This window comes from Corapipo altera, unplaced genomic scaffold (assembly GCF_003945725.1).
Source record: "Corapipo altera isolate COAL_440 unplaced genomic scaffold, ASM394572v1 24b, whole genome shotgun sequence".
Lineage (NCBI taxonomy): Eukaryota > Metazoa > Chordata > Aves > Passeriformes > Pipridae > Corapipo > Corapipo altera.
In genome coordinates, this window is record NW_020884888.1 from 1,227,159 (window position 1) to 1,515,516 (window position 288,358).

A 288,358-nucleotide genomic window follows, 5' to 3' on the forward strand; every position below is an offset into this window, starting at 1 on the left:
ATTTGTATGCATTTGTTTGTTTCAAAATTTACCAACTCATTCCCTGCAATCTCAGCTCTAATTTATATATGTATTTAAAATCTCTTACCCTTGTGACTTTAACACAAATTTTGAAAATTATTCAGAATGTAACCAAGCAACATCTGCCCAAGCTAAGAGCTGCTTGAGGAAGTTCCCAGTCCTCTCTCCCCTACCCCATAGAAATCCATAGAGAAGACAGAGAGAATATCACCCCCTATATACCTAAAAACATTTCCAAGCAAATGACCAGAGCAGATAACATTTCAGTTTGGAGTGAGGAGTGGCACCTCCTAGTAAAGTCCATCCTTCCCTTCCATGGAGGGAATGACAGCATGGCAGGCTCACATAGGATCGCTTTGGACTGTGAACCAAGCACCTCCTGTGGAAACTTCTCCCTGCATATCTGCTGCCTTTCCCTGTGGCTGTTGGTCACTGTGAGGGGAGGGGGTCCATGTAGCTGGCAAAACGTCATGATGCTTTTCTCCTTATCCTCCTTTACAGCTTACACTTTTTCAGCTGTGTGTCAAAAGAAGCTCAGGCTGGCTGGGCTGGACGGATTAGTTCTGCATTCCACCTACATATTGCACAGAAATGCCATTTTTCTGCAATCCTCCTCTAGGTCCCTTCTGCTAGGGCCATGGCAGCACACCTCTCAGTATTAAGCAGCTCTGTCTTCTTGAGGCTGCAATGATTTAATTTTTTTCCTAGTACAGTGCATAAGGAAGCACCATGAAAGTACACAACCGAGTCAAGCTCCCAAGTTAGTCCCTGTTAGCAGTCAGACCAGTTCATGAGTTGTATAAAGGGCAAACGGAAATGGCTTAATGAAGCTTACTACCACAGGAACAGTGTTAATGAGCAATAAATAGTTCACTCAGGAACTCATGTATGTAAAAAGGACTAATACACTGCCAATTTTCATTACAGAGATATCACCAGCTGGCACTCATCTCAGCATCAAGAAGATGTCAGGGGGGTTGTAACTAGGTCCCTTCCAACGCAAACCATTCAATGATTGAACCAGAGGGTGGCTGGGCACTGGAACAGGCTCTTCAGGGAAGTGGTTGCAGCACCAAGCCTGACAGAGTTCAAGAAGTGTTTGGACAACACTCTCAGGCACATGATGTCATTCTTGGGGCTGTTCTGTCAGGACCAGGAGTTGGACTTGGTGATCCTTGTGGTTCCCTTCCAACTCAGAATATTGTAAGACTGTCCCTTGTCTATGACAAGATTTGGCAGTTTCTCAATTCCTGCTGAAAAACTTGGTGCAATGCTTCAGTGTTTCTAAAGAGCATGAATATATTAGAAAGCCCCCACATGCATCTGCAGGTAAAATATTAATTAGTTCTGTTTTAAATTATACTGGATTTATCCAGCAGTCTTGCACTAGAAAAGCAAAGGAAATACAAGCAATTACAGGCAAACTGAATTGCTCTGTCTACCTTCTTCTTAGAAGTTTATTTTTTCTGCTTCAAGGTGATTTGACATTTTTGGGTTAGATTTTAGGAACCCAGTGCAGGAGCCTGGCTTTGTACTGCCGCTCCAAACTAGAAATAATTTAATTATGCATCAGCCCATCCCTTCCCCAAAACTAAACCCTCTCAGATACTGAACTCCCTTCAGTACAGGTTTTAAATAGAAAGGGTAAGTAGGGTAAAGCTGGTTGTGGGAGTTAGTTTATCTTCCATATTTTCCATAAGATGAATGCTCTGACCTGGCCAGACTCTCAGGTCCCTGTCTATGTTTTCTCCTGCTGGGAAATGCCAACCTTCTTGTGCTCTGTGGATGATCAGGAGTGGTAAATGGAGACACTTCTGCACTGCAGAGCTCTCCTCCATAACTGTGGGTCTATCTGCTGTTCTGTTGAGATTTGGTGAATGCAACAGATGTTGGTTTAATATAACGGTTCAAGATTTATCTCAGATTTTATATTAAATTAAAAGGCCTAGCTTCACTGAAGCATGGTTGCATGAAAACATTACAAGACTGTTCATCTTATGCAAAAGCATATAACGGATATTTCTACTACGTGTTTTTACAAACTTAGTGACAAGATTATTGCTATTATTTTACTGCAGACTGGTTCCTTGATACTTGGAATATGTTAATCTTTTTTCAGTTTTGTCTTGGTGTTCTAAAATCTGTATGTTGAAAGCAAAACTGGAAATTTGAGTTTCATTTCTGTGTTGTTGTCAAACAGTTTGCATCCAGAGAATTTACCCCAGCAATTTGACTTTTGCATCAGAGCAAGCAGTGTAACATTTTTGAAAGTGGAGAGCTTTACTTATCACAAACATGAGAGCACCTTTTGGTTGAGTATATTGAAGAACAACTGATATGAAAACTAGAAGTGAAGAGTTCATTTAAAAAAATTTGGCAATTCTAAGTAAAATGAAAAGTATTTTTCAATTTTAATAGTGTGATGGTAATATTCCACAGGAGGCCTGTATTCCTCCCAGAATTTGTGTGACATATACTGATATTCCGTAAAGCTGTCCATCACTTAGAAAGTAGCTGCTTTCCATTAATACACGTTTTACAAATACTTCTGTACTTTGCATTCTCCTCAAGAGAAACACCCAGTTCTTGCAGAGGGCACTAGAACTCAGCTGTGGGCAACTACAGCCCATGCTGGCTTTTGAGGCTGACTGGCAAAGAGGACTTCAGGATCCAGTGGCTTTCTTGGAAAACTGCCACCAGCACTCAGAGGCTTTGAAAAATGCAACTGCTGCCTATGGCACAGGATCATAACCTGCAAGGTATTAAAAACCATTTCATCATAAACACCATGCCACGGTATCTAACCCAATGGTTAATTTATGCTGCTTGGGTTTAAGTCTTCATGTGACAAGCACTAAGTTTACTTATTTCTTATATTTTAAAATATAAACGACATGTTTTTATCTGGACTTCTCAAACTAGATGCTCAGTATAGTGACCACTCCATACCTGGTGATGCTACTAATGCTTTTAAAGGCTTTTAGGTGTCTTTTGCATTTCTTTTGCCCTGATGTCCTCCACTCTGTGCAGGCATAATCTGTTGTTCCTTTTCATCATTTCTGTTTGCTTTCCAGCTTAGTTTTCCAATATGCCACTCCTTACTCAGATGGAAAGGATTAACAGAGCTAAAAGGCTTAACTAAAGTAGTCATTATATTTGGCACAGGGTTGCAAGTGCCTATGCAGTGGACACTGTAATCACTCTGTTAAAATGACCAGCTTTGGAAAAGCTCAGTATTATTTTCAGGTGACTATTAAACCCTTACCTATTTTGTAAAAAAGTTAGGGTTGAAACCCTCTTTAGAAGATCATTGCAAGAGGGATATATCTTGACTAAAAAATTTTAGTCATCTGAAAGTTTTGGGACTAGATTAAGCCAATACAGTTCTCAGGAAGGAGAGGGGAGGAAATAGGGCTTGTCAGTGGGGTAATTCAGCAGCAGGCAGTACAAAATGTCCAGATTGCTGCATTCCCTTTGTCTTCAGAGCAGAAGTTAAGAGTCATGCTCAGACCTGGAGGTCATGCTGTGCCCTCTGCTTGGGAGAAGATGCTGTGGGGCAGTTCCTATCTCCCCCGTGTAGCACAAGGCTCACACACCACCTCTGAGTACAGTCTAAGTGGGATTTAAGTGACATTGGCCCTAGGCCCACTGAGGGATTTAATTCCTTTGGATTTATGTATGGATTTTATTTTACAAAAGCTATTTGGCACAAAGCGTCAGGCAATGCAGCCTGCTCTGCAAATGTAGGGCTTGCGGGTTTTACAAACGTTCAGCAGAACAGTGAAGTTCTCACTTTATGAATATAACAGTCTTAATGCAAAGAAAAAGGGAAATATTTGGTTGTTGGGCAGTTACTTCCTTGCACTGCCCCTAGTGTTTGGCAAGTGTGGTTTCATGCCCAGATGAAACTCATCCTAAGTCCCATGAATGCTGGGAGTTTAGTGACTGAACACCTTCCTTTCATTCAGCAGTTGTCTCCTAAGGTCAAGGCGTCCCTGACAAGGCCTCACAGGACATCTGTAAGCTCATATTGTATGAGAGTGAGGAACAGTAGTGTTGTCCCAATAAGAGCTATTGCATCAGCACAATACTTCTTAACTGATGCTGAGCATGAGACCTCTATTACTCTGCATGAGGGTTACCAGATTTGCTGATAATTCAGCCGAGAAGCACTAAAGTTTTGTTGTATCCAGAAGGATGAAATGGAGGATGGTTTATATAATAAGCATCTAATAATAAGACAGAGTATAGCCCTTCAAAGAAAGGGGTAAGACATGACAAACAAAATAACTATTGCTACTGGTTTAAGTTACAAAAGTTTCCGTCTGTCTTCCTCAGGCAACTGCAATTATCACCCTTTTCCTTGGATATTCTTAATATTGGTACCTGTGAATTACTGTACGTTATACAAACTTATCTACTACATTTTCATCACCAACTGCCCTCACCATTAAGCTGTCAGGTTCCCTGCTTGTAATGAATAATGACAAAGCAGTTCCAGCTTTTCTGAAATACATCAAAAAATGAATGGTTGAGGGGTGATATTAAGAAAAACAAACCAAACCACGCAAATGTTCTTGAGGTTGTTTTGAAAGACTTATTGATGTGAAATTCTCAGTACTTTAATTATTATTCAAAGTGTACCTAGAAACCCATTAAGATTTTCCACTCACTGAAGGATTGAGTCTAAGCATCGCATGGGTACAGAGCTAACAAAAGCTCTGTGGGAAGAGTTTTTGCACAGCAATGGGTGAATATTAGTCATACTTGCATATTCTTCTTTCCACACGTCAAAGGTCTGAGAAGACAAAGAGCTGTGCCTTGGATGGTTTTGAAATCCATCAGTCTCCACTAGTCCTGAATGGATCCCTGTGAGTGGGAAGGCTTTTTGCCCACACAAGTATCACAGCACTCCACGGGGCACATGCCTTCAGGTACGTTAGCATATGTTTTCCAAAGCATATTTCCCTGAGGTAAGAAGAAAAGTATAGATCTTGTATCCAGTATTACATAAAGTCTACTTATCTGCAGGAAAACAATTCTCCTCCTCTCTTTCCAAAACAAAAACATAATTTAAAACTACATTATTTCCAAGAATGAGTAGGACAAACAGCACACACTTTTTTTATTGCCACTTAAGTATAATCTAAATCCAGACTCACCTACTAGCTTATAGATTATTTCCATTTATGAATATCAACAATATTTCTGGACTGCTTTCCCTAACCCCAGTGACTTGTACAAGGGTTTTTTCCTATGAACCAATTGCACGTACCACAAAATAAAGTAGACTTTCATATTGTGAGGCTAGGAAGTTCATGTACAAGTTATGCTTTTGCCATTTTTTTTTCCCAGATGATATTTTTTCTCCTGGTTTCTTGCTTTTCTCTGATTTTTTGTGGCATTTTTTTTTTTTTTTTCACTTGGAAACAAATTGAAGTACACAGCAGACCTTTTCCTGTCTAAATTGCACAGCCAGTTTGGATCAGAAATAATAAGGGGCTGTTCACGACATTACTCCAGTAGGTCTTTCTGGTGAGGAGAAAATGTGCCTAACGATGAATACTTAATGAGATTTGATTGAAGCTTGCCATCGATTCCCTGCCCTAAATGTTGCAGGTTGTGAAAGCTACATTAGCACCAGGGGATACAGCTTTTTAGGCCCACCCTTGCAGGGTAGATGCTCTGGCTGGATCCCCGATACCTGGCAGTGCTTCAGGATGAGTTTGTGGGGCTGACAGTCAGTGCTGGCAAGGGCTAGACCCAGACATAGACTTGGACCTGGACTGGACCCAGACTCAGACCCAGCACAGTGCCGTGGGTGGCCAGTGCTCATGGGATGAGCATATGGATAGACACCCTGTGTCCTGCCCCCCCAGCCCCAGTTGAGATTATGGTTCTAAACAAGTCACTAAATATTTCTGCTGCAGCTTCCTCAGCTCTTTCCTTTTACCAAATGCTTTCAGGGGTATTTGAAATGGTATGGATGGGTCCAACCCAGCAGAGTTGCAGAGACCACTCAAGACCAGGGACCTTGCAAACTCTGAGCATTGGGCTGGCACAGCCAGCCAGCAAAAGCCATCCAAAACACCGCTTAGCACACAGACAGCTGAATTTCCCTATTTGCTGTCCTGCATTAGGAACATACAATCCTTTTTCTCTGTGTGAAGTCTTAGAGTTTTCTGTGCAAACCCCATCTGTTAGGTTTCAGGAAAACCCAGAGAAACATCCTCCCCACAGATCCCCAGGGTTTTAACATGCATTGGTGGCCAGAAGCCAAGTACATTTTGGGGAGTAGCAGCAAACAGCTGCTTTTCAGTCTCTTCCCATTACAGTTTTAAGACTTGCTCCATGCAGTTATTACTAGCATGATCCAAATTCAGCTTCCAACCTTGGCGTGAGCAGACCCTTTCAGCCTGTTTTCCTAAAGAAACATTGTACATGTGATGACACTGTGATCATTAACATTTTTTAACCCACTGGCCAGCTTCAATCAAACCTAGCAGCCAGGCAGCAGTCTTGGAGACCCCAAGTTCATGAACCATATGTGCAGCTGGGCCAAGGGAAATAAAAGTAAAAGCAGGTCACCCTGAGAGGGCCCAGGGGGACTAGATGCCCTGCTCCAGGAAAGCTTTACAACATTTTCCATCTGCATGGACACAGGAGTGTCCAGCAGTAAAGCAGATTTCGGTAGATCTAGAATCGGTTTTTTTACGGCATTATCATGAACTTACAATCTCTGTCCAATGTCTCACACAGTATTGGAACCAGTCCTTGCAGAGAGGTGAAAACAGAGAATCAATTTTGTGAATGTCAGAAGCCCCTCAGAGGACTTCTCTGGCACCAGCTGCAGTTGCTTCCCCTTGGTTGGAGGGACAGCCACATTCAGCCAGGCAGTGAGGAAAATAAGGAAAGTATTGCTCCCCATTTGAAAATGTGCCTTTGTTCAAAGCAGTGTTTTTGCCATGAGCACACGTGCCTGCAGGGAGCTTTCTTCAGGGACTCGGCTGTAAATGAGGCCACAAGGGCAGGCATGGAAGGACTGCAAAGTCCACCGGCTGTTTCTTTGAATGACTGCCTTAACAAGAAGGTACAGTGACAGCCTGTGCTCATAGGGACTTTGGAAACCAACCAGCAGTAGTTTCCTTACTAGAATTCTTTTTTAAAATTTTAAACTGCACATTTTAAAACAGAAGAGCAGCATGTCTCCTGTAATAGCAGCAGTTTTGCTTTCAGTCCCTCAGCAGAAGGCAGCTAAGAAGGGCAAGCTGAGACCAGACATAAGGAACTTGCAAGGAGCAGGCCATTGCAACTGGCCTCAGCACAGACCACAGAAAGCTGTGCTTCTTCACTGAGGTAGGCTAAAGCAATCTAATTAAAGATGACAGAAGTTATTTCTAGTTGCAAAGCCAACAAACACTCTTCTGAGTGATTAGCATTTTTCAGACTCATTAAGAAATAAAAATAAAAAATTTTTATCCCTCTCTTTTTCAGTGCTGCAATGTTTCCCTAAGGCAGAGAACAGCTAAAAAGAGGGGCTTTGAGAGATGTGCAAAGATAGCACCATTGTCAACTAAAGAAACCTCCTTCAATTATTCAGAGCATCTGCCTTTCTCAAATTTCCCATTCTTAGAGCTCCAGCTAAGTGGTGCCGCATACATTTGGCAGTAGTTCTTACTAACTCAGAGAAGTAAGCAGGAGTAAGGAACATATGTACTCACAAGATAATTAATTATCTATCCACTTTATTTAAAGTGGATGTTGTGGTAAGAAGTTTCCATATATACGCACAAACTATCTGCCAAATACATATTTTTGAAGAGTAGGGTACTTCATATGGAAAAGGTGAACATAATTCTAAGTAGACAAGAAACAAAACTGCTTCTATATTTCTACTTCATCAGCAACCAGAAAATTGACCATAAACCTGTGGCACACCAAAATATTAACAAAGATAAAAGCATTTAAAATCAGTGACTCTGAGTACAGTCAACCGACAACCAGGAAAATCAGTAATATTTTGCATCTGAAAGGCAAACTGGAGTTGAACTCATGACAAAACAATATTTAAGAAGGTAGCTGTGAGAGTTGCATGTCTATGCTGCAATGCTATGAGTTAGAAAAATTCAAGCAGACCTTGTTATCTCCATAGCTGAACTAGGATAGTGAAATGACATGAATTCAAGGCAGAGATGTTGACAGACAGTATGCTCTTTCTATCACATTCATCCTCTTGCGTTGTGTTCTGAACGGCATTCTCATTCCAAGATCCCTTTTACAATATGTCACGTTCTTGATGGGAGAGAGGATGCTTCATTTGGCCAGCTAACCCAGCCTATCTTTCCAAGCCATTGCATTGCATCTTCTCAGGGGTGATTAGACATTGCAGTTGACCAAACCAAAGAAATCCCCTCTGTTTCCTCAGTTCATCACAGATGCATTACCCTTCCAGAGTCTCTGCAGAACCACTGGCACCATTTCTCTCCAAGGCGCCAGCTGAAAGGGATCCTGAATAAATGAGCCAGAAGTGTCTGGATCTCTGTATACGTGGTCTGTCAAGGAAGTCAAGCAAACTACCTCCAGTAAAACCATGGTGGAATGGTGGACAATGTACCCCAGCAACTTGCAGTAAGGTTATCTATATATCTATATCTATATCTAGATACGTATGTGTGTGCCTACATTTTTATCAGTGATATGCATGGCTTCTACCAGCCAAAGAAGTGGGAAGGTTCAGGACATCTTCTCCATTGTGGTATTTCACAAGTCACTGATCCACTTTTGTTCCTTTCAATCACACCTTTTTGATTCCTGCAGCTGGTCAAAAAAAGAGGGGTGGATATTATTCTGCATTTTTCCACATTCCCCTTCCAACGCACAAACCATCCCTTCTTAAAACTCTCTTACAAATGTGAAAAAGTTCTTAGCCGTGTTAGGAAGGGACCCTTTCAAACCAAGTCCCCCAGCCGTAGGGTTTTGCTAAGCAGGGGCTCCTCCGACTCAGGGCTGATGGGGACAGATGGCTGCTCCCCCACCTTCTCGTCGTGCCAAGCCCAGGGCCGTGGACCTGGGGAGGGGAAGGTGGGCTCGGCCTAGCCGCAGGGTCTCCCTCCATGCTGGTCCATCTGCGTGGTGGGATGGGTGCAAGGCAGTGAGGGAAAGAGCGCGGGGGTGGAAAAGGAAGAAGGTGCGCGGGGCGATGAGACGCGACACTTACTGCATAATCGCCGCCGCCTGACCCTGCATCGCCAGAGCCCTTTCCGCATCCAGTGCAGGCACCGGGACAGGTCCATGGCTGGAGGGGCCGCCCGTCCCCGGGGCCACCTGGCACGGCCCGCTCCCCTCTGGGCAAGCCTGCGGCAGCCCCGAGCCAAGCCCCGGGCCGCCGGGAGGATGCGGCGGGCCGCCACCGAGGCCCTGCCGTCCCTCTGTCGCCATGCCATGTTTTATGCATGAAGGTGATGGCACGTAATTTCATCCTGATTCTCCGCGCCTGGTGTGTACGTGAGCACCTGCGACGTGGAGGAGCCACGGCATCAGTCCCTGGGGAGAGCGAGCTCAAGGGGTAGGCAAGGAGCGTGCAGCCCTCCTGGGATGAGAGAAGGTGCCCGTCGGAAGAACGGGGCCTTTTCCAGCCTCTGTAGAATGGGCTGAAGTTCACCCGTCTGTAAGTCGGTGTTGCGCTGTGTGGATCCCGGAACGAGGAGGGATCTAAGGGTGTTAGAAAGCCCTGCATAAACCCATGTGCACTCTGGCCTGCGTTTGAAACTTCAACCTCGCTGCTGCCTTCTGAGGAAACAGTGGAGCCAAGAGTGTTTGAGGGCAATACAGCTTTAGTACGTCCATGTCAGTGCTGCACTGGTAGGGGTGGTCAGCATTTCTCAATTACATTCTAATTTCAGTTTTGCTTTTACAGTAATCCCTGGAGTGCCATTTGGAACCCTGTCACTGGCCTCTTCTCCAATGAGTTGACAATTTGGACCCCTGCTTTCACACCTATAAGCTTTGCCTCAGCAAACACATTTGTAGGTTTTACCTCAAATGTTTCCTATATCACAAGAAAGAGGTCACAACACACACACCCTGCACACCCTTTACCAGTGAAGAGCAAAGCTAAGAGATCTGGAGCATGTGATCTGTGTTGCAAATCCATGAGCCATGTTGCAAATACATAAGCTGTATCTTCCCCAGCAGGACTCCTGAAGCTTTTCCTACAGCAGGTCTTGCCACATGCAGCTGAGACCACTGAAGGCTAGACTCAGGACAGCAAGCCCTGCCACATGTGCCAATGTAACTGGAGAACAGTGGATGGCTGGGTTTCAGGTTTCCTTGCCATTTGAATCTCACAGTAGGGTCATCCAAAGGACCATCGTTGATTTTCTGCTTCTGATGTAGGCAGGTAAATCTTGTGCTGTCATTGTAATGATAGATAAAACCCAGCAGATGTATTTGAGCTTCATTTTAAAGCTCTTTGATTCATCCTGATCTGGACTAAAAGTAGTATTTTGATTCCCTGCAGGGAATATGAAAAACTCACTGTTTTTTGCACCCTACGGTTGTGTTAATGCCCATGCATAGCTCATCCACACTGGGAATTCACACTAGATTCTGTATGACAACCCCAAACAGCCTAGAGATTTAAAACCAAAACCACAAATCACTGTCAAGTCAAGATAAGAAATTCCACAGACATCCATTACATTTTGCCAGGCAACAGTCAGGTCAGATTATTTGTTTGGAGCTCATCAGAAATGAAAGTAAAGGGTGGTGCGGAAATACTTTGAAAAATATGAAGAATTCGCTTTGAGTCTTGTATTGCTGGATGCTTGGAGAGTGGTCAGAGTGAATTGACCGTATACTGTGGTGGACAACACTGCTGGTGTAACATGGAGCAGCTGACCCAGGTTATTTTCTCCACCAACATGCTTCCAGTATTTCAATGGGCACCATCACCTATTTCTGTTCCTGTCAAGAAGGACTCATATGATGCTTCAGGTCTGCTGAAATCATTGCTGTACCAGGCTGAAAGGGATTCCTGGGTCACCGTGTCCAGTCTCACCTGCTTTGGCAATCCCAGTATATTTCCAGTCTTTAATAAATTATATCTCAGAATTAGGCTTCCTGTCCTCTTTTACTTGAGGAAGAAGCAAATAGGAGTTAAGAGAGTTTTAACTGGTGAAAAATCACTTTTTGATTAGAATTCAGTACGGTTCTCAGTACTGTTCGCAGTGTCATCAGTTACTTACACTGATGCTGATGCCCATAATTTACAGCAATAAATGAGATATAACAGCAGGTATGTGTGGGCTGGAAAGAGAAATTAGATTTGAAGTGAGAAAGGTATGATGGGTTTGGTGTATTTTATGCTTAAATAGTGCTTATAATTGTCTTTTTAGAATTGTACAGACAAATAGAGTAATACAAGAGATGGGCTATGTAGCATTCAATTTTGCTTGTTTAAGGAAAATACATTACAATGACAAGTATATATGTAAGGAAAATACATTACAATGACAAGTGCTGATGATAGCTTATTTTCTTCAGTATTTGATGTTTGCCTTCCTCCTTTTTTTTTCTTTTTTAAACACAAACACACCTAAGATGAGAATAAGCTGTTTGTGGATGTATTTTTACCTTAGTAAAAGAGTAGGCAGAAGTCATAATTTTTACACTTGATTGGTTCCAATTAAATATTATTTTCTTCATAAAATTCTGGGTGATTTGTGTGCAGTCCTTTGGCACCAAAGTGCAAAGGAGACATTCAGAAAAGCTTAATTATACACACCATTTTCAACACCACTACCCATTCAATTTTCGTCCAACTCATTTTCTGTAAATGAATGATGATATGTCAGAGTGACAAGGCAGGACACCAAGTACATGTGTCTTTCTGCATTTTACTTTAAAGTCTTGGTGGAGAGGAAGACACATGCAGTTGCACAGAAGAAAGAGGAAGTGCTGAGCCAGTTCACACCCAGTCATGCTGCTCCCGTAACTCCAAGCAGCAAGAAAAACCTTGGCAACAGTCAATGAAGGCAGCAGCCGACTAAAGCATCCTTCAGTCATCACAGCATTACTAAGGTTAAATATAATTGCTCAATCCAATGCTCACCATTGACCTCCCAGTGCAATGTGGTTTTCTAGCGGCTGCTGCTATTTCTCTGGCAAGACAGAGACCTCCTGCAGATCATGATGGTCTCGAATTGGTGCTTCAAGCCCTGACTTGTGAGTCTACTAATTGCTTCCTTAACATGCTGCTGATAAACAAACCAGTTAATGAACCTTCTTCTTCAGCAGAAGGGATCTGTTGTGGGGCTGTGTTCCCCCATCACTCTAAAAGACTATAAGACGCTTTGATTGCGATATAAGCAAAAATTTTTCAAGCTAGCAAACCCCAAACTTGCTAAATGTCAGAGCACTGTACTTTGGCTTGTCAGGTGTCTATTTTCAATCTTAGTTAATGCTTGAAAGCAGTCCATGTAGTGGTGGTAGTGGATGTCAAAAGCACACAGTGTGCTCAGGGATGGGCTAAGTAGCATTTCAGGGATAGCTTCCACTTAAGCCCTTCGCTCAGTGTACTTCGGGGGGGGGGGGGGGGGGGGGGGGGGGCGGGGGGGGGGGGGGGGGGGAAAGGCCGCATTGCTGGCTCAGGATGCAACCCCGGCTGTTCAGCTCTCATACTGCAGTGCAGTCCTGTGCTCTTCTTGTGCCACCTACTGACCAGTTCCCTCTGGTTTTCAATTCAGAAAAGGAATTTTTTTTCCAGTTTATTTTTAAATGCAACTCTTTGATGTTGAATTTTGCCCAAGAAATTATTAGCTAATGAATGCAATCAGTTTTCAGGCTTTGATAACAAGCTCTAATTTAGAGCTGAACCAACCTATTCTGCACTAGTTGGCTTGGTACAAGGAGAAGGGATTGGACGGGACGAGACGGGATGGGATGGGATGTGTTATCCAACATGTCAAGTCCAACAATGCTTTCTCTCCCTAAATACTTAGTTCCTTGCTGAAATCACTGAGATTGCACAGATGTTCAAAACCAGAATTTACCTGGAGAGTTTGCTCTCTGTACAGAGGTGCTTTCTATGACATGGCTGAGCTATGACAAGGAATGACTTCTTATTCCAACATCAGGGAGAAGTATTGAAGTGCAGGCTTCAGGTCCTTACCTACCGTGTGTGTTAATAGAGAAGTGCTTTTCTTTTGGCTTTCCATCTCTCTGAAATTAGGAATTATTCTGCAAAATTAAGAAAATACTTTCAACTTTTTTATCAAAAGTCAAGGCAATGGCTAAATGGATGTGTGTACCCCACCTGGGACATTTCTGGAGTGCTTTAAAGTGGAAAACACATACCCTGTGTATGTTTAGCCTAAAGCTACCTGTTTGCATCTAGCTTGGGTAGATAAACCCCATATTGACGTAACACTGTGAGATGCTCTGCCAGTGGTGCAACAGTGGCTTCAACAATTGTAGTAGGCTCAATATTAGTATCGCTCTGCAAATGTTTGTGATAGTCATTGTTTTCCTCACTCTGTGGCAGTTAAGCCTCTGATGGGTTCAGGGTAGAAGGAGTTACTCCATTCCTCATGAAGAACTGACTGAAACCTGTGAAGAGTAACACATTGATAGGACAAGGCTGGGAATCTTATATGACTGTGGCATCAATAAATAATTCCTCCATAATAATATCATCAGTGGACTGTGCAGGCTGTAGTAGGTTGTGGGTGGTTCTAATTCTAGAGCTTCTCACGAGGAAAGGGGTAGTCAAAGCGGCACCCTTTTCTACCTATGATTTTCAATAAGTATTTTTCTTCAGGGCCAAAGCAGCCTTGGCCAGGCCAGGGTGTGACACTGGAGAAATTGCTTCCAGCTGCAGTTTCAACCTCCCACTTGTGCTCTCCTCCAGCTGCGCATTTCAGTGGGGCCATGACCTCAATGTGTATTTTTAAAAATATGTGGAAAATAAGCTTTCCATTTTCATCATTGCTAAATGGACTGCCTCTTGCAACTCTTTATTCAGTGGAAAGGTAAAAATGGGAAGATGAGATGGCAGGCTTATTCACACTAACTTAAAGCATAATAGAAATTTCATATACTCTTTAAAAACGGATGACAAAGAGACCATGGATAAATTTTGTATTTGGGGACACAACATTTTCTTTTTAATTATTTAAAGTTCACTATGTGATCTTAATTAATATTTTTTCCTTGCATTTTACTTGTGGGCCTGTGGGCAATTTCTTCTAAAATTAATTAGATTAATCATTCCAGAAATCTCAACTGAATGATTACGTATATAAAAATATTTTTAGAAACGATGTCAGAGATTGGCAAGCATTTCGATTTTGCTGCCAATAAACTTGGCACACCATTGTACAGAAAGAAGGTTTTTTAGGTAGCTGTGAGAGATTTCTTGTTCTGTACTTGGCTGTCCTACAAGACACAAAGCATCAAGCATTTAGGATTTAGAAATAACCTGATGCTTCCCACTTGCGTACAAAGATTTGAGTCAGAAACACTGTAGGAAGCTCACCTCTGACAAAAAAAAAAGCTTTCAAAATAGGTTGCTGGCCCAGAATAACAGCAGGAGACAGTCATAACTCTTGAAATATTTATCTTAGCATTTTCTCATCAATCATTGAAAATACAGCTGCACCACTTATGGGTCAATAAATAAATATTCTACTCAAGGCAAAAATCTGTTGTTTTCTTAATCTTTTCCTTAACTTCCCTTTTTTCCACTTGTAGAAGCTACCCAGTGCAGTGAAGCCAGTTCATTAAGCCAGGCTTTCAGGCTATCCAGACTTTCACAGGTGTGGGAACTAAACCAGCTGCTAAACCCTTTCAGATGGATAAACTCAGGGTGGATAGAATTGCGTTTCTGCGAAAGAGGATGCCTAAAAATAAAAGTGGAGCTCATACGGAAGCTCCCAATATGTACTGTAGTCTTCCTCCTTGAAAAGATGCACTTAAGCAGAACACCAAAAAGTATACAGCAAATTTGTGCCTGTTAAGAACCTTTAGAACACTTTACTACAATGATATCATAGCTATGCTTTTATTAGATAAGTAGGTTTCACTCTAAAAGCCTCTTAATCAAGAATAAGTATGCTTTTTAAGTGATATCCATTCCCAAATTTACGGAGCTACTTTCTGTCTTTTCCTTTGAAGCCTGCTCCTTTACTTACTTTTTAAAGTATCATTTCTGATAGTTTTCTTAATTTTCTCTTCTATTAATTTCATCTCAAATTTCCTGGTTGTAGCTGTACCCTGTATTCTCCTATTTTTTTATCTTCTTATTCTTTTAAAATATGTGCTGATTGTTAACACATCACTGCTTTCTCCAGCCCTGACTATATTTTTATTATTCTGTATTTTTCTCTTTAAAGTTACGTTTTGGCATTTGTGACTCTAATACCAAACACAGCACTCCAGAAACTTCTCAGGCCAGAAATTTATGCCTTTCTATTGTACAATTATGCTTTTTAAGCACACTGGTATATATATAATCCCATATCGCAAAGAAAGCTCACACTATTCCTATGCTTTAAGAATTTTTAATAATATCCCATAGAATAAGGAATGGTTAATTATCTCCTGTAAGCATAACATATCTGGTTACCTTAAACCAGAGAAAGAGGGAGCACACAGACAAATAATAGGATTTTTAAAGATGAGTTGTTATTTACCTTCCACTACCTCTTAAGATAAATTATCTGTATTAATAATCTGTCAGAAGGTGCAGCTCACCTCTTGGAATGGACATAAACAAAGGGTCCACACTTTTTATCAGCTAATATCATATGGAGCCTTAGTGCAGTCATTTGCCTTCATGATTTCTGACTTTATACATCTAATGGAGATTCTAATGTCATGACTCAAAACCAAAGAACTCCAAACCTGTATTCTAACCTGTCGTGTTCCCAAACTGAGGTTGCACAAGAGACCTGGCAGGAGACAAATGGATTCAAACTACTCTACAGTTTGACAGAAAATTTTCCATACGCTGTCTCATGACTCAAATGCTTTTGCTCACTGACTGCCTTAGAAAACTATGTCTGATGAAGAATTTCTGGGCATTGTTTCTCCCCCACCTTTGCCCCCCTGAGAACAAGTGACTGTATAAAAATAACCTTTTAGGCTTATTGCAGGGAATCAAAGACTTCAACTCAGCACACTGCTGTGAAGGCACATCAGTGGTCATCCAGAAAATACAAACAAATCATTAAGTCTGCAAAGTCAAGTTTCAAAAATAGTTTGCCTCAACCCCATAGGCACATTCATTTCCTCCTGAAATTCTGACATTTACAGGCTTCAAAAGGTGAAACTTGAAAATTACATTTCAAATATTTGTAATAAAACTGCCAGAAGAGGCATCCCATGTCTCCAGCAGAGCGATAGCATTTACAATATGATGTAAATAAACTGTGAGTCAGGCCTGAGCTTCTTCTCCAAGTGAAGACCCTGATCACAGCTTTATTGAAAGCTTTCTGTTCTGAGGCTTGTTTTGACATGTCACACAGCTTGCTCAGAGAATGATAGAAAAATCAAGGTTGGAAGGGTCTTCTGCAAGTCACCTGCTCTAACTCCATGTTCAAATCAGGGTCAAATGATGTTCCTCAGGGCCCTCTTCAGCTGTGCTTTCAAAGGTTTCCAAGGATTAAGCTAAGAAAGCAGTGCCATGTACCTAAGGCCCTTTCAGTCCTGAAAATTAACAACTCCTGGTTCTTGTCCTAGACCCATTTTCTGAAATGCTAAGGCTCCTCTCCCTTCGGGTTTGGCCGTAACCAAAATTGTACACAAACCCCACATCAGTACATTTTCCCTGGGCTAGTCATGAAGAGGTGTTTCATCTTTTGTCCTCCTTTAGGAGCATTACCATATGTGTGCAGTGGAATAGCCTCGAGTGCCACCTGCTGCTGCCAGCTAGTTTGGCAGAGAATCAATCCATCTGACACCCTTTGGACAGACTGACAGACATACAGCTGTGCATGCAAGCCCCACAGCTTTACGCTGACATGGGATTCAGCGTATGTGAAAGCATACGCACAGTGTTGGAAATATCCAGTTCATTGCAGTTGAATAGACTAGTGCTGGGATCAGCCTTTTTCAGGGGCTCCAAAATGTTCAATGGATCCTGAGCACAGCTGGCTCCAGTCAGGAGAATTGACTTGGTTGATCTAATATGTGAGTGGAGAAGGATCTGTCATCACCTAACAGAGAGAAAATAAAGAGAGTAACATACTAGGTAATGCACATAAGACCTACAAACAGAGATATTACTGCTACTGACCTGAAATGTGGTTGGTGTATCTTGGGACAACGTGTGATGTCCAGAAGGGCTCCTGCACAAGCTAAATGTTCATGCAAAGCAAATACTTCCAAAGTGGGAAGTTGAGTACATGCATTGCTCTTCTCTTAGGGAGGAGGTTTGGATGAGTCTTTCAGCTCTTAAGTTCATAAAGGTTCACTCAAAAGTGATCTTAAAGCCCAAAAAGCAACACAGCTGAGAAATCTGTGTCACTCTGACATGTACTGCACGGGTTAAAGTGGCTGACGTTTCTGTGGTCAAATGGTCATTTGCATCATTATAAGGTCACCTGTGAAAAAGTCAGTTATTTTTTTCTTGGGTATCTTCAAGAGATGGCAGTTGTACTTTGGGAGAAGTTGTGCACTCTGAACAGGCAAAACACACTGACCTTTAGTCAGGTAACACTTTCATTGCCAGCCTGTGGACTAGCCCACTGAACCTCTCAAGATCGTGAAGATGCTTTTTGTATTGTCTTCTTCACTATCCTTTTTTCCTGGGAAGAGCTTTCAGCCAATATCTGAAGAAGTTAGACATACCCTTTCTAGCATCTCTGCTCAAAAATCACCTTTCCCATGCTGATGTATAAATCATTCTCATCTGACATCACCTAAACACAGTGAATGAGCAGGAATGTCTGGTTTTTCCCCTTTCCAGTCTTACTGTCTTGTCTTCCCAGCTCACATCGCCGGCTTTAACCTGCTTTGCCTAGCTGACTCTTCTTGTCCACCACGTAGACACAGAGGACATGAGGTGATGTCTAATTACCTTTGAATACTTTGTTAGTACAAAGACGAGAACACTGAGTTCCTGGGAGTTACAGCAATTTAAACCACAACAATAAATCACCACATAGGAGGAAATGCTGGGTCGGAGCAAGGAGTGTTTCAAGCTCATTAGACTTCCACTTTGTTGAGCTAAAAAGACTTTGACTCCTGTTTTTTGCTAACACAACAACTAAGAAACCAGAGACTTAAAGAGAATCTCAACGTTTATAGGTAACTTTTATGGCAGAAGTGAAAACAACAACCTGAAGAAGCCAGAACTCATCCTGTTCCCAGATAATGATGGCTCTCTCACACATTTCTTCTGCTCCTTTGATCGAGGTCTGTCCTGGAAGAGTCTGACGAGGGACTGGGGACCCAGGGCTAATAGTCTCAGCAAAGTCCACTGTGAGATCATACTACTACTACTCACCCAGCTCTTGCAAATGCTTTCATGGGGAAAACATCTTCCTCAAACTCTGGTAAAAGACTGGGAGTGAAGTCTCCCAGTGAGCTGATCCTTGAGCTATCTTCTCCCTAAAGGATAGTCTGGCTGGAGTAGAAAATCCCTATCTGGCCTATCTGGCCTATCTGGCCTAGACTCGTAGAGGAGTAAAGCCTCCAAAGGTATTTTCTCTCCCTTGGAGACCAGAAGTTTAATCATTCTTAACCATATAAAAACATAAACAAAAGAGCACAAGCCCATATTGATACTGATATTTCTTAGGCTCCTTAAAGAGCTAAATAAATGATGTTTAAAGAAAACTTTGCCCAACAGGGAACAGCTAGATGATTCAAAATGTAACAGGATTATTTTTTCTTTAGCTCTTTCTGGCCACAAGGTGTCAATACTTACATATGAGAAGAACTAGTGGCTGGTATATTGTTCTCAGGCAGAGCTGAAGCAAAGTTTACAGCTCCTCCAGGGGCAATCGTAGTTAAAAAAAAAGAGAATGAAAAGACAGTAATGCAAAGGACAACCATAAAGCTCAACTGCAAAGTCTTCTCCTTTCATCTTGTAAGGAGATCACGTACATTCTTTGCAGTATTAGATACACAGCTCTAGCTTTGCATAGCTAATGGATTAAATCAAAACTCAATTCCATTATTGTTTTTCTGCAATATTTCAGTTTTAATATGTTAAAAAGTGGCACTCTCCTCAACCTGTGTCTATTTCATGAAGATGTGAAAAAGACAGCAAAAAACAAGAAAGCTCTAGAGACACATCCAGAAACACTTAACACTTTGGAATAACAAGTGACAGAAGGAAAAAAAAAAGTGACAAAAGAGAAAAGGAAAAGCCAGGCTTTAAAAAAACTCGACACCATTTACACATCTGATAAATAGCCAGATTTTTCAACAGGGCTTTAGTAATGAAGCACCTTCTTGCCAACTGATGCTGTATAAACAGCATTTTTGTTCTCAGAAATCCTAACAGGGCACTAATAGTCCAGCTGAAATATGATAAAAACATTTTTCCCTTTTACCATAGCTACTGGACGTTGAATTCCTGCTGGGTTTCCTTGGTAAACTTTATTTGCTCCAAGTGGCAGTTCTGCATTCAAGTACTGACACTGAGTGCTAGCAGGAGAGAATAGTGCTGATTTGCTGAAGAGGAAAAATATGAATTACATGGCACATGTAATTTAGTGGTATTCTGAACTGTCTCTTTCAGTGCTGCTGGTTTTTTCCCCTGAGTAAAATCCTGTGTGAATATGTATGAATTTATGCTCCATGGTGTCAGATTAGAAGAGAGGGAGGCATTTTGGTCTTTCTTTAGGGATTTCTTCCACATTTGGAAAAAGCTGTAACGGGGAAAAAACTTCTTTCTGTCCAATCCACAGCAAAATAGTTTCTTAGTGCATCCACACTCTGAATATTGACTAAAGATGCTCTATTTCTACCTGGGTAGGTATCTCCTGATCTGTTAGTCCTTAGTGATTTTTATGCCTTTTAGCACCATTCTGAACACACACAATCCCCAGCTCTTCTGCCTTCATTGCAGTAGGTTCCCCCATGTGACTGTAGCAGAGCCACCAGATCCAGCAAGTTGTCACTGATAGCATCAGCTGATGGCCACATGGTCACAGAGGCACAGCTAGAGTCTGGAGCTTGTCAGCACGACCCTCGATTAGTAGCAATGATGCTTAAGATGGAAGAAAGCCAGCTCAGCTGCTGGAGACTTGACTGAGTTGGCAGCTCAAGGAAACACTTTCCCTTTCAAATCAAGCCTGTTTCATGGGGAAATCATTGTTGGACAGAAAACATTGCAAGCTCTGTGAAGGGTCTCTAGGGAGAAGCTGCGCTTCACAAAGGAATTGCAAAAACTACGTGTATCTTCCAAGGGAATGAGAAGCAAATGATAATTTAATGCCCTTGGAAAAAAAGAAAGGAGGATCCTAAGTTGGATGAAGCAGGGGGTTGCTTCAGGAGATATTACTTTGTGTAAATGCTATAGGGAACTGAAAAGACTTCACTGAGCAGCTTCCGTCCCCTGCCATATCCTTCTACCCCTATCTAGCCAGAGCATCCATGCTTGGAGGGGTGTCCATCTCCTGCTCCCTCACAGCTCAGCAGCTTTGGCACATACTGCACTCTGTGTGCAGGCATGTGTTGCATTAAGTACATTTGCAGGTATTGCACCTCCCCATACTAACTGCTGTTCATTGTGTGCTAGTGTCCAGGCTAGTCCCTCTCTCAATGCAGCAAGGACTTCTGGCATATTTTCCTTGACACAGAGGCAAGAGTTTTATGGCTGAACATCCTTGTTTTGGAAATACAGCATCACAGGGGCCTAATTCCTTTGCTGAGAAAGGAAATGAGTCGATCGGGTGTGGGCAGCTGGGAAGAGTGAGGAGGAGTGAAATCTTTGTGTTTGTGGCAGTTTTTTCTCTCTTTTTGTTGAATCACGGCTAAAACAATAAATCAAACAATACAGGACAGCCATGGGACAAAATCTGAAGATCACTTTTAGGTACAAAATGTAAATAAGGTCTGCCAAAGGTCTAATTGTATGTATGTTCACCCTGAGATACTGACAACACACATTTTACTGTTTATTAAAGAACATTAATTTTGGATGCTGTCTGATGTAAAACTGGAAATAGACACAGCTATTCCCAGGGTAGCAGCAATAAAATAAAGGAGCTCCTAGTTTCCTGGGAAATGTGCCTACAACACTACCCTTGGAAAGGAGCAGTTAGCCTGGTTTGTGTCAGACTGTTCCTGCTCAGCAGGGGGAAGAAGTGCCCATACCCCTCCCCAGGAACCCCCCAACACTCCCTGAAGAGGCATGAAGCGACAAGAGGCATGATGACAATGGTGGCTGTTCTCTTTATAGCTGGAGTAGAAGAAAGCTGAATCTCCTCAACATTTTCAAGATATTGGTGGGGTTTTTTAGTGTCATTCACCTCTCCCCCAAAAGTATGGGCTTCTCTTTTCCAAACCCTGTCCTTCAGGAGCTATCACTGCTGCAGACTTCAAGGAGTCCTGCTGGTTTCTCTGTCAGGGCTCTGACAGTGCTAAGGTAAATGCTGAATTAGTTCTTCATCTTTTCACCCAAAACCACAGTTTTTCACCTCTGCTTCCTCCCAGCCCTATCTGCAAATATTGTAGTATGCCTGTTGTACTGCACTTTGTACTCACACTTCGGGAAATTTTTAACCATGTTGCTTCTCTCTCTCATTCTCCTTATTTTGGTTTTGAGTTATTCCAAGTTTTACCCTTCATATTTAAATGTGCTTCAATTAAAAGAGAGGTAAGAAAACCCAGGACCATATGTCTGCTTGCAGCATGAGGAATGGCACTGGCAGCTTCATGTGTCCTTGAACTAAACTGGTCAGCTGGGCTCGCTCCAGTGCCTGGGGACCTTGGCAGGGTCCCCTGCACAGCCTCTCACTCTCTACCGACTCTTCTATCTGCTGCCAGGCTTACTTAAGGTCCTATTTGTAATCTGCCTGTACACCCATCAGAAACACAACTGTGTTCACTGAACAATTTAATGCCAGTTGTCTGACATAGATTTTCAGCTTCTCTTACACTGAATGTAAATGAGCGTGTGTAACACTGACCGAGGTTTCCTATTACAAAGCTACCTGGGGATAAGGGAACTCACTTGTCTACCCAGATAAGTTCATCTGTACAGAAAACTGAATAAAGTCATGCCATGTATACAGAAATAGTGCAGGTACACACCTTTTCCTATTGAGGCACACAATTATGTTACAAGCTTTTGCTGGTCACATGATGCTATATCAAGTCAGTGTGAACACCTTGTGGAAGATAGAGAGGTGACCTTCAATATTTGCATAAAGTTAGCTAGGTCTTGTCTCTGATAGGATTTTGTGTAGATTTGGTAATGTATAAAACCAGATCCTTTTTTCTTTCAAAAAGCCTACAGCAGTATTTAGCTAAAGAACTATTTTAAAGCTAGTAAAACAATGCCATGAGCCTCTGTGTGCGTACTGAAACAAAGAGACTTTCTTAAGAGTATGTAAAAAAAAAAAAAAGAAAGAAAGTAATCAACCAAGCAAGGCTGGTGGTAGATCACGATCCTCTCTAGGCTGCCTGTGTCATTTCATATCTCACAGGAAACCCCCTCTTCCCGTTCTGCCATCTGAGACGCGGCCTAAGTATTTGACATCAGAGAGCAATGGAATTTTCCAAAGCACAAAATTTAATGGGTTGTTACAAAACAAAAATCGTTTTTGACCTCTTGCTGAAGAATGGGGAGCTGATGCTTTCTATCAGCAGAGAGCTGTTAATGTGTTGAAAAGATGACGCTGATTCCTTGATGGCAGCGCAAATGAATTAGAATGAGGGAAGGAAAATTGTCATCTTGTACTGAGCACCTCATAATTTTGCTGTCAGTTGAAGAGCTAAGATTACTGCCAGCAGCAGATAATACACAGTGAAAGGAACCAAAAGCATCAAGTTGCAGGGAAAATAAAAGATGAGCATGTGTGTAGTGAGGTAGTGAAGGAAGAAAGGGTAATAAAAACCTGTTCTGAACACTAAATTAACCACTTAGGTGCAGACTGAAGACTGCTAAATGGATCCTTTCTGTTGAAATGAAGATTCAAAAAATTAAAGATTAACTCATCCTTGGCACTGTTTTGTTTTACTGCACATAATCATAACAATATGATATATTTGTGCTTTGAGAAAGGTGTTACAGAAAATGATAGTGAAGGTTGGTTGACTGGGGAAAATGCTTCCAAAAATCTGTAATGAAATGCATGAGTAGATTTTGATTCCACTGGGGAAGTAACCATTTCATAATTGTTTTCAGAGATCATTTGAGCACTTGAACTTGATGAGAACTGTGTGCTCCTATGCTAAAAGCAAACTTCAGCCTGATTGTGAAATAAACTGTTCTTGTGCTAGTTGTTATGTAAATTATCCAGAGGAGCAACAAAAATAATACCATTTGACCCATATCACTGACTGAATAGCGCAGTTTGCAAATCATGAATGTTACAGCCAGCCATACAGTTCCCAATTTGCAATCTTTATGTCCTGTCTTAAATAATGCAGTCTTGTTTCTGCTCCCCTAGCTGGGAGACATCTGTAATTGAGATCAAAATACTATCTGGAGATTAGAAACTGCTAGTAGTTATTCATAAACTTGTGCTTTGCAGATTGCTGATTATGTTCTGAAGAAGTATGTGGGCAGTTCTTTCCTAATAATAGATACATTCAGTTAGTGTATGGTCTTTCCAATGGTGATTTGAAATTAGAGAAATGACAGAGTGGTCTAAAGCATTCACAGCAAGTTAAAAGATCAGCTGTGATTTTTCTGGAGCAGCTGCTTTTTAAGAGTGTGATCTCAATATCATGATATACTGACTTGTTTTTTATGTAGACCTTGTCCCTGGATTACAGAACAGGCCTGCAAAGAGCTGGAGCAACCTGGTGTTGTGGCTTAACCCTGGTGGTCAGCTCAGCCCCACACAGCTGCTTATTCCCTCTCCCAGTGGGATGGGGGAGAGAATAGGAGGGGCAAAATGAGAAAACATCAGGGTTGAGATAAACACAGTTTAATAAGTAAAAAAAAGGAAACAAACAAACGAACTCCACCAAAAAAAAATGCCCTGAAAAAACACCCAAGAAAAACAACCAATGCAGAAAACAGCAATTGCTCTCCATGAGCCAACTAATGCCTGGCCAGTCCTCAAGCAATAGCAGCCCTAGCAAACTCCTACCCAGCTTTTATTGCTGATCATGACATTGTACGGTATAGGATGTCCCTTTCTTCACAGGGTTCAGATCTACCCCATCTCTGTCCCCTCCAAACCTTCTGCGCAACCCCAGCCCACTTGCTGGTGTGTCAATGTGAGAAATGAAAGCAGCTGTGACGCTATGTAAGCACTGCTCAGCAACAGTTAACACATATCCATGTTATTATCAACACAATTTTCTTCAAAACCCCAAAACAAAGCACTGTAGGGGCTGCTACAAAGAAAGTTAATTCTGTCTCAGCCAAAACCAGTACACTCAGAAAAGTTACTATGAAAAGTGGTAATAGGGTTAGCAGAAATGTCTTAGGTTGTTTTTGCTGATGGCATGCCGTAGAACTTCAAGGCAGGCTTTCCTTCTGCAACCTCCTCATATTTGTGGCTTATCTCAGGAATTTTACAAGTGTTTTTCCTTCTACTGTTCTCAAAGTGTTCCTTTGGTGCTGCTGTCTTGAGGTCATTGCCTCTGCAGCAAATTGTCCACTGATTTCATTGCATTAGAGAAGTTCTCTGAGCCCCCTTCACCATGTAGGGGGAGAGAGACAGAGCATGCTCAGGCTTAGTGTACACTCCAGAAATAAACTGTGCCAGGAACACTATTCAGCCCCTGGAAAACAAGCACTGCATTAAAAAGCTGCTCCTGGGTTTGAGCTTTCCAAATGCCGGCTAGCAACTTCCCATTACTGCATAGTGACTAAGATGATCCACGTACCCTTTTGAAGGCTAAGGGAGCTCATTAGCACAGATACAACATGCTTATCATTCTTATCATCCAGCAACACAGAATCAGAACGGTTTGGGTTGGCAGGCACCCTGAAGATCATTTAGTTCAACCCCTCTGCAATGTACAGGGATGCCAACCAGTAGACCAGGTTGCTCAAAGCCCCATCCACCTAGCCTTGAACAATTCCAGGGATGAGGAATCCATAACTTCTTTGGCCAACCTGTTCCAGTGCCTCACTACCTCATCATGAAGAATTTCTTCCAAATATCTAATCTAAACCTACCCTCTGTCAGTTTAAAGCCACCCCTCTTGTCCTACTACATGCCACTACATGCCCTTATAAAAGGTCCCTTTCTGACCTTCCTGCAAGCCCCCTTTAGGTACTGGCATGCTGCTATAAGGTCTCCCTGGAGCCTTCTCCAGGCTGAACAACCCCAAATTTCTCAGCCTGTCTTCATAGGAGAGGTGCTCCAGCCCTCTGATCATCTTCATGGTCCTCCTCTGGACCATGTGGACTCCAGCAGGTCCCCATGCTTTCTATGTTGGGGAACACAGAGCTGGTCTCAGTACTCATCACTGGGCCATTCAATTTACTAATAGAAATACAGCCTTTCTCTTCTCGTATGTGGTGTAGCCGCATTCCTCCTGCTTTTTTAAAGCTACTGATGTGAAATTTACCTCTTTTTTGCTCATGAGCAGAACACCTAACTGGGATGTGAAATGAGGCCCCTCAGTTGATGCTGGGCTTCCCTATGGTACCCTGAGGGCCACAGTGAATGGCAAGAACTGTTGCTTGCCCCTTTAGCAAACCAAAACCTCTCACCACATTTGGTTCAGTGGTGGCATTTGTCCCCAGATAAAGCCCTTTTAAGAATAAGAAACAGGGCTTGGAATTAATAAAGACACTATTTTTCAGTAAGACTGAAATGGCTGTATGTGGAAGCAAAACTACTCAGAGGAACATATGCACGTACACATGCATGTACACTGATGAAAGAAGGTTGCATGTGTTGGTAATAATCCTATTGCACAGGATTTTCTTTCTGATCTGAAGAGTGATGATTTGAACATGAAAAGTAGCACTTTTTAGATAATTTACTCCAAATAATTGGTGACATATATCCATCCAGAAAACCTGATGTGACCCCAGCTTTACCGTGTTAGTCAACCCTTATATTAATATCCTGTTATGGCGAAACCCGGAAATAGCAATCTCATTTTGCCAGTAAATTCCTATTACATTGTAATACCACATCTGATGCTGTTTTATATTATGAACATGCAGCTAGGACATTCATGCTGTTTGCTCACAGTGCATCCCCTGCTTACAAAATCTTCTATATTTTATTTGTAAAACTTTCATATGTTATCCAGGGATGACAGATGTTCCTTACTTTATTTTACAAGACATCTAGGACAATTCTGTACACTATGGAAATGGCAAGGAGATCCTATAGAAAGACCCCATCCTCACATGGAGTTCTCCTGAAGCTAGAGATAACTGTGGATTTTGCAAGGTGAGTGCAAGCCTGAGTGCAAAAAAAAGTTAGCCTCCCAGAAGAGCGCTATACCAAGCCTAGCAATACTCCTGTCTGTGAAAAAGACCAGTACATTTTTAGTTTTGAACACCATCCTTCTAGAGTTCTGTAAATGGTTTACCAACAGAAGTGTGCAAGCTCCTCCATGGGAAAACTCTTATGCAGAGGGAGTAGAAGTATCACACAAAATATTCCTGCCACAGCCCACATCAGAGTTCAGGTCTTGTCTGTGAAAGAGGAGAGTCTTGAATGTTCTAGCCATATCCCAGACTTTTCCTAAAGGTGGCTGACATTCAAAAGGTTCATAGCTCAATGTAGCTAGAAAGCTTTTTTTGCATTTAAAATGCACAGGTATTTGCTGCCATTCTTCTCTTTAGTCACTATATCTTCAACTTTGTCTGGTCCCAAAGTAGTATAGCCCAAGAAGACCTGTCCAAGAAGTCTTGTCCTCCACACTTCTCATCCTCTATTCCCTTTCTCTCTGGCTATCACAGTGTGAGCTGAAGAGTTATGTGTCTCACCATTTAGGCTTAGCATGCTCTCTTAAAGGTTCTTGTTGACTTACCATAGGGTCAATGACCTCTCCAGAATGTTCTGATTCCGAGAAAGCTTTTTGAGATTTAAAGAACATATTTTTTGCAGCAGAGGTTGCTAGGTTGAATGAAAGGTATTGTTATTGATGGAAAGGCTGTTAGGAGTTTTTGCGGGGGAAGAAGTAAGAATAATTAGAAGAGTAAAGGTTGAGAGAGAAGCTCAAACTTCTAAAAAGGAGAGAAAATCATGCTCAGTTTGAAATTTAGGTCAGAACTACTTCAGATTTATTTTTATACAGGTTCATTTCATCTGCCTCACTGGTAAAAAGATTTGTGTTCTCCTTCAGTTATCTCAGCCAGTACAAATAGTGTCTGTGGAGCATGTTTCACCACCTCGATTATGGAGACTATTTAATCTCAGGAGGCTGATGGAAAACCAATTAAAGAATGTTGATAGGTTAAATTGGAGTCAATGGCAAGAAAAAGAGGCTTGCTGAGGCACCTGACACGATGAAAGTCTCCAGTAAAGGAGAGATGAGATTTCACTTACCCTGAAAATGGTGTAGTTTGACTTATGACAGGTGTTCCGAGGAGCTGCAACACTCACATACCTATTTTAAATGTTTTACAATGTTACATTTCCATTAAGTATGTTGGTAAGTGGCTTCCATGTTTTGCTATTTGCTTGTAACAGAGAAAAAAAGGACGCTAGTACAGATTGTATATTTAGGAATCATCTGCTTTTGCCCCTAGTTCAACATCTGAAGTTATAAAAATTATGTCTAACTGTGTTGGGATATGCAGAGGATTATGCTTTCATGTGAGAACTAAGTAGCAGAAGCAGATGAGCTTTTAAGCAACAATGACCCTGGTTTTATACAAACATGCCTGCTAAAAATGAATGAGGGAAGAGAAATAAGGAAATAGATGATAAAACAATCAGAGAATCTGAGATTCATTTAGGTTGAAAAAGACCTCCAAGATCATCAAGGGCAACTGTTAACCCCGCATTGCCAAGTCCACCAGTAAATCAATCCCCTAAGTGCCATAATAACATATCTTTTAAATAACTCCAGGTATGGTGACTCCACCACTTCTCTGGGCAGTCTGTTTCAATGCTTGACAACCCTTATTTCCTAATATTCAGTCTAAACTTCACCTGGCACAACTTGAGGCTATTTCCTTTCATCCTTTTGCTTGCTACCTGGGAGAAGAGACTCACCCCTACTTTACCACAGCTTCCTTTCACGTAGTTCTAGAGAGCAATAACATTCCCCCTGAACCTGCATTTCTCTGGCCTAAACAACCCCAGCTCCCTCAGCCACTCCTCATCCTATTTTTCTTCCAACCCTTTCCCCAGCTTTGTTGCTCTTCTGAGTACCTCAGTGCCTTTCTTGTCATGAGTGGCCCAAAACTGAACCCAAGATTTGAGGTGTGACCTCACCAGTCCTGCTGGCCACACCATTTCTGTTCCCTTCACCACAACTCTTCTGGCCATACAGTTTTTTGCCCAGGAAACAGTGCCCATCCCATGAGCAGCCAGTTTCCCCGACGTTTTGGGAAATGGTGTCAGAGGCTTTACTAAAGTTCAGGTAGATAACATCCACAGCCTTTCCCTCATCCACTGAGTTGGTCACTTTGTCATAGATGGAGATCAGTTGGATGAAGCAGGACCTGCCTTTCATAAACCCATGATGGCTGCACCTCATCCCCTGGTTGTCCCGCATGTGCCACGTGATGGTACTCAGGATGATCTGCTCCATGACCTTCTCTGCTATCAAGGTCAGGCTGACTGACCTGTAGTTCCCCCGATCCTCCTTCTGGCCTATCTTGTCAATGGGCACCACATTTGCTAACCTCCAGTCAACTGGTACCTCTCTGTTTAGCCAGGAGTACTTGCAAATGTTTGAAAGTGGCTTGAGCACTTCTGACAGCTCCTTCAGTATCCTTAGGCGGATTCCATCTGGCCCATAGACCTGAGTGTGTCTCAGTGATGTAGCAGGTTGCTAACTATTTCTCCTTGGATTTTGGGGGCTTCATTCTGCTCCCTGTCTCTGTTTTTCAGCTCAGGGGGCTAACACTCCCTAACATACAGGGCTACCCTATGCCTCTCCTTCCTTGCCTATCCCTTCTGAAGAGTTTGTAGCCATCCACTGCAGCACTCTAGTTGCACAAGTCATCCCACCATGTTTCTGAGATGAAAATTTGTCATAGTTTTCCTGCTGTACTGTGTACTAGTTCCTCTAGTCTATTGCCTGTGCTGCAGGCATTAATGTCTTGCTACCCTTTTTGGAGGGAGAAGCCCTAATTCCTACCTGACCATTCTCAGCCACTTCCACGGTTTATAACAGATCAATGACCCTTGCAGGGATCTCCATCCTCTACCTCCACTGAGACAGCAGATAAGGACCTCGCTACTGCACTGTCCCTCCAACACTGGTGTGCTGCCCCCAGGCTTATCTCCAGTGAGCCTGGTTTTATCCCTTTCCCCCTTCAAATAAAGCAGAGTAACCAGAATTATTCTGAATAGATTTTTTCTTATTAAGATTTTCATGAGGCATCAACTGCTTTTTGTAAGTCTCTTAACACTACCATCAAAGTACGCCTTATCAAAACATGTATCTTTGCTGTTGTATTTATATTCACCCTATTTAAAATGAAGACAAAATAAATTTTTGAGTGCAGGGTACTGAAATAACTATAAGAGCATACAGAGTAAAGGGTTTGAAAATACTCAGTCACAGATAACAACAGGAGACTACTTAAAAGTGAGTCATTTCCTTTGCCAAAATAGCAACTGATTTAGGACACACATTTCTCCCTATCAATTTTGTCTCAACTGGTGAAATCCAAAGAAGGCATCCAATCATTCAGCAATATAAGACATATTTATCACCATGCAATTAGCTAGCTGCTTGTTTTCTGCTCTTTTCCTAGCTAGTGTTTTGCGTCAAAATATCTCTAAATCCTGGAACACCTACGGGTTTCCGAACATATGTGATCAATGTGAAGGGCCTGAATAATATTTAATTTTATCACCACACATAGACAATGAACATAAAGATATGTATTGGGTAAAAATTGTAACAAACAAACAAAAACTGGAGAGAGTCCAAAGTTGGAAGTGCTATAAATTATTTTTAGGCTAAGCGGAAATAAACCTGGCATGGATGGGTAGACTTCATGAACTTCTAAGTTCAGACATAACTGGAAGTAAGTGTCTTAATTGTGCTTCATATACTTCCATAGAGTGGCAGATTAGCTCTTGGCCTTTCGAATGCCCATAATAATTGCAGTGATTGAAAAGAAACATTTCCTTAAATGACAGTGCTCTTGGAAACACCTGACTGGCTCATACTGTGATACATGAGAAAGTGTGGCCCTGCTCTGTCTGTCTTCAACCAGCGCAGAAAACAGTATCTATGAGGTTGCACAGGCAGAGCTGGAAAAGAGTTCACTCTGTTGAATTTGTTCTTAGAAATGCAGCTGGCAAGGCTGTGTCATTTACAACTAGAGCTGTCTTTTATGAGGCGTTCTGTCTATTATGAGTTGTCCCAAGCTTTTGCTCCAGGCTTCAAGGCATCTTTGCAAATCAGATTGGATCACCTGGTTCCTCCTACCACGATGCTGCTCTGCTGCTCTGCAGCAGGACAACTCCAAAGTGTGACTTGAATGTTAGTCTGACACCTGCTGTTGGCACCTGAAATCTTTCCACTGGCTTCTGCAGGATCATGCAACTGATCATATCATAATGTTAATGACATCATACTGCTGCTTCTTAGGAAAAAAAGACTGAGGTTCTTCAATGCTAAAGCCATAATCCAAGGTCCAGAGAAATTGGCAGGGAGGACAGGCAGCAGCTGAGACTATAAATACCCTACTTTATGATAGTGTCTGTGGCTTGGCAATGACTCATATTGACACTTGTCTTATCTGCAGGAGAAGATGGGATTTAGGCTGAGAAGAAGGACAAGGGCAGCAGACAGGCTAGGTAATAGGAATACGTTTGGGTATGACTGTATGTCAATACAGGGTGTGAGGTGCCATGATAATATGGACCTGCAAGAGGTGGAGTCAGAAAACACTTAAAAGTTTTTTCATGCAATTAATGGCTAATCTGATGTGTAAAGACTGCAGTTTTGAAGACATTTTCCCTCCACATCCCTTTCTGTGTCAAATGTCTTGCCGATCAATGTCTTCTGAAGCTCCTAGTTCCTCCCTGCTCTGTTACTGTAGGTTAAATATAAGCTGTGGGTGTTGCAACATTCCCTGCAGCCATCTAACTCATACATGATCCAGCCCACTACTCTCATCACCATTTCTATCATGCCAGAAACTACAACAACTTGAGCAGCCTTTAGAGAAAAAGTATCTCCAATAAAACCACACAGATCCTATTCCTTTGGCAGGGAAATCAGTTACCCTTTCAATACTTTCAAATGACTTCATAGATTTCTGCTCTGTCAGAAGACAATGTAGCCTCTTTCCATTCTCCATGTGCCTGATGCATGTGTGATACACGATTTTGAACTGCTACTGTACTTCTACAACTCCTAAAAGGAGATTGTAGTGAGGTGAGAGCTGGTCTCTTCTGCCATGCCTACAGTGAGAGGACTAGGGGAAATGGTCTTAAGCTTAGACAGGGGAGATTCAGATTAGATATTAAAAAAAATTTCACTGTTAGGGTGGTTAGGCACTGAAATAGGTTGCCCAGGGATGTGGTAGAGTCACCATTCCTGAAGGTGTTTAAGTGGCATCTAGATCTGGCACTGAGCGATATGGTTTAGTAGTTCAGGGGTTTCAGTGGTAGCGCTGGGTTGACAGTTGGACTTGGTGATCTTAAAGGTCTCTTCCAAGCTTGATGATTCTATGATCCTACTGGAGCCCAATCCTAGCTAAGGCACCTAAGTTGTGATCGCACCAGTGCCAGTAATGGGAGTTTAGGAGGCCCTGCAAACATAGCCAGGACTGCTTAGGAGCAGCTCAGGGTATGAACTGCACCTGAGCGTTAGGGGAATGCCACTGAGATCAGGTAGGAAACCAAGCTGCATCTGCTCCTGTTGTCATAGCTCAAATTGGGCACCCCTGTTCTCCTCAGCTGTGCCAATGTGCCTCTTGGTGGCAGAGGGTGAGGAGGGATAAGAGACAATTAAAATTCAGTTACTGAAATTACAAAAATTCCCTTTCTGCCCCCCTTCACTCATTTAGGTTACAAGACAGTAAAACCATTTCTCAAACTGGTGCAACATGGAAAGTGGTAAACAGCTGCAAGCAGGTATAGATTACTTGCAGTAGGGGACTGAACTTCTTCAAGCATCCTTGCCACTGGGGAAGATGTCTCTGACAACTGCATTTCTGCTGAACTAACTAGTGGAGAGTAAGGGTCAACAGGAAAGGATGAAAATTATACCTCCTTACAAAGCCAGCAAACTGTCCAGGGTGTGGCTTTGCCTGTAAATTGCAGAGAAGAGTCTCTCCTTGGAGGCTCCAGGAATTGACTGTCTGGGATCTCTGGGATGGCGGTCCAGTTCTCTATGTGCTGGGAGGTGGACCCTTGGGATTGGAAACATCCTTCTTTTCACAGACCAGACTGATATTGTGATAGTGTCACAATATCAGATAGATAGATACCTAGCTGTTACTGTAGCTGGAGGAGCAGGAAGCAGCAGCCTGCCTGGGCAATTGTGTTCTACCTTCTGTCTACGGAACAAGGAATGCAAAACAATGTGTTTTTCTGATTGAACCTGGCCTTGGGAGCACTAATCCACCTGAGTTTAGTTTGCACCTCCCCTTATCTTGAACCCTGTCCAGTCTCCTAAGTGCCAAAGCAGGAATTATACAGTAGCCTTGGCAGTCCTACTTCATTAGCCTGTAGTGCTGGTAATTAAAAAACACAAACAAAACCAAAAAGGCCCTGCCTGTTGCTATCATTCACTCTTTTTTTTTTTTTTTTTTAACACAACCTGGGCTTACCATGCTGGTCAGCTCATGGTAGGAAGCTGGGATGGAGGAAGTGCTAGCAATATTCCAGCAGATTGCTACAGGCAGGAAGGAGCTCATCATTTTTGCAGCTCATGCATGCTGAAAGGCCTGCACTTGTCTGGCAGCAGCCAAGGATGCAAGGTCCATGCTTCAAATATTGTGTCAGACAGAAACAAGGCAGTGGTGTAGTGCAGCACCACTGTCATGCTTCATGTATAAGAGGTCATAGAACCAAAAATATACATTTTTTCCAGAGCAGGTAAATAGTGATGTAAGAGAAGTTATCTTTCTGGAAGTTTTAACTGAAGACAGGGCATTAGACTCAGTATGGAAGTAACTACAAGAAATTACATGGCCTTTCTCACACAGACTTTGTGATCTGACTTTTCTCTCCTGGGTATGAGAAAAGATGTGAATTCTCAACTGTGTTATCAACTTTTTTTTCCCTTACAAAAGATGCGCATGTTCCTTACTTATGGCGTAAGTAAGCTTGTGTGTATCCAGTGAGGAAGAAACACAGTTTTCTGCTGAGGTGAGAGGAAAGGTTGACAGAAAGGAAAGGAAGAGGTCAGCAGCTATTCCATGTCCATCAAAAAAGGGTGCAGATATAGTAAGGAAAAAGAGCAGTGGACCATCAATGGAAAAGGAATACAGTGCCTTCCATTTATATATATATGCATTCATATCCAGGTAAGTTTTGATTGACATCGCTATATATTAAAAGTGCATAGCTTACTAGATTGTTTTGCTAATATATTCACTCTTTGTTTACTTTCTTTAAAGGATGTCCTTATTTGCTACATGTAAACAGTAAACTTACAGAAAGGAAATTGTAGCCATCTCATTAGTAATTGTATCTGTGTTGGTAAAATCATCTCTGATATTATTTAGGGATCTGGTTGGTGACATGAGGAAACATAATACGTTTATTTGACATGTGACACCAATTTCAAAGTAGTCATGTTTCTTCTGAAGACCATAATGTGTCCATGAGACACAGAGTGCAGCAGTATGGTACTGTACCAGCAAAATAACTCTTATTGGATTCACATTGTTGCTCTCACTGAATGCATTTCAGAGTTCTTAATTAGACGTAAATGACTTTAATCTGCCAGATCCGTCACTCACTTGTAGAATGCTTGAAATACGAGGTTTATGCAGTAATCCACCCCTTTAGGGTGGAGGGCGACCAATCACAGTCCTGCTGCAGTGAAAATGATCCTTTCACTGAAACCAGGCATCGCTACCAGAAGCAAGCCGAAGGATTTCCAGGGCTGCGGAGCCTCCTCCTTCGCTCTCATCCAATAAGCATCTTTCTGTGCTGATATTTATGGGCGCAATTAGGCAGCTCGCGTGCTGTGTTTCTGTAATGTGGCTGTTAATGCGTGACAAAAATTCTCAATGGCAAAGTGCAACAAGCAAAATGCTGCAATTCGTGGATTTTAATTTGGTCCTGAGAAAGGAGGCATGTTCGGTTCCGCTTCACACCTTAGCACAGGCTCAGCGACGCTGAGGCTCCCTGCACAAGGAGTTTGCTAAGCTGTATCTAGCCATGGCGTTATCTCACAACAGGTGCCGAGGCAGCCGCCGTCCCTATGGAGATAAGGTGGGGGAGCCAGGGAGAGACAGACGAGTTCTGGACCAAAGGTTACCCTCTTCCAGGGCTCGAACTGATCCAACCTTTCCGGAAAGAAATTGGGCAACCTCTTTCCCAGGCGGCGAGGACTGACCTTGCGACGACAACCATCCCCTTGACACCATACACGTGTTTTAATGAACCCAGAGGAGAATTCCCGCGGGGTAAAGCCTGAAAGTGCAGCTGCGGGAGGCAGACAGAGTCTGTTTGGGGAGGGCCGGTGGAGCTGCTGCCTCAGGTGGTACCTTGGTGGCGGCAGCGGGGGGCCGGGTCGGTGTACCGGCGGCGCCCACGGTCGCCGGCAGATGGCCCCCGCCGCAGCGCCGAGTGGGGGGATCGGGCGAAGGAGGGGCTGGCGTCGCCGCGCTGAATCTCCCAGCCCGCTGCCCTCCTCCTCCTCCACCTCCTCCTCCTCCCTCGCCGCGATGGCTTCCTAAGGGCGATGCTCCGGGCCGCCGCCGCCACCACCGCCTCCCGCTCTGTCGCCGGGTGCTCGGTGGGCGCGGGCGGCTCCCGGCGGCTCCCGCGCGGTTCGGGGGCCGGGCCGGGGCGAGGGCGCCAGCCCTCCCGGGGCGGGGGCAGCCGCCACCGCCTCCCGCCGGTGCCGGGCGGGGGGAGCCGGGTGGCGCGCAGGAGAGAAGGAGGGAGCTGGCGCGGGGGCCGCCGTGAGCTTGGAGCGCCGCGCTTGACCGGCCGCCTGTGGGCGATCCATCCCTCCCTGGGAATGTCCCTCCTGGCCGCGCCGGCAGCCAGGGGCGGCATGTAGCGCGGGGGGAACGGGCTCCGCGGGGGGCGGGAGAAGCCCCTTCCCTCCGCCCGCGCTCGCACGCCGCACACACACACACACTCACACACACCGCAGCGGGGCGCACGGCCGGCCCTCCCTCCTCCCCCGCCCGCTGAGTGCATGCCCGCCGCGCCCGGCGCAGGGACGGCGCGCCGCTGAAGCAGCCCCGCCACCGGGCACCCCCGGGCAGCGCCGCCGCCATGGCCGAGGAGAGCTCCGACGTCCCCAAAGAGTTGATCGGTAAGGGACAGGGCATGGCGGCGGGAATGGGGGCTGGGGGGTCCCGGGGGAAGGTGCTGCGGGGGCAAGTTTGGAGGCCGCCGTGCGCGCCCGCGGGATGCAGCGCTGCCGGAGAGGGGTCGGGGGAATCCGGGGGTGGGTCTATGGAGCCGCGGGGAGCGCCGCGGGTGCTGGCCGGGGTAGCCGAGGGAGGGCTGGAGGGACTCCGAGGAGCCGGGGGGGGGGGCAGCGAGGCCGAGCTGTTGCGTGCGGGGAATGGACGGGCGGGGGCTACGGGGCTGCAGCGGGAAGCGAGGAGGCGGCCGCGGGCAGGGGCTGCGCCCGCCGAACCGCGTCCGGACACAGCGCGTACCCCCACTCCGGAGGGGTCTGTCGCGGCGGTGCCGGCAGGATGCGGGTGAAGCTGCCCCGTCCCCCCGTGCTTTCTGCACCGCCGCCCGGCCGGGGCACGTCCTCGGAGCGCCTCAGCCTGGCGGCACGGGCTGCGGCTCCGCTCATTATTTTTTATTTATCCCCCGGCATTTGGCGTAGTTTAAGACTCGTTTTCCTGTGTACGTACGAGGGAACGAGGGTATTTGTAATTAAAGTTTTATGGCCACATGCACACGAGCCCCCCGTGTGCTGCATGGTACACGCTTAGGAAATCACAGGTAATGCCGAGGACCCTGAAAATGCAGTCATCGCTTTCGGGGAGCTTCTGATAAACGGGGTTAATTGATCGTTAGCGCAGTACGCGTATAACCAGTGTCATTTGGGGGTAACAGGTCTGATGCTCCGAGTCCTCAGCCACCTCGCTTGGGCCAAACTTCCTCTGGTTGTTGTTGCGGCTTTGCCTGTTGAAGAGCTATCTAAGGATCTTGCCAACAGTAGAATAATTTAAACTGTTGCCTTAATGATAGATGGAAACAGAAATTTGTCAGGCAACAAGGTGCATATTGAGTTGAATACAGTCCTTCAGACCTTACCTAGTTAATTTATAGTGTTGCATTTCCTTCACTTTTATCAGTCAGCAGCTGGTTTTAGCATTTATAAAATATTGGTGGAAATCTGGATGGACAGTTGCAGCTGCTACAGATTTTTTTTTTCTGTAGCATCAAAATAGCTCTATTTTGCTGTCCTTTTAGTCTGCAAACCTTGTGGTTTACTTCAGTCTGTAGCTTCTGACTAAGAAGTAATGAGCTGGGAAGTGTTCTAGGAATAGCTATGGTCAAAAACATGGACTTACTGTATTTACAATGGGCAGTCAAGTTTGAGGTGCTAATTTCTTACTGTGGGTCTGCACTGTAGTGCTGTGCGTGAGATGTGGTGCATACTACAGGGAAGAGTAAAGTGGGCATCTTCACACATCCCCTCCTGGTGGCTTTGGACAATATTAAGAATTACCCCCAAGCCCCGATACCCTGCACCTATCCAGCCTTCTTTGTCAAGGGCTCTTCTGGGGTGTGTGGATCTGCTTATGTAGATTGGTTTAATTTCTAGCAGTATTTTGGTGTCTGCATGTTAAAATTTAACCTTTAAACAGACTTCTTTGTAGTAACCATATTTTAAGAACAGGGATGAAAGGATGTGCTTTAATGCTAAGTCATTGGAGTGTGGAGATTAAACTGGGGGTAAGTGTGTTTGAGCTGCAGTTTTTGTTTTGTTACTTCCCATCTGACCTTTGTCAGGTCTCATAGGTCACAGTCTTAAAAAAAACCCTCTCTTATTGTTGCTCACCTGGATCTGCTCCTTCGAGGTGTGGTTGTCTGAAGTCTCCAGCATTAGAAATGGATGAACACTTTAAAATATGAACCTTAGTGTTATGTTTCCATCTCTGAGTCCGAAAATGTACTTTGTGAGTCTACTTGCCACCCAGTGTGGAGGGAAGTGTCCTCAGTCACATGGAGGATATCTTAACTCTTTGAAGAAGCGTTTCCAGCCCTTTCGGGCAGATAGAGCCTTGGAAGGAGCTGACATCTTGATTCTTTGTGGAGTCTGGTGTCCCAGGCCCTTTCTCTTCCCATGGTTTATTGGAGTAAGAACACAAGCTGAGGTCTGGCCGTCCCTCCCACTTCTTCTGTGTGAGACAGCAAAGGGAAGCAAGTGGGTCTCTCCACACTGGTGCCTCAGGAGGAAGTCCCTTGCTAGATGCAGGCACTTGGAGCTGTTTATGGGAGAGGAGAAACTGAAAGGCAGAGGCTGCAGGTTGAGACAAAGTAGCAGAGACAGCAGCAATACCTTTCCTTCTGGAAGGAGATAATATTTTATGAAAAAGACTGTGGACAGCTTGCTTCTGGGTTCCCAAGCAGGGACAGAGAGACTAGAATTATGCATTACCCATGGGAGAGGAAGCCTTGGGAGAACAGTTCGCATTGGGCTGGACTTTTCCCCCAGGCTTCTCTTACCTGGCTGCTCCGGGAGCATGCAGCCTGGCTCCTGACCAAGCGGTTGCTCGGGGAGCCGGCCGCGCTGGCTGCCTGCCATGGGGCTGCCGCGGCTTGGGACAGGCTTCTCACTGGGCAAGCCGCTGCTACCGAGGAGCTTTTGTTTCCTGATAGGAAAATTAAAATTCCTGGGGAAAAACATGCCGATTCTGCAGAAAGAGCTCTTTCTGGTGAAGAGTCTCTCCAACCAGCCACGTTTCTGACTTGCACACCCTTCTGCCCTGCAGGCAGAATGCTGTGGCCTGGGCTAAACATCCAGGCTTAATAAATGGTGTGTTGTTTGCACTAATGTCTTCTGACTACCGGATGAAAATTGTGCAGAAAAGCCCTATACAGAGCAGTATAATTAAAAGCCTTAGAAGTAGCCCATTATCTTCAATTTTAGCCTTTACACTTAAGCATGCATGAGGGCAAAGTGTATATGTCTGGAGAAGGTGGAGACTTGCTTTTTACAGATGCCAATTGTAGGGCTGGAAATAGGTTAATGTGTTTAAAAGATTTCTTTCTCATTCCGTTTCAGTGGGGGCTGGGGAGTGAAACTTACTGAAGATGCCAAATTGGCTCTTCTAGATGAACTCCTCTGTTTATCTCTCAATTACATCAGTGTCAGTAGTTGTATATTCCCTTCTGGCCAGGGTGAAATTGTTCAAGGGAAAAGCTGGTTTGTTTCATACTTGGCAGAGACTGTATACATGTGTATGCATGTACCTACTAAAACATTAGGGCAACTCATGGAACTTTGGTGTTGGCACCATGAAGTGACTACATTGTCACTGGGACTTGGACCGAGACCAATGTTGCCTTCCATAGCATCCGCTGCAGAGCTGTCAGGTGTTACTATCTGGAAGTCTGCTTGGCTTGCTTTGCAGCTTAAATGCGCAGAGTGCAGAATGTGCGAACACTTTCCTCTTCCGTTACCTGACCCATTTAGCCTCCCTGACATTAACAACAGGCCAAAATTTGTGCAATGCAAGGAGCCAATTTGCTTTAGCAAGCTTTTCAGGTACAAATAATAGCAAGTGAGGAATCTGTTGTATTTCCCCAGAGTAGAGCTAAGCAGTGCTGGGGCTTGTCTCTGGAATGCCTTTTATATGTAAGTAGTCCTGGAAAGAAATATCAAATTTTGTTTAGAATCCTGGTATGTAGAATCGATAATTCTATCACAGTAGACATAAATTATTGTGTGGATGGCACACTTAGAAAAGTTGTACGTGTGTTAGGTTGTGTTTAGTACTGGTGCGTGTGCGTGAAACTTCTGTGAGTGCAAGCAGTTGAACAACACAGCTCTGAGTCCTTCTGAAAATGCAGTAGTGGAATCTGTTTCCTTCTTGTGTTGACACCGAAAGTACTTAATTAAAGTGTTTTGTTTTGTTTCAGAAAGTGTCAGGGATGTTATTGGGAGGAAAATCAAAATTTCTGTCAAGAAGAAAGTAAAACTGGAAACCAAGGGAGATAAAGTGGATAACAAAATATTGGTAAGTACAGTAGAATGACTGATTATATGTGTGAAGGAAAAGTCACTACCTTTTCAGCAGGCATGAATTCTTCTCTGGAAGGATTCTTTGAAGTTTGTGTGTGCCATAAGATACCCATATAAATTTATTTTCTTATTTGCTTGATAGCCTGCATAGCAAGTTGATGTGCAGTTGTGCATGTGTACACACACATTTATCATCGAGTTGTTTTTCAGAGTTTAGGGTATTGTGTTGTGGACTGATGATCAAGCAAGCTATTATCAGAACGTGTTCTAAAATAATTTGCTGCCTTTGCTGGTTAGGTTTCCTGTTTATATCCATAAGAGTTTTAAGTGGACAAGAAATGCAAAATTGTCTTTTGAGAATCTTCTGAAACTGTTATGCAGTGAAGAATAACAGTATAACTGTTGGGCTTTTTGAACTCAAATGACTGTTCGTACTTTTTAATATTCTCTGTTAAGAATCTGCATTTTAAAAGAAATGCATAATGTGTAGGATTCTAAATACTCTTTCTTAAAACTGTAGTGGAGGAAAGTGTCAAATTAATCTCACTTAAGTATGCTTTCCTGTTTTCTCATGAATAGTTTTGCTGGCCTCTCTTGATAGGAAAAAAACTGTGGTAATAAGCCACTGCGTTGGCATACTATCTTGAATATGCAAAAAGACATGGAACTGTATTTCTTCAGTCTTTTGATACCTCTCTATTAGGAAAACTCTTAGAGTAACAAACACAAATAAGTACAGTGCTGCTCTAATATTTCGCAAGGAATTTGAGACTTGGTGCCTTGTGTCGGTGCTGTTGCGTATTTGAAAGCTTCATTGCCAGAGCTCTTGTTACAGGTACATTCCCCATGCAGATATTCTATTTTGTCTTTCAAAACCGCATCTTCTTAATCACTCCTGAATTATCTTCTTAAAGTACATGTTGCTTATCCCTGGGCAGTAACACTGTAGATAACGGCTCACTTTTCAACGAGAGCTGCTACTTAAGGAATTTGAAATATTTTCTGCATAATATCTACGCATGTTATATGTAGCTCCTAGGTTTACAGTTTCTGTACTGGAAATAAATTGAATATGTGAATGTTGATTGATTGTCTCTATTTATTTGAAAGCCATGTTTATAGAGAAGGCTGAGAGATTTCACTGAAGTGGTTACACTTGATTGACTTTTTGACTTACAAAGAATCATTACTATTATCAATAGTGAAATATATTGTGGAAATACTGAAATACTGTTCTGAACCATCAAGCTTTGAATTATCAGTGAAGCTTCTGAAGGATGTACTACTCAGTGTGAAATGCCTAAATGCAGTGACTCAGGAGTTTTGTCTGTCTTTAATCTCCTAAGATCTCTGGTGGGGGACTTTTACCTTTTATGACTGAAGAGGTGCTGAAAGGGAGCGAACCTGTTTAAGGAGTTCATGAGTTAGTGAGCACTCCTTGTGTGTGTGCACCTTGTCTTCACTGTATGGGATAAGTCTTTCAAGGGGATGAATTGCTGGGTGTTATCTGGTAGAACCATTTGTTCCTCAATGCAGAAATGCAGGGGATTTTTACTGGTGAAAAAAAGAAAAAAGGATTCTTTTTATTGTTTGAGAAATTGATTATTGACTGCTGGGATTGGATTTTGTTTTCTTTTACCATAGAAGAAAACTACCCTGTGTAAAGTGGTGCAAATCACTAATGGCACTTTTTTTTTTTTAACAGTGTTTCTCTGATTGCATGTCTATCTTTATATGGGATTGTTTTTGTTTTTTCCTCAAAAGTGCTGAATGTTATCTGCTGTGGCAGAGGCCAGTAGAGATTTTGGTTCACTTTGAGGATGCAAAGTTCTCTGAAATGCAGAATGCTCTGAAAAAAATGACACCAGTGACACCTTAAGTTTGGTACCTCAAATTAGTGGAGACTTTTTGGCTTTCATGTGTCTACACAGTCTCACTTCTTACTCTGAAGTAGAGGACACACACCCTCCTCTCCTCACAAGAGTTATGGTGAAGATAAATAACCCTGCTTCAGAAGTATGTGAATGTTTAATGCTAAATGCCACAGGAAATCTGCCAACAAAATTAGGAATTTTTGTACTTCAAGCTGGGACTTAACAGTATTCAGTAAATAATGCATATGGCCATGTTATGACCAGAGTGGGTAAAACTGAATATTGAATTGTTGTGCCTTGGGTGAGCCTGTCAAATGGAATGCTGAATGAAGTGTTGGCAGCAAAAGCAATTCAGTAATTAAAGACTATATCCTTAAGTGAAAGCACCAGAGGGCTCATGTGATTGCATGGGCAGCCTTCATGCCAGAGCAACTCGACTCCAGAGAGCTTAGTTTTGAAACGTTAATCTTCTGAGCACTGTCTCTTGAGTGCACATGTGGCAATGAATTGTTTTGAGATTTTTGGGTTGAATTTTATTAGTAGTTGGGTGTTTACAAGCAAATTAGGTGGCATGCCTTGGGTCCATCGCTTAATAAGGAGGAAATACCAGTTGCTCTCATCTAGCTAACCCCAGAGCCGTTGTGAAACGTGCTCATGGTTTTAGAGGAGGTTGATCACAGAGGTTGGCATTGAGCCCTGACACCTAAATCTGTGCCTTAATTAAATGATCTCTCCTCCTTCCTTCCTAGGGAAATCCAGCAAAATCAGTACCACTTTGAGAAAGGGAGATTATTTAAAATTGACTGCACTTGGCAGGTAACTATAAAAACACTTGATCTCTGGCCCTGTTGTTCACAGTGTATGCAAGATACAGATTACTAGAATATGAACATAACCCTCTCCTATTTAAATCATTCTGCTGTAGGAAATTCCTCTGATAATTAAGATGGAAATTAGAATCTGAGACTAAAGAAAAACAGTGCAAAACCCCTGGTGTTGCTTGGAATAGGGTCCTAATGTTAAACTGGTAAAGTTGGTGGATAAAATCTGTGCTTGCCTTAAGATGCTCTGGAATCTCAGCTTTGGGTGCCAGAGTTTGGAACTTATGTCTAGGAATTTTATTCTAAAACAGATTTTTTCGGTCTGCACAATGAGTTTGCTGCCTCAGTATTCTCAATCTGCAGTTATTTAGTTTTTCAATTAGTCATAATGATGGAAACCAGTAAACATCATGAGCTGCTCAACTGCCTCTGGTCTGCTGGCACCAAATCTCAGGTGTTCAGGCAGCAAAGTGGTATCCAACCCTGAAAAGGCAATAACCAGCTTGAATGGGCAGAAAATCAGTCCTCAAGTGATTAGGACCAAACCCTAGTCCCATTCAGGTCAACTGCGTACTCTGGCAGAGCAAAGCTGCCATTAGGGAGGGCGAGGAAACACCCAGGCATAGAGGAGACCTTCAAAGGTGACGAGCTACCCCACAGGGTGAGAGAAGCAGACACCGTGGGGCTCCCCAGTAGGTTGCAGTACTGCTGTGGGTGAGGGAGACACACAGCAGGACTAGGGATGGTAACTGGAGCAGCTGAGCTCCAATGGTCAGCAGCAGCACTGCAGTGCCAAGGCAGACCTGAGGTCAAGCCAGGCAGTTGGGTTGGTGGGGCAGGCTCAACTGGGAGACTGACCGAGTGCAGGTGTAGCTATAGCTGAGTAGCTGTAGTTGCTCAGGCTGGAGTTGAGTGCCAGATTTCCAAAGCAGTGTGGGGAGTCCTGGTCAAGACTTCTTCCTACTTTTGTGGTCACATGCATGCACCGTGTTCTGGCAGAGCTCATGTTCTGGCAGAGCTGTTGAGCTGACTGCCGTAGCTGGCTCCATGTGGCCTTGAGCCGGAGGCAGAGTACTGCCACAGGAGAGGACCCAACTGTGTTTGACTCCAATCATCCTTGGCTTCAATGATTCTTGCAACAGTAGTCTTATTCGGTTAAAATAGATAAAGACATCACTGTTTTCTAATCAGTGGAGGATTGCTTTGGTTTTGTGTGATTGTTTTGTTTAAACCTGGTTTCTTACGAGGACAAGGTTAAGGTATCATGCTGAGTGCCTGCGGTGTTCCTCCTCACACTGACCAAGTCTGACCTTCTCTCCAGTTTCAGCTTAAGCTGATGGGTATATAGAGGTCTCAGTGGTGATGCTAATAGTCGGTTGGGGTGTGGAGGGAGGCAATCAGGAAAAGAATTTGATAACCTTTACACACCTTCTCTCTCCTCTGAGGCCTCCACTTTTTACCACCCTAAGGGATCAGGCAGAATGCCCTGTGTGTGTCTGTGAGATATTTCAGTGGTCGGTTTTTTGTTTGGTTGGTTTTTTATTTTTTTATTTTTTTTTTAAATCCAGAGGCCTCAGTGATTATCAGAAGATTATCACCTACAGATAAACGCTGAGAGGGAACTGGGCTTATTAGTTTTATGTTTGTGGCTCTGCTTTTCTCTCCTCAAAATAGCCAAGATATATAATTTGCTGATTATTTCCCATTGCCATTTCTTTCTCTCAGATTTGTTGTAATTAATAGGAACTATTGAGAAGTTGAAATGTGAGATATAGGCAGTATGTTAAATAAATCTGACTAACTCCTTATGAAATACTGGTGTTTTCAGGAGTAGTTCATGACAGGCCAGAATTCAGGATGCATCTTACTTTTAGTTTTTTTACTATTAAGAAAAGAGAAAGCTCCTTGTCTAGTTGCCTTTTAGATTAGTTTTCCTTTCCAAAATAATGTTAATTTAGACATAAAAGATAAGGAAATATTGCTCTCTCTATGTCTGCTCTGGGTTTTTTGCTTTGTTGTTTAGTTTATTTTGGTGGTTGGTGTTGTGGTTTTTGTTTTGTTTTTTTTTTCCCAGCCTAAGGCTATAGAATAGTGTGATGTGATGCAGTGACCAAAAGCACTTTATTAGGAAGTCCCATTGAGTAGTCTCTGTTACGCTTCTGCCCCCAGTCCTTTACATTCTCTTTGTTAAAATATCACAGTGCTACTGCTGAAATCAGAACAGTTGCTTTGGCAGGTGGTTCTCCTTAAAATGTACTGTATGCCCAACATAAATTCACTGGGAGCAATTCATATGTCCTTGTCACTTTCTCTGGGACATATGCTTTCATTGGCTTTTAAAACAAAAAAATTGAATTGACTCCTGTCAAATAAGTTTATATTTGTTCTGTGCACATGATCTGAGACTTCATGTTCTGCTTTTAAAGACCCCTTAAAAAGACTGAAATTTTATTTTAAAAAATCTGTGTTTACTTTTTAAAGGAGCAAATATGGCCATTTTGTGTGCTGTCCATGTGTCTTCTGAATATTGCTCAAACAACCTGGTTAGAGTCAACCTGTTTGACTGTACTGAAGCAACTGAGAAAAGCTTTTATGAGCTCCTGTGCCTCTTCAGCTGTAAAGGTGGCAGTCTCCAGGTGGAGGCAGTAATATTTTGCACTGCCATAACTATTTTGGGATTAAAAGCTTTGGTGCTTGTTTTTCATTGCTCATCTTTTGTCTTTATCGGTCTACAATATTCTGTTCAAATAGAGATGAATTTCACATCCTGCCTTAAAAAATGTGCACTTCTATTAAACAGCTAAGAGCATGAAGCTCCCAGGGTTGTCCAAGGTTAGTTTTACGTAAATATGTGCAATCTCACACATTATATCATGACAGCTGGTGTGTGATAATGATGTTAAATATGGACATTCTTTTAAAATAATGGTGTTTCCTCTTCCCTACCCAGAACATCAACTGTTATGACATATATCTTAAGTGTGTCTTTATGAAGATGAAAGGAGGTAGGTGTTGGTACATCCCTCATATCAGGAAATATAAATGAGGTGAGGTAGAGTAATCAAAAAATACTTACATGTGAAAACGTATTTTAATACATTTATGAGGTGTCTCTTAGAAAACAATTGAACTCTGGCCAATAAGATTGCTATAGAGAACTGGGAAAAAAAGAGTACTGCTGGAAATAGAATTTATTAGTTCAGTCATGCAGTTGTATATATTTCCAAAACAGGAAGTGTTTAAAAAAATACTTATGTGCAAGTTTCACTGATATTTACATTTCTGTTATACATTGATCCATTAGGTTACTTTTAAATGGTGGGAAGACTTACAAACCTAGCATTATGGAGTACTGTGTCTGCCTCTGGGGCCCCCAATATAAGATGGACATGGACTTGTTGGATTGAGTCCAGAGGAGGGTCACGAAGATGATCAGAGGGCTGGAGCACCTCTCCTGTGAAGATGGGCTGAGAGGGTTGGGGTTATTCAGCCTGGAGAAGGGAAGGCTCGAGGGAGACCTCATTGCAAACTTCCAGTACTTCAAGAGTATAAGAAAAAATGGGGTCAAATTTTTTATTAGGTCCTATTGTGGTAGGACAAGGGAGAATTGTTTTAAACTAAAAGAGAGTTGATTTAGGCTAGATGCAAGGAAGACATTTTTTACGATGAGGGTGGTGAGACACTGGAACAAGTTGCCCAGGGAGGTTGTGAAATGCCCCATCCCTGGAAGTGTTCAAGGGGAGGTTGGATGGGGCTTTGAGCAACCTCATCTGGTAGAAGGTGTCTCTGCCCATGGCAGGGTGTTGGAACTTGATGGTCTTTAAAGTCCCCTCCAACCCAAACCATTCTATGGTTTGATGATTTTGGTACTGTGATAGTGCATGCATGTGTTGAAATCCAAGATGATTTCTTGCACACTGAGAGCATAGTGTATTTTTTGCGTGCTTGATTGCTTTCCCTTTCTTTAGTTTTGGGCAACTGTACAGGCAGGGAAAGGTAAGAAAAGGGAACTCCTCTTCTAGTGCCCTGAAAGTAGCTGCTGTTCTCCTGGCTCATGTACTTTCCATTTGCACACCCACCTGCAAGCGTGTATATTCTTATCTGTGTTCTGGAAGGAGAAAATGTAAACACTATCTCCCTCTTAGCAGGTTCTGGTTTTCTGTTCACAGTTAGCAGGGTAAAAAAAAGTGGTGGGAGGTAGGAATCCACTGTGGCTCTGAATTGATCATGTAATCTTTCCTTCTGTCAGTTTTTCATAACCTAATTAAAAAACATTTCCTTTTTAAACTGCCTCACTCTTTCCACTTCTTTTGCTGAATATATAATATATCAAAGGGATTCGCTAATATACTTTTGCTTTGAGAAGGCCTGACTCCCCACCACCATTATTTGTGAAATGGAGCCTTCCTAAGCAAGGATTTGCATTGAAGTCTGTGCATAAAAGAGGCAGAAGACTTATTATTACATGTGATTTCCCTAAAGCTGGAAATAAAAAATAGAAAATGAGCATTAGGGTCAACTTCTTGTCTCAGTCACTTTTCGCAGCTGATGGCTTTTTCCCCTCAACAATAAGAAGACATGGAAGGGAACAGAACATGTGTCATTTGGTAGACCAATATAAATGCAAAAACCTGGGCCATATTTGTGTGGGGTTTCTTTTCTTTTTTCTTTTTCTTTTTTTTTTTTTTTTTTTTCTTAGAGATTGTTTTATCTGCCTGACTCTAGGAAAAGAATTCTCATGCAGGGAATGTACTTTACTTCAGTATAAGTAGTGTGGAGGAGGACACAGTAAGCTTGAAAAAGGCTGCAAGGGCTGCTAATTGAAAAGTTAGTGCAGTGTACTGTGAAAAATGCGTCTTGTTGCTTGGAGCCCCTCTCTTCAACCACTGTTGTAGTGGAAAATTGGTGAATGTCACTGACTTGTCTGATTATTAAAATATTTACTTTAGCTCACCTATAACTCTGCTTCATTTTTTTTCTCATGATGGTGGTAATTTAATTCTGTGTAAAGTAATTACAGGCCCAGGATGTAAAATTATTCTTTAAATACAGCTGCTGCTAACTCTGATCTGTACTGCTACCTGAGTCCCCAGCCTGATTTCTGCCCTCGTTCGCGTCTCATCTCTCCCTGTTTCTGAAAACACCCACTCCATGTCAACTCATGAATGATATATTTTTCTTAGTGATAGCTTCTCTAATTGGATTATTTAAGATGACAAACTGTTAGGATGCAAAATGTAATTATAAGACCCAGAGTCTGATAACCCAAAACTCCTGAAACAAACCTAACCAAATTAATTGGCCTGCTGGGTGAGGAAGAGATACTCTACTCTTATTCAACTCCCTGAGCTGGGGTAAGATGCAAATAGCTGTGGGATGGGATTTTTAATGTTAGCAAAACAAAATAAGTTTCAGCTCGTTACTACAAAGTTTAGAGAAGGAGTCACATTGCTGGTGTTGAGAGTGGGAGAGATGGTTTCCTGCCCCATGGGGACCAGGGCAGTGGCTTCAAGGAGGGAGAGGTGGATAGCTGGGGTTTTAGCAAAGGGGAAGGCTTTCTCCCTCAACCAAACAGTATTTGCTGATTGCTGTATTATTGTCACTCTTTGGGAGCTTTTCAAATGAATCCTGACAGCACTCACCCCTCTGAGCAGATAAAAGTTAAAAGGGTTTGTGTGTCCTGTGAGGCTATTGCAAAGGTGCTCACAGGATAGAAACTGTGAGTGAGGAGCAGCTCTTTTTTTTGGACAGGTTATCTTTCTGGATCTTCTTTGCAAAGTGACCTTTATAAATAAAAATACAAGAATTGTGGTCTGGGCTCATGGGTGCAGATGTTGTGCAGCTTATTCTCCTGGCTGACAAGCAGCGTTTGTATCCCTGCATACAGTAGAAGGCCTGCATGACAGCAGGGTGGGCTCAGAAAGTGTGTATGTGGAGTTGGAAAACAGAAGAGGAGATGCTGAGTCTGTTTTCCTCTTAGGATTTTTGTCCCGCATTGCGTTTTCAAGTGGTGCTTGTTTCTGTGCTTTTCAGATCGTTGATAAAACTAGATTTTAATTTTTTCCCCTTTCCACGGTTGAAGCAGCAGTTAGCAGCTTACTGCCTGTGAAGTGGACGGTGGTGTGTTTGGGATGTCTGGAAGCACTCTTAATAGCCAGGGCTTAGGAGGCTGAGGCCATTTGGAGCAAGCCAGTTCCATTTTGTGCTTCAAAGAAGTAGGCACTTCTGTTTATCTGAACATGTCCTCAGTTCTCTGATTGAACAACAGTTCTCCCCTTGTATCTCAGACTTTGTCAAACCACTGCTTTTGTTAAGCTCCATGAACTTTTGAGGATCTGAGCCAGGCTATAGACACCTACTTATTCTTAGAGCTCGGGAGCAAAACAAGAGGATGAGATAGCTGCTGCAGAGCAGTTTCTACTCAGATTTGATTAGAGGAAGTGAATGGCCTGATCTGAATTTGGAGAAGGGCCACTGCTGTGTTTGTTCAGGGTCAACCTTTGAATGAAAAGGCTTCTCCCTCTCTGCCTTCAAGGCCCTTAGCAAGACCGAAACTATTCACACAGAACTATTGATAAAGGGAAGTCGTTTCAGAGGCACATCTCTTAATAAACACTCGAGCCTCATGCTTAAAAATGATCCCTTTTATAGCCATGCACTTGAGCTTCTGCTCCAATGTGGAGCTCAAGGAGCCTTAGGTGGGGAGCAGAGAAGGTAGGTATTTTGATTTTTAGTGGGTCTGTCTTTCACTGTCAGTCTTTTTTTTGGTTTCTACAATGTTACTAGTAAATATTTGAAGATATATTAGCTTTGTTAGGTACTGATGCTTTGGTGAGTAGTTATTTCTACCATCTTGGTAAGTTTACTCATATCCCACATCTAAAATATGCATTTTTTATTATTATTATTTTTAAGAGTGTAACATGAAAAATTAGTTTTAAATACAAGTGATTTTCTTGACTGTGTCACTCCTCACATCTGCACTTTGCAAGTGTCAGAAAAGCACAGGCTTTCGCTTTTCTGTTCTCTCATGTCAAGAAGGTGCTGAAATCCCTGCATATTTTGTGAAGCATATTGGTGTCTTCTGTGTACAACTGTTGCTAGCACTGTGGGTATCTTTGTGTTCCCTTTCTTAACTTTGCTATTTTCCTTTTTACTGCCCTCCCATATTCTCTGCCTCAGAAAGTGCCTGGAATCTTTCCTGTGTGGAGATTGCTGTCAGGACTGGGGTTTGCTTTTTAGTCTATCTCGCTTTACACTAGTGTCCTCATTTTTCCAAAAGCATATTCCTCCACTTTTGTTTCCTTTCCTTACAGAGGTAATACGAATATCCCAAAATTTCTCAGTATCCCAGCAAATATGGGGATGATGGACAGAACATAATGCTGCTATGCTGAAAAACATTGAATGCTGCCGTAGACTTATTCTGTATACAGTTTTATCTGATCCTGCTAGCCAAGTTCTTTGCTTCCTTGCTCTCTAATTTTATCAAAATCTATGCTAGATTGTGTTATTTGTGTCATGGAGGCAGTTTGGTTTGTGCTGGATATTATTGTGCTGTTACTGTAATCTGGCTTAAAGTTCTTTCCACCTTTCCCAAAGCAGCTTTCTTTGGTTAAAAAACAACAAAACCAACAAAACCAAAAAAAACCCAAAACACCCAAAACCACTAACAAAACCCAAACCAACAGTTAGCACCTCAACAAAGTACTGTGCAAATTATGCTTGTCCTGAGGGGAAACAAGACAGTATGGTGGACACAACTGACTTGCATTGCTCTCTCCTACTCTGTAAGAACATGAGCAGCTGGGCTGAGAAAAGGGAGGAGGTGAAAAGAAAACAAGTAAACAACTATAGTTTAACATGGCAATTTAAATGAAGTTAGCTGATGTGGATAGTGACAGAGCAGTCTAAAAGATTGTAAAATAGCTTTCAAAGGGTTTCATCTGTGAATACAATGCTGTGTTACCTAAGTTTTGTAGTCTTATCTTTGCTTTGGGAAGACATCTTCTATGAGATTTGACTCTGCTGATGGAATTTAACTGTATTTTATGTAATTGGTACTGTTTCCTTCACACATGATTTCAAAGCCATTTTTTTACCATGTACTTGCTTAGCTACACCATATAGGCAAACTGCAGGATAAGCTGAAAACTGACTCTCTTGGGATTCTATGTAGGCATGTCAACTAAAGTTTGGAAAAGCTGCTTATCTGGAGAAGAGTGTGTGTTCAGCCTTAGCCAAATGCCAAGAAAAGCCTTCAGGAGTGACCTCATACAGAAGGGGTGTATGCTTTTTTTCAGTTTTAAACTGTTGCTTGTTTTTTTGCCTACACTAAATACTACTAAAAATGGTAATATGTGCAGGTCCCGACTCTAACAAGTGGCATATTCAAATTAAAAAAATTTTAAGTGGTTGCAGGTTTAATGGTGACACTGAAAACACATTTCCTTTCTGCCCTCACGTTGTTAAACTATGACCCTTCTCAGCTGACAAGGATTTATGAAACTGAGTAAATGGTTATTGTAAGCTCTAGAAATACATTTCTCTGTGCTAAATATTTTGAAAACATTTAGCAAAAAATGCAAAACCTAAAAATGTTATTTTGATGTGATATTTCCACTGTAATTCTATCCTTTAAAAGTATTTCTTATAACACTATTAGATGGATCTGCTATTGTTTGTATGTGCATGAAATTGTGTGAAATTAAATTTTGCAGGTTTTTATATAGTATTAATTTATCTCAATGTAGCCTTGATGCAGTTTTAGTAGGTCTTTGTTCAACCTGAGTGGTTAAGTCCGCCCCAAATACATTATTCTTCTATATTTTCCATCTTTTTCTGGTTTATGTCTCTATTTTTATCTTCCATTGTTTATTTTAGAATATTTCTTATGTTGTTTTTCTTTTTGGAGTGTCTGTTTACTGTCACTATAAAGAAAATATTGCAGACAATTGTTTGATATCAAGACTGCCCTTAAGGACTTATGCATAATTGAAGGAAACATTGGCAAGTCAGCTTCTTTGCCTCCCCTTTCACCTCTTAAACTGCTCCTGTCTCCCACTGCTCTCTGGGTTGTGATTCGTATGATGATGATGGTGCCTCTCTCTTCAGCATGGAGCAGCATTAACTTTGTGTGGAAGGGGTCAGTGAATTGTACTTGACACAGAGTGCTAGGAACCTCCTTTCCTCTGCCTTCCCAGGTGCTGCTTGCTCAGGAGCCACGTGTGCCTGGTGCTTGTGCTCTCTGCTTCAGGGTAAAGGCAGTGTAGTTCCTGGGAGGAGGAACGCTGTCATGCTTGTACTTTGAGATGTGCTGCAAAGAAAGCTTTTCTGTGAAGTAGCCTGTGTGTTGCAGGTCCCCAACGTGACCATTCCTTGTTTAACTGCGTTCATGCAGGGAAGCTGGAAGAGGCTGAAAGGGAACAGGAAGAGGCTGGACTGCACTGCAGGAGGAGGTGTCTCTACTTGCACAATTCCTTCTGTAATGCTGGACCTCTCTCTTCCCAAATGCAGGAATCTGCATGGCACTGCTCGGCTTCAGAACATGGTGGGAGGAAGGGATTCACTAGTTGTACTGCTTTCGGAGCACTGAAGAATGAGAATAAGGGAGTCGAATTGCGAGACTGCTTGCTCTCACCAACCCTTTCACCATACGTGTTCTGTGAGGGGCCATCCTCAGAAATGTCTTCCCAAGTCATCTTCAGCTGTTAATTTTTTAGCTGTATTGATAGTACTTCTGACAAACCTCAGCTTGTGTAAAAGGAGTTATATAGTGTGACAGAGCTGGCAAAAAGAAGAGGAATAACTTCCTCCACCTCTGTGTCACTGTTTTTGAAGCGGTAATAGCAGCTTTTTCATGAAACATAAAGAGGAAGTGGTGGCAGAGACATGAGATTCTCAGTCAGAAGCCTGGCAGGAATTAAGCAAGCTGCCTTAGTTGTTCTTGTATTTTTGTGTTGTCTTCAAGCGTATTTTCCACGGACCACACAAAGGAACAGATTATAAATACTACACCAATCTCACTGGGCATTAGTTGTTGGTAAAGGAGTTTGAGAACCTTTGGTAAAAGGTGTTATTTTAATATATTTATTATGCTATTGTAGTTGCCTTTGAAAGAAAAGTTGCTGTGGTATCACATTGCATAGGTTTTATTTCTATAGGAATAACCTTGTGGTAAAGGTAGCAAATGGACAGTGGATTGCAGAAGTGTTTTAAAATACATGGGAGACTTGCTACAGTTCATGGACATTGCTCCCCTCTCCTCCAAAGCTGTTTCAAGCTGTATATTATCCTTGAGGTTCAGTTTTGAATTAATATTTGATATAATAAAGTATAATAAATATAAGCACGTTGGATCCAAATGCATGTTTGTGAAGCTGAGTTGTCTGTTACATAGTGGTTTTTGCAACTTAGTATCTTGAAGGACACTGAGTAAGTCCTGTAATTGACTTTACATTCATGGATATCGCATGACCCTCCCTTGGGGAGCAGAGAAGTTTTTATAATTGACCTTTGTATGATCTGATGGCCTTGTCTAAGAGAACAAACAAAAATACATGATCAAGTGGAATTTGTCTTGCCACATCATTTAAACTTTGGTAGTGAAAATCCATTAGACACCAATCTGTTACATTTTTAGGCCTTCTGAATAACCCATCTGTTCAGTTACGTTAAACTATATCTACTTAAGATGTGACCAAAACATGATTTTGTTTTGTTTTTGCTGTAATCTCTTGTGGTGTAAGTATAGAGCACTTCCAGGTGACTTTTGGACCCCACACTTGCAGGGTAAAGAGTTTGGATTGGATTGCCCTGTTCAGCATTTCTTGCACAACCTGAGGATTAGTGGATTTGTTGGTGCGTGATGGAGCCAGGCCAGTTGGACTAGGCATTAGGTTAATGCTTAGGGCGTTGTGAATGCATTGACATGAGGAAATTTAGTAACTGGGTTACAGTAGCCTCTGGCAGTAATGTTTAGCTGCTACTGTAAGAAAAATACTCCTTTTCTAATTTTGTTTTAATTCCCCTGTAATGGAAAATCTCTCCTGAGCTGATTTTTAGCATTAAATGGAGGTAAAAATTCATAGTGGTTTGCAGTTATCACTATACCACTGAGTGGTATGGTTGCTTTCAAGCATCTGTAATGGAGTTATTGATGTTTTTCCATTCCTGTAGGTAGAGTTCATGCGTAAAATGAATGTTGAGCTTTTATGTGTATTTAATAATCACCCCTCCCAGGAATGTATACCAATGCATATACTGTTGCACAAACGGACGCTTTAGATAGGCCTGTGACTTAAAGAGCGACTTTGTTATATATTGCCTAATATATTACACACAGATTCTATAAATTTCAAAGATTGTTATGTTATGCTCTTATTTTACGGTTAGTAGAGTAACTGAAACAAGAGGCAATAAAATCAAATCTTTTGAGCCCAGCATGCTGCCTCTTGCAGCAAGATGGTGTTTGGTTGCTAAATGTGTTTCTCCCCAGACAGTGAGTGCATCTGCAGATTCTGCAATGCCCATTTGTTTCAGCCTGAGATAGTCCTCTGTTGACACTTGCTGTGAAATACCATAGCCTGGTTCACCTTCTGTGCTGCTGAGTTCCTGTAGCTTTATCTGCTTCATTTATTCATTATTAAATGCATGCTTTCTGCTTGACAAGTGCTATAAAATCCGTTTCACTGTGGCTGAACCCAAGAACCTCCAGTGAGAGTCTAGAAGTTTGGGGGTTTTTTGATGTAAATATGATGCATTTTTACTTTCTGCTGAAGTGCTTTTCAGACCAGACTGCTTAACAGGTTAGTAGATATTCCCCATCCTGTTCTTAAAGCCATGTAGTCAGGTAAAAATAAATGCTAGATTTTTCCAGATTCCTACTGAAAACAGAAACAAAGGATCTCATGTATTTGAAAATGTTTCTAGAGATCTACTAGCATATTATATCTACATTAAAATCAAAGTTCATACTATCTAGTTTGTGTGTTATTATATGTATTTCTGTATTAATGTAGCAGGTATGCAGTCCCCATTAAGAACCCACACAGAGCATAAAACTGAAAGGTATGCGTTTCTAATGTGAGCCACAGGAGTTCTAGGTTTCTGAAGTTTTATTTTTAAATTAACTCAATGTAGACATGCAGTGTCAAAAACTTTTGGTTTATTTTATGATTCTTTGAGAACAAAAATCAAATTAGAGCTTTGGGTTTCATTCCTAAGATCTACCTTGTGTAACCACTGGCTTGTCTTTCAATTCTTATTAAGCATGTTCTAACCAGTTTTTATTACATTATATTTTATTTTTCCTTTCTTAGATGAGCATTCCGGTATTTGGGAGCTGTAAACATACTAATCCAGGATACCAAGTTTTCTTCCAAAGGAAGAACAATGGAGTTAACCACTAGATCCTAGTTTGTTAAAAAGGTATCTTTCCAAATACAGGCCTTTTGCTTCTAATTCTTCTTAGAAAATATAGCTGTGGTAGATTTTTAGCTCAGTCATCACCTGTGTTTATTTTTTTATTTGCTTTGACAATAACCAATTTGGGACTGTAAGATTCTTTTTCTGTATGATTCATCTCTTAGGTCAAGAGAGGTAGCCTCAGGATTTCTCATGCAGTTGGGTGTAACACCAGCAGTGACATGGGACAGCAGTTTTGCTGTCCAAGATAGCTAGCAGTGGAAGAGCTGACTCTTCCCCTAGAAAAGAATAAAGAAGCAAATGAGGGACTATCTGAAGAATATTTCAAAGAAAGGCCAGGGAGAGTGAGATCAAGGCCAGAGGAATTACTCAGACTGTTGAGTGAGCCTTTCTGTACTTGACAGTCTGCAGCTGTGAACCTTGTCCTCCTCCGCACAGCAGAAGGCCTGTAAGGAAAGGCATAATTTTTTTTCTCAGAGTACAGGTCAACTACTGTTTCTCTAGTTGGGTGAACAGAAGCTGAGAAGAAAGTGATGGAGCTCAAGTGGCTTTGGAGAACTCAATCAATCTACATGCAAAATGCTTTTTATGGCCATTATTAGTAAAGATGTCCAAGGAATTGAGCCTTCCCATGTCTCAGACTCAAGGGTTTTGTCTGGTCTCAGCTGCTGTCATCTTAGCTGTTCCGTAGCTTCACTCTTACCTGGCCAAGGGGCAGTTGTACATCTGTCCCAAACCCTGCAGCTGGTGAAATAGCTGTTGGGTAGGCTGTGAACACAACAAGTGGTGTGGAAGCCTCCTCAAAGTGCTGTACACCAAGCTGGACATCAGAAACCAGTTTCTCCTGACTGGTAGGCTCTTGGTCCTCCATTCAGTGATGAAATGGCAGGACAATTCCTTCTGGGTCGTAGCATCGCCTCAGAGGTGAGATACTGGACTCCAGGATAAGTATGCCACTGATGACCTTGACCTGTAGTCAGTACTGCTTTGGTTTAGCACCAGGTGTATCACTATCTCTTTCTACTAAGGTGTACTGCTTAGTGCAGTAGATGTGATTATCAGGGGAAAGCTTTTCTTTTCAGTAACACTGGATCTGCTGAAATGCTTAGTTTCCAAGGCACAGGATCAAACTTTCCTTTTTGTTTTAGAGCCACAAAATGCATGGAAGTTATGCACTAATTAAAACCAAGTGTGTCATCTGTAATGAATAAATAATTGGATAAATTTCTATCCTTACCTCCTCCATCTGGTCGCATGTTTACAAAAATGCCATGGTGTTTCTAGGTGGATTTAACAGCATTCCTTGGAAATCTCAGACAGAACTCATTCAGAGGCTTGAGTCTGGCTTATTTGGTATTTGTTTGAATGTTTTTTTTTCTACACCCAAACTTGCAGATGCTGGAAACATTTCTAGTGTGAATATTATGTTTGTCTCCTTTGGAGGCTTATAGGGGCAAAGCCGCACTCATTTCATGAGTGGTTTTTCAGTAAACTTTGTTTCTCAAACATTTGTGGAAGGAGCAAGTGCTTGTGTGAGAACACTAGCCTACAGCTGTTGGTGCTTGCTGAGAACAGTGTGTAGTTGCTGGCTTAGCCTTGCTCTCTAAAACCAGTGTTTTACTGAGGTTTCCACTGCTTTTCTTCATTCTACCTTTTGTCATTTTTTTAGAATAATTGTGAAAAAATCTAAACTTGAAAATAAAAACTTTATTTTGCCCTGCTTTTGATATCTGCAAGATAACATGGTATCAGCATACACAAGGATGGCATTAACTCTGAAAGGCACTACATTTTAGCTGCTGTGTTTGTTGGTGGAGAGTTAGAAAGTTGGGACCCGGCAGCTTTTAATGGCAGAAAGCCAGAAAGAAAATCTTTTGCCTCAGGTCATATTGACAGCCATGTCTGCTCTCACGCTCATTTCTTTAGATTTACTGGTAATAAAAATCTGAGCATAAGTTTGAAGCAGTATATTGATAACTGAGTGAATGTTAAGTATGATTATTTAATAGCATTAAATACTGAGGTGCAGATGTATAAAAACCTCTAGGCAGCAGCATCCAGTAATCAAGTGGGGCTGTCAACTTATTGTAACCATCACATTAATCATCTTCCACCCAGTCATGCTGAATGTGTAGTGTAGGTCTTCCCCCACATCCTCAGACCAAGACAAATCAAATCAATGTTGTTTATTTTTCCCCACCAGATTCAAAAGGTGATTATTTGCATGGAGTGAGGAGGATGATTTAATGACAGGAGGATAAGATCTTGAATCCTGGAGTCATAAATGATATTGGCAGCTTTTAGCAGCTGTCTGTTTTCATAAAAAGGCAGACCCTTTTGGAAAGGCTCCACTTCGCAGCTGGGAAAACAGGTATCATGCAAAAATGCAATTTGAGTTAGGCTTGATAACCAAGGCCTTTTTAAAAATAGTAGTTCTCTTCCAGTACCTTCTCTGTCCTCTGATTGTCTAGATGATTGTGGTGTAGTTTTGGTGCTTTCCAGTTTGCGCTTTCACGGTGAATTCCATGTGATAAGCTCTCCTGGACAAGTGTTTTCTTTGCAGAGCAACTTAGTGTCCTTGAACTGCATCATAGGCTGTGATATCTTGGGAACTTTGGGGTGTGCATAGCCACTGACTTGGACAAGTAAAAATCTACAGCTAAAAATTTCTCTCTTAGACTAATGTAGGCTATTCTTCTGTTTTCAAAATGCTGATATTTTTAAGACATATGTATAATTTTCTTGAACATTATAGCAAACTAAGTATATTCCAATGTATTATCAAAGGGAAAACAAACTAGAAGGTAATTATCTCATAGTCTATGACTCTAGAAAATATCACCTGTAACTGAGATGTAAAGCTCTTCTCTGAAGTGAAACTCCATGCAGGCAGACTTATTGTAAGTAGGGAAAAAAACGTATTGTAAAGCAAAACAAGTATTTTAACAGATTGTAATAAATACATGAGAAAATATTTACAGTATTGCAGGTCTGCTAATTTTTCAAATGACCTTGAAAATATGCAAGTGCAGCTGTTCTTGTTAATGTGAAAAGATGCTGCTTAGGAAAAATGTGAGTTTGGTGGTGGCTGGGTCAGATCCTTACTACTAAAAATCTTGAAGATATTGACTCGTGACACTAGCATCTAGTTTGACAGAGTTGTGTATAGATTTGAACATATTAGGAAGATGTATTAGGATTTGTGAACCATCCCCAAGATATTTATCTAGTTTTGACTGATCAGACTAGAAAAGGGATATCTTTGCTAAGAAACTAGCTTGAAAACAGTGCTGCAGCTTTTAAATATGAGCTATTGCTCTTTGATAATTAAATAGTGGATATGAGCTACTTAAATTGCTGGAGAAACTGTAGGTTTTCAAAATTTTAGGCCCAGTTGGATTTTGAGACTGATTCCTGGAACACAAGAGGTCTAGGATAGAGTCTACCAACTTTGTGTTTCAGCAGAAAGAAAAGACGATATTTACATGGCCAGGATGGCCTTTGCTGTGGGGTGAGAATGTTGAATGACCATGTGGAATGACAACCATGAAAGACCATGTTGAATGGTCTTCAGATGTTTAATTTCTTTGTACTTCTCAATTGTCTGTATGTGTAATGAATAAACTGACTGACCTTGATTTTTCATGACCTTGTAAGAAAAGACTGTCTAGTTAGGACTTGTCAAATGCAAGACAGGATTAAATTCTGACTCAGTCTGGAAACTCTTCCCTTATACAGAGAGGTATGTAGTATAATCTTTTCTCTAGAAGGTAACTAGTTTCCATTTAGAAAGTCATTTGTGTCTTAAATATATTTGGAAAGTTGTTTGCTACTAACTTTGAGAAGTCATATACTGTCAGAGTTTCTTTGCTAAGCTATGTGAGTGATTAAACTAAATTCCCTGGGCTCTGTGTCAGTTTTATCTTTTCAGTGAAGGAGACGTTTCACTTGATTTGTCTTCCTCTGTAGAGAAGTCCACTGATCCCTTGAAAACTTGATAAAACGGTTGTTATGTTTCTTTCTATTCCCTTTCTGCTTTTAATTTTCTGAGTGCTCTGTTGCTTCAAGCAAGGTATTGCACTCAGGTTTATCTTTCCTTTGATAAAGCATTCTGTGGAAATGTGGATGGTTGTACGATTGAAAAGGAGCGACTTAACGTCTTTGACAAGCTTGGCTTTTGCGGCTTTTTTCTTACCTGTATTTAAAAAAATCTCCACCGTGGTTATTTCTTTGTGATGTCCCTGCCCTTAACAGAGAAAGCAGCAACAACCTATGGATGTTTTGAGCGAATAAACCCATAGCAATAACTTTGAACCCACTCTCTACCCTGGAATTTCCTTTCTTATTTATTATGCTAGCCATAGGTGAGACACCAAGCTTTTTGTGGTCGGTTTTCATGTTTCACTGGAGAAGAGGAGGAGAAGAGGCTTTCCAGCTAGAGAGCAACTGCCCGGTCTGTGGTCTGCTATGTTTTCCTGAGTGAGCTGCTGTGATGAGCAGAGTGACAGCCAGTGAGTAAGCTGAGCAGACTCGGGCTGCTGCAGGGCAGTTATACCTGTTAGTGTAAACAGAAGCCAGGTATCAAATCAAAGCGTGGTGGAATAGCTTGTGAGCTGTAGCTAGCGGGCTTCACGGTGCCGAGAAGGAAAAAGCAGATGGAAACGCTCAAATGCATTTCCTTCCTCCCCTTCCCTGTCTCTTGGATCTTTTATTTCAGTCAGTAATGGAAATCTGTGCTCTGAGTTTTGAATGAATGGCTTACACTGCGCTAGTGTTAAGTACTTAATGAGCCTCATTTCTCAAGGATCTTGCAGTCTGCCTCAGTTAACCCAGCTGCTTTTTTTAGGAGTACTTGTTTTGGCAGAGGCTTTTCTACGTATGTGAAGAATGCACAAATAAACCGTTGTGCAATTTGCAATTAAAAATGAGGTTGTAGGGAATGGAAGGATTTTAAAGTAGGAGATCAGAGGGTTCAGAGCCAAGGAAAACAATTGCTCAGCATCACTTCGTAACCCTCTGTCTCAACAAGATCTGTTTGTCTGCCTTGCCTGCTGAAGAGAATGGAAATGCAAGCCTATGCTGGGGGAGTCCTGCGGTGCTTGTGAGGGTTAGGCTCGGCAAAGGGATGTGGAAGTAATCTGAAAGGGCCAGGAACTGATTTGGGGTTGTTGGTTTTTTTTTTTCTTTTTTCTTTTACCTCCTCAAGGAAAAATTGCAGCGTGGCAAAATTCTGCAGAACGTGTGCAGTGATAGTGGTTAGGATTACTGTGGTTAAAATGAGTGACACTAACAACTCTAGAAGTGTGTACTTTCAAGCAGCGTTTGAAAGGATGCAAATACATAAATCTAGAGCTCATCCACAGCTGTGGAGTTGTTTCAATTCATAGACATGAGTGGTTAGCCATAAGAGTAGCTGTGCTGAGGTTTATCTTTATGCTAAACTCAGATTTCTGCATTGATTAGGTTAGATTTAAGCAGGAGTAGTTTGGTCTGATGTAAATTTTATTTGGGATGGAAAGGAATGAGGGATGTTGCCTGGGTAATTGCATCACATCAGCAGTTTCAGTGACAGCTTGATATTGGCTAAAATTCCAATTAAAAATGTTGTTTTAAAGATGGACCTGTGTTTTTCTTCTTCCTTCTGCATAAGGGCCTTGAACAGCTGTCTCCTGGGTGTGATGCTTTAAAAAAATTTTTTACCTTCTAGAAGCATCTGGTATATTGAAGGAGGCATAGCTACGCATTGTTAACCCTTCTTAACAATGTCAACTGAGGGTTACACAAACAATTGTCTGAATTGCTGGAGTTCAGATATCTGAAATATTTGTTACAGGTGGTGTTTGCATGCCTGTTCTCACTTTGTGACAAGTCCTGGGTAACCTGCCTGCTCTTGTATGCCGGTCAGTTTTGCCACATGTGCTGTCATGCTGCTGAGATGCGGTGCTGAAAAAGGAGCAAGCTCTATATTCCGGTTCTTGTGACAGTGTTTTAAACTTACATCTCTGTCTTAATTAAGAGACCACTGCTCAGTTCTTTGCTAGTCATCTGGGCAAGACAGAACCTGCTGCACATTAAGCTGGCTAAAAGCAGAGGGTTTGTTATTTAAGCTAGTTAAGTCATTAGAGAACAACTCTGGAACAGGTGGGGTGAATCCCCCTCTGTGGCTAGAGAGGGACCAAAGGGGGCACCTAAACTTCAGCTTAGGCGAAATGCCTGTCTTTTAGATGGCTCACATTAAACAAAGTGATTTTTCACCTTGCTTCTTTGCGCTTTGCTTTCATGTTTGTGAAATGGGAGAGTGGCCTGGTGCTGCCTCGCATAATAACCATCCTTTTGCCTGCAACTGTGTATCCCACTGGCATGTTCTTACTGTGATGGTTTTCCACAAGTGTGTGGTACTTGCTCATGTTGTTGATCTTTCCATCTGTCCTGCTGTGGCATGCTGTAATTGTGGCTTCTGGTCATTTTCTGAAACCTATAATAGTTTATGGGGGTGACTGCTGTGGGCTGTGGCAATGCATTTAGCAGATGTTTTGTGGCATCTACTAGACACCTTTTCTACCTGCTTGTGATCTTTGAAGTGTCCAGTGCTGCTTTTCCACTCTCAGGAAAAGAACCTGTTGGGAACTATGTTCAGAGATGTTGTAGAGCAACGCTGAACAACCGTGGATTTGATCAACAGCAGTTTACTTGAGTTGCAGATCTCGAGTTGCAAGGCTCTCCTTGACTGTCTTGATAGAGACCTTGGATATCCTGCCCCAGTATATATGGGAAATGGAATGAGTGCTTTGGCAGTCCCCTTCCTGTGGCCAGGCTGGGTGCCTCTTCTGTGGTCCAGGCATGGCTAAAGTCCCATCATGTGCTCGAGAAGTGAGATGTACCTTTCTGTTTGAGACAAATGCCTCCCATCAGGTGTCTTCGAATGCCTTTGCTCTAATAATGATATCAGAAGTTTTCCCTATGTTTCTGAGAACAATTCTTCCAAAGAGCCACTGATCAGAATTACTTTAAATTAAAGCAAATCATTTAGAAGAGCTGAGGCAAATGTTCTTAAATCAAAGATGAACAGAATAAAGTGTTGTCTAATCCATCACCAAAGTCCAACTGAACTAGATAGTAACAGTCTTCAAGGGAAGGTCTCATAGGAGCCATGAATTCAGCTCAGGGAATAAAATAAGCTTGTCTTCCTCTCCTCATGCAGGAATTTCTTGTTACAGTGCTGGTAACAGGCCTCTCAAAATGCAGCCTCTGAACTGGTGGCTTGCACTGCTCTGATTTAATATTATCTTGGCAGTTTTTGATAGTCCAGCTGTGAGTCTACTTTATTATATTAGCCATGGGATCCTATTTCATATTCACAGAATGTTTGCTTAAACACAATATCCTGGGAAGGGTAATAATCCATGGTAAATGTATGATATAGCCACTGAGTGCCTTATTGCACAGAGCTCCTAGCCTGTGTCCCTTCCCCCAAGAACTGTTAATTATTTTTCTAGTCTCTTCATGTGATTACTCTCTGTAAACATGTGGATTTATTTCTATCTTCCCTCTCTCCTTTCCTGCTGTTGTTTGTTGCACTGTGATATATGGTCTTAAATGTTGAAAGCCTTTTTTGGGGGAGGGGGCAATGTCTGTATTCAGATAGGACAGTGGACTCTTACTTCTAAAAGGGTTTGCAGGTGCTCCTTGAGTGGAGGTAACAACAAAATGTGAACTGTTTGTAGTGATGTATTTAGCTTGGGATATAAAAAAGGGAGACAAATTTAATGGCTAGCTATTAAAAAAGCCAAACCTACTCATGAAAAAACTCAAAATGTCTGGAATCCAGAGCATTTTTTCTTATATGAACATTTCTGGCTTATGTTTCATCAACACCAAAAAATGGGCCTTGAGCTTTGCTGTTGTCCAAGGTGGTCGGTCCATGTGGCTGTAACAACCACAGTGTCAGAGTCTTTGAGTGGACAGGGCAACTGTGGTTGTTTGTCAGATGATCGGTGTATCCGGATGACTTGGGTGACTGGTTGCCTCTGCTAAGCCAAGGGAGCCAGGCTGTTATGAATGCGGATATTGCCAGGATGTTTAGGGTGATCATCAGAGTGATGGGGAAGAAGTGGAGAGAATGTGTTGTCTGGGATTCTGCATACAGGGTGTGAGAGGCACCTGAACAAAGACACTTCTTTCTGTGGTTGAACATGATGTGCAAGGATGCCACATACTTGGGCCATTTATGTAGCTATTCATTGTCTCGAGTGCTTCAAATAGGTGTCTGTTCCTGTAGAAGAACTAATAAGCAGCTTTGCAAAAGATTTCTTGTATGTATGTCCTGGTCACAGAAAAAAATTAACACTGTACTAATAGACTGCTAAGATTTTTTGTCTTTTCCTTTACACCCAAGAGGCAGATGTTGTTTTCTTTCTCTGCAATTTTACTTATGCCTCAAATGCAACATCTCAGCAAACCATGTTCCAGTACTTCATCACACTTTCCAGAGGATTTGGGCTAGAATCAGCAGGTATTAAAAAACTCCAGAATCTTCCAAAACCCCCTGAGCCTTCTAAACCCTTGAAGAAAAAAGAGCATGCAGCAGTTTGCATGAAGGATTCTTGACTGCTTTTGCCTGGCCTCTGCCCTATCAGGACTGCTGTCCAATGGAGAAGCTGTTGTTTGTTTACCTTTCTTTCTTTTGGAGAATGACTTTCCAAGAGTAGGTTTGTAATGGCCTGTATACTCCTTCTCTTAAAGCTTCCTAGGGTGATTTGGTCTTTAGGTGCCATTCTAACTCTCAGAAAAAAGCATTTGTTGTCTCTCAGTATTTCTTATGTCTTGCATTGTTTTGAACAGGTGCAAGCTGCAAGTTGTACATGATGCAGTTTAGTAGAAATGGTATCAGTTCCAAACTGAAATAATGGCAAGCTTTTTTCATCTTCCAAGTGTAACCACACCTGAGATAATTAACTCCGTAGGAATGAACCCTGAGGTATGTCCCTTCAGTGTGACTTCAAGCATACCTGCCTCTTTGTGGTTGTGTCAGGTGTGATGGCTTCTAAACCCAGTATTTGAGGTCCTATTACATGGTAACATAGTCCTAACAGGAAGGTGTTGAATATGTGTCCCGGCAGGGCAAGAGGCAGTGGCTTTTATTTTAACCGCTTTGGTTCTGTGGATAATGTGGAAGGTAAAAATGAAACCGGGAACCTTGCTCCTTCTGTCCTTGAGTCCTCCTGTGTGGCTCCTGTCTTCTGCCCCTGCTCTGCAGTGACACTTTCCAAAGAGGATGCACTGGAGCTGCAGAGTGCTGCTGCAGTCCAGGGCAGGGTCCCTGGGGAAAGAACTACCATCTGAGTTACAGCATGTAAGCAGAAGTGGGGGGGAGCTTGACTAACCCTACCTTGTGCTGTCACACACGAGGACTGCAGGTTAATATGGGGCCAACCTGGCAGGCGTGTGGGAAACAGAAGTATTGCCCACCACAACACTGGGATGACAACAGGGGGTCTGCCAAAAATTCCACCAGAAACATTAAGTGTCCAGAAGCTCTTTTACAGCTAGGCCTAACATGGCCTGAGCAAGTTGGGATTTATTGGCACAGCAGTGGAATTAAGAACAAGGATTGAGGCTATTACAAAATACTAAGTTAAAAACCCCACAAACAAATAAGAGAGCATGTATGCTGTTAGTAGGCTTCATGTCTGCTCTAGTGTCTGGCACTGTGTAATCCCACTAAAATTACTACCATCTCCTGTTGTTTTCTCTGATGAAAATTTCATCTTTCAAAGTTTTGTACAAAGCTACTGTTTTAAAACCTGACTTAAAAACATAGTAAATGTCTCCCATCTTGTTTTAAATCTGTAATATCTCAAGGAAGAAAATTGTCGGGAAGAGAGTGCATCTGTGTTCTCAAAAAGACATAGTTAAGAATGAATAACAAACAAGTACTTTAATGTCCCATATTCCATTAATTTGTCAATATTCACCCCACAGGAAGATGGAGTGCTTCTTGTTTGTCACTTCACCTCTCTGAGTGCTGGTTAAATCCTGATTTTTCTAATTTATTGATGTATTATTTTCAAAAGATAGACATATTAAACGTACTGTATACCCTAGTGGAGCAAACAGAGAGGATCACTTCTTCTGATAAGTGTTTCCTGTAGAAAACAAAGAGCTACTAACTAAGCAGTGATATTAACTAGGCGTGGCAATATGTGTGGATAGGACTTTGATAACAATTCCATGTGTTTCTTGCTGCTTTAATTTTTTTAAAATATAAGTGTAAGATTTTCAGACTGTTAAAACAAAGGTCATTTTGGACCTAACTTGTCTAGACCTCTTGAAAATCCAGCTTATTTCATGGCTGCATTTATAGACATGCCTTTGAAAACCTGCTTGATAACTGGTATCTGCTGGAAAATTAGAGAAGAAATTCTATTTATTTTTATTCTTTGTGAAGATTAACAAAGTGAAAGATTCTAGGGGGAATCAACATTTTCTGAATTATTTTTACTATGGAGTCTTGTATGGAAGTGGCATAAAAGGTTATTTGTAATGATGAATATGTAGCCAACACAGTGGAATCAAATCTTGCAAACCAACACTTTTTATTACCAGTTATTTGTTTATTGTTTCTTTGATTCTGAGATATTTTGGAGAGTTCGTACATATTTCTGACTGTGATAATTAAAATCCGGGTAAGAAAACGAAAGAAGGCTAGAGCAGGAGGGGTAAATGAAGCCACTCAACTTTGTTTTGGTGAGGCTCCCTCTGGTACCAGTGTATGGATACAAGGGATTCTCCAGACAGTGATTGAGAGAATCCAGGTTAAACTCTTCTGAATCTCTTTGTGGAGATTGCTATATCTCTCTGTTGATTATGATTTACCTCTGAATTCAGTTACTTAGTTACCTGTCTGCACCTAAGCAATATGAGTATACTCTTCTGCCGTGATCCTGAGGAACATTATTTGGAAGGGAGGGAGTTGTGAGGGAGTAAAAAAAGGGAGCACTACAAAAGTTCAGAATTGCAGTATACAGGAAGTGAGAGGAATAGGTATGTAAAAAAAAAAATCATATAGTGTCAAGTGCAGGGACTTTAAACTTTCCTTGGAATGTGTTGCCTTGACAGTTCATTAGTTTTATTGCTCCAGTTTTGGCAGGAACCCAGACATGGCAGTATTATGTCTGCATGGATAATGAAGATTCCATTTATAATGGTTAGAGTAAAAACCTATCAGTGTGATTTAAATGGACTGTATTGGTAAGTGTGGTTCTCCATCTCTGAAATTGTTCTGTGGATCTATATTAACCTGCCTGTCAATTCGTTCTAGAAATTTTCTTTTACGTATCACTTCATGTTGCTTCCAGAAGGTATCCTTCTAAACTTGTGCTATGGTAGAGGTCCTCTGTAGAAAATGATGTGAGGAACAACATATGTTTGATTTTGCCACCTGTTGCACTGTCAGTTGATGAAATGGTCACTTGTGAGTATATTGCTGGATGACCACATCAGGCACAAATGCCACTGTGGGGGTGGGGGAAGGATATTCACTAACCAGCAGTGGCAGAAATCTGGGGATTGTGGAATTGAAGAGAACTGGACTAGTCCCATGACCCCTTTTCATGTTTATCATATCAAGAATTGAAGTAGTAGCTCCCAAAGATTGTAGAGTATATGACATTAATATTGTTTATTCCCTCTCCTCCTTTATTTTTGTTTGTTTCTTTTAATTATTATTTTTTAATGATTAAAAAAAAGTAAACTGCATGGACTGGATCACTGAACATATAATGAAAAAAAAATAGGTCCTTGTTTAGTAGCCATATGTTTTCTAGGTAATAAGATGAAGCTGTTAAAGCATATGAAGAGGCGCTTTTTTTTCCCCCTTGGAACTTTTGCTTACATTTAATTATGTATTTTTATCCTTACAGCTAAGCATGTCTTACATCTTTAACCACAAACTGTATTACATGAAAGATTGGTTATTATTTCATGGCTGATGAAATCAGCAGAGGCAGCTTCTCTCTGGCTGTAGAAAACTGGTGATGCTCCCTGCCCTGTGTAGGCGAGGAGGCTGACTTAATGATGACCCATCAAGCAGTATCACGATAAGGTGTTGTGTATCCGAAAATCTGAAGTTTGCAGCTAGATGGTGTGACTCATGGAATGTGCTGCAGGGTTTCTCTCCTTTCCCAGGCTTTACCCAGGACAGAATCACACTGACTTGCCACAGTGGATGTGGTGGAGAAACATGTGGCTGGGATGCTTGTTTTTCTTCAGGTGTGGTAGCTGTTGTATACATCTGATAAAGGCTCTCTGGAACTGAAGGGTTTGCAGCTTCTTGAGGGTAGTGCTTCTAGGTACTTTCCTTCCCACATTTAATTAGTAATAGGTAGATCTTGAAAGAGTGCATGCTTCTAGAGTATAAAACTTGATAAAGATGGGGAAAACAAAATAAAAGGGAACAACAACGACAAAAAGTGCTTTTAGAAGATGGAACAGGTTCTCTGTAATGTTTGGGAAATAACAGTGGGTTACTGCCCTGTAGGCATGGATGAAAATATGAAGGATGATTGCAGTTATCCAAAAGGACTGTGTGTTGGCACACACTCAGGAATCCTCTCATTGGGTTCCAAGGAGGGTCACCAGGGTAAATAGGAAGGGAACGAGGTGTGTCATATATAGGAACAGGTAAAACAATGTTTTACAGGAGAGCACATTGTGTGATCTATGCCCACAGCTGTTTTATCTGCACAGGGAGAAGCAGCACTGTGCTTGTTTAAATATTTTTTTTTTTACTGTTGAGATGTACATTTATCATTCTTGGAGAAAGGTTGGATGACACTCTGAAAGGAATGTGATGCATCTGCCTGTGTTACCTAAGGCTTTGCCTTTTCTAATTTATATGAATATCTGTTCAACTGGCCAGCTTCCTGGTAGACCTTAAGTTTTGTATCTCTTGCTTTTAATAGCATGCTTCTCAGTTTACAGCAGTGAAATAAAAAAGATTTTAAGGCTTCATTTACCACAGGTTTGTGAAAATTGTCATACTGCAGAGGCAATTTTGTATCCTCATTCTTATAAGACTAAGCTATACTATTCAGGAATTGTATGGGTTTTCACATTATTTGAAGGCCAACACAGATGCTGAATATCGGAGGTTTTCATGTGACAGCCATCCCACAAAATGGGAGTGTTTCACGTGACATTTCTCTTGCATTTTGTAGAGTTACTGCCTTGTATTTGGGATGTGGTGTTTTTGCACTATATTGGTTCTACTGGATAAAAGTGTTTGTTCAAAAGTTTGTGTGGGCTGTGTGAATACTTTGAGTTTGGGTCCCAGAGATCAGCCAGCATCAGATACTCTATGGTTATATGCAAACATATAACAGTAAGATTAAATAATCCCCCAAGTTGTATCTGCTCCTATTTTGTCCCACCTCTCCTGGCAGCAGGGTGCAGAAACAGTGCCCATGTTGTGGCAGTGGGTGTACGACAAGGAAGTGACGTGTACCGGTGATTAACACCAGGCGGCAAGAACAGGACGTTCAGATCACGAAGGAACATGAACTTTTCTATTTTTTTTTTAAATCTTCTATTGTTTAAAACTGACCTATTGCTTTCTTAGCTGGTGTCATTTTTCTAGAGGAATGTGAATTCTGTGATTATAACTTCAAAGCAAAGAAACAACCGATAATTTCATAATGACGAGGATTCAAAATGTATTTGTTAAGATGAGGAATTTTGCCTCAACCAGGGGGCAAAACGTGTCAGTAAGGTGGACAGTGATAATGTATTCACTGTCAGGTAACTGAACTGAAAGCAAGCCTCTGTTTATGCTTTGTTTTCGTATTGCTGGCTTGGCTCCTGATTTTTCTACCTTTCACTTGCTAGCATGTTAAGCCAAGTGAATATACTCTTTGTTTGGCAGTTAACTCTCTTTGGAATATAGATGTTTGTAGTGCTCTTAGGAAAAGCCTGTTTCGAGGAAGGATTTCTTCATTCTTAATTAGCTTTGCAGTGAAAATCACTAACTACTTATTTGCAACTCCTGTTCATCAGTAGATACTATTTTTCTGTTAGAAAAAAATGCATATTTGTACAGCTTCTCACTTTGTATCTTTGCCGATGCTTTACTGTTAAATATTTCTGTTAAAATGCATGTAAAACTCAGCTAATGAAAAGAAACTTGCCCTTGTTTTATAGTGATCTCTGGCTTCACATTTAAAGTGGCACTCACACTTAGCAGTTCATTTTTACTTCATTTTGTCAGTAATAGGACAATTTTTATGTAACATTAATACAGCAGGATTAAAAGTGATACCATTGCTCTAGTTCCGAGATGCTTTAGTCACTGGACAATAAATTTGTAAAGTGAAAGTCATGTGTTTATGAATTTTGCAGTTTCAGCTCTGAGTTGTGATTTAATGGCATTATCTAAGGCAGTGTGACCTACCCCTTCTTAGCTTTGCATGATAGGTGATTTCCCTGCCCCATTTTGCAGAGGAACCTCTCCCATGCAGTGAGTGAAGTGGCTGCTGCTACTTCGTTATCAAATCAGTCACAGTATTGTTGGCAGGTAAACAAAGACACAAAGGTTGAATGACTTGCTCGGGAACGTGCTGGCAGGGCAGAATTCAGGCATCAGAGCCTGGTCAACAGTAGAAGATGGGACTGGAAAACATCAGTTGTACTTTGGGACTGCATAAACCATTGTGAGATGAGGAAGTGTGAGAGTCTGTGCCAGAGGCGAGACTTGTGGCACAGATCTAAGTGACTTGTCTGCAGTTACAAAAGAGGACATCTGAGGCACATCCATATTTTGAACTGACATCTTAATTCCTGGTGTCTGGAATTCTTTATCTGGTTCCATAAAATAGTCAGTATTTTACCTGATTTTTTTTTTTTTTTGGTAAGGTATTTTCCCTCTGTTTTCTGCTGGCAGAATATTATTTCCTGGCAAGTATTGCAGGCATACAAACCAGTATCATAACTGCTTGATAGTGCTGGCTGTTGTTGCAGGAAGAGAGGAGTCCTGCTAGCTAATGGAGGAGAAAAAATGTATGTAATAGCAACGAGGGTCTGAGACGGGCTGACTGAGGGCTCTCTTGGTTCCTTGGATCTGAGGAGTGGCAAGCCATTCTCAGGTATTGACAGCCAGCATTACTTCTTTCACTTTGCAAGCTGGGTGTTAATGAGAGTCCCCCCTTCTACACTGCTGTGCTCATGCTGAGAAAGGTAGCTCAACCAGCCTCTCCTGCTGTGGTTTGGGTTGCTGCTCCCCAGCTGCCCCAAGTGACCACACCAGCTATTCCATGCCTGGGCTGGGCCGCAGCCACCTTCCTGTGGGCCTTCTGCCTCCTCCTGGCCATGTGTTCTCCAGCACTCTGGGCTCAGCCAAAACTCACCTTGTAACCTTGCATGAACTCTTCAGAGAAAGGCTTCCCAAGGAGGACAGCACTTTCTCATTATTAACGTAATCAACTCGTATTTATTCAGCTAAGAGGCTGGATTGTAATAAATGCTTAGAATACTCCAGTAGAAATGCTGTCGACTCGCAATAGGAAGAGCTGATTGCTTATGGGCAATAACTATCTGTGGCATAAATTATTTACAATGTGCTTAAATTGTCAGAGCTCTTGAGAGAATGGGAGATTAGTTGTTCAGCCTTGCAGGGAGACAGGTAAAAGATGAATGCAGCAAACATGATTTGTTTGAACAAAATGAGTGTGGGTGCCCACTCCTAATACACATGGAGCTTCTGATGTCCCATTCTGGCTGTTCATGGCCATCCCGACTTCACAGGTTGCTTGGTAGTTTTTGCTGGAGCTGCAGTGCTCATATCCCATCCTTGGTGGTGAGCTGCTATGAAAAGTGCTATGTTTTCAGAGGAGACTGCATGTCCATGAAAGCCCAGTTTTATATATTCGGGTCCCAAAATGTGTGCACACAGGATACCCTGGACTAATAATAAATTGAGTTTAGTGGAATTATGTGTGCATGTGGTGTTAATGTGTATGTGCTATATGTAAAATAGAGCCTGCAATTAAATGTCTCCTAGGATTTGGTGTGTAAGTGGTTAACCAGTTTGTAAAACACTTAGTAAATGTACAAAGCATTGTGGTTTTGCGGAACACAGATGTGTCTATACCGTGCCGCAGAGTCATGATGAGGTCACTCTTTGAAAATCAAGGTGCTTAGCATCCTACCTGTGTGCTTTTTAACTAATTGGGATAGAGAGCTTAGAAAACTGTTCATAGGTCTATGAGATGGTTTGAGAAGCTACAACATTGGAGAGTTTTAAATCAGCACAGAGCAGAAATGACCCTTGTAAATGTGCTTTAAAAGATTGCAAGATATTTGGGGAAAGTATAGTGACTTCCTTCCTCTCCCCCTCCCCACCCCTTTTCCCCCATTCAACAAGGTATAGGTATACAGCAATGTTGTACAGTAATGTTTTCAAGTTGGGTTTTAGATACTGGTATACTGTACTTAAGTGTCTGGAAGGCATAACTAAACAGTTACATCATATTTTCTGAAATGACTAGTACTGTACTGGTAACCACAACATCCCATTAACTGTTTATCTAACCTAGAGTTATTTCTTCCAGATGAAAGCATTACATGCATAAATATTTTCCTTAATTGTGCAAGCCATAGAGGCATCTATAAAGAAAACAAATGCTATGAATGCATAGCCAAAAGTTGAAAGTGTATGCAAGTTACTTTAAGGTTAAGGCTGTCCAGGAATAAGGCTTATGTGAGAATTCTGCAAAGCACCTCCTTCTTGAAGTGCTTCAGCTTTCATAGCGTGCTGCTACTTCTCTCTGGAGGGTCTAGAAGTCTGTCACCTTTCCCCTCCTTTTTGAGAACATAACACCTTCTAGATTAGACAGATACACTGTTTGGATGCCTGTTCAGTAAAGGGTCTGAAGGTTTGATCCAGAGCACAGAAGACTCAGTAGGAGCAGTGTCAAGGGATCCAGGGCTTTGGTGGATTATGTGACTGGTAGTATTGCTCACTGAAACTTTAATCTCCTGTTTTGAAGCTGGAATAAAGCAATGGAACAAAACGCTTACACTAATGACATACTTATAATTATCTTTTTTTTTTTTTTTTGGCATTGACAGGGTGTTGTGAAAAATTATATGCAGCACTACAGTTTGGGTGTTTTTGAGCAAAAGAAAACATATACCAAGGTTAAACAGAGCTTGCTATTGAAATGAGGCAGTAGTAATATTACAGCTTTGTGGAAGAATTGGTGCTGTGATGAGTTACAGCACAAATGTTTTTTATTCCTTAGGTTAATCTTTACTCTGTGTGACAAAACAGAACATGCTTCTTAAAATAATGGAGCTGCTTTTGCAGCAGTGATGCCTCAGACAAGGCAAAAGGAGGTGAAGTATTGCTGCAGAAGATGAGGATGTGAGAGGGAGCAATTCAAAAGTCAGGGAGAGTGATTATAGGACTTAATAGCAGCAAATACTTAAAACAAGCTAAAACATAGGTTGGGAAAGTCTTCCCAGTTCCATTCATATAGTAACAATCCAATGCCTCAATCTTGCTTCCTCTTTGTTCACTGAGAGTCTGAAGATTGGCTGGAAGAAACGAGCACAACCTAGGATCCTAGCTCCAGAAGCCTGGGCTAAGAAGGGCAAGCTAAGAAGGGCTCCAGCTGATGTGGAAAAATTGGCCCAGGAGTTTCTGCCGAGCTTACTGTTTGAGCTTCAGTCTTGTGTATATGGTGGCACTGATTTGTCAGGCTCAGGTAGCTGCCTGTGAAAGCTGCTCAGCTGCGGAAGTGTGTTGGGACTGACTGAGGAGCAGCGGCAGGCACTTGTTACCCCCCCTGGATCAGAGAAGACTGGGCAGCAAGGACTGCCTCACAGGCAGCACGTGCAGGCCTGCTGGACTCGCTGCTGCTTTGTCCTTTGCCCCTTCCATGCTACCTGGGAGTTGGAGATTTCCTTTGAGCCAGTTTAAATGCATTCTCCTTTCTGTTTAGCTGAGCTCTCGTGCCTCATCCAAACAAACATCCTTATGCAGCTCAGTGGGGAAAGTCTCGGCTCTGAGGTGGCCATCAAGCATTTTACTGGCTTCAGCAAAGTCTTTGAATCCCTCTCTGAACAAATCTAAGATAAGCATTCCTATAATAAAGTGAGCTGAAATTCACTTGAGTAACTCCTCCACTCATGTTGTCTGAAAGTGTAAAATAAACCTTGTAAAGATGCGTAGTGTAATAAACCCCAAACCCTTCCTGCCTGTTCCTTTAATATTCACCGGTACAAGCTGAAGGCCATGAATAGCAGAGAAATGAACTTTGGGTTGTTTGCTGTGAATGTTCCTCATGATGAGGTTTACTACTTACAGTACTGCCATTCATCACCTACTTTTCTTTAACAGTTCATTCACAAATCTGGCATCACAAAGTTGTTAGTTTTGAGAACCAACCTCTTCCAGTTTGTACGTAATGAATCCAGTGACATTTATCATCCCTTAAAAATGGAACTTAAATTAAGTATTTCCGAATTATATGGGAAAAACAGCTATATGACTCATAATTTAAAAAATATTTTAAATAATCTGCTTGGAGTTATGTGCTCTACTGTCTTTTCATAGTTATTGCTACATTATTAGCCATTACGGTACATTAAATATCACATGAATATTTTTTTCATAATAGAAACCCTTTTTCGAAGTTTCAATGAACTGATGCCTTACAGAGGACACAGTGAAGTTAGCAAACATTTGAGTGTTAGTGCAGCATAAAAAATTTAAAGTTTTAATTGCAGTAAAAGGTCAGTTTCTATAAACCACAGTTAAAGCATTTCTTAGAATTCAAATTGGGATTCACATTAATTTGACAAAATTCAAATAAAATAGTCAGCAATAAAAAAAAAGAATATGATCAAATGCTTTGTCAGACAAAAAAAGGAACATATTCCAAGCTCATCAACTAACTGGTGACTTCAAACATTGTTCTATAAAACGTTGATCGGTATATTAGGGGGTCAACAAGTAATGCTGTACTAAATATTGGTGCTGTTTTGTTTCTAGGTTAGTGGTTGGGGAGGTTGTTTGTTTTGGGTTTGGTTTTCTTTTTCTTTTTGCAAATACATGCCATTTGCTAAGAAAACAAAGTGATTTTGTTGCATAAGTTTTCAGAGTCTGTCCAAGGCTTTTCTTGACAGAGAATTCTTCTTGGAAGCATCAGGCTTGTGCAGTGGTTGGAGTCCATCTGTGTTAGATAATTCCTATTCCTTAGCTCTGAAAGAGCATTCATGCCAAATGTGTAGTTACTCTGGAGAACTTTCTTCATTTTGTGGTTAATTATGCTGATATTTTTTTCTTCTGCCCTTTGGGATAAAAGTATAAGCCTTTCTATTAACTTCTAATCTGAAGGAAGTTCCTCATAAATGTAATTTGATCACTCTGACTTCACTGTGAGGAAAGAATATTTTGCAAATAGACAAGTTGCTTTTCTAGTACAGCGAAGAACAAGGCTCCTCTTAAACCCAGCGAGTTGATTACATTATCATCCAGCCTTCCTTGTCAAACAGTCTCTGTCATGATTGGCAGGACCAGGGCAGTGATCATCCTCCTGTACTCCACACTGGTGAAGCCGCTCTATGAATACTCTAGTGAGGGGCCCAAAACTGAACACAAGAAGGACATTGAGGTGCTTGGAGTGTGCCCAGAGAAGAGCAGCGAAGCTGGTGTAGGGTCTGGAGGACAAGTCTGATGAGGAGCAGCTGAAGGAGCTGGGGTGGTTTAGTCTGGAGAAGATGAAGGTTAGGGGGACCTTATCCCTCTCTACAACTACCTGAAAGGAGGTTGTGGCAAGATGGAGGTCAGTCTCTTCTCCCAGGAAACAAGCATTAGGACAAGAGGAAATGGCCCCAAGTTGTGCCAGGGAAGGTTTGGATTGGATATTGGGGAAAAATTCTTCACTGAAAATGTGGTCAGGAATTGGAACAGGCTACCCAGGGAAGTGGTGGAGTCACCATCCCTGGAGGTATTTAAGAGCAGTGTAGATATGACACTTCAGGACATGGTTTAGTGGTGGACTTGGCAGTGCTGGTTTAATGGTTGAACTCGATGATCTTAAACGTCTTTTCCAATATAAATGATTCCCTGACTATAATGCTTAGTGATTAACATATATTAATTTAAATCAAATTAATTACCATCCGTAATTAAAAAAAAACAGAAAGAATTCACAATGATTCTGGATGTTCCCTCTTATTCTCTCTTCCTTTAAAATGTAGCTTTTATAGTGTAGCTATGCTGAACATGTTTAATCTGCAATAGAGGTTTCCATGCGAAGTTCTTAGAGCCACACAGCTTATAGTTGCCAATCCACAGAAGATCGTAGGCTTGTGCTACCCTCCAGCATCCTTGCCTTCTGCCTAAAGCTGATGTGTCAGCAGGGGAATGCCTGATTTTTAAATTAATTGGTGTTCTACTACTGGGCTCGTGGACTTAGTTGAATTCATGAATTAATAATTTTGTGATTTCTGTGGAGGAAAGAAGGTTATATGCTGGCTGTCCAAAAGGGTTTTTTTTAGTTTTTATTTCGTGCAAGTTTAAGTTACTGAATGGGTGCCGATAAAAGCACTGTTGTTGGTAAGTATTGTATAATTGTGATTATTTTCTGAATTAATTTGTTCCTTACAGCTCTTTTCCTTTTCTATCATAGTATTTGTTTTAGATAGAGAGGTTTTTGGTGGCTGTTTTAGTGGAGATCTGATTTACATGTTTTAATTCAGTTGGAAAAACTTCAATATCAAAAACCAGTACTTTTTTCTTTTTTTTTTTTCCTTTCTATCCTGCTTCCTGTTATTGTTTTTTATACTCTTCACAGTAGCACCCAATGTATGCTATTTGAAAGCTTCAAGCACAGAGTGAAACCAGTAGGGCTTAGGACATTTTCAGCCTGGCAGGCTTTGAGGTGTCAGAGAGAGATGGAGGGATGGCAGAGGAAGGCCTGGCTGTTGGATCAGCAGACTTTTAGTCGCTGTGGCTCCTGGGTGTTGCACTGGGGAGGTTGGACACGGGCATTCTTCTACTACAGGACCCCATTATCATGTTGTTTTCAGAAGGGAGAAATGGGTGCAGATGTAGAATAACAAATACTAAAATCCTAATCCTACTGCACATGCCTATACAGAATACATAGTACAGAGCTAAGGAAAATAGGGAGCTGCTGTGAAGAGCTCTGATGTACAGTTCTTGCAGTTTATTTTGGAAAGTGTGTTTTTCTTGTATTTTCCTGTACAGCCATCTGAGACTCTTAAGGTTTTTCTTAACTGTTACATGTGCTATATTGTTTAAATCATTAATTTGCACAACCAAGTAGCAAGAATGCTACAAGATACATAACAAATAGAATTTCAGTAAAGTCGATCTCCTTGTAAATTTCTTCCATACTTCCAGTTCCTAGCAAATTGCCCACTATAGTTATAAGAGCAAATAACTTGCCTTTGAACCCCTCAGAGTTAAATCAACCGTTCTAAGTGCATCTAGATGGCAGCTGCTTTTGCTGAGGATGGTCGAACCTCCAGAAAGGCTTCATGTCAAATCCCAGAGAATAAATTTGATTGTCCTTTATTTTTTCAAGTTTGGATAGTGTATCTTATTTCCTGCCACTCACCTGACCTGGAGTAAACTGCCTGACTTCATATGGACATATTTTGTGGAGAGACTATAGTCTTCTAGATTGGACCTTGATTACAGAGGTCTTACAGCAAGGAGTTAAACCAGGAGGAGGCCCTTGGGGATGCAGTAGAAGAGCAGATAATCAAGAAGGATGCTTCTTCTAAAAGCAGGTGGTGAGTAGCAAGAAGTGCATAATAATCTCCCTGGCTGGACAGGGCAGGGGTGGAAATCACCTTGCTTGTCTACCCATATTAGTTTTTTACACAGAGTGGCAAACTGTTAGAGCTCGTGAAGTAACCATGCTGGTAGGTTAAAAATAATCAGGAAATATGTTACTAAATGCATTGGGAGTTTATTGAAATGGGAGTTTATTTAAATAGAAATAATTGGCAATTCTTAAACTTGTTTTGCTGCTCTTCAAGTGCCTTTTTGAGTCAGGAATGGGCTTTTTCAGGCTCAGCATTGAAAATATACATCTAAAGCATTGTTCTTCTGCCAGCAGTTGTGGCCTTTTCTTGGGAATGGTGACATTGGATCAAAGTACTTTTTTTCACTGTCTGATGGTATGTTTTCCCACATGACTTAGGTTAACTTTTATTTGCTGGGGTTTTTAAAGCAAGTGGTGGTGTTGAGGAAGCTTGAAAACCAGGTGAACTGGCTGAATAGAAAATTGGACTGGACCTTTAAGGTATTTCTTTGGTTTTCATGCCTGATGTCTGTTATTGCCACCAATGGTTAAATGGCCTTTAGTTGACCTCTTCCATTTCTTTGAAGGTTGTTTTCGTCTGTTTTCTGTACTGATATAAGAGGAAGTTCCTGAACAAGTTTACATGATTTACATTGTGCTACATATCCCTTCTAGTTTCTTTTCCTTAAACCTCTCACTAAAAGTATGTGACCACATGGAGTGCAAACAACTTGCAGACTTTGTAAAGCAGTGGCAAGTTAAATGTATGCTAATGTTTCTTAAATAGATGCAGGTATCTCTTTTAGGTCTAAACATGGGAAGCCTGGATATCTAGTGAAGTACATAACTTTTATGTTAGTTGTTTATATAATACAGTATAAAAATTTTGTAAGTTGTTTGGGCACTATTTCAGCAAAATAGGTTAGCACATGCTGAAATTCAGCTATACTTCAGCACAGAGTTATGTGTTCAAGGGATTTCTCAGTCAAGAGCTAAAGTATTTGGGGGCGCTTGTTTTTTGTTAGTTTTTTGTTGGTTGGTTGGTTGGTTTGCTTTTTTTGTTTTGTTTTTTTTTTTTAATTGAAAAGAATCTGTTTGAACAAAGTCTTAGTTGTGCCGTATGAATTGTTTCAGGTTTATTCCTGATGTCTGTGTAAGTTTGTATGGGGTAACTTTTTTTTTTCCTATGCAGTTATTACTGGAACATTATCAGTCTTAAATCTTAGTTAATAATTGATATTGTCATTGAACAAACTTTTTCCAGGGCAAGAAAGAAGGTTGGAAAGAAAGGTTGTTCTCTGAAGTGATAGAAAAGTTTGGACTTGTCTGTTTAGTTACTTCTGCATGCACAGTAAAGATATGTTGGGTAATCCTGCAGTGTGGTTCCTCCATGGATTGCTTGACACTAGGAAACATCAAACGTTGCCTAAATTCTGCTTAAGTGTTTCCCTCTACTCTGGGTTATTGATGATGATAAAGCACAGTATATAATAAGAGGTTTTCTTTTTGACTGTATTTCAGGGGATTTTGATGGTTTTCAGAGCTGTGAATTTGCACAAAGCTACCTTCTCTCAGCAAAACTGTTTCTGAGGCACAGCATAAACCCAGAGAAAAGTGGGTATCATGGGGTTCCTTCAGGTAACTTCTAAAGAGACAAACTCCAGAGGACTTCACCTGTTAGCTTTATACTCTGGCAGGGGTTACACAGCTCTGTGTGACTTTTGACATGCGTGGAAAATAAACTCTCAGGAAAGAAAGAGCCATCCCAGCCTGGGCTATACTGATGAATATTTTCCAGTCAAATGGTTTCTTTTGAACATTTGTCAGGAGTGGTTTCCCGGGGCTACTGAATCTGTTGACAAACTTAGAGCATCTGTAGTGTTTGTCCTTATCCTGTTTGCTGGATGGATGCAACAACAGGTCTGATAGATCTGCATTGCAGCCTAAATGCCTGTGTGTCATGTAGCTGCTTCCATAGCATGAAGTTTTTGTTTGTTGCATGTGTGTAGCCATTGGCTTTGCACTATTTTTTTCAGGCTTGTTAGTATCCCGTTGTGTAAACAAGCTGTATGAAGAAGGAAAGTTGTGCTCTGCTGTCAGAAACCTTGGTGGAAACTACTGTCCTACGGAAATGTGTGCAGCAGGAATGACAGCCTGCCAGGGAAGTGCTATCCTGGTGGCTCCTAATAGCTTTATCCTGGCCTTAACTTGTGCTGTGGGGCACTGGATCTTACATCTTTTAGTAAAGCAACTGTTCATGGCGTACACACCCATATTCACCCGTTTCTTAGTTGGCCAAGGATGAAGGCTGTTAACAGCTGTTTTATTAACCTCTTCACTTTCAAAACCAGTTTACTTAAACTCTCAGTGACTTGGCGAGGATCTCTTGCACAGATGTGTCTCCTGCATGTGTCTTTTCCAATGGTCAAGCCTTCAGAAGTGTTAAGTGAATCTTAACAAGAAGAGTCATAGGCCTTTCTCTTCACAAGTATGTAAGGTTCCGGCTATGATTTCAGTACCATCCTGTTTCTTAACTGGGGAATTATTTTCTGTTCTGCTGGATTTTTAGCAAATGGTAGACCTGCAGGATCTATGAAATAATTTTCAACAAAGATTAATGTGTGTAATTACATTTTAAGTATTTCATATTGAATTATCATGAAAGCACTCTTTCAGCACAATATGAGACAATCTGGTCTTACAACCCATTTGCTTGAAATTTCTCGTTGAAACAATTAGAGTAATAAAATGTGAAGTAAATGACTGTTAGAATAAGAACAAAAACCAGTATCTGAAGGAAGATCTGTATCAAGAACTTCTTGAGATAAAATTTTGGCTTTGGGAAAAATTCTTTTAAAGACCTCAGGAAAAAACCACCTTTTTTTGTAAGAAATTTAGATGGTAAATCCTTCCAGAAAGCAGTACTGTCACACCCCAAACATATCTCAGAGTGTTCTGATAACAAGTGAAGAGCTTTTATGTTTTATTTCTGTCTTACCAATGCTGAAGTTTATAGGAGTATAGAGAAAAGTCATCAGAGGGTAAAATGAGTAATACCTATCATGAGTAATAATTTTCATTTTGCTTCATCAAATAAGACACTAATTACATTTTAAAAGCATTGTAATTCTCTTATTCTCATGGTAGGTTTTGTTTCTTGTAACACAAATTATGTACTTGAGTTGATTACAGTAGAGCAAGAACTACTACACTAATGCTAATCATATCTTATTCTTTTTAGACCTGGTAGTACTCGTGTGACAGAATCCCTGCATTTTTTCAGTCTGCTTCCTGAAGATTTAATTCATATAACAGTTTATACTGTGTTTACCCAGTGAAATATGACAATGTGGAATATAGAGTTCCAAAATAAAATTATATCCCCCCCAATCAATTTCTAGTTATTTTGTGCCTGTTTACTGATTCACTATTACAGAATTCAGTAGGGAATAAATGGTTTCAAACAGCCAACTTGCAAAAATTCAGTGAATAGAGAAGGGGCTCACTAAAGGTTGTGTAAAATTAATCACAACTGGAGCCTGTGGATTAAAAAAGTTGTAGGTTCAAGACATTCTGATAATGTAAGATGGAAAAAAATAAGGTACAAAATGAAAAAGTGAAAAAGGAATTTTTTTTGTATTAAAAAACATGAGTAGAGAATACTCTTAACTTTGTTTCTAGTTCTCACTGCAGGAAAACTTGGCTGACATATCCAGAGAAAATTAGTGACTGAATCTTCCTAAATAGAAGAAATTTTTGTCTACCATCTTGTCTTTCCAGAAAGTAAGCAATATTCTTAAAAGTCATTGCTTTAGTGGGGAAAAGGGAAGATTCAGAAAGACATACAATTTGAAAATACAATAAAAGATGGAAATTTTGAAAATGGGAGAAGGGTGGTTTGGCAGTTTTGAGTTTTATTGAATCCTTTGATTGGGAGTTACTTCAATGTTTGAAGTTAGCAACACTGTCTACAGGATGAGCAGGTTGGTTTTAAAGGGATTTTCTGATGTGACAAGTGCCAATATTGAAGACTGATTCTGTGCTGGATTTATCCATTTGTTGACCTATTAATTCTGAAAACTTTTAAAACAAAAACGCTAGCGAACTAATAGGGTTTTCATTCTTATTTAAACTGACAAAGACTTTGTGAAGTGGCTTTCTCGATGAGTAGCTGCATATATGTTTAAAAGAGACCAGCACCAACAGTGGTCTAAGAAATTAGATACTTTTAAAGCTAACAATTTAAAAAAACCCAAACCTAAATTGCAGAACACCAATAAATTGTTCAAATGTAGGCCTGCCCACCCACAAATTTTAAATTCCTCAAGTTAAAAAATTCTTTATGACAATAATGTTAATATACAACAAACTCAACAGCTCTTCCCAAGTGAGTGATAGATGGTAAAGTCAATGCTATAGGGTTTTCTTCGAGAAAGAGCTGAATTAGCCAAAAAATACTTCCTCTCTCTTCCGCAAGATGGGACTGCACAGATTCTGCCCTCTTAGTTCTTCAAACTGGGCTATTTTAATTTCAGCATGCATGCTGATGTTCAGCTGGTTACAAGTGTCTAATTATTGTGATTATATGCATGCAGACTTCATCACTTTTTTTTTTTTTTCAAATGGGAGCTGGCAGTGCGAGAGAAGCTTGGCATTTTATCTACTGTATAATTTGCTTGTTTTTATGCTTAGTGTAACAGCTTGCTGAATGAGTGCCGGAGTGAGACATAGATAAACAACAAGGGGAGGGTGGGTGCCCAGGCTGGCGGGTTCGAAGTGGTCATTGCACATATCTGAAAAGACCTATCAAGCAGGCAAGGGAAGACCGAAATAGTGAGAGCAAATTCGGAAGTAACTTCTGCTGCTTGCTCATGTACACCTGTTGACACCTGTGTCTTTGATTTTTCCGTCATGGAGGTAATTTCTCTGTGGGTGAATGACATTTGTTGATGAAGATGGCCCTGCAGTGGCCGGATGTGTGCTCAGTTGGTGTGTTCTCATGGGTAGTGGCCCCTCACCTGGCAGCAGCTCCTTGGGATGCACAGGGGTGTGTGGGGAGGACATCCATTACCTGAGCTCACGTGCACCATCATTTTTGGGATGGAAGCAGCCAGGGATGGTGGCATTACTCTAAGAGCAGACCTGGCTGCTACCCTGCCACCCAGGTCACTGCTGAGATGTGATTATCAACATCTCTCTGAAAATCTAAGATGGCTTCGATCAAAAGGAGGTATATAAACAAAATCATGTCTGTCCCACTGGGACAGAGTGGGATGCAGAAGGAACTCTAGGGTCAACTGCTGTCAGGACATGGTGGTGTCTCCTTGCTCATCATGTGGTTGCACTGGAGGAGGGTGCTCCCCGGGTGCCTGGCTTGGCCCAGCTGAGTGAAGAGCAGAGCCTCAGCAGCCCTTGCTGCTGCTCTTCTTCAACATCCTGCAGGTGCACAGCAGCCCCCACACCTCTACAGCCTTGAATGCCTGTCACAGAGCATATGCTTGGCTTGAGTTTTGTGTTCACTTCCTTGGGTAGCTGCATGTGGTTTACAGTTCACATGGAGAAATTTATTGGAGGCCACTGCCATATCCATTTTAACAGCTTCCTTCTGTCACAGATACCAGATAATCACTAGATGCTACAGTCTCATGGTTTTAGTTTCTAGCCCCCCAGAGAGCTTGTGACCAGTCCACATTCATAGATGGGGCTGTGCAATTCTAATCAGACCAGGTGTTATTCCTAGCCAGTGCTTCAAATAGGGGTGAAGGCTCTCCATGATCATACTTGCTGCTGCTGCGCTTGGTCCCCGTAGGAGAACCTCTCTGCTGCTTGAGTTCCTCATCCACCTTCCCTCTGCTTTGCATACACCAAGTCTGTGGGGTGATGCAGTGAAATCTGGGTTATCTCAAGACTCGGCCAAGTTGTTTCTAGCCTGAATTGTGGCAGGTAAGTATTCTGTGTGGATCACCTTATTCCTTGAGAAGCTGACTTAGCTGGCATGGGGTCTGTGGCAGGCCAGGAGGCAACTTGCATGACCTGTGCTAAAGTGCTTTTATACCCTGCTTGGGTGGCTGAGCATTGCTTGAGTGTTTTTTTACACTCTAAAGACTATGCTCTAAACCAGCCTGCCAAAGGCTGTTACAATCAAGTGACAGTACAACCCATTACAAAAAGAGCACATTTCACCTGCTTTGTGGGCATGTCTCAGAATTGACCAAGTAGAAGGAACTGTGCTAGAAACCTTCTTTCTCTCCCCAAAGAAAATCTGTACACCACGATCTCCTGAATTCTGTTTTTCCTCTTAACCTTTTTTCTGGATTTTGAGTTGAAAAGTTTGTAGTTGTTCTTGAAGCTGTGGCTTGGTTTTATTTGTGTTCTTTGTAACTTTTAGAGTGAACTTTGGTGATGTTATCCTAAGTTTTTCTTTGCAAGACTGAAGTCTGCTCAGGTGGTTTTGGAGAATAAAATGGGCTCTGATATTGGTACCAGGGTTTTATGAAAGCACTAGATATTGTGAGACTTGGCAGTAAAAGGGTGAAAGGTTGGTTCATTTCACAATTCTGCCTGAAGTGAGGTCATGGAAATTCTGAGTTAGCTCTAAAAGGTCACCAGGTTGCAGTAAGAATCATTGGCTTGTGATGATACTGCAGATTATTCATACTTTGTGTTTTTGAAATTTCTAAGATTGCAACAGGAAATTAATGTTTTCTTATCTGAAATTAAAAAAAAAGACCAGTTGAACCCAAACAGTATTTTGGGAAGAATTCCCAAACAGTATTTTGGGAAGAATTCCCAAACAATTCTGAAATACTGCTCTGTGTGTGGGTGTGAGTAGGTGAGTGGGTGTGGGTATGTTGAAATGTTGAATTTCAATAATGGTGTTAAATTTTTAAAAGTAATTAATAGTTCAAGTTATGAAATAGAACTAAGGCAGGTGTCTACTCTTATGAATAAAGGGATACAGAGCAAAGCAATTGCCATGGAAATGTCAATGTCATTTTAGTTTAAAATACCTACATGTCTCTACATGTTTCCATGAAATGGTGAGGTCATGACAAAGTGTTTTGGTGGTGTGTGTGTTTGTGCTTTTTTTTCCGATTTGTGCAATTTTTTCTTTTTTTTTTTTCCCAGTAAAGTATTCATTTGAAGTATTTTTAACAATCATTCTCTTTCTCTCTTCTGCCCCCTCCCCCTTTTCATTTTTTTTTTTTTTTCATCTGCCATATGGTACATGTCTTCTTGCAAGATCACCGGGGATAGATGATATCTAAATATATTTTTTCTCAGTTTTAGCATAGTGTGGCTCTGATCCTAATTGGGATTTGAATGCTCTTCAGGATAAACATCTTAAGGAATACGATGCCATTTGTGAAATGGCCTCTTTATGAATATGGGAGGTGCTTTGAGCCTTCAGCAGAATCAGCATTTTTCCAAACTGTCCCAGTATTTCAGCTGAATAATATATCAGCCAAAACCACGGGATATTAAGTAATATGGTTATAAAGCAAGTGTTTCTGGTTTTTAATCAGATTCCAGATACGTAGTATATTCTCATGTTCTGTTATGAGTTGGGTATCCCTTGAATAAGGATTTCAAGGCAAATATGTTTGGACTGCATCTAAAAATCTGAAGTAGAATTAAGGAAAAGAAATTTCAAAGAAATACAATAAGCACATCCAAATTGCCTTTTAAACTTTCTCCTACACCAATAAAAGCAGTTCCTCCCATTGTCTGTGATTTCTCACATGTGTTAATGCTGGGATATTGAAGTAGCCTGGTCTGTGGGAAGTGACTGGCTTAATGGAGACTGCCTCGTGGATTTGTGTTATGTTGTCTTTTGATCTTTAGGACCTGTGTTTGCAACTCGTCCCTGAAAGCAGGTGAGCAAGAGCCATAAACTGAGGCAGCTGTTGGAATTGCTGGGTGGAATCAGAAGAGCACATGTACGCTGCCCAAGTATTTCCTGGGTAGATGAGAGTAAGCAGGATGTTTGACTGAGCTGTGTTTTGTCCTGGACTGAAAAGCTCGAGAGTTTACAATGCAATCTGTTCTTTTGTTATTTTTAATTACAGTGGGGTCCTAGAAATCCAAAAGCAATTATGCACAGTATTCAATGTGTTGGCTATGAATTCTTAGGCAAGCCTAAACCACACTATCTTGGATACTAAAAGCTGTATGGTACAGAAAGGAGGGGGTAATTGTGAATAGTGGCTTGGTAGTACTGTAGCTGGGCTGCTTCCTCAGCTAGTTCATGTTTTTCTATGTGCTGCACTTTATGCCATCTAGGCATAACTATATATTGCTTACGGCATTGTCCCGTTCAAAACCTGTAAAATAGACAAAGCAAGGAAAGATTACGAGGATACTCTAAAGTATAAGGACTTGCTTGGATATACTGGCAAGGTTATAACCAAACTGAGGTTTCGTACGTCTCCATCAAGCTCTGATCTGTTGGACAATACAGCCCTTTTGTAGCTTGTTCTCTAATCATTCAGTAGATGAAGGACATATGAGTAAATAAAGTAATGCCAAAAACTGTAAGCCTCTAGATAGAGTGGTCTGTATAGTAGTTCAGGGAACGGTAAGCAAGTTTTCTTTGTCCTCTTGGTTTTTGGGGTATGCTGCAAATCACAGACTATGGAAAGGACAGCTTTCTCTGTGAGATCTCAAATGCAGCCAATAATGGTTTAAACTCTAGATTACAGTTATTGCAGCCGGCTGGAGGGAGCGCAGTATGTACCTAGCCTTATGGCTAAATTTATAGAATTTCTGTGTATGCAGAAGCATTTATATCTGGCTATTGTGTGCTGTTTCAGACTGCATGGTAATCTTTCTTTAACAGAACTAATAAGAGATGGACTGATAAGAAATAGAAATCTGCTTGCACTTACTAGATGAGCATGCTTTTCCACTTCTTTACCATCTTGTGTTTTTACTTCCTCTGTTAGTGAATGTGAACTATTATTAGTGAATGTGAACTAGTTTGGATTTGTAGGTATTAATTTCATTATATTACACTTTCCTGGCAGCAGTTTTTTCTGCAGCAGAGAAATCTAGAAGTGTAGTGGGGTTTTGTTTTAAATATTAGTAATTAATAAAAGAATTAAAAATTATTAATTTTGAAGTGCACATTATTTCAGTGTAGGGTTCTAGGCTTAGTGTTTATATAAAGTAAACAATAACTTCCAGTTTGGGAATGTTATTGTTCCTGTTACTGCAATTTACTGGAATAAATAAGATCAGATTTACTGACTCACTTTAAGGATATTGACTTTTTTTTTTCTAAGTTGAGCAACTGTTGTGGGGTTTTTTTTGTTGTTATTGATTATATTCTATTACCGCTCACATCATACTTGGCAACTAATTCTGTCCTCCTTATATATCATGCTGTTCTGGATCCGTGCTTGTGGGTGGGTATTTTTTGCTATCCATTTTTTTCAAGACTCATATTAAATCTTTTTCCCATTGTTACATCTACCTTTCTCCATCTTCACAATGAAATGTGTTAGTGGGAAGACTCTTCTGTAACTGCATTGGGATATAGCATTTTGCTTTTTATATGTATCTGACATAACTTCTGTAGATTCAGTCTGTGAGAGCTGAACACTGCTGGACCTACCTGTATAGAGCTGGGACTAGGTTACACCTACAAACCTTCAGAGTCCCAGGTGTCTAGTAGGACTGCACAAGAATCTGATAACCTCAATTCCACTGGACTTCCACCAAAGACAGCCAGATAGTAATAGGATAGGCCAGTCTGTGGGGAGCAAGAAATCTGGGCATGTAAGTAGAATTTAGATGTCTAGGGGTTTATCTAACAGGAAAATCCAGACCTTATAGTGTTATTATTAAAATTTACTTTCACTAATTCTTATTAGAACTCCCTTTTCCTCAGCGAGACGTGTGATTGTTGCATTTCTGCTGTGTAATGTATTAACTAGACTAGTGCTACCTACTCTGTCCTCAGCCACTTTTGAGGAGAAGGTGTACTGGATGTCCTGAACCTGGACCCAGAATTTGTTCCTGCAGAGATTCTCAGTGCCTTCAAGACTTGATCAGAGCAAGGAGGCGAAATGTACTTTAAACCAAACAAAGCAACTCTCCTTCTCCTCCCCCAAAATGGAACTTTTCTTGTATTGTCACACTGTAGGTGTATTTAACTGAAAAGTTAGTGCAGCTGCAGTATTAAAGGTTTCTGACATGTTTTACTATATGACTACCTATTTGAATAAGCTCTTGTGGAAGAGGAAAGAGGCACCTGTATCAAAATCTCTTAAAATATTGATCAACCCTTGCAAGAAAGGACTGGTTCATTGAGTCCATTTCCTGCTGTTACAGACATACCACATCATAATATAGTGCTCATATATTAAGCAACCTCTGTCTTTGAGGTTCTTGCCTCTACTGCGCCCATCTGATGTCTTCCTTTCCTGGTGGTGAGGAACGTTCAAATTTCTGACAGATGTTGTCACAAGTTGAACCATACATACATGGTTCTAGTACCAGCTAAAATAATTGCAAATTTAAGTATTCTTGTCTTTTTCAAGATTTACTGAATCAGTAAGAGGGACACTTAGAGTCCTCTCAGAATGCAAATACACTGAGCTCTTTCTGGCATCCTGTCACACATGTAGTTGCCTCTCCCATCGACCATTTAGGTGACGCCTTTATGCTGAGGATTTTTGTCTTGGTGTCCTAGGTGAAATGTGGACTTGTGTAGCAGTCTGGTCTTTGTATAACCTGCATTTTGTCTCTCATAACAAGTTTCCTACCTTAAAGTTCTTCACTCCCACCTCCTGTGCCCTCAGCAAAACTCAGCTGCATTAAAGCTAACATTTCCTTCATCCAAAGCTAATACTTGCTTCATCTAGAAAATGAGCTACTACATTGATAAATAATGTCATGTTGGTCTGATACAATTTTTTTCTTTGGTGCTGGCAAACTGATGTTGTGTTTTATTCTGTTTTCCTTTAGCCTCTTTCTTTAATTATGCCTCCCATTGCAATATGTTCCAACACCGTATGTTTCTACTGAGGTGATTTTTATGATTTTTACGAAGCCTGGATGACTTCGTTTGTTTCTCCCTTTCTCTGCCTTGTTTTTTTTTAAAATCTAGTTACTGTGGTTATTGAATATTTTCAGATCATATACTACCCTATACTTAATTTTATTAAAGCCCTTGCACCTAGCACTGCAATTTCATTTGTCAGTTCTTTAAGAATACACAGATGACGATTACTGAGGTTTTTCTAGTTTTGAGTGGATTAAGCTCTTTGAGTTTTGCTGCTGTTTTCATGCTCTTTGCCTTACAGGCAGCTTGAATTTCCCAGGCTGTAAAATAAGAAAGTTAATTCCATTTCAAGACTACTGAAAGTCAGCTGTAGGGCACGTTGATGTTGGATGCTCTGCACAAGTGTTGTGGGATGCCTAAGTGAAATTTTCATTTCATTGTTTAAAAGTAAGCATAGCAATGCCATGGAAAAGATAAAACTTTCTTCATTTCTTTTTTCACCCTAATGGAGTATTTCTCCTGCTCTTCCTCTATCTAGCTCTGTGTGCTCCTTCATGCCAAGTAGGAGTGGCAATAATTCCTCTTTGCATTGCTCAACCCATCCTTCGGTGATGTACCATCCGACAGGCAACCCTACCCAGGAGGAGGGTTGTGCTTGTGCTGCTGCTGTGCTATTAAAGAATTAAAGAAAAAAAAAAAGAAAAGAAACAAAACAATTTTTCTGCTATCTCTCAGGATTTTGCAAGGAAAAAAAGGCAAAACCACACATCTGGGTAATGAAATATGATAAACCCTAAAAGGTACTCTCTGAATGTGTGTAGTAAGGCTAGGATTAGGTTAGATGGGAATGATGGAGAGAGCTGGACTGACTCACTTTGATACATTTAAGTGGTTTGTGCAATTTCCACTCATGGCATGTTAAAGTCCATTCAGATGCATAAACAGCATTTCCCCAGCTAGTGAGGTGAGTGAAACCATCTCGTCTCTGGTTTTCCCAGGGAACTACATAGTGGGTGAGGACAGATAAGATAAGAAGAATAAGCCACCACAGAAAAAAGTGCATTTGAGGAAGAGTTGTGACTTTGTGTGGTGACAAGTTCTCTTAAAATAAAAACATCAGCAGATGGCCACATAATCTGTTGTTGAGACTGTAAAGATGGAGGCTGAGGGGACTTCTGGAAGAACTTGACACATCCTGACAGAGGAGCAGTACAGCATTTCTCATTTCCTCAGGTCCTTCCTTGCCTTCCATCTGCCCTCCCCAAACCCTAGAGAGAAAATACAAACCCCATTAAATTCAGGCTGCTGTTAACAGAGGGAAGCTGGAGGGATTTGAGCAAGTACCAATTTTTGAAGTTCCGGATGCATCAACTCCATAGCAATGGTGTTTTCCTATGCCTCTTTCCTCCTGAGTTTTTCTGGGGATTAGGACTGAATCTTAAAAACTTGAAAATCTAAAAAAATTTTTAAAATCTTAAACTTTTTAAAATCTAAAATTATTTTGAAATTTTAAAACAGAGTTTTAGAATCAGCAGAAGTGAGGAGGCAAGGGCTGTCTGAAGTGGGGATGATGCTATTGCTTAAACAATTGCCTGCACCTAGACGCTTCTGTTTGAATTGGTGTTGGAGAGGCTTATGTGACTCTAATGTTTTTTGTCATTACCAAACCAACTTCTTTTAGCCTTTCAGAGAGCAGAAAAGGAAAGCCTCGCTCACATTTTGAGAAGTGTTTGAAACCTACTGTTGCCTCAAGCTTTAGCTTCCTGTGCTGTGTGGTAGAGTGTCTGATAATGAAGGATGAAAGCTTTCTATTTTTGTCTTGTGAATGTAGCTCATGTTTCATGGGCCAGATTGGTTGATTTTTTCGTGTTCCTTTTCAGTGCTGCCTTTATCGTGGGGAAGGAGGGAATAGCAACTTCACTGAGATGCTAAATTTAGAGTAGTTAGAAAAACTGAGGATGTGTATCTGGAGTCTTTCCAGCTTTTCAGACTCAAGGCACCTAAAGAGTCTGATTTCTGACCAAGCATGTCAAGTTGAAAAGACAGTGCCTGGGCACCAGAAACCCTTTTGCTCTTCACCCCAGTGAATATCATGTGGCAAATCTGTGCACCTTGTGACACACAAAGATAATTTTTCTCTCTGTCATTTGAAATATATACTGCAGACATAGCTGTCAGTAGTGTGTTCTGATCTAGACAAGCTTAAAAAAAGCATTTAAAAACTTATTATTGATTCTGGGTGTTTTACGTACTAAAGAACTTAATGTAATAATTTTTGTTTACATAAAAGTATTCTCAAAGATGAGGGACAGTGGATTTGTGTGGTTTTTTTCTAGCTACGCATAGTACAGAGATGATGTTAAATAGAAGGGGGAAGTGCAAGAGGACATGGAGAAGCCATGATGTTCTGTGCCTTGTGTATCACATATTTACTGCCTCAGATTTATTGGGAAAACTTGCTTATCTGAACTGAAATTATCCAGGTGTTTTTACTGTAGAAAAGCAAAATATGATTTGTATTTTCTTTCTCTAAGACCTATAGCCTATCTGTAGAATTAATAGTTTTTTCCTCACAGTTTTGTGTATTATTCTCTCAACTCACTTTGCTCTCAGATGTTGATATTTCCACTGTCGGTTTTAGGATTATGGACCTTTATTAAAAACATGTCTACACACATATTACAGCATGAAATACCATGTCTGTTCACAGGATGTTCGCTCTGTAGGAATTTTTCTGTGGAAACAGAAGCCTGCATACTTGTGTGTGCGGTGTGAAGTCCTTCAGAGCAGATACTACCTGTGCTCTGGAGGAGGCCATAGTTCAGCTTGCAGTTCTGTCTACAAACCCCTACCAACAAGTTCTATGGCTCTGCCTTCTGTCTCTTTCTCCCTCAACTATTCATTTTCCAGCCTGCTAGTGAGTGTAACTCCTCTGCAAGTGTGATCTGTGGAAGAGAATTACTGCGAAGCAGTTTTGGCAGAATGCATGTTAAGTGAATGCTACTGGATTGCACTTCCTGAGCACACCTTGACAGCATTCTATGCTGAGGATGGCTAAGATCCCCTGCAAAGTAGTGCTGTTTTCATTACAAAATAATAAGAGTTGTTAACATTTTATAGTAGGTGCTGCTTTTTGTGATGGTACACCCAAACTACAGCTTTAGAGTCAGAGTGGATAAGGTGTTCAGTACGATGCTGACCTGTTCATTATAAACTGGCTAGCACCATTAGCATATTTACAGTAGGTCCTACTTTTTCTGGTGGCATTATCTGAACTACTGTCTTGTGGAGTGTCAGGTGTCAAGTTTTCTTTTTTTTTAAAAAAAAAACCATGTTGGCAGCAGCTTCCAGGTAGATCTGCTGCGTTGCAGGTGAGTATAAGAAGAGTTCAGCCTCTGCATGCTTTCGCAGAGCATCAGCAGCTCCTTGTCAGGCTCTAAGTGCATAGTACAGAAAGAAGTGCTCAGCTGCTTGGGCAGCCTTTCCTGCTGAGCGGCGTGGTGCTCTGTGGAAAAAGACGTGTCTCACATGAAAGCCTCTTTTTTTGGCTTCTTAAATGTAGGTTATTTTCTAGAAAGCAAGAGCTGCTCTAGGGCATGCGCAGCTGTCAGAGGTTTCATTGCTTTGAGTAAGTGAGAAGATCCATGTTTTTTTGTTTTGGTTTGGGGTTTTTGGTTTGATTTTTGTTTGGTTGGTTTGGTTTTGGTGGGGTTTTGTTTGTTTGGTTTTTTACTTTTCTATGACAAACTCTCAGGCTTGGAAGATGAGAATAGAGTACAAATGACGAACAGGGAGGCTTTGTACGGGAGCTAACTTCATGTTTGTTCTGTAATATCAGCTCAGTGCTTGTTTTTACCTGGTTATAAAAATACGAAGCATCTTACATTTTGCTATTTCACACTTACAAAACAGCATAAAGGGCATCAATTAAAATGACAAAAAGGAGTGTGTTTTGGATATCTGCATTTGGAGTACACTTGAAGTGAGTTGCTGCTTTGTTCTCCATGTTCTCTGAGACAGAACAGGCTGTTATGTGGGACCTTTGTACACTGACTCCCTGCCTCTCCCCTGCAGTTTAGGAAGCTCACTTACTGTGGTCTGATACATGCTTGAACTTGCATCTTGGTAAACAAGACTGGTTATGTTTAAGTCATTGATGGGAGTCAGAGAGGGAGTATCAAGTGTATGGCTTGTGTGGAGGATACAAATAAGGAGGCCTTGTACCCTGCTATGGAGGGACAGCATTTACAAGAAACTGTGCACAAACATGCATGCATGTGTGCATGTTCCCAAGTAATTGTCCCCATGAAAGGAATTGCAGAAAGCTGACTAGGTGTCTGGCTAAACAGTTACTGAATCTGGTTAAGCTATTGCAGGTGGATCATTCACAAAAATAATCGGTTTTTTTTTACAGTCAATTTCTGCCCTGTTTATTTAGTGTGAGATAGGGAGTTGTTTTGCAGTACGTTGTAGGCTGGTTTTATTCAGTTTCGTACCTGCAGCTGTTGTTTTTCCACATGTGCAGATTTTTTCAACATTGATGGAAGTAAATATTTTTCCTCTTAAATATGTCCGCAATTAAAAAAAAAAATAATTCCTCAGTGAGCCAGGTTCCTAGTGGCTACAGGATTGCTGGATGATGGCCAGTAGAACTGCTTTGTGAGCAGAGTCTGGACACCATAAAACAGCTGGTGACAAGACTCTGAAAGATGGTTTTGGCTTATAATCCACAACCACTTTCCATGAGTTACAGAGCAAACTTCAATTAGTGTTTGCATTGGCGGCTCTTTTTTAATGTTGCTCGATATGATTTGTGCTCTTCCCTTTTTCCTGTCTTCCTTCCATGTTACAGTATGTGGTGCAGTTATTTCCCTGTAGCCCTACTGTTTCCTGTCAGTTTTCTTCTTGTCCTGCTTGCTGCTTAGCCCCATAGGGAAGGGGCTCAGGTGTTCCACCTGTACCCTGTATTGGTAACTGAAGCTACCTCTTCAGAGCAGAGCAAGGACGGGAAATGCTGGTATCAGTAATGGTATCTATAAACTCAGAAGCCAACAAGGTCCCGTGCTGCATCAGTGCCATGTTTCCACTGTTAAAAGGGGCTTCCTAGAGTGGACAAGAGCCCTTTTAGACTTCTCCCTTAGAAGGAAGAAAGGCTGTGTAAAATTGCAGACTAGTTCTTATCAATCGATACCTGTTTGTTCATGGTTCCACCTTTATGACAAGTTAGATTTGTGGAGAGAGAAATGACTGTAGGAATCAATGTGGAATTACTTTTAAGTAGAAACACCCACAATCATTAATGAGTTTTCAGTGTGACATGTCTTTTTTAAAGAAAGTATGCCCCTTTTTATTTATTTTTTCCTAAGAGGCAATAATAATGCCTCTTAGGCAGTACCTCTAATGTTGGATAAAAAGTCTAATCAAAGGCAAAACCCATGCCCAGCAGTAAATGACTGCTTTGTTATTTTATTTTTCAGTTTTGTTTGTTTGGGTTTTTTTAGTGACACCCCTGATCCTGTTTGGCATTGCAAATCTCAATTGCTGTTTAAAAGTTTTCCCACAGAACTGAGAGAGAAATCATGACAGTTCAGCAAAAATTAGTGCATGAAAAGCTTGAAATGTGTATTTAATGTAAGAACATTGGAAGCACATCCAGATGGAGAGATGGTGCTGCCTGGAATGCTAGTCTTTGTAGGAAGGAAATTTTATTGCTGCCCTGTTGAGAAGCGAGTTTTTCTGAATGTTCTCAAGGTTTTGAAATAAGTTTTGCATTCTGTAATGTACAGTGGCAGAAAGCAAAGAGATGAAACACTCTGATGAAAACATTTTATAATTCATAGAGGCACATTATTTAATATCTTTGCCTTGCAAATTTAATTGTTTCTGATGAAAATTGGGAAGTTAATACTTACATGACCCAAGGCAAACAACTTTGAAACAAGCCCATTCCTGAAGTTTTCTGTTTTAGCAGATGCCTCAAATCAGACAAAACTTCAAATACCCATGAGTCATGGCCATCAGCTAGAAGTGTTTTGTTGTTCCTAAGGGTACAAAGCAATTTCTTTTATGTTTTGGGCAGTGAGTCATGGCTGAAAAGCTGTAGTGCTTCCAAGCAGTAAGCAATAGTGCTTCTAAAGGTAAATTGGATATAGTGATTTGGTGGACGACAAATGGAGTTCATGCACCCTTAGTTATCTTTGAGGATGGGCACTGGTTTGATATGGATTTACCCATGAAAGATGACCAAATAGTTCATTAGGTTTATTCTGCTGGTGTGTTTTACCTCCTCTGGAGTCACTGGTGACAAAGAACTGTGAGTTTCCACAGTTTGATATACTGGTTGCAGACAGATAAGACTGTTGATGTTATGATCCCATTAAAGATAAGCCATGGGATTGTGCAATGAGCTGATAAGGCCTGGCCCGATTCAGCATGCTTTTCTATTCTGCACACACCTATCAGGATTTGCAAAATGCACAGACCACTGTTGCTTCCCCCTGACTCCTCAACCAGGTTGACAGTGCGCTGTCGGATGGTTGTGTGGGCTGTCCAGCCTCTCCATCAGCCTAGTTCAGCATCTCTGCCATTGAGTTGTGTCCATGTGGTTTCTGACTTTTCGTTGTATTTAAGATAAAATGAAAGTGCGTTGCCATCACTGCAAGCTCACCTGATAACAGCTCAGTCTCGTGAAATTACAGAAGTTTTGCAAAACCCCTGACGGTTAAGAAGGGGTGTCAGCACTTACTCTAGCACAGTGGCTGTGGACTTGGAAGAGAAGTCCAGTTCTCACCTGCTCCAGGTGAAACACCTCTGCCTGCGTGTAATTGGCAGCAGCAGCCATTGATCCAGGCTGACCGCCTGCAGGTCTGAAGTTGTTTCTTCCTGTCTTGGAGGGAATTTTATGCTCTGGGATAAATATTCTGGCTGCATAGGTGTGACTGCCTCTCTGTGCCACCCTCAAGATCAGAGGTGAGTAGGGCATTTCAGCTCTACACAACCCAATGCCACACATTGGTTTTCTCTGGTTGTGGTAACATCTAGATGCAAAGGTGTGGGGATTCACACAACTAATTTCAAGTCAGGGGTGGAAGAGCATAGCTGATAGCTGATATGTCTTTGTAACTACTCTCTTGGGCGCTTCTTTGCTCAGGCATTAGACATCAGACAAAGCCAAAGCACGGAAGTTACCTGGCCTCTGGAGTGCAAGTATTTCAAGGTTAGTGGGGCAGCTGGGCAAATGGCTTAAGTTGCCTGGTGTCTCCTTCCTCAGAGGCATGGACTTGATATTGTGAAGGGTGTGGACTGCAGCTGACTTCCCCAGTGACTCTGCTTGTCTGCTGACAGTGTTGTAGATGGAAGATAAATTGCTCATCATTGCAGTCTGACAGCTGCCTAGAGAGCAGAGTAGAATTAATTCCTGAAGTTCTTTCTTAACCATTTCATTTACCTGAGTGGATTCAGTTCATTACTGAATTTCTATCTCCTTTACAGGAATTAATAGTAATACAATTACCTTCCTTGTTTGTTTCACGTACTCTCAACATCCTAGATAACACAGCAAGTATGTTGTTGTTTATGTCTCTCAGGGAAAAAATCTAGATTGTTAAAATAAACTGGAAACGCAATCTTACTCTGTTTGGTAGAAGCTGTTGCCTTGGGCTATGGCTTATCATTAACCAACCATGAAAACTGCGCAGTTTTCCATCTTTGCTTTTCATCAGGTATATTACCCTTCATATTATGTATCTACGGTTTTTCAGGGCAATAGTGAGTCGGGTATTTGTGTTTGCATATTTCTGGTGTATTTACAAGAACGAGGCTGTTCTCTGATGGTTGCAGACTCTGCAGTTGGGTCTTTTAATATATGTGTGGACAGCTGCACTGTAAGTAAGAAAATGCCCTATTCATTCGGCAGGGAGATTTGCTTACCTTGTATTGTGCCATTCAGTTACCTATTGAGGTGTTGCCCTGTGAATGTGCTGTAGTAACAACAGGCTGTTGGGAAAGCAGGTAGCAAAACAATAGCCTGAAATAAAATACTTTCTGGAGGCTTCTCAAGGGTGGTTAATAGACAATTCCTGAGCTTTTAGCTGTTAAAAGTCTTCTTGGAGCTCCAGCCAAGTTACAAAACATGTTTTGTCTGGCAGTAGTATGGATCAGTGAGCCAAAGGGTTATGAACAGTTAAAAAAACCCCTTTCTGAATTTGGGCCCTTATTTTGGAAAAGCTGTTGAGAGAGTATGAAGGAGGAAGGGCTTCTCGCAGGTCTCCATCATAGGAATTTGATAGTTAGGTAAGTGGAGTTTGCTGTATTTATTTGTTGTTTCAAACCTGCATTTCGCTGTTTTGTTTTTCTACTGATAAGAATCATTATTGGTTGGAGAAGGCTGCTTAGCTATTTTATTTAGGATGTCCACAGCCTTTCAGGAGGGAGAGTTTGGAGTCCTGGGAGAGGGGCCAGGGAACTGCGGTCACCACAGGCTGCGACCAGGTCTGAGCAGGAGCAGGCAAGGACCCACCGCTAAGCTTGGGAGCTCAGAAGGGTGCCCCCAGCAAGGGCTGGAGTGCAGTCCAAATGTGCAGACTCCAAACAATGACGCTGTGGCCACCTTTGCTATTTTTATTGAAATTGCATGTGGTGCTCTGTGAATGTATAAAAAAAGAGACCCTGAAGAACATTGTGCATTAAAATGTCTAGTTTTAGGTTGTCATTTGTTAAGAGTATTTTTCTGAAGATAAGACACAGGGGTTTTTTAGGATGTTTTTTGTTTATTTGGTACCTTGAATGGAAAAATTCTTTTATAAAATGAAACTTCATTACTGTGTACAGTTCTGGGACAGATACTGTATGTTTTCATGTTACTCTCATTGGAAAGCAAACATAAATATAGTTACACCACTGTTAAATGCTGTGACTAACCTAGTGTTACATACTGTTTAAGATTTTGTGCAGCCAAGCATGTTATCTTTCACTGAAAGAACATGTTACAATTTTATTTTAGTAATCAGAAAGGGTTTGCTAAGTGTACATGACAAATGGATTGCTTCTTGCAATATTGTGAAGAATATTGTAAGAAATTCTTGACAATGGTTTCTGCTCCTTTTGTGCCAAAGCAGTCCTGTGGAAAAAAATCTGTGTATCCTTTTTGTGTATTTTGTCCCTCCATTGTATACCTGTATGTGTGTGTATGGAGACAACACCCAATCTGAAAAACATGCTTGTTTTGTTTTCCTCTGTTTTGTTGCCAGTGACTTCAGAAGTAAGAGGACTGCTTTCATGTTTTTCTCTTTTTATTTCACCAGCTGAATAGCTGATCTCTACTTCTGATTGTAATAGATAGGGGCCTTTTCCTCTCTTACTCCAAGTAGACACAATGTCTTCTTCCTTGGTGCTGTGAAGTTTATCATGTAGGTGACCTCTGATTTTTAATTTGTGAGCAAAACAAACTTTGTGTGAGCATATTCAAGCAGCATGAACCTTTTAGAAAACTGTCTTAAGTACAAATGTACTTATCTTGGCTGATGCAATAGCTAAATGGAAGCAGAAAGAACTGTTTGAAAATCACTTGTGTATTTGTGGATAACAGGAATGCCAGAATTACAGCCAACTTGACCAAAATGACATACTTTATATAAGTTAGGGCATATGAATGAAGCATGCTACCAAGTTAATTTGCCCAAAATGGGAGCTGGTTTTACAGTGAACTCATTTCTTTGCTTCAGCCTTGTTGAGTTTGCTTTTTAATTCTGTGAATTAGCATTAATACACGTGGGAGGACATTTTCTTTGGATCCTGCATTACATTATTCTGAATTGTGTAAAAGCCCTGTGAGAGGAGTTGAATGTCTGTCTCCTCATCTACCCTGTTAATGGGCTTTGCACTATGTATTTTTGCACCTATTTGAAGCAGCGATACTAGTTTTCCAATTACTGTTTGAGCTTTTTGACTGTGCCGACAGGTAGTTATGCAACATGTCTGAGTTGCTTCCCTTTTCCCAAGAGTAAGCAAGGACTAACAGGACAAGTATTGGCTTCTTTGTGCAAATTAACTCTTGTGCAAATTAACTGAAATTCGGAGCTGTGGATACTTTGAACAGGTCCTTGACTAATGAAGATGAGAGGCTACTATCTCTTAAAGAGTGGATGGGTGCTAGCAGTGTCAGGAGAACTGGATTTTGTTCTAGTCCTTTTGAAAAGTTGAGTACAAATTCGTATAGCATTTTTGGGTTTCATCCATTGTAGGAAGAGGTGACTTTAAGGTTAATCAGCTGAAATGGCACTGATTGTTCTAGTGTAAGGGTTAAAGAAATAGGTAAACCCTCATGTGTGTTTTTGTTATGGTGCTACTTGGGTGGCCCAGCGATCTGCCCTACCAGCCTCCAGTGTCTCTTTCTCCTTTAGGCACCTCCACCATGCCTGTGCTGCTGCACTTAGAACAGGGAGCATCTTTGCCAGATTTATCAGCAGAGGCACCTCCAAATGAGGCATCTGTGTCTGGTAGAATGCTTTAGTGTGAACTGCCAGGTGGGAGTTACCTGAGGGAAGGGCTTCCAGGGCAGGATCTATATATCTAGATCACAGGAGGACTCAAAGTCATAAAGCTGTGGTGCATCACTGGCTTGTTTAGATACTTAATTAACACTGCTCTAGCTCTCTGCTCTTTCCTACGATAACAATACCCATCTTATGTCTGGTCTTTTCTAAAGAAAAGTTAGGATAGGCTTCTCTTCTGTCTTTGGAGTTTGTCCTGTTGATGAAAAGCAAAAGGGGTGGTAGTTAAACTCATGGATCTTGGCCACCTCTGAGGGAAGGCCCTCCTTCCAGTACGAAATGGCTAGCGAACTCTGACTGAGCCAGCTGTGCCAGTTTTAGGAAGTTTCCATCCGTGTTTGCCACCTGCCCCTTTGGCAGAAATTCCAGCTCCCCCAGCCAGGTTGCTGACATAGACAAAGCAATACGTCTACGTGGGGTGCTGGAGGGCTGACTCGGTGTGTGTGCATGTGGTAGCCCCCAGCCTGGCTGAGCAAGCTGAGCATCTGTATGGCATTGCAAGTGCCCTGCAGTGTGATGGAACTGAGGGGAGAGTGGGCTCAGCCTCTCGGGGTTAGCTCCATGGTTATGCAGCTGCATCCTAAGACTGCGTTTTGGCACGTGCATGGAGGTTTTTCACCTCTAATTGATTTCCCTCGCTTTCTTGCCTGCTTTGTGTAAGTGTGACCTAGAACATGAAGTGCCGAGGCTGATGTAGTGCTCTTTGCTCTACAAGCAGTCTAATGTATTATTCCAAGATATTAATTTAGTTCCCTTTTTTTAATGAGGAGATTTTTCCTCTTGGGTTGAATGATTTAGATTACTTGCTGCTTATCAATAGTTTAGTGGATGTAGTTGGATTTTGGAAGAGAGCAGTTTATATGCATAAAAGAGGAAGAAAGAGATCCTGCTTCTAGTGGTGGTGGATCATCTTCAAATATTTGTGTGACTGTAGTTAGAAAAAAAAAGGCACCGTGTATTTGTGTTACTGTTGTAAAGCTCGATGTCTTTTTCTTTAGTGTCCCAAACCATGTATAGCTCTTGTCTTCCTACCCCCCCCCCCCCCCCCAATTTATGCTTTAATTAATACCTAGAGTGAGACAGAGATAACTGTTCAACTCTAGACTTCTTTTGGGGTGTGTGTTATATAGATTTGTTGACTATATTTTGATAACAAAATTGACTTTGCAACTATACCAGAAATGTACCAGTTCTATGGACTGGGGAGATAGCTTTAGCTGTAATTTTTAGTTAGTTGATTTGGGTTTTTTAAGGGATATTAGCTTTTAAGTCTTATCCTTTCCTTCATAGTTTTCAGAGAGCCTCATTTGTTTTTAGTGCCAAAAAGTTTCTCCCTTCTCTAGTATTAGCAAATTAAACATAAATCAGTATGGTTTTGTCGCTTCTTTAAAATTGTTGGTTGACTTACATTGTAGACTCTCTGCATTAATTTATTTATTAGAATGAACCAGAAAAATGCTTGAATTACTGCTCCATTAGAAAAGCACTGTTAATTTAGGCATATAAATCACAAGAGTATATGCACTGCAGGGGGTGTTATTTCAAACTAATAATCTGGAATAGAACAGCACCACCTTGTTTAAAGGAAGTATGATTCTGCAGCCATCTATGCATTTGCTGCTGAAAAGGGATATGTTTATAATATCAACAGAGTGAATTTAGAGAATCAAGTCACATGCCCGTGGTAAAAGTGACCTGGAATGAAATATTTTCACAGTTTTATGTTGTCACTGTTTTTCATTCATTACACATACACACATCCCTGACTGAGATGGTTTTTGTTTTGTTTGTTGGTTTCAGAAGCCTCCTGGCTTTTCCTAAGAATTATTTAGTGTCCCAGATCTGCCAATTATGAGCTTCTCAAGCTATGGGCACAGAAGCAGAGGGACAAACCTTCAGGCAGAAACATGGTGCAAATAGCACTGAAGCAGCTGTAGACAAAAGGGCAGGCTGTGCATTTGCTAACATAAGAATTGAGTGCGCTGGAGTTGCAACAAAGGCATATGAAAGGTGACAAATTTAGCCCATGGTAAACTTGCCTATGGGAGAGAGCTCAGTCCCTGTTAAGTGTCAGGTGTTCACCGTTTTTAATTCAGGACAGCTCCACTTGGCACAGATTAACCCTTTTGTGAACCTCTTTCCTCGATCTCTGTAACCCACATGCATTTGAGTTTCTCTGGTCATGTTGTCTTATTACACTTGAGGGACAAAGAAGCAAAACTTGGTAAAATATTAAAGGTACGTAAGGTGCATTTCTCCTGTATTTCCAAGCCTGTGCTGATCCAGGTGAAACCATGGATGCTGGACATCTGGATATCATGGCACTCTAGGTTTACATGAACTCAGTAGCCAGAATCCAATATGGCTTGCATGAGTTGCATGTCAGAATGCACAGCGTCTCAAGCATGTTGACTTACTGAGCACGAGCAGAACAGCTATCAGTAGAGCAGGCAGTAGAGCAGCCCAGGCTTTTCAGATGTATTCAGTGTGCTATGTATGAGTGTAATCTTTCTTGTTTCTACATGGAACAAATCTTCCAGAACCATAGTTGAAGAAGATGGTCAGCCTCAGCCTAATTTTTCTTCTTACAAGTTCTTCTTCAGTATCTACAAGTTGCCAACAAGTAGCAACTTCAGACAGTATACATAAAAATCACTGTCCTTACCAATGAAGACTTGTGTGGGATATTGAAGTCTTTGGACTGGTTACACAGCCTTCTGGAAGCAGAAACATGGCAAACACTAGGAATTGAGAGAAGAGGAAGAAAACCCCATGTGTTAGTCCTCAAAATTGGATTACCTTGGCATTTGTCACGTTCTGTAGTGGTTTTACTTTGCGTTAAAGCCTCTTTCTGGTTTGATTGCTGGGAAGTATCCATTTCATGTTCCCCTCCCCAGGAAGGACACCTGATTATGAGAGCTGAGGCTTGGCCCTGTCTGGTTGTGTATTACATCACATCTCTATTCAATGACCTCACTTTTTCAGTGCTTGTTTGTGTATTGCAGCTGTTGCTGCACTGGCTCTGTGGAGGGCTCCTTGAAGCCTGTGATCTATAGGCTTTGACCCCTTTGGAGGGAGCATTATTGAGTACCAGTGTTTCAGACAGCTGTGTTTCATTCATCATGTGTTTATAGTGACATGATCATTACAACCAGGGTCAGATCACATATTGTGAACCTTGAGGAGCAGAAGAAGGTTATGTTTTTCTAATTAATTTACCAGGCTTCAGAAACTTCATTGAATTAATTGATTTGTACCACAAGTGGGTCAGTGATATACTTTGAATGCTGTTATGTGTTTTCATGTGGCTGCAGGAAGAGTGAAACTGCCCCCTCACCCTTATCCACTTTTGCAAAATTATTATTTTAAAGCAAAATTCTTCTGACTTTTTATTAGCAACCACCACAGATGCTTAGCTTCTGAAACTGCTCTGAGGCATTAGACTGAGGAGCTGAGGTTACAGGCCCCATGCTGATGTTGTTGGATGAAGCACTGTGGTCTTTGTCATGCAAAGAGTGGGCATAAAGATATATTAAGTTAAAATCCGGGTGTTTGGCATCTGTACTCGAAAGGGTTATATATACTTGCTTCCAGCACCTGTGTTTTTAAATTAGGGCCTTAATTACATGTCTGTGTATGATAACAGTTTCTGGGAGTGGCCTCATTAAAAATGTACTTTATGATCATGATGATGTGATCATTTGAGGCAAAAAGCCAGGTTTTGTTTTTTCTTTTAAATGGATTGGGCAGTGAGCACTGTTGCTTTTTTAGCTTGGGAAAAGTAGTGTCTCCTGGAGCTTCTTATTCACCCTGGAGTAGATGTCAATAGAGTATCCCATTGTTTCCATCTCTCTTGACCACTGCTTAAACAGAAATCTATACCTGAAGATAGAAGATCTCTTAATTTCTCATCTAATTTATGACCAAGGGGGAAGTAGACCCTTTCAGAATTGGTGGGAGCTCTGCAATACAACTGAATTTGAAAAGCCATTCTATCACAGACACATTGACATGGATGTTTTCTTCTCCTTGTCTTAATTTCTTGCTGCACTTTTGTGAGAAATACTAGGATTTAAGAAAGGGAAAGAGAAGATATCTGTACTCAGTCTGCAAGAAAATAAAACATGATAATGTAGACAAATTGAGTGATCAGAGGACCCTGACACACAAGAAGTGGAAGATAAGGCTGGGGGTTTGTTTCAGTGTTGCAACTGCGGAAGGAGGTTTTGAGGTTTGATTGCTGAGTTTTGCTGACATCATTAATGTTCTCATCTGAATAATGAAGTTAATTGTCTAATAATACAAGTGTTTGTGTGTGGGCAGAACTCAAATCTTCAATGATGTTCTGATGTCTTCTGATGCTCTGTTGGGTAAAATTTTGTGCAAACCTGCTAACAAGAAAGCGACCGTTTATTTATGGTGTGTTTGGGAGCTTAGCCATGTAATTCAAAAAGTTTACAGTGATTTCTTTAAAACTTCTAATTTTAGTTGTACAAAACTTTTGTGTTGATAAAAACATCAAAACTCAACAAAAGGAAAAGAAAACATATTTAGAACTTTAGGCAATGCAAGATCTTGAGAAGAGATGATAAACAAGAAGTGGGTAGAAAAGTCGTGATTATACACAGGAATCAGCCATTTAGGCAGCAGAATTGAATGATGTTTTCCTTTCTGACTTCTGTGAGAAAGCCAACAAAATTGACTGAATCCAGGTGAATTTATTGAAGTGGTTGATGGATGATGTATAACTACAGCAAATCAATGTTACTGTGAACTTAGGCTAAGGATGATAGTCACACTAGAAGCAAATTTAGCTAAACTGGGTGTATACATTAATGTCATACTTAATAACTGGGTAAGCTTAAAGTTACACTTGCAAGCCTTGTTCTTACAAACTAAACTGAGATGGAGTGTCCTTTAACAGACTAATACTTCACTTGCACTCTGTAAACTAAGTAATAAAGTCCTTCTCTGAAGTGAATAGATGGCAAGAAAAGGCAACAGTAGCAACTGCATGGAGCCCTCCCAGGAAACTGAACATTGGTAGTAGTTTTTTTAAGGAAAAGCACTTGCACATTGTTGTGGAATACAATTACCAACGTTTGGTTTTGTTTTTGCAGTTAAAAAAACGCAACCAAACAACCAAAAAAAGAACCTTTCACCAGCATAAAGAATCAAAGAAACCACAACTTCTTACAAAAAGAGGAAATAACAGCAATACTTCTTTGAGATGGTTGGCAATGGTTCAACATGATTATAGCATGGATTTTGTCTCACTTATGTTGGCTTTAAAGCCGTGATGATAACATGTTGGGGTTAAAGTCTGTCTGTAGTAGAATAAAGACCTTTGGGGCCTTTTTTTTTTTTTATTTAGGTACTGCCTAGCTTAAGAACATAATAAAGACACAAATTGTGTGCATAAACACCGTGTGTCAGAGTCGAAAAGGTAGAGCATGGGAAAGATATAGCATGAAAAAATTTTGTCTGTGATATGTTGAATTTCAGCTGAAGGCTTCCCAGTACATCTCAAATGGTAGGTGAGCAAGTTGTTTTTCAGCCATGTGATTGAATAGGTAGAGATAATAGGCCAGGGGATCCAATACTTGAAAGGCATTCTGTCTTCTTAAAGTTGTGTCTGTTTTAATTTTTCTCTTTGTTTTGATCACCAGCTGAGCAGTTTTGATGGCAAGAGCGTAGTGGTGCTTGGAAAGAGCCTAGAAAAACGCTTAGAAAGGGCATGCTTATAAACTGCATCTGTGCTGCAGTCAGGATACCCACTGACTTGTCTTATTCAAGGAAGCTTTAAATTCCCTTAAAACCAGGGTGACTGACAATGGTGTGGAGTTGGGCCTAGCCTGAAAGGCCTGCCTATGGAATGGGGAAGCTGTTAGGCGGTTAACTCTTCTAGAGCAATATGTTGCTGTGCCTCTGATGGTGTTGGTAGCTGGGCCATATTGCTGCTAAGCTGACCTTGGTTTGCAGTCATGTATTTCCCTGCAGAAGAGGCTGCCTTTGGTTGTGCTGGTGGTTCAGTGCTGGTGCCACATGGGTCTTAGGATGTTGAGGAGTGGTCTCACCACAGTAAAAACTGCTGCTGAGCCAGGTGAGTGCCCACCTTTCCTTCTTATTTGTAGACATATAGCAGCTTTTTCTCTGTCAGAAATTCCTTTAAAAACAAAACGTTAATGTTTCAATTACAGTTTTTGAAGCTGTGTTCTGTCCTCTACCAGGATGATTTTTAGGGTGTGTACAAGAGTGATCACTTGAGATTGAAGCCTGGCTTGCAGGAATTGGGTCTTTTAAGCTCCTGAGGTTGGGGATTTTGCCACCAGCTCCCAGGGGGCTGCTCAGCCTAGCCAACACTGCTGCTCGTCATGGTGCTCCATGAGCTCCTCATGCCTTGTGTAACCCAACAAAGGGCTCTGGAGAGCGGATTGACTTGGTCATCAGAAGAGTTTAAGCAGTCCCAGAACAGGCCAGGGAAAGGGTTGTCTGAGAGGAACCAAAGGCTTGGCTGCCTGGAGAATGGGGACAAAGAGCAAAGGCTGTTCTCAGGTTTACTTTCCTTTTTGGCAGACTGTACTATACCTCCATAGTGAAAATTAAGATAGTCTACAAATCGAAGAGCTTGCAAATCATTATTCTGGATAAAATGATAAAGCCCAGAAGGATCTAGTTCACTTGCCACTTCTGTAGCTTGCTCTGACAAGCTGACTCAGTTGTGAATTCACAGTAGTGAAGTAACCTTTTAAAAGCTCTATTCTCTCTGTAAGATTCTTGTGTTCTGAAATGAGCAATGGTTAAGCAGCATTAAGTCTATGGATCAGTGCTTACAAATCCAAAATTCACAAACGAATTGTTCTAAGAAAGTTTGATTTAGAAGACCTTTGCATCAGAATCTTGTGAAGGCTTTTTGGGGAAGCAAGCTGATTTTTTGCAGATTTTCAGAGACATAGGTAGCTTACAAACCACTGAAATTTTCTGTATATCTAGAAGCTATCTACTGAGTGTTGAGTACAAGTGTATCAGTTATACTTAACTCCTAAGTTTGAAGAGCAGAATTATTTGTTGGGTTTCCATTCAGTGGCTTGTAATTTCCTTTTTTTTTGAGCCTAGTTTCTGACGTTTGTTTTCCATTTGACTGTTCAAAATTGGTGTTCTCAGATAAATGGGGATATTTTGTTACTACATGCATTTTGTCAAGTTAATATACTGTATAAGAAGCTGTATGAGTAACTCATAGGCAGTATTAGTGTGATACATTTAAGAATCCTCACAAACCCAGAAATTATAAAAATGGCTTTTATATTGGATAGGAGCATATTCATTTTTAATAATGAACAGCATTAGATAATTGACATCATATGACTTTAAAATCAGGACAAAGAATAATAGCCCTCCATCAATGATTATGTAGTTTTGCCCTGCGTATGCAGCTTGCATTTCTTGGGCAGACAAGACAGTGTGCATTTTAGGAGTAGGCTGAAACTGCCAAGTATTTTTTTTGCAGCATGTTGGAGGCAAAATTGCTTGTCTGGAATGTGGCAATTCTTGAATTTCTGTCTAGGGGAAAGCCAGATTCAATCAACTGTGTCACTGCCCAAAGCTGGCCTGGCCTCTGGGTTTCCTGCCTGCTAAATATGGAGTGGGAGCAGGGGGCAGGGAGTGGGGGTGGGAATTCCAGTTGGGATTTGTTGTCTGGTACAGAATTTCCTAAGAAGGAATCTATCCAGCTTCATACACCTGCATGACAAGGGAGTAGGGACATTGTTCACACCTCAGTTGTTTAATTGCCCTGACTGTAAGAGTTAAGTGTGTGACAGAGAAGCTTTCATGTGTTTTCCCCAGGAGATGATAGTTACTCATCAGCTAAACTGTTGGATGTATGGTCGGCACTCGGTAAGCCAGCCGTTTTCAGCTCCCACCACTTGAAATAATAAAGTATGGATGCTATGGGAAAGCTCCGTACTGCAAGGGACCTCCCTTTCGCTTCCCATTGCATGTGAGGATAGCAGTGGGCATTCCAGCCCGGCTTTCCTGTGCAGAGACAGGAGAGTTACTTGCTCTCTTCTTGCCATTTCTGAAAAATGTTTTAAACTCTGAAAGAAAAGATTTCTTTAGCAGAGGAGAAATGTGAAACACTAGAAATAAACTAGCTGTAAAAGAGACCGTCTTATAAAATGTAGAACAGTATAACAAAATATCTGAGTTTGGGGACTGGGAATATAGTGGTGACTTTTAAGGATTTTAAATAGCCGAGTACCTGGTTCCAGCACTCAAGCACCACTCCTCTCTTGAAGGATTGATTGTCTTAAGATATCAAAATATATGAAGATGAAGACTTACCGTGTAGCTCAAGTAATTAGGGACGGAGAGGTTGTCACAGTTGTGTTAGATACAGTGGGTACTTTGTGTTTTACAGATGATAGAGATGGAAAAAAGGTTCTGTGGGGAAGCAAGAAGAAGAAAAGGTAATCAGAGTGCACCTGAGGACAGCAATGAGGCTCCTTCAGTAGTGTAGAGGAGCAGAGCTTGAGTGAACCCCTCTGGACCTAGTGAGGAAGAGTGTTTTGTCTTGCACCTGTTTCTTTGGGAAAGAACTGCCTAGGCTTGAAGGTTTTTTTAACTCTCCACCCATTGGTTTGGGTTTGGGTTTCAACTTGTATGTACCATGGAGAGTACACAAAAGACTTAATTCTATAGATTTATTAAGATGAAATCTTTCTCTGGCCCTTAGCTCTTGGGATGGTCCAAGGTCAATGTTTTTGAAACGGTGGTTTATGGCAGTGGCTATTGAGGAAAATTTTTTTATGTGTTATTTATTTTATTTTAATATTAAGTGGAAGTAAGTGCATTGCGCTTTGCTAATTAAATGTTTAATCTTTAATCATTTAATTGTTGGTAGCTAAAAGCAAATACAATAGTTGTAGAAGAGTTTCTTATAAAGTGCTTGCATTGTGGATCAAATTGCATTTCCTCTGTACCTGAAGCTTTTGTTTTGCTTCCTGGTTTTTAAAGTTCTTCATTGTGGTTGCTGTGACACACTTAGAGAGCAATCCCGTCAACAAGGATCACTGCAAAATGTTTAATCTGGCATTTCTAAGTGATGAAATTAAAGAAGATAAGAATAAAAGCACTGGAATAGCAAAATCTATTTCCAACTACTTCTGCATAGAAACAGTGTCGTATGCAGCACACCAAAATGCTTTCAGTTGTAACTGCTGTCCATAAACACAAAAAGAAGCTCTGTGTAGGAAGAGGGAAGGTGTATGGATGTTCCTTATTATTAACACCATGGATAGGTAATGGGAGGGCTTTTTTAAACGATACCTGTATGCTCTTTTTTCTGATGGAGGGAAGAAGCACAAGAGCGTAAAAAATTTTTCTTGGAAAATGCTGGAGCCCAGGGCCTTTTGAAGTTGATGGAATGTTCTCAGCCGGTAATTTAGCCAAGTACTGGGGGACTAGAACATTGTAAAAGCCTGGTACATGGGGAAGGTATCCTGCTGAGGCACTTTGTGACCTGAATTGTGACAGTGAATCTGTGTAACAGCTGTATACAGATAAGAATGAAAGTGGGGAAAAAAATTTGAAATAAAGGTGTATTCACACTAATGTGCTAGTGACCTATTTATGTGGAATGTAGGTACAGAGCAGGAAAACCTCCTTTGGGGTGATACACCTCATTGATGAGTTACAAGTGAAGGTATGTGGTTGAACATGCACCCCTCCCGCTCCCGTCCTCTACCCTGACTGGGGTCAGCCCAGGCTGGGTCCAGTGCTGTGGGAGAGGACTTTGTGTTGTTGAAGTGCTGCTGCTTTCTGTTTCCTGTTTTCCTGACTGAGAGCAGGCTTAAGTATTGCAGTAGGTAGGTCTTCTGGTATTTAGTGCTTTACTTTTAAGTTTTTTTCTTGTTGGGAATTGCGTGGTTGTGAGCAGAATGACGAGGAAGTTTTGCAGTCCACAGGGGATTGTGATGGCTTTAGTGCACTGTATTGGATGTCTCTCACAATGTCATGAAACTCTGTTCTGTGACTGACTGTTTGGAAGTACAAGGGAGCCTTGTGCACATACGCAATAGATGTCTGCCCTTCCACAAGCAGCTCTGGTTAATGGAAATGATAAGATACAAAACTTTTGAGCGCAAAGTCTCTAAAGCAAGGGAGTCCCAGTCTGCACCACTGGTGATCAGGTCGCAATCTATTTCAAGTGACAGGAGTTGGCGGTTGGGGTGTCCACGGCTCCTGTTGCCGTCATTGGTAATATCTGACCAAAGGTGAATTTCTGTCTCAGTTTCTTCCGAAATCCCACCTTTACTGGAGTACCTGGGTTGTTTGCTCGTTGCAGACAGGGTTATAGCAGGTGTACATGTTTCTTTTTGCTTCAGGTGTTAAAGAAGCACAATTTGATTCATGTGTCTTTTGTAAACAGTTCGCAGTGCTAGAACACTGCTTGTAGGTGGTAGTAGAAGTGTTGTGAGTGCTGTCAGAGGAGCTAATGAACAAATTTGGTTTAGTCTGGAAATTCTGTCTTAATTTACTGATAAACCTCCAAGCTATGTTGTTTCTTCTCATACTTCAGAATTAGGACCTTTTTACTCAAAGCTTCTCTTTCAAGCTTTGTCACTTCATTTTGCCTTTTTGTTTTAGGCAAATCTCTGCGTGTCTGTGACTTGATTTTCATCAATTCTAAAATGAGGATAGTTTTCTCTTAACTGTCTTCTAGGCAGGGCTCGTTCATTGTTGCCTGTGAAGTAGAAACTGCTCTGGAGATTTGAACCGCTCTCCAATCCTAAATAAGCATTTCTGCTAAAAGGGTCCTGTAACTTAGACTGAAAGGGAAATTTGTGTGAAGCACTCCGTTGTGCCATCTTGTGGTGTCCCGTGTCTTGTTTGGTACATTAATATAAAGGTGCTTCTCTTCTCTTTAAACATAGCGGATTTATTGCCAGCTGTTTTGATATCTGAGCACACTTTTTTTGTAAAAAACCTCAACATTTCAACTAAAACCTATTCCCTATACCATCCTTTTCTGTCCAGAAATTGTGGAAATTGGTGACCCATAACAGATCAGGCTTGAGTTTTTAATGCAGTGTGATGGAAAGAAGGACCAGGGAAAAGCTGTGCTCTGCACAGCATGCCAGTGGCAGGCAGGCTTACACTCTGTCCATAGCTCCACTAAGGGGACCTTGCTGGGGCACCAGGAAGCAGTGGTTGACTTCAGGAATGATAATAGAGAAACATGCAACAGAGCAGACCTTCATGGGGATGGCTGATGTAGTTACTTGAACTGTAGAGCTTGTGCAGGAGAGAATTGTACTGATGCAAATAACAGCTCCTCTTACTGCTGCTGCTGGTCTGCTCTGGGATGTGTTTTGGTCTTTGGCTGGCCACACAGGCACCAGCCACTTAGGCAAGCCTGGGAATGTGTTCAACTTGGCTCAGTGAGGGAGAATTTTTTTTTAATGTGTGAATTGAAATACACTAACCCTTTCAAAAGGGATCTTCTCCAACTCCAAAGACTGTTTAAGTATTGGTGGATAAATAAGTAGACATTTGGAACAGGAGTGAATAAGGTTTGTCAATGAGTTTATCATAGATTACACTTTAAAAGTAACTGAAACCGAATGATCAGAGACAAATTCAACCTCAGACAACTGAGAGGGCTGTGTGGGTAAAAGTGGTGATGCTGCAAGCCCTCAGATTGGGGTTGAATTGGGCTGCTTTGCTGGTGTCAGCACTCTACAGAGAAACCCACCATATGCCAAGTGATGCCACCATTTCAAATGATGCAGCATACGTGTTTTCGTTGTGCCTGAGCTAATCAGCCCTCCAAAAAGCCCTTCAGGATGTCAGCTAGCCTCTTTGTGTAGGGAGACTCAGTGCTTTTAGCAGGAACTGCCTTGCTCAAAACCAGCTCTAATATCTCTAACATTGTTGAAAGGGGCCTTTTACCTAATCGAACTCCAGTTGCTTCAGGATGAAGCATTTACAACATCAGGAATGCAACCTGGGAAATGAATGGTCGATCTTATAGGGACTGAGAGAGACTGGATGCTCTAACATGTATTGATTCATCCGTATTTGAACAAAACAAAAACTGTATTAGTGCTACTGCTTTGCCTCGCATTACTGTGTGTACATTAGATATTGAATCAGCAGTAGCAATGGAAAGCTTATGATAGAAATCATAAAGCAACTAATAAGGGTGGAAACTTAAAAATGATGATGGTTTGGATAATAATGGTAATGAGTAATGATAAAAATAGGGATGGTATAACTAAGAGGTATATACAGAAAAGCAACTGTCTTCTGGTTTCAAGGCATTCTCAAAATGATGGCTATCTAAATCAGAAAATTTGTTCCAAATGTCTCCTTCCTCAAGTAAATTATAATGGAAGAGACTGAATCAATTTTTATGCTGACAAAATGGCAAATGCTGAGGGCAAAAGAAACTACAGTGGAAGGAAAGGTACAGAGAGTGTATTTTAAGAAGTAAAATTGAAGCAGTTGATGAAAAAAAGGACAGAGTTGGTTGTTGGGGGGGAGGGCTTTAAAGCGTATCAATCAGTTTTCAGCAAGAGGAAAATATTTGTTTAATCCATAATTTTTTTGAGATTTTAGGAGAGGGGAGTTTCAAAACATCTGTGGTAGTGAGTGGAGTGAGCATGGTGCAACTTCCCACGGCCTATGGAGTGCTGAGGTGGTTCCATTTTGTTTCATGTTTAGTCATGAAACCGTGTATGCTCACTGTGTTTTCCAGAGCTCTTTATTCCTGGGCATTTTAAGAAGGGTAGTAGTGTTTTTTAAAAGATTTTAATTTACTTATGAATTTGAAACTGCTTTGAATATAGATAAGGTGACTTGAGTTGCTGTGGTCTGTCTGGCAAAATGGATGCAATTAGCACAGAGCTGTGTTACTCTAATGATCTTCCCAAGAGTGACTGCCAGGTAGGGTGGCTGGGTTAACCCAGTGGAGCCCTGTTAATTTAACTTACAGTGCAAAAATGGATAGTAAGGCTAGGATTTGACAATAAATCACAAATGCTTCTGCATGTTTATGTTTTAGTGATATACTCACTGAGAATCTGTGTTCAAATTAGTTTTATTTACTGAAACAGATTATTTATTCTGGTAAATTGAAGACGACCTTGTAGGTCATGAGTCTCTGGAGAAATAATTTGCAGGGTAGGTTTTTGGTAAATGTTTCAAAATTTTAACTGGTTTCACGTACACTCTGAGCAGTGTAGGGAGCGTTACGGAATTTAGAATGATAAAAACATTAAGAAATCATCAACTCGGGTGTATGTGTGTGAGTTGGAGTAATTTAAAATTCAAATCATAATCCTATTTTATGCTTAAAAAAGGCAGAGTAGGAAGACAGACTAAAGCTGCTGTTAACTAAATATAATTCTCTTTTATCATCCCTTCCATGGAGCAACAGCCAGGTTGTGTACCCTGTATAAAATCTGCCTGGATGTGCTTGCTGCCGTCATATCAGTACTTGCAAACCTTTTGGCTTACATGTGTGTTAAAGCGTGAATCAGCTCCTAAGTGTCTTTCTTTACCCTGCATGTGTTTATCTTTTGATGGGATCTTTTAACATTATTAATGATTGAATATGACTTGCGACCAAACAAAATGGTTATGGAGGAGCGGGGCTGTGACGCATTACGTGGAACAAGTCAGATCATTTTCTTATCAGATGATAAAGTGAATTATACACTGCTGACCTTCCTGATAGCTTGTGAGCCAAGGGAGTGCTTTGTTCAGGGTTGTCCCCAGAATTACGGAGTCTGCTCCTCCGTCTCTGGTTTTCAAAGTGCCTTGGATCATGAAGCTTCTCCTGTACTCAAGGTTCTCCCGGTGCAAAAAGAATGTAACAGTGGCAGAACCTTCTCAGTAGAGATGCTTAAGGATTGCTAGAGAGTAATAGTGGCTACTTCTGCTTTTAGTTTCTTTGTATGAAGAAGTTAAATCCTCCAAGAAATCTAGATGCTTCTGAAAGCCCTAGATAATTGTGCAATTAAGCACACACTTGTTATTCATGTCAGATGAATGCACAGAGACCTGGGTCTTCCTTCACAAAAATAACTCACTTCTTAAAAGGGGACTTGAGCTGACAAGTGTGAAAACACCTCTGGTGCCTCTGCCTTTGGTGACAGCATGGTATGTCATAAGCAAAGGCATAGAGTGATACGTTGGTTTAGGTAGTCTTGCCCTTGCAAGTACTAACAACCATGCAGAATCCTATTGACAAAGGCATGGGTGAACCGGTATCTTAATGACCATCATCTGTTTATGCATTGCAACCTTATTGAGGAGAAGGAGGTCACGGAAAACCGTTCATATTTCACAGCTTATTCAGCAAGTCTCAAGTTGAATCGGGGTGCAGACTACTTTGTTTCTAAACATGAACAAAAACGGTGATGTTAAAATGCAGATGTCGCATAATATTTAAAAAAATAGAAAAAAAATCAGAAAGCAGTAAACTAAAGCTGATCCTCTCAAGGGTCGTGGTACATACTCATGGATTTTAGGAGCTAAAATTGTGAAAAAAAGCAAAGGCTCCTCTTAGCCAATTCTACCATTGTAAAAAAACCATAATAAATAAATAAATAATAATTTTAAAAATCTAGGCCTGCTGTTTTCAAAATGGGCTATTAACTTTGCAGTAGTAATTGACCTTGTCTTCAATTGCTTTTATGTGAAAATCAAACTGTTACTTGTTTGTGACAGTCTCAACTGTGAAAACTGTAGAAACCTTTGTGTTATGGGATTAGAGGGCTCAGGCTTTTTTTTGTACCATTTTATTGCTCAAGGTTAGCTCTTTACCTGCTGAGTGGAGAGTATAATCTTACAGCAGTCCTCTCCTTTGTATATAAATGCATCTTAAGGTAAGTGGGTATTTCAGCTTTGTTGGTTTTAGAAAGATCACTTTGGGATCATTAATACATCTACCACAAGAATATATACTGACATGTGCTCTGTTGGAAATGCTTTTCCAATATAATTCTGTTAGAGCCTTCTGGTTACCTGGTTTGCATTTAACTTCGTTATCTGGACTGCTCATGTGTACTGTAATCATGTTAAATCGACCCTGTCAATGCTCGTAAAGTAGCTTGAACCCAAATATGCAAGCAAATGTTTTATAACAAGACTGTGTCATGATTTTCCTGCAACCAGCTGTCCCACTGTGGTGGCATACACACGAACACTGATCTCTCTAATGTTGTAGACCACTACCTAGAAGGTAAATATTGAAAGCAGTTCGTCAAAAGGTGTCCTTTTCTCTGACTGTCTCACTTGTGCACCTGAGATGTGGTGACCAGAAGCAGGAGAAACTGTTTGCAACTGCTCTGCTGGCTGCCCTGGAGCGATGTTTTTGGTGATACCAGTGCAAGGAGGGTGCCTGATCACCTACCCCTCTTCAGAGCTGAGCAGCTTGTTTGTGGGTGGGTTTGTGAGTGAGTCTGTGAATAAGAGGGGCACTCTTCCTGATAGTGAAGCTATTTTGTGAGCACATAGGGGTGTGATCTTCCCCAGAGGGTCCAAGGAGAACGGTGTGCACCAGCTGTGAGTATCTATCCTGAGGAGGTGGATGAGGGAGGGGAAAGATAAGGTTTTAATAGTATGAGAGATAGCCACTGTCAGGCTCAACTGTGGTTGTGCAGTGAAAAAAACCCTCAGGTAGGCCCTTCCCCTTTCTTCTCTTTGTGTGGGATTGTAGAAGACATACTTGGGATGGGTACAGCTAAGAGGAAAGCAGAAGAGATTCTTTCTCCCCCACATGTGAGCAAGAAGATGAGACAGGTCTGTCTGACAGGGCCTGGACTGTGCCAGGCAGCATAAGGGGGCTTCAGTGTAGGGCTTAGCCTTACAGTAGGTATTGGTTGTTTTACAGTGGTTTGGCTCTACATCAGTGGTAACCAGAACACCAGGTATAATCACGTCAACCCTGAGACAATCTACTAATATCCGACATTGGTACAGAATTTGTGCTTTTAAGTTTTACCAAGGTGTGATTCAGCTGAGATACTAAAGCTGAAATCCAACCTTTGAAGTGTTTGAACAGTGTTCAGAGCTAGCTGCTGGCTTGCCCTCTCAAGCTAGTTCTCCCTCTCTGAGCGAGGAACACGTTTTTTGTCAACCTGATCACCTGATGCTGGATGCTTACTGAGCAGAGCTGAGTTCAGGAGGTCCTAGCTGTGTAAAAGCTCTGCACATGCTGTGGGATTTTGATGCAGCATTCAAATCGAGTTTGTTTCTTTTTTTCTTTTTTTCTGGAAAAAGATGTAACCAACAGTACATAATTCTGTAGGCAGGTGAATCAACAAAGAGTACTGTAGTTTTGCCATATGAGTCATCCCTTTTGCAAAGTGTAAAATCTGTGAGTGGGATGTGCTCCTGGAGATTGGAGGGATATCATATAGAATCGTTATATTTTGATTGGCAGTAGCTTCCAAAATACAAGTTTTGCTGTGTTTTCTTACCAGAGTTACTGGTCTCACTAGTCTAACTGCGTTTTCGCTGGATAAAAAATGAGGGTGGTATCAATAAGAAATCTTTGTATTCTTGCTCTAGAAATGTACCAAATGTGTCGAAAAGAAAATGTTTGCTTACGGTTTCTTACATCACCAATAATATCATGTTGTGTAATTTTTTACATTTAAGGACATCCTGTGTTCCTGGTAGGACTTCTTATCCTTCTTTCTTTTTAAAATATCACTAAGATTGCTATTACATGTTCTTGAGAGATTGATTAAACAAATTTCTTCAGTTCAATGGTATGCTAACTAGCTTGTAGCTGATCAGATTGCTGAAGTCTCTTCATTGTGGTCTACTGGATCTGATTGCAGTTTTGCTTCCTTCAGTGTATGACAGCAAAGGGAGTCTATACTCAGTCTGCTAGAGGCTTTTTGCCTCTGGTTTCAGGATTTTCCTGGAAAAGAATCTTTAATAATATTAAATATTTCTTACAAATTCTGTTCTTTTTTTTTTTTTTTTTTTTCAATAGGTGTTGGCGTCATGTCGGGCATTTCTTTTAACATCTCGGATTCCCACCAAGGTAAAATCACTGTGCTTCTGTAACTATTCTGAGATTTTAGATACAAATGTAAGCTACATAAACTAAGTAGCAAAAATTTAGCATATTTTAGTTATACTGGTACATCTGTTTAAAAAAAAAACCATAATTGAGGGATGATAAGTTGCATGGTCTTGAGTTAGAGTGATGCTTCCATTAGTGCATGCCTTAAATGAATTTGTCAATACATACATATATATATATGTATATATATATATACCATTTCAGAGGAATTTTAACTTCTAGAAATGCAGGTGGCTGAAGAGTTATGTTGTAAACTCCAGCCTGAAGAACTGTGAAATGAGCCTGATTATCTTTATAGAGGGACAGTTTATGTGCAAACAAGCTGATGGCATTATTCCCTCTGGTGTTTGTAGTGTCAAATTAGGATTATATTTGATTTTGAGGTAGAAACTGTGTTGAGTTTTATTAAATTCTGTTGTTTTCTAATGATTTCCATTCATTTTGAAAAGCATCTTGGCAACCTGCCTTGCCAATGCTGGTGAATTATTTTTGCTATGCCTGTGACAATTTGTAATGATTGTTGTAGCAGAGAAAGATAATTTCCATATAAATAAAAGTGAGTGATGTGGAAGAACATCTCTTGTCCAACTTGGAATCAGTGAATGGGGACTTGGCACATGTCCTGTTTTGTTGTATTTTACACATAAGTGTTTGAGTATATATATACTTTATAGAAAAAACAGAATCAATAAATTAAATGATTGATACCAGATTTTCAGTTATGGCCACTGATAAATGTGACTGTCCCTACCTATAATTTGAAGATGCTGACTGACAGGTAGGGTGACTGTAGCTTGAATTTCTGCTGAAACTTATTTTCCTCAGTTGATCACTCTGTCCCTGCAGCACAGATATCTCTGGTTGGTTGTCTGTTGGCTTTTGGATCACTGCAGTTTTCAGCCAGGGCTTTTTAAGGCAAGGTTTGGTGACTACTTGCATGGAAACATAGATGCAGTTAATGAACAGCTCAGGCATCAGTGCAGTGGCATCATGATAGACAAGTGGTGATCACGATCTTGTTAAACGATAGCAAAGCCATTGTAATTAATCAAAAAACTCTTGAAGGCTGGGGCTTGGAATACTAAGTGATAACTCTAGGTCTGGTTTAGCGTTTCAGACAGCTCTGAGAACTCCTTTTATTAAATAGATTTACATTGTTGAAAAACTTGTTTTAGTTTTCATGAAAATCTAGAATATGTATTCTGTACTTCTATTGAAGTGCGACTCTAGGGATAGAAGGAAGATGATGAGAAACTGTGCTTATGATTTATATTTCATTAAACTTTGTACATCCGAACAGCTGTTAGGATGGTTGAAAATGCATTTCTACCGGGGTTAGTGAAACTTATTGAATTTACTAATGTCTGTAGTATTTTTAAAAGCTGCTCAGAAGCTTTCTGAGCCCGATAGCTTCCATGTAACTGTCAGGCAGTAACTCCTAGAAAGACAACTGAGAACATTGAGCAAAGACACATTATTTCTTTCACAAAGTTAAGGGGGGAACCTCTCACAAAATTATGTATGCCAAGTGATGACTGGTTCTGACTGACTGTTATTGCTACATTCAATTCCAAACTTCACTTTTCCGTAAACAATGATGTTGAGATGTATCTACTAAACAAGGATCAAGATTAAGAGTTGGTTAACTACAATATCAGCTAACATCATTACCCTTAGAACAAAGATACTACAATAACTGCCTCTTAACTTCACACTCGGACCCAATCAGTTCATTCCCACTAATCTAGATGGACTGATAGGGAAGGAAGGGCAGTATTCTTGCTAGAGTCCATATAAAACATAATTGCAACATTAGTAAATGTTGGGTGTGTTATCAAACACACAAATAAGTGTATGAAATATTTATGAGAGTATAATTCAGATTTGCGAATGTATTCCTAGAGCAACTTTCATTAAGTTTTGGTTGAAAAAATTGAACGCTGTGAAATTAGCTGTCTAGGTAACTGAAGGGTTCCTAAACGAGAGGCATGCATAACCTTTTAAGAGGATTTTTAAACCATATAATTTTCAGTAATAAATGAGATTATGCTTTTTAAAACCTTGTAAAAATTGTTTCTTAGTTTGAGGTAGAAGATGTTTAGAATGTGTTCTATGTTTTTGCTGCGAAACAAAGACTGTAAAATCATATTTTTGAGTTAGAAAAATGAACCAAAGATGAACTATAGAGATATTGCCATGTTTCCTGGTATTTGTTAATTCTAGTCAAGAGGATTTTTGCAAACTGAATTTTTGAGTCTGGGTCTGTGTAAACTTTTCTCAGCAATAGAAATGTATTTTTGATTGTGTGTACATATGTATATGTTGGCACATACAAAATACATTATCAAAAGAAGAAATTTCAATCTGATAGGTAAATAATTTTCAGAATATGAAGGATTTCAATCACAGAAACTTTCCCCGTAAAATTTCATTGTGATTTAGGTAAACAAATGTCGGATAATCTCATATGTTTGATTAATTTGACTAGCACTGGAGAAAAAGAGCTTTTCACTTCTCTATCTGTAGTCTAGCTTACTCCAATAGCCAACAAGAGCTGCTACAGATTTTTTGGTGGTGTTTTGTTTGTTTGTTTGTTTTTATTTGGTTTTGTTTGATTTTGGGGGGGGATTTTTTTCATGGGGGGGAGTTGTTTACTTTTTTTGTTTGGTTGGTTGGTTGGTTTTGGTTTTGTTTTTTTTTTGTTCTTGTTTGGTTTTCTTTTTCTTTCTGGCCTGAGCAAACTGCACAGGGTCATGTCATCACAAAAGATTGCCAGTGTTAGCTTAGAAATAAAGCACTGAAGAGAAGTGAATGCCTTTACCCATGGGAAAATGCAAGGTGTTGGTATGGACTCTGGGAAGATGCTTGTGCTGGTTCTTCCTCTCCTGCCTCAGTTCCCTGTGCTTCCCTGCATTGTAACCAGATGCAGTGACACCCCTGAAACTGCCTGTGTGCTGTGGATGCTACCCCTGCAGCAGAATGTGTGAAATGAAGCACATGAAGTCTCAAAAACTTCAGAGTAAGGTTTGGTCACTAAACTAGGTTTTTGGTGGAAGGTGAACTTTGCACAGAAACGGGAGGGGTGCTTATATCTTCCGATGCTGCCAAATTATGAAGGCGACTGCAGGGGTCAGAAAATAGACAACAAACAGCAAAGAGACAATAGTAACAAAAGTTTTCTGGAAAGCTTTTTGCTGGTTGTTGTGGTTGAAAACTATATCCTCTGTTCCTGTCTTCCTGATGTGCTTTTGCAGCCTTTACACGGAGGGAGTCTTGAGAGCTGCATCTGGGTTCTGAGCACCTCAGTAGTCATTCAGGGTTGACTTTTTAAAAGATTGTCACAAATACAGAAATAGAATAATACGGTGTTTGCCAGTTAGCCTGGGAGTACCCTGACTGTGAACCTAGGATAAGACAAAGTACAGGAAACTGTGCAATTTAGACAGACTGCTCGGTTACAATGAATGACTGCTCTGTTACAATGGTTTTAATGATAACTAAAGGGAAATGACCAGGGCTAATGTCTTGCCCTGTAGTTATGACTCAGTCCAAGAGGTTTGTTTCTTTCTGTATATCTCAGCTGTCAAGATGTTTGTCTACACAGTTGTGAATTCAGACCTTAGCACACTCCCTGCAGCCCTAGTGTTGTCCTTGAAAAAGAATTCCCCATCTTCTTTTAAGCTTCCATTTGGATTCAGTATGTTCTTCCCTGCCTGTTCTGACTGTTGTCCAAATACCCCACTCAGACAAAGCTAATGTATTGCTTCCTCTCATACTTAAGATACTCTAAAGCAGTCTCGAGCATTTATGTGTTTATATCTGTATCAATCTAGTTATATACAGTATTTTTTATTCTCATACATATATATATAATTGTGTGTGTCCCTTCAGCTTCTGTGCAGTAAAATTTTTCACATCTGTGATCAGTGTAACTAATGAAAGAATAATTGTGAAGCTGTAAGGATTGTAATTAACGATTATTCAGTCACAGGAGTACACATCAGTAGGGTATTGTATTAATGATGCTTTTTATAGTAACATTTTGCCATAAAATTTATGATATGCTTACGTGCTTATAGCTTGCAGTAAAATGCCCAGTATGGTATTCCTATAACCTCTGATAATGATTTGAACCTGTAACAAGTAAATGTAAGTATTCTTTTAGTGAAAAATGTGATCAGATAAGATATTAAAAAATATTTAGTGTCAGTTACAGAAACTGATGTCAAATACCAGTAGCCTTGCTCAAGGTTTTCTTAACCTCACTGAGAAACGTAAGTGCTCTTTAAAATAAGATGATGTTTGCACTAATGTGGTGTTTTCTTTTTTAACTACAGTTAGAACTAACTTTCAGCTACTTGGAAATCCAGGGAGTAACTTCCAGTAAACCAGGTCAGGTGAGTGTATTCTAGATAAAAGATACTTGTTTACTCATTGCCAAATATGTTCCAATCTAGGAGGTAATACTCTAACATGCAGATGTCCCCGTCCACTGAGCGCACTGTGCATTTGCATTCTTGTATTCATGCTGCTCCAAAGTCTTAACAATAATGATAAGAATTTAAAGAGTCAGTTTTAGGAATGTGTCATGCAGGTGGTATGGTGATAAGAAATTGGTTTTTTCCTAATTCAGTATGGTACAAGTTTTCATTTGTATTACAAGTGGATATTTTTCTCAGAAGTGATAAAGCAATGGTGGCTGGTATGCAGTAATCACCACACAAACTGCAATGGCTTCTCTGGTGTATACCTTTATGGGCAAGCCAAAAGCTACCGCTTACATCGCAGGCAGAAATGCTCTTCTTTCAACTATTCTTAGTGCCGTTACTCTTTACAACACAAAATATATTTGACAGCAAGTTATGTGCCCAAAAAAGTGAATGTCAAAAAGGTGCTGAAAAGAAGAATGCCTTTAAAGTAGTTTTAATTCATAATATGAACATATTGTCAAGATTTGGCAGTTCAATTGTATCAAAGTCTTCATGTGTTTCATGTGTGTTTGACTTTTAAAGGGCTTTTTAAGAATAGGAGTGCCTGAGACACTATTTGAACTCTGAAAAGCTCTCATTGTATTAATATGTCATCTCTTTAACCTGACTTTTGAAACTGTCCTTAAAGGAGGGGAAAAAAAGGTCCAGGTGTTTTAAAAGGGAGACATTTACTAAATTCTATGGTTTTGTGGCTTTTTTTATTCAAGGTTCTAAAATGTCAGGGTTGCTATTGCTAATTATTCTTGGAGGCATAGACAGTCACTGTTGTAGCAGACTTTATAAGAGATTATGAGCAACCTCACTGAGCATACATATCTTCCTAAAATATTTTTTAAGGTATTTCATATTTACATTCATTTGTGTTTTAAATGAGTAAGGTTTATAGCTGAAGGCAGATGGAGTCCTAGATTATTGTTCGCAGGGCAAACGCTATTGTTGCAGTTTTCCTGCAAACAGCATGTTACAACCATGATGCAGAAGGATGTAGTTTTTTGCTAGGGGTCTTGCAGAAAGCCACGATAAGATAAGTGAACAAATGGACAGAGTAATATAAGAAAATGTTATGTTAATATTGATAAATAACAGTAGTAAATTGCCCACTCATTCATCATCAGGGAGTGATGGCAACAAGTTCAGAAATGAATTGAATTGGTTGTAAAAGGTGTGAAGATTCTCAGTGTGCTTTGGGGAAATACAGCCTCTTCTAGGATTATCCTGGTGGTGACCCTAGACATGAACTGGGAACAAAAAGAGCCCTGGGAACCGGTTTCAATAAAAACCAGTTCTCTGTAGCATACTACACAGTGTCTCCTCTCCTACTGTCTGTCTGTACTTATTTATTCCTAATGTTGCTTTCTTACTGTGCGAGCATAGCTCCTCATCTAAAAGAGCGTATGACTTGGGCTGTGTTAACTATTCACATTGGAGAAAACAGAAACATTACGTTGCTTCCTGCAATGCAACCAAAAGCAGCAGCAGACGTGATGTGTCAGTCATACCGTAATCCGATTTGTTTCTGAACAGTCAATATCTAACAGAGACAGGTTGCAAACGGCTTTGTTTTCCCCCCTTGCTGAAGCACTTGTCCCCCAGACATGCTGTGACATTGTCTGAGTTACTGCTTGAAACAATGTATCAACACAGCATTTTCTTGGAGGGCATACAACAAAGCATTAGAGCTTTTCCAGAGGATCACAGCCATTAAAGACTTTTACTTTTTGCTAAAGGAAACAGGCACCCTGCTCATTCAGTAGTTTCCTGTCAGGCTGTGCTTGCTTCTCCTGGTGTTCTGGGACGTGTTTCAAATGAGGACAATGCTGTGAAAAGTTCTTGGTTTTCGAAGTGTCAGCTGAGGTCAAGATCCTTTGAAAATTGTATTCCCGTGGGAAGCAGGGCACTCTTAGAAAAAGCAAAGTTTGAGTATGGGGGTCTTGTACATTCAAGAACAACTTTTAGAAACTTTACCTGAAGCATTGCTGTGTCACGTCTTAAAGAATAACAGATTCCTACCAGCAGGCAAAGCATTCAGCTGGCATTCAAAATACTCCCCTTTTTAAATGGATGTGAATTATATGGCACCCAGTTCTCGCCCTCTTGCACTCCTGTTTATAGTTGATTATGGAAACTGAGAAATGCAGCATCTCCATGAAGATGGCGTCTTCAGAGGATGTGAACGAGGTGCTGGCACACATTGGGACCTGCCTCAGGAAGATATTCCCTGGACTCTCACCAGTGTAAGTATTTTTTAGGGCACCTCTACTGGGAACAGATTGTGCGGAAACGGTGACAAACCACCTCTTCTTATCCACTGATCTCTCCACCCTGACCTCAGAAATGCACTGAGGATAGGAGAAACAGCTTGAGGCAAGCAGTAAGCTTTTGTCCAGGTATATGGCAGAACCAGCAGACAGTGCAGAGCACAGGTAGACCATGTGTGGTCTTCTAGGGTCGTAAGTGCCTTTGGTTTGAAGGGGACTGCAAGTATTTGAAGTCTTCAGGTTTTTTTACGTTGTTGCCTCTCTAGCCTCAGGTTCTGTCTTTTTGTTGTAACTTGCTCCCTTTTGGTTCATTTTATTCCCCTCTCCCCCCTTCCCCCCGAAGTAAAATCAGATTTGGGAGAAGAGTAAATTCCATTTACTTTCAGTGTTTGTGAAACAACACACATGATTGTGAACCTAGTTAACCTAGTTCTTCAAAACAGAGCCCTGGGCAGTCTTGCTCATGCCTTTTGTTTTCTCTCTTACCTGTGCCTGAATTTTATTGCCTTGCAGCAATTTTCAGTACTTTTTCTTTATTTTTTTTTCTTTCTTCTCTGTGTTATTGCCTCATCTTCTTCGCTCTCACCAGATCATGGAGCTCTGCTTTATTCTCTTCAGCTCCTGGTTTTCAGCATTAGTAGAGAAAATGGGCTGTGGAAAAGACTTCATCCAGACATGTTGATTTTTATAAGTGAACTTCAGTAACAGACTTTTGATGTGAATGGTCAGGCTAAACTGACATGTTTTATTCTGGGTGCATGTATTTATTATTCACCTTTCCTGTAGGTGATGTAGGAAATCAAGTTCCTAGATTCTGGATGGCAGGTGTTTTTTTGTTTTGTTTTGGAGGTTTTGTTTGGTTTGGGTTTTGTGGTTTTGTTGGGGGCTTTGTTTGTTGTTTTTTCTTGTATTTGTTTTTGTTCGGTTTTGGGGTTTGCCGGTTTTCCTCTCTGGCAGTGTTATTAACTGCCTTAGTAGAGATTGAGCTCTTCCTTCAAAGAGCCTGCGTCCAACTGATCAGGTTTGCTATAAAACCTCAGTAATGCTGTGAGACATGCAGGCAGAAAGAGGAAAGAGGGCTGGGAGGTTACATGTGTTTGTCGGAGTGTTTATGAAGGCCTTGAGCTTTCTACATGTTTTCTGTGTGCTTTCTTGAGAACTTTGCTGAAGCATTTGGGGGAAAGTGGTTTCTCCTGTTAATATCACTTATTAATTCTCTTCTGCTCCACCCCCACCCCCTCAGACCCTGTCCTCCTTTATGGAATTCTGCAGTTTATGAGGCAGTTTTGTCATTCAGAAGAACAGATAATTTTATTTCTTGAAAGGCAGGAAGGGATTGTGTTTCTTTTTTGTCTAGGCAGGAAGAATACTACCAAATTACGAAGATTGGAGCTGGTTATCAACAGTGTAGCCTAGAGGCCAGATGTAGTGGCTCAGCTGTTTGCATCATGGTGCTTTTCCTGCATCAAAGCAGTGTATATGCAGCAGTGGTTTCTTCATGGCTAGGCTTCACGAACGAAGATTTGGGAAAGGCTCTACCCACGTTTGTTGCAAGCGCTTTGGTGGCTAAAAAGGCCAATACGAGACAGGCATGTCCAATTGCAAAAGGCACAGCAGAAAGACTCCTTAGGTGGTATATTCTACAAGGCAAAATTCTTTCTGCGTTGTCTTTTCTCCTCAAGAGTGATCCTGCGTGCTTTCTCAAAGGCATCAACAGCGTTATAGATGGTGCGTCTCCAGACCTCCTGATTGGAGACCAGAGTAGGCCAGATATGATGATCAATATGGCCAAGGCTGAGATGTTGTTTCAGGGAGTCCTTGTATCTTCTCTTTGGGGCTCCTCTCTTGCGGCAGCCGGTGGCAAGTTCACCATAAAGCAAGATCTTAGGTAGGTGGTGGGGCAATGATTAATACCATGTCTCTCCCCTGTTTTGGCCATCCTAGAGTTAGATGAGGGCTACAGGTCTCCTTAGTGTGAGTGATCCTGTCGTACAAAAGGGCTTAGTTGCTCCAGTAGTCACAGGGTTAATCAAAAGAGAGAGAGAGAGAAAGAGAGAAGAGACAAATAAATGTCAGTCCTGCTGGGCTGCATAATGGTGCGTGTGACTTTTAGGTAGGAAAGTGAGTAATGGTAATTCTTCCTGTACACTCATTTAAAAATATCCTTAAAATAAAAAAGATTTATGTGCTTGAAAAAACTCTCAAAGCCATGAATGATGTTTTTCCCCCTCTTTTGCATCTAGGAGGATTATGAAAAAAGTAACTCTGGAGCCTTCAGAAAGACTGGCTAATCTCCAGGCCCTGTGGGACAGTCAGACAGTGACAGAACTTGGACCTTGTGGTGAGAATTAATTTAAATGCTCAAATATAAAAAGGCTGGAATTGCAGTGTAAGGAAGTTTAATTCTATTTTTGACAGAAGTTTGTAAAGGTGTAATTAGTTTTAAGGTGTAATTAGTATGAAGCAGACTTCTGATTGGTAGGTGAAGGCACTATATTAAGCTTTCTTGCAACTTACCAGGCAAAGATAGGGTAGTCTCAGTTTCTTTCATAAACACAATGGACACTCTTCTGAGAAAAAAAGAGAGTGAGTTTTGAAAAATTGGATCTTTAAGTATTAAACTATCCTTTTTGGTGTATGCTTGTTTGCTTGTTTTACTATTATGTTAAATACTCTCTTGGGTTGTTGTAGGAGGCTTTTCGCAGATGTATGCTTGTGTTTGTGATTGGCTTGGATTTCCTTACAGAGAAGAAGTACAGTGGGTAAGTACATGTCTTGTTCTGAAGCCCTTTTCAGCTAACTGTACAAATGATGAATGAACAGGTAAATTATAGTGCTTGAAAAAAACCCACTTCCGTAAAGACATATTTGATGATGTATTTTTAACAGGATGTCGATACAATTTACCTGACACAAGATACCAGAGAGTTGAATTTGCAAGACTTCAGCCACCTTGACCACAGGTAAACCATATATAGTAATAGTGATAATATTGATAAAGTGGGATGGTCCCATAGCTGTTACTGGAATGTGTAGACCTGTGAAATGACCATTAGCATTTTTAGTTTTTGAAACAAAGTTGCTGTTTTTTGCGTAAGAGCCCTATGGAAACCACATTTCATTCAGGTGGCTGAGAAGATAAACATATTTTCTTACTGGAAGCACTCCAAAAAGTTAGCAGATAGATACTTTTCCTGTGATGGCGGATGTAAGAGCTCAAATTCAGCAGATAAAACATGCAGCTACATCTGGTGGGCAAAGCAAAAAAGGAAATTATACAGTCTTTACTTATGCAGAATCTTTTTCTCATGGTGTACACAGTAAAGGAAATTAGTTTTTGTCAACAAGTCAGTAGAGGGTTTAAGTCATTCAGCTGAATTCCAGCCAGTAGTCTCTTCACTTATAATAGATGGTATCAAAAATGTGTACTTCCAGAAAGAAACTAATTGAGGGTAATTTTATCAGGAGATGCTGAAACTAGCTAAGTGTTGTATTTAGTTTACTGAATTTAACTGGCTCAGAAAATTGGATTCTAATTTTCTGAATCTGAAGATATTACAAGTAGGAGAAAACGGGAGGGATTCTTAACTAAAATCCATCATTATTCAAGGAAAATTACAAATGTAAGAAACTGTAAATAAGATAAAGCATTTGTTTCTTTGGGAAAGACCCATGAAAGAATTAAGAAGCTGTCAGAGGTACGATGTTAGAATATGATAATAGGCAGGCTGAACTTGTTGGTAGGTAAGTAAGAGTATTTTGCGACAGCATTCTTTGCAGCTTTAAGCTATCTAGTATGTAAATTTGCAAAATATCCCATTCAAATACTTACTCAGCTTCTGTGATGGGTTTTCATAGTCTGCACTGCATCCCATGGCAAAGTTATGAGCAGTACCTGTGTTGACTAACAGCAGTAACTCGAACAAGGCTACAAGGCTGCAACTAGTGCATGACGGATGTAGCCAAAGACTCTTTCTTTGGTTAAGCCTTGCTGAAAAAAGATAAGGGGAGGAATACTATTCAGCAGAAGGAAATGTGGGACAAGAATTTAAGAATGCTTTAAACATAATTATTGCAAGTTGGAAGCGCTGAGGAGACTGTGGGCATTCTCAAGAAAGGGACTTACTGAGCTTCAATCGAAATTAAATATTTTAACAATTTATGTGGAGTGAAAAGTATTACTTGCTAGGAGAAGTAGATTGAAGTGTTTTGAATATTTAGAGTATCTCAGCTGGTTCAAATGAGTTTGGCTTTTGGAAAGTGAAATGATGGGTCAGTTGCTTTACAAAAGCTTTTTGTTGAAGTATACCTTACTAAATTGATGTCACTGAAGAAACGTATTTGTGTTGTTAAGAAATGTCTTTATTAAATGTCTCATGATTGTCTACGTCCAAAGATTCAAAACTATTCTCAAATGATTTACATACTGTGGAATCCATCTTGTGATGAGAATTTCTGCATATTGTGGACTAAACTGAGGAATGTTTTGAATTGAAATTTCAAGAAAACGTACATTTTTAGAAAGCCAAAACCTTATTTATTCACTAAAAGTACAAATTAGGAATTGAAATCCCAGTCAAATCAAGAACGTGTGGAAGCATTTTACAATATATTTAGGACAGTGAAAATACTACAAATTTACAGTATGCTATTATGCTTTGGATTTTGAGAGACTGTTGTATGTCTTGTTCACCTAATTTTTGGGATTGCCAAACCTATATACTTTATGTTGTGGAGTAGCTGTGAGGTAAGTTAGGAAGGGTACATCAGTTCTCTAAATCCAGGAGCTATGCATTGCAAAAATAAACATTTTGTGTTTTTCCAAGTAAAACATTTCTGTTAAAGGTCAACATAAAGTGGTATGAATTATAGATGAATTGAAGTTCCCAGAGCATCATAACATGGCTTGCTGCATGGGAACTTGACTTCCGAGGTTTTATCTGAAGTTATGTTATGCTGTGAACCATATAATTGTTTAACAACAAAAAAAGACTCCAAGTGAAAAGGGCATGATTTTCGTCTGTGTAGCATATATTTTAGCTTATTTGGATATTCAAAAAATTGTAAGAAAAATGTGATTGTTTAGATTCTTTTTTATCTTGTGCTGTTTCAATTTCTTGCCATCTTAAATACACTGGGTTCCTGAGGTGTTGAAAAAATGTGAAGGCATTAGATAAGATTGAATGTCGTTGAAGCTTGTGAAGATTTTCTGCATACCAGAAGAACAGAATCTGTTTTCATTTTAAGATGGCACAGATTTATCATTTATAAATATTACTTTATTCTGGATGGTAATTTAATAAACTGATGAATATAAGCAACTCAATGTAACTCAATGAGGGAAAGTTAGGAGAAGGTCCTGCTTTTGGAACTGGTCATTAGCATTCTTTCATACCATATTGCAAAAGAATTCAGGTCATTGTTAATACCACATCTAGAATTTAATAGAATAAAGTGAATAAAGCAGTATGTAATTTGGAAGAGAACAACTTCAATATTTCTTGAAAATGTCATAACTTTCCCACTAACTCTAAGCACCTGTTGTCCTTCACCCATTTCCCTCCCAAGCCAGAGGAGCAAAGGGGAGAAAGGTACAGCCTCAGGCAAGTTCTGTCTGCAGCCACTCTCCTGCCCAGAAGTTACTGAGCTCTTGACAGCCCTCAAGGGGGCTTAGCAGCTCCATGGTAGTGTAAACACTTGCAGACAGTGATCCCTGATCATCATTCCTCTGTTCTTTTGAAGGAACTGGGCTGCTGCTGACAGCTGAAGTACAACTGCCTGTGGTGCCTTCTGCCTCTTTTGTGGGTGATGGTGCACAGCACAAACAGTTCTGCTCCTCCAGTGTGATGGTAGTACCATCAGCCTGTCCAATCTTTGCCCTGTAGCATTTACCCCCAGCTGTGGCTGGCTGGTTACTGCTGGGTGGATAAGCCAAAATTTCACCTGAAATGTTACTCTTACATTCATTCCACTTCAAAGGCAAAGGCACTGGCAAGAGAGACATCAAAGCTACTAATTCTTTACCACCTTACTGATCTCACCAGGGACCCACAGAGGAGGAGCAAACCTCCCTGTGTGAATATTCCATACTCCCGTAGCAAAGTTCCTCCCTGCTCAGCCTAAGGGTTGCCCATACCTCTGGGTTGCGATTTTTTTCTCGCCTTACATTTCACTAGTTAGTGAAACTAACATTGCTTTACATGGAGATCAAGTGTGTATGTGTGTAGGAACAAAAACAACATGGTGGATAGAAATAAACCTATACACTTTACGAAGCTGCCAAGTCTCTCCTGTGCCAGTGGAAACAAATTCACCACAAGACCTGATGTGTGCTGTAACAAGATGGAAAGATAGCGTAGTCCTTGAAGGGCACTACATGCTATTTCCTCTGCAGGAGTGTGAAAACAGTCTATTTACATGAGCTTCTCGGGTGGTGGGCTACAGACTTTTGCTACAAAATGTTGCACCTTCTTACTGTTACCTTAGTGATGGGCTTGTACTTCCAAATCTAGCAACTGCAGTTCCCAATATAGCCTACTGGATGCTGCTTGTCCATGTGATGTTGCCTTGTCTCTTGGCTTTCCTATGTGTTTAACAACCACCTTGATGTGTCTGAATGTTTGTAGAGGAAAACTGAAAGGGAGGAAGAATAAAAAGAAGCTGGGAGAAGGGGTCTGTGTGTTTAGTGCAGACCTGTGCCTACCTACTTATGTCCTGAATGAAGAGCTCAGGGAGAGTTGGGCTAGCTTATAAAAGCCAATACTTTTAAATTGCTCCCTGCAAAGACTGAGGCTTGGATGGCATTGTTTGGCTGGTTAGATAAGTTTATGTATATTACAGCTCCTTATTTAATTACATAAACAAGGGCTTTCTAAGTAGCTGTTAAGCTTCTGTGTAGGTGTATATATGTATTTAATATGTTGCATTAAAATGATCGAAGTGCTGCACTGCTAAATGGTGTGTAGTGCTTGATGAATGACTGTGCTGGGGGGTAGTATATGGGCATGATATTTGTCAACATCTGTTATTGGAGAAACTAAACAGAGGGAGAGCAGATCACGGTAACAGGCTTGGAATGAAGAAAATGGGAATAATTCAGAATTTCATTTGTGAAATCTCTTTTACAATTAAGAAGGGTTTGTGCTGAATGTCACATTATCCTTTTACAGGTCTCCTGCTTCCTGGGGGAATGTAACTATAAGAGATAAGACAAGGAGGTGTTCTCTAGAAACATTCAGTCATGGAATTGTATTAAATCATCAGACTACCAAAAAGCTTTTTAGTGTCATGCTAAATTATAATTAGAGGTGATTAAGAAGCTTAAACACGTCACAGGCTGAAGAAAAAGTTATGCTAAAAGTAGGAATGGCAGTGCAGACAAATTCCTGATTTTAAAATTCGTGATAGAATGGATGTCAGTTGGCCAGTCAAAAATTTCTATTAAAATAAGAGGAACACACACTGCTACTTTTTTAGAATGCAGAGCTTTCTACAATGGGGATGGTAGGCAATTAGCATTGCAAAAGTATGGGCAACGAGATATGGAAAAACTCTTAAGAGATTGTTTCAAATGACAGTCATATGAAATGTGTGTAAAAGTGTTTTTCTTTTTCTAGAGACTTAATACCTATAGTTGCTGCTCTGGAGTATAATCAGTGGTTTACAAAGCTGTCCTCCAAGGATCTGAAATTAGTAAGTAATAAATTTAAACAATATACCTGCTCCTATCAGGCTATGCTGTGTTTTAAAGGATGCTTTTACATTTTTTAAGGTGAAATTTTTTAGGTGAGTACAACTAGACAGTCTTTTGACAATTTTTTCCCCTTAATCATATCAGGAAAATAGAAACTGTTGGATGGTCAATTCATGCCATAGAAACACTGCTGAGAGTCAGGTCTTGTCAAAATTTCAACTAACAAAGTCTGAAAACTTCGTTAGGTGATAACAGTAGCCCATAAAACTATTTCATTGGGCGTTACTGACTCCCACAAACAATATTAGGTGATCAAATAGGAAACTTTAAAACAGTCAGAAGTTTTAGTTGCTTTTTGGAGGTGAAAAGAAAATGCCAGGGTTCTGGGTTTTTTCTTGCATATAAAGCAGGTTTTTTCATTGCCACTTGATGATTTTCTCTCCCAGTTGTCTGAAGCTAAGTCTATGTAGTAATAAGTATGTAGTGATGTGTTGCACTGATATTTTTCCATATCAGTTTTCTTTCTTAAAGGCAAAAGGGGGACTAATCTAAACAAGTTGGACTACTGAAGAAAGGGCCAAGAAAATCAGTAATTAGGTGACATTTTAAATATATCTAAATACCCTGTTCCTTCTGAACTTGAAAGTTTATAGTCACAGGTGGAGTTAGTGGTTTGCTTGAGAAATTGCCTTCATTGCTTGCATCCAGAACGTTTTCTCTAAAAATGGAGGTCAAGCCTCATCTTGTTTAAATTGATGCAATTTTATTGCTCTGAAAAGCTCTCTTTATATTCCTGAGCTATCATTTTCCATGAAAATTCAATAGAAAGTAGCTTATGTGATTCTTGGCAGAACAGTAAGCAAAAAACTTTTCTTTCTTGCTGGGACACCTTACCCAAAGTTATGCACAGAATGAAACTGGTGGTATTTTTAGTACTGTTGCAGTTTGCTGTTAAAATCAGCATTGTTAAAAAATACAATGCAATTAATCAGTTTCTGCTTCAATGAAATGAGATAGTTTGTTTAGTTAGAAGACTGGGTGGTGTAGTTTGCTTAGAACAAAAACTGACCCTATACCGGCCCTATTATCTATCTCAGATATATCTATGTGAATGTTTGTTGGTTGGTTGTTTTTTTTTTTCCCAGCAACTCTTCTGTGGAAAAAAAGTAAACTTTATCAATCTTGAAAATGCATCAGTTACTTAAAAAAAAAATCAAAATCTTTTATTTTCGACACATTCGGTTTTCAGTCAAAAATGAGGAAAGTGTAAATTGTTGGACAATGTAAATTCTTGGACTGTAAATCCATGCCATAAGAACACTGCCGAGGGTCAGTATGAGGTCAGACATATCCGGAGGCCATTGAATGCATTGTGCTTCATGAGTCCCACTCTGACATTGTGTTTGATAGACAGTATCCATAGTGTTTTTATAGTACATGCATGAAACTTTCCACTTGCAGTCACACTGTTGTAGAAACACTGTGATAATATTCTGAATTAGTAAAATATGGAAGGTAAAGATAGACTTAGGAAGATGGCTGAGCTGACAGTCTTCATAAAAAAATTGTCCCCTTTACTGTGTAAAGGATTCATAAGATTTTTTGTGTGTGGTAGACTAAGTTTGTTTTGTTTAGGGTATTTTTTGGGAGATTCAATTAGTTTAAAAGTAAAAAAAAAAACCAAACCAGAATACACAACTAGAAAATGTGAGACTGTCATTAGAAACAAAGATGTCCCAGGTATGAATGTCACGTTGTTTATAAAGGCAGATAACAGAATAGTTTCAGCACTTCATGACCATGACTGAAATTCAGCTTTGAATATCACATGAACACTTGTTAGTGTGTGCTGGGAGGGAAGTCAAATCCAGAAGCAAAATAAAAGTTTATAATTAAAGGTGATGAGGTGCAGAGCTCAGTGCATGGCTTTTGAATCATTAAGGTTTCATCTCTCTATTTGAAAGGGTAGAGCAAACAAACTCTTTTGTTGTCATATTTCCTTCATGGTACTTGCAAATATCCATGCACATTCTAGAATCCAACAACAGTAAGATCATGAGATGAGATTTGCTTCTGCAAAGGTTCGAATAATTAATACTGAAATGCACTGGCCCTTAAACACTAGTCCCTGGCAGTCTTTGGAGGATCTATAGCTGGGGTACCTTTGCTCCTGAGGTTTTTGGTTTGCCTTTTTTTTTTTTTTTTTTTTTTTTTGTCTGCCTTTTTTAATCTTTTTTTGTGTTTTGTTTTCATTCCTGGTCGGGCTTTATTCTCCTTTGCACTGGTTGCCACTTTCTTCTGAAGGATTACCATGCCTATGAACAAGATTTCTTTAAAAATTAAATCAGCGTTTCTTCTGAATCACAGGATTTAGGGGTTTTTACCATCATCATAAAAATTCTACCCCTTATGGTTAGGTGGCCTGATTCATTAATTACTTGCTTTTAGTCTGCTTCTTGCTTCTCTGAGTCTTTCCAGAAGTCCTCTGTTGCCACCTGACTCTCTTAGTTGTTTCTGATATTTTTACTTACTATTTATGTATGACAAGAAGATGGTTGTGGCCTGGATCCTGTAATGATGTACACCTTAACTCAATAACTGTCTGTTCTGTGTTTGTGTTCTTTAACACTGTTCTGTCTTTTCTGTGGCAGTCCACTGATGTCTGTGAGCAGATACTGCGAGTGGTGAGTAGGTCCAATCGATTGGAAGAACTGATATTAGAGAATGCCGGGCTTAGAACGTAAGTAATTCCTTTGAAATGTTGCTTTAGTTACTGTTTACTCCCAGTAAAAGGGATGTGTGATGTGTGTTAGCCAGAATAAGCATTAAAAAAGCTTGTACTCAGTGTCTGTCTTGTTCTGAGGAGCCTGTAGTCACAGGCTTTTTATCGGGTTTTCCAAAGGTTTCTCATGTCCAAGAAATCCCTTTAAAGTGATGTTTTTAAGATTCTGTCTGGTGAGTTGGGTTAAGTGGAGCAAAATGATTGAATGAGAGCATAAACCCTAAAACAGTTTCCGCTATTCCTCTCCAAATATGGCTGCTGATAGGAGTATGAACACTTTTTTGTCATTTAAAAAACAATGGTTTAAGTTTTGTTAAAAAAATGCATTGTTCTATCCTGCATAACACATTATTGTTTCATTCTCAAATGAGCTGGTGTTATCTTAGTGTGGATTGTGATCTGCTCAAATATAACAGGACTTCTGCATTAGCAACCTTTTCAAAAAAAGTAGATAATTAAGTTTAATGGCTTGCCATAGGCTTAAAAGAAGATACATAGAAGTAAGCCATACATAAATTGCATATGTTTTAAATACAGTAAGTTGTAGTTACTATGTATTTGCTTCTTTCTCTTTCGCAGGAAATAGAAGCAAAGTTGAAGTTACAAACTAGCACAGTTGGAAGTATTCATAGCTTGTCTTAGTGTTAGGGTAGTGTCCAAGAAAATGTAGACAAGATTAAGTCTAGAACTAATGAATCTTTATGTTAGTAAAAAAAGAGGAAAGATGGGAGAAGCAGTACACTATATTGAATTACAAATAAAGGGAAACAAGCACAGGAAATATATTTGGCGTGCCTTACACTGTCTCCTCTTCCATTGTTTGGGTTTTTTTCTCCTTTCTAAAATGGACTTTGCACTGAAATACCTTTACAAGAAAATTGTCTACGTGACATGGAAATCTGAGGTCGAGTTTGGAATTGCACCCAAACTTTCTGATCAATAGTGCGCTACCTTTAATAGCTGTAATTCAGACATAAGCCCGTGATTTTAATCTTGTTTTTCTTTCAATATGTGCCACAAAATCCGGTGATAATCATTAATGTTAAAGGATACATTGAATACCTTTACATGTTGCCTACCAGAACTTTTCACTGTTGGATTAACTGATTTCAGTTTTAACAGGACTTGACAGATAATAAATGTGTGACTTTGGTTTTCATGTCTCCATCTACATGCAGAGTGTTTGGCATTGTGCCTTGTGTATCTGTTCTGATCAACATTGTCTGTGTTTGTCAAGGATGCATTTGTCGGTTTTGCCATTTGTCATATCTGCTTGCTGGAAGGAGATCCTGTTGTTACTGGGCATCTTCCTTCACATAGTTTACAGACCAATCATTTTTAATGAGCTGTGACAGAATGCCAAACCAGGGTTAAGAAAGAGCTACCAAGAATAATGCTGTAAGAAATAACCCGAGCAGCTGCAAGAGCAAATTTCTTCCTGCAGCAGAGTCAGTTTAAGATGATTCCATTCTTTTCTACCTCCAGCCACTCATTTCTGTGATTTGGTTTGGGCCACAGCCTCATAAACACTTGTCATCCTCTCAAGTGATGAGACAGCAAACTATTGTGCAGTAGCAGTAATAAGGACTTGGGACTAGGGAAGTGTGAACTTCCTGTTGGGGAAAACAGGATGTCAAGTGAAAGCCCCTGTTTGATAAGATTTGTGCCAGTTTAGATGCTCTCAGAAATTTTATCCCCATTGCTATTTCTTTAACCAGATATAGAGGGTGCAGTTTAGATTACATTGGAAGGTTTCAATGAATATAGTAAACACTAATGTTTTGGTAAGTGTTTTAACTGAGATAAGTGATGTCCAGATTTCAGGGAGAAGAGGATCATTCAGGATGACGCGAACAAATGAGCTTAAAAAGAGAGTTATATCTGTGAGGTATTTTAGAGAAATGGAACAATATGCGATAACCATAATCCCCTGTACTCAGCACTAGTGAGGCCACACCTCGAGTACTCTGTCCAGTTCTGGGCCTCTCATTTCAGGAAGGTCATTGAGGTGCTGGAGCAGGTCCAGAGAAGAGCAACAAGGCTGGTGAAGGGACTCGAACACAAGTCCTATGAGGAGAGGCTGAGGGAGCTGGGGTTATTCAACCTGGAGAAGAGGAGGCTCGGGGGAGACCTCATCACCCTCTACAACTACCTGAAAGGAGGTTGTAGCCAGGTGGGGGTCGGTCTCTACTCCCAGGCAACTATCAGTAAGACAAGAGGACATGGTGTTAAGCTCTGCCCAGGGAGGTTTAGGTTGGATATTAGGAAGAAATTCTTTACAGAGAGGGTAATCAGCCATTGGAATGGGCTGCCCAGGGAAGTGGTGGATTCTCCGTCCCTGGAGGTTTTTAAGATGAGACTGGATGTGGCACTTAGTGCCATGGTCTAGTAATCATAGTGGTAGTGGATCAAGGGTTGGACTTGATGATCTCAGAGGTCCTTTCCAACCCAGCTGATTCTATGATTCTATGAACCAGAATATTCATTTCCATGAAACTGCAAGACAGACTTTTCAGTCTGCAAAGGCCTGTTTGCAGGAGCTGGCATAAGCAATCTATTCCTTACGTTTACATACTCTCTGAAAGCTGGCAGGCAGAATGTCCCTACCTCCTTTCACACCGTCCTCTGCAGCCCTTTTCCAAAAAGGGTGGCCAGCTACGACATGGGTAACAACAGAGATGCCTGTTGCTGGTACCCAAAGGGCCTTTGACAGTGATGTTGAGTCTTATCTTCCGCTTCTTGATAGACCCTGAATGTCCTTAGACCTAACAGTGTTCTTTCCTCCCACACATGTCCTCTTTTTTCTGTTGCAGGGATGTTGTCTAGACAGATCTCAAGGAATTGTTTTGTTTGTCTGAGATTTCCAGATTGGTAGTGTTCTTACCCTTGATGAAATATCCTTCCTCTGCCATATGTATAGTTAAACTGAATCTTTTTAGAGCTTTACCTTCAAGCCTGAATGTGCTCATTTCAAGCAAGCATGGCTGTGCAATACGTACAAAGCAAGTTTGTTGCTTTATAGAAAGTTTCAGAGTTACATTGCATACTCTGTTCATGAAGTGTGCAGCCAAAAGAAATAATAAATTTTATGACTTGAAATGAGGAGTGGACAAAGGAGGGGAAGGGATGTTCCCCAGTAAGCAGAGCCCCGGTGCCTCCATTTATGGTAGAGGTTGCAACAGGGAGTGGGGAAGTTGTATTAATTTTTTCCAGAATGAGCCTTGGAGCCCCATTAGTCAAATGGTGATAAACTAGTGCTTTCTGGTGGCAGTTGGTTTACTGTGCCTTTCCTAAGTAGTTCACACACACTCCAGTTGTTCAAAAAGTTCTGATAATCCTGTCTGTATTGGTGGCAAAAGCTGGAGCAGAGTTTGTAAACAAGACTGAAGGTAGGGACAGAGTTCTGTAATGACAAGAATCTGTTAGGGTTAAAGGAAGAGGAGAAAACTCCTCAGGAAGAAAGGAGCGTTTGTTGGTTTTTTTAACTCAAAATCTCATTTTTCTTGGCTGAACATAAGGAGTTTGATTCAGTTGCCTAAGCACAGGCATCTAGCGCCATTTGAAATGCTGGAGGATTTCCACAGAGTGTTGGCAAGTGTAACTGAGGACCTACAGGAGACATGTAGTTTTCTGCAGCAGCAGGTGATAGTAAAGCAGGAGACCCTGAGGCCTGTCAGGTGGCAGAGTTTCAAGCCCAGAATGTCTTTTTGTATTCACATGCTCCTTGCATTTTAGGAAAAGAATATGCTTTTCCTAAAGGCAACCGATCATTATGCATCTGCAGTGCTGGAGCAGTTCTAGCTCCAGATGTCTTGTTTAAGGACATGGTGTTTCAAAGGGAAACTAAACTTGCCTGGAACATTTCTGTACTCCAGTACACTTGGCAACCACAGATAACTAAAAGCTGTTGAGGCTATTGCTGTTCAGTCTCCACTGTTTTCCGGATACCAGAAGAGGATGCTACCTCCACTGTGGTTCTCAGCACAGAGATTCATCTACTAGTCTGATGGTAGGCAGGATCTGCCCTGAGGAAAGAGGGCAGTGTTGTTTAGCACTCTGGTAGCTCTCCACTACTGGGCTACAGAAAGGAAGATGAGGTACTTCAAGGCAGAGAGAGAGAGGGAAGCTCAAGGCATATTTTTGATTTCTACTTTGGTGTCTAACTTAGGTGAAGTAAAAATACTGAAATCACAGTCTCAGTTTATCACAAGCACACAATAGGTCTAGTCCCTTATTACATGATAGCTTCCCAGTAGGTGTGAGAACAGGTTTGAGGACTTGGCTTAGAGCTGATAAGACAACACCCTTCTGATTTAATGCAAGGAATGTGTCTCCACCAGGGTCTGACAGTGTGGTCATGCAGGAAAACCCAAACTAGCTTTGAACTTACTGCTGTGGGTGGTGGTAGTCCAGCTGCAGCAAAAAGCTTTCAAACAGGGCCTCTCAAGTGAATTTGGAATAGAGGTCACGCTGCTACAGCTACCTACCATGGTTGGTTAAGATTACTTTAAAGCTGTCTATGCTACCAGGCCTGGCTGTTGTGGGCACTATAGAACTGATATACTGTCATCTCTCTCAGGATCCATTCCTGGGACTGTGGTCAACCAGTTATGTACTTTGATGCTTCTCACTGTAAAAAGAAGTAAGCGAAGACAGGTTCATCAATGTGCTGGTGTTCTTTTGTTCTTTGAGAGAGCTATTCCTGCTGTTTTATAAGGCTAGAAATACTCCTGGTTTTTTGACCCTCTGGATATGCTGCAAAGCTCATCAGTTTGAGTGTCTCTGCACTGTTGGTAGAGAGCTGCTTCAAGTGAGGGGGTTGGCTTGTGAGTGAAGGAGGTAATGGTATGCAAGTTAGTGTATACGTGCCACTCATGTGGCACTGAGGAGATGGAAGATATGCTCAAGTTATTCTGTGCAACTCCTATTTTTATACCTTCAGATCTCTGTCAAAAACATTTTGGGCTTTGCTTGAGTGCTCTTCTGTCTCTTAGGTCACAAAATAAATAATGAAGTAACCTTCTGTGAAAGATAGCAAATTAGCCAAATAAGCATTGTTTAAAACTGTGAGGAATCACTTAGTGCTCTGCAGTGCTAGCCACTTGTGGCTAGTAATCCCTTGAAACTTTTAAACCTTTGAATGTGCTGTTGATAGAGGAGATAACCAGATTCCTTCTCCTTCTCTTTTCTTTTCTTGCAGAGATTTTGCACAGAAACTAGCCAGTGCCCTAGCCCATAATCCCAACTCAGGACTCCACACGATCAACCTTGCTAGCAATCCACTTGAAGATAGAGGTATTGTAACATTATGTTTTTCTCTTTCTACAAAGGTAATAGGAGGATTATTGCTGCTCTATTCAGCTTTGCCTGAATAATGGGGTATTGTTCTGTGCGTAATGCTACTGTAAATATCTGTTTTTCACAAATGACTGGGAATCACTATTGGTTTTGATTTATACATATCCATTAGTGTGTTGATAAATATTTAAATGTCTTAAACCAATTCTGGATTTTATTAGATTTCATTACATTTTCATATAGATTTCTTTTAAAGGAAGATAGAACACAATGACTGTTTAGGAACAGAATGAAAAAAGAAAAGTGCTGTGCATTTTTAAAGGCAGTGTAATCAGTTGAAAGATGAAGCACAAGGCAACTTCGTTACTTGGATTATATTTTCCTGATGGTTTTGTGTTTTTATTTCAGCCATAATTTTGTGTTTATTTTCAATATGGAAACTATTCCTTTCCTTCATCTGGTTGCTAACCTGTCCTGTTGCAAGCTTTTGGTGATGTTCAATAATACTGGCATAACTGGCATTCTCATGTAGCAAAGTGTTGTTAACTCCACAAGATGGAAAATCAAGTTTAACAGCTCAACTTTTCTCAGACCAGGCACTGCTAGGCATGATTTCAGTACATATCAAGTCATTCCCCTCCTTTGTCTATTCTCTTTTCACCCAAGAGGCATTTATTTTTAAAATAAGGTTACATTCTTTCAGTCTGGAGCTGACCCTTCAGCACTGCCCATGTGAGATTTTCATTTGCTTCACTTGATGCATTCCAAGCACACAGTGTTCTGGGATTAGACTATCTTGCGCTCCTGTAAGGCTAGAAGAAAAATAAGAATTCTGCTCAGTGAACCTTTTCTTGTTTTAGTTATTTTGGTTTGGGGAAGTTTTCCATTCTCTTTGCTTTCATGATTCAAAATGGAAAAGCAGTTCATTTTGAGTACAACCTGATGGACTTGGAATGTTGTTAACACAGAATTTGGAAGGTGTCTCTCCTTTCTTGCTGGTTCAGTGAGGAAGAAAAGTAGATTATTTTTTTTTTTTCCCTTTCCTCTTCTGTATCTCTTTTCTTTCTGACATCTTGTAAGACAACAAGTATGACAATAGTTTTGTTTTTAACCTATTCTGAGTACTTTTTTTATTTGAAATTATTCATATGAATTACTTTAACTCCTCTTGCCTGCTGATTACTGCTTGTCCTCGTTAAGAATCCATATCACATGAAAACCAGTGCTTTGCTGAAGAATGTTATTATTACAATGTGCTGTAGGCCTTACTACATTCTACAAAAATTTCTGTAGTAAGCTGAAAAAAAGACTGATACATTGTTGATTCTGCTTTTGAAGAAGTGTAACTAGATTGTGTTATTTCGAAGGTTTTTTTCAAAGGAACTCATTTTTATCTTGAAAGCAAAACAATTGACTGAACCCTGACTAGATACTCTACAATGCAGGTGATTTTTTTTCCTTTTTTTAAAACATACCTACAGGTGTGCTTTCTTTGCAACAAACCTGTAGATTCAAACCATTCAGTATCCACATAGAAGATACAAATGAAATGCAGAAGCTATAACTTGGAGAAATTAGCAGGGTTCTTTCATTTTCTCATCATCTCCTATCAAATATACAATTAAGATTTGACCTTTTTCTTAGAGAATTAAAACACTTAAAGAGGAGTTAATGATAATTGCAATGTGCAAATATCGCAACTTTTCAATTTATAAAAAAATGTAAATGTACTGTGATCTGATATTCACTGAGTATAAGGTAGATTTGACTTTTATTAAACTGGTGTAGCAGCAAGGCTTTCACAAATAAAAGCTGGCATAGTGGAGATTCATATAAACATACGAATTTCAGAAAATACCTTTTGAAAAATCACCTGCAGGAACTGCAAATTCAAACAGATTATTTTGCTGTTATAAGGGAAATAACACAAAGTTGTATGTTTTCTTGAGAAGAACATATTGTACATTCTTTGAACAAAAACGTATCCTAAGCTATTATATATTGTTCAGTACCAATAAGTAAAGGCATTCCATTATATTAATACAACTGTCTGTATTCTGATACCATGGGAAGTGTGTTAGTTCTAACTAAGGCATAGGGTCTGGCTTCAATTCAAATCCAAAGCAGTGTTTATATGCAGTGATTTTTACTGAAACCAGTCTCTTAACTTGTGCTTGGCTTTCCTCTGTGGTACTGTCAATATTTTTGAGAATAATGCCAGTAAAGTTTATTATCAATCTTGTCTTTAAAAGTGTAGCCATGCTAAAGTGAAGGGAGTTTTACTTTTGGCTCTACTATAATCTGAATTTAATCTCATATTTTGTTAAAAATAATGCGAAACAAACATTCTCAAGCCTAGAATTACTCAAATTTGAAACTGTGCGCCTGGATGCAGTTAACTGTACTTCTGCTGTTAGAACTCTCATCTCTATTACAACATTAGCAGAAATGGGTGGCTAAAGTGCATTCAAGGGCCTAAGTGACCAGAAGCACTTTTTCTTTTCTGGAACTGATTCCTGTATCTTGTCACTGGGCGGATCCTTAACTCCCAGTGCTAGTAAGATTTTAAAATTGTTCAGCTTGGCTAGAACGATAACTAATCTGCAGATTGTGAGCTAAATACGAAGATGGAGAGGTAAAATTATTTGCTGCATGTCTTACTCAGAATGCCAAACAGCAAAAATTACATTTGTGATATCCTTGTACTTATTTTTTTCTTCTTTTGCCAGCGTAACTCTAACTTGATTTTGAAAGTATATATTGTGACTAAACCAACCTAACACATGTGGACAGTCAGCTACAGAATATAAATTCTGAGGTCAACGTGAGATAAATTGAGCCTCCTGCTTGAGTAGATAAAAACTTATTTTTTTATAAGAGAGCTATGAAAGAAAATCCTATTAATATGATTTGATTAATTCCTGCTGAAAACTGAAGACATTTGGCTACCATTGTGCTTTACAACAAATGATGCCAAGGTATCATGGGTCTAAAATTTTGGCAATATAAATGAAAAACTGTATGTTGTCTTGAGCTACATGGGTGTTGCACCTACCATCAGCATACAGAACATGCTTTTACAGAAAGCATTTAAAAAACCCCAACAAACCTACTGCAGTATCTGCAAGATATCTCTATCTTTCATTCTGAATGGTAAGTAAAACATAATAAAAACAGAGTAAACACACACACACACACATATATATATATATATAAATATACACACACACACACATATATATATATGTGACCTGCTAGCAGACTGTTTCATGTCTGGATATGTAGAGAAGGGTGTCAGCTTTTTTATTTACTGTGTTTTGAATCAAGTAAAAGGCTTTACCCCCTTTCTTTTTGCCCTTTTCTCAAGTAAGTTGCTGTAGAGGACTGTATTTCACACCTCAGGTCAAGCCTTGAGTTTCTATGTTAATGTTTTCTTCTAATAAATATTGCATGGATTGGTTAAACTATTATTTAGAATGTACCCTCTGAATCAAATTTCAATCCTTTGCTTAAATGGGGGATTCAATTTATGGAGTGGGGAACTGGGATACACTGAGTAAAGGCTTTAATGAAAAGTACTTTTGTTTTAGGTTTTTCTTTTGTTGGATTAGTGCTGAGGTAGTCCAGTCTAAGTCAGCATCTTAATAGGTTTTTTCTGTTTAGAATTGCAAGCAGTTGTAGCATTACCAGCCAGGACACAGGCTTGGAAACCTGTAGGCTACTGTAAGGGAGATAAGTCGCCATTACAACTTGGTGGAAGTTTCAGGCTTCTAGAGTTTACCTCAGAAAAAGAGAGCAGTGTTAGCTTATGTGGGTGTCTTTCTTGCCTTGGTAGCCCCTCCTTTTAAAAGAAAATAAAAATAATTTGAAGTTTCATGTAAAGTACCACTGTTGGGTTTTATTTTGTGGTTGAATTTTTAGATTTATGTGGTTTTTTCTGAACCATTAAGCTTCCAGATTTTCCAAGTGCTCACTATTTGATGTGTAAAGCTTCCCTTTGACTCCTTCTCAAAAGTAGGTGTGTATTATATAGTTTTTAAACTAACTAAGGAGGTTTACTGATCATTAACAGCAAAACACTCTATGTGAGCAAAGAAGGGATCTTGATTACATCAGTCATTTCAAAGGTTTATGGTCATAAAAACACAGGACCCTCCTGCACAGTAAGTGCAGTTCCTTGCTGTTGTTTTCACCAGTGCAGTTTGCCCCTTCTGTGATTTGCTTGGAAAACATGAGATCACACAGTTAACCTGAAAATATCTTTTGTCTTTGCTCCCCCAACAGGTGTGTCATCTTTGAGCATCCAGTTCGCCAAACTTCCAAAGGGACTGAAGCATTTAAATTTATCTAAAACCTCCTTGTCACCTAAAGGTATGTTTTATAACTATACCTCTTTTTCTCTTCTAAAACTTGCAGACTTACATACTTTTTCCTGCCAGATTATAAACTAATTAATTCTGTAAATTATTTACATGTATTTTCTCAACAGCACAGCTGCTTTTTTGCAGTCTGGGGTTGCTGAACTGTGGGCTGGGTTCCATATCCCCTTCAGCACTTTGATAAACTCTTAGTGACTTCTATAAGTGTTGGGCTTGAACCTGTATTGTAAAGAAAGACTGAAATTAGAATTGGCATAAACTATATGTTTCATATATGCTTCCAAAAAATGACTGAAACAAAAATGTTTTGCACACAGTTATTTTATGAAACTAAGCATTTTGACAGTAGCTGTTAAGTGGCTTTCTCTGACTAAAGACTTACTTGTTTTATAATTTACAAATTTCTGATTTGATATTACAATTGAAATATATGTATATTTTAAAAGCAATAACAGTACTAGAACACAAGTCAGAATTTTTCAGGATTTTCTGCATTTCTGTTTTACAAGTAGTAGAAGCAGTGACCTCTCAAACAGACTTCACAAACCCAGGGTCTCCTATATAGACAGTGAATGTTAAAAATAGAAAAAACATACTGACATAATTGTTGCTTTTTTGTAGATGTTGATGACCTGGAAAAGATGAGTGAGTTACGGTGTCTAATTAATGAAGGACATTAGTTGATAGCAGATAAAAACCATGCCTTTTTATCCTCTTAATTATTGCTCTGTAAAGTGCAGATTCTGTGTTCTCAGCTTCAAGGATTGACCTGGAGGAATATGGGTAGGGTAAAGGACTTTTGTTGTTTTAATATGAGTGCCTATAGCTCTTGTTATGCTTAGGTAAATAGTAAACCCTAAGCTGAATTTAGTCAATCATGATTTTCACTAAAAAGACTTCATTAAACTCTGGGGTTGTTGTTTTCCACTGTTAACTCAATTTTTGGTGACAAGCAGTTGCTTAAGAATCTTGACTAACCATACATATACTCTTGAAATGAGATATTTGTGAATTTGACAGAAATTCATGCACTTCAATATGTTTCTTCATCCTGTGCTTTTCTTCACGTGATCCGATGCCTTGTGACAGTTGAGTCAAGGGAGCACTCTAGCTATACTTCTATCTTTGTAAAGAATAAATGCCAGCTTGATGAAGTTTATCCACACGTCCCTGTCAGTGAAGGTGAATTCTGAGGTTATGGAAAGAATTTGGAAGGTTTTTAACAGGCTTTTTAAAGATGATCTTTAAGCAAAAGCTGAAAATATTTTCCAGTATAATACTGATGTCACATGAATGACCTCCAGAGAGTAACATCTCAACATGAATGTTGTCCTATGGCAGCTCCTCAGTATTCCTCAAAAAAGTCTATGTGATATTTTAAATTGAGAGTTCTTACAACCCTTGGGACCTGAAGCAACTCAGGTTGTCTGCAAAGCTGTCTTAGTCAGATTTTCTTTAATTTAGGAAGACAGTACTGATTTTGTTTTAACTTGTGAGGCTATTTTTGAACTTGTAATACTTTCGGTGGGGAAAGTCTAATGGAAACCTTGGATTCAATAGACTTCAAAGTGCATGGATTTTTTTTCCCTCCCAGCCTTTCTTTTTGTTTTCATTTTTTTTATTTTGAACTTTTCAGAAATTCTGTACAAACCCTCGCTGGTTTTGACCTTATTTTAAAAGTGCTTTCTATTTGAGATAAGTTTCTAAGATTGACAAGTGAAGTTCAGGTGGTAACTTCCCAGCTGATCTTTCTTCAAATATTGTATCTCAAAGTTCCTGAGAGCTATTAACACTGGGAGCCTCCTGAGAGTGGTAAAAGAGCATAAAAGATTGTCTGCAAATGAAAGTGAGATTACTGTTAGAGTATAGCATGAGGTAGGGTGAAGTTCAAACATAAATTTATTGATTTGAAGATTCTAGTTAAATGGAAAATTCTAGTGTACTCATTCAAAAATAGGGCTTACTTTTCTGAGCCCAAGCCAGGGGCTAATTAAAAAAATCCCTCATTCTCACTGTTTGCCTTCACTGATGTGGCTGATTTTGAGCAGTTGGCCTTTTTTAAGCACGAAACAGACAGCAACATTAAGAATTGTTTGATAGCTCTTCTCCTCCAAACTCGGACACTACTGCTGAATTCCCATGTTCTTGATAGTACGTGCTGAATTGCTGATGGCTTAACCATGGCTGTAACCCCAGCCAACAGCTAAGTACTGTCCTGCAAACAGGACAAAATTGCATTTGCTTATAAATGTTGATGAGAAAACTCACTAAAGTGAATTCAGAGCTCTAAGCTCTAGTGGTTAAATAGAGCTTTTAGTTCTTTTGAAGTTTCAAAAAGTATCAGTTTGCAATTTACCTTTAGCAATAGGGTGTAGATTCAACAACACAATGTGAACATAAAAGAAAAATGACGTTGAGCAGAAAAGATTTAAGATTTGACAAAGGTGTTCCTGTGCTTTGATTCCTTTCAGTATCAAAAGCCTCCTGAAACCAGGAGCCATACTGCTAACATGGGAGACTTTCTAAATATTTGAAAGCTTGGAAAACTAAGGCGCTGACAGAGGTATTTTGGTCTCTAGTAGCTTCCTAGCTGCTTCCTCCACATCCTCACTGATAATCATGTTTCATAATAGTTTTTAATTGAAGACTGGAAATGTTCCATCCATTGAATGCCAGTCCACTTTCACTGACCAGTAGCTTTGAGAAATGGCTGAATAATGTGTAGTAGATCACCTACCTGCTTTATAGCTTTGGCTGGGCACTTGCAAAAAAACTACTGCATCAACTAAAGGGCACAGTGATGCTTAGCATGTAAGAAACACAGGCATGTAGTGCTTGAAAGGCAGCAATAGCTATCTAAATAAACTGAGAACTTGATAAGCTGCAGAGCCCTCAGATGAATGTTAGGTGAAAGTTAGATTTGAAGAAGTCAGAAATAGCCATGTCCTAATTTATATTTGGAAAAGCTGAAAAATTTCCGTGGAAGGAAGCTCTGACTGGTTTATTCCCAATGTCAGCTTTTTAATTTTAATGTGAAAAATGTGTCTGTCTGATCAGGAACTGAGAGTCTTTATGCATCTCTTGATATTTTAATTAACTATTTTTATGAAATTGCAGGCAAATACATTAATTGAAATATTTTTCATTTCTAGGTCTCATCAGTTGCTTTTGAAGTTCTGGCAATTATAATTGTTAATGTACTTGGTCTTCCACAGATACTTTCATCTACTTCCACAGATACTTTTATCTAAATATTATTGTTTTCAGGAAGACACTGGCTCAACATTATGGAGTAAACTGTGTTTTTAAATTCTGTTTCAAAATGGGATTGCATCTTTCCTGGATCTGGGACATAAAACACACTGTGGCTCCTTCAGGGCAGCTGGGAGAGTGTAGTCCAGTTGTAACTGGATATGCTGTGGCAGGGAAGAGTCTCATATCTGCCTGGTGATCTGTATTCCTCTGTAGTACAGTGATGGTAATAGGAAGTCATTAAACGTTTCTGTATGTCTGTGTTCACTGAAATTGTGCACTTGCAGGGTCTGGGCCAGTTTTGTGTAGAGTTGACTAAGTTGAATACTGACCTTTCTTTTGTCAGGGGTGAATAGCCTTTCCCAGTCACTGAGTGCCAACTCGCTGATCGCGAACACACTCGTCTATCTCGACCTCTCAGGGAACGCGCTCCGCGGTGATGATCTCTCAGTAAGCACTTTCTTCTCATTTCAGAGCTAATGAATGGATGTTTCAATTAATTGTTAAGAGAAAGGCAAATGCTTTTTGTTTAGATCCTTTTTTGCCTTTATTTCTGTACAGATTTAGTGGAAAGAGAAAATAACATTTTTATCTCTACTCTTCAGTACATAGGTGAAGAATTGCCCCCCACAACTAAAAAAAATCCACATAAATTTAGTTTACGCTTTTAGTCTTTGGTTTCTACTGATAAATGTGAAAACTGCAAAGGTACCACTTGTTTCAGTGGACTTATCGTGCTCTCTGAGTTCTGTTTGAAAGTGACCAAAACACATTTAAAACCCCTTTATTTTTAGTGATAAATGCACTACAATTTTTTCATTGAAAGATTAGAAACAAATTATTTCTTTTGACTTGGAAATATTTAATTTCTGGTTTTCAGTATTCCTGTTTGTATAAATAAATCTGTGCACCTGCTTGACACATGCTGTTGAAGCTCATGATTCTTTAAAGAATGTAATTATTTTTAGAATTCTTTGTTAATTTTATCAATTGCCACAGAGGTGCGGCTCTATTTTCTCCATAACAAAATCCACTTACTTCCCAGTTTATATGTATTCACATTTTGACTGTTACATCTGTATTTCTGTCTCACATCAAAAGTTGTGTGCATGTAACTGTCAGGCTTTGAATTCTAAGTATTGAACATCTAGAAGATGCAAAACTACAGTCACCCAATCTCATAATTTATAGTGCAATCAGACATGACTTTGTGACTTTTTCACGTCTTACTTGTTTCAGATTCATCAGCATATTCAAAGAACTAGTCTTTTCAGACTTGAGGTGAAAGTTTCAGTGGGACAACAGGGTTTTAAAGGTAGCAAACAAATAGTTAAATGTAAGTAAAGACACAGTGAATTACTCTTTGAGAGAATAATGTAGCAAGTAATGTAAAAACAAAAAGTAAAATAAAATATACAACCTTGGTAGCTAGTGCTTAAAGAAATATAAGGTCTACCTACAATATTATAAGAGACATAAATGCAAAAAGTGGGGCTTTTCTTAACCTGTCAGAGAGATAGAGAGAGGGTTCAAAGCTAAAGATTATTAATGCTGAGGTCTCTTTATCTGTGGAACAGGAGTAAGGAAGTCCTGTTATTTAGCAATTAAAATAAACCCTAACAAAGCACAGAAATTTTTGAAGTGGGGACCTTTCTTACATTGTAGGTATTGGGGCTCAATGACCTAATTTTTAGAAAGATGGATCTATTTTAGAAATGGTAAGCGTGCACTGTTTGGCTGGATTTCATGTGGAGTTGAGCTTTCCACATTTCTGTGAATTAGGTCATACTTTTATCTTTCTCTGAGACTAAAAAGAGCCCAAAATGAAACAGTGCGTAGTAAGAAGTGCTAACATTTATATGACATATCCTATACAGTACTAAGCCATCAATATAAAAAATCTTGTTACCTGTTCTGTATTCTCCCTTAAACATATAGTGCACAGCTGATATTAAGAAATAACCATGGATTTCAGGTGCAAATTAGTTGCTTCCCTAATGCTTAAAGGGTCTGGCTTTAACTTACAAACCAATTAGCCTTTCTGAAATGTAACAGCCAATCTGAGTGACATTGCAAGGTATTTCTGACTAAATTAATTATCATTTGCTGTGAAAGTTAATTGCAATAACTCAAGACTTATGTTAAGAGAAATCTTGGGTAAATGTAGTCTGAGCACCATTTTCCCCCTATTATTTTTAAAAATCATAGCCTTCAAAAATAAAACATTGATTAGGTGAAAAGTTTCAGACACAACTCTTGTAATGCAATTTTATAGTAAAAGCCTAAAATGTAATGAGGGGTAGTGATCCAGTAATTGTTGTCATAATATCAAAATTAACCTGGGTAATTTTTTTTCTCCATTAATTATAGAGCCTGTACAATTTTTTGGCCCAGCCAAATGCCCTTGTTCACCTGGATTTATCCAACACGGAGTGCGCGCTAGATATGGTAAAGACTTTTTTAGTGGAGTGTCAGATACCAAGGAAACATTCCCCACCTTCTATCCCTAGGTACTTTTCTGGGTTAATATAAAGTTAAATCAATCTTACTTATTTTGAACCAGGTGTGTGGAGCCCTCCTTCGTGGATGTCTTCAGCATCTAGCTGTCCTTAGCCTCTCTAGGACTCTGTTTTCTCACAGGTACAATTTAAATGTCATTACTCTCAACTCCTACAATATTTTGTTCTATAATTCCTTCCTCTCATATAGCAGCTTTCTTTTTAAGAAGAAACCTAAGATTTTTTTATAAAGTCTTAGAAGTCTTAGTGCTCTATGAAATAGCTATTGATTATTCTGAGCAAAACATATTCCTTCCCTTTCTGTTTTTCACTAAAGATCTATAAAATAAGCTACCTTGTCTTATATGTGTTTTTGTGATTCTGATGCAGCAGAAAGTCTATATATATCTTGTCTCTAAGAGGCATAGCATCAGACTTTGAAGTCTCACTAACTTGACTGCTCTTCAAATATGATTTTTAAAGTTTGTATTTTTTAAGATTTAATAATGGTTACAAATGCCTTTTTTCCTTTTTTGTCCTCTACTGCGAGGAAGTCCCTTTGAAAACCTGAGACTGAACTTTTTAGAATATATGCATTGTAGGAAATATTAGCTTCCATTTTCTTCAAATTGGTGGTGAGTCCATATCAGAGATGATACTTCATTGATGCTAAGGTACTCGAACATTATTTCTAGTGGTGAAAAAGCAATTTCAGGGTTTTTGTCATGTCATGTTGGATTTTCTGCTTGTGAGATATAAGTATGTTCGCTATTAACCAGACCTAAATGATCATTCTTTGTAGTTCACCAAACAGAATTAGATAGTAATGTCTTCTGTGCAGCAGCGCAGTGCTGAGAAATGTTTGTTGAATCAACATTTTGATGACATTATAATTCTAAGCTAATTGAGAACCACTGATTACAGAACTGCTGAAGGTAGAGCAAATTAAACATGTAAAAGATCATTACATTTCTGTTGGCTTTCATTCACTCTATTTGAATGAGGAGTGTCTAGATGCTACTTCTTAATGACTTTGTTTATTTACAGAAAAGGAAAAGAAGTCCCTCCTTCCTTCAAACAGTTTTTCAGCAGCTCACTTGCATTGATGCAGATTAATCTTTCAGGAACTAAACTCCCTCCTGAGCCTCTAAAGTAAGAATTTAATTTCATTTTCTCCCGTGCCTAAAACCTAGTTTGCATTGTTGTTATGTGAATGCCTCATGAAAAATGAAGGGGAAAGAATTTTGCTTTCTTTTTTTTTCCCCCATTGTACTTTATTGATATTAAAACACTGAGTTTTGTAATGGTCACATATTCAAAAAATGTTTCCATCTTGCAGTTGAGACAATTAATCATATTTGATTCTGTGGGAATGTCACAGTTGTTTAGCTTCTGTCAGTGTTTTTTGTGATATATTTCTTGCTTTGTGACTTGTGAACAAAACTGCTTCACAGTGAAGTGGAATTATATACTTTTGTGGGTGCCATTCCTTTGAGACTGCATTATTGCAATGGCCATTATGAAACTGAACCTGTTGCAATATTTGGAAGGAGAAACCCATTACATGGAGCTATGCTCTCCTTCTGGGGGAAGAGACAATGGCAGCAATTTCTTGGAAAGCTAAGTAGAACGCATATCTTTGTTCTATGTCACCCATCCTGTGGCTAACACACTCTGCAAGCTGAGGGAAATAGTGAAGCACTGTGTCACCCTTCCTGTGACTTGTGTGGTTTTGAACTGTGTTGAAATTTTCAGACATAAAATTTAAAAGTGTGTTTTAAAGTGGAGATAAATGTAAAGAGATAGGTCTAATCTAGATAGGGCATTCTGTGATTCTGGCAAAATCATTATGTTTATTGGACTAAATTAAAGAAAGGACTCTTTCCAGAGTGTCACTTTCCTAGCTAATATGCATTAAAACATACATAACCTTTTCCATACATTGTTTTTTAGTATTTTTTCTTAATGTAATTCAGTATTGAAGAGGTCAGTACAATATCACAGAATCACAAAATGAGTATGGTTGGGAGGGACCACAGTGGGTCAGTTGGTCCAACCTCCCTGCTCAAGCAAGGTCCCCTAAAGCACATGGCACAGGATTGAGTCGAGGTGGTCCTTGAATATCTCCCGTGAGGGAGACTCAGCACCTCTCTGGGCAATCTGTTCCAGTGTGTGGTCACCCACACAGTGAGGAAGTTCTTCCCCGTATTCTTGTGGAACTTCCTGTGCAACAGTTTTTACCCATTGCCTCTTCTCCCATTGTTTGGCACCACTGAGAAGAACCTGATGCTTAAATCAGATGCACAGGATTGAAATCCACATTCAACTGCAGGAGCCATTTTAGCTTTGTTCTGTGTGATGCTCTTAGTTGCTATCTTGCTTGCTGAGACTTTGCTAGGATTAGCAAGGTGTGGTACAGATGTATTTTCAAACAGAAGGTGATTTTTGAGAAACACGTTGGTTGATTCTGATTAATTTAGAGCTATTGATTCTGTGGTGGAGAGCAGCAGGGAACTATCTTTTATGAAGCAAGAAAAACAGAGGATGTAATGTGATTACTACAGAAGACAGTATTGGTGCCACAGGAAAAAGAGAATACTGTGAGATGTTGAATATATCCACAGAAATTAGGAAAGGTGAGAAGCACATAAAATTAAGGTTCGTATTTAGCTCTTCTCCTTGGCATGCTGAGTATCTCCTGGGGTATGAGGAATTTTGGCTGATGAGTACTCGACAATTGTCTGTGCTCATGGAAGATGTTATTGTATTAATTTATCCCAAAAACTTGGGACCCCTTGATCTGCCAGCTGTCCAACAAAGTACATAGTTAGTATAGTTAATGTTCCATTGCAGCTCATTCTTTTTTTCACCATTTTTAACAGAGTGAGGCAGTTTGTACTCTTCTCCTTGTTGAAGTGTATGTTGGCATTTTTGTTCATTTACAGACATTGCCAAAAATTGTATTTTGATCTGTCAGTACTATAACAGGACAAGTTTCTGATATGCTTCTCATGCAAATGCTAATTACAAGGCCAGTTTTTGTGTTCTACATCTAACACAGTTGACAAGACTTCTCCATGTATTACCACGTGTGTGTGATTTAAACAGAGTAGCCAAGTATATGATATGCCTGGCTTTGGTCCCTTTGAATGCTGGTGATTTTTCATAACAAAGAATTAAGAAATCATGGGATTTTCTTAGTATGAGTTTATAGGAAAGAAGTTAGGAAAAAAGTAATTTTTTTTCTTCTTGCTGTGAAGAGAGTACACTTGAAGCAGCACTATGTCTCTTTTTTTTTTTACATTTTTTCATTTCCTCAAAATGTTTGGGAAGCTCTTTGCAAAGTTATCATTGAAACTGAGTTTGAATGAAAAAACATGTTCGTGTATGAAAGATAGACAAGATCATCTAAAAATTTGTAAGAACTATTGCAGAACTTTCACATTTTTTTCAAAGTCTCTATATTAATAGCTTAAGAAATAAATAAGCACAAGATATTTGCCTTTGTTAGTAACAAAGGTCTGATTATACCTGCAGGGCAGATATAAATAGGTTTAAATGAAAAACCTGCTCAAGGCACACACATTTTAAATACATCTTTGACATACTACTTGCATAGCAAATGTGTAGGCACGTGGTTCAGCAGAATGGATTGTTTTTTATCTCCATGCATCAGTCACTTGGATTCTGTTGGCTTGCTTTTGGCTGAAATGAAGTTTGGGAAGGAAGTCCTTCTGTTTCTCTGCTGAATTATTAATTCAAAATCTCATCCATTCTAAAGATACTAGAAGGTATACATAGATTTTGTTTGCTGCTTCTCTATGACACATACAGTTGTGCTTTCTGATTTGACAGTATTAATACAAATATGACATTAACACTAACTTTTATAAGTGGAAACACACTTGTGAAAGACTTTGAAGGTGGATTTATGATAATCATAATCAGTCATTGCTACACATGTCTGTCATCCTGCCTAAAGAGAAAGGATACCATTGTCTAGGAATATAATTTTGGAATATGTAAATACGTTTTGGGTTGCAGAAGTGGAGAACTTTAATACTTGAACCTGATCCAGCCTTTGAGTGTTACAGGCACTGTGCCTGGCCAAAATGGCTGGCTGCATGGCATCTTGCATATATTAAAACCCCCATTTTTTCCTGATTTTTTGTTAAAATCAGAGAGGTAGTGTGGTTGTACAACAGAACACTCCTTTTGTAATCATTTGATGCTCTTTGAAAGCAAATGTTAAGGAAAATTAATCTCTGATGAATGTTATTAAATTATGATGATGCATTAGCTTTATAGTTTCTTTATTAGCCTTCCATCCCTACAGTTTTTGAAGCTGCTGGAGTATTCTGAAGTGTGGCAGGTTTGAGCTGCCATTGTCATTTAAAAAATAACTGCTCAGCTGGTGTTCTTTTGTTTTGAAATGGTTCTTTGCATTATAGGCGTGTTAACCCGTGATCACTTAGATGATGATGATGTAAAGCTGCCTTTTTTTTTTTTTTTTAAAGTTTCTAAAATTGATCTTTTTCAGAGCACTTTTATTAGGCCTGGCTTGCAATCACAATCTGAAGGAGGTGTCTTTAGACCTCAGTAGCTGTGAGGTAAGAAATATTTATCAGGATATGTTCAAAATATGCAATGACATGGTATTAGAGTTCCTGTACAATCCACTGGGTGAGATGTTCTTCCTCTGTAGTCAAAAGTTGTAGGAAAGGTGGAACTCAGAGAAGCAGTTATCGTAAAAGTCAGCTACTGTGTGTTACAGCATCCTAAATAATAAGCACAGAGGTTCAAAGCACCTGCAGCACCTGATTGGCAAAATCCTCCTTGCAGTGCAGCTGTTTTACATACTGAGCCAGCATGTTTGCTGCTTAGCATCTTCTGCTCTCTGATGCTGTGATTAGCAGCAGGAGGATTTTCCAAGGTGCCTAAATTTGAATGGGTTGAAGGAAGATGCACGCCTTGAAGGCAGGTCTGCAGTTTGGTTGTCTTCCTTTAAAACTGAAAACATGCTCCCTCTTTGGCAGGTTTGCTTTTTAGCCTTGGGAGAAATTCCACTTTCCTAATCGATTAAACAATTCAGGCCAATAAGGAACTTTGGTAAAAGTTATTAACATAAGAGGCACTATAAATATGATTTTAAATACCTGAAGAATAAATAAAAATTATTGTGGCAACTTAATTTGCCTTAACTTGTTTCCTCTTGCTTCTCTGTGCTTTGCTGTGCACTTAGTTTCTTGGGATTGTCTATACTCTTGCAGGGTGATACCTGAGTGGTCACAGCTTATGACAAAAGATCAGATATGACCCTGGGGAGCTAGTTGAGGCAAAGTCACATGAAGAACTATGTGGTGGACTCTTGGCAAAACTGACATGAAACAGTTTAGGCTCAGGCCTTCTCCAACTTTTCCCTTTTTAAGCTGCAAAGAAAGCCTCTCACTTTTTAGAGACATCTTTCCAAGTCCACCTGAGTATTAACTGCTCTGAAAGTGCCTTAAAAATGCAATGGTTTCCCTTTAAGTAGAAAACATGCAATTTGATGAACATTTTGAGATCCAGTAATCCTTGCCTTAGGTTCATGGTCAATTGCTTTTGAAATGTGTACGGATTTCCTTATGAAGAAGAAAACCCAAATTGTAAATGCATTTCATACTTTGTTTTGATATTTTGTATTTTCTGAAAAATGTTATTACTTCGAAGAGCACTACATGTAAATTCCAAATAGAAAAGTTTTCAAGTCAGGTACATGTGCTTCTGATTTCTGAGTAGAGAGATCAGATGGATGATAATCTATCTTTCAGAGGAAGGAAGGAAAAGGGAGGAGTAATTAAAGTAACAAAAATGAAGTCCTGTGATCATAACCTTAAATGAATAAATCAGTAAAACACAAATATAAGTAATGAGAGTACAAATTAACATGTAAATCAAAAAGGGCTGGCAGGACAGAAAACCTTGTCCTTTCGTGAAGTAACACCCAGGATGGGATATGGAGGAGTCCTTCGAGGGATGATTAGCTTTATTGGACACCAAAGCACATGTGGTCATGGCTGACTCTCATGACAGAAAGGAAGGAATCCTGCCCAACTCAATGTTGCATTCCTGTAGCTGATCCCTCTAAACTGACAGCACTTCCTTGGATTCTTCCCTTAACATTTTTTTTTCACATCACTGAGCTTTATCCATTCTCATGTGCTTTGGAAAGAAGTTATGCTTCCACCAGCAGGGAAACTGATGTGCCAGCAGCTGGGAGTGCTCTCAGTGGGCCCAGCACCTCAGGGTCCTGCTCCACCTCTCCCTGACCCTCTGGGATCTGGACAGGGTAATCTGCACCCGAGAAACAGAGCTGTGGGAAGCTTGGAGCCAGTGACCGCTACTCCCAGTTCCTGCAAGCACACACTGTTAGGGATCTAGAAAGCTGATGCTTCAGCTTTGCCCTCTTCTTTCCTACATCAGGCAAGCTGTACTCAACTATGGAAGGATAAATCTACGTTCCTTCCCTTTCTCACCATTTTTCATTTGCTCCCATAATAATTTTCTGGTATATTAACTCCAAGCTTAATCATTTTATATTACTTGTTTGTTTGTTTTTTATTATTTTTACTATGAAAATTACATTTTTATTTCTACCTACTCAGCACTGATGTATTTCACTCTTTTCCCTTCTGCTTCCCTTAGCTTGGTCACTGTGTAAGTACCCTCCATGCTTTACCTTAATTGTTAAATCAGTAAGCAACTTTGTTTGCCCTCCCATATTGGTACCTCATAGCTTTGAACACACTTGGCATTTTTAATTGTAGAAGGGTTATTCTTCGTTTTCTGAATAAGAGCTTCTATTTGTAGTCTCAGAAGTATATCGTATAGGAGATGTTGCAGAGGGGGTTTTTTGTCAGTATCACAGTCCACATTGCTGAACAGCACTTCAGTTATCTGCTTTTACATATATATATATATGCATCATATTTTAACACAGTTGCAATAAATTATGATCCTAAAAGTCAAGTTGTTGTCGTCACTCTCAGATTAAATAGATATCACCATTTGTGCTCATGAAAAGTTTATATATTTAAAATTTTGAATATAGAGTTATCTGGTACAAGACTGAAAGCTGCTCCTGAAAAATTGTCCATGTCAGCCCTCAAAGTATATATAGCACAAGCGTATGGATTCTATTGTGAGTATAATTTTAGTGTATAGAACTTTACCCTGCCAACAACCAATCCAGTTCTGTATATGATCTGCCACTTCCATAGATTCTGCAGTGATAGATGTGACACTCTCTGTAAAACGGTTGCCTTGTGGTGGCCCACACTGAGAGAGCAGCATAAAGCAAAACTGAATGATCTTGGCTTTCGTGCAGCAAATGCTACAAATGCTCTTACAAAAATAAAGTTGAGTTATAATTTGCACCACTTCTGGCCCAAATACAGCTTGTAATATGACTACTTATTGAGAGGATAAGGGTGAGGTGTGGGTAGGCTTTGATTTACGGAGAGGAGGAAAAGTGCCTTATGTTCTGTACCTCTTACACTCCAGGTGGGACTTCTGATTTAAATGTTATCTCTGACCACCGTTCTTCAGTTGCTGAGGTCAAGTTATTGAGCTGCTTGTTAACCAATCATATATCTAAAACTTCCTAAAAAGTGCCAAATCAAGTCTTTATTGAAAAATACTTCTAGAAGGCATTTGTGGTTCCTTGATTTTTTTATGCACAGAAGGTGAAAAGGTTATTTCATGTTTGAAAAAGCTTTCCATTTTTTTGAAGCAAAGAAAATAAAAGTGGAAAATGCAAAAATAGAATTTTTGTAGATATTTTTCCCTCTTTAGCTTAAGTCTTTTTTGAGGGGATATTTATGAAGTGAAATGCACTTTATATAGTGTGCATAGCTGCAAGAAATAAGAAAATGCTTTTCTTTGGAAAAAGAAGTTTTGTTAATTCAGTAGCATTAGTAAATAAGTGTGTAAGTTTTCATAACTTTGATTCTTAATGTTGATGTTTTCCCCTAGACCATTTAATTGTTTTTTCATTAAATCCTGACATTTCTTTTGAATTCATGTAGTATTCACAGTAATATTATCATAATTGATACTTTGCAGCCAAGCATTTTTCTTATTGGTGCCATTTTTTTCTTTTATGACTATTTTTAAATTAAGAATAACTAAATTACTGTTTTCTATTGTTTATGGTCTTTTTTTGGCCATTTTACAATTGGACAACCTGAATTTTCAGTGACAGGGAAACATAATTTCATTGGATTTTTGGTTTTGGTTTGTTGGTTTGGTTTTTTTTTCCCACTCTACTTATCTTTGATCTGGACACCCTTGCTTTGTGCTAAGGGCTGAAAGAAGATGCTTGCTATAAACCTTCTCTGTAGTGAAATTCAAGGGTGACAGTGTTGCATGCTTATGGGCTGTTTATTTTTTTTTTTTAATTTAATTGCTGGACATTGGAAATGTCCTGGCCCTTTCATATAGAGAATGCACAATAAAATCCCGCAGTCACTGCCTAGCACAAATGCTAAAGGATTTGCTATGTTTAACCATTAAATATTTTCCCTATTTAACTGCTTAGTAGTAGTTTTAAGAGAAAGGAAAGGGAAACCTTTTTCTCATTTGTGTATAGATACTGAGAGTAGGGATGAGAACAGTAGGAATGTGTGCTGTCATTTTGATGTCTATAACTTCTTCTGTTGCTGTTGTTTTTGCTGCTGCTAGTGCCTTCTGTATTCACAAAGCTCCTACCACTGTCTTCTGTGTGATCTTAAACCATAAATAGTTTGCAAAAATGGATGATGTTTTGTCTCTAGTTAAGATCTGGAGGTGCACAAGTCTTGGAAGGATGCATAGCAGAAATACACAATATCACCAGCCTAGATATTTCAGACAATGGTAAGTACATAGAACAGGAGTGGAGGCTCATGCAAGCTGAAAAATGCTTTTTATTTCAGCTTACAGTGTAATCAAGGATGCTTGCTCTTGCTTTATGATTATTGGCCATATTAGTTATGGAAATGTCTCAGACCAAGAACTCTTATTGCTATAAAGTGTGTAAGAAATATTAATTTATTAACTCAAAAGTTTATGTTGTTTGGAATTAATGTAACACAGCAGAGCAAACTAATGGCACCAAGCTCATATTAGATCCAGAGGAAATTGAGCTTAAATACAAGAGACTGAGAAGCGAAATGGGAAATGGAGATGTAGTGAAAGAACAAAGGAGAACATCAGGTACAGAATGAAGCTGTGGTTGTAACACAAGAAGTTAGAGGGGGAAATTTTAAGCAAACAGTCAACCAGCTTCAGGTTAGAGAAGACCTGTTTGAATATTTCTGTTTTGGAGTCTCTGTGCTTCCTGGCACGGATATTTCTGGGACTATCAGCTGGCTTCTCATCTTGCAGATTCAAAGTGTAGGTGTATGAGCTGGAAGAATTCACTTGTGTTTGCCCCTCTAACAACCAAATGCAGAAGTATTTCAGAAGCAGTCTTCCAATACAATTGAATGATGAAGAAAGGTGAGATGGATTGACAAGTGGAAAGCTTTGAGAGCTACTGACTCAGCCCAGATATGCAAACAGATTTATTATTATAGATAAGGATAGATATTTGAAATCTAAATTGCCCTGTGAATCTGAATCCTAGGTTGTTGTAATCTAGCTAATGGACTCTTTAAATACATCACTTGTTTGGTGATAATAAAGCAAGTTTCTTTTTTTTGCTCAGGAGTAGAATAAAATTTGGCTTGTTTTTCAGGTCATTTTATTGATAGCATATTATTGTAGCCTTTTTGCAGGTTTTCAGACCTTGTTGGTACACAGCTCTACTAAGATTAAACAGTGGTTAGCAGAGCTTCAAAATTCTCGAAGGAGCTTCAAACTCTACCTGACAGTGTGAGGAACTGTTCTTCAGTGGTTGGATAATGGATAAGGAACTGATATCTCTTCTGTGTTTCTGAGAGATGCCTTCAATAGCTGATTAGGATGGAGATTTAAATGTCTCCTTTTAGAGAAAGTATTTATTCTCATAGAAAGCAGAGGCAGTAATGAGAAAAAGATTTAAAAAGAGAAGAATGGAAATTTTTCTAGACCTTTTGGAAATTAGTACACTGATATAGTTACTTGAATGAATATAGCATTAATAATTGGACCTTGTTTGAGTCTCTTCTGAAAATATGTTTTAATTCTTAATCTAATCTGATTCTTTACAGGCCTAGAATCTGACCTCTCAACCCTTGTAGTCTGGCTTAGTAAAAACCGATCGATAAGACATTTGGCATTAGGCAAAAACTTTAACAACATGAAATCCAAGTAAGGATTTTGTTTCTTTTAAATAATAAGAGAATGGATGAGGAGAAGCTGCTGATTTCATCACCTTCCTAACTTTTCTTCCCTCAGAAATCTCACTCCAGTACTTGATAATTTAGTTCAGATGATTCAAGACGAGGATTCAGTGAGTATCTTTCTGCCTACTATCATCATGTGTATTTGTACCCTCACAGCCTATTTCTGATAATTGTCTTATCTGTGTTAATTTGCTGCATAAGGTTTGATCACAATCCTGCACAAACATATCCGACATTTTGGGTTTGGGTTTTTTCAAATAGTAATTTGGATTACATGTAGCATGTAGGTGAACATTTCTGAAGATAGTCTTAGAATCTGTGCTTGATGAAAAATACTCATTCTAAATAGTTGGATGTATATAACCTAGTTGCTTTAGGTCTAAATTATACAGTCCTGCTGGTACGAATTTTCAAAACTTTTGTGTCCTGATAAGAGATTACAATGGTAGTTTTTGCTGGCTGGTGATACTCCTTCAGTAACAAAATTTTTTTTTTTTTTTTTTTTTTTAATTAGTAGAATGGACTATTTCCTGATAGCTGTTTTTGGGTATTAACTTCTTTTCTTTCTTTGCAAAATGCAAGGTCACTTCAGTGGAACTCCTTTCTCCTTCAAAAGATGCAAATAAACTGTTCAGTGTGCTGTTCTTTCCTTCTCTTAGTACATTAATCATGGGAGCAATTTCATAAAACTCTTTCAGAGTGCCTTGCTGAGATGATTACCCACTTTCGTAATTTCTACACTCTTTCCTGATCCTGAAAGACTTTTGTTGTTGGATTTGTATTCTTGCTGTTCCTGGCATCCTCGTTTTGGTTAGAAGGGAATCTTAAGATGCTCTGTTATTCTCATGCTTGTCAATCTTTATTCATCTGTTCTTAGTCCTTTCATACTCCTTAATTTCCTGTGCAAGTAACAAGCAAACTCTGCTTTCCTCATTCTCCAGAGATAGGCGACTGTAGACTTCACTTTTCTGAACACCTGCTATTCCTGTTGTCTTTATTGTCTCACCTCCAAGTTCATGGTCTCCACATTAACTGCATTCTTATTTTCTCCTCCCATCTATGTCTGTACCCTGGCAATTTTCACCAGAATTTCTTATGTCTCTCTCTATACAAGGTCATTAGACCCATATTCTGTGTTCCCCTGTACTTAGTGCTTAGTTGTATTTGAAGTGGTTTATTCAACTGGTCCTCTATATTCGCTAAATCCTCTTAACTGGGATTAGTGGTACTGGTTCTTCTTGATTCTTTGCCTTTCTCCACATTTTATTATTTAAAATGTGGGATGTCAGTGTGATATGGAGAAGTGCTGCATACAGATACCAGAGCTGATTCTAACTGAGTTAACACCTGTAATAAAAGCACCTTAATGAAAGTCCTTGTTTCCACAAGTTAGTTGTAGGATTGTGCTAAGTAATGTATTGGTAGAACTCTGTATTACTTCTTGAACCAAACTAGCCTTTTCATTTTGTGCTGTGTAACTACCTCCTTTTACTCTTATTTCTAAAGGGAATGCTACAGGACTGTCTTTCCCTTCTCTCCTTTCCTTTTGATACTGTACTGAGGAGTATCATTTAATCAGATAGCACCTGCTTCTTATCTTTGGACATTTATCTCTGTCCTAACCCGTTTCTCATGCTTATCCTTTCACGGCTGTCCTGAAGACTAAATCACAAGCAAATATAATGTAGTATGATTTTTCTCTATTTCCTTCATCCCTTTGCTCTACTGCAGATGAACATTTCTTCCTACTCAGACCATATCCTAAAATACCTCTTCAACATACTCTGTGTCCTTTTACTACCCAAATCTTCTTCTTAAATATGCGGTTGTTTTGGGTTTTTCCAGCCTATTTTATGACTGTCCTTTTCATACTACCTGGTCTCAAGAATAAAAGTTTGCAACTTTCACCTTATTGTCCTCTGTTAGGTGTTACAACCTTATGTTTATCTTTCTTGGATTCTGTTTCTGAAGCTTCCAGGTCATAGAAAAAGTAGCTGCTAAATTTTGCGTGTATCATTCTTGCAGCTCTCCCTCCTTCGCACCATTAGCTTCCAGTTTTTGCATTTCTTTTCTTTTCAGCCCGTGGGTGATGTCGGTTGTTGTTCCACTTTCTGCCTTTTCCACTATTCAGTGGTCAGATGTGCTCCTGTAATTCTTATCCACCGTTTTTCACGACGTAACCCTCATCCTGTTTTCAAACAGTGTTACAATGAAATAATCTGCCAAAAAGTTATTTTATTTAGGTACTTCAACCGTCTCCCTTTCATGTCATGCGGTAACATTTGGGATATAGCATATGATCCTGTTGGGGTTACCATGTCTCTTCTTTCCTCATGTTCTTTTCTCTTGTTAATGCTCTTCAATGAAGGAATCTTGTTTCTTTTTGTCTCATCAAATGCTAAAATCAGTCTGAAGCATCTCCTAGCAGCTAAAGAATTCAGGACAGATGCTATAGCACTATGGGAAAAAGGTGTTGCAGGAAGCTGCCTGCAATTGTCCTTGCTGTACCCTGATGGTCCTCATTCTACCATTACTATGAGTTTACTGCCACGGGACATTAAAAAGTTAAGATGAAACTGGGAGATGTGATGTTGCCCAGAGCACACTGCTTGATCAGTGTTGCCTGCAGACTGGCACAGTTTAGGGACTGCACATTATCTGCATGGAAAGCTGAAGTAAGAGGCTTTAATCTGAAATAGTCATCTGCCAAATGTATCTTCATGTATTTATACACACTTTAAATAGCTCTGTTGCTGTGTTAATGTGAGTCATGAGTAAAATCATTTGAACAATTAGTAGCTTGGTTCTACGACTGTAAAACTAGAGCGATGCGCAAATATAATTCTACACAATTTAAAAGCAGTAGTAGTAACCTACACAGCAAAATTTCTCAGGTGTTTTATATAAACAAGAATGTAATATTTAGATTAATTTTTGGGGTTCTTTTCATGTCTTCTTTCCTTAAGTAGATGCTGTACTGTGCAGACTATAATATTGTATTCTTACTGTGCTATTTCTTTTCTTGTTGCAAAATCTGATGTTACACTGCAAGTATGTGGTATCATTACTCGAAGTGATAATCACTCCTGCATAGGTGCAGTGAATTACTAGAGTGCTGAATATCTTAAGTTGTTAGCTCAATGTTTTTTGCAGAATTGGCTTTTTGAGGGATTTTACAGTATTTTTGTACTTAAGAAAAACAAACTAAGTTTGATTTAATTCTTAAACATATTCCAGCAGAAGTATGGCAGAATCAATGAATAAAATCATAGAATTTCTAATTCTGTTTTCTTTACTTTGAGAATTCCTCTTCCTTAAAAAGATTGTGTTAAGGGACTCCTCTGTATTGGCAAAGTATTTATTTTCTGCAGCAGAGACACTGAAGTGCTCCTCAGACTTCTGTTTTCTCAGTACCTAGCTAAACTATTAAGTTGTTACAAGAAATGTGTTTGTAGGCTATCTAGAATATTGCCCATATTTGTGGGGAATATTTTTTTGTTATTTGTTTATTTCATTTGTTGTTGTTTGATTGGGCTTTTTACTGTAATGGTCAGATAATTTAATGAATATTTAGGTGGTGTGAAGGTGTCAATCCTTGCAGAACACAGAACAGAAGCATTTTCAGTTATATACTGCTTTGTCCGTGTTGAATGTGAGAGGTGAGAAATCCTTTCCTGGGAGGATATTTGAGGTTTAGAAAAATTGGTATACAGGAGGGATCACCTGCAGCTAACTTACTTGAATGCCCATTTCTAAAGTGACACATGAGAAACAGAAGAAACTTCACATTCACAAGCTTATTGCTGATTTCTGTCACTGCTGCATCATGCTGCTTTTTTGTGAATCTGTTGCGAAAGGTCTTCTCAAACTTGTGCCAAGAGCTCTTAAATGCCATTCTAAATGTGGTTAATTAATATTCTTTAGGGTACATATTGTAATAAAATTAGAAAACACAGATTAAGGGCATTAGCATAATAATTTAATAACTCCCATTTAAAAATAAAGCCAGCATGTGGCTTGTGTTATTGTTAGACTTTTTAATTATAAACCTGCTGTGCCTCCAAATTTTTATGCTTTTCCTCATTTATAAGTGCATTTCTTATTGTTGCAAGCTTTTTAGTTATCACTGTAATCCAGTGGTGTCCGGAGGCTAGAATCCCATTGTATAGCAGGTACCATGCAAGCACCATGGACCCTGGAATGTGTGCACAATTTGATTGGTTTATTTCCATTAATCTAAGCTTAAGCATCTAATGTAGGTGCCATGGTTCATTGTTACAAGATGTCGATTTTCCTATGCTGGCAATTTGGAGATTTTAGGCTCCTAAAGTTCATCCTCCAGTACATGCTTAAGTGGGTGTATAATGACAATACGCTCCTCTGCATGGACTCACACTTGAGCAAGGGAAATATTTTGTGGAGTTCTCATATGTCACCAAAGACAAATTACAATTTGGGGAGCTGTAATATCTCTACAAGACATGGGGATAGGCAGACTGTAGTTCTTGAGCTCCTGCTGTTGACTGTTGAGATACTGAGAATGGAGGGAATACGGGCATTTTTAGAAGAGGTTTTCTTAATGCTTAGAGTGTGACTTGCTGGAGCCAAATAAAGTAGTTTGAGCTTAACATGCTACATAAAAAAAATAAACTTACTGAAAGATATTGCAGTTGCAGATGTCAGAATACCACTGTGAATAATATCTATTGACTTATTCATTTTAATAAATACTCATTACTGTTTTGGATTTCAGACCTGCTACAATTTTCTGTCTCTTTCCTCCAAAAGTCCATGCTCTTTGTTAAAGGAACAGAATCACTCCTAAAATTGAAGTAACAATAAGAAACCCTTTAAAGAAAATGTTAGTTTTAACAATGCCTCAGATGGTAATTTTCCTTTGGGTAAATCTCAGCCTGAGGGAGAGGAGGGGAGTTGTAGAAATTTTTATTTCTCACTGAAAATTCTAATGCTGATTTAGCAAAACCTGCTGGAGACTAGAATTTGTCTTGTGAAGCTGGTGGTTGTTGTCTTGCCTCTTTTGAGGGTCCCACTGTATTCTGTACTTAATAGGACTTGAGAAGTTGGAGGTGCTGCCACTTAAAAATACTTTTTTCACAGGGTGTTGCAGTTTAATCTGAGAGTGTGTATGTGTTTGACACCTGTGCTGTAAATGGTTGACTCCCAGTTTATCATGTGTTGCAGGGTCTGTAGCAAACACAGAAATAACTTTGATGCTTACTGCTGTCTCCAAGAGTTTGGGGAACTTGTAACTTCTTTTGGTTGATGTTTGAGGAATGAGTGCATTATCAGCTCTTGTTTTCAGTGCCTTTTCTATGCTCCACAGCCTCTACAGTCATTGTCCCTCGCAGATTCCAAGCTGAAGACTGAGGTCACCATCATTATTAATGCCTTGGGCAGCAATACTTCTCTTACAAAAGTGGATATTAGTGGAAATGCCATGGGAGATATGGGAGCAAAGATGTTGGCAAAAGCCCTACAGATAAACACCAAGCTCAGGTAAGGAAAGTGTATTTGCAGTAAACAGTAGAATGTCTTAATAATACTGAGGTTGTTGGCTTATTCTCAAGCTGTTTCTCTTCAGAACCCTTCTTGATGCAGCCACTTTATAGTGTCTGGAAGGATTCTCATCCTTTTTTTCTTAAAAGAACCCAAACCCAGCAGCAAAAAAAACAGGAGAAGCAAATTGTCCCTACAGAAACATTTCCGTAACTGAAACTGGAGAAAATAGCATTTTCTAAATTTAAACAGCAAAACCTCTTGTTGGAACCAAACGCGTTCTAAATTTCCTAGAATCACAGAAAAAAACCCACAAACAACTACATTGTTATGGAGCTCTGGATGTCATTTAATCCAATGTCCTTCTCAAAGCCAGGCCAACTTTAAAGCTATATGGGATTGCTCAGGGCCTTGTCCAGGCAGGTTTTGAAGATCTGCAAGTGCAGAGATTCCATGGTGTCTCTGGGAACCCTGATCCAGTGTTTAGCCACTCTTCACTTCTTCTCCTCTCTCTTTTTTACTGGAGACCTTTCCAGCAGAGAAAATTCTGATACTTGGGTAGGAAACTGAAGTAAGTTATTCTTTGTCTTCTGGAATATCAGTTTTAGAACTGAGAGCAGGTGGAATTCAGAATGGGTAGCAGCATGGACCATCCATCCTTCTTCTCTCCCCTGCCTACCATGTTGATGGACCTTGGCATCTCTTCTCTGCAACTCCATCCACCCGACAACTTCACTGCTTTTTAGCATGTCTGGCAATGATGGCTTGAGAGTTTCACTTTTTTTTCTATCCAGTATGTGATTTGCAAACAGTAAAACCCTTAATCAGCATGAATCTGGATGAGGACCTCTAAATATGTCACCCTCATCAGGAAACTAATCCTCACTTCTCCTCTTGTCAGACTGTACAGATGAAGTGTCCTCAGGGTACTGTCTGTGTAAAGAGACCACTCTGTGCTTGGTCTCCAAGTGTTTGATCCCTGAAGGGTAAGAAGTTCTCCAAAACAGTCCTGGCTATTTGTTCAGAGGCAGAGATCCTGGTCTTTGTGCCACTATGCCCAAACTGAATATTAAAAATGTCAAGAAAACACTGGAGGGATGGTTTGGCTTTATTGAATGTATTAACCTGAAATGACCACAGTATCTGAAGAAATAAAGCTTTGATGGATTTCAGGATGGCAGACTGAAATGTTTCACAGTACACTGAATGTCACAGTTGACATAATGTCACTACAGTCTGTGGTGTGATTACAAACTGAATAATGCAATAGTAACTTTTTGGCTCTGCCAAAAATGTTATAAAATGACATCCAGGTAGAAAAATAAACACATTTTTCAATAGCAGAAATATCCAAGGTTTAACCCTAAGCATATGACCTTTGTAGGGTGAGTGTAAAATCTATCTTCCTCTCTTCCTTACCTCCATCATTCCATCTAAAAAACAGAGGGATTACTGTGCAACAACAGAAGGATGTCAATACTTGTGAAACCCTGCCATCTCTCTTTTTTTTCTGTTTTAAGCACCACAAATCTTTGTTCGTTTTTAAGACTTTTTTTTTTTCAAAACAGCTACAACTGATACTCTTGCAGAAGCAAGATTTATCTGCTTGTCTGTCTCTTCTGACTACTAATGAGATCTTTGAACATGTGTTTGCAAATTGGCAGGCAGTCTGCTTGAGTGGTCTGAATTGGGGGAGGAGGGGCAAGGTTTGATCACTCATATCATTATTGTGTATTCAAAAGAGCTACAATTTATGCACCTAACATAATGGTTTATATTGACAGCTACTTATGTTGCATGTGGAATCATAGGAACTGTATGATGAGCCTAGTGCAGGGTTGAATATGTAATAGCCTGCAAATTTTGACAACCAATCAACATGATTTTTTAAAATACATATAGCCTGTGTAGAGATTGTTCACTTACTGCAGTTGTCTTGGTTTTTGGTGGCAGCTTGCAAAGCAGACATTTGAACTTTGTTTTTGGTACTGTTACTTGAAAAAGCTGGAATTCATCTCTAAATCTTTCTATTAGCTGTATTTTAGAAAAGTTAGGTTTATATGTTAATGATGGAAAATATAGTAGAGTCCCTTTTAAAGTAAGAGAAAGTGAATTTCGTAGTATGTTTGTCCATAACTTCTGTCATTTCAAGGTTTTAGAATATAACTAAAGACAGGTTTTTAAAGTGTTGCCTTCTGCTATACAATTTTGAGCATTCAGCACTGTATTATTTCAATATGCAAAGTTTCAATATAGATTTATTTTCGTTTAACTTTTATTTTTCTTTCCTTTCCCCACCACTTCTCAGAACTGTAATATGGGACAAGAATAACATCACTGCGCAGGGCTTCCAGGACATAGCTGTGGCACTGGAAAAGTAAGTTCTCGAGCAGTTGAATGACTCGTGAAGAGACCAAAGACTTACATCCTGAATTATCTGAGCAGCTGCAGTTCTCACCGCAGTCAGTATGGTCTTGAAGATGCTGAGTGATCTCAATTTTAAGTGTCAGAGTGTTTAATCTAAAGGAAAATTCATGATTTCACATCCTTCAAAAGGATGGGAAAAGGCTCTGTGGCTCTTTCATCCATACTTTGCTATCAGCATTAAGGCCCTTGAGTTCTGCTGTTAGTGTTAGAATTCTGAATTTGGCAATATTTTCCCTTTCCTTCATTCTGTTATGTTAATAGCATGCAGAAATTCTGTTCTAGTCAGTGAATGAAGCTGTATATAATAACGGAAAATTACTGAAGTGTGCCTTTGTGGTCTGACTTTTTTTCTTCCCCCTAGGAAGTTTAAACTAATAGTGATGATCTCAGGAATTGCATTGTTCTTTGTAATTGCTCTGGTCTGGGTCATTTTGCTTCCATGAGTTTACTCACAGATGCAGCCCTCATCAGTGATGGATGCTAAATTGCTTTCATCTCTCTCCATCTCCATCATGTTTCTTTATATGTTATTACTTTTCTTAAGAGAGAAAAAATATGGATTTAAATTAAACAGCAGTTAAAGTTGTTTCACATCATTAAATCTGTCAGATAGGAGCAAAGGCTCTCTTTAGAAGGTGAAGGTAACCTACAATTGCTACTTTTTAGACAAGATATTTTGTAAAACTGTATAACTACTTAAGGGACCATCTTAAACCTTGGAGGGGTCATGAGGCTAGAGCTTTTGAAGTTACTAGTTTTATGAAACTCTTGTAGTTTATATCCTTGGTTTCAAAATTAATTCGGTTGTACTGATGTGGGAAATTAGATAAGTGATATATAATTAAGCAAATCATCTTGCAGTGATTCCATTCATAGTAGTGAATAATAATTTGCAAAGGTTATTTGTCAACTTGCAGGCATTTCTCTTTCAGAGAGCAATAACATGGGGAAGTCTGGTAGAAAAGGGAATATACTTATTTTCTGCTTAGCATCAACTTTTCTGTTCTGAAGTGTTTGGATGAGTAACTAGAAAAGAGGAGGAAATACTAAGGTAAAAGCAAATGATCTTAAAAAAAAAAGCTGTAGATAATTGTATTACAGTGAACTTTGTTGAGGTGGCATCTCATTTACTTAACTTTGAAGCTGAGGTTATTTTATGTTGCCTTACACATTTTTTAATTGTCAGAAGCACTGATAACATCACAAACTAAGCCACAGGCAACAAAGGTTTAAACTTGAGAGAGGGACTGTCAGTACTGGCTGAAAACAATTAGGCTGTAAACAATCCATCTTGAAGACATTTTGAGAACATCCTTCACCCTGTGTTTCCTAAAAATACCTGAAACCATCAATATTCTGTAGGAAAGAATCGTTGCTCAAACTGGAATGAAATATACTGAAGTTGCTTGGGCATATGTGTTGTATGTGTTATTTTGAACTTAAGAAAAATAGTCATATACTAAACCACAAAAAAAAGAGAAGAAAACTAGACTTTAGTAGTATGGGAAGGATGCTTAGGAGAATTGGGAGGGATTGTAACAGAGTTCAAAACAGGCCAGAGCAATCAGAATATTGTTTCTGTCCCCTTCTCCCAACTTTTCTTTGTTTATAATTGTGTGAAAATGTTATTCCTGCAAGGGAATTCTGGAAGCATGGCTGTTGGCAGAGCTTGCCCCAAGGGGGTCCCAGGCAGCTAATGGGAGATACTGAGAGGTTCTTCTGCGGAGTCCAGTACAGGTGTCAGTTCAGGGGAGCATTTGAGAACAATGCATCCTATTCAACCTGGCCATTAAAATCAGAGACTTGTGTCTTTGTAATTTTAGTGTACAGATAAGCATGTGCTTTGCAGCCTAGAGCCTGCTTTGTCGTAGGACTGTATAGTATTGTCCCATGTTCCTTCCTAAAAGATTTTTTTTTCTATATGGACTGACTGACGAAATAGCTTAAATTTCAATAACTGATGAAAAATGCTGGGGTTTATTAGAGGCCTACAAATTATTCCCATAGCAGTGACATGAAAATCACACATTCTGACCTGCAAATCATATTATCTTATTCCTGCGGTTTTTTTTAAAATAGACAGTAAAATCACCACCACAGCAGGGAGTGTATGTCATGAATGGAGCAGAACTTATTACAAGGGAAATAACATATGATGAAATGTAGGACCATTGTCACACATGTTGTACGTAGAGGGAGAGGTTTTTTAGGACATCCTTTCCAGTCTCTTCAGCACCTCTCCAAAATTTATCATCCTTTAAATACAAGTATTTTACTGTGTGTATTGGTGTGTTATGAAATTACAGGATTATTGAATTAGAAGCAAAATGTACTCTATTACAAGAGACAAGTGGAGTGTTAATATAAAGAAGAATGGAGGAATATTTTAGACTTCAAAGGAAACAGAGAAAAATGAAGTGTGAAGATAAATACTTCTCTAATGATCAAAGTTGAAAAACGAGCTTTAAATTCCTGATTTTTTTCCCCTAAGAGCTGGTTAATTCTTAGATGAAAATCAAATAGCATTTTGAATAATTACTGTCTGTTTGAAAGGAAACCAAGTACAGAGGATTTCCTTTCTTCCTTAGGGTAGTGGTCTTCTAAAGTTTTGCCTCTGTGATTGTGTCTCCATGAAATCTCCTTACCTTTCACTTTCCCCCCTTCTCCCCTTCTGCTGTGTGTGTCCATGTGTGTGAGAGAGGGTGTACTAAGCCTTTGACTAAATTGAATTTAGCATATAATTACTAGCATGAGAGCTGGCAATTATAGATTTCAATGAATGGCATGCTTTAAATGTCAAACAGCTGTAGAGATCCTTAGAAATTACCTTTTTTTCCTTTTAACTAAATAAATACCCCACCTGCCAGGTAGTAGTCAGGCAATCAGTGAGTTACATAATTACTATCTGTCTTGGAGCTCGGTGTCTTTGACATTTAAAAGTTTTCCACATGGTGATGGACAGCCAGTTATTCACTGGTTAGTATTACATTAGGACACACAACAGAGTCTGTATAGTTTGCAATGTTCTTTTGAAGGGCAAGACAACTTGAGAGACGAATTAATTTTCTGACTGTGATGCAGTGGAAAGTTGGACACTGAGATCACAGGGCCCTTGCTGAGTCATTATGAGTAACTGTCTGCCACTGACAGCTGAACATGTTTGCATTGGGGAAGAAACACAGAAGTGTTCCATTATCACTTAAGATAAAATGTTGGGTAGTATCGACAAGGAATCAACAAGTTTGGCAGTTAAGAAGACCACTGTCCTTCAGAAAGTAGTGTTCCATGTGGCCAAAAAACTGGTGGGAGAGGAAGTGAAAGAAGCTTGGAGTGTCATAGTATTTAAGGTGTCTGCTGGTGGAGTTACTGCATTTAGTGAGGAATGGTGGTGACTCAGTTGAAATTGCCAACTCTAAAATGCTCAAAAATAGAGGGTTCCAAACATATTTATGTAGCTCTGATGGAATAGGAACAGACAATTACGGGGACATTTGCAGACAGCTGAAGGAGGAGAAGGATATTTGCAGGAAATTAAGGATTTATGGAAAATAGAAGGAATAATTTCTTTTCCAGGTTTTACAAACTTCCTGCTTTTTTTTTTTCTCTTCATTTGTTCAAATCTGAAGGTGTATGGACATACCACTGCATGTAGCATCTTAGTGTAACTGCTACAACAAATGCAAGGCAACTTATGTTCTCAGAGTTTAAATGCAGTTTTGACACAAGACCCCTTATCTTTATTCTCATATTGCAACAGATGGACAAAACTACAGAAATGTTTTGCAAAAAAAAGTCAAATGCAGAGAGCGATTGTCTGCATAAAACAATGTGGAGATGCTATGCTTATTTTGTCAGCTTTTATTAAAAATTCAGCAAGTGTCTTCAAATTGTTATAAACACAAGAAGTTATTAAATAGTAAATTTTCAAAGCTCAGTCTCTTAGTTGCTATCTGTCTGTTACTGAATATTTCCATTTAGTCTTAGATCTGATAAAGTTGCCAGCAGGCACTGATGCTCTCTGTTCTGTTTAGATATAGGAGAAAAATAATCTAACCTTGTGTACAGAGGTACAGAAGGCAGCTAGGCCTTTATTCAGCAGCCACTGGGCATTGACCACATAACTGCATTTTTTGCTTTTCAAAATCTGCCCCTCTGTCTAGAAGCAAGGAAGAGTTAACAGCAAAAAGGAGCATGCCTGCCTCCAGTTTGTCCACTTACAAATATGAAAAATACATTCTTAGTACCTTCTACAAGCAAGCTAGATGCACCTTATTTCTCCCTTCTAAGTTATTCTTCATGATGAGGTACAGTAATTACATTAACTTTCACTGTTAAATTTTATTTTCTTTAGGAATTATACATTGAGATTCATGCCTATACCGATGAATGATGCCTCCCAAGCACTCAAAACAAACCCTGAGAAAACAGAAGAGGCGCTGCAAAAGGTATTGCATATACCACCAATGCACAGACATAAAATCACCGAAAATAAAGTAGTAATTTTAAGTGACTGAGCCTTCATGCTTGGCTGAGTAAGAATTCTAGGCTAGATTCATGGATTGTTTGATTTGCATAGACATATATGTGGTAACCAAGTGCTGCAAGAGCTTTTTGTTCCACAGAATGGTTGGAGTGAAGACTGATGTAATGCAAGGGTGTAGCGTCAAAAAGTCCTAACTAAAAGAGTGCAAGCTACACCTCGTAGTACTGTGTGCCTAACTACAAAAGGGAGAGTTAGAAACTGCATGTTTGCTACATATGTACTTGTGCGTGTTTCCATATGTTTAGAATTATTGGTACACATTTTTTATATTGGCATAAAAAGTGCAGTTAGTTCTGTACAAGACAAAGGATGCTCTTTAATTTGAGGGAGAATGAAAACATTTACTGCCTGTGTTAATTTATATTCTACGTGTAAAACTCACACACTGTTACCCTAAATAAGCAACTGCACCAGCATGTTCTTTAGGATGAAAAGGTGTTGACAGTATCTGTAGCTGTTCCACTTGCATGAGTTATAAAGCTCCCAGCTGACTTTTAATACAGTAAATATAGCAAGCTCCAAATGAGCCTCCTGCTCAATCAGAAAGCATACAATTTACATCTCTTTAATGAGTAGTTTACCTTCAGCCAGGGTAAGGTCATAAAAACCTTATAAATAGTTCTTACAGATAACTGTGATTTAAAAAGCAAATGATCCTTATTTTCAGTGAAGGAATTCTCACAGGGAGAAGGACTGGTAGTTAGCACCTTTTTCTTTGATGCATGAAAATGATCTAAATTCTGCTTTTAAAAATCTGAATCATAGGGGATGGACATACTTCTTACATCTCATTTAATAAAATTACCTGGGTTCATATCTAGAGCGATAGGTGCATTTCTGAAAAAAATATTGTGAAGCTTCTGGCCATGAGGATTTAAATTCTCTGTGTTAATTAGGTGTTACGTACAAAGAGCATTTTCTTTTATTCATATTAAAGTTGCTAAAGCTGTTAGGCCCTGAGTTTGTTTTAACATGTGTGGTTCAGGCTTTCTTTACACAACACAAGGACGTTCTCTCCCAAAAAAAGTAACAGTCTCAGGAGTGGTGCTGTGAACACAGCTAATTCCATGAGTATAGGAATGAAAGCCTGTCTGCATGGACTGAGCTGCCGTGCCTGGTGTGGGGACAACTAAACCAACTGACTGACATCTCAGTGAGCTTCAGTGCTCCACAGCTTGAGTACAGTGAGAGTGCTCCTGGCATTAGTCCAACACCAGATGGACATAGCAGCTAACCTCCCAAGCTCCAGTATCTCTGCAGCACACTTTACCTACCTAGTGTGGGCAAACTGGATAAACCCTGTGTTACTGTGGGGCTTTGGTCAGAATGTTCCAGTTCTTGCTGCTGCTGCTGGTTCAGAGATGACCATCATATTAATGTCTGCATCACAGTCTGCTGGCCACTCTACCCATCCTTTTCTTCTGTCTTCTCTTCCTTTCAGACCTTTGATGAACCTTAAACAGTTTACTAATAGGGTTTTTTGACTTGACTAAGTTTGATAGAGTCAGCTTAGTGGGTTACTCTATGTGCCGTTAAGCTGGTGATGGTAGGTGTTTACCTTTGAAGAGCACTTCTGTACTGCTTAGCCTTAAACAACTTTTGAACTGAGGCACTTTTAAATAGTTTATTTTCTCTCCAGACATATTGATGTTAAAATGTATCTTTTCAGTGGGCTGAGTGCATCTAAAAGAAATTAATTGACTATCTTGAGTCATCATGGTCTCTACAACATCTAATAGATATGAGTCCCTTCAAATACTTGTCAAACCAGAATCTAATCCTTTGTCGGAGTATTTTACTAAATTGTTCAAAATAGACGACTCTTTCAGAAAACAGTGGGAAAAGCACAGTATTTAACCATATTTAATTTGTCTGTAAGTGAACGAATATTTGCCAATGTGATTATTAAGCACTGAGGCACACAGAATAAGGTTTGCAGGTGATAAATAATTAAGCAGTTTTTCTTGTCAGTACCCAATTCTGATACAGCAGCAAAACTGAAAGCAAATTGCAATGTGAAGAATCACATCAGTTTCCTAATCTGGCTTTTTTTTTTTTGTTTGTTTTAGATAGAAAACTACTTGCTTCGTAATCATGAGACCAGGAAGTACCTACAGGAGCAAGCATATCGGCTGCAGCAAGGCATTGTCACCAGTACCACTCAGCAGGTGAGAACTTGTTCCTTACTGGACTTCTCAGTACCTAAAATCTGTCTGGGCAGAGAGTTCTCCCTCATTCTGTCCAAGTACCTTAATTAGTACCCACAAGGCACATCTTACTTTATCGGTGATAGTCTATTTGGAAGGAAAGAAAGCATTTGTGAGAGGGGGGGTCTTATGTATAGTAGTACTGTGTAGAGAAAGACCTGGACTGTTATTAAGTGAACTACTGTTGAGGCTAGGAATAGTTTGGTTCTCTGGTGCTCAGGAGTTTGACTTTTCAACAGGCTCTCATCAACGTGAAAAGCATGATTTGGCTTTGCCAGTTCTGGTGTCCGAACCAATTGCAGTCTCTCTGCTTAGCACTGAGCAACCATGTAAACATGCCCTTAGCTACCCCCAGAGCAAACAGCCTTAGAGAGTAAGTCATCATCTGCCTTATTCCTTCAAAAATGTGGGTGCCAACTGGAAGCTCTACTTAGAGGGAGGGAGCAAAGGAAAGTAAAAGTCATCTGTGCTCTTTACAGTCTGTGCAGCTGGAAAGTCTTCCTGCCTCACAGAGCCCAAAGTATTGCTCAAAGCCAGGAAGCTTTTGTGTTTTGTCAACCATTACCAGGTTTCCTAGATGTCCTTGAGAGGTCTGGTTTTTTGTCCTTGAGAGGTCTACAGAGTTTGCTGTGGTAGTACATTCTCTCTGTACTAGTGTGTTTCTTGCCAGAACTCCTCAGGGCTGTTTTCACCTCTACTACACCAGTAAAGAAGCAAGGTGATGTAAGAAGAATAAAACTTGTCACAGCCTTTGTTTTAAATTTCGTTATCTGTTTGTTTGCACCAGCTGTGTTCCCATGCAAATAGCAGACTCTAGCAAATGGGAGAGGAATATCTGTTTTGCTCTTCAGCTGAGTCGATGGAATTTCTCTCTGTTTTCCGCATTTTTTGTAGTGAATCCTAATTTCAAGTGGCCTTTTTATACCTGTGTTACTAAAATTTAATGGGACAGAGTTTTATTACTGGAACCTAAAATTGTGCTCTAACCTCTCAACAGAGAAAACAGTACACGGAGATGTACAGGCACTGAAAACTGCAAGAGAGCAGTACCACTTTGTTTTATTCTAGTAATTTGTCTGTTCCAATGCCACTTTTTTCCCCAAAGTTAATAATCTCCATATGAATTAAACTTAGATCTTTTTAGAGCTTGTTGGTTTTAATTGTGCTTTCCTCCAACACCACACACACATCAGTTTTCAGGAAATATAATTTATTGCTATTTTGAAAGTAAAGTTACAGATTTCTACATTAAATTGTGTACAGTAAGTTTTAAAAGAGAGCTGGAAAAGACCATCTACCATCTAGGATTGTAGAATTGCATTATTATTCCCAGAGTGTATTTTTTTTCAGTCCAGATGTCCCAGTGAGACTTTCCACTGTCTAATAATTAATTAGCTTTTTGTACTTGTACAAAAAAGGCCCACCCAAAACCCTTTGAAGAGAAGGAGTCATGTGGAGCAGAAAACGAGCATGCTGTGAAATTATTTCAGTTCTTGTTGCTAATGATATAAGATGCTAGAACTGTAGACTTTATATGATGATGACACATGCACTCAGATGTTACTTCAAAATGTCAAATAGCCAGTTCTAATGAATGCTGTGTGGGCTGATAAAGACTTTTAACTATTATATCTCCCTGCCTCATATATCTTAGTCAAAGCTGACTATATGTCAGACATTCTTACTGGTTTGTCTTGTAAGGATGCAGATATACCACGTACCCTGTGTTTTCAGCATATTGAATGAATTGTGTTGCAGATACAGATTAAGTTCAGTTTATCCCACTGTGAAAGGTATGATGGAAACTTCTGCTTTGGTAGTTTTAGTTCCCTTGCAACTAAGAATATTTCTATTTTGAAAGAATACTCCAGAAGCTTGTGCGATTGTGTTTTGCTTAGATGGGAAAAATCTCTGATAGTGTTTGTTGAATGGCAGAACTTTCTTTTACTGTCTGAATTTCTTAACAGTTCAGTGATTTCTGGACCTAAGTATTAAATATATCAACAACATTTTCAGCATTTAAGTTGCTCCAAAAAAACAGAGCAACTTGAACTGGATAACTTGATTATTTGCAGTTATCCTGGGGGTAACTGTTGAGGAAATATTCTAAATTGTTTAATTTTTTCAAATGGTAAAGTTTTATTTATTTTCACAGTGTTTAGATGTGCCCTTATGAGATGTAGTGCTTTTCTGCACTAGTATTTTGTACTACCTCCAAGCTCTGATCTTGCATTTCCAGATTGTCACTACAAATCTCATCATGCTACTGTTGATTTTCTACCTGGACTGGAATTATGTTTGTGTTTGACCAACATTCTGATGTTTTTATCTTTTGTATGTCTTTTGTTCAAATAGATGATTGACAGGATATGTGTAAAAGTGCAAGATCATCTCAACTCTTTAAGAAACTGTGGCGTGGATGCTGTACAGGAAGATGTCAAATCGGCAGAACGGCTTATGCGGGATGCTAAGAACTCCAAAACAGTAAGCCTTTCCCAGCATACTGGTAATGCTGAGAGCAGTTCTGTGTATGTTTGCAGCTTTTCTCTTTTTGGGGAGTTAAAATAACAATGTGTCGCAAAAGGGTATTTTTTTCAAATGATCAGCTATAGATAGTATTTAATATGATAATTCTAATTTATAAGGACTTTGATTTAGCCAAAGAGGTTTTCTCCTATTTGTCCTGATTTGAAAGCAGGTAATGATGAGCCTGATTTCTGAAGATACTCTTCCTGTCTTACAGCTCTTACCAAATCTGTATCACCTTGGTGGAGCTTCTTGGGCAGGAGCAAATGGTTCACTCTCCAATCCAATCCAAGAGACACTTGAATCCATGGCTGGAGAAGTCACAAGGGTAGTGGATGAGCAACTTAAGGTCTGTGGATAGATGTATTACCATCTGTTACATGCAGTAATAACTAAATCTGAGGTTCTCTGTTGCTAAATGCAAATGTACCACACTTTTTTTCTTTTTTTAACTTCTCAGTAGATTTGTATGTAAGCTATTTTTTCATTATTAGTTTCTTATAACTTTGGGCTGCATTATCTGGATTTTTGCTCAGTTGGAATTAAAAGAAAAATTGCTTTAGTGTTTTCAGTGGGCAGAAGGAGCACATACTGTTTATTATCGTCTTATTTCATCTTCTAGAAGGCAAAGACTAATCAATTGCTCCTTCAACCCTTTATAAAGCACCTAAAGAAACCTCATGTCCTGGAGAAAAGTGCTCAGTAGTTAAGGTGTCCCACTGGAGTAAAAACTGCTTTTCTGTAGGCTCCATTGCAGAATTTTTTCCCCAGTGACCACTTGAACCTGATGCAGATTTTCCACTTTACTGTTTGATTTGGGTAACTTGTATGTATTGAGAGTGCCCAAAGAATTAGTACAGGCAGCTTTGCAGGAAGTCTTTTCACAAGTTGCTTGTCAAACCTCAGTTCTTGAAATAAATGTCATTGATCTGTAATTGTTCTCACCTGTGTTCAGCCAGCTCCTGCTCAGAAATTTGAGCCTTCAGTTACGTTAGCTTTTACTGTATAACAAGCAGAGTCATCCATACATCATGTGCAAAGCTATCAGTCCAGAAAGAAGACAGAATGGGGAGATTTTAACAACAGTTGGGATCTGTATGGAAGCTGGTGAATTTAAGAATATGACTCTGGGGCAGCTCAGATCAACCTGAGTTTACGACTAAGCTGCCTTGCCTGTGTTCTGTTGTATTTATACTTTTCACCTTCTTTTTCAGATTCTTTGATCTTTCAGTTGAAACAACATGGAAATGCTTTAGTCAGTGGGAATATAATGAAGAACAATAATAATACCATATTACTAATTACTTTTTTGAAATTAAAAAGTTAATGAGGAGGAAAATGGTGCTTGATTTTTAGTATGTGTCTCCCTTTCCCCATTATATGAAATAAGTGAAGATTTCTGCAGCCATGAAAGTGATTTATCCATAAGATTCTTCCCAGTGGAACTCTTAGGCTATTATTGGAATGGGAATAGTTAGGTCAACCCTTCATGCTGGGCTCATGCACTTTAATAAGTTCATCTTGGATACTCTTATAGAAATGTAGAAAAATAAGCCTCGTCAGCATTTGGAATGTTATTTATAGTTGCTGGCGTAAGATTGAGTTCATGGGTCTTCCATTTATACTTTTACACATTTACAATGAAAGGCACTTCAGCTCACTCATTCTAACTTCTGTGTTTACTTTTAATTTGTGTTGGCATTCAAGTTTAAGTGGCTTACAAGAAACTATAAAGTAGTATTGCTCCTTGTATATTCTAACTCTCGTTTTTAATAATTTTATGCTTAGGTCTGAAAGGTTTCCCTTTAAGCTCTGTGGTGGTGTACTTTGCATGCAGGAGAAAATGTTGAACTTGGACTAGGATTTTTTTTTTTCCCAATTGTTTACATCAATTCAAAACATAATAAGCAGTTTATTTTTTGTAAAGATAGACAAGGGAGGTCATATAAGGACAGTTGTTTTTGTAATTGTTGGCAGAAAAACATCCTGTATAATGTGAATTGAGTTTTTGATTTTTAGCTTCCATAGCAACCACAGCCTGATTCTAAAAAAAAGTTTGGAAGTTGTGTAAAACTGATGAACATTCTTCAGGCAAATAGGAGGTTTTTTATTTTTGTTTTTAACTGAAAAAAGGGAAGAGGTGGAAGTAAGAAGTTAGAGTAAGGAAAAACAGTATCTTGGAATGAGTTGAGTTGACCAAAGGAGAAATTGTAGCATTGTATGCATTTTTCATCTCCTGCTGGTGTCACTGTGGACACATAGAACCCAGAGATGCTTTATTCAGCCAGCAAAGGCCCAAGGAAAAATAAGCAAGAGAAGTGGAGCCTAGGCAAAAGATGCTTGTTTTGTAAGGTCATGAGTGCTTGAAATATTCTCCCTAAATTCTGTTCTAGTGCAAAGCGTTTTTTAGCTTCATCACCTGTTTTATTTTTGTTTTGATATCATCATGCTCCAGTCCTTTTGTTCTCACCATATCTTTCTCCCGAATATTAAGATCCTTTAGCTGTGCGCAGTACTTTTTTCTTTTCCTTTTGCACACCTAGTGACTGGCACATGTAGTCTTGTGACTGAAATGCATGCCCCTTCACAGTCAATATTGATCGATGTGTTTCCATCAGTGAAAGGTTTTGGGATAGAATTAGAAGATGAGGAAAGGTTTCTGTAGATACAGTAACAGCCATGTGAAATTAACTGCTGAAATCCACCACTGAAGAAATTATGTTCAGTTGTGCAATTAAAATGGGATCCAAACTCTATTTGACTTAAATTGCACATTCTCTGAGGTTTTTTGAGTAAAAATTAATTCTGAGATTTTCGGGAAAAGTCTTCAGTTTTTCCTTCTACTTCCCACTGACACCTTCACGCAGCATGATAAAAAATGGATGTATCAGAAACTCTCGTTAGTAGTGTACCTGGCTCAGTTGTCTCTACCATTTAGGTTCTTTATCCTCCCTGTGAATATGTCTGCAGGGACTTGAAAGGCTCTTTCTGAGTCATGCTGTCCCAGAATCTCTGGGGGATTGAAGGAGGGGAGTACGGGAGTATTAAAGTGCAGAGAGCTTAGGAACCCAGAAACAAACTCCGTAGTGACAGTTGTCCCTTATAACTGTAAATCAAATGCTGTAAAGATCAGACTTCCCTGTACACTGTGGCTACTTCATGTTGCTTTGTTGTCCTCATGAATCTAGGCTTAAAGAGCAGTCTATTTTTTTCAGTCTGTAAGAATTATAGACTGAAAGATGCTGCTTTGAATCATTGAAATTATTATGCAGTAATGGCGTTTTTGTTTCTTGCTCAATATCTATATGTGAAAATTGCCAATTTAGTAAGACATAATTATGTAGTAGGGCTATGGAAAGAGAAGAAAGCTCTGCTACAATGGAGTTGAACTTGAGGTCACTCACCTCTGTGTGACACTGAGAAGAAAAAGAAAGTATGGTAGAGTTTTCAAGGGGTGTAGTTCATTATTTTTGTACAATATTTACAAGTGCCTGGGTTAAACCTAGGCTTACGTAGTATACCATTCCAATGAAACTGCTATTTTCTTTCCTTTTTTTTTTTGGTAAGTACCTTTTTCTGTTTGGTTATCGACTTCCAGTCTTACTGGAGACATGTTGGCCCATATTGGTAAACTGGCCCCTGTCCTGTTCCTTTTGTCTTTCCACCTTCCTTTGGATTTTAAAAAAATGCTTGAAAGCTTCATGTGGTATGGCATATGGTGAAAAATCTGATGTCTGCTAATAGTTTCTGCTTGTCCCAGTTGTTTGGAGGATTCAAAGTTGGGGTAAAATGAGTCTTGCACTTACACTGAAGCATGAACCAAGGACAATATGTTTGTATATGCCACTTTGGAAGCACTGTAGGCTGAGGAGACCTCACAGTCACTGGAGTGCAGCAGCATGACAGCTGCTTCACTGGACAACAGGACCAGCTGCTGGAGAAAAACACTTCCTTACTTTCTCCTTACCTCTTTCTAAGTAGTGCTTCATACTGGGAATGGACACAGAGAGTTTGTTTTCAAATCTTGTGCTGATGAGCTTGGGCCTTTTGCAATCTCTGAAACAATTTATTTGGTGGGAAATTAATTGGTGGTTGAACAGCCTTCTGAAGATACCTAAAATAGATTTTCTGCATTGCTGGGACTGGAGATGAAGTAAGGTGGATATAGGAGAGAATTTGAACAAACAACAGTCTCCAGTCTTTTCAGAAAATACTACTTTGTGTTTATAAGTGCATGGGTTTTACTGTACACAGGGTACATATCATCATGTAGTAAAACCGTAAGAATTTAAAATTGTTTTTCTAGATGACCAGTTTATTATTTTATACCTTCTGTGTAGGACCACAGGTATCCTAACCTTTTTGGATATGAAAATGGAAAACAATTAGAGGAAAAATATTTCAGTGACAAAGGACACTAGTACTGGTTCTAGGACTCATCCTGATCCCTGCATGTGTACATTAGAGCTTTCCTGCACTTTTCATGACACAAGTTTATAGATGGATGATTATGTGAGGCACTATGAGCCCTCACTCATGCCTGTATGAGGGCTCTTGAGCCTTCTGGTCATAGCTGGGGTTTCAAAAAGAAATCAGCAGGTGATAAAAGAGGATTTAAACCAGAATTACTTCTCTCACAGGCACAGGTAGGAGATAAATCTCATGCAACTAAAAGGGTCTTCCTAACGTAACTTCGTAGCATTGAGGATTTCTATGAAACATTTTTCTAAGATAAAGTTTAAGAGGGAAGATACTGTCAGTACAGGAGACCTTATGCTAGGAAAAATAGAGCTGAGGGAGTTGGGGGGTTTGTAACATGGTCTTATTTCTGGAGTGTGTATGGTTTTCTTCTGGTTTGGGGTTTTGATCAGTCATTTAAAAAGAAAGAGACATAGAACTCCAAGAGTGAGTCCAGCAGAGGGCTACAAAGATGGTTAGAGGACTGGAACACCTCACTTATGAGGAAAGGTTGAGGGAGCTGGGCCAAAGAGAAGACTGAGAGGGGATCTTATAAATATATAGAACTATTGGAAGGGAGGGTGTCAAGACAATGGAGACAGACTCTTCTCGGTGGTGACGAGCAATAGGGCAAAACGCAATGGGCAGAAACTGATGCACAGAAAGTTCCACCTGAACATGAGGAAGAATATTTTTACTGTATGGATGACCATGCACTGGAACAGATTGCCCAGAGAAGTTGTGGACTCTCCCTCACTGGAGATGTTCAGAATCTGCCTGAACACAACCTTGAGTAATGTGCTCTAGGGAAATCTGCTGGAGCAGGGAGTTGGGGCTAGATGACCTCCAACCTTTCACCCATTCTGTGATTCTGTGCGAATAAAAATTGTTGCCTGCACTTAAAGTTCCCTGTGGCTTTAAGTGTATGTAAATGAGATACATATATTAAAGGTTTGCATGCCCACTGCAAATCACACTTGTAGCTACTTCTTAATATTTGGCTAGTATATTCCAGCCATGTACAGCATACTGAGTTGTCGATAGTCTCCTTTTTTCATATGCTGGTGCTTCTTACAAATTGGCAGGTCTGGAGTATTGATGGAAATTGGTTATTCAGGGCACAGTTTAGAGGGAAGGCAGCTGCAGCAGAGCATCCACTGCAGTGGTGGGTACACAAGAGAAGCTAATTTATTGTTCTGACAGTTAAACACAGAGAAGTTTCATATTTGAAAAGGCAAGCAAGTATAGTTGTAGGATGTTTTCTAAATAAGTATGTTAATTTTAAAAGCTGTATTTTGTAAAATATCTTTTACTGCAGCTGAGTTGCAATGGATTTGAAAGTAGGAAAGAGAATTGTCAAAACTACAAGTCTCAAAGTGTTGTAGTGCTTTTCACCAGAATAATGCTGTCATCTTCCAGCTAAAGTAAATCCCAATATGTAATGCTATTTTTTGCTTACTGTGGTGCAGACGCTCCTTGAGTCTATGGTGGATGCAGCGGAAAACCTTTGCCCAAATGTAATGAAGAAAGCTCACATCCGTGAAGACCTGATTGAGGCTAGCACTGAGAAGATTTCCATCCCACGCACTTTTGTGAAAAATGTCCTCTTAGAGCAATCTGGAATTGATATCCTCAATAAAATTAGGTACTTTAAAAGACTAATCTGACAAAACTGGTCATAGAATTTGGATTTGGGGTTTATGTCTGTGTATGTGTGTTTGTGTAATAGAAGAATTTTGGAATGCTTTTGTGGCTCACAAGAAACTATATTATGCCATTCAAAGAGCAGGAAATTGCCCTACAGGTCTGGTGAACTTAATTCAGGAGATTCATATATTTGGAATTTCTAGGGATGTTAGATCATTGATGCATGTGCTCTGTTTTATTTAGTAAAAGATTTGGTTTCTGGTACACAAATAATGTTTTCATGACTGATACATTTTTTAAAACCTTTTTATGTTTTTGGGTAACACTGAATTAATGTAATAGAAGGAAATTGCACTTTTTGCTTTGACTGGTAGCAGTGCTTTGTCTGTTGCTGCATTTGGTCTTGTTCTGTAGCCATAGCAATCACATTAAAACTTTATATGGGAGTTTTGCACAGCAGACAGATGTACTTAAGAAATGGAAACTTGAATATTCAAACCACAAACCTGGAGCAGAAACCGTTACCTTAAATAACTCTTAGTTTGTCCTTTAAAAAAGAGGCTTTTACCTGACCTTTTACTACTTTTTTTTGGTATGAAATGTATACCAGAGAATATATTTATGCAGTATAATGTGGTTGACCTGTACTTAAACTTTCTCAGTTCCTTTCTGCTTGATGGAAAAGCGTGTCATTTTGTATTGCGGTGCTAATATCTTTGCAGAAGAAGAAAACAGTAAGACTTGGAAATTATTTTTGCAGAGTACAGCAAAATAGGCAGGAAAAGGTGTTAAAGCCTTTAGCTATGCCTTCAGAGTGTTTAAATTGGTTCAGGGAGTCAGTTTTCTTCACTTTAGTCCTACCAAACAAATCTTGACCCCAAGACAATAATACTGGCTTTTCCACTTGTAGGAGCTGGAACTGTCAGTGAGGTGAGGGGGCCACACTGTCACCCTTCCTGCCTTATATTATTTTAAATTAATATTGGTAGCTTAGAGAGATCCCTTCACTCTCATTCTCTTCCCGCTGTGGCTTGGCCACCATTCTACCTCTCTATTGCCTTTCCAAGGAGTTCCTTACATTTTTGTCCAGGCTTTCTGCAGCAGTAGTGATAGACCCACACAGAAATAGCTTTGTTAATCCAAAGCTGCTCAGTCCACACATAAAAAAATAAAATCATGTCACTTGCTGGAAAGTGTGAGGTGAAACAGTTGGCCTTGAAAACAGAGGCAGGAGAGATGGAGCTTCTGGCTGCAGCTCAGGCATATGTATTTGTGAGCTCCAGATCAGCTGCCCTTCACAACCTGAGTCTTTGGTACTGTCGCCAAAGATGGGACCCCAAGGGAGCAATTCAGGGTACACATTTCCTTGACAGGGAGTTACCAGTGAAACTTGAGTTCAGTGTGCAGGGTGTGTTGGTGTTCTTCGTATATGTGTGTAGGTGGAATGGCTGACATGAAGTTCTTGGGACAGAAAGTGGTTACCTAGAGCAAAAGAAGAAGCAAAGTCGTGATGGAGAACCAGCATTGTACACTTGTCCTTCAACTGTCAGGCAAACACAAAAAAGGAATTAAGGAAATGAATGGATTGTAGTTGTTCAGTGTAGTAGTGTTAAACAGGCAGCACTGTCCTATCCCATTTGTCTGAGATTCATGTTTCTCTGACTTCAGTGGCAGAGTGTTCCTTACTGAGTTTCACTTCTGATTTTTATTCAGCTCTTTTACCCAGATGTTTTCATTTCATCTAATGGAAAACTGTTAGAAGCAGGTTAAATATGGTACAGAGGCTCCTGTGTTTATTGTGTGATTCATGAGTTTATTTCTGAAACCTGCAGTCATGTATCCTGACACCCTCTAATGTTTTACTTCAAATAAAGTGACAGCACTATGGATAATCGTCACACTGTTGAACATGTAATAAAGACAAAATTCTCCTGCGTGAATTAAAACGTTCTCTCATTTTTAATCCTCACACAGTGAAGTAAAGCTGACAGTGGCTTCTTTCCTGTCTGACCGAGTTGTAGATGAAATTCTGGATGCACTTTCCCATTGCCATCACAAACTGGTGAGTATTTCCCTGGTTGATATCTAATATGCCAGACCTTAACAATGCCATTTACATTCATAACTTGTTCAGTTTCTCCTTTCACAGCTCTATTTTGAAATTGGTCTTATTTTCGTTGACATCCTGACATCATTTGAAATATGATGTTGGGATTCTTGCCTCTTTGCTTTAAGAAAGATGTAACCTTGGAAGAGACTGTATTGTATATTTGTCCTATCATCTTTTGAGCTGTTGTCAGACCTAGAAGTAAAAACGCCATCAGGATGCAGCATTGAGTCCTTAGTTAAGAACAATGACAGTATTTGCCGTGGTGAGATGATAAGGGTTGGTTGCTCATGAAATGAGAAGTAAGATTTCATTCTTTAGAATTCCTTAGAGACTGCTGAGACCTTGTTCCCTGAACATATATCTTGAGACTATCTCAGAAATTTAGGTATCCAGTTTGAAGGAAAAGGAGTAGGAACATAGGGAAGGAAACAAAGTTTGCTACTTGAAGGTGCTGAGCTGTCAGGAGGCACAGATACTTATTATTATAAAGGTACTTGTTTCATCAAGAGTAGAAGAAATAAACAACCCTGTATCTACGGAAAAACATTTTCACTTCTAATGCAATGGGGGTCTGTAAGGACAATCCAGTACTGTTTGTCATTCTCCTGATTAAAGTTTCTCTTCATTTCTAATTGAAATTTCTCTGGCTTCAACTTGGAGTCATGAATTTTTTCAGATGCTTTTCTCCACAAGATAAGGGAGCCATATATATTTCTCTTTATTTCCTCTTTATGAAAGTCCTCACACACAGAAAACAAATCATTCTTTCTACTCCCCCTCCTTTCTGTTTTTTTAAATAAAAGACTGCGTTATTTGAGCATACATCTCTGTAATACAGAGCAGCATTGTGTAAAGGTACAACCTTTGGTCTCGGGAGCTATGCAGCAGCAGCAGCCTGCTGTGGGAGTGACCACATTAATGAGCTCCAGTTTGTCCTGGAGGAGGCTCAGCTGGCATGAGCAGTGGGCTCTCTCTGTCCAGTGGTATTGCACAACTTGGACATACCCTGATTCTTGCAGAGTATGTCATTTTCTCCAGCCTCCAGTGACAATCCTTTGCACTTTCTCCAGCTGTTTTAAAATCCTCTTTTAAAATTATGGTCTCCAGAACCAGACTGACTATTCCAATGTTTTAACCAACACTGTACACAGGAGTAAAATGGTTTTTCTCCTGGTGTTCCTCACTCCTTGTATTTACATAGCCAAGAAGATAAGAATTGCATCCTTTCACCAGAGTTTCAGTGGTAACTCATTTTCAGGGCAGGGTTTGCTAGACTCCCTCTCACTAATGGCTTCTGGATGCTTGGCACTTGTTGCGTTTCAGGATTGTGTCCATGGATAGTTGCTAGTTGCTCTTGGTTACTAAGGAATGATTGTCTGTACATTTGATTTGAATTGATTTACTTTATCATCCATTTTGACCTGTAACGTGTGACATTAGTAACGTGTCTCTTTCTCCTATGTTTCGATTAGCTGCAGGTTCCTTCAGGTAGCATAACACTGGTGGAAACATTGAAGAGTACAGATCTCAAAAATGCTGGTAGAGGAATTCCTGTCTTAATTTAACACTGTTAATCTTCAATTGACAGCTGCAATCTGAGAGCTGGCAGCTAGTTCTTAGAACAGAAAAGATTAAATGCACTGAAACAGTTCTGAGCCAGCTCCTTAAATTGGAGTGTCACCTGCTACTAATTCAGACACCTACAAATGTCTGTGTGTGTTGCACTGACATAGTCATGTTTGAAGCAACTTTGAAAAATAAACCTTGTTTGAGAAGACCTCAGTTTGCCTAATGTGGTGATGTTTAGCATTAATTATTATTGTAGCTATTTTAGTGTGCTTGAAGATGAATCCATAGGAACTCTCCAGTTGTTTTTCCTAAGTAGACACTAGTCTCAATGAGCTGTAATTGACTCAGGTCATCTGTTTACCCTTTTTGATGGTTAACAAAACCGCAATCCACTGGTTGCTGGGAGTTGTGCTGATGTTAAACAGTGGACTACAGCTCTCCCTAGCTGCCTTTTTGAAGGCTTCTGCTGATTTGGGCTAGCTGGTCTTGAAATACTTGCTTTTGACAGGTGTTATTTAATGTTCTCTTTAGTTATCAAAAGAACTAGAAAATATTTCATCATTTTCATGACAGCATGAACCCACTTGCTTCCAAGTACAATCCAGGGTGGTTCACATACCATTCTCTGTGGTCTTAGTAACAGTTTTTGCTATGCAGGTCTAAAAATGGATTCTATTGTTGTTAGAGCTTTTCCCTATCTATTTCTTCAGTGATACAGAACTGAGGTATTTAACAAAGCTGTCCTGCTTTTCCTATAGCAGGTGATAACATTTGGCCATTGAATAATTAGAAAAATTATATTAACTGAAATTGTATATGCCTTTGTGTTTGTTAATTTTAAAAAAAATGGTTTAGGAGAAAGCTTCCCTTCCACACTTTTATTTTCTTTATAAAACAAACCCAGTGTGAAGATTAGCACACACAACAGTGCTTGGCTTTTGTACTTGGTCTTCTAGGTTCCTGTGGTCACTGAAGTTCTGTAAACCTTCTGGTTGGGTTCTGTTTATCTTTTTAAAGTTCAGCTGGTGTGTTCTTGTCTCTTATCTTTGTCTCCAGGCTGACCATTTGACCAGACGTGGCAAACCACTTCCACAGCAAGAGTCACTGGAGATTGAGTTAGCTGAAGAAAAACCAACTAAACGCTCTATCATCACAGTTGAGGAGTTGACAGAGATAGAACGTTTGGAGGATCTGGACACTTGTATGGTAAGACACATTCCTCAGCCCCTTTGGTTAAGTATGCAAGTGACTGGAGGAAAAATTCTTTTCAAAATATCATTTAACAAATTCATGATATCAGAAACTGAAGTTAGGAATTGGCTTCTAGAAGAAATAAATGTTTGCTTGGAATATTTTGTGTCAATTGCAGATCGCTGTTCAGCAAAGGAAAAGCTTTTCCCATTTCTTCACTTCTCCTTTCTTTGTACCTTTTCAAGGGCCTTTCCCTTGCATACACTGCTACAGTCACACTAATAACAGTAAACATCTCTTCCACTGGCCACAGTTTCACAGAGGTTCAGTTGCAGTAATAAAATGGACCATGCTATCCTTTGACAAAATGCTGCTTTCTGCCTTTGTCTTCCTTTTTCTTGATGTGGATTCCTCTCACCTGTGACAAAAAATGTTTCTGCCTGGAAGTTTTGTTATTGACATTGAACAGAAGTTGATTTTTTTTTTAATTAGCTTTTGAATGTATGGAAGGAGTCTTAAAACTTTGAACTTGGGCTGCAAGTGATCCTAGAGGGCAAACTTTACAAAAGTAATTGAGTTAGGAGCTTGAGATCCAGTAAAAATGCTGAACATAAATTGCCTTATAAAGTCCCATGTGTGGGACTATAATAAAGATGGTTCCATGCCATAGCATGATCCTTTAAAAGATGTGACTCCACAGGATTGCAAATAAATGAGTTGCTAACTGCTTTCAATCTCAAATCCTCCTCTTCCCAGCTCAGTCTGTTGAGGAACTCTACTGTGAACAGGAACTTCAGGGAGTGCTTCTCTATTACAAATTAGTCAGTCTAATAGGTGGTCTTGTCTGCAAGGGATGAGCTTTCTTCTCTACCCCCCTACCTGGCTCCTTGGCCATGTGCTTTCAGAAGAAGTTAAAATGGCAGAAAAACTGATTGCATTGTTTTGTAGAAGGTTTGTTGATTCAGCTCCTTGAACAGACATACTGCAGAGTCAAACAAGTACAGCACACAAAAAGAAGCAGCAGAGTTGCTTCTTTCTGCAGCTTCTTTCTGTCTTTCTGTTGGTCTCACTTAGCTATAAAACAAAAGCACACCTTCCTTGGAAATATCAGCTTAAAATAGGTTCTCTCTCTTCCAATCTCCTTTTTCACCAAGAGTTCATTTGATACAATATTTGTCTGAGCATCACAAATCCCTGTCAGACTTGTGGTGTTGATTGCATCATCTGGCTCATCACTGCTACTGTCAAGTTCCAGAAGCTTTTTGTGGCCAACATTCGGTAATCATTTTGAGCCTTAACTCCTATGGGAGAGAGTCATCCCGGTAACATGTGGCATCTGAGTCCTGTACCTTTAACTTAGTTTTTGCGTGCTGGCTTCGTATATAGAAAAATAAGGTAAGGACTCATTTTGACACTCCACTCTCCACCTTTAAATTTATTCTTACAGCCTGTTAAGGATAATAATACTGGAAATCTAAAAAATAGCTCATGTCTTTATCTCGTATCACCATGGTTATATGAAAACATCGTATCAACTCTGCTGTTATCTTTCATTTTGGTCATATTAAAATAATGGAAATGTGATGATGCTTACGCTCTTTAGAAGATGCATTAGATGCTAACTGTACTTATATTCAGAAGTGTTTGTATCTGTCTTCATTGTCTTCATTCACCCTCCTCTTGCATAGAGATTCAAATACTTTTGTGACACAGATTCTCATCAATATCTAATTTCTGAAGAGAATGAAGCATCAAATAAACATGAGACAGTAATCTCAGTCAGTGCTAAAAAATCCATTTATTAAAAACTGTAATCCATCTTTGAGAGCTGCTTTTTGGATCTTGGCTGCAAATTATGTTGGTTGCTGTTGTAAAAATATATAGATAAATAGATGGAATCATGAAATAGTTTGGGCTGGAAGGGACATTAAAGATCATCCGATTCTGTGAGCAGGAACACCTTCTACTAGACCACGTTGCTCACAGCCGCGTATAACCTGGCCTTGGACAGGGGCATCCACAACATTTCTGGGCAACCTGTTCCAGTGCCTCACTACCCTCACAATAAAGAATTTCTTTCTAATATCTGATCAAAGCCCACCCTCTTTCAGTTGAAACCATTTCCCCTTGTCCTATTACTACATGCCATTGTAAAATGTCTCTCGATGGCTTTCCTGTAGGCCACCTTTAGGTAATGGAAGGCTGCTGTAGGGTCTCCCAGGAGCCTTCTCTTCTCTAGTCTGAACAACTCCAACTCTCTCAGCCTGTCTTCATAGGAGTGGTGCTCCAGTCATGTGATTATCTTTGTAGTCCTCTTTTGGACGTGCTCCAGCAGGTCTGTTTCCTTCTTATGTTGGGGATTCTACTGCTGAACACAGCTCTCCAGGTGGGGCCTCACCAGAGCAGAGGGGGAGAATCAACTCCTTCAACCTGCTGGCCATGTTGCTTTTGATGCAGCCCAGGACATGGTTGACCTTCTGGGCTGTGAGTGCACATTGCCACATCATGTTGAGCTCCTCATCCACCAGCACCCTGAAGTCCTTCTTCTCAGGACTGCTCTTAATCCATTCTCTGCCCAGCCTGTGTTTGCCCTTGGGATTGCCCTGAGCCACGTGCACGGCCTTGCACTTGGCCTTGTCGAAGTTCACACATGAGATAGCCCCAAAATGCTGAGCAATACAGGGATTTTTACTGAGCTGGTATTCTCACTGAGTTTTTTGCAACCTAAGGCAAGTTAAGAATGTATCTTCTGTGTGGAGTTAGTACCTTAAAAGACAGCACTTTCCAAATGAAATATTTTGGCTGTGGAAAAATCCTGTGGATTTCAGATATTGTCTTGATAAAAATAATGTGATTTGTGGCAGCATTTAAGTGTTGCACAGGTATTTGTGTGGAAATGAGGAACCTTCTGAAAGGAGCATCAGTGAATGCTTTGTGAGCTGGTCAGTGCAAGAAACATATATTGCTGAGAAATTCTGCTAGAAAAAGAAGCATATGGTTTTAGGAACTATAATTATGGACCTCACTTTCTTTGATTAGTTTTAATTTTAAACAAGAAATAGCTATTTAGATCTTACTTCCAAAATGGCATTAGTCCAGAATGCTACCTTGTTTGGTCGTTGGAAATCCCTAGCCCTTACGAAGTGTGATGATAAAGCAGATCTTGGCCTTTTGAGTAGATGGTGCACCTGGCTGTGTGTTCTGCAAACCTCAAACCTGAAACCTTGAATTGCAGCTCGGTATTATGCTTGTTTGGGAGTTTAATCTCCTATTACCAAAAGAATTTGGAACATGGGATGAGTCTGATCATGTTTCTGGGATACCAGGAAAAACTTGCCTAATCTAAGCCCTGTCTATCAACTTGCTCCAGCTAACTGTCAAGATGTCTTGGGAAGAAGGGATTTTGGTTGTATAGGAGAGATACTGAGCTTGGACCACCCTTTGAGGGGAGCTGGGTTTTGTTCCATTTGCAAAATGGCATTCGTTTTGCAAACCCCATTATCTTCAGCAAGGCTGATCACTTTGTTCTTGTTTTCTTCAGCAAGCCTATTTAGCATCAGTATTCTGGCTGAGGTAATGTATACAGCATTATGTTTTTATTCACCAGCTCCCCTTGAAAAAAAACTGAAACTGGATCTGGCTTCAATTTTGACTCTATGATTACGGGTAGATTATATAGCACTGAAGCTAGGTGAATGACTACGAGTGAGGTAGATGTATAGGTAATAAAATACTTATGAGCAATTTGCTTTTATATGTGGTTTGAAGTGGAACAGAGAAAAGTTTGGGACACTTAGGCTGGCAGCATAAAGATCTGAAACCTCCAGTTCTGGTGACAGAGTGAACAAACAGGCACTGATGTGTTTCAGAGCCTGCCCATATACTCGCAAGCAGGGTACAGAGTGGCTGTGGCTGGGAGGATTTCCCTGACATAGTAGAAAGTTGCTATCCATCCGCTTCAAAGTTAGGTGTAAACAGCACAGACAAGACAGAATGAAATATCACAAATGGGCCCATGAAATCCACCACCAAGAAATAGACTTTTAAATGTTATTACTAGTATTTTCTGTTGTGGGAATCAGGACTTTCTAAATACCAAACTGTACAGTTAACATTTATTAGCTTCAGCTTAGGGTTTGTTTCTCATCCAGCCTTTAACAGTGACCTGAGAGCCCATAATTTGAAAGACTTGTCAGTCATACCAGAATTTGCTAGTCTGTTAAATGAGTTGTGAAGAACGCTGGGAGCAATTGAGTTGGTCCAGCGTAGGATGTGACTGCCGGAACATTATGCATCTGAGAGTTTCTGATCTCTCTGAGCTGCAGTACAGTAAATTGATGCTTCCCTAATCTACAGCTGTCTTAGTTGTCTACATTTAATTAGAGCTGCACTGATGGTAATAAGTCTTTAGATAGAAGTTGTGTGTAAGTAAGATGGAAAGAAAAATCTTCATGCAGAAAATTACTTACTGTTCTCAGGTTAAAGGAAAAACCATGGCCTGCTTTTCAGAGCTTAGACTCAATCATGAATTAACTTCATAAAATACTATGGTTTGTCTAAATTTTTCTGTGTGTATATAACAAGTATGACACATTTTAAACTGATACATGCACTGTAAAACTTACTTTAATAAAGTACCCTTTTTTACTGAGATTGATCATCATGTGTCTCGTTATGTGTTATTGTGTTGGTAGATACTAACTGATTTTTATTTGCGTAATGCTTCAAGCTATACTTTATTCTTTTATAGCTATTAGTTCTTTGCAGAAGTAAGAGATATTATATAATGTTCAATTCCCCATCAAAAGGTAATGGAGCATCTTTGTTAGATTGTGTTTAACAGTTATGTTGTCAACCTTTTTGGCTTTTTTATCTGTTTGAATATTGGTTTTGCTTCCAGAATACTAAAGGGAGATCACTAGAGTTGAGCCACTGTTTAAAGACATTTTGAGAGAAATAGCTTTTTTTGCAAAAAATCCATATACCCATCTTCTGAATATCTGTTTCAGCAATATAATTTTATTACTGTGGGTAGTAACAAGCATACAGACAGGATAAGTATTGGATTTAGGGCAAAGAAGAGGTTATTTTCATTATGAAGAGGTATGGTAGGAAATTGTTTGAAAGATGTAAAGAAATTGTAGCTTGTAATACAGAAGTTTGCTTATAACTCTTCTTTAAAGCATTTCAGTGTAAGATTGAAATGCTTGGATAGTAAACTGTGCTTGAAAAAAAAGCTTGTGGCTTATAGAAAGGAGTGCCTGCAATGAATATTGAATCTTAGCCATTTTTCATCTATTTCTAATTTCAACCACAGAAATTGTTCTGTGACTTTAATGGAGAAAAGTTTTTAAAAAAATAAGTAACATAATTAAGTTTTAGTCTTTATTGATCAAAAGATTTCATCTATACAGTAGAGAAAAAAATTTGCAGAAGTAACAGAACACTGGTGGGTTGGTGGTGTATGTTTTTTCCTGGGAGTGTACTAGCTAGCCATTGTCAAAGATTTAGCAGATGAGTCCAGTGTCCGGGTGAAGACTTAGTACTCTGTGTGTTCTGAAGGACAAGGAGTGTATGGACCTCAGTGTTTTCAGAGAAAAGGGAGAAATGGCGCTCACCACACCAGAATTAAATTTATTTTTTAAAAAAAGGAAAAAGAAAACTCCTAAAGCACCACCTGAAGGCTTTTCTCTCCCCTGCCCCCATAGCAAATTAGAATTAAAATAACAGAAACCTATTCTGTTGCTTTCACTGACAGAAGGAGAAGATCATGGCACAGACTCAGGCACAGGTGCAGTGATACTGTAGGAAGAAAAATTAAAGTAGAGGTTCTCTGGTGTGCCCTGACATACTACCACATCTGATTCTTGTTACTCGTTTTTTACCTGCAGCAGAATTGTCTCAGGCATAGAGAGTCAGATTTTTGGATGAAAGACTGAACACCTACTGCAATAAAACCCTGTTTCCTGTTGGACTCCATATGTTCTCCTGCGCTATAAATAAAGCTCTAGCTCTGTGACTGACTTCATCCAGCAAAAATCATTATTTTTGCTGAAAAGAGCATTTCCACTTTCCCCTGCACACAGCTAGCACTTTTCTGCCCAAACCCTCATGCTTGTACTGGTGTTCACACAGCCTCACTACAGACTGGCTGTGGGAATTGATTCAGCTGACAATTAAGCTTTTTACAGAGGATTTCTTTCCCAGGTTAGTTTACAGACTGACTAGTCCTCTGGCTGAGTCCACAAAACAGATCCTGAGCGGCAGGAACAAGCAGACAGGGATGAGGGCAAAGGCAGCAGCCTGGATGAATGCTGGATTAAATTGATTGTGACACTTGAGTTTCTCTCTTGTATGCATTAGCAGAAATGGTCCTTTGATGTGTAGTAAATACAGCACTCTGTGGGAAGCTAGAAATTGGCATTATGGTGTGTGAGAGCATTCTTGGCTTCTGAAAAGGCTCTATCACAGGCATGCAAGCAAATCTACTGCAGTGGGAGTCCAGTAATATTTGACTCACCCCGAACTAGGACAGTTTATAAAAATATCACCCAGAAGGAGCACAGCACAGTGCCAGTGTCCTCCCTAAGCCCTCTCCTACATGTGGAGAAAATAAAATTTTCTCCCTAGTTGAGAAAATAAAATAAAACGGGAGCCAGTGTGGTCCTTTTAGAGAATCTGCAAATATCTTGTTTATTTGCAAATTGTGTGTTAGCCTCACCATTAGTATTATGAATACATTAACTTCAATTGTGAATATTTGTTATCTGTCTTTTCCTGGGTTCATTTATATATAGTTTTGCAGCTTCCTCACTGCCTGTTGAGATCTTTATCCATGTTTATTCAATGTCTGTTACATGTACAGACTACAGAATACAGGCTTATGAGGGGTTACATGTTCACAGCTTAAATACTCTAAAAGAAACCTTGCTTTCAATGTCTCTTCTTGGTCTCTGAGTGAAAGGAGATGATGGATAATTGATATATATTTGTTTTTTCTTAAACCAACTGAGATTTCTTAGTCAGAATTCAAAGCTGTTTTTCATAGTTTTGGGTACATTATTGGCACAATCTGAAGTAAATTAAGAACATCATAAACTGCCTCTAATAACAGTACTCCATGCTTAAGAAAAAAAAGGTAGTGTAAAATTGGAGGCTGTTTTCTGCTTGGGTTAAAACAAGAATTGTAGAATGCAGCTGCTGGGTACTCTGTTTGTGTGGTGACACTTCTGTATCAAGTGCTTGTCTTCCCATAATACTGATGCTTTGTTTTGCTCTAGTGGACACAGATTTATGTTGAGGAAGGGGAGGGTATGTAGTTGTTGCGATTTAATCCTGGCAGGCAGCTAAACACAAAGCTCACTCCCCCTCAGTGGGATGCACGAGAAAATCAGAAAAAAGATAAAACTCGTCATTTTATATAAAGACAGTTTAATAGAACAAAAAAGGAAGGAAAAATAGTAGTAATGTTAAAAGAATATACTAAACAAGTGATGCACGATGCAGTTGTTCACCACCTCCTGTGGTGCCAGTCCCCAAGCAGCAGGCCACCACCCCGTGGTCAACTCCCCCTGGCTTTATAAGCTGAGCATGATACAATATGGTATGGATTGTCCCTTTGGTCACTTGGGGTTGGCTGTCCTGGCTGTGGCCCTTCACAACTTCTTGTGCACCCCCAGTTTCCTTGCTGGCAGGGCCATATGAGAAGCTGAAAAGTCCTTGATGTAGTGTAAGCACTACTCAGCAACAATTAAAAACATCAGCATGTTATCGACATGGTTTTAGTGCTAAATCCGAGGTACTAGAAGCCAGTTGATGTTCAGCACAAACAGATACAGAATAATTTTCCCACAGCCTCTGTTTGTAAGAACCTTCTTGTTATTTCCTGTGGCAGATTAGCAAGAGTTCCTTTGGAGTAGTTCTTGCCAAAATCTGTACTCTGGGATCTTTTGCAGAGGCACAACAGCAAATTGCATGAGAATAACCTCTGATAATGCTGTTACTGTAGCATACACCTGTCTGCAGCCTTGATGTGTCTCAATTCAGTTAGTATCTGGCAACTGTTGTCTCAGACGGTTGAGGTGTTTTCTGTATAGGTTGCATGGTCCTTTCTACTGCTTTTTGAGTCTTCCAGCAACTCAAATGAATAACTTGGCATGAGATACTTATATGTGTTGTATGGGAGAGTCTTGTTTACTTGGAAATCTGGAGAACCTACTGAAAATAGCACGTGGATGAGTCTGTCTCACTAAGACTGCTTCGTGGTTCCCACTTCACGCAGAAGAACATAAGGCTTGCAAATTTTTGCTCTGCGAAATTGATACCTCATATTGCAGGGATAAAGACTAGTTGCTCACAGGAAGAGGTGAAAGAAAGTCTTTGTTAGGGCAGGAAGTTATAGAGTACTGTTAGATCTTGCTATATTTTGTCAAGGAAAAGGAGGTTAGGATGAGATGGGTTACCAGAATGGGAACTTCAAAATAGATAAATAAATAAAATCAAATATACATAGTGCCAAAAGACTAGAAGACGACTTCCAAGTTATCAAATCTCATCCCTCCTATCATTGACAACTGCATCACACAGTCCTATTCATGAATCTGTCAGGCTTACTCTCAAAACATCTTTCTGTTAGACTAGAGGAGAATTTAGAGGTAAACAGATACTTTCTTCTGGTGTTCTTCAGGTCAACTAAAGCCAAAGTGGTGGATGTATCTCTGCAGTGAGATCTTATCTCATGTTAGTAAAGATTGAATTACTGTGAATTTTTGAGGTCAGTAGTGACAGGATTAGGATACTGATCTGAAACCAAAAGCACTTAAACTGGTGAAAAAAATGCTCAAGTAAACAGATATTAAAGAAAACTAAAAGAAAAGAGCAAGAGAAGAAGACAAAGTGATTGAAAACTCAGGTTAGTTTCATTCAAAGTTGATCAGAACCTCTTTTTATTTTGTACAGTTTAGTGGTGCGTCATATCCAATGCCATACTTATTGGTATTTAGATATACTGTATTTAGATACTCCTGGGGTAGCTCGTGTCTGCTACTCTCTGAGAAATTGCAGAATCCAGTGCCTTGTTGCCAGGCAGCACATAATTCTATGCTTGTGGGTGAGCAGTCCTGCTTTGCAGGGTAGGCTTCTTCCTCCACTTTCGTGGTGTTTCTGTCATTCCCAGGCTCATGTGCTGTCTCATGACTGTCTGACCAGGCAATGTTATTTGAATCATGTGTTACATTTAGGTACTGTTACTCCATAGATCAGCTTTTGAGTTTTGCCATCCTCTCTTGGGTAAATATGATTGACCTGCTCTATCAGTTTGTTTCAGAAAAGAAACTCAAATACTCTACTCAAGTATTTCTGTTTCTCAGACAGAGTCTTAGAATATTTGCTAGTTTCCTGTCAAGATATTTCCTGTTTTCAATAGGGAAATATCTTGACATAGTAATTCCTGACTGGACTTAAAGTTCAGAAAGTTGAGGGTTTTTTTTTTTAGTATATCTCAAAGTGTCTGTGGAGTATAAAGATTTACTGTGCATGCTGGAAAGATGTCTGAAGCAAATTTCAGTGAGAAAAGAACAACAGCTCAAGTATGCCTGGGTTTTCAGGAGTAAAGCCTCCCATCATAATTCTGAGCACAGTCTACTAGTCCACTTCTGGTGAACTGTATCTGATTCACTGTGATAAGTCTCCTTATAACATTTCTCCTATCAAATGTCAGTGCAATCAATGCATCATCTGCCCCCAAAGACTCTAACAGTGGGGGCAAAATGACTGGTGTTTTCTGCCTGGATGACTACTTTTCCTTTTGGTAGCTGTTCACTTCAGGCTGTTGGAAGGAAGGAGAGATGTAGAAGCTGTGTCGGTTCTCAGTCCTGGGAAGCTGAAAGGCAGACAGGTACAGCAGTTCTTGTTCCCAAAATCATAGAATGGTTTGGATTGGAAGAGACTTTTAAAAATCATCTAGTTCCAAGTTCCCCTGCCATGAGCAGGGACATCCTTCACTAGATCAGGTTGCTCTGAGCCCTGTTCCACCTGACTTGAACTTCCATTCAGGAGTATGTTGCCTCAGAGTTGCTTTTATGATATGCTTGCCCAGGGCACCTGATACATGTGATAGCTGTTTTTAAAGAATTGCCTAAGGATATCATAAACGGTTGTCCACCCCCTCCATATTTGCAGAGTTTAAGAGCTTTTTATTTGTACTGTATGGAAGATTAGATCACGAACAAAGTAATTTTTGCATCATTGTTTGCCAGCTGAAGGTAATGAACAATGACAAGCAAGCAGATTGTGATGACTTGAGGTAGTTTGTGCCATCAGACCTGCTGCAGCTCTCTGTTCTACACTCAGTTTTTAACTAAAAGAACGCTAAAAATTAAAGTGGTTGGAACTATCCTTTTTGATTATCTGGAAGCCCAGCTGATGTAGAAGATGCTAGTATCTTCATGGGCGAGTAGAAAAGAGAACTGATGATATGGAGAATTGCTTTTTCTCTTGCAGGTGGTAGTTTCAGGCAGAATTCCTTGCAGGGTACTAATTCAGAACATGAAATTAAACATTCAGCTTAATAGTTTTAGGAACCACTCAGTTTAGTTTATACATCTGATTTTTTACTTTTCATAATAAAAACTTTGACTGTTTCTATGCAGTTATGTTTATTAGCAGGAATTTTACATGACTTGAAAGATGCAAGCACAGAATTATTAATTAAAAGAATATATTAAAATGCTTGATGAAATATTACAGATTACACAAGCCGTATCTCAACAAGTAGAAAAGCAAGTTTCTTGGCTAGTAAAATAAAACAAACTCAAGGGCAAATCTATTGAGCTTATCTTACTGCAGTGCTACTCCTTTTCTTTCAGAAAATGTTTCTGTACAAAGTAATTCTAAAGATCAGGCTGATTTAGATGAGATGAATTGAATTAATTCAGAACTATAGCACTGAATTAATTCAAAACCATTTCTCTTAAAATTCAACTCTTAGGGAAGTAAATAAACAAACATTTCCTGAAAATCATATATGGATTATTTGTATATCATATTTATTTACACTATATATATTTATAGATAGTATTTCCATATAGAGGACAGAATTCTGAAAGATAAAGTTAAGGACTAGATCCTCTGTTGATGTAAAAATGCAAAGCTGCTACATTCAGGACAGTTGTATCAAAAAGCAGCAGCCTATTGCAACTTGGCTTTTGTGTCAAAAAAACATGTTAGGGTCTTTGCTCTCCTGTCTACTGTAAAATACTCCATTAGCTGTCATGCATTTAACTTTCCAAGGACAATGGCACTCGAGGGGGAGATTCTAAGGACACTGATTCAGGTTACCATCACTGCTAGTGGGAAGTATGTAGCTGAATTTCTGAAGCCATGCTTCAGGGTTTTACCCTGGAAATCATGTCATAAAATCTTCTGTAATTGAAGTAAGCAATACCAACTTTCTAGTTTCCAAGGTTTTCTATACAGATGGTGAGGCACCTGCATGTGCAAAGATTCATATGCAAAAAACAGAGTTGGTCAGTTTACTGCTCTGCTTTATAAAGTATACCTGAAGATATTTATTTTTTTTCAATGAGACAACAGATGTGTGACAGCTGTGTCAAAAGGAGTTAGGAGACTAGAAGCAGCATGGGAAATGTTGATTGACTGAAGGAGTGTCATGGCAGCTTTGCAGGTCATTCCTTACAGCAAAAGAAAACAGCAGGATTTGCGATAAAATTCCCTGTTTTCTTATACCTCTTTCTGAAAAAGGCATACCCCACAAAATACATATAGCTGAAATGGTATAGCACTGATTAAAAATGTTCTGTAAAAATCCTTTAAAGTATTTTTTCTGACATCTTAATTCCCAACGGTACATTGTCATGATTCCCCAATGCAACTTCTGCTTTTGTTTGGGTTTAGTTTTCTTGGGATTTTTGGTTGTGGATTGATGTTTCATCTCAGCAATAGCCCATGTACACTTGGAGGCAGACCACCTTATTTTCAATTATGCTGAGAGCAAACATAAGCGTTGAGTGGCCTCATGGTCTGTAGCACTTCAGGGGTCCAAAGACTGGCATTAGCTTCCCTACAGAGCAGCCAGATTCCTTGGTGACTTCAGGCAAGTCCCTTAGTCTTAGCTTTGTTTAATGGTGCTTCCTTGTCTAACAGGTTGCCTGCTCTGTGCCTCCTTCTCGTTCCTTACTCCCCACCCACAAGCTCTTTAGCACCTTTTAACTTTTAAGTGACTCAGTAGTGGCACTAACTTTGGTGAGATCACTGAAGTCTGGAAGGTAGGAGTTTCCATAAGCCCTTGTTGAATCAGGGCCATAGACTGTAAACTCCCTCAAAACCTGAGATTGCTTCCATTTATATGTGTGTTACTTTGCACTTTGGCTCTAATCACATTTCCAGCTGTTTGTAGAATATAAATAACTTTCCCACTTATGCACTAAATACACAGAAACCAGTGGAGTATTGCTATGAATGCTATCTTAAAGAGAAACCATGTTGCAGATTTATTTTTTAAGTGGGCTGGAGAACGTTTTTTAAGATTGTTTCAGTTCTCAGATATTTGTCAATGGATTCTACAGTCTCCCCAGCAATCTCTGAGCAGCCATAGTGAACGGTAGTATAGAAGATGGGCAAGAGAAAAGAGAACATAGATTCTGACAGAGAAATTGAGTAAGAGTGTATGTGGGTAGCATACAAAAATGAGAGTAATGAGGAGGTTTGCCTGAATCGCTGTTAGCTGAGAGCTCTTGTATAAAGCCAAAGTTTCTGAAGCTAAAAGAAAATAAAGACAAAAAACCCCAACCAAACCAAAAAAACCCAACAAAACTTCAACAAATAAACAACTAACACTGGGGACAGTAGGAAAGTAAAGGAGAGGAGCTGTGTGCAAGAACACGCAGCACTTTCTTGTCCAGAAGTTTAATACAGTCTGTGGCTATTGACTTCTGCCACAAACACTCTGCACTGTTGTTATAGCAGCAGTTCCCATTCAACTTGGAGACAAACCCACACATCTAATAATTGTTTTTCTTAGACTAAATCAAAGAGGACCATGACTGGTCATGAGCCATAGAAGAGGTGGGACATGGCATTTCATCATTTCATATGATGGCTGTGCTGCTTTCTTATGATTTCTGAAGGGAAGAGCAAAAGTTGTGCATTAGTAACGGAACAGCATTCCTCTAATATGCCAAAAGTCTGTGCCTCTAAACCTCCATATGGGAAAGAGAAATGCTGTTGCTTTGGAATAGATTTATTTAAACCTTGGGAGAACAAACTTGCATCCTTTCTCATTCCTTCAAGAGAAGCTTTATTTTATTTTCCTTGCTTGCCTGCTTTCACAACAAACTGCCAATTTTTAATTCAGAATCTTCCTTCAGACTGGAAATAACAGAATTACATTTTTTTTTTATCTCGCTACTGGTGCCAGCAAAATGAAAAAAACTCAGCACATTGGGACAGCAGGTGTCAGGTTGGCACCATTGGTGAGTGCCATATATTGGAAACAAATGTCAGAAAACCTGAATTTGTCCCAATATAGATCAAACAAGAGAGATCATATCCTTCTCTGGTTGTCCTCTGGAAATACAAAATGTGTAGCACCTCCAAATAAAAGGGATTTTTACCTCATTCCTGCATGTCACCTCTCCTGCTAAGATTTCCAAGTGTTTTGGCTTTAGTTTTCTTTATTTTGGTGGTTTCTGGTTTTGCCTCCTTTCCTGAGAACTGCTATTGCTTTGTCTTCCCCATTCATATTCTTTTTTCTTTCTTTTTTGCTGCATGGAGACTCTCTGCTGTACAAGTGTAAGTATTTTTTTAGCTCTGCTGTTTCTGGCCTACTTGTTTATGTTTTTGTGCTCCATTTGCCTCTGTACTGCCTTGTGAGTCTCCTGGGAGACTGTAGTGCCATCCATCTGCACCTACAAATGAAATAGGCAGTGGTTCAGGGATGAGGCTGGATTTACAGAAAGGTTCAGCTAACAGAACATCTGAATTTAAAGGATCCCTTGGCTTTAATACCAAACCAAAGCAGAGTACTGATATTGGAGATGTAAGCATAAATATTACTGCCCAGAAGGAAAATCTATTGATTTGGTTTTATATTCAAGCATCATCCAGTTTAATGAAAGAATAGTCCTTAACACATTCTTGAAGCTGAAAAACTGTGCACTGTTTTGCAGGAAGGAGGGTTGAAGGGAGACTGGTTGGGGAGCTCAATTTGAAGAGGGAGCAGCAAGTTGCTCATTAGTTTGTTTGAAATTTTTTGAAAGAGAAGTGACAGCAGGGTCACAGAGCTTCCCTGTATCTAATAGGATTGAGTTTAACTTACTTTGGAGTAGGAGGAGAAAAAAGTGGAAATAAGCATGTCCCTCAGCACTGAGAATAATTCCAATTATCTGTATAAACAAGGAAAATAGAGTATCTGAGACCCTGTTGCTAAAAGTACATTGCTTTCTAGCGTTCAAAACAGAGTGATTTTAGTTGGTCTTTTTAATTCCCAAGGTACTAGTGTTCCTCCACAGTTGGTAATATAATTTCAGAAAACTCCAGAGAGCTCAGATAGTTTTGAGGGGAAGGCAATCAGAAGATAGGAATCTGGAAAAGTGATCATGGGAAGAGATCTTGGGAGTTTAAAGTTACCATGGACACAGACAGTGTCTAAGTAAGCCCTTATTTGGGAGCGTAGTAGAAATTTTGCTGGCTCACATCTGCTGCAGAGGGGTACATTCATGAAGCCATCTCCAGAGACCTCTGTAGCATAGGTGCACCCAGACTTCCAAGAGGTCCTCTCAAAATCCAGAGATGCAGCTAGTATTTTCATCTGTTCTGCCAAGCAACCTACAGTGTGCTCATGGAAAAGTAGTCAAAACAAGGAAGTGGTTCAGGAGGTGGTCTGCTAGAATGGCAAGTTTCTGGAAGTTGTGGAAGAAGTGAAAGAGGGGAGGTTTATACTGATAGTTATTCCTCTATAAAAGCCATCAGTGAAACGTAAGGCAGGAGAACCATGTTATGCTTGTGGGGCCAGAGGTGGTGGGAAGGCAGAAGGTCTGGCAAAGCTGAACTGCTTCCATGAGCTACGGAAATCGGGGCTAGGGGGTTCAGATATCTCCTCTAGGAATGACGTGCACTGCTGCTGTAGCATACTGTGTGGTGGCTGAGATGTTAAGCAGAGATTAATCCTAATATTTTGTAAAAAGAGCGCACTGGCCTATTTAAATTAATGCTTTGACCCATTTCGCTCTGTGTGTGATCTAGAAGTTCACTTGGCAAGAAGCCTTTCATCTGTGCACTTCCTAAACAGGCTAGAAAACAGAAGGGTTTCAAATAAAATTGTATGTAGAGCTGTTATTCATGCTGTTAAAGCAAATGGGAATCATCTCTATCCCTCTGCCTTTATCCCCAGCAACCAAGCTGCTGATAGATGATGCCAAGCTGACAGTAAGTTATAGCAGTGATCCAGAGACTGGCTTATGGTCATCAGCACAAGCTCTTCAGGGTCATCTGGGGGCATTTTCTTGTCTGGGAAGGAAGATGAAATCACTCTGTTCCTGGCTGTTGGAGATGTGTTGAGAGCATTTCAGTCCTTGCACAGGAACCTCAAAACTTGCCCTGTGCTGTTTTGCATTGGTGCCCTGGGCTGATGCAACTCTCAGGTTGTCTGTGTTCGTCCAGGAGCCACTCTGAACACTGGCCATGGCTGTGCAGTTACTGAGTGATGAGAGGTCTCCCATCATCTTTGTTTTCTGTCCTGCTTTCTGATCTTCTTTAGCACGAGTTGCTGTATTATTCTACTAGACGTAACTTCCAGTCACATCACCAAAAAAAATTGGGAAACAGACTAAAATTCATGCAAATATACCTTAACAAGGGAAATGGGCTATGTCTGGAAATAAAACCAGGACTACTGATAGTGACTCCTAATTGCTGTCCCTCAAATGCTGAGCTGTTTCAGCTCTTCCTTACAAGAGGTGCAGATGCCTTTGGTTGTTTCAGGTTTCATGATGGATCGGCAGCTGTTGAGATGTGCAGTTCAGAGGCTGCCCAGCTGCCTACCTGTAGCACAGTCCACTGCACTTTTGGCTGAAAAAGTTCAGTACCTCTCCAGCCACTTGCTGTTGAATACATTGCATTTAATTTATTGGTAACTCTGAAAGTAGTGTCTGACCTTTTAGCAACATTTCACCTGCTCATTAATGTGAGAGTAAGTCCACTCAGGTGGCCAGCTGCTTCCTGGCTGATCTTGAAACTATCGTGTCATTTACGGATGGTTGTCAAATGTGGAAGTGGAAACCTGCAACAGCTGAAGGTATCTTTTTTTCCCCATTGACGTGCATGGCAATAAAACCAGAGCTCTGTTGCCCAGGTAGTGCTATCACTGCCACTCTGTAGTCTTCAGGTCCTTTTCTCATCTTGAGAAGATGGGTAATAGCTGTTCTGTCACAAAATCTACCATAACCCTGAGCATGTGAGTAGTGGCATAATAATCCTCGTAGCTACTTAGGAAGTATGAATTCAGTACATGCAAGTCTATGCACTGAACTTTCCATACATAAAAACTAGTGAGTGTTTACCTTAAATAGTTCTTGATTTGTCTGAAATGTCAATGCCAACTCTGGTTTTTCTGGCTTATATAAAATTGATGCTGCTAAATTTTATTAACAATTTTGTTAATGAGTTGCAAGCTATAACAGCTTCCTGACTGATAGTCCAGAATTTGAAGCCACTAAGCTTCAAGACTAGCAAGTAAATGGAAGTATATGGATATCACTAAAGCCCGCATGCACAACTCTACCACAAAAGGGGACCATCTTTGCAGAAGCTGAGTCATTTTAAATTCACTCTTAAGAAAACCTGCAGGTCAGCCTTTAAACAAAAAGTCTTACAATGCTAAGCTATTTTAAGAGGTTCAGAATTGGTGATACATGCATTTCCTGTAGCAAAACTACCTCTCTTGCCATTCCAACTTTCAGAAGAGTTCAATGAAGGAAAGAAGGGCAGCTTTCTTCCAAAATCAATAAACTTGGCTCTTAAGTCTGGGTATTTGTGCTCTTAAGGCAACATACTCTTTTATTCTGCGAACGTGACACTGAGAAGTGTAATAGCACAAAATTCAGTAACTATGTTGAGTGTATGCTGAAGTAACTTTCCACCTATTCCCAACATATCTAAAATCCAGGGAAGTCATGCGTCTGCTGCAGATAACTGCTCACACTGACATGGTATTTTTGTTTTTTGAAGAAGGGCTGTGTGCTCCAAAGCTCATTTTCCTAGGAAAGTTTGGTGAGCTCTGTGGTGGTGTCCAGAGGCATAGTTTCACAGTACCATGTCACTAACAAACGAACTGAGGATGTGTATCTTGTGTCAGAAATAAAAGCTAGTACAAGGGGGAGGCTATTCCTGGTATTGTCATTAACAGTGCAGTACTGGACAAAGTAATCAAATATTTTGTCCCTTGTGATCTCAGGTATAGAGGTGAGGTTTTAATAGTTCCATTGTGGGGGTCAAAGACTTAATGCTTGGACAGTTTCCATAATCATCTTCTGTACAGCCTACAGTTTTAATGAGAACACTAAACTACCTTTCTGATTCTGTTCAACATAAGTTGAACAAAACATCAGTTTAGAAAAAGTTCTGAGGAAAAAAAATATTCCCTTCTGGTGTTAAACACAATCAGATCTTGAAATGACTCATAGCCTTGAAGAACTGATTTGTTGTCATTTCTTCTGTCCCCTAAAGTAATTTTTGTTTTGTTTTATGTTGATAGATGACTCCTAAATCAAAAAGAAAAAGCATCCACAGTAGAATGCTCCGGCCGGTGTCCAGAGCTTTTGGTAAGTGAGAATTTCATAAAACTATTTTACTTCTGTACTTGCCTGAGGAAGTTCTAGGTAGTTCTTGATTGAAAAGTACAGGTAATTCTCCTTTCATCTGGACTGCATTTGAGGCCCACACTGGCTGCTTTGTGACTCTGCTAGTGTGTTTGATAGTAAACAGTTGCTCACAGTGCTCTATCTGCTCACAGGCATGTTGTGGCTCAGTTCTCTAAATGTGCTTACAATTGTTTGCCACAAAAGAGAGAAATGGCATTGTCTTTTGTTTTAAATATCATGTTAAATCTAATGAGAAAGTTTTGATTTCTCTTAGAAATGGAATTTGATCTAGATAAAGCACTGGAAGAAGTACCTATCCATATAGAAGACCCACCATTTCCTTCCAGCAGGCCAGACAAACGAACTTCTGGATTCATTTCAGAGCTACCATCTGAAGAAGGGAGGAAACTGGAACACTTTACAAAATTAAGGCCCAAAAGGAATAAAAAGCAGCAGCCCAGCCAAGCAGCAGTGAGTCTACGTTAAAATATTCCTGGCAATGTCATGTGTTGATTGCTTTTTGCCATGAGTCAGGTCTTGCAATGTAACAAGGAAAACTGTTAAAGTTTTAAAAGCCATAAGCAACTACTCAATTTTTGTTCTGGTATTCATGTCTTTCAGTGTGCTATCCCTATTACAAGCTTTTTGTCTTGTTTGACATGGCCTAAATCCAGGATAAGTTTTATCCTTTTTTTATTTTGCTCCTGTTTTTTTCATGGAAGCAGTTTCTGGAGGTACTTGGAACTTTCACAGGAAATGCACAAAATATCATGAGACTTTTCAATTATATTGCAAGGGTTTTTTAAGTCTTAATCCTTTTTTTCTGCCTGCATTAAGAGGTGGTAACTTGACATGAATTCTTATTTCTATCAGCTCTTGGAGGAGCTATTCTTTGACACCCAGCTTCCCACAGCTCCTTAACTGCAGATGGTGTTTGGGCCAGCAAATCTGCATAGTCACAGATCTGCTTTTCATGCTGAAACCTGCCTTAGAAAAACAAAACAGAAGAGCACTGTCTGTTTACGGAAGGCATTGGTGTGAATTTCATATATGCGCGTGTAGTTCCCGCGGTTCCATTTCCTTGGCGTACCACATCAATAAAGATTTATTTCTGTAATGGTGTGTCCTCAGGGTATGTAAAGAGAGATCTGGAGGAGCTACAGAGTTATCTCACAGGAACAGAGCACAGCTGATATGATAAGTAGCCCTTATCAAGGGGCAGCCATTGCTTCTCTGAGTTAGGCTGCCTAGTAGTGAATGCCTGTGGCCTCTTCTGCTTCTTCTTGAGGATTGTCAACAGAGGGTATTCTTAAAAATTTCCCTTATACTGGGAAAGATCATATTGGGCAGTAGAGTGCTTTTTTGCATCACTTGGAAATGGAGAAATCTTCAAGCAAAGGGGATATTCCAGCCAACTTTCCATTCCCTTGTGCTTTGCAGGGAAGGTTAGAGGTAGCAGGAGGATGAATTTGTCTCTACGTAATGAAAACACATCTGTGTTTGCGTCTTCCAATTCCAATGCTGCAGAATGCACATGTTTTCCCAGTTGCTTCCAAAGTTACTCAGCTCATCCTGTGCCATCAGCACTGGGATGTGGAATGAGTGGGGACATGGGAGGGGCAAGTGCTTTGCTACAAGGCATGGAACTAGGACATACAGTACCTTGTTCAACAGAAACAAAAAGGTTACTCCTTGTAGAGAAGAAGTGTTACTTCCCAGGATAGTGGGATGTTGTGGGAATGTTCATCTATATTGAATTAATTAGGAAATTGGGGGTTTATTTAGTTGCAGAAATTGAAAGGAGCTTTTTTTTACTTAAACTCATTTGTCCCTGCCTTATTTTTATGAACCATTTAGTTCCTTACTAGTTGTGACCTTGTAACAAGTTCAAACAAATTTTTAGAAGCTTAACATCTTTGTTTTGATGCTTCTGAAGATGAAAGCATTTGAAATGTGAGAAGCAAAATCTTGACCTTTTCTGCCACTTAAAGCAGACCTTTTGGGTTGATTGCAATTCCCATTATTTGTATTTAGTAATTTAAGAGATCTCAGATGATCATACTTACACTTCTCTGGTTTTGCTGGAAAGCAGATTTGTTCTTTGTAAGCTGAAAATTGTAAGAAAAGAAAGAAGACAATGGGGAAAAACAGAAGAAATGCAAACTTTTAACTTGGGTTGGGTGGGCAGGCAGAAGAAAGATTTATAGTTTTGTCAAAGTTTTTACTGAAATGAGTGTTCAGAGGGGGGAAAAAAGAGAGGCAAAAAAACCCCTCAGCACTACCCACCCCAAAGTAGCTTTAACTTTGAAGCAAAATGACAAAACAGTTGTTTATAATTTAGATTTTTTTGAGATCTTTAACATCAGGAGTTCTTCCCACATGTATGAGGATTTAATACAGCAAAAGAGATGAATCTGTAATTTATGGAAGAGATTGTGATTCAACTTTTTTGTTTCTGCTTCAAAGCTCTGGAGGGCTTGCTTTTAAATTTAAGTTAAAAAAGAGATTAAAAAATGAAAAATTAAAACTTAACACTTTTTTTTTACATTAGGACAGTAAAACACAAGATAAACCAGAGTTCAGTCTTACAGTTAACGCTGATCACTAAAAAGCATTACAATAAACAGCTGTAAGAAAATCCTGTGCCTTGAGGACCTTATTTGGCCCTCAACATTTGTGTACATCTTTAGTTAATTTGTAGGTACTTGCTTCTGTTTCAGATGCAAACTGTTTTCTTTTTTTGAGGTAGATCTTCTCATTTGCTGTAGATCATTGGATTATGGAATTACTTCCTCTTCAGGAGATGTCCTTGCTTTTGATACTTTATTGTTTGTTCCTGCTATCTGGAGGACTCCAGTATCAATATTAAGTGGTTTCTCATTTCTGTTAAAATGCGTCAGCCACTTTTAGTTTACGTGTTTTGGTTGAGATGCCAATGATATCACCAGTGATAACAGGCTTTTGACTGAGGTGGTCACTGGTGTGACCAACCCAGATGTTAGTATGTGCAGTGCTGCCTAGTCTCAGATGCTCCAGCTAAACAAGTTCTCTACAGAAAATACCAAAGGCAGCCGAGCTGGAAATCTGATAAATCACTGTGCTTCTTAGAATAGAATAGGTTTTATAGAAAATTTGTTGCCAGTTTGACTGTCAATAAAGCAGTCGTTACCAGGTGGACTCTTTTCACATCACTTTTAGATTGCTACAGCAGGTATCAATAAAATATTAACTAATATCTTTGGTGACAAATAATAAATACTAGAATTCTAACAGGGTTCAGCCATGGAAAGTAAAAAGTTTCATGGTTGTGTCAAAGCATTAGTTCATATGAAGTCTGTTGTCCTGACTTAATGAGACTGTGTTTGATGTTAAAAGCCACTTTTAAGAGTATTTATTTTTCTTTTTAGAGGCATAGAAAAGAGCATATACTACACATTAAAAGGGAAGCTGGGGTTACTCTGAGTTGTGGTGGCGACTAGGAGATTCGTTAACTTGGATTGTTTCAAATTACAAACTCTGCTATTTGTGGCGAACTGATTCCTGGTCCTTAGTACTACCAAGAATACAACTGGGTTGGGTCTTGTGGAGTCCTCTGTAGTCACCTAAAAGGTTTCTTTATGGCATTTAAATTGAAGGAAGTCTCTTTACTGATAATAGAGCTTTTCCACATCAAAGCCACATACAGGAGCTAGACCTCATGAGAAATCCTTGCAGGAGACAGCTTGTTTCATCTTCAGGAGGCTGCAGAGTCACTAGCTAATCTTCACAGGGCCTTTGTGGCTGGCAGATGTTTCTAAGCCAGGCCAGTTTATATGCCTCAGGTCACCCATATTGAAAATGTGGGCATTGAAGCCAAAGACAGGGAGCCAGTTTGCCATTTTCAGAAATGGAGCAAAAATCTGTGCTTGGTTCCTAAAGTGATACACCTGATTCTGTATTTAGAGTCTCTGCTTTTGGAGATGCTGGATTGAAAGAATTATAAAAGGCTCTGTTCCTGAATCTCTGAATCCAAAATCCAGAACATATGTTTTTCTCCAAACAGAGAAACAACTGGTTGTTGAAAATGCTTTCGCTTCACGTCACCACTTGATCAGGATTTATTTTTTCTTGTCTAACTGAACTAGTGCTCTATTCTCACAAGCCCAAGGCATTTGATTCCTGGTCTCATGCCTTGCAGAATCCAGGTTGTCAGTGGTGGTTTGGGTTACTTTGCATTTGATGTAATGCATCAACTGGCCTGATTAATGGGGGAATTCCAGTGGTGATTCTGTTGTCTGCACTGAGGTTTGGTTGGCACACACAATATTTTTAATGTCTTAACTCTTAATTATTATCACTGGAACAAAGATGCTTAGATTATTATATACCTGAAAGAGTTTTTTTCTTCTGTCAGGTGCCTGCTGGAGTACCTCCAGAAGGGGATCAGAATGGCCTCATGGGGAGAGTGGATGAAGGCGTGGATGAATTTTTCACTAAGAAAGTGACAAAAATGGATTTAAAGTAAGTTCAAAACAATTTTCTAGAATGTTTTTGGTTTTTTTTTAAAAAAAAGTCCATCTTAATGCTGAGCAAGTAACCCTTTTAAGCTGTGCTTGATTTCTGTTCCCAATATCCAGGGTTGGTGGTGTCAGAGTCAGAAAATACTTTAGTAGCCAAGACGTTGTGAATTCAGTTACTTCCCCTTAAAAATGGCTACTTTGAAATAAATTGCTTTATTATACCATGTGGGGTGATTAATGACTAATGTGTATTTTTATAATTCAGCTGACTTCATTTTACCCTTCAGCAAAGCTCATTAAAGCTGAAGCAGAGCTTTGTATTGGTTGAGGATCTGTTCAGTGCTAGTTGTACACACGAGTGTCTCTGTCTAGTAAGGACTGCTGTTGGATACAGTGTTGTCATCTACTGATGACAGTAGATTTATGCTGGTTTAGAAATACGTTAAAGATGTGTTTGGCCAATTAGCAGTATTCCAGGTTTAGGCAAAACATTAATCTGAAAGATATGTCTCTTTCAGCTTTTCATAAGGGTTAGGCAGCTTATACAGTTGCTTTTTATCTAGTTGTATATTTGCAGAACCATGCATTTAGATGTTCTCGAATTCATGCGTGTTCATACACATGCACACACATACACATACAAAAATACTTACATAACTAAATGAGAATGCAAGAGTGATTTCCAGGCAACTTGGAATGACCCTTTCTGTGCTGTATGTGACATACATTGAGGAAAATAGTAGGTGTTAACTGGTAGATAGCTGTGTCAGGAAAAGCAAATGTTTTATAGTCACTATGAGTTATAAGTACCTAGAGTGACACATGAAGCCATGTGTGGTATACTATGTGTAGGGGTGAAACTACGGTAGCTTTGAAAAACGGACTAACCAGGTTAAGTTCAGGGTGCTTACAGACTACTGCATTCTTCTGTGCTTCCCTTGGGTGCCTGCCAGCCGCTCATTTAAGATGTCTCTTGCACCATCCCTGTTTGCCTGTCCCTGGCCATGGCCTTTGCTGAGGATCTTTGCTCTATTTGTGACACCAGTGGCTCTCTCTCCAGTTTGGGTGCTCTTAAGCGGATGTGTTATGCGCCTAGCTTACCCCTCAAGTGTGAACAGAAAATGCCTGTAGAAAATCCTAGTGGCAGGTAGATTGATTTGGGGGTTTTTTTATTAGTTTTTTTTTTTTTTTTGGTGGTGGTTTTTTTTTTGTGGTTTGGTTTGGTTTGGTTTTTTTTTTTAGAATGAGCATCTGCACTATGAAAGTGGCTTCTCAGTTCCTAATTGAGAGAAGGCAGCTATACCAAGTAGTTCCTATTTCAAGTAGGACCCCTAAGGAACAAGATCCCCCAAAAGCTGTGTTAACCATGTGCCTAGATCAGTTGTTCTTTCACTTAGAGGCAGACACAAACTAGAGATAGTGTACTCTAGAAACGGAGGAGAGTGAAATTGGATGTTGTGGTGGGTTGCCCATCAAAGCTGCCTTATCACTCCCCTCCTCAGCTGGACAGAGAAGAGGAAATTATTAGAAAAGGCTCATGGGTTGAAATAAGGGCAGGGAGAGATGTCTCACCAGTTACCATCATGGGTAAAAGAGACTTGTCTTGGGGAAAAATAATTAAATCAGAGTATGATAATGAGAAATAAACTAAATCTTGAAAATACCTTCCCTCACCCACCCCTTCCTTCTTCCCAGGCCCAACTTCACTCCTGATTTTCTCTTCTTTCTCCCTCCAAGTGGCACAGGGAATGAGGGCTGCAATCAGTTCAATCACACTCTGTCTCTGTGCTCCTTCCTCCTCAGCGGGAGGACTCCTCACACTCTTCCCCTTCTTCAGCATGGGGTCTTCTCTCTGTGAGTTCACAGGTCCTGCTATGAGCCTTCTCCAATGTGGCCTTCCCCTGAGGTCACTTCCTCCTTTGGGCATCCACCTGCTCCAACATGGGGTCCTCCCTGGGCTGCAGGTGGATCTCTGCTCCACCGTGGTCTTCCATGAGCTGCAGGGGCCCAACTGTCTCACCATGGTCTGCACCACAGGCTGCAGGGGAATCTCTGCTCCAATGCCTAGAGCACCTCCTCTCTCTTCTTCTTCACTGACCATGGTGTCTGCAGGGCTGTTTCCCTTACGTGTTTTCACTCCTGTCTCCAGCTGTAGTTGCACAGGGTTTTTTTCCCCCCTTCTTAACTGTGTTGTCCCAAAGGCATTGCCACCATCACTGATGGGCTCAGTTTGGCCAGCAGCAGGTCAGTCTTGGCGATGGTTGGCATTGCCTCTGTCAGGCATAGGGGAAGTTTCTGACAGTTTCTCACGGAAGCCACTCCTGTAGCCTCCCTGCTACCAAAACCTGGCCATGCAAACCAAATACATACGTGCACAGACAGCTTTGCTAGAACTGTCTGGTGTTGGAAATAGCTGGATGCGCAGTGCAGATGAAACAGTGCCTGTCTTCATTACACCGTGCACAAGGCCAGCACAGGAATCCTCAAGATGGTATGATCAGTGCTAATTGTCCAGTTTTTAATTTAGGTATATCAGATGATTGGGCATAGGGCTACATATGGATCATTCAAAAGATTGGCTTTGCCTGGAAGAAGTCGTTTGGTACTATTTAAAAGAGAGGGAGGAGGGGAGAGGAGAAAAATTTAAAATGTCTGTCTTTTTTTAGGAGGCAGTCAACTAAAACTTCCGACAGCAGTGAGCCCAGTGAAGCAGGTGATGAGAAGAAGAAAAGGGACTCAAGAAAGAGTGGCTTCCTTAACTTAATCAAATCAAGAGGCTCCAAATCTGAACGTCCCCCGACTGTGACAGTGGCAGAGGAGCCCTCCTCGCCCAAGGTTGCTACAAGAAGTCCAGCTTTAGACACAAGCAAGAAGGAGGTAAAGCCTGCAGAGCAGAACGGTGGTACAGAACGATCTGAGGAATTAAAGACACCAGACTCACTGGAGGAGGTGCAGCCAGATGATGTGGCAAAAGCTGAGAGGGGTGACAGCAAAGGAAGCCCCCAGGGCGGCCGGAGGTATGGTGTGCAAGTGATGGGCAGTGGACTTCTCGCCGAAATGAAAGCCAAGCAGGAGAAGAGAGCAGCCTCTGCTCAGAAGGTGAAGGCAATTTGATTTCTATTGAGTTGTTAAAAAAATGAGCAAAAGCTAGGTGTCTTCAGGAGAGGTGGGTTGGGTATCTAACGTTTGGTGGCTGGGGCTTGACACATCAGTCCTGCTTTCCAACAGGGATTAGGGTGTTCCTGCAAGAGGATTGCTCTCTGCTGTGGTGGTTGAACACGAATACCCTGGACAAGGAGTAGGCTGCACGTGTGGAGCAGGAGTTGCACCCTTAAGCCTACTCTTTCTCTCCTCTTGTGGAGGAGGTGACACCAGCCCTTACAGTTGATATCTTTACAAACACAGAAGAGGACGTAATTGTTTGCATGTATTACAGGATAATTTTGGTGTGACTAGTAAGCACAACTCAGATATCTCTATATCATGTTTGTTCACAGTGCATACTGAAACTGTGCTTTAGAAAAGGTAAAGCTAGGACAGACTTCTTGCTGTGCCCCTGGCACATCAATACCTCAGGTATTTGGCAGTTAAGTACAGCTATCTACTCTTCTCTTTCAGAAGATGATGTAGACAGGAGACATCTGTTGTATTTTATACTATACATTCCATGCAGAGAAGTAAATCTGACTTCCAGTCACTGTTTACAACTATTCAGCATATACTTTTCTTGTTGCATTTTTTAATTTTTATGTCCTTTTGTACCACACCTAATTACTTTTGTGGCTTTGATTTCTGTATTTCAAATACTAAAATTGAAAGAAGAAAAGCATACATGAAAAAACATCCAGATTGCCTTTGCTCTCTGTAATTTTCTCTTCTGTGAAGTGCTGATGCTGGGCAAGAACTCTGCTTCACTTTGCAGATGTGTAGAGTGGAATATCCTTGTGTTCCTCCAAAGCTTTTTGTACCAGCCTATTTTGCCTGATGCCCATTTCCCTTTGGTCTTCTCCATTATTATCCTCTGTTTCCTGCCAGCTGCAGTTGGCATGTTACCAAAGAATCAGCCTTTTTTCACTTTTCCTCTTCTGTGTTCAGGGCACTCAGAGTTCTCCATTGCCCACCATTGTCCCCTGTAATTTGGAAGGTGTTGTCTTACAACAAAGCTCATCTGCAAGCTTTGTTGGGTTTTCCTTCCTTTAACACGTGCAGAATTGTCTTGCTGTGACCAAGCAAGGAACCCAAAGTCCATTTTTACCTTTCTTCATAGTCTTATAGTGCTTTCCATGATGTGTGAGCCATTCCTGCAGACACCAGAGCCTTGTCATAAGCAGATTCAAATTAATGCAGTAGTCTATGGATCATTAAAGGGATCCTCAGCATGAAAATGATTTTTCTAAAGAAATTACCAATTCCCACCTTTCTCATTGGCTTTAAGTAATGCTCGTGAATAGTCTCATTGATTTCTAAAGCACCAAGTTTTCAAGTAGAATGCCATATGATTTTAAATATGAGTATTATGCCCTGCCTGTAACTTATAAAATACCAAGCTACTCCAGCCTATATGAATTTTTACAACTGCATAATCGTGTATGCTTCATGCTCTTTGGGTTCTTAACACTTGTTATCTACAGTGAGTCAAATCTGGAGGGTCATGACTGAGGTAGAATATTAGCATGTATATTTTTTTAAGTGGGGAGAGTAAAAGTCCTCTTTGACTGATGAGCTTTTGTAGCATTAATTAAAAATTTTAATTTCATCCATCAAAATGAAAGATTGTTGCCTTTTCCCAGTTTGGTTTTTTTACCAGCTTTCACTTTTTTACTGGCTGGAGAGGTTACTCCTCTTATTTCAGGTTTAATTTTCAAGAAAATATTATTTATTTCATTTTTTGGTAAAAATTTGTATTTATAGAATGCAAAAATATGGGGGTTTTATATATTTTTATTTTATTTAAAGAGTGACAAGAAAACTGCATTGAAATAGAAATCTTTACACAGCAGAGCACTAAATTATCTATTCTTAATGTTGCTCGGAGGGCACAAAATTGAACTGCTGTTCTGAAGAATTTTTCACATACTTCATCCTAGGTCACAATATCAAATATTTTAGGTTTACACTTTTATTCATGATATTCATGAAGGTGAAAATCATACAGTAATTGCACACTTGAGCTGTGGAAGACACATCCCGCTGGTGTTACATTGTTTAAGATGCGTATGATATCAAGTTACATCTTCAAATATATCAGAATTCCAGTATGCTAGAAAATTGTATTTTCCTTTAAGGTACAGATGGCTACTTATATTCTGAGCTATTTTACATGAAAACAAACCCAGAAGGAATTTACTATTTCATTCATACTGTACCGCAGCCTTGTTTCAGATACCAAGTGATGAACAGGTGCACAGTAGATGGAAAGATGGTAAATGAGTTTTTGTTTTCTTTTGCTTAGAATACAACATGCGAATTGGCACTAATGGTAGAGTCAAGTGTTTGCAGATTAGTGTTGCCTCTGAGAGCACATAAAAAGATCTTTTAGCTCCATCTAGTGTTACAAACTGGATTCTTAAGTACCTGGAGCAAGGCCTGTGAGCAAAGCATCATCCATAACCTGTTTATTCACTCTCAGTGGCACCCAGCTCTGTGGTGTTGCCCAACTTTGCATGAATTCCTGTTAAAAGTAGAGTCTGCTCATTATTTATCTACATGATAAATTCACCTGCATTGATCTGACTTCTAAGAGTAAATTTTTGCAGGAAGTGTTTGGTGTTGTCCCAGGACCATAAGCAGTTTGTAATGTATGTACAGTATGTAGCCAAACATCCTCACATCCTAATTGCATTTTTGAGTACTATGCTAATAGATGCCAGCACTGGCTTTTGTACTTGTCTCTGTGCATGGTCGTATTTCCTCAGTAGTCCCATAACTAGGGAGGGAGGAAGGAGTTACAGTGAAATTAGTTTCATACTGTCACACAACTCTCCTAAGTCATTTACTGTAGATAAGTGTTATGAATGTGTCTTCAGTATTTTCATAAGAAAACTACTTTTTCAGTGAAAGTTCATGAGGATTTACATTCCATGAAGAGATTGTTGTAAAAAAAGGGGGTTTTCCAAGGTGCAGAAGAAAAATCCAGTAAGTGGAGAGTGGTATTCCCTTTAAAAATACATAGCCAAGACAGTCTTACAAAGAAACATATAACTTTGGGAGGTGTAGAAGTGAGAGTTTAGCCAAAAAATCAATGACAGTCAAGAAATAGGAATAAAAACTGGGTTTCCACCCAGTGGTACAAAGCTTTAATGGTTCTGTTAGCTTTAGAGATGATTTTGTTTTGTCCATATGGGCGCCACAGCTTAATATTCTGTCCCTACAAGTCTTGAGTGCATCTGTCCAGAACACTTTGTTTGGCTTACATGTGGTTTTTAACATACAGATGATTTTATACTTAAAACCTGTAGAAATGTAATCCCTTAGAGTGGATAGTTACATCTGTATCCAGGTAGTTTTATAGTACGGGAAGTTTAATGATGATTCTAATAGAGCATCCCCCTTATGCAGTGTGCCATTTTAAGTGCTCACCTGTACTTAGAGAAGAGCTTGGGAGATAGCATCACCCTGCCAGGTCTTATATAGGAATGGCAGACACTCAGCATCTCCGTCCTCTTCTTTGTTGTATTGAAGAGAGGCTTTGTTTAAGGAGCTATGAGATTACATGAGCAAAATGAAGGTGTCAGTAAATCTTTAAGGCAAACTACACTGTTTTCTGCATCACTCCCCAAAATCTTCTTCGCTTGAAATGGCTGTATTTTATTACCACTACAGGGGAAAGATATATTGCCAGCATGGATATTTAGGGATCATTTCTTTATGCTTGTATTTAAAATACTATTTTCACTCTAAATCCATCTTTTTTTCTGTAATAAATATGTGTTCCTGCTACTTGTAACCATTCTCTTTCTTCCTACATTTCCTGTTGTCCCATTTTTACCCATGTGCTATACCTAGCAATCTTTAGGATCATAACCTCCAAAGGGCAGTGGTTATGGTTGATGTGCACTGTGTGGCACATGGTGGAGATTTCTGAATGCTGTGGGATAGCCAAATCCCAGTACATGTCATGCAGAGTTGGTGTTGGAGTAGCAGTAGCAGTTACCTGAACGTGTCAACATGACTGGGTATATAACCAAATGCAATGGTCATCAGAACAAATCATTTACCACACCAGCTGTCTTGCCACACTGTCTTGAAATACTAATCAAGATCAATATTGAAGCTGCCTGCAGAAGTCTATCCATACTTCTTTAGTTTCAAAATAATCTCACTTTTATCCCTAGTCTTATCTTTCTAAGTCTTTCTGTCTTAGTATATCCTGCACTTACTTCTATGCACTTTTTGTATCTTTCCATTTATTCTTCTGCCTAAGGTTCGGTAGCGGGTAAGCCAGTAAAAGGAGGCTGGTTCTTTTGAAAGCACTGCATATGTAAGCTTCTCCTGGTGAATACACAGGTTTCAAGCTCACTCAGACTAGAGCTATGATATGGCAAAAGTTTTTGCATCTTCTTTTTTTGAGGCCAAGATGTTAGGAAACCTAACCAAGAGAATGGAAGACTTAGGCAAAATATCGGCACATAAATGAGAAGTCCTCTTCCTTTAGAGGTGCTGAGCACCCAGCAGTGTTTGTGATGGCTAGCTTTAAACACTTTTCAGTAAGTAAGGTCTGTTTGGTTTTAGAGGTATCCTGTAAACACATCAGTACTGGTATTTCTGTAGCTGCAGTTTTATCTAAAATGAGAAGCTATTCTTCTATGTAGAACGGCATAAGATCCATTCAGCAGTCATATTTAAAATCTAGATCTTTAGAAAAAGACTTTATTTCAAACCTAATTAAGAAGTTTTTAGATACGGAGCTATCTTTGGAGGAAAGGCTGCTTCCATCTAGCACCTTCAGTTTCAATTCCTGTACATTAGGAGATCTGTCTCATAGGAGGCAGGGTGTCATTACAGCTTTGATAGGCATGTGGCAGTGTTAGTTACAAATCAGCATGGTTTTCTTCCCACTTAGCTCTCCAAGACTTGAAACAGAAACAAAGGGAGAGAATCCACAATTTCTTACTGTAACTGTTTTCTCTGCCTCATGGCTTCCAAATTAGAGGGTTTTTTTACCTAGCAGAATGACTGAGTTGTATTAATTGCAGATATATTACTAATATGAGAGCTTTTCTCACTCTTTCAGAAACTTGGGAATGACACGACTCCCAGAGAGTCTTTTGACACAACAGTGAGCTCAGAACGACTGGATGGAAGTGGTGCAGGTACAGTATAGGTTCCTTGGTATAAACTCTTTCTAGAAATTGCAAAATGCATAACTTCAAAAATCTCAATTCCCTCTTCAGATTGTATGTCTACAATTGCTAAGCAAAATAGGAATTTACACTAAGTGAAAATTATTAGAAACAAGCTTGCTTTCTGTGCTATGTTGGACAGCACGTCTCATGAAGTCAGCTTTAGGGCTGAATTTATGGCTCGCTTTTTACTCTTGTTGCACAGAAGGGGGACTACTTGGTGCAGGTACCTGAGGCGCCTTCAAAGGGATGCTGACTTTTAGTGGGATCAGCAAAGCTGAAACTCAACTCAAGAGCCAGCAGGAATGTCTATGCACACAGAAGTGCAAGTGATGAATATATCTGAGGACCTAAATATGACCAATTTGCAAGGTTTATAGTAGTCTGCACATACCAACTTGAGTAGTCTTAGCTTTCAGCTGTTTCAGCTGGCTCATAGTCAATGGCAGCTGACTCTTCCCAGGATTTACCCGGTTTGATTGAAGCCAGGGCTGTCTGAAAAGCTGTGGAGCCCCCTGGACTCTGCTCACATGCACAAAATTACTCTCATTGTGTACAAAGTGGTGGCCAGCCTTGTAGTGCTTACAGCACCAATTCTCTCTGCACCTGGTCTTTCTGTGCCATTGTCAAGCTGTAGTCCTGGTCCCTGACACGGCAGTCAGTGCCTATATTGCAGCCATCTCTGGACAAGAGGACATTCCAGTCTCCATATATACTTTTGAGACTGGCCAGTGAAGTATTCGAAAGGGATTCAACTCTGCTGGTTTGTGGGTACCACATGAAAGGAATGGGCTGAACTAGGAAATCCAGGTCTGATTTCTCAGTAGCAGTGGTAGCTGCCCTGCAAGCATGGCAGAGAAGATTGCTAAAACATACAGAAGCATGGAAAACCAGGCTGAAATCAAAATCTGGTGTGGCCATCTTGCTTGAGCACTTTAGATATCAGTTATGAAGTTTTATACCTTATAAAGCAGTTTTTAAAGCATAGTCAGAGCATGCCAAAACCTGGAAATCAATGCTTTTAAAGCCTGCTTATCTTTTGAGGAGGACCTCGTGGACTGTATGTGTCAGTAAACTGAAGTCAGAGGAGCAAGAATAGTCTGCACTTGGGGCATTAGAATAGCTAAGAGTGTCCAACCCCAACTTTTCTCAGGTCTTTGTATATGACGCATTTCACCCCCACCTCACTGCACTATGCTTGCCCTTCCTTTTAGCCTGCAGCTGTCAGTTGTTTCTTTACCACTCTTGCTTGAGAGCTCCCCAAGGCTTCTTTTCATTGTTGCAACTACAGTTTATTTTCAGTTTGGGCTAATTTATTTTAAATTACTGTGCTCTAATAATGTCAGGAGGCTTGAGGTCAGGAAGACAAGAAAGAGAGTTAATGAAAAATTGCTGGATGTTGTTACAGGCAAACTAGAGATAGTGATGCAGAAGGAGAATAAGTTTTGGGGGTTTTATTCCTTGCTTTGTGTCCGCATGTTGCCTGATTTTTTTTTTTTGTATGCACACACGCACAGGTGGAGAAGGTGTCCTGCTGTTTCGCTTGCAGCAAGAAAGTACTGAAAGCGTGCAGACACAAACTCTCCCTGTCACGCACTCGCACAAATATATATGCACCACGCAACTGTCTGTTTTGCCAGAGTTTAACTCCAGCTGGGCTGAAAAACAGCTACATAAGCTGGAAAAACATATTGGAGATTGGCTTGCAACAAACTGTATCAACACTCCCCTCCCTCCCACTGTCATTAAAATGTCTGTGCTCAGCACTTTTGTATTCAGTAGGATTTCTGAATGGGAATAGCAGGTAGGTCAAGTCAGCATCTGTGAGCACATACTGGGTTTTACAAATAGGGCTACCAATCTGCATTTCAGTTAGTTTGTAATTTTCTTCTGAGAATAAAGACATGACAATTGTTGCAAGTCCCAAGCTAAGATACGAGTTCCAAGATTATCATTGAAACTGCTAGATATAAACCTTCAACCTTCTGAAAGCTGCTGAGTAGGAAAGTGGGGCAGGCTTTTTGCTTGTTAGCAACCTGGAATCCAGCAGGCTTTCTACCAACTGATTTATTACTTGAAAGTCACTGTAACTTTATCTGTAAATACCTTGGTCTTTGTTTGGGATAAATAATACATTCGTAAACTTACTAATGTGTGGAAACTGTAATCCATGTGCAGTGTTATTAGTTAAAATATCATATAAAGAATACTTTGATCTGGGCTAAGTTTCAAAATCTCCTCCAGAGCCTGCTAAAAGCAACAAATAAAAATATGTAACCTGCTGGTCACACGCTTGGGATTTATTTTCTGGGACAGGATTTCTCTGTTGATCTTGGAAACCCAACCTTTTGTCTGTAGAGGCACAAAACTGTCAAGAGCTGCCTTTTCCACTGATCCATCAATGTTTTCTCAGCAGGTAGGCTGTGCCATCTGCTTCCAGAAATATGAAGGAGGAATAAGGTCCAGCTAGCCATCACGTCAAATATATTAAAAAGGGGGACATGCAATTGCCCTCTTGGGCAATTGAATTATGAAGCTTAACATGTGTAGGAATTAGCAGGTTTGGATGCTTTTATTGCAGTGATTTTAAATACAACATTGAGGTCTTCTTACACACTCACATAGCTGTGCAGCAGTGATATGTGAGCTAATGGTGGTATTTTCCACAAAAGCATATCTGTGCATCTAGTCTTCTGTGTTGCAGCAGACTTCATTTTATGTGTCTATTTATTTCAGTGCCTAAGCAGCAGCAGACCCTTCCAGAGAGTCGGTTTGCATCAAATAAAGGTGACTCCCTTTCAACATCGTCAGAAAAAAACTCAAAAGCTGAACCAAAGGCAGAAGCTGGCGCAAAGGCAAGAAGTTCTTCCAACACACCCACCAGCCCAAAACCCCCACTGCAGTCAACAAAGCCCAGCCTGGCAGGACGACCCACAGTGCCACAGAAACCGCGCTCTGCCTCTCGTACTGGTGAGGAGCATTTCTGAGCAGTCCTTTTCCCCAGCTCTGGGTACTTCTGAGTCGTGTTTGTGTGGCCTATGGAGGAGACAGCTATTGCCACATGCTGAACAGAAGTTAAATGTAGAGGGACAGGTTCTTCAGTGCCTTGCTCTTAACTTGCACTTCTTTTCCACCTCCTTTTGTCCTAATTTGAATAAACTTATTAAAATGGTTTAACCTATGATCCTCAACAGTAAAGTGTGAGAAGTAGTAGTAGTGGCAGTGGCAGAGCTGTTTTGAGTTAGCCTGCTTTCACAGAGGAGGCAAGCACAGAAAGCTACTTCAGCATCAAAGTCCTGTTGTAGTAGCACTGACAGTAGCACTGTATTTTCTCTAAACACCTGGCTATAAATACCGAAATCCTTGAGGCTTTGTGGCAGGCTGCTTTTAACCTTCAAGCAAATCCCATTATTCTTAATAACCTGCACAAACCAAGTGTCTCTTACCGTCTTTTTCCTTCTTTAGTTAGCCTTTGTTTCTTTCCTCATTGCTTTTGACTAGAAATAACTGTCACTGTGCTTTTATAACCCTTATTCAGACTGCCGATTGAATAACTACTAACTTCTATTCTGTCTTAACCTCCTGCCCAGGTATTATCTTAAGGTTTCCAGTAGTGGGAAATACTTCAGCAGATCTCCCACACATTTGTGTGTCTACTGTCTAACTGGCCAATGTCACAAATCCCTCTTCCCAAAGTACAGCCACTGCAGGTGAGGGAAATTAAAAGCCAGTTAGTGACTTCCCCAGTAGCCATGGCAAATACAGCTTATTAATTGCTGTTGAGTGAAAAATGTAAGCGTGGCCATCTGTAAGAGCTTGCAGCCCTCTTGGCTTTTCCCATACTCACTGTTGACCTTAGAATGATGTAATTTCTGGTAAAGACAAGGGGAGAAAGGGATGTTACAGCCTCCTCCCTGCCCTTGATGTGTAACCTGAGCATTACTTAGTCTCTATAATCCAGTGGGCAGTACATTGTTCAAATACAAATTCACCTTTATTTTTATTTAATTGACTGTTTTAAAAATGGTCATTAAAGTGAGAGATATTGGGTAAGATACGAAGATGAATACAACAGGAAATCATGTCTTATTTGGTGATGCCTAATCTGTAAAATAGGCAGTGTTCTATCAAAGTTTTAGGTATCAGAAAGACCTGAGCTATGTTTCTGCCAGCTCCTATTTCCTGCAGAGAGAGCATACTGTGGGTTTAACACAAGGGAGTAATTAGTACTTACTCATAATAGGCCAGCTCTTTGGGAAGAGTAAAAGCAATGTCATCTCTGTTACAGTCCAACTTCTATTCTAGTATTTATACTATAGTAAACTACTGTCTAAGCTTGCCCAGGCAACATGATGAAAAAAACGAGCATCATTCATTCCATGCTTCTTGCTCTTGCTGTTGTTTCCAGCAGTGTGGGCAAACAAATGGCAGCAAATTTTTGCTAAGTAATCTGGGAGCAAAGGAACACAGCTCGGATGTTCACAAATTGTCAAAAACTGAAAGTGGTTGCTCAATAAAGTGCATAACTACTTTAGTTCAGAAATATATAGCTGTCTTTGCCAATCATTGTGTTCATCTGTATGTTGGTACTGAGCTTCCCAAAGCAAGTGGCCTCACAGGCATATCAAATGCTTGGAGAAAGGTCCAAGAACTGGTGTATCTGTTCACATCAAGTTGCATTTGGAAGGTCATCACTTTCCTGTGCTGAAAGTGAAAAGATTGACTCCTTTGTGGTGGATTCTCAAAAACAAGATAAATTCCTATTAATTTCTAGTATACAACTGAATTAACTCTTCATACAAATATGCAATATAGGTGATATTCTGAGTTCCTTTTTTCCTTTTATCAATGCTAATGTATATTTCTAGTTCCTCTGTTGAGTATATATGCCACTATTTACTTCTTGGGAAGCAAACATACAAGCAGGTTAAATAATCCACTGTAACTGTACTTCCCTGCTGTCCAAGCGAAGGCTGTCTAGTGAAAAACTGAAAAGGTGTTCTTGTAAGGACTGTAAAGATGGTAGTCAACTTGCCATACATGATGCATATGCAGTCTTTTAGAGAAACAAGAGATCCAGATGGTTTAAACTATGGATTTGAATTTAAGTTTTAGATTTCCTCACAGCCCAGAAGATGAAGTACTTTTTCTATTTAGCAAATCTTTACAGATTCCCTTGTCTTATGTATTGGGAAGTTATTCCTGGAAGTATAGAGCTCTGTAGGCTGTTTTTGTAATTTATTTCCCTGATTCACTTTTATACCTTGTAGCTGTGAAACAGGACATCTAAGTTGATCTTCTTTACAAATTGTGTACTTATGTCTTGCAGGAAATTCAGTTGGTCCCATCAAATTTCTATTTATGCTACAATAGCTGTACACCTGAAAATGCTGAAATTGAGATCTTGCTTTGACTACTAAAATCCTTTCACTTGGACTGAGGGCCATTGTGCATTCTGTGCATTGCGTAAATTCCTGAATCCTTCATTTTCTGGCACAGATCTTGTTTGTGTGTTGTGTTGAGGTTTGGCCCATCATAAACAGCACCATTTCTGTGAGTTTCAGTGCAAATATAACTTCTCGCCCTTTTGTTTGTGTTACTCCACAGAGGAAGCTCCAGAGTCTCCCTCCGGCCCCAGTTCCCCAAAAGTTGCCCTGCTTCCACCTGTGCTGAAGAAAGTTCCTTCTGATAAAGAAAAGGATGGTCAGAGCATCCCTTCAGTCAGATCATTTTCTCAAGAAGGTAGGAGTGTTGGTATAACTTGTTCCAGTGTGCCCGTCTTCGAGTGAAATTTGATGTGTCATTGTTCCCTGATTTGTTTTCACTCGAAAGGGAAGAGGGTTATTCATCTGAAGGTGAAAAGAGCAAGGACAGTGTATCTGATCACCTATTCTGCATCTCTTCACCCACCTTCCTTTGATCAAATCAAATGAAAGATTAATCCCTTGGTATTAATAATGTAACTGAACAATTAAGGGACTCTTGTGTATATTTTGGTTAGTTTGGTCTGAACTAAGATGGACACAATAATGTGAAATGTAGCTCTGTGGTTCAGCACATTTCCAGGGGAGCAGCCATGACTTTGGTCCTTGCAGCCAGCCTGTTGCTCTGTTTGTATTCCTCCTTTCTGTGGGGTCACTGCATGTGACTGAGTTCACCTTCTCCTCGGGCAGTGAGTCTCTGTGTGCCAGGGCAAGGCTTGGTACCTCTTATGCACAACAGTAGGCTGCTGCCTTCTCTATGCTGATTTTCACATGTGCACTGGATTTCTACTTCTGCTGAGGCATTTTCTTGCCCACGGTTGGCTCTTAGAAGAATTAAGTCTTCCTCTGATAGCATAGCATAACATCGGCTATGTGGAGAAGTAGTCACAGAAATGTTGCTCAGCGTGGTGTTAGCTGGTGTTTAAAATCTGAGGGTGAGACCTCTTTCCTTCCTGAGTCTCTCCTCAAAGAAGACATCTGAGGTGATTCCCATCACTTAAACTGTGAAACAAAGGGGTTCTCTTTCACAGTCTGACAACAGATTTTCATAGTGTAGGATGGGGACAACTGAGTCGAGGCAGCTGCATAATACTGGGTTGTAAAGACTGAGAAGTTGTGCTGCCCACAGAGCCCACTGCTACCTTCTAGATGAGGGCAAAGTCATCCCCAAAGCAGCATTGAGAAGTTTTGAGAAGCTTCTCCCTAAGGCTACCATTTTCTTTATGAAACAACTTACCTCACAGTCTGGGTGTTGTGCTGCTTGGAAAATTGTTGCAGTGGTGGCTAACATTTGGTGACTGCATGTCAGCACATGTGGAGTATTTGTTTTGATTCTCACTTCAGCCACTTGTATGATGCCATTGGGCTGCTCTTGTGCCATAAAGGTACAGCAGAACTACCACAATCTCACTGAATTGTGTACAGGTAGCAGGACACAACACACCCAAGGACCTCTCCTGTCCCTGGAGAGAGCTGAGTATTCAGATGATCTATGTTGCCAAAAGCAACAGGAGTCAGACACTGCTTTCTTACTCTTTGCTCCCTTAGACGTCTCCAGACAATTTGGCCTAACACAGGATTTTCTAGTTGGCTCTACATTGCACTGTACACGTTTTATCGATCATAGTTTAGACTGGCTAAAGTTGGGTTTCCAGTTCCTTAAGGAGCTGCAATGTTTTGCATGAAGTTGTTTGGGAAAGAGTAAATTCCGTTTCTTTTATTTTTTTATTCCTTTTCATATTTTCTTTTTTCATCATTACTGTTCTACTTCCTCACTCAGTTGTTCCTCTGTCCTTGCTTTCTGCCGCTCTTCAGGCTAGCATGTTCAATTTATTTCTGCAACTGGTAAATCACTGCAAATCTGTCTAAGTTAGTAAACAAAATTATATTTCCTCTGAAACAAAGCTAAAAATTAGATTATACTTGATTATAAAATTGCTTTATGTTAATGAGTTTAACTGTACTTTGTGGGACAATCTCCAAATATACCTCTTTGCAGCTGTAAGATCGGGCTCCAGTTACTAACATACCCAAATATCTGGACTACGTTTAATCAATCACCTGGCATACTGATTACTACTCTTTGAACAATTGATTAAATGGGTTGGATAAGTGAAATTATTTGTATTGCTTTCTATACTTGGGCCTACAGAGCAGCTTAGGAGTATAAATGAATCATTTTCCTTGCTAGAACAAACAGGAGATTGTCAAAAAAGAGATGCAGCTCTTGACTGTGCCAAGCCATCTGGCAGCGTGAAAACCACTCCGGGGCAGTATTCTACCAGTGCAGAAGAGGAAGCTAATGTGCTTGGGCAGAGGAAGGCGCAGCCAACTTCTGGTTAGAAGTTTCAATTTTTCATCAAGATGATGCTTGAAAACTGGTACTAACAATTAAGAAACAGCAATAGCAAAGAAGCAACAAAAGAGTGTGGGTTTGTCATTGGGTTATGAGAAAGGTAAAAATCTCGTGGGATGCTAATCAACTTTTTATCCCCATGGGAATTGCATGGCATGAAAAAATTCCCAGATAAGAAATGCGTGTGCATTTTTCCTTTGTGGCAACACCAGTGACCAGTACCATCTAGCACCCGCAGCCCCCCTGCAGAAGAGGACTCCTTACAGTCTGTGATTGCTCAGTGCAGCAACACTGGCACACTGCCGTGTACGCACGCTGCAGGTGGGCTGTCTGCTGCTTTGTGTGCTTGCACACCTTTCCTTTCTAAGATGCATGCACTTTAGTGTTTCAAAATACATTTCAGCTTGAATATTGTTAGTGCCAGTTTCAGTGCATCACTCACAAAACCACTTGAGAACTGGGTAAATTCAGATTGTTTATTATCACTTTGATTTTTCAGTTTCGTAAGCAAACAAACAAACAACCAAAAAAAACAAAACAAAAAAAAAACCAACAAGAAAAAACCGCCAAAAGAGCCCAAGCCCACCACTGTGGTGCACTGAGGAGCAGCTTTGACTTAGTGAGCTCATTCAGGAAGCTATAAAAATGTTTGGTTGCTGTATATGTTCTTAAAATATAAAAACTCCTGTTCTCAAATGGTACACGTTTACATGTTTGCCTTTACATCTTCACTGGTTTGTTTAAACAATTATTCACACTTACTTTTTTTCTGAAATATTTTAATTGGGTATTTGACTATCTTATGCAACTCCATTTACTCGCAGTTTTTCTACTTATAAGATGTCACGTATCCCTTTTGTAACATCCTCACCCCAAAATATATAAACTGATTTCCTTATCATATTGTAGAATTGAACTTAATCCATCCAAACTTAGAATATCCCCTCCCTATCATAATCAAGTTATTATATTTTAGTTCATTCTAAGATATCTCTCTGATAAAATAAATTTTGAAAGCTGAGATGCTGCTACAGACCAATGGAGGTCACCTGTGTATGGTCTCATCGGGGCAAGGGTAAGCTCTTGTGGCAGAAGCCTCCTTGCACTATGTGGACTTCAGTGTCTGGGGTTTTTTCAGTTATTTTGGGGGCAAACTACCTGCCTAGATTTATCAGGCCATAAACAGAAATGGCTGCTGCAGGATGTGTTTTGAGTTTTGTTTGAAGAGTCCATGGGGGCCAAACAAAGGCCGGGTAATTAGTAGGAGGTACAGGTGTCAAGAATCACTCAAAAATTTTCCAGGTATCTATTTCTTTGAAAAGCAGTGGTGTTTTGGAAAGTGGAAATGCCTGAATATTTTTTACTGCATTTAAGTATCTTAATCCTCTCCAGTTCTATGAAATAGTTTTAAAATCCTTTCTCAAAATCCTTTCCTGTTTCCCAACTTGCAAAGCCAGGATAAGAATGCAGTGAGTGTGTAGCTGCTGGCTCTCATTTCCTCACATATTTTGTTTTGGCTCGCGCAAATGAGGAGACAGGTATTTTGGACTCTGGAGAACTATTTGACTGCCTCAGCAGCTCAGCAACACCTCCCCTGGGATCCCTCTCTGCATTTCCTACATTCCTGCCAGTCCCTAACACATCCTGGCACAATTTTAAAACAGCCACGGAGAGGCATCTGTCACAGCCTGCTGCTTGCCTGCCTCTGCTGTGGCTGGAGCTGTGTGCCAGTGGCAGGGCAGGCTGTCCCTTCCAGTGGTGAGGCTATAGGTGAGCGCTACACGGGGAAGGAGAGATGATGCTTCATGCCCACCATGGCTGCTGGTGCCTTGTCAAGAGAGGGGTTCACAAGCGTGGTCAGGCACAAGGATCAGTGTGAATCAAAGCCGGACATCCTTACCTGAAATGGTGGAGCAAAGAAGGTCTCGTAATCATAACATTTAATTTTGTGGGGCTAAAGTGAGATGGCTTGCAACAAAGTCACATATAGGTATGTTTAAAAGGTCATTTTAAGTGGAAGTGTGAGATTTCTAAAGCTATCAATCCTTGGGTAATGTCACCCTGGTTAATGTGTATAACCTGCTTGTTACCATAGCAGTTGTAGACCACTGATTAGATCAGGAATCTTAACAAGGTTTTATAACCTTCTTTCCAATTTATTTCAAAGCTTATAGCTTTGGAGAAAACCCTGGCTTTATGGAGATTTTTAGAGTGCTGAGCAAACAAAATGGATGCTGTTTGCATTTAGATTGTGGGAAAGAGGGTATGCCCTCCTGCTTTCCCTGTTACAGGGCACAGAAAGGCACAGAGCCCATGATCTCCTCTGGAAGAGGTGATGGTTGAGCTTAGAGCCATGAGTGTCTCCCATATCAGGGAATAAGGAGGACATCAGGACATGGCAGTGAAGTGGGGCAGGGAGAAGCAGTTTGGATAACTTGGATGCCACAGTGAATGTCTGTCCTGATTAAAGCTTCTGAGTCAAAAGGGAGACTATAGATGTGTCCTGCTAGGGAGACAGGGCTGCCTGGGATGTGTGCTGCTGGTCTGAGGGGTGTTCAGCAGGGATATTCATATGAGCAGTCAGGAGTGTACTGTCTCAGATCCATCCCAGCTGGAAAAAAAGAATCCTGTTCTGTTTTGGAAGTGGTGTGAAGAGAAAAAAATCTCCAGGTCATTTCTGACTGTAATGTTTACCGATGTCAGAGTGAAGTACTACATGTCATATTTCAAGTCTGCCTGCTTACCAACCAACAGCAGAATAAAGCTTGCTCAAACTCTCTCTCTTCTCTCTTACCTTTTCTGGTTTGAAGAATTAATGGATCTATGCTACTGCCACTAGTGCAAGTTAAATGAGTAGGATCAGGAGCAGGTCTTGTGTGCACGAGTACTTTTTTTTTTCCTTTCTCTCTCCTCTACAATCATGTGAGACCTGTTTCTGTTTTATACAGCTGTGAAAAGAAGCCCCGGGCAGCAGTCTCATGAGTTCCAGGAACTGAAGCAGAGGTCCTTAAGTAAAGATGGTCATCAGGGAAGCAAGTCCAGTGACTCCGGGGAAGAAGCAGATAAAGATTTTATTTTCGTTTAGCAATCAGTACAAGTGCTTCGTAGCGCAAGAGCTTTTTATAACAATCGGGGTTCAGCAATCAACAGCCCCTCTAGCCAGCTGCTCTTTCACCACAGGTACATTTCCATGCAGAAAACCTGATCTTCCGATCATTATATACAGTACACTTGGCATCGATTCGGTCCTTAATTTCTGTTCTGTACAATCCAGACATTCCTTTCCATGCCTTTGCCTAAAGCCAGCCATTCTTTCATGTGTTCTACTTGAATTTCTCTGAAGCAGCTACAAAGAGTGCCCTGCATTAGGGCATTTAGAAAGCAAAGCAAATTAACTGGAGACTATCTTACACTAAAACACTGTACAGCAGGTAATGTGTTGTACTGCTGAATGTAAATGTGTCGGATCTGCACGTGACTTACCTATAAATATATTCTTGCGGTATGCAATTGCACATTGTAATTATATTAAAAGAGCACACTAATAAAATAATTTGTATAGATTATATATATTAAATGCTTGGGTATGGTTTTTACATTCTCCCATAGGGAGCTTCTTTCTTCCTGTTCTCCTACTGTACATAAAGCTCCAACACTTACATTTGTGTACCGTCAGAAAGCACAACAGAGAAGGATTTGGATGACGTATAATCATGGTATGCTTCCACATTCGTATATTAATGTATATATTGATTGGAATGAGGGCAATTGAAATTTTATTAATATTGGTGTTTTCTAGAGGCCTTCCTCGGTTTTGTCTGCATATTAGCTTCCTTTCAATGTGTAATTCTATGAGAAACATAGCTCGACACCTGTAAAAACATTTCAGCTTTTGAGGGAGGGGATGCAAATTTCACAGCTACCCACTTACATTACAAGTTGAAGGGATTTTATTCATATGTATATTTGTAACAATAAAAAATGATTTTACAACTGAAATACTAGTCTTTGTTTTTACAACAGTGTTTGTGGTCTGATGGTCTCTGCTCTTTGAATCTGGCATTGAGTCCGGTAGACAAAGTGTGCGGTTAAGACAAAACCCATGTCATTTTTCTGCCTCTAGTAAAGCCTCTAGTTCCAGCTGAAAGGGACACATACACATCATCTTCATAAAACTGCTGAAGGAAGATCTCTTTGCGAATCTCCTCCCTTGGGATCTTCAGCAAAGTAGCCTTCACATGAGCCAGAAACACGTGCTATCTGAATTCCCAATTTTAATCCAGTAGGACAAAATAAAATTGATTTGGTAACTCTCTCCCAAGAGCAATTTCCCTTGCCCTTCTGTGGCTTCTTGACTGGACAGAAATGCTCAGATACTTGCTTGTTAGGTGACCTTCTGTCTGATCCCTGTGTACATGCCTCCTATTGCCACTTCTGTTGCAGTATAAAGGGCTGCTAAATCAAAACAGAACATCTTAGAAGCTTGGTAGAGGTTTACGTCTCAAAAGTCAGCTACAAGGCTGTGGGAAAGAGGTTCTGAGGGCTGGGGGTTCGTACCTGGGGTTTACACTCTCTTGAAATTTTGCGTTTGTCTAAAATCATTGAGAGAGTTCTTCACGTTCACATATATATTTGTGATTTATTTGGCATCAGTAAGAACAAAAGACAAATTGCAAACTAAAAATAGAAATACTTGTATTAGTAATGAAAATTAATCCAATCATAAATAAAATGCAATATTTATTCCCATAGGACATGGAAAAGAAAACTGCCTGAGAAGTGTAAGTATGCAAGAAGGGTTGCCCTATTTGTTGATTTTGTGGATTTAAGACAATTAACAGCAAGGGTTGTGGTGTAAATTAAGACAAAAATTTAAAATAGTCTCTAACTTCCAGAGAAGTTTATTGCTGAGAATTTCTTCTTTGTCCTTGATGTCCTTATCAGTCATCTGAGATACTGAGGTACTGATCCTGCTGTGAGAAATCAGGGCAATAGTGTGTGCCCATCACCCTGGTATCAGTAAGCCAAAGACAGAGATGTCTCAAAGGCTGTAAGCATGTGTTTGTACTGTTAAGAAGAAAAGCTCTAGTGCTGTAACATTTTTTGGCTGGAGTGTAGTGATTTTATTACACAGCAGTATATTTCCATTAGTTATGAAAAGCCATTCCAGTCTGTATTCCAACCCATCAGTGTGTTGTGGGCAGGCTGAGTGGTGGAGGAAGAACTTTAGGGGAGTGCAAGTGAGAGCTCTTGAAGACCTTGGATTTGTTTTTTTGTGTGCATGGCTTTGGGTGTGGGGAGGAATGATGGTTTTCATTTCTTTACTATCTTTCTGACTGACACACCCAGCACTATCAGCCTGACTGCAAAGAATTCACATTGCAGAACACCCCCTTTCTTGTACCTCTTCTACATTTAGGAAATAGTGACTTTTATTTTCATTATCTTGAGCTCATAGAGGCCATGGATAAGTGCCAGTGTGTTTCAGGGAAAGAACAATCACTGTGCCCTAGTGCCAAGCCAAGCTGGTTGGGAGGTCTGGGGGGATCACAGCTCTATGGGGCAGGAGCTTTTCCATGAGCTGCAGGCCCTCCAGCAGGTTTGCAGCTGAGGGAATCCTCGTTTCTCTTTTTGCCTCCCCAGTGCCTGAGCTGCATTGTGGTCAGTCCCCCTGTGCTCCCTGCCTGTCCTGACCCGTGTACTGCCCTGAGAGTGTAAGGGGCAGAGCCTGGAAGCCACATTCAGCTGCTTTGGTGGGATGCCAATGGCAGAGACCCCTGAAGCTCCTGGGAAACTGAACAGAGATCAGCTATGGTACCACTGAAGGAGAGGGCTAGTACTTGTTCTCCCAGGGCATCCATAGCATCTTTGAATAGCACTGATGCCCTGCATTCCTCCCTGTGACACACTGGGTGCTACCTGAGCACCTCCAGCTGTGCCAGCAGTGGTGGGAGCAGAGTGTGGCATGGGAGGAGAGGTGACTTGCACCCAGGCATGCTGCTGGCCTTCCTTTTGCAGCTGAGGGCTTCTCCACAGTGCTGTGTTGTGCAGTCTGGTTGCACAGAAAGGGCTCACAGCGTCCAGCTAGGGTTATGTCTGACATCATGGCTTGGTCTCTGGGCTGGTGTCAGGCAAGACAGCAGCTCCTTGGTGCATTCACTGTGTTTAGGCGTGACAGCAAAGGTGTGGCAATGTCTGAGGTGACAGCAAGGTCCTCTGCTTCCTCCTGTGCACATAAGCACTCATACTCTGTATGACCAAATGAGAGGGAAGGACCAGCAGTCCTAGTCACCCAGTTAGAAATGCTACCCTGGAAATGTTGCTAGTACCAGCATTTCCATTCAGAGCTTCACCTACCTGATCCACCCTTGGGAAAAAGGGGAAAGAAGCTCTCTTGGAGGGAGCTGCCCTGCTCTTTTCTGCTCATAAATCTGGTTTTCAGGCTTTTCTGTTGAGGAATTTCACCTGTGATGTATGTAGCAGGAGCACCTTCCCCTCTGAGATGTGCTGGAGAAGGGCTGTGGCTTCCTGCCAGACTCCAGCATGACCTCAAATAGCTCTGTACCACATGTGCAGGACCTACTTCCCACTCCCTGCCAAAGGAGGTTAAAATCTGACTGATAGATTCTGAGCTTTTTAAAGTATTCCCTGATGTGCAGTAACAAGAGCAAATAGCTGCTTCCTGAGATGGGAGCTGCAATTATCTTAAATCTTCGCCCTCTGCCAGACCCAGCCAGCCAGGCTGAGATGACATGGGAATTAATGTGGCCCATTAGTCACAAATCTGCATGACCCACCACACTTAACTGAGAGCTGCCATCAGCACGAGCTCTTACTGCCACTGCTTATTAATCAGTTAATGTGGAGATGATTTCTTTCTCCTGTTGCAGAAAAAAAAAAAAGGTACTGAGAATCATTTTTAGGAAAGTGCCAGAAAGTTCTGTTCCTATTTGAGATGCGTGAGAGAGTCATGCTGATTTGCCCACACCCACGGATGCTAATGCTGGTTGGGTTGTGCCTCAGTCCCACCTCTGGAGATTATCCTCTGGTTGTAATGAAGCTTGGGGGAGATTTCAGTTAGTGACACTGTCTTTTGCTTCTCCTGAAGCCGTGGCCCAGAGGATTTCGTAACACAGTGCAGGTGAGTAACAGATTTTCATTTAATACTAGACTCCTGCTGATCAGGCCTAGAAAGCAGAGTGGTCTTTCCCCATCCCAAGAAATAGTCTGTAAAGGGGGAGGATGAACATTCCTACACAATCACATAGTGATGACCTTCACTTTCTTTCTAATGTAGGAGCTGACAAAACCCAGCTGTCTGAATCATTCCCTCGCAGTGCCATCAGCCCTCATCTCCTCCCCATGACACCTTTCCGGAGCTCCAGGGAGGTGGCCAGTGAGGTGGTGACCAGGGTCTTGCTGCCCAGCCAAAACCCTTTTAACTCCTTGGAATGCCTCGGTGGCATTGCCAGAGGGTCTCTCAAAGGTTACAGATTGCCCACTGGATAATTAAAATGCCTTCACTTTGTCACATAAACATTAACTTGTGTCCTGATTAAGAGAGAAAAGTGCTGCCTAGGGCTGACTTCCACCTCCCCATCTTGGATATAAGAGATCATAAGAAGATCTGCCAGGCACCATTACAGCTTTACTACTCATCTCTGTGCCCATCCTCTTGCAGTCCCTCAAGCCTCTTCCCAACACGAGCATTGTGCCAGCACCACAGCAAGTGCCTCTAGAGCCACCTGAGCCTCCTTCCACTAGTGTCCAACATTTCCAATGCCTTCATGATCACAGGCAGGGCAGGACCTCACAGCAGCTGGGGTGTCTTCCCCAGGGCTAGAGAGGTGTACATTCATTTTTGGTTAAGACTAACCAGCTTCATCAAATACCTGTGTATTTGAGGGACTCCCTGGCCCTCAGGCCATGATGGCCCCTTGTTTCAGCAGGCACTGGTGACGACTGGCAACTTAAAATGCTGCTCTGATCATTGCACTTGGAAACCTTCTTTTCTCTTTCTGACACAGAGGTTTCTTGAGCTCTGAAGGGCAGTTTTCCAGACTTGAGGATTTGCTGGCAGCGTCAAGGCTTCAGTGAATTTGGCCATGGAACTCCCACCATCTGACGTGCCCCATTCTGATCCCTTGAGACAAAAATGTGTGGAAAACTGTCTGGAACACCTTGGCTGAAGGCATTGGTGCTGCAAGCTTGTCCTCATGGGGCTACCCCTTGTTCTGGCATGTGGCCAGTCTGGAACAAGGGCAGAAGGGCTATGGGGTGACAGAAGCTTTACTTCATTATAGAGACAGTGGTTGAGTTTAGTATTTATTTATTTCTTTATTTGGCATTAGAGAATTGCTGAAAGGCTAAATACTGCTGGGTTGTCCTGAGGCTCTGAGAGGGGGAGCTGAGCGATGTCAGCTTCAGCAGGGGCACCTGCACTGAAATCCAGTGGTAGCTGGCAAAGGACATGAAGGTATGTGTTATGTGCCATTTGGAGCTGTACAGTTGCGTGTTCAGAGATCTGGGAACAGGCATCTGAACAGGTTGAAGAAATGTGAAAGTGAGACCTCAGGGTGATCTGCAGGGCAGGGAAACAAATCAAATAGAGTAAGAGCTGATGTCAAGTCCCTAGAAAAGAGGTGGGGGGCTGCATCCAAGTACCCGTTGGGGCTGGGGGACACCCCAGAGGTTCCGGGGTCACATGCGGTGAGGAGAAATCCCAGCTGGTGAAAAACAACTGATAAAGAGCAATGGCAGAACTCCTGAAAAAAAACTTTTCCTCTGAGTTCAGGACAGAGCTGTCAGTTCTCCATCAGCACGCAGCCAGGGACAAGTTGGTCCTTGGGATGAGGCGCTTGTCCGGGCAAGAACCAGGACCAGGCTGCCAGCTCACCTCCTCCCTGGGCCATCTCATCTGTGGTTACTCCTGCTGCATCTGAGAGACCTCGCAGGGGCTGGGGCTGCCACTGTCCTGGGGTTGCACATTCCCTCTATACCAAGTACTGAAGAGAAATCGCTGTAAGAGCAATGATGCTCCTCAGCACCAAGAAGCTGAACACTGAAACCCTGTATTTTCAAATAGAGAGAAAACAAACTGTGAGTCTCTGCACATCAGATGAAGGAGAAAATGCATTTTTTTGAGGTGTCATTGCAAGGACTGTGTTATTGAAGGACTTAATTTCTTACGCTGTATCCCATAGCAAACTGAAGAGACTCCTGCAGATTTGAGAAGAGTCTTTTCCCAATTAGAAAGCCACTCTGCCTTTGACACCCCTATATCAGCTGATCTAGGGATTTATTAGATGCAGGTTCCAAGTGTTTGGAAAGCTTGCATGGAAAACCAGATATGCTGCCATGGTCCCTCCCAGCTCTGAGATGAGGTCCTTGCTCCTATGCCACTGTGCTGATGCTGCTTCAGCAATTTGTGATAAGTTCTGCCAGCTGACCCCAGCCCAAGTCTTTCAGAGCCTGTTTTATCTGCTTTTCCAGTAAGCTGAATTGAGGAGAAAAAAAGCTGCGTGGGAGAAGGAGTATTTAATTAGATTGATACCAGACAAGGGTAGGCAGAAGAGGGGCTGCTAGCTTGGGAAATCCAATTTGGTTTCACTGAATGGAGGAGTAAAGTTAACTCTGTAATCTCTATTAAGCATCATTCCAGGAATGCCTCCTTCCCTTCCCATTTGCTTAGGTGGGTAAGACCCAGCAGAGGGTAGAGGAGAGTGCTGTGGAGGTTGTTCGTTCAGACAACATTAAATTCTAGCTGAAGACTGGAATAATGGAAATCATTTACTGTAACTGAGACTGCAGTCCCTGTCTGGATAGCAAAGAGCAGCATGTGGCTGGTGGAAATGTCAGCTTTCCTTTGGGAAATCTCTTCTTAGATCCCTTCTGATGGCCTGAGTCCTGACTCCTCCTTTTCAGCAGCATCCTGGTGGGAAGGAGTTGGCTGCTCCCCTGTAGCACTCAAGGAATCCCACTGCTGGTCCAAAATGGAGAAGAGAACAGAGAACTGAAGCCCACAGTTTGAGAGGCTGCATATGGGAAGGTTGGAAAAACCTGGCCTTGGTAGGAATCTGTGAATGGGAACATCTGTGGGATGGTAGTCTGTGTCACACCACATCCATCAGTACCTGACACAAACTGTTGTTGCACCTCTTTGCGCCCTGCACCCACACACTCTGCACCAGCTAAGCCAGAAATGATGGAGCCAGCATCTAACCCAGCACAGGCATGCTGGATTTGCTGGGCAGAAGGAGGGAGTGGAGGGAAGGATGGGGCAAGATGGGGCATCCATGTTGGAAGGCAGGAGTTGAAATCTACTGCTAATAAGCAGCTTGTACCCATGTGAGGATGGGTTTGGAAAGATGTTTCTTTTCTGTAGCAGACAGCTTTGTCTCTGACTTGATTTCCAAGCAGTAGTAGGGAGCTTCACTGACTATTATTTCCGTTTTGATTACCTTTCAGTTTGCCTTTCCTCTGCTTCTCCAGCATTTTTCTTTGCTGGGATGCTCACAGACCCCTTGCCAGGCAGCAGCACATCATCCGCACCCTTGGCAGCCCCAGCTGCACACAGCTGCTAAGCTGGCACACTCACCTCCCAGTTGCCCTGATGCAAATCAGGCTCTGGGAAAACGGGGCACACTGAGGATCCAGTCTGGAGTTTTCTGCAGAATCTGTGCAGGACCCAAACTACCTGTGAAACACTTTCTCAATGCAGGACAAAATGCTGGTGGTGCCAGCGGTGGCTTCCTCAGTGTCTCTGGTCAGTGCAAAGCTGAGAGAAGCGGAAGCCATTTGCCGAGGAAAATTATTTCCATTTATAAAATCCATATCTCTATGTATTTGGAATTTTCCTCTGAAAAGGGGAGAAACAAAGTTGTGCCACAAATCCGGATACTGGATTTGGGTTTTTTGTTCCTATTCTGTTAATGGAAACCCAAATGTTTCATTTCACATCAATACTTTGAGTCTGGCCCAAAGAACAAGGCATTTGTCAGCTGCCCTTTTTTCTGTTTCCAAATCAGCAATCTGCACTTTTGTCAATGTCTTCCCAATTACAGTTGCTTAATTAAGCCTTTCTACAAAGCTAGCCCAGCCTGGGGTTTGGCCACATGCTCCTTATTTTGCTCTTTACTTGGGAAAAAATTGCTACTTATTAATTTATTATCAGTATCAACTAAATAATACATCATTGCTGGTGTCCCTCAACTGGACTGCTCCCCGACCCACAGCAGGGCCAGGAAGTGCTTCCAGCCTCAAGGCACCTACTGAAGCACATTCATTTAAGAGCCAAATGCACCTGCAGTAAGAGTGAAATCACAGAATCACAGAATCTGCTGAGTTGGAAGGGACCCACAGGGATCAACAAGTCCTCCACAGGACCATCCCCAGGAGTCCCACCATGTGCCTGAGAGTATTTTCCACTTGCCTTTTTTTTTTTTTCATCTTCAGCTTTTTAAAACATGGATTTGAGGTCTTCGACCTCGAGTGTTACTGCACAGTGCAAAGCTGAAGACAAAGTCCTTAATCAAAAGTGTTTGTTACTTTTTAAAAATGTTGCCTACTTTTAATTCTTATTTATTCCTTTAAGGAAACAAGCCAAGGCAGAGTGGTTGCTGAGTTTGGTATATGAGCTGCACACACAGCAGCTGCCTTCAGTTTGTTGCTTCAGTGCTAATGCCAATGAAGCCACAGTTCAACGTGCTCCTCAAATTTGCAATTTGTCCAGAGAAAGTCCTGCTGGACAAGTAAGAGTTGCTCTGAGCTGTTTTTTGTTACTTTGGTGGTTTTTTTTCATTCATGCCTTACTGAGTCACCTAAAGCAATTGGAGAAGCTGAACCCCATTTTAGCCATGAATCAAGATGGCCACATCCTCACTGCAGGCTGAAATTTCTCTCAGCTCCACTGGTTCCAGTTACTTTGAGCTAAATTTCTGCAATTCCACCCCTAAGAACCTTAAATCCATCTTGTGTGATACATCAGGCAGGGCAGAGCAGCTAAGCTGTGTGTCTATCGGGTGGCCCCTATATTTATAGGGTATTTCAGTAGAGGGTTTTATGGGGGGAGCAAACGCATAGCTGGTGCAAACAGAAGAGGAGGCCATCATCTCTGATAATTTTCCCCTCTTTGCAGGTTTGTTCTGCTGAAGTGTGAAATCAAAACCACTCTCTGCCAGCACTGAGTGTGCATAGGAGAACAAGGATGTTCAGATGGATGGATATGTATCATCCACATCCTCATGCAGAGGTAACAATCAGTTCTTGTGAGATCCCATTATGCTTTAAGGTCCTTTTTTATCTCCAACCTGGACCTGCTTTCACTGAAGTTGTGTGAGACGTTGAATAAACACTGAGAATTCAAATAAGGTGTCACTTCTTCCCTGCTCTTCCTCATGTGAGGGCATGGGGGAGAACCAGCTCACACAAGCGCTTCTCTATGCCCTGAGTTTGCATCTGTTCTCATAAAACCTCACTGTCTCCATCCCTGTCAAATGGCTGCTTTTCCTTGCAAAATATTTCAAAACATGCTTAATATTTCCTCTTTAGTTTTGTTAAAAATATTTTTTTTTAATAAGAAACTAGTAGTTGTGATCATACTACCGAGGACCCTTCCTGGTACCAGCCATGGCAATGCTTTCCAAAGCCAGGTTACAAATCTTGCTAGAAACTGAAGCACAGTCCTTTCCTTAAAACCTGGATCAGGATGCTCCCTGCCTGGGGCAGATGGGTTCTGGGTCCTGGGAAGAGAAACAGGACCAAAAAGTGACCTTCGTGTCATAGAGCAGTGCCAGGTAAACTCCTCCCACCACAGGAACTCAGGCAGCTCCCATGGGGCACGTGAGGCCACCACTGGCCAGGAAGCCGTGGTGGGAAGCACTGGGGAGAAGAGGCTGCAGGAGAGGTTCCATGGGTGAGCCCTAACACCAGGGCCAGGAATGCGTTTTGACATAGAGGCAAGGATATGTCGCAGAGAAATGTGCAGTGTCTCTGATCATGCCAGCAAGGGACCTGAGCAGATGTCCCCTAAACTTAGGCTTCCCTGTGTGTCCATACCTAACAAGCACTTGTTCCTCTTCTGTGCCGGGGTCCCCCGTTTGACCACGCTCAGGGAATGCTTTTGGCCTTGCCGTTGTATTATCTATCCTGACAATAGTTTTTCTGAGGTCCAAAGGTGATGCCAGGTTGCTATTCAGGGAATCCCCCTACTGAGCTGCTCCTATGCTGCTGTTTAAATCATCAGCTTCACACTGTCTCCTTTTCCTTCGCACACTGAAAAAGCTGGACGTGGCTGTGTGATCTCTGTTGTGATCTCTCTGAAAGAATGTGATTTGCAGACCTGATATTTCCTGAGTACCACACAACTTTTAGTTCTTCAGGAGGGTTTTTTTTCCCTCAGAACAAATAGGAACCTGCTCAGGGCAAACATTAAGTACTTTTTAAAAGCCTTTTCTGCTCTACTTCTGAGAGCCTCTCTAAAGCAATCAGCATGTGCATGAAGTTGAAATATGTATATATTGAATCAAGAGCAACCTGGAAAAAACTCTAAGGGGTCTCAAAAGAGATAATAATGCTACTAGGAGCACACACAAAGACACACAGTCCAGCCCCAGGTACCTGAAATCAATGCAGGTGACTACACAGGTGACATTCAAATCACATCTAACTCCAAGCAGGGCCATCATGAATATGATGCTCTATCATCACTGACACCTTGAACCCCACAGTTTCTCTTTTGATTAGTATTATAGGAGGAAGAGAGTGTAGATTTCTGTCCATCTTCACTCTGTAGCTCCCCGTTCCTCCTAGGGAAACCCTTCTGATGGCTGGGAGGGATGAGAAGGCAAGAGATCTCTGCCCCGCTGCTGCTCTGCTTTCATAAACAGAGGAGGAGAGCTTCCGTTTTAGAAAACTTCTTTTTTCCCCCTCTAAACTCCACTTCTTCTCCGAAGTCGCACACTTCCCTCAAGCACTTCTGACTTCCTTCGGGGAGGCTTGAAATTTTAAAGGTCGTCTGCGAGCGGCACACCCCTGCAGGGTCGGGTGTCTCCAGCCCACCTGGAAGGCTTGAGGTCCGTCCTGTCAGCACCGGTGCCCGACCACACCCTGGGCGTGCCGGCGGGATCCGGGCAGCGGGGTCGGCGTGACGAGCCCCGCGGGGCCGTGCCGGACGCGTGGGGAGGGGAGACTTTCCCCCCGCGACCCCCGCCCGCGGGGCCGCCTCCGGGGCGGGGCCGCCGCCCTCAAAGCCGGGGCGGCCGGCGGGGCGCGGGCAGAGCCTGCGGTGCGGGGCGCGGAGGGTGCGCGGGGCGGGCAGCACCATGGAGAGCGGCGCCGAGGGGCGCCTGGACGCCGCCGCCTTCCTCGGGGCCTGGAGGCGCTTCGACGCCGACGGCAAGTGGGGACGGCGGGGGGGCGGGACACGCGTGGCTGGAGCCCCAGACGGGGTGTCTGGGGGGCGGGCGGGTGCCTGTCCGGGTGGGTGCCGCGTAGGGGTTTGGCCGTGCGGGTGGGAGCGGGGGCCGCGCGGGTGGGTGCAGTGTGGGGTGCCCGGGCTGTTGCACGCGTGGCTGGGAGCCTGCACCAGTGGCTTTCTGACAGCGTGTCCAAGCCTCACCCCCACGAGGTCCCGCGGGTGTTTCTGAGCCCACCTGTTCCTCCTTACCGTGCCCAAATATCACATCTGTAAACCACCCTTTTCACCCCAAAGTTTTTGCCTTTTCATCACCTCCCCATTCCATCTGCTGTTCCCTGTTCTGGGGCCAGTTTGTGGAGGTTTTTTTTACAGGATGTTTTCTGTGAGGAAAACTCCTGGGGTGCCCAGCAGTGCAGTGCCCAGTCCCCACATAGATGTGACCAGATCAAATCGAATAGGACCTTCCTGAGTGGGCAGGCAGGGCCCCCAGCTGAGCTCCTGACCATGCAGCCTGGAGCTCCCTGCATGCAGCGCATGACACAGTTCCTGGAACTTGGGCAGTACTGCCTCACCATTAATATATTTTACTTTTATTTAGACAATGGTTACATAGAAGGGAAGGAACTTGACAATTTTTTTCATCACCTCCTGGAGAAACTGGGACCAGAAGTAAGTACCATGCTGTGTTAGTTGTGCATCAAGTCCAAGTAAAAAGGTTGTGCTGAGAGATGGTTTGTGTTTGTTGTTCCCTGATTGCTAACTTCCTTAGCAATCCAAAGCTAAAGAGCTTTTCTCTTGGCAACAAGGTGGCATTTAAACAGGTACAATAAGTGCAGTCACCTGAGAAGTTTGATCCGTTGTTTTCAGCCCATCAGCTGCTGTCAGGGTGAGATCGCAGCTGGCACCAGCTGAAGGCGCTGGTTGGCAAGGTGGAGAGAAAGTCATTTACTGCCTCTTAATAGAAACAAACAAAAAAGTACCAGCACACAGCCTGGCAGGGTGAGCGGGGGGGGGGCAATGGTGATGATTTATTTATTCAAGCCTGTGCTGATTAGTTTTGTTAATGTGATAGGTTTCTTTCGCAGGTCAATTTTTAACAAATATACTGTCATTAATTTTAAATAGTGTTTAGGAACAAGACTGTATTTCTGCAAATGGCTAGAAGCCAAACAAGAGTCAATTCGGTTGCTCTGAAGATCCAGACTTGGCTTTCAAGTGTTTCTGAGTTTGTGCCCTGGTTTTCTTTCCTGTTTTTGACAGCATTTCCCCTCTCTCACTCTCTGCACATCAGTGCTAACAGAAGTTGCATGACAATTTAGAGGGGCTGGTTTCCTTAGCTCCAGGTCATACATTGCCTATGAGTGTCACCATCAGTGAAGGAGAAATCCTTCCACTCAGGCCAGCACTCAGAAGCATGTGAAGAATATATTCATATTTTTGCTACACAACATGTGCCAGATAGGAAGAGAAAAGGAGGAAACATCTTCCAAATGGAAGGAGAGGACATGCCAAAAATGAGATGAAACAGAGATGACACAATTCCTTTAAGCAAAAAGTAATTAACAAAAGGGAAAAGGTAGCTAATAAAAGGCATAAATTCACGAATATCAAGTGTAAAATCAAAATTGTACTTACAAGCCAATTAGTACTCTTGGATCTTTAGGGCTAAAGTAAAAAAACAGAAGTTGTGAATAATTTTTTCAAGCATAGTTTTGTTTAATTTGCAAGTAAATTTGGATTGAAATATTGGCAGTTTCTGCAGAAACATCTTTCAGAGAGTGGATGGTTAGATGAACAGATAGGCACCTAAAAAGACTTCAAAGCAAATCAAAAAAGCTTCAACATTAAGTGCGAAGAAACATTAGGGACACAGAAAAACTGATTGAAGAGAAATTGAAAAGCTCATGATTGTTTACCCAGGAACAAAAGAAGAAATTGGGAGCTGCTAGTTTGGGGGCATTGAAACACTAACGCAAAGCACTCTCAAACAAACCCGGTGACAGCAAACATGAGATGTTGAAGGAGAGGCTTAAAATGAGGCTGCAGAGCTCAATGCTGGAGTGTGTTGCTGAAGCAAGGGACCTCCAAGTGGGGCTCTCTGGAGTGATCTGTAGATGGTGATAAAACTGATGTTTAGCTGGGAATCTCATGCTGCAGACAGCTTCCTGATGATGAGAGGTCAAGAAGAAACTCCAAGCCCCACTCTAGCCCATAGCGTCCCTTGCGCATCCCTTACATGAGATTTTGGGACAGCGTTGCACAATACCAGCTGGGTTGCAAACCTGGTGTATTACAGCAGTTTTTGTGGTCTTGCTGATATCAGTGTGAACTCTATCACGTTGTGTTAGGTTGCACATAGAACTTGCAAAATGAGGGTGTTCTAGACATGAACTTTCTGCTTCAAGAAATCAATAATAGTTTTATTCGTTGTTAAAAATCCCTGCTCGGATGACTCCAGCCTAACTCACCATCCTCATCCAGCTTACATCTCCTTTGTTTCTACTGTCTAGGTTTTGCCATTAAAAGAAATAGCTTAACACAAATTGAATGGAGAAAGCACCGACTCCCTCTCCTCCTATTAAACAGAAGAAACAGGCTAATTCTGGAGGATGGTGCTCACTAACTTTCAGAGTACTCAAACAGGCTCTCAAGTGCTTTTGGTTTTCTTCCCTAGTTTTCTTGCTTATTTTTGGCAACATTTCCACTCTGGTAGTATTAGGGACAAAACTACCCAGCAGGCAGTTGCCAGTGCAGCCTGCCTTGGTGGTAGAAAACCCAAGGGGAGCTTTGTCCTAGGAGGCTGAGAACAGTCCTCTGCCCTCTCCCCTTGGTATGAGGATCACCTGTTGCACCAGATTAAACAAAGGTCTCTACTGCCTTTGTACAGTGAGTTTGTCTAACAACATTGAGGCATTTTTTTGTCTTGTTCACGTGATTTATGTTGTACAGGCTTGTGGTTATAGCAGCAGGAGTAAAGGGTCCCCTCTGCACTGTTTTTTTGCCACCCTACAAAAAGAAAGTGTCCTTTGTGATAGAAGCAGTGAGCTGGGACTGAGCATCTATCTGCTTTAGTGTTTGTTTTGACCTTTACTCATTTGGGCTTTAAATGTCTCTGTTTCCTTACACAGTAAAAGGGGGAGACAGCAATACGCTGGCATAACTTACAGATGTGTCACAAGGATTAATTAGTTACTGTGTCTGAAGTGCCACACAAGTGATAAATAATGTTATCAGCACTGGAAGTTGTCTCTGCTTGAATAGCAAGTGCTTCATAATTATATTTTTTCAGCCTGCACTTTCTAAGCTGTTATTTTTCTTAATGACCACTGTAGTCTTTCAGCTGTGTTTTTCTTCACAACTGCTCTGCAGCATCCCCAGCTGACACTAAATGCCAGGGAATGGGAGCAGCTGGGAAAACAATGCAAAAAGGAGCCTGTTGGGAAGCTGAGAGGCACGGTTCTTTTTGACAACTCTGAGTGAGAAAAGAAATTTGAAATAGCCTCCAGTGAGGGAGGCTAATTCATTGCCTTTTGTTGAACCATCAAGAGTTACGAGGGTGGAAGAGAAAACTTTGCAACAAAGGTAGATCTGTAGTACACCAATCCAAATCCCAGATGCTGCTTTCTGTCTCTTCTCCTCCAGCAATGGGTGATTGCTGGAGGCTTTTGGACAATGCACTTAACAACGTGCTTTAACTTTTGGTCAGCCCTGAAATGGTCAGGCAGTTGGAATAGATGGTCATTGTAGGTACCTTCCAACTCAAATATTCCAACCCATCCATTCCCAAGAAAATACTTTCAATTTCCAGGTGTGTGTTACATATCCATAAGTCTTCTGTGATTTATAACACTGAAGTTTATATAAATTCTTCATCAGTTGGAAGGGCTTCTGTGATTTGGTTTGTTTGGGGAATATGAAGTAGAATCAAGGATAGTTCAGCCCTACCCCAGCATGTTTGCGAACTGCTGACATTTCCCATCTGCTGTTGTTATTACTCCTACTTCTTCTCTCTAACCATTTGAGACTCCAGCTTCCAACCTGTTGCTGCATGGCTGCTGTGAGCTGCCTGTGTTCTCTTCTGCTCATTCATAGACCTCTTTCTTCTCCATTATGGCCACCTCTTTCCAGTTTTTATACTGATGTGAAAGCTCAGTGGAAAGGACAGTTTCTTTCAGCATCGAAGATGTGATTTTATTGGAACAGAACCTCGGCATTTCTCTCTTGTATTAGTTTACATCTTCTTTCCATATCAAGATCACTTAGTATCTTCCTTGCTTGCTCTTTTGTATATTTTTAATGAATCTCTGTGTATATTCTCAGAATAATTAGATAAGAAGAATTTTGTAGATTAATGGTTATAAATTTTGGAGTTGGATTACTGAAAGTTTCCATAAAAACAATGATGTCTGGGCAGATATAAAGGGGAATACACATTGCTATTGGATTTTCTCAGAAAGGTATTTCACTTTGCTTACATTATACTCAGTAGACAAAAGATTTTCAGATAAAAGACAGTTCCCCTTGACTAACTGTAGATGCATAAGAGACCACATGTAAAAATTTTTGAAGCATAAATTTGATCAGACAAGACAGGTATTAGCCTGGTTATAATTCCTCTGCCCCAAACCCACATGGATAGTTATGACTGGAAGGGACTGAAGTTAAGCTTTAGGACCTCACTCTGAACAGCCATGAAGGATTTGTCTTTGCATTTTACTTCCAAAGAAGAGGAGCAACCTCCAGGTACTCTTGCACATCATCCTTGCCTGCACACTGCATTGCCTATCTAAATAATGTGTTTAATTTAGTATGGTCAGGAATGCAGCAGCTAATCGAACAAAGTTTAAAGGCCAAAATATCAGCCAGCCTCAAAGCCATCCAAAGCAGACTTCTTCTGTGTTTTACCATCCCAAGAGACCTAAAGTCTTTGATGACCAGCAAGGCAACAGCAAGAAGACCCCTAGCAGAAAGCATTCAGCTTTCATCCACATCTAGAATAATTCAGAGTTCTAATCTCTGGGCAATACTCTAGGCAATTTAGATACTTGGAAGGAGAGCTTTACTGTGAGGGTGGAGAGGCACTGAAACAGGTTGCCCAGAGAAGCTGTGGGTGTGCTGTCCCTGAAACTGTTCAGGGCCTGGTCAGATGGGGCTTTGGGAAACCTAGACAAGTGGAAGGTGTCCCTGCTCATGGCAGGGGGGTTGGAACTAAATGATCTTTGAGGTCCCTTTTAACTCATACCATTCTATCATTCTAAATAATGCCAAATGCAGTTGTTTCTTTAGTTTGTGGGTTCTGTCAGCCCTAATTAGCCTGAACAACTCCTTTTCCTATTCCTTCACATTAAAGCAGGGAAGTGCCTCGAAGTATCTCTAAATGCAAACTAAACACACCTATGGTGAAAAAGAGACATGATGTGTTTTCATTGGCCAAATGCATGTCAGAAAACTTTCAGCCGAGTGGAAAAGGCAGAACAAAGAACCTGTTCAAAGCCTACCCACAAAATTGTGATGGCACAAGGAAGGCTGTAGTAACCTTTGTTAGATGCTGGTATCTCCTACGTGAAAAATTCTTTCCCACATTTGTGCTGATGAGAGCTAAAAAAGGAACCAAAACACAGTGCAGGATAACAGGATACAGGATAACAGGATAAGTGCTTATCTACTGTAGTGTGCAGGATTACAGTAAATCCTAACCAAAATAGAGGGCCCAATTCTAAGGTGATAGTACTGCAGTTAAATAAGCGCGATTGACCCAAACGAGAAGATAGCTCAGGAGCTGCAGGGTGATATCCCACACTCATGCAGTCTGTGCCAAGTACAGCTGCATGGGTGAAATGAAGTAATTCTTGTGATTTATTTTTTTCAATGCTATGGGATTTAAAGAAGAAATGTTTGGGGAAAAAAAAAAAAAGATTTTCTCCTAAGGTCAAAGTTTATGTTACTGATGTTTCATCTGGTCTTTGCTGGCCTCCTGTCTGTACTCCTGGCTTTTGGCATGCTAATAGTTGTTGAGGGTTTTTTCCAACTATCCTTCTTGGCAGACACAATTTATTTTCATAGATCTTGTAGGAACTTGATATCTCTGGGACCATTGGTTTCTATCAAATTTGGCTGAAACATTAGAAGAAACATGTGCTCAAGCCAGCATTTTCAGATTATTCCTTTTTTTTTCCAAGAAACAGGCTATAATAGTCACTTAAATATAGTTTCTTCTTGTTTTTCATATGCTAATCAATACAGTGGCTTCTTCAAAAAATCACGTCAAGAAGGAAAAATAAATTTATTTATGACCAGACTGTCATGATCAGAAGGAGTTAAATTTCATGAAATAGGAAAGACTCCACAGTGCTCCATACATTCACATTTTACCCCCCTTAAGAAATGACTCATAGCTGTTTTCATCAAGGCAAGTTTTCATCAGGGCAGTGAATCTCTTAAGGACCAAAACTTTAATTAGACAGCATGAGGCAAAGAGGCAACAATATTAGAGGAATGGGTTAACAAAGAAGACAGATTACAGCCAGGTTTCCAAGCAATCATAACCAGCCACGACAAAGAAATTAAATGCTGTGGAAATTAAAAAAACATATGTGATCATGCCCTTTCCATGATTACAAACACTATTAAAAATCAGATTACTTTTGTGATGCTAAATACTTCTAAAGGGTTTTTGCAAAAGGGAAGACAAACACTGAACAAGGAAAGGAAGGAGAAGAAAAATAATTTGATATGGCAACTTGAAACACAGCAGCTGTTCTCTGGAAAACTCTGTGGAAGAGCATCCGTAGTAAGAAATTTACTCCTTAACCCTGAGAAGTGTGTAAACAAAGTCACAGCAATATTTTAAAATGTGTGCTTTTGTGAGGATAAAAATGACATGGCCTTCTCCTCATTGTAAGAAGTAAGGATTTCTTTCCTGACTGGACACTGAGAACATGTACCAGCCCTTGGAAACCACACAGCATCCAGAAACTCAGGGAGACGCATGCACCAGGAAAAACAAGGATTTACAAGAAAGGCTTCCCAGTACAGACAGTGACTGGAAAGTATGCAACAGCTTTCACTTAAACCGCCACAAAATGGGAAAGCTTTGCAAACATTTCAAACTGGGTGAGGATCTGCTGCTTGAGACTGGTGACATAACCAAGACATCAGAGCATTAGCTCTGATGAAGGAAGCTATGCTCAGCTATGGACGTTTGCTTGCTGCAAAGCCATTTCCCTCTGTCCCAGCTCGTAGAGGCAGGAGGCACGAATTTGTATCCCGCTATTTGCTATGTCATAGTTTAACCTCATTTGGCAGCTCAGCACCACACAGCCATTCACTCACTCACTCATTTCTTAATGGAACGGGAGAGAGAATCAGAAGAGTAAAAGTGAGAAAACTTGTGGGTAGAGATAAAGACATTTTAATAGGTAAAGCAAAACCCACAGGCACAAGCAAAGCAAAACAAGGAATTCATTCACCACTTTCCATGGGCAGGCATATGTTCAGCCAGCTCCAGGAAAACAAGATTCCATCAGGCATTATGGTGACTTGGGAAGGCAAACACCATCACTCCAAACTCCTCCTTCCCCCAGATCTATATGCTGAACACAATGCTGTATGGCATGGTATATCTATTGGGTCAGTTGGGGTCAGGTGTCCCAGCCTTGTCTCCTCCCAATTCCTTGTGCATCCCCAGCCTCCTCACTGGTATGGTGGGATGTGGAGCAGAAAAGGCCTTAGCCCTGTAAACACTGCTCAACAATAACTATCCGGTATTTAAAATAAAATAATATATAATAATATAGTATATGCTATAAGTAAAATATAGAATAAATATAATTTAATTATAAAATAATAAATATAAATACTATGTAGTAAAATGGAATATATATTTTAATATAGACTGAAATATAATATATAGCAAAGTAACATCCCTATGTTATCAAGACTATTTCTAGCACAAATCCAAAACATACTAGCTACTATGAAGAAAATTTACTATATCCAGCCAAAAACAGAGTAAAAAAGTGGTGCATTTGGTTTTTTTATTACCATAATTCATAATACTTGAATAAATGGAGAATGAGCCTGAGGCATTTGAAAGCATAGTGTGTTTGGTTTCTAAACTTTCCTGCTTGTTGCAGTCCGTAGTTGAACACTGAGATAATAATTAAAGGAAGGAAGGTAAGATAAACCTCCCAGGGAAGGTGGTGGCCATAGCACCCAGTGCAGTGGAATCACCCCTGCAAGTGCCTACCTGGAGGTCTCCCTATCTTGCTCTCCTGTTCCTGATTTTTCTCCCTCTATCAAAGGACTTGCCCTGATAGGGAAGGCAGGGAAATGTTTGTTGGACTCCAAAGGCAGAGAATAAGAAATCGAGCCTCCTGACCAGTGGCCTTCTTTTACATTTGGCCTCCCCTCAGCAACCTCATTGCAGGGTGACTGAGGCAGTGAAGGGGCCCCTGTACCCCAAGTCTGACTGTGCAGCCCCTCACTGCCCTGCCATCCCAGCTCAGCCTTGGCTTCCATGCAGGTTGAGAGGTGCCTACTCCCACAGACAGCTATTTGCTGCATCCCTGCTCAGGGATTTGCCCTGCAGCAGCTGCATCCACTGTAATCTCTTATCTGTGAATAGTTATCTTGTCCCCATCAGGGACACCTGACTGTTGTCTGTACAAACCACCACTACTATTGAAAAAAATCTGTGTAATGCATTTATGAGTGTAGTCAGTTGCTATATCTACAATGCTTTAAAACATTTTAATATTCCCCATAACATCTCTATTTCCCCACTGGCTTTACTTGCTATTTGTCTCTGTCCATATCCTTTTTTCTGAGCAGAGCTTGGAGACCCAACTGGGGTGCTTACCCATGAAGCCTTCTTAGGGCTCACAGAACATTGCACCTGTAAAAATAATATCAGGGACATGTTTGGCTAGTAGAATTCTGCCTTGGCTCCATAAATCCTGAAATATTGAATAGACAGTGCCGTGGCCCAAAAACTTTTCTCTTGTTTCTGCAGCACACTCTTGTCTAAGCATGAAGATCCCGCTGAACCACTCACAAGTTTCCCAAATGTCTCTTCCTTGATGTAGCAATGCCTCAGCACTGATTTGAAGCCAAAACAATACCTGAAGAAAATCTGAACAAGCCAGAGAATTTGACTTACTCCCTAAGACTTCAGGGACGGACTGGCAACTCCAGCCATCTGCCCCACTGTTCCAGCTCTGCCCTGCAGCATGCCCAGGCTGTTCCACTACAGGCTGCAGACATCCAAAATCAGATTACAGAGTCAGCAAGTAGAGCAGAAGTCTGCAATTCATGTCCTTGCTTGGGCAAGGGGAACAAATCATGTAGACTGGGGTTTTTTTCCAGCCTTTTAAATGTTTTTGGAATAGAAAAGCAATCAGAACAAGCTACAGGTCTGCACCACCAGTAGGTCAGCCTTGGAGACCAAGTCTCCCAGTCTTGGTTTCTGTAAGTGCTATGTCTTACTTGATCTATTTTTTTTATTATTATTTATTTTTAATCTTCTGAGATTGGGATTTTTGGTTACCATAAAGGTCACCTTTGAAACCCAATTGTCATAACCCAAGATGTATCATTCTTGGTGTATACATATTCTTGATGTATATTCTTGGCAAATAATTTTGCCTTGAGTATGTATCTTGGGAAAGCCAGATTGTGCTGTATCTTTTATGCTTTGTGAGTAAAGGCTGGGGTTTGGTAGATCTATTACCACTTCTGTTCCACGAGTAGAATATTTACAAACAGAGTGTGATTGTCCAAATTGAAAAATCTACTGTAGTGTAACCCCATGGACTAAAAGCTCACAGACCTGTGTAAATATTGTAAGTATTCTAGGCATTTACTTGATATATCCCATAGTTTAAATCAGTTTATAAAAAAAAAGAGGCTGTCCTATTTTTTCACAGAAAACAGTGTTCCTGCCACAGAAAGCTCAATGAGGTGGTGGTGAATAGCTGACATGAAGTTGAGCAATAAGCTTTCTTAACAAATGACTAGTCTGAACTCCACAGCACACTTTTCAAATATCAGCTATGATTATTGTTTCAGAAATAAGTTATCCTACTGGGCACGGAGGAGGATAATTTCAGAGTACTTTGGAAGCCTATTGAAGCTGGCAACTGATAGGCTTGCCTAACTCCTGGGAGGTGTCTCAAAGAGTGCAAGTGCTGTCAGAAGGCAATTTAAATAGCAGGAGGGTAAGTTATAATGCCAAGGAGAAAGAATACCATGTGTGTGTGTTCAGTAATTTGCTGTGCCCACCATACCCATGCTGGGGGCCAGCAATGAGCACCACCCGGGCTTTATAGCAACCACCATGGGAAAGGAGGAACCTGCAACCATGCCCTAGGACACGCTCAAGGCCAACAGCAGGCCCCAGGATAGGGACGGTCACCTTGGGCACATCCCTGTGGGATCACTCCTGGGTGTTTCGTCCCCAAACTAGGAGATGCCAGCCCTTGGTGTTGTACCCCAAGGATGCGACCAGGCGCTCCACTGCATGGAGCTATGCACAGAGTAAATTTGAGAAAGTGATTCATGGTCTTGTGTCACAGCAATAAGAAAGGGAGTGTACAACCTGATGGAGCTTCAAGAGAAGCTGGAAAGGATGAGAAACTGGGTTAGAAGACCCAGGAAGGCACAGCTGTAGTCCTAAATCCAGCTGGATGCAGAGGTGATAAAATCTTTGAGGGACTTTTTTGAGGGGTTGGGAAGTTAATTTATTGTCTTGTAAAAATTGCTACAAAAGTATGCCAAGAGCCAGTCTGGGTTATCCTCCTCACTTCTTTCCCTCCCCTCCCAGTCAGGGCTACCTCCCATGGGATGGGAGAGACCCCCTCAGTGTAGATGCAGAGGTAAACATAGGACTTCATTAATTGCTGGAGTGAGATTAATTAGGAGAGCTTCCCAGCCCAGTCACAAAGCTCGTATGACCAGAAGCTTTTTTTATAGTGGGGAAATTGTACTTTGTGTAGTCCAGTCAGACGGGGTATCCTCATTGCTGCTGCTAAAGAAACCGTGCCTGATGAACCTAAGCATTGTATTTCACCTATCACAGTGATGTCTGTCAAAACCTGATAAGTCCTGAAAACTCCCCACTATGTATAAAGCGATCATGGGGTTGAGCAGATGCAAAGGGAATGTCAGTTACTTGAAATTCTATGCTACTAACCCAGGAACACGGACAGGGCTTGATGTCAGGTCTTAAACCATTTGACAGGTAATAATAAGCAACAATCTAGCTCCATTGACACCTTTCAAGGCTGGTGATCTAATGAACTACAGAGATGTCATTCAAAGATAAGGATATTTTCCTGAAAAGCACGAGTTGAAAACAAGCAGGATGAAAACTGCTGTAAAACACACTTGAGCAAAACCAAACCTCAGTGTTATAATGGGAACAGTTGGCTAAAGAAGCAGGTGTCACTGAAATATTTTGGGGTCTCCAAACACTGATCTTCCAGCTGAATGCTTAGTTGCTACAAAGCTATGCATAGGACTTATTTCCAAAAAGTCATCCACAATGGTGTGTTTGTGGGCTTTTAAAAGCATTACCCCCCAACTGTAAGGATAAAATGATCCTGGAGGCTATCTGTGAGTGGGGAGAGACTTCCTCCAGGAGACTCTTCTAGTGCTCTCAGCAGTTTTCATGTTCATGTTGTTTTCTCTGTGGCAGAACACCATCACAGAAGAAAAAGTTCAGAGGATGAAGGAGCAATTCATGTCTGTCTACAATGTCACCACAGATGGACGCTTGAAAATCCAGGAGGTATCTCTGCCCAACCCCAGCTCAGGATTTCTTTTACAGAAGGATGGAGAATTAGAACAGACATTTTATAGGGTCTGTAGCAATAGGACAAGAGGTAATGGTTTTACACTGAAAGAAGGTAGATTAAGACTAGATATAAGGAAAACTTTTTTTTTTAAGAGGGTGATGAAACACTGCAACAGGTTGACCAGAAGGGTGTGGATGCCCCATCCCTGGAAACATCAAAGGTCAGGTTGGACAGGTCTCTGAGCAACCTGATCTGGTTGAAGATGTCCCTGCCCACAGACAGGGAATTGGATTAGATGACCTTTAAAAGTCCATTCCAACCCATACCATTCTATGATTAGGACCTATAGCAGACTTGGGAGGTTGGGAAGATAGAGCCTGTGTGGGGAGGAGGTGAGTCATGGAGTACTATATTAGCCAGATGTCTTGGTCTGGAGTTTATTTCCAAGGGAGAAACATGTCCAACTTACATTTCCCATACTATGTCAGCAGCCACCACAGCTTTTTCTTTTCATTACTTTCTTGGTGTGGGTTTGTTTTGTTGTGGGGTTTTTTTTAATGCTTTTTTTTCCAGCTTGCCAATATGATCTTGCCGGATGATGAGAACTTTCTACTGCTTTTCCGACGGGAAACTCCCTTGGACAACAGCGTGGAATTCATGCGGGTCTGTATCTCCACATTGCCTCTTCCCTTGCACACTAACAGCTTCTTCAATACCAACCCTTCTGCCCACTGCGGAACACAGTATGGGAAATAGATGGATATTGTGGAAAACACATTCTGATCTGTTCAGGTAGAGAAGATTGTACATTATTTATACCAGCAAAACAGAGATGTGGTAATTAGGACTGGACCAAGGGTACTCATCACACTTCGCGAATGCTCTCAGCCAGCTATCAGTCATGCCACCAGAGACAAAACCTCCCCACTGATAAATCCACCCCTGTTGGGAGCTATGGCAAAGCCACAGCTTTGCCTCATCTGTGGCACAGCAGAGACCAAGAAGGCAGACCAGGCACATTTTAAGCATCATTTTATCCTGAAACAGTAGCCTGTCAGGGCATGGAGTGGAAACCTCCATAAGCTGGGTCAAGTGAGGAGCACAAGCCTATATAACTTTGCCCAATCTCCCTCCAATCTCTGCCTCTAAGTAGCCCAGCACAGAATTTCAATTTTTCCAAGACTGCTTGCAGTTACTTTTATTTCACATGCAAACTGGAAGCTTCTGTGGATCAATGGCCAGTTGTGGATGGCCTTGACTTTTACTCAGGGCAATAAAAGAAGCTGCATGTACAAATTAGGTAAGAAATGCAGAGCAGTTTCTTAGTCTTTTCTTCCTTTTATAGACAGTGTGTCTGCATTAAACATGTGATAGCAGCATGTCATATGTTTAATGCACCCAAGTGTGAGTAAAAGCTATTGTGTGAAAAGTTTATTGTATTTCATGTACAATTAATTATGTGTTGGATAACGCAACAGCTTGCTCATTATGGAAGTTCTGATTTGAATTTTTACAATCTATCACTCGAGCAGATGATTAACTGCAATATTTACGTGATTGTATCAATTTATCCCCGTTCAGATCTGGCGCAGTTACGATGCTGACAGCAGCGGATTTATTTCAGCTGGTGAGCTCAAAGTAAGTTATTCTAACAAATCTCTGTAGGCTTGATCTACAGCTCACTGATGTCAGTGGGAGCCTTTCTGTCAGTTTTACCAATTTGCTGCCTTTTTGTGTGGTTGACAAATGATTGTTAATAACAAGATTGTTAATAGTGAGTTGAAGGACTCACGCCTTTTGCCATGGTCTCAGGGACCCTGCAGGAGGGAGATGCTCTGCTGTTGCCCTTGATGTCTTGCCTTGTCCCATGTCCCCACTTGTCTCGGTGACACTGAGGCACCCAATGAGCCCCACAAACGTTGCCTTGCCTTGGCCTCTCGCAGCTAAAGAGAGCCAAACCATTGTATTTTATTAATGGGATTTCTTCACAATCTCTTCCTGAGCCTGCAGATTTTCTGAACCCTGATTTCTCATTAAAGCTCAGGCTGTTGAGACGAGAGACTGTTCAGAAACAGTAACTCAAACACTTTGAGTCATCTGGGCACACAAGCCCATCCCTGGGCTGCAGACCATGTGGTGAAGTCTCAGCGTGTGGCTTCAGCCTGTGCCCCAGTAAATATATAAGAGGATGTTTAAGTGTTTTGCTGAAAAGAAAATATTTTGATTTGACATCAGTTAGCAAATATTAAAGGATTGATGTTATTTTTTGCTTATTTTATGAGTTAATTAATGATTCATTCCAGTATGCATTCTCTGGGAAATTTTTTTTATTTTTAATTTATTTGAAAAAATATGTTTCAGCTAAAAAAAAATTTGAACTTTGTGAAACTGAAGACGCTACTACTAAGCAGCAATGTGAAACTAGATTCATATACCTCTGCTAGATTTGAATTGAATTGGTTACTGTTATTTCTTGAATTTACTCTAAAGAGTAAAATTTGTCTCTTTCTTACTACAGGATTTCTTGCGAGATCTCTTTTTGCAGCATAACAAGACGGTTGCTGAAGTAAAGCTGGAAGAATATACTGATACCATGGTAAGAAAAGATAGTATTAATATTGTTTAGATTAGAGTACTGACTAAAAATCTTCAGGGTCAATGTCTACAGGGCCATAAAAGCCCTCTTAAAAGGTGTACCAGAGAATCCTTTGGGAAGTTAACACATGCTACAGCTAACAGTTTTTTACACTAGACATCACCTGTGAAAGCATTTCAAACACTTTTGGTTTAAGTTGAACTATTCCCTATGAGAAAACAGCTCAACTCTAAGCCAAAGCAAACTGAGCTTTAAATTCCTTTAAAAATAGGTGAGGCACATCTTCTTCAGGACATGTTCAGCCACAGCTAGATTTCTAGCTCATTCACTCCCTCCTTCCCTTCCTCCTTCCTAGCAAATCCTTTTGTTTCCAAGATGAGCAGATATCTGGCTTTTCTGCTCCACAAAGCCCAGCAAGCCTTGCTGGCTCCCTGCTGCTTCCCTGAATGACTGGGAGGTTGAAAGTTTCAGCTCTTCCCCTCCCTTATCACAATACAGCTTTTATACTGCAATCAACAGTGTATTATTTGGTGTAAGTTTAGCATCAGTCACCTGGATTTCAGAGCAACTTATTATATCTAAACATCTAAAAGCAAGACAAAAAGGGAAAAAAATTTCTCATTTATGATGTCATTCTCAAGGGTATTATTTGAATTCCACTAGCAGGCATCTATCACTGCAATTTTTTTAAATTACTTTCAGATGGGACTGCCTTGTTTCTTGGCAAAAAATCTGTGTTTGTACCTAAAAACTGGCTTGATATGCAAGCAAATAAGGAGCTGCCCACATATTTTGCAACACCATGTTATGTATGCATGATGCGTCTCTGTCTAGAAATGTGACCCTTTAGAGCAATGTGAAAAACTGTGCCATTACAGAAGAGCATAGATTTTTTTTCTTTCATATTTATAAGACAGTGAAAGGAGAGGAATGCTAGCTGCAGAAATTATTTTCCAACTGGCAGAGCCTAAAAACAATAAAATCCCAGTAGTTACAGCTAGAACAAAAATCTTCCTGGTAGCATCTGCAGGTAGCAAATAGCTTTCATGCTGCTCCACTGAGGTTTCTGTCCCTGGTGGTTAATCTCTGATCAAGTGCTGGGAAATAGGTGATCTGAAGCTTGTAGACAGTGGGTGGTTTATTTCCTCCAACTTGTTGCCCTTTCCCTTAATTTCCCAAGAAAGATCTGTGATTCTACTGCCCTAACGCACCTGGGTATCAATGCAGCCCAGGGCTAAGAGCCAGGAGGTCTGGTTTCTATTTCCATGTTTTTTTACAGATTGGCTTTGTATCTTTGGAGAGGCAGTTTAGTCTCTACATCAAAAGATAAGATTTGATATGGGAAAAGGGATGCTTTGTATATCTGGGGAAATATAAGATCTGAAATGCAAATCTGACTCCGGAGGACAAAAGTTTGCAAAGCTGCAATGCCAAAAGAATCAGGGATGTTGATGGTTATTAGAAAATGAAGATATGGCAGATGATTATTTTTATCTTGCAATTCTTTTCTCTAAACTGAAGGTCAAGGATGTTTATAAACACACCCGATCCCAAAAGCTAAGGCAGGGTGTGAAATTACCACACACGTAATCACCCTGTGATATTCTATAGTAAAATAGAGGATATAAATTCTGTACCTCACAACAAAGTATCCACATGGGCAGTATCTACCATATCAGATACATTGCGTGAAGTGATTGAGTGAGAATGTATCTGAAGCAGAAAGGCAAAATTCGAATGAGGGAAGAAAGATTCAGCCTTGCATTTGTGGGCTGTATAAAGAGGGAGAAATAACTCAAGGAGCAAAGGTACAATGTCAAGGCCCAGGGCAAGACAGCTCTTTGCTTTTTCTCTCTGCTTTCCACGTGGAGTGAGGAGTCCCACTGGGACTCTGCCACCATTATCACTGTTCAGAAAAAAGGGAACAGTGGCCCTTCCATTTTATTCCTGAAGCTTTCGCAGTCTTTCTGTTGTATCTTTAGCAACCAGCAGCACTAATTCCTTTACTGCAGAGTGGACAGACTTATATTTCCCTCCCCTATGGCTTTACTCCCAGCCTTTTATCTGCTTTGAGCACAAAGTCCTTGGGACAAGGACCCACTTCTGCTGAACCCAACTACAGGGTCTCTCAGGGTGGCCCATCTATCTAACTCAGGGCTTTCAAGTGCCAATGTAATAATATTCTGTTGAAATAAGCCGTGTCCCTAGGAGCTGTAAATCCATCTGTCTCCACAGGAATTTACAGATCTCTGCCCTTTTTTCTGTACATACACAGCTGGCTGCACGCATCTTAAGCAGCTACTGATATACTGAGTGGACCCTAGAGCCTTCTGGAGATAGTGATAAAGAGGAAAATGCAAACTATCATTTTAAAGAAAGTAGCCCAGGCATGAGAAAAAAAAAAAAAAAAGGCTGCATTTTATGGTTCTGTGCTGGATGTTTGCAGCTTATAAGCAGTACAAGCAGATATCATACTAACCAGGACATGCTAAATTCTTGCCCCTTATGCTGCTATGAATAATCATATATCACATTAAAAAAAAAAAAAAGTCTGAGAAGAAAGTATTTCTTTTGGAAGAGATTGGTCATCTCTGGAAAGGAGCATCACTTTATCAGATTGTTTAGCAGCTGTTTCTTAAGGAGCAGTAAAGCCACGGGGGAAAGTCATGAAGGAAGAATATTTGAGTTCCCAAGACTCTTCATGGAGGAATTAAAGTGGCAACTTTGTGCTGAGGAAGCCCCTTTGTAGGCATAGTTCTTTTTTTTTTTTTTTCCTGCTTACATAGATATATGTTTGTATTAGTAGTCATCAAGTGTGTATGAATAATCATTTACATGCACCAACTTGCATGAGAAGATACATAATCATGTGCAGTTCTGAGTCCCTGAAAACAATATGTAGGTTTATTGCTACAGACGATGAAGAAATGAGGCTGCAAACACCATGATTCAGTCTTTGGGATTCTCTGCAGAGCCCTCTCCTCATTCCCCCTCCATTCCTCCTTTGGCAAACATCACCTGGTGCTGTCATCCAGCCAACCAGAATCCCCAGGACCCTTTGCAAACCCAGTGTTTGATTCACACACTCCTTCTCAGCTCCAAGGCCGAAACACTCCACTCTGATTCCAACCAACTGAATGCAGGTGCCTCTGACCTAACTTGTTCCCAGAATTGCCTTCCCGTGGGCACCGACTGAGAGCTGTTGGCAGAGAACAAGTGCTTGGAGGTTGAATCGAAGACTTGTATTGCTCTGAGCCTCATGAGAAGAGGCCCCAGGATGTCCTGCAATGTGTGCTCCAGGAGACACAGAGAACAGCTGAAAATGGAGGTTTTTAAGAGCATAGTGGGAATTTTCTGCCTTCCTGAACTAACATAAGCCAGAGAAATGAAAACTTGTCCCCTTTGTGCTTCACAATGAGAAGACGATTGTGGAGGATGATGGTGGAACAACCTTTTCCAATCCCTCCCCATCTCCCCTCAACCCCCCAAGTCAAGCTATTGGTATGCTTCTGTGTCCTAGTGAAGTTTCAGCCCATGACTACTCATCTCACACGTGCATTTGACAACATTTTGTTGTGAGTTACAGCTTCTGTACCTGTGCATGCACACAGCTGTGTACTTCATAGAATACTGTAAATGATGGAATAGAAACTAGATTTAAGGTATAGTTTCTGATGAAATTAAGTATTCATCATTTTTTTCTTCTGTAAAAACAAAATTTTCACTCAGTTTTTCCATCTTGGCATATGTTATTACCTTATTCATAGAAACTCTGATAGTTCACAGCTTCCCGGATAGCAGCATGCTACTTCTAGTTTTGTAACCTCAATGCCTACAAGTTGCATGAAGGACAAGCTCATTACTGAGGCAAACTTGAGCAAATTAAGTTACATATTCTCCTGAAGCAGTCACATATGCAACACTGACATTCACTTTTTGCATTGCCTTATGTTGGTAATGTCAGACCGAGCATAAAAAAAGTCCTTTAATTTGAGCATTATTACATTTTAGTAAAATGAAAAGAATAACTCTCACCCAGCCAACGCACTGTCTTTGCCCACCACAAGCTAAAATTCTAGAGAGGAAATAGTATAAGTGCAGTGACTAATAACCCAACAAGCGTTGATCATGAACTACAATATTTGACAGTTTGTAGATGGAGATGGCTGAGTATGAAATCTTAGCCCCAGAGAAGTCAATATAGATATCTTTTACAGCTTTAATAATACCAGGGTTTTGCTGGGCTTATTTGCAAAGGTTATCCTGGAGACTGAGCTATGTAAGCTGAGCACACAAACCTGCAGCTGACCAGCTGCTCCTCATCTCAGTGCAGAGGGGAAGAGAGTGACTTTTCCCTGAAGATGGTCAATGTCCATGAGCATGCATTGTGGACTACCTTTATTGCATATTGGGAGGATTTCTGGTGCTTTTGTGGCTGCTGCCTCTCCCCTCTGCGAGGATAACGCTAGAGGCTCAATGTGGTCAGATCTTTGGCTGTGAAAGCCTGTCTGTCCATACTCAGTGCCAATGCCAGTGTACTTACACATGGAAATAAAAGTCAGAGCACAGAAAATTCAGGTAATTTAGACCCTTAACTCCTTACTAGTCAAGCTAGCACATCTTTGTTAACAAAGTCTTTTATGACCACCAAAGAAATGGTGTAATAATAGAAAGACAAATATTTATTGTGTTGAAAAAAAAGGCCTAAACAGAGCAAACTTCCCAAAGCTCTAGAAATAAAATATGAATGGAGTGTAGCCTACAGGAGTGATTGCCTAAGGAGAAGTCTTCGCACATCTCTTCTCCTGTTAGTGTTCCTTTCTGGCCCCCCTGCCTGGCAATTCTGTAAGGATGCCGTGACCCCCAAGAGACTGGATCTCCAGGGATGCTCTGGCACCGCAAACATGGCATCTAAGCCAAGCCACCACTATGGGAGCCGCACCATCAGCAGAGAGCTTCTTCCTGGGTTTGGGTGCGTGTGATTCTTCTTGTTGCATTGCTGCCTGTAATAGAGAACGCACACATCTGATGAACACGATGGAGGCAAATCTGCCTCCCCTGTCCCTTATTGACTTAACGTAGGTGGTGCTGCCGCTTCCAGTTTTGCAAGGGAAGTAGAATATCCCATTTAAGCTAAAACTTCATTTCTGAAGATCAAAACCAATAGAACTCAAGAGCCTGCAGGCTTTTGAAAACTCCAAGAGATAACACTTTGCTCTTCCAGGAATCAAAACACTCTTAGAAATTCTGCACTAAATGACTTGTCTATGTGACACAGGAAATCTGGTTGGGCAGAGCACTGAGCTTTTGTCCTGAGGATAACTTGCTGGCCACGGGGCCCTCCTGTCTGTCTGCAAGAGCCTTTGTGACACCACCCTTCCTCAAAGAAAGAAGCCATAGGGAGTCCTGGATCTTGGCCACATGCCTGTCTTGATACGCTCTCAGTAACTCTGTACTCACAGACCAACTTGAGTTACAGCTGTTGGGCATAGATACCCATGATATATGTATTTGTGAGAGTAGGAAGTAAAGCAAAAGCTGACTCTTTTCAGTGTCCCACTTTACTACACACAAAGAACCAGAGAAGATATAAAGGCAAGTTTTAGTGAGTCCACTGCTCACAGAACTATTTATTTTGGTTGTTTACTTCTTTCCTTATCTCTGTCATGGAAAATAATTCAGATTTATAATCTTATATTGCTCTTCAAAGCATATCATATTGTGGTGGTCTTCTTTACAACACTGGACTGGAAAAGCAGAGGTATTTCCTTTGCTGAATTAAAAGCCAATGGCAGTTCTGATTTTGCACTTAAAAAGAAATGGAGATGTAACAACAGTTATTTTGCAAACCCAGCTTTTACATATTCTCTGTCTGCCTTAGACTACATGGACTACATTCAAACAAACAGAACTTAAGATGCCCCTGGTGCACTGCCATTAAAATGTCAGTGAATTAATTTGTGCAAACACTTTAAAACACGGGGTAGCTTGACAGTAAAATAAATGCATCATTTTATAAAACATACTGCTAGATGCAACAAAGCTTTTACTAAAATTGAGTGCTATTTAAACATGCCAGACCTTGTCCTTAACCACATTTCATATTTTCATATCAGCCTGGCAGCGTAAATATACTTTTCAGGAGGGTAAACTGAAAATCCATCAAGTTTAACATATCAAGATGGTGTGTTTAAAAGTTTAAATTAGAAAAAATCTCATAACCATTTCAATTATCTGCCTCTCCCATGATGTACACTTCGTCACGTGGGGTACCCTCTGACATTCTTTGTGTGCTCATTCACACAATTAGCAGATCAGAATAAACACTCACATGCTTGAAACTTGAAAGTTTAATTAAAAACCATTTCCTCAGGCTTTTCCCCAAGTAGTGCAAAGCGAGACTGCCATGTAGTGGGTACGCATGAGCTCCAGTTGTCCAGATAACAGGATTAGGTCTATCTTATTAGCTGTGGTACCTGAACTAATTCCCAGCATGTTTTCTATCTGTCATGTGGAAGTCAGCGGCCAAGAATTAGCTCAGCCTAGCTCTTCCAGCCAGACTTTTATTTTCCCTCTGTCGACTGGTTTGGACAATCAAAATATTGCATATGTTTGCAAATTTTATTCAGGATACTTGCTGCAGAAAAAGGCCAAACAATTAGAAAACACAAAGATACTCTCTTGCAGAGCTGAGTGAAGGAGGTCAGGGAGGAGTGAAGGAGGTCAGGGAGGGGAGCTGGTTAGCTGTAAGTAGACATGGTCAGCCACTGAAAGTTTAATGTCAAGCTCAAAGATACCATGCGAGAGAAGCAAATTGGGGATGTTTCCTTTCATTAAGCATTCCTCTAGGGAAAGTATTCTCTCTGCAGTTAACTGTGCTTTAATGGCTCTAATCTAGCCTGTTTCATTAAGAATGCACAAAGCTTTTCAGCCTCTCAGCTATTTGTGACTTCTGAACCCATGAAAATATGCTGCACCCACAATGTAGAGCAGATGCAGGGCAGGTAGGACACCCAAAGTCCCAAGACAAGGACAGCTACACCAGGGTGTTATTTATTTATTCTGTGGAAAAGGAGATGAGGCTGGAGATGTTTCACTGAAAAGGAGACTCGAGACTTGTCCCAGATAGGCCTATATGAAATGAGAAATGTGCCCCAAATCTGGCTCTTGGTTAGGGACGCACCAGATCTGTCCTGGTCCCATAAGCTGACACCATGGTCAACATTTATAGGTGTTTATCAGTGAGTTTGTATGGAAATCAGAACATTGTGGTCACAGAGCTGAACTTCTCCCAAAAGATCTGTGTTTGCTTTCCTGAGATATTGCAGAGGGAAAAACACATCTGAATTTGAAATCTAGGCTGAAACACTGGATTTTAGTCTCAAAAGAGTAATTCTGAGATTGGGAGAAAATAAAACACACTTTCAGGAGCTCAGAAACATGTAGGAGAATCCAGGTGAAGCTGAAAGAGTGCTAAAGACAGTAAGTTTTAGTGTGTTTTAGTAAGGACACTGTATCTTTGTGTGAAGAAAAGGCCAGTACCTTCAGCCAGAGCTGCCCTGACCTGGCAGCAGAGTCCCTGAGAGCTGTATCCTGTGTTTCCCACCAAATGCTATCCTCTCCCACCATGCCAGCTGTGCTGCTTTATGATGAATTCCTACAGACCATGTGGGTAACTAATGCTTCTTGGTGGCCTAAACCAAGGGATTTAGAGTGACATTTTCAAAAGCACTTGCGTTACTGTAGAGCCTCAGTACTACAGTATTCCCACCATCCACATGCTGATACTTTCTCTAGCTGTCTAAGTAGGGGTTGTCTTCATAAGTTTTCTTTAAAGAGTACTTTTCAGAGTAAAGGTGTAAGCTGGATGTTGCAAAGCCACCCTTGTTGGAGAGTTTGCGAAAGTGAACTAGTAGGAGTATCTCCCTCTCTCTTCACACAACACAAAAAAACAGGTTAGGTACTGATGTTCCATTTGGACAGAGGCTTTAAAATTCTTATCTGGGACTATCTATTTCTAAAAAGAACATTAATCATTTTCTATGGCCTGCAGAATAACTCCTTTATTAGCCAAGGACTGAAGGCTCAGGTTTATCTCTTTGATGGCAGTGGGAGTCTGTCATTGCAAGGACACTTCTCCCCTTGGTGGCAACAGCAAAGGCAGCTTCTGCTCCCATCCCTTCCTCCAGCCTTGCCCCATTGCAGCTCCAGCAAAGACCAGGAAAATGTGCCATCTTGCAGTGAGAGAACCAATGGGGCAGGAAGCAGGATGCAAGAATTTAGATCAGCTAGAAAGGGGTGACTTGGATTGAGCAAGCAGAGAGCAGTCCTCAGGATGGCTTGGCAGCTTTATTTGTTTTCCAGCTCTAGAGCAAAGAAGATTCAGAAGTCCTTCTTCTGTTATTTAGTGACTCTGCACAGAGTGCATGCTTGGCAGAGGCCAATTAAACGGGAAAATGGCTTTTCTTGTGCCACTGAACACCCACGTAGCTCTCAGGATGCCATTTTTCCAAATATCTCAATATGGGCCTTCAATCATTCATAGGACTTTTATACTGTCTTTCAGTGGGAGGAAAGTGAGCCTATACCAACTTCCTCTTGAAAAACCCCATCCAAACCTCAGTAGTGTAAAACGCTCAGAATAATTAATGGGAGACAATCTCTTGCAGAATCTCAGTCTAAATGAACTACGATAAAGGGTCTCAGCATAGCTGCCTGCCCTTGAGCAAGGAGGCAAGGAGAAGGCACTGACAAAATAGTTAAGGTCTCCCTGAGAAATGGCAACTTTCCAGAACACACTATGTTCACATACAAGTGTTAGGCTTCACTGTTGGGAAGTGCTCAGGACATGCTGCTGGCTCCTGGTGATTCAGTGTCACAGAGGATAATCATGTCCCTCTAATCTTTGTGAGATGGGGACTGCTACAGGCCTTCTCCAGCAGATGTGCAATTACACAACAGGTCTGTAGTGAACTGGTTACTCTGCACAACCACTAAACAATCAGATGAGATCTATCAATATCTATATCTATCAATATAATGCATATTCCTTAACTATTGACAAAGAAAGTTGACCTGTCACAGTAAAATATTCAGCTTCCTCCCCACTGCCACTACAACGTGAAATACATTTTTTCTAGAATTTTGAGCCATGAGTTATTCAGGTTTCCAACTCATTAAACATCCCCTCCCCCTTTCCTTGGAACAGACTTGATTTTGTGCCTTTAAGAGAAATGTAGAACCAAATATAACAAATAAATAAATATTTTTTGGTCATGACTCATCAAAATGATGGTATTAAGGAAAAAGCAATCTTAAGGAAAGGATAAGTTATCAATTCACACAGATTAACCTCTTGATGTTGACAGCCTGAACCTTCTTCCCAGTCTTAGAGCTTTCCAACAGCAGGCTGAGCCAAGCAAACCACACTGCTTTAGTCTTGTAAAATCCTGACCTGAGTGTCAATCAGAAGGTGGCATTTGCTCTTCAGCCACTCAGTAACCACAGCAACACTGAAAGATAAGGATGGAGTCAGACTGGAAGCATTCAGAAGTTTTCCCCTTTTTTCAGCATTGCCATGGCAAGGGCAGTATTTAGTTTCTTAAGGCTTTTGCTGCAGACCTGCCTTTATCCCCATGTAAGGTGGGAAGGGAGCAGTATGGGTATTTGATTGCTTTGGCTTGTTACTGTCAGAAAACTGGAGGATTTTGCTATGCTCTCGTGCCACCCTTGCACTTGGTGGTAGTGTAGGATGCCATGCTGCGTGGGATTTGGGCAAGCACCCCAAGCAAGCAGAGGTAAGGGCACAGGGCAGAGCAAAATGTATACTGGCTTTTTTGTGTGCGTGTTCTCCTCATGGCTTATCTATTTTATCTCTGTCTTCTTGATTTATAGATGAAAATCTTTGACAAAAATAAAGATGGGCGGCTGGACCTGAATGACCTGGCAAGGTAGGATTTAATAATGTTGATGGGGTTTTTCAGTTTACAATGACAGATCCAGGCAAGGTGATGATCTCCCTCTGGGGATGAGCATTTGAATTTTTCCTCCTTTCAAATTACATCAGCTCTGATCCTACCTCTCCAAAACTTTATCCCTATTGCAATAGTCTGAGGATCTAGAGCCAGTGACAGGAGCAATGCTAGCAATGTACAACACCAACATTCATGACCCATGCTACCTCTGTGATGCTTCCCAGGAGGTGACAAAGCAACCAGTGACATTGTTACTCAAAAAAATTGATGTCAATCCTTTCAGCAGGGTAGTAGACGTGCATTTATTTTATATCATCACAATTTTTGCCTACTTTTTTGAATAATAAAAGTGCCACCACAAAGGAGTTTGGCAGTGGCAGTAAGAAAGAATTTGAAGAGCCAAGGTGAAGATGCTTGTGAATGAAGCTGGGGACTCAGTCATGGGCCTCTGTCTCTTTTCTGTTCTTGACACCTCACAGAATCACAGAATCTGTGATTCCAACCATGTTGGAAAAGACCCTGGAGATCATTGAGTCCAACCCATGACCCAACACCATCCTGTCAACTAGATCATGGCACTAAGTGCCACATCCAGTCTCTTCTTAAATACCTCCAGGGACAGTGACTCCACCACCCTGGGCAGCCCATTCCAATGTCTGATCAGTCTCTCTGTAAAGAATTTCTTTCTAATGTCTAACCTAAACCTCCCCTGTCACAGCTTAAGACCATACCCTCTTGTCCTACTGCTGGTTGCCTGGGAAAAGAGACCCAACCCCCACCTTGCTCCAACCTCCTTTCAGGGAGTTGTAGAGAGTGATAAGGTCTCCCAAGGCTTTTAGATGATTTTCATTGCCTACAGACAGAGAGTATGCCTTTCTCTGTAAATGTATGTGCGTTGATTAGAAAGGACTTTAAACATGCAGATACAATCTTTAAACACCATTTTAGGGGTGAGGGGACAGAAGTGCTGGTTTGCCACTGTTACTTTCTGCTTCGGATCATGACAAATGTGAGCATGAATAACTGCAGTACATACAGCAGTTCCCTTTGACTACGATATATATGAAGAGAATCAGAGGCAGAATGGAGAATAAAGGGAGTTACTGTTGCAATTTTCTCTTAAATACAGTTCCCTACCGGGAACCAGGCCATCTGAGGCTCCCTTGCAGTCTGAGCACATTCCTCACACTCCAAATCCCTCCATGTGTGGACACAGCTCAGTGTCCCTGTGTCATGGGCTCTAAAAACCTCAGGATTAGCAGAGGAGTTGGAGAGAGAAAATGATTTATCAGTGCTTGATGAGCTTTAGGAGACAAAAGGAGAGGAATTCAGCCAGTCTTGGTGCACAGGCCAGTAGTACTTTGCCCTTTACTTTTACAACCACCAATTCTGCCTCCAATAGAGAACAATAAATGACTCTTTCCTTTAATGCAGCACAGCAATCCAGTTACGAGGAATGGCTGTCTGGCAGCTCTTGAGTCAGTCTGACAACCTCCATTGTGCTGGACCACCAGAATTGCTCTGTGAGGAGCAATGGTCCTATGAAGCACATTTGTGGTGAGCCAAAGGGCACCTGCCGTGCCCCATCATACAGGGAGGAGGGCTCGTGTTCCCACATCAGCCCTCTGTAAATAATCCTGCAGGCAATTTTCTCTTTTATAGGCCTTTAATCTAACATCCCTTTGCTTTACGAGCAAGGAGAGTTCAGAAGAGTTTGTATGCAGATGATAAAGTGGAAAGATTATGATTTAAGTCTCTCCATTCAGGATTCTGGCACTCCAGGAAAATTTCCTTCTACAATTTAAAATGGATGTAAGTAGCACTGTTTTTTGATACATTGATCCTGTTTCTCTCAGCTAAGATAATCTGGGCTCAAACGATTTTTTTTCTTAAATTTTTCATTTGCTTGTCCTCTCTACATGCAGGCTTGCAGCACAGAAGAAAGGAGAAGAGACTTTGAGAAGATCTTTGCACACTATGACGTTGTGAGTCCCATGAGGCCATTCAATCCCTTGCAATTTGCAAATGACACAGATTTAGCATATGCTGCTCAGATTTCTTCTTTCTGCTGGGTGTTGTTGGGGTCACTCAGGAGCAGCAGCTGTGCCCGAGCCCATGGTCCATGAGCCCAGACACCAGACTGGGAGGGGTAAAGTAGGGACAGATGGGTGTGATGCTCAGAGAACTTGTGGCAAGGACCGGTTTTGACTTCCTGCATTGCCATGGCCATTGCTGCTGCATTAGCAGTATCCCTGAAGGAGATGCAGAGAAGGTGGTGGCTTTAGCGCTCACAGTCTTTGACAGTTGGGACCTGCATCACCACCACCCCGAAAAATAAAACTCCTTCCAATATTGAAATAATGATTATTTAGGGAGTCTGGCCCATGACAAACATTACCATTTAACTGCCTGTTAGACATCAACAATTCAGTGCCACTTCTGACAGTCACACAATTCCCTCAGGGTGGTGACCAGCAAGCCTCACAAAATGGTGGGAGGTGTTGCTTCCATGTGAGGGGAAGAGATTGTTTGGGAAAAAGGAAGGGATCCTAGATATTAGGAAGAAATTCTTTATGTGAGTGTAGTGAGGCACTGGAACAGGTTGCCCAGAGAAACTGTGGATTTCCCATCCCTGTAAGTATTCAAGGCCAGGTTGGATGGAGGTCTGAGCAACCCAGCCTGGTCTAGTGGAAGGTATTCATGCTCATGGTGGGGTGGTTGGAACCAGATGATCTTAAAGGTCCCTTCCAATCCAAACCTTTTTATGGTTCTGTGACCTTTATGATGCTTTATAAAGCTTGGTGATGGGTTGGATGTACTGGCTGGTAAATATTGTAGTGTTTTTGACTTACTGGGGAGTTTTGATGTTTATTCCATCTTTCAGAGTAAAACGGGAGCACTTGAAGGCCCAGAAGTGGATGGGTTTGTCAAAGACATGATGGAACTGGTCAAGGTATCTTCCTGGCTCTGTTTGAATAATACCTTGTATTTCTGAAAGACCAGGGCTTGTTTTGGAAACGTTATGTACATAGAGAGACTAGTAAGAACATAGAGTCAAATTTCACTCTGATCATCAGCAGCAAGGAATCTCACCGTCTCAGCACAAACTGTTGGCATAGATCAATCATCAGAATTTCTTTCTTCTGTTTTCCCTGAGGATGTGGTTCTCACCAGAATGACCTCATGGTTCACTAGGTTATCTCAGGGCTACATTTGAAAATTATTTAAGGTCTATCTCTAATTGACAATACTGTACCCAGTGTGTCACTTCAACTTCTGATGGACAGCAGAGTCTGTCTGCACTGGATTATCTTGAGTTTCCAGATGCAGACCAAGATAGAGATTTTGACACAAATAGAGTCTAGTTTTGGCTTCCTCTGAGCCTGAGCTGTTGCATTTCCACACAATGTGACCTGGCACAGGGATATCAGCGCTCCCATGTCTGTTCAGCAGAGATCAGAGAATGGCAACTGAGTGGTGATGGCTGCAGGTGTATGTTATGGCCATGTGGTGTGCAGGGAAGGGTATAGGAATGGGTAGGAGGTTGGATTTGTTCTCTCTCTGTGTGTGTAAAGGAGGGAAGTTTGTACTTTCCCTAAGGGCCTTCTTCAGCATTGTCCTTGGACGCCACAAGCTGTGCATGTGAATTTGAGCCTCTCCCAAGGAAGCAGGAAGCAGAGCAAGCAGTACAACGTTAGCATAGAGAGACAGTGTAGCCTGTAAAATGTGTCTTCAGCAGAAGTTTGAACCACAAAAGGTATTTTTACATTGCTGAGTAGTCTGTAAAATAGGAGTCTGCTGACAGAAATGCTACATCGCTCCTTGCACAGCAGGATTGAGAGAGGAAACCAGATGAAAGCAGAGGACTGGTAGTGCAGCGATCTGCATCGCACACCTTTTTGCAGACTTTTCTTTGATATAGATCAGATACTGATGGCCTTCACTAAGCACAAAAGTCAAGGTGCCATTTCTGTATAGTTATTCACAGTCCCACCCCTTGTGCTTCTGCAGGGTGCCCTTTTCTGATCCTCTGTTTGCCTCCCCACTGCGTACAAGCTTATGTGGGGCATTTTGGTCAGTCCTCCTTGGATGGATTTCCCAGTTGCTGTATGGCCTGCTGCTTTACAAAGCTGGGAAGATCCATAACCATTTACTCTCTCAGCACTGTTTTTCTCTTTTGCCTGCAGCCCAGCATTAGTGGGGTGGACCTGGACAAGTTCCGCCAGATCCTGCTCAACCACTGTGACGTGAACAAGGATGGGAAAATTCAGAAATCTGAACTAGCTTTGTGTCTTGGGCTGAAAATTAACCCATAGCTGAGAAAGTGCTCGTGGTTGTGTTTGCCTTGTAAGATTTGCCTGCTGCTCCTTGTAGAAGTGTGTCTGTGCTGCTGTGTGAGTGGTGGGGAGCCATGGCACCGTGCTGCTGGGCTGGAGAGTGGGATTTGCATGGAGGCCTCCTCACTCCACCAACTCCTTTGTGGTGTTCACTCAGTGCTGCCACTAGTGGGTCCCCTTAGCAATGTCTCTGCCCACCAGCAGACCAGCTGCTCAGAAAAGAGGTTGCTCTTCTTCTTCTACCCTCATGAAATGCTGCCCTGCCCATTCCCTATCATCTCCTCCAAAACGTCCCATCAGTGCTCTCAGAGTGCAGCTAACTGATGTTTCTGTTGGTCACCTTATACATGTGAAATTATTACTTGGGTGAGCCTTGTGCTTTGTGCATTTAAAATATTGGATGGATGACAGTGTATTTGTGCAGAAATAAAATGGCAATTACAGAAGTTCAGTAAGACGAAGTTTATGTGTTATGTACAGAAAGCCATCTGCTGCAAGCTGGCAGACTACATAGTAGCCTTTTGTGTAAAATGCATCAAATGGCAAGATGTTTTGGGATGCTTATAAACTGTGGTGTTTAAATCCATCAAGCAATGAAACATGGTAGATCCTTCCCACACACACTGGGAAATAATGTCACCTTCAGGATGAAGCCACTGAGTAACACCACCTCTGGAGGACACTTTTCTTCTTACCCAAACTGAAATAACATACAAGGTTTCTATAAACTGGAAAACTGGAAGGACAGAAGCCTAATGAGAGTTAAGGTCCTACACATGCTTGGTATTTTTTAAATCTATAAGAGTTAGCAGATACTTGTAACCTTTATTAAACTTAAAGCTTCCCACCACTCCTGGGCCAGGGGTGTAATCCTGGAGCCTGATGGCAACAGTATAATTTGTGCCATATATTTCCCTTTTCCGAAGCCTTTGGGTGAATATTCAGAAAATGCCACACCTACACTATTATGCCCATATAATTCTTTCTTAATTTCCTAAGAGAAAGTTGATGAGAAAGGGTTGTTGGCAAAACTCCCTCTCATTTCACCATTTCTGTTTTCTACAGATGACAGTCACAGATTTGACACAAGGGTCTTTTCAGTTATGTCTTCTACACAAGACAGCACCATGAAACACTCACTGCCTTTATACTCGGTCTTATAAAAATTAATCAGAATTTACCTTCAGTCAACACGAATAGAGATGCAAACACTGATTACATATACCCCTTCAGAACATACTCAGCTTAAAACATCTGCTCATTTTCTATTTTCATTGATGATAAGCTCACAGACTGAACAAGCGGTAAGTGAGTGTTTAGCCCCAGCATGGAACTAGGGCTCTAAGCTCTGAAACTGCTCTTTATCACCCTGGCAGCAACACAAATCACAAACATAATAACAGAGCTTTACAATGGTTAAAAAAAAGATAAACAAGGAATAAAGCCTTAGCAGTAGCTCTCTAAGCCAGCAGGGATGCAGTTTTACTGCTCACGCCCCTCTAAGGGAAGAGCTGTGGTCAGGAGTGCGGGACCACGGATAAGAAGCCAGCAGATAAATCCCATGCACTGCTGTTTACCACACGTGCTTTATCATCATCTTTGAACAACTTGTAACAAACTTAGCAGGGTACAACACCAATCATTGTTTTATTGTATCTCAAACAGAACATACTGATCAGCATAAATAGTTATGCCTTTAAGTATATTCTTTTTTTTTTCTCTTTCTTTCTTCTGTCTTTGTATAATTCTCATTGTTATTATTATTTTCTTAAACTGCAGTTATTATTACTTTGGACATGGGAGCAATTTCTCTACCATTCCCTACAATATATTTCCACAGATAGATGTAGGATCTTTTTACTATTTCTATTTCTCAGTGACGGCAGGTCTATTCTTTTTCACCTCTGTTTAATCTTACTCATATCAGTAGAACTTTTTCTTATTTATTAAAGTATAAGTTCATGCATATCCTGTCCTGCCTCAGCAAATATACAGCAACTTTTAGTCTAAAGGGAAAATTATTTTTAGAGACTGTATACAACCAGAGCTCTCATTTCAAGACTTATACAACACTTCCTCTTTATTGAAACCTTATGCTTTTTACATCCTCTACAGCCAACAGACACTGAGCAATAATGAATTTGATATGTCAGTGTCACAATGTATGCTCCTTTTGTACAAATCTGGGATTTATTTTTTTTAAATACTAATTTTTACCAAAGCCTTCACACAACTAGTTTTATTAACTTTTACATAAGTGAGTGCATAGCCTCCAGTAAATGAGTTTAGAAGAGCATTTTACAAAACACTAGCAAAAAGTAATTGGGGATCATGGATTCAAATATTATATAGAGAACTCAGAGATTTGCTTGTTTATGATCTTTTTTTTTTTTAGTTATTTTTCCATTCCCATGACAGTTGTTTTGCTCTGTGCAGAGCAGAAAGCAAAGAGTAGGAAAACAGGCGTACACACTGTCTTGTTTGCAGGAACCAAAAGTGAAAGCCAGTGGGACAACAGCCTCAGTGAGCTGGAGATCCCTTCTAAACAAAACAAAATGTCAGACGCAGTGGGATTTCAGCCCACATTGCAAAGGTCAGCAAGGTAATTATTAGAGAGACGTGGTCTTATAACCCTATAGACTCTTAAAGTCAACATTAAGGCGGGAGACAGGCATTTTGAGACTTCTTGCAGAGAAAATGTGTTCCTTACTTACAGAGCTTTTGTTTTGTTTTAATTATTATTTTCACTTCAATAATAAATTATCTATAAGGCCCTTCAGTCTCAGATTCTGGTGATTTCAACCTTTTAAGCTGCTGTAGATATATAGCTAGGCAATAAATCTTTGATAAAATATAACTACTATCCATTTTGCAAATTTGAAGGGTACTTTTATGTACTGAAACACGAGATAATATTTCACATTTAAGTGGTTACACAAAAATACCTGTTCTATGTTAAATATGTAAAAACAACAACAATTTCTGCAGATAACACCTTATTTAGGAGGCTGCATCTTGGTAACTAGAATTTGAAAGCAGAAAGTGAATGAAAATGTTTACAAAGATAATTTTCCCTTGGTATTTTAATGTTTTTCTTTAAAAAATTGAGATTAAAGGATTCACAGCTTTCTATTTCTTCACAGTATGCAAATCTACTGAAATCAATTTTTAACTGACAAGTCACGTTTTATAACTGTATTTCTAATGCACATGTAGCAACCACAGGCACAGTGGTCAATATGTGCAGTGCTCCCAAATGTGCCTTTTTATGGTTGGCTTTCTTCCTTTGCTTGTTTAACTGGCAAACTGTTGGATCTGGAAATCAATGTGTGAATTTCCTCAGAGAAAAGGTGTTTGCTTCCCTTTTCACTGTGTGTTGTATGACAGCATGCCCTGCACTTCTATCATGCTCCCTGCTTGTCTTGGTTCTTCTCATTTTTGGTACTTGACACAGTTTTTTTCTGTTTGACTTGCCATGACAACCTCGTTCAGGAGAAGTGGACTCTGACATTTTCAGAATGTGTAGAACTGATAACCATACCTTGTTTTAACTTCATTGGCTTTGCTGGAAATGCATCATTTTGAAACTAACACACTTTGCTTATCCCAAGCCATCACCGGGGGCTCTGCCACTGGAAGCCCCCATTTTCCTGACTCAGCCTTACAATTCCAAATTGCTTACATGCCAGTTGTCCCTTGGTCTGTGCAATTTTTTCCCGAAGATAACGAATACACATATACATGCTCACCTCATTCCCCAGTCTGAACACGTTTCAGCAATCTCACATCACTGGCACACAGACTGGAACCAGATGAGATGATTAGAAATGGCAACATTTAAGTTTCATCGGTGCTTTACTTTCAGATTTTTAGTAAAATAATTATCTGCCTTTTTTCTCACAATATTGCTTTAAATAACATGTGTGAAGCTGCCTGCACATCTTACAAAAAATGCTTTTTATTCCAACTGGAAGCTAAGAATTGAGCATCAGTTCCAAAGGAAGCATTCAGAGTATAGGAAACCAGCACAGTATTTTAATTAATCTCTTTTTTTATTTGTATGGTAAGAGAATAGTGTAAATATTAATGAAAACAATTGTGACTAATGCAGCCAACAAGACTAACGGAGAATCATCTGCCACATTATAATAGGAGCCCATCACTAGAAACACCTTAATTACAGCTATTATCTCTTGAAATGGCTGGGTAACTCTTAAATTAATCTGATTTGAAATAGAAAGTTGCCATTATGTAGCGAGATGTTAAAGGGGGCTTTGCTGTGTAATTATATGGAGTAAAGTAACTATAAAAGACATTTTTGTGTGAAGGCTACACTGATTGCTAAGGAAAAGCTCTCATTTTCTGGCACCTGTATTTTCAGTAATTCCAGGGAGAATTGAGCCTCATTTTAAGTAACATTTTCACATGGGAGAAGGGGGAGAGAAGAGTGCCAGTTATGACCACCATGAGAGAAAATCAGGGAATCATTTGCCTCATGCCAAGAGACATCTTGACAGGGAGCTCCAACTGGGTCCCAAAGGTAAAACCGTTTCCCTGCCCTCTCCTGCTTAGCTGGCAATCACTGCCATGGGATGAGCTTGTGAAAATCAAAGCACCCTGCTGCCTGCCTGCCATGTGCTTAGCCTTTACAATGGCTTCAGGCATTGCACTTTCACTTGGGTTTGTTCCATCAAAGTTGGTGTAGTCCATAAAAAAACACCCTACAGTTGTGCTGGGCACCTTGGACAGGTGATGAGAGAACCAGAGAGGATGTCTCTGCTCAGAAAAAATGTTTGGTACAATGACACATACAGCACGGGCAAATGTTCATGCTGCATCTCTGACATCATCTAGCCTCTCTTTAGATGAGCTGTTTCAGGAAAAAATATTTGAGTGGATTTGATGGAGGCACCACAGCCTACAAGAGCTAGTATTACTAGGCAACACGGCTGGAGAATGGGCATCTGCCCCAGTCTGAAAGGTGTGGTTTCGGGTCCCTGCTCTCCCTAGCATCGTGGCTGTGAATTTGAAGTGATTTCAACCTGCTCAGTCTCACTGGGGAGAGTTTTCTGTTGTGGATCATGAGAGCACATTGAAAATTAGTCATTTTGGTTTTGAAGTGTACCTTCAAGGGATATATTAACAATAATACCCATCACATTCTCAAATAAAGGGAGCTGAAGATTCAGGTGCCCATGTGCAGTGTGAGAATGTGCTGCACTTTATGGTAAACCTGGTCATCCCTTTGAGGTCCTCCTGCACCATACCCTGGATTCAAAACCCAGGGAAGGATTTCGAGGGGAAATACCGGGAATTTAAGCCCTAAAATAATTTTCTATCCAGCTGCAGCCCTCATACCTGTACAGTAACTTTTGTACCAACTCTCCATGGTTCTGTTTTGTAAAGTATTCAACAACAGAATGATAAGAGAGAAATGTGCCACTACTGATGTGGTCTGAAGAAATCACCCTCCTTGCATTTCTCTGTGAAGTGGGAGATGGTTTTAATGACAGAAGCTGCATCAGGCAGCCACAAGGCTGAATCCTCTGCCCCCAGGCTGCTGCAAGCCAGCAAAGCCCCCTTGGTTCCAATGGAACAAGATAGCTCAGGATGGCAGGATAAGTAGCTGTGGCTCCCTTTCCAGACATATTTTAAAGCTTTTAAAGCTGGAGGTTCATAAAATAGGTAGTGCCAGTGAGAGAAAGTGGCAGCATGAAGACTTGCTTGGGTTGACGCCCAGGCCAAACACCTCTAGCTCTGGAGGAGGCTGTTATTAGGACTGTGTCTGCTTTCCATGAATAAAGGGTTGTAACACAGTTGTCAAGGGGCTTCTTCCAGCTGGTAGAGCTAAGGAGAACGTGTTCTCATTTTTTGATTCTGTGCCAAGTCGCATGTAAGATATCACTCCCAATGTCTCATAGAGAGGAAGATGGAAAAGAGATGCACTCAGCAATCCTGTTTGGGTGGCTTTTTGAACAAATTGCTATCATTTGGCACTTTGGCTAACATGTTTCTAACACTGACAGTGTGACCAAACAGTTTTTATTTATCATTGTTCATACTTAGGAAAGGGGTTCACTTCTCAGCACATACAACCTAGGAGCCAGCAGACTGCCAGGATTTTCTGTGGCAGGGTCAAGGATATGTCTGGAGAAATCTTGATTTTAGATGAGAATGCAGGAAAGAGCTGGGTGGCAGAGCCTAGACAAACATAGAACCTGTGGTTTTTAGACGAACCCTGCCTCAGCTGAGAGCTGGATCAAGGTTGTTGTGGACCAGGGGAAGAGCAGTGTCTTTTCAGACATGTTAATCAGATCATTGGGAAACCCATGAAGGCATAGGAAATTCAGGTCAATCCATTTGTTTTCCAGTTCTTCCTGTAAGCAGAGAGCACATATGTGATAGCTCAGATGACATGCAGGCCTTGCCAAGGCGCCACAATAGCTTATTTGCCGAAGACCTAATTAATGAGATCATCAAAGGCAACTGTTTCTACCTTCCTGATGAGTAAATGTACACAGAGCATGGGCATGAGTCTGGGATATTTTTGGTCATTAAGCTGAGAGTGATCTTCTTGGGTTTGGGCTATGAAGGAGATCCCAAGCAAATCAATAGGTACTTCTGTTTTTATCATAAGGCATAAAATGCTGATAAACATGGACTATTACAAGGACCTTAAGTGATTGATACAATGGCAGAATGGCATTTAGAAACTAATTTTAGAATTTCTTTAACCATCTCCATCTAATAATTTTTCAGCAAGGATTTCTTTTTACGTCTAAAGAACGGAAAATTCAGGCACAGGTTATGTGTGATAACTGCTGCTCATGGAACCACCGCAGGCTGACAGCTGCATTGCAGAATATATAAGTAGGTTCAGGAAACAGCTGGGGAAAGGAACATCTGGCCTTTTCTAGAGATGCTGGGTCTGTGCAAGCTGTTTCCCAAGGTATGGGAAAGGTAAGCTCCATATGAAATGCTGCAGATAGTCCCTGCCAGGCACAGCAGCCATCAAGCAGGGACTGTTCCCAGCTGTCACATAATAAATATCTCAGGATCATCTATGGCCAATGGTATCAGCAAGCTGGCCAATTGATTGACACCCACATTCATCCATTCAGGTGGCACAGTTGGACATTTCCCAGGTCAAATTCTGTCCTCACGTAAGTGCATTAATGCTAACTGAGAAATTCAACCTCAGATCTGTGAGGGACACAACAAATGCAATGGCCTGGACTATAAACTTCCTTCCTGAGCTGTTTAAAGCCATCCAGCAGCACAGGTGCTACACCTGGAAGCTTGTGCAAGGTGAGACAAACAGGGATCCCCACAGTGGGAGAAGCACTGAGGAGAGATGAGTTCCCTTCCTGTTAACCAGGTGGGCACAGATTTTCCTCAGCAGCAATGAATGGTTTGACAAAAACACAGGTCCCCAAAATGACATCGTGAGTAGGTAGAAATGAATGTGAAAAGACTGAAGAATGAGTCAGTGACAAAGATGTTTTGCACCTTACTACAAGAATAACAAAATGAAATGGGTTGTGTTAGCATCCTCTCTGTGTGTTATCTTCTGCTGGATAATAACATTTAGTATGTTAAAATATAGTACATGGTTGTACAATACATTGTGTTCTTTGGGAGATTGTCTGTTTTTCCTTTTTTAAAGACTGTCTCAGTAAAGATCAGTTTCCTACCACACTGTTAATTCGTTTTGAGTTTCAGTAGGGAAGAAGCCACATAGTACCTCCCAGCTCCAAACTTCAGCAGGCTCCTCCATCTCTGATTTGAACCATCCCTACAGCTAACTCGGTGTCCATGGAAAAATAATAAGAAACTCAGCTGATTTTAACTTGAGATAGGCCTCTCAATCACCCAGACATAAAAGACTTCTCACAAATAATTGGTGGTGAATAATTGATGCAATTAAAACATCCACTTTTCCTACCCATGGGAGCAGATAATTCATTCTTATTGCTTCAGCACTTTCTCAGGGGTCTTTGATCAGCTTTGTAAAGCACACTGTACATTTCCATTTTCTGCTTCAGATAAGTTTTATCACTAGGCAAAGGGCTTAAGGAATTAATTTAGCCCATGAGTCTGTCAGGCTTATACTTCAGTCTAGGAAGAAATGGAAATCTTTTAAATGTCAAAGCCTTCCCTTTAAGAGCCATGTAAGTCTGCCATAGGCACCTTCCTTTGAAAAATGAGTGCACTATAAAATGCAGCACTTGGATGCAGAGATAACAAAGCCCATCATGGATGTAAATGATTCATATACTTGTTCTTGTGTAGTTTAATGGTCCTATTTGAGACCTTTAGGCCCAGTCACTAAATCACCTGGCATGTGTATGTGCGTTTTTGTGAAGTCTTATTACAGCAAAGGGAGCTCTTTGAAAGAGAGGCAAAATAGTGGTTGGTTAGTTTAAATTTGCTGCACATTTCATTTGAGAGTTGTGTTAAGGGTACTCAGAGCATCCAGGTCTCAATTCTGCTAACACTCTCTGCTAAACTGCAATACTACATCTCTATAAAATCATCACAATGCAGAGAACATCAGCTTTGAAAAATCTAATCTGGCTTCAAAAAATCATCTTAGTCTGGTTTATATGAGTCCTCAGTGCAATTTTCCAGTAGAGACTATTTCACAGTCTTACAATTAACTTACCACAAACCAGTGTGAAAAGCAGACTTCAGCCAGTCATAAGTGTACAAGAAATGAAAGAACTGAGACCAGTGGTCAATGATCTTTTAAATTTCAGCCAGTATTTCTGGAAGTATTTTCACATCTTCATTTTTACAGAAAATTGTGCATGGACCAATATTAAGAAAATTATAGCTCTGGGTAGGCTCTGCTGCATTTATGTTGGAGCTGTTTTGTCGGCAGAGAATCTATAGGCCTTGTAGCTGTACATTAAGCAAGCAACCAGTGTCCATTCTGCATAGCTCATCCTCTCCCCGCTCCTTTCCAAAGGGAGCATTTAGATGGGTAGCATTACAGTGTGGTGGGATTTTGTAATTGGTGTAAAGGACCACCAGGAAAACCAGATGGAGTTCACAGGTTAAATCAGTTCTGTGGACATCTGCAACAGATGTGAGCTAATTAATATTAACATTAAATGAAATTAACTTCAAATTAACGACATTGTATTTGAGAATCTACTTGAATTAAATGACTCCCAATTTCCTTCCTTTTATTTTTCTCTTAGTAATATTGCCATTTAAAGGTTACACTATTTTTTGAAGCCTTTTCGTGAGGTTTGTTGTTGTTGTCCTGGTGCTTTTAAAATCCCACAGTCCAGATATATAGCAGTCTGTACTTGCACGGTTGAGCTCCACTGCCTGCCCACAGATATGGCTCCTCGTGCAAACAAGCATATGAAACTACAAATTAGAAAATTAGATACGAGTGCCTCATGACATTCAAGGAAATGGCCATTTCATGCACAAATTAGAGGTTTTGCCAAAGTGAACACACAGAACAACACAGAGGGAGATGGACTAAAAATGCCATCTGCAGAATATACACCCACAGCACCCAGACTGGTGGGCACAGACTCTGGGACATTTTCTCTTGGCTAGAATATATTGCTGTACCTGCATTGGGCTGCACAGGCATCCTTTTATGATCTGCAATTGCAGTTAAATGCAGTATATTTAAATCACCACAGATCATAGTTAAACTTCTGGCCTGTGGGGCCCATAGAGCTTTTCCTAACTTTCCAAGGATTTTTTTCTGGGTTTCTCTTTTAACAAAGCAAAGCAGAGTTATCATGCTGCATTGGGTCAGCTAGAGCTACATCCATCGGAGTGCAGCTCTTTCCAAGAAGGATATAGTGGATATCGTCTTTTAAGTATCAGCTTGAGCTTGTCTTAATCTTTATTTCACCAGCACTATGCACTTGTTTGCTAATAGGAGCTTAGGAAGGTTTCTATCCAGGGGTGATGTTTGTATGATTTTGACTAGAGTACAATTTGACACTTGCAACTCCAATGCATGGCACAGGGCTGAATGTCTCTCAGATAGACCCGGAGTTAACACAAAGGTGGAATCTCACAATCAAGCTCTTCCTTCATTCTAACATGTCAGTCTCCTAGTGGCGAGAGAATCCTTCTATACCATCTTCAGACAAATTTCCAAGGGCACAAAATGCCCCTTCTCAACTCTCTCCTTTTTATTCTGTGCTTCTCGCCTTTAGGAATAGGCACTTTGTTTCCTATTTGTAAATGATGATGAAGGATAATAAAACTGTTTTTATGGCAGCTGTACTGAGCAGACACAGGAAGGGCCTGTTTTATTCATAACTGGAAATGAAGGAGCAGTGAAAGCCAGGAGACTAGCTCAGACAATTACAGCAGGTGAAGAATTGGCTTTTAATCAGGAGGCTTTCATCACTCTTGTCCCACCTTACACGAACACTGGGAGCCAGTGTTAAACCAACAGAAAGCTTGGGAAGAATTAGAAAGGTTTAATGTTTTCAGTTGCTCTCCACAAAGCTCTTCTTCAGAACACTCCCAAAAGCCCCTTGCCTGACAGGGAAGGGAGGTGCATGGGCATTTGCAGGGGTTGCAGGTAGTGGGGAAGCAACCGGGCATGGCAGCAGATTTAATGCTGCATCCCCAGCACGGAGTCTGCCAAACAGCTGCTGTTTGGCACAACACAAGTTAAAAACTTTTTTATCTGTCTGGCCAGAGATCTTAGCTCAGTGGCACAGACTTTGAGCTCTTTTATGGAGTGGGGCTGGAGTGTTCACTTAATGCTACAAATGCCATGTTAATACCTTCCAGTTGCTCATAATTGATTGAACTTGGAGCAAATATTTTACAGAAGACACTTGAGTATCACTGTAGGTGATCTCCTAACTTGTAGTCTAGGACCACATGCGGAAAATTCGGGACAGAGGTTCTTAAGGGCTAATGGTTAGCAGTAATGAGAGATGTGCCTTACTCCTACCCTGGCATCTAAATAAATAATGAATTTTTCATTATTTCTTATCTATCCTATTTAGTCTGTTTTGCTAATAAAGATTTAATACTTCTGCTTACGTTTGTTTGAGGACAGAGCCACAACCTTCAGGTTTGCCAGACTTGCCTGGCTCAGGAACACTTTCCAGTGGGTACAGTTTGGGCTGAGAGCACTTGCCTCAGACTTGAAGCCCCCTGTACTAAGGAGACATTAGTACCAGTAATACCTCTTGTGTGCAACAGGGCTTCACAGGCAGGAATCCAAAATTCAGTTGTAACTTGAATTAGACAACCTCAGATTTCTGGGGGCAACATGTATCAGTCACACATTGCTACATATAGTGGTTGTGTATATGTAAATATACTAACACACATGCACAGATTAAATTCCAGAATTTGTGTGTATGTCTAAGTATGTGCATATTTATTTTATTTGGAGGTTACATGTACTCTTCAATCAAACAAAAAACAACAGGGATGTCTTATTGGGAGAACCATACACAGAATGCCAGAGATAGAGTAAAATTACCCTCTAAGAAGCTCAAGTCTTCTGGAGGTTTGCTTTACACTGTAATTTAGCATTTCTGGTGTAAGCAACTCAGTCAGACCAGCATTTAATTTTGATGGTTTTTGGAACCGTGGAGCCACTGTGAAGCTGGGAATAGCTGGCTGCCACTGAGTCTGGTCCAGCCTGCTCCAGCAGCCAATTTTCGCTGTTGGCAGGGGATGAAGGCTCTGACACAGCTTCTCCCCAGCTGCAGGACTAGCTAGCATACTTCAGCCAGCCATGTGACCAGGGAGCTCCACCGTGCTGCTGGGTAGAGTCCCTGAGTAAACAGAGTGCCTGGCACTAACAGCACCTTTTGGACTAACTAATTGTAAAAGTTATCCTACATAATTATTAGTGTACAGGTGGTAATTATTAGTAACAAGTAATTATTAAATTATGCTTGAAAACCTTGTTGTGCCAGCTTCTGAATAAATACACCTGAGGAAAGACATCCCTGCCCTGAGTTCTTGAAGCCTTGTTCAGTGACTATTCCCAGGGTGTGGCCAGAAAAAAAAAAAATCACAAAACATGTTTGGAACTTTTAGTTCAGGTGAAATTCTGTATTAAGCACTTGCAAATTCCATGTGCCCCTCAGTCACTGGGTATCATGATTCACAAAAGTGAGCTGGTGTAAGAGAAGTTTGCAAAAAACCTTGAAAAAAAAATTTGAGAGAGCATTCCACTTTATGACAGAGAATCATTACATCATTTATGTTGGAATATACCTTTAAGATCATTGAGACTGACTATTATCCCAGCACTGCCAAGTCCACCACTAAACCCTAAGTGCCACATCTACACATCTTTTAAATACCTCCAGGGATGGTGACTCAACCACTTCCCTGGGCACACTGTTGCAATGTCTGACCATCCTTTCAGTGAAGAAATTTGCCCTGATATCTAATCTAAACATCCTCTGGCACAACTTGAGGTCATTTCCTCCTGTCCTATTGCTTGTAACCTGTGAGAAGAGACCACCCCCCCCCCCCCCCCCCCTCCCTGGCTGCAACCTCCTCTCAGGTGATTGCAAAGAGCTATAAAGTCCCCCTGACTCTCCTTTTCCCCAGGATAAACAACCACAGCTCCCTCATCTGCTCCTCATAAGACCTGTGCTCCAGACCCTTCCAGTTCTGTTGCCCTTCTCTGGATATGCTCCAGCACCTCAATATCTTTCTTGTCCTGAGGGGCCCAAAACTGAACACAGGATTTGAGGTGCGGCCTCACCAGTGCTGAGTACAGTTGGATGATCACTGCTCTCAGCCTGCTGGCCCCACTATTTCTGATACAATCCAGGATGTCATTGGCCTTCTTGACTACCTGGACACACTGTTGGCTCAAGTTCAGCCACCATCGACCAGCATTCCAAGGTTCTTTTCCACCAGGCAGCTTTCCAGCCACTCTGTCCCCAGCCTGTAGCATAGTGCCTGCGGTTGTTGTGACCCAAGTGCATGACTCTCACACCCTTCATCTTGTTGACCCTCACACAATTGGCCTCAGCCCATCGAGCCAGACTGTCCAGATCCCTCTGTAGAGCCTTCCTGCCCTCCAGCAGATGAACATTCCCATACAACTTGGTGTCATCTGCAAAATGACTAAGGGTGAACTTGATCTCCTTGTCAGGTCATCAATAAAGGTATTAAACAGGGCTGGCCCAAATACTGAGCCCTGGGGGACACCCCTTGGTGTCCTTGGCCACAAACCGGATTTAACTCCAGAAGTACTTAATGCCTTCTTTGCCTCAGACTTTAGCAGTAAGACCAGTTGTCCCAGGGGTACAGAGTGCCCCTGAGCTGGAAGACAGGGATAGAGAGCAGAATGAAGCACCTATAATCTGAGCAGAGATGGTCTACACCACTAAGACACACATAAATCCTGCACTCAGCTTACAACAACCCCATGCAATGCTATAGTCTTGGGGAAGAGTGGCTGGAAAGCTGCCTAGAGAGGGATAAGCACATCCAACGTTTTGAAAGAATGTTTGCAAAGCATTAAATAGCTGCAAAATATAGCAAGACTAAGTGATGACATATAGATGAAAAGCATCCTTTCACTGCATTTAGCCTGATTGGAATTGTTTCTGTGCAGTTGCAGGGTGGATTAAGGACAGGATTTGGATAACATGGTATCATGGTCCCAGGGGACTACTTGTTCAAAGTTATCTTCATCTAATCACTGCAGTGTACAGTGTAAAACAAGAAAAGGATTTGAATCTGTTTCTGTCTAGACAGGTTTTCTCATCACAGAAATTACCAACAAAATTTTTAAGTAAAAATGGTATCCCACCACCACTGGGATAGACAGCATCTTCTTCTCAGACTATCATTAAAGACTACTGACCATTTTGCATGATGGCTTAGAGTGGCATACGTAAGGGCTCAGAAAGTCAGTCTGAGGGCAGTAATCCCAGTTAGGATTCATTTGGGGGCTGGAGTGGTCTGTATTCAAGTCACTGTATTGCTGTTCCTTTGCAGAGTGGGTGGCCCTTTCCTTTCCTTTTGGGTTCAGGATCTCCTTCTCTTCTGAGTCCTGCATTTCAAGTGATGATCATAAAAAGGTAAATCCTCTTGAGGTGTGCGTTTGTTGGGCAGTTGTGATAACCCATATGAATAGAAGCAAACCAGACACATGGGGCCCCAGCAGAAATCCTGGAAAGACATTGCTGTAAGGTCATTTTGCAGGCCTGCTTGACCAGAAAATCCACTTACCCTCTGCTCTGAAGAAACACTCATGTCTGGCTTTTTCCCTTAAAGTTTTCCCTTAGCTTATGAAATCTACTATGCTATTTTGCCTGGGATCATTTGTTCATTAAACATCATTATTTTTAAAGTAATGGCATTTAAAAGGTATTGCCATAGGGATGCCAAATTAGATCAGGGTCGCTGCCGTGCCAGGAACTACATGTACGTGTGCAGAAATAGATGTGTAGCTGGGAGGATTTCAGACTCTTTTTTTCTTAACCTCTTCCTATCAGACCTTCAGATGCTTGTTTAAGACTGATGAGGACTGTGGTAGGTACTGACAGCATCTGGCTGACCACAGGGAGGGGAAAATTGCATGCAGCTGTGAGGAGGTAGAAACTCCCTTGAGCCACGTACAGCTCATCACTTTAACCATTCAGTCTCAGTTGCTTTAAACATTCAACCTCAGCCTGACCAGAGCTACTGCCAGGAAGGTCAAGTAAACATGTTTCAAGAGCATAAAGAAAGCAGTGCAGAGAGCCTGTCTGCTGGGGTGAGAAGATGGACCCAGAGCGATGTGCTTAAGCTGTGACAGCTCTATGTGACAGGGTCAGCCACAGCACCCGAAGTTGTCACCTCTGTCCCACTACCCACAGAGCACTCTTCTCCTCCAAGCAAATGCCCTTGTATATTCTTATGCCACTCTTGTTCATGCTAGCAAATGCGTTTTTGCACTGAGGTCCTTTTTCACAGTGTTATGGAAGACTGTTGTTCCCAATTTGGTAAGAGGAATTGCCAAGGACATAGGTAGACATAATTTCTACAGCATCCACAGACTGGATGCTGTGCTATTGTCTGTTACTGGTGATAGGGAGGCAAGTTGACTGGCTTCCTTCACTTTGCACTGTAACGATCTTGCTCTGATATAAAGACGTACGCAGTGCAGCACACAAAACCGAAAATATGAAATCTCTCCCACTTTTTCTGAACCCTCTCTGTGCTAAGTGGTTTCCAAAGGCCACAGATTCACCAATGAATTTGAATATCCTTTGACTGCTATTAATCCTTATAGGGTAATGGTGAGGGGAACTCCTCAGTGATCACATGGAGCTCTGAAATTAAACCCCTGCGGAGGGATGCCTAGAGAAACAACCATGACACTCCACCTCCTACAGAGACTATATAGCGGAAGGAGAGAGCTGGACAGATAAAATGGTTCTACTTCAAAATGGTCCCCAAAGGATGCCCTGGGTCAAAGCACTCTGTGGCAGGTGAGTGGCTCTGTAGCACCAGAGTTTAGCTGACAAAGTTTGTTTCATCTCTTTAAAAATGTATTGAGTAGAAAGCTCAGAGGAGGAACATGTGTCAGACGTTAACAGCAATTACTATTTTCCCAGATAAATGCGGTCACTGGTCGCAAGCCAGATTTTGAGACAGTGTGAGTTTGTCTTACTTGGTAATATTTGTACCTTATCTTAAATCCCAGGTTGTGGTAATGCTGTAAAATAATTTATTCCTCATTTCCATTCTGTTACTTTTAATTAATTTGGGGATTCATTAATGTACTTTTTCTATGTTCTTAGAGGAGCTGAGGTGCTCTTACTGCTGAGTGGTGTCCGTTGAGAAGCCAGGATTGTATTAGGTTTCAGTTACTCACATTTCTCAGTTAGTCTGCATTCTAAAAACTGCATTCTAAAACTGCCCTACCATCAGTAACATACTTAGATGCACGAGGTAGGGGTGACAACATGGGGAAATTCAGGCTCCTTCAAAGTCCTTGGCCCTTCCCTTTCATGGCATGGGCTGTATCCAGGCCTTCCACAAGAAGTACCTCACCCTGATGTCCCATCTCTGACAACTGAAGCCAAGGTGGTCCAAGCTGTCCAGGCTATCTATGGTGTTTCTAGCAAAAAGCTGGTATCCTGGTAAGAAAACCCGTAATAGAAGGTTTCCATACTTGTCCGCAGCTTTGCTCCTAGAGTACGTGTTTCTACATGGCCTTCTGTAGGGCAGGGCACTAACTCCCTGGGCTTTGTTCTAAGCTATTCACTTGGCTATATATTCAGAGAGAAGGCTAACAAAGCCAGCACTGCTTTCCCACCTACAAACTATTCTGGGCAGTATCATGAACTTAATGTGCTAGTTCAGTTATCTCAGTCCTCTCCAGGAAGGACAACGAGAAAGACATTTAGAGGAGACAACTTGCATTCAGAGCTATTTAAGTTCTTCTCTGCCAGGTAGCCAGCAAGAACAGCAGACACATGGCAAAACTCACTAAGCAAGCCCAGAAACCTCACTGAAGCAAATGAGTCAGATGTGTGTGAGGTTTTTGCCAGGGCTATTTGCCCTGGCACCTGAGCAGAAGCAAAGACATCCTTGCTGGTAAGCATAGGCTTGCTGTGTAACCTAGTTACTCTTCTGAGGCTCAGTGTAGCTTCCAGACAGCTCCTGTCTCTGGTCCATATGAGCTCTCTCTGGCAGCATTAGCACACCTTGTATGTAAATGACTGCAATACACCCTTGGAAATAATTATTTGCTTACTTTTAAAGAGGCATACCGATAAATAAGCAGATTAGAAAGTTGTTGTTAACTTAATGCCAATGTGAATGTTTAACTCACTCAAGTGTGAGTAACTGCTGTCAGCTGGGTTCTTCCAGAAACTTCCAGTATCCCTTTTAAAGACATATATTTTAAACCATGTAGGAGCAGGAAAAGCAGTAACAATCTAGGCTTGCTTGACTCACTACTCACAGTCATGGCCAGGATAGCTGCTGGGAAAGGCAGCCTGGTCTCAAGGTCCTCCTGGGATGGAGGGCAGCCTGGAGTATGCCACTTCCCAAGGAGCGCCTCATGAGGTTGCAAACACCACATAGGGTTATCAGTTGAATACTGCTGGTCTTGACTTACAGTGTCTTGACTGTAACCTAGAGATAAGGTTCTGGCTGTGACAAATGTGTAGGAGATGCATAATTAGGCTTCCAGTGACAGTTTTCCTTAGTATATAAGACTTAGTATATGAACCCAGTCTTTTCCAACCACTATGCTAGCCTAGAGATATCCTTTAATCATGCTTTGGATGCTGTAGTCTAACTGCTAACAACATTGTATTTGTGCTATTGGTTTCTCATGCTGTGTACACTGAATACGAGGCATTTCAAACTGCAGGGCACACCTAATGTAAATAAGAAAATGCAGCTGTTACCAGGAAACAGCTGATCAATATCCAGTGCCACGGGAGCTTATGGAGAGCAGAATAAACCTAGAGTATAATAAAGGGTTGTCAGGAGCCATGCACAGTGTATTCTGCACCTGAGGGACAGAAAAAAATATCCATAAAAGGGAAAGAATATTTATAGATAAGAGTTTTTTCTACAAAAGCAAGTCTTGTACTCACCTATAAGGGATGAAATTCAAAATGGACTAACTGGACAGCATGGACCTCTCAAGGAGTTTGGAGATTAACCATCAGAACAGGTCCAGATGCAGCTGCTGGTGATTGATTGCTGTTGACCTCAAAGTAGCAGGAGGCATCAGGTGTCCTCAGCTATATCTCATGAAAAATTTTGGGCAGTGATAGCAGACATCTTTGCTTGAGGATTTGAGAGGTTGCTGGAGTTATTCTCTTCTGCTCTTGATTTTCTGTCATCAGAGGAGCAGCAATTCCCTTAGGTTAAAGCAAAAGTGACCCTGTTCTGCTGTCTTGTGAAAAGGTTCTGCTGTCTTTATAATGTTTTCAAAGACTAGTGAAGGCACTGAACAGTGTCATGCTGTCTGTCTTCCTGGGAAATACTGTCTAGTATTTCCTTAGCAAATTTCCTTAGTGTTTGTGTGTTCATTGCAGGGCTGAGAAAAAGAATTTTCTGGCAGACCTTTTCGCTTTCCCTTCGGTTTACTTGATAAGCAAAGTCTTCTTCAGTTACTCATCTTTCCCAGAAAACTAACTGGGACCATCTCAATGAGTAAATAGTAGGTATTTGAAAGAATGGAGATTTAAATTGTATATTATATGCTTCTATTGTCTTTTGTACTTCCTCTCCACTGTGTAATAAGTTATTTTATGGAAACATTAGGCCACTGATCTAGAGGAGGAAAGTTCCTTGAAAAATTTAGTTTGCAAATGGTTGTGGCACCAAAGTCTGTGCTAATCTCCAAACTCCAAACAGTGGAAGAACCCCTATCAGAAGTAAATCTATGTGAGTTTTTTGGGGGTTTTGTTTGTTGGGTTTGGTTTGGGGGTTTTTTTGCATATATGTTTTCCTGTGGTCCTTCTTTTAGGTTGCTTATAGTGAAAAAGCCTTTTGATCAACCAGTGCTGGTGTGAATTCTTTCTACTCTTGTATACTGTAGCCCTTGCAGAGACTGGAAGAGAAGCAGGCAGTGGAAGAGGAGAATATGGAGTGCAAAATAAAGAGATTAGATTACAATAGAAGGACTAATAGGACTGATGCACAGGGGCCTCTGCATTTAAGAGACAGGGAAATTATTCTAAAGGGGAAGAATTAATTTCACTTCTTGGATGGAGAATGTCTTAATTTTATCAATATTCTCTTGTTTGTGCAGTCATCTTCACACCAATTAACCTGTCAAAATGTTTGCTGTGCAGGATGAGTAGAAATGTGGTCAATCCTGAGTCGAGAAAAATCTTTATCACTTTCCCAGTTAATTCTGTGCTGAAAATGGCTTGTGTCTCACTGTACAAAAGCTTTATCTTGTAATGAACCATTGCTCAATTCTGCCTGCCTTCCCCGAAAGACTAACACAGGTAATTCCTTTCTAGGTGGAACAACCATTGCTTGCTTAAGGTCTGAGTCCTGAAAACATGTAAGATTGTGCTCTAATTTCCATTCCCATATATGTCAGGAGAGCTGTTCATTCAGGGAAAATGAAGTGTTTATGTGCATTGTAGAAATACTAAGTTTTGCCCTTCCTCTTGCCATCAGTCCTGGCTCTCCCAAATGGCTGCGAAGCCATGACACTGTCCAAGCATAGAGGACACATGATATAAGCTCTAAACAATTAAGAGGATGTCCAGCTGCGCATCCATGTCCTCTGCTTTCAAAAGCTTCTTTTAACAGTCTACCTAGAGCTGTTTAAAAAAGCTGAAGTTTTCTTTGCAAGAGGGAGGATTTGTGTCAGAAAGATTAAATCATTCATCAAAGAGCAGGAGCAAGCTCAGTTACAGGGTATTTTCAGACCTTCTTTCCTCCTGTTGCACAACTACTGCAGAGAGACAATCACTTTAATGCAGGCTGCTGATGTGAGAAGGTCAAAGTCTTGGGCTCCAGAGGGAGGGATCCCAGGCACATTGCCTGCAGCATAACAGGGAGGCAAAGGCTGCTGAAGTGGTTGCTTCTGGCAGAATTATTTGATAAAACAGAAACTTAGTTGGAAAACACATGACAGTCACAGGCTGTGTTAATACAAGTGAGGAGGGGGAATAGAAAGACACGAGGGTGTTGACCATCGGGGTATCCCTGAGTATGTCTGAAAGCAGATCATGATGGAGCTGACTTTGCTGTGGTTAGTCTTAGGAGTATTGGCAGACTGCCAGAGGGTGAAGTGTAGGAAAAAACCTTGAATCAACCCTAATTCCTTTAGAGCGGTTGGTGTCCCTTAATCTTTGGGGACCTCTTGTTTTTTTCCTTATGTCAGCTATTATGCTAAATTAGGTAACACAATGAGCTTCTCTCACTTGGAAGTTTTACTTATTGATTCAACATAAGGCCATACTTCTAGGCTACAGAAGCTCTTTTCCCCCACCCAGAGCAAAGACAGAATTGGTAGCTGGAGGAACAAGTAACTTTCTGACATTTTGGGACAAAACTGCCTGTCAGAACCAGGCTTTACATTTTAACTTCATCGTTTGCAATAGCTGGTCATTCATGTTGTTATTAGAGAAGCAGCACGCTAGAAAACCAGACATGGAATATCTTGTACATAGCCTGCATCAGAAGAAATGACCCTGAAGTGTACAGAATTGTAGAGAGCTGGACCTGTGAGGG

General features: G+C 40.6%; 2 protein-coding genes across 8 annotated transcripts; both read left to right on the forward strand.

The window, feature by feature from the left end:
- Window positions 1-35,352: 35,352 nt before the first annotated feature.
- On the forward strand, window positions 35,353-229,046 carry CARMIL1 (capping protein regulator and myosin 1 linker 1). 6 transcript variants are annotated; one of them, XM_027643918.1, is made up of 40 exons: window positions 35,353-35,772; window positions 39,573-39,670; window positions 115,208-115,258; window positions 119,638-119,697; window positions 121,903-122,024; window positions 124,292-124,389; window positions 124,740-124,810; window positions 124,938-125,011; window positions 129,665-129,740; window positions 132,393-132,481; window positions 137,724-137,818; window positions 142,106-142,192; window positions 145,799-145,902; window positions 147,823-147,900; window positions 148,016-148,092; window positions 148,998-149,102; window positions 152,491-152,560; window positions 154,635-154,646; window positions 156,764-156,845; window positions 158,162-158,261; window positions 158,349-158,403; window positions 163,641-163,813; window positions 166,122-166,190; window positions 170,592-170,685; window positions 172,853-172,951; window positions 175,346-175,474; window positions 175,734-175,865; window positions 181,444-181,619; window positions 183,596-183,683; window positions 186,357-186,506; window positions 200,283-200,300; window positions 204,262-204,328; window positions 204,642-204,838; window positions 208,761-208,867; window positions 211,533-211,965; window positions 217,100-217,178; window positions 219,945-220,178; window positions 222,816-222,950; window positions 224,883-225,029; window positions 227,996-229,046. In XM_027643918.1, the coding sequence occupies exons 1-40, from the start codon at window positions 35,733-35,735 to the stop codon at window positions 228,130-228,132; spliced, it is 4,308 nt and encodes a 1,435-aa protein (XP_027499719.1). In that variant the 5' UTR covers window positions 35,353-35,732; the 3' UTR covers window positions 228,133-229,046. The 6 variants fall into 6 exon arrangements, with proteins under 6 accessions (XP_027499719.1, XP_027499720.1, XP_027499723.1 ...); XM_027643919.1 differs by lacking the exon at window positions 154,635-154,646; XM_027643922.1 differs by lacking the exon at window positions 224,883-225,029 and having other exon boundaries at window positions 35,354-35,772.
- A 10,312-nt stretch (window positions 229,047-239,358) lies between these two features.
- SCGN (secretagogin, EF-hand calcium binding protein) lies at window positions 239,359-268,599 on the forward strand. 2 transcript variants are annotated; one of them, XM_027643934.1, is made up of 11 exons: window positions 239,359-239,441; window positions 240,062-240,132; window positions 251,159-251,251; window positions 251,832-251,921; window positions 252,840-252,896; window positions 253,777-253,854; window positions 263,749-263,804; window positions 265,595-265,640; window positions 265,754-265,813; window positions 266,713-266,781; window positions 268,016-268,599. In XM_027643934.1, the coding sequence occupies exons 1-11, from the start codon at window positions 239,369-239,371 to the stop codon at window positions 268,142-268,144; spliced, it is 822 nt and encodes a 273-aa protein (XP_027499735.1). In that variant the 5' UTR covers window positions 239,359-239,368; the 3' UTR covers window positions 268,145-268,599. The 2 variants fall into 2 exon arrangements, with proteins under 2 accessions (XP_027499735.1, XP_027499736.1); XM_027643935.1 differs by lacking the exon at window positions 266,713-266,781.
- The last annotated feature ends 19,759 nt before the right edge of the window (window positions 268,600-288,358 follow it).

What these genes read in the sequence shown, in the direction of transcription:
- CARMIL1 (XM_027643918.1), top strand. Translation starts at nt 35,733, where the DNA reads ATGGCCGAGGAGAGCTCCGACGTCCCCAAAGAGTTGATCG. An exon ending in CAGATAAACACCAAGCTCAG is followed by an intron (nt 163,814 to 166,121) that starts GTAAGGAAAGTG and finishes ACCACTTCTCAG; the next exon opens with AACTGTAATATGGGACAAGA. An exon ending in GAAGGCGCAGCCAACTTCTG is followed by an intron (nt 225,030 to 227,995) that starts GTTAGAAGTTTC and finishes TGTTTTATACAG; the next exon opens with CTGTGAAAAGAAGCCCCGGG.
- SCGN (XM_027643934.1), top strand. Translation starts at nt 239,369, where the DNA reads ATGGAGAGCGGCGCCGAGGGGCGCCTGGACGCCGCCGCCTTCCTCGGG. An exon ending in TTTCAGCTGGTGAGCTCAAA is followed by an intron (nt 252,897 to 253,776) that starts GTAAGTTATTCT and finishes TTCTTACTACAG; the next exon opens with GATTTCTTGCGAGATCTCTT. An exon ending in AAGAATATACTGATACCATG is followed by an intron (nt 253,855 to 263,748) that starts GTAAGAAAAGAT and finishes CTTGATTTATAG; the next exon opens with ATGAAAATCTTTGACAAAAA.